The sequence below is a fragment of the Microtus oregoni genome, unplaced genomic scaffold (genome assembly GCF_018167655.1).
Source record: "Microtus oregoni isolate MIOR12 unplaced genomic scaffold, Mior012 000040F_ref0000088, whole genome shotgun sequence".
NCBI classification, from domain to species: domain Eukaryota; kingdom Metazoa; phylum Chordata; class Mammalia; order Rodentia; family Cricetidae; genus Microtus; species Microtus oregoni.
The window spans coordinates 10,810,165-11,098,522 of record NW_024543207.1 but is presented as its reverse complement, the minus strand read 5'-3'; the positions used below and the strand labels follow the sequence as shown (position 1 = coordinate 11,098,522).

Sequence of the window (288,358 nt, the reverse complement as noted above, 5' to 3'; positions counted from 1 at the left end):
TTAGATTCTCTTGGTGTAATTTTTCTAAGTTAGCATACATGTTTGGGGTTCATCATAGCATGCATACTTTTATACATTATAGCATACGTTTTCATACAGACATGCTATCCTTTTTTCTCATTTGTGCCCCTTCCACAGTGCTTTCCCCATCTGCCTAGTCCTTTATTTTACTGGTCTCCTTCCATCTCTCAGGTTTCTGCTTTCAGGTTATAGGAATTCCATTGCCATTCCCTGCCTGTTTAGATTTAAACATCTGCTCATCTTCCGGTTACCTTGCTTTTGTTTTGTTTTGGTCTTTTTTGCTATTTTGTCTTTTTTGCCTTACCCCCACCCCCAGCCTGGAGATGAGGAGCAAACCCAGGCAGGGCCTTGTGCTTGCTAGGCAAGTGCTCTACCACTGAGCTAAACCCTCAACCCCATCACTGACTCATTGGCAAAGACAGTTTGTTACGGGCTGGATATTGTGGAAGTAAGGAGTCTCCCAAAGTCCAGCTGGCTGAAGCAACCTAATTTTACTTCTTTCTCATTCACCTTACTACCCATAGCACGTCGTCTGGGATCCTTGGTGCCCAGTTTCCTCACTCTGGGGTCCAGATGGATGGGTTCAGACTGATGCAGGCTGTCATCTGAACGCTGTTGCCTGGCACATGGCGCACAGACATACAAGCAAGCAAAAACACTTATAATATATTAAATATATTAAAATAAATAAAAAAATAAAAACGTAGGGTAAGATTTTTTAAAAAGTAACTAGCATGACATATTAAGCAAAAGTTTTGTTTATAGAAGCAAAGAGAACAAAAAGGAGACTGACTCCCTAGGGACGCTTTGCCTAGGCAAGAAGAAACACACTTTTGTATGTGTGGACATAGATAAGGCCTGTTGTGTGCGGGTACCAAGGATGACTTTATCAGCAGGTGGCCTTGTGACACCAGTTGACTCAAAACAAGAACGTTGCCTATATAATGCTAGCACAGCCTGTGTAGGTAAGACTGGGCTGTGACACAAAGATGCTAGGTGACTGCCAGTCAAGCAAGTTGCCAGAGAACCCTGCATTGCACAGGTAATTTGGATACAACCTTTTCCAAGTATCTGCCACCGCTTCTCTTGTGTGATATTCCATACTAGGGGATGCTTGGCAGGTTGCCAGGGATGCACTAAAATGGAGCTCGCTGTTGGGCTACCAGTTGGTGACCGTGCATGTTGAAGGGAAGAGGTCAGTTCAGGTGGGAAGGAGACAATACAAATGGTCAGGAGGCAGAATGGTGCCCACCCAGAGCTCCACGTGTGCCCTCTGATACCTTCTCGCCTCTAAACATGCTTTGCCTTTGATGCTTAGCTTTGTTTATTTACCAGGACACATGACATCATTACCAGGACACATGGCATCTCCTAAGTAAGGCTATGTAGATTTCTCATAGCCCTTTGTGTGCCTCCAGGCTCTGTCCAAGTATCTGTTATTGCATATGTGGGCATTGACAAGAAACTCCCCATTTAACTACTTCTTTTCCCAATTAAGCACATAATCTTCCAAGAAAAGAGAACATGTTGTTTCTTCTTTGCATTTGGATTGACAGTACAGAGCTTTCAACACAGAAGCTGCAAAATAAATGATCGTTTACAGTCATTACACGTAATTAATTACCGACCACACTGAATCAGTCATCGTCAGAGTAGATTTTGGGGAAATGCCTAGAATGGTCTGTTCTGGCAGGCATCATGGCAGACATCTAACACTAGTCTCAAATAATTATGCCTTTGTGTAGTTTCACCAGGGGCTCTGGTATTGATTTATCCTGTTTTTCATTTCATACTTAGAGTAGATAAAATATATTAGATAACAGTTTTTATTTTATTAGAAAACAATCTTTCCTAAACTTTCTGTTTCTGATTTTTGCTCCAAACCATGAAGACTTTTAAAGTCTTATAGTTCAGAATAGTGATAATGCATCAACTCTCAAGTATCACAATAGATGATGAAAGTACCTTACTCATCAGAGTCAATTAAACACCAAGAGATTCAGTTTGAAGGCTGCTTGTTTTTGAGGAGACAAAAACTTTCTTCCTCTTCTGAGAGCTGCCTCCTGGAAATCATGCACCGTTTCGTCCCGAGGATCTCAGTGCCTTCTTGGAGACCATGACTACAATGGATCAAGCATTTGCTGTCCCTTACCCACAAATTCATGTAGTGGAGTCCTATTTTACAATGTGATGGATGCTATTGGTAGGTGCAGGCTTCTGTGGAGATAATTGGTTTACGAGTATGGAAGCCTTGACCTAATTTCTTAGAACTCACCCATATTGGCATCTGAATCTAAGAATAAATTTCTGTTGCATATAAGTACTTTGTGTTCTGTTGTAGGGAGTGTCTCACTATGTAGCCAAAGCTAGTGTTGAACTTTCTTGATCCTCTTGATTCAGCCCCCAGAGTGGTGGGATTACAGGCACACACCACTATTTCCTGCTGGCAACGGTTGTTGTGATGAAAATCGAAGAGAAAGCATCTTCGGCTTGTATTTCAGAGTACCACAATGACTCCAGCAGTGACTTAGCAGCCTGGTGTTAGGACCAGGAGAGCATCCTCTGCTTGTATTTCAGAGTACCACAATGACTCCAGCAGTGGCTTAGCAGCCTGGTCTTAGGAAAACACAGCAGTGAATTCAGAGCACAGACTCTCTTACCAGAGTCATTAAGGAATAGATTGAAAACAAAAGTAATGACAAATCAACAAGGAAAGAGGCGAGTCTCCTGCTATTATCTTCACAATGGGGCTGGAAGCTGGGAAGAGGAAAGAAAGATGCTGATGTAGCTTTGCTCAGCAAGTCTTCAAAGTCTGGGAAGAAAGGTAGAAGAAAATGAGAGAGAACTCGCAGGACCAAAGATCCTACTGTGGTGGTTTGGAAGAGAACGGCCCCCATAGACTCATGTGTTTGAATAGTTGTTCCCCAACTGGTAGAACTGTTTGGGAAAGAGTGGAAGGTGTGGCCTTGTCACTTGGAGTGAGATTGGAGGTTTCAAAAGACTCTAGCCATTCCCAATTCCCAGTGTATTTTCTTGTTGCTATTAATGTTTTGTTCTTTGGCTTTTTTAACAGTCTTTTTCAAATTTTTGCTTTTTCAAGACAGGGCTTTTCTGTGTAGCCTTGGCCGTCCTGGAACTTGTAGACCAGGCTGGCCTAGAGCTCATAGAGATCTGCCTGCATCTGCGTCCTGAGTGTTGGGATTAAAGGCATGAGTCACCATGCTGGGCCCCCAGTGTATCTTTGTGCCTTCTATTTGTGGATCAAAATATGAGCTCTCTGAGCTATTCCTGCCAGCACGCCTTTGCTCTGCCATTATCAACTCTAACCCTCTGAAGCTGTAAGCCCAATTAAATGATTTATTTTATAAGTTGCCTTGGTCTTGTTGTTTTGTCTCAATAATAGAGAAGTCTCTAATATACTGCTTAGCCCCTCCACGTTTCAGCAGAACGTAAAGGCTATGCCACATTTCTCCATTTTTCAGGGCTCATTACTAAATAATGGGGCTGTGGCATCTTCCATGAACATAGGCTACAGTCTCAGCTGGGCCGAGTGAGCTTGTGCACAGACCATTCAACACAGACCAGCAGAATTCACTGCAACAGAGCTCATCTTTCACTCCCATCTCTCTCCCTGCCACAATCTGATGTCTGAGACAGTAGCTCCAAGGGGCTAGAAGGATCAGGTAAGGAGACAGACCCAGAGCAACTCTGTTGATCTTATCAGAAAAATGAAAGACCTGACTTGTCTACATTAGCCATTAGCAAAATCACTAGGCATGGGAAAGCAGCTAAGCAAATAGACTTCAAAGAACCAGAGCATGGAAGAGACAGATGAGTACCAATTGTATGTGTGCGACAACCTAAGAAAGAAGAAAATGCCCTGGCATGTTGCTTTGTAACTACAGCACATACCAAGTGTCTACTGTATTCTAGGCATTGTTGCAAGTTGTTGACATGTTCTGTCCAGGCATGTGCTGTGCAGTATCATGATCTTAGTTCTGTAGATCTGGTTTCTCAGAGGCAGCAGGTGGCTGATGGACCTGCGCAGTACAACTTTAGAGGCCTGGTTTTGCACATTCATGCTAGACTGCTTGACAGTCACTCAAGGGATAGCTGAACAAGCTGGTCAACACATAGAAAGAAAAAACTGACTGAAACAGAGAGGAGACACAGCACAGACAGGACAATAGAGGACTAGGTAAACACAGTTTCCATCCGGATAAATGGGCAAGGCAGACTGCAAGTGAATGGGAAGACCAGGCTAAAACAGAGTGAGATGGCAGCTAGCTTCATAGCTGAGGTAGGGTCAGCCTAGCAAACGTGAGGTCCTGCGCTTGTGATGATCACAGTGACCGCAGAGGGAACATATACATCTCTAATACTGATTAGACGGGAGTTGGTGGTTAAAGAAGACAGGCATGGTGCAAACAAGAACATCCAATAACAGAGAACTGAAAACCAATTAGAAGAAAAAACCCAAAAAACAACAAAACAAAACTAACATTTGAAGAAGTTACAGAAGAAAATACTCTAGAAGAAAAGGAAAACTGAATCTGTAGCCAGAAAACAACAAGAGCAACATTGTGTTGTCGCAGAAATTCTATATATGGAAATTAGACTCTGAAACACAAGCTGATTGAGCCAATGCGTTTAGGGGCCAATGAAATTATTCTAAAGGACTGGCTATGTAGCTCAGCAGTATAGCCCAGGGACTGACCCCCAGCTCTAAAAAAAAAAAAGGTGGAAAGAAAGAAAGTAGGAAAGAAAAACTATTTTGAGACTCTAGTAGGTATGCAGGGGAAAGGTTAGCTCTTCTTGGTGGAGGAAGTGAGGTCAAGTAGTTTGGCAGGAAACAAAATGCCAAAAGAAAAAGGAGAAATGTCCTGAGGGACGGGACACAAAACATAGATGTTTGAGGTCAAGTTGTGTTCAGGTCTAAAGGCATCGGTTTCTTAAGTCTTAGGAAAATGATTGCTGCCCAAGCGTGAGGACATGGGTTCACATCCCCAGCCCATCTGTAAAAGCTGAGTGTGGTAGTGCACGCCTATAACCCCCATGCTGGGAGACCAGAGACAGCATGATCCTGAGGGCTGGCTGGCCAGGCGGTCTAGTCACAAGTGGAGTTCAAGGTTCTGTGAGAGACCTTGTCTCAAAAAATAAGGTGGAGGGGCTGGAGAGATGGCTCAGTGGTTAAGAGCATTGCCTGCTCTTCCAAAGGTCCTGAGTTCAATTCCCGGCAACCACGTGGTGGCTCACAACCATCTGTAAAGAGGTCTTGTGCCCTCTTCTGGCCTGCAGACATGCACACAGACAGAATATTGTATATATAATAACTAAATAAATATTAAAAAAAAATAAGGTGGAGTGTAACCAAGGAAGACATCTGACATTTATCTCTATAGGGCATTCACAAGCATGCGAACACACACACACACACACATGCATGCGTGTGTGCACACGTACTCATGCACACATGCACGCACACCTGGATGCACACAAAGCACTAGGTTATAGATCATATAAACAGCATTGAGCTCATTTAAATATGGGACTAATGGTAAACATTTGTAGGAATTATGCTTACCAAGCAAAACATTACTTTCTGCTTGGACAAAATGAAACATAATCACATAGTTATCATAATCACAAGGTGATCTTGACATTCTCTTTTATCTCATAAGAACTTTTTTTCTCCTCTCTTAAAATATCAGTACCATAGCCGGGCGGTGGTGGCGCACGCCTTTAATCCCAGCACTCGGGAGGCAGAGGCAGGCGGATCTCTGTGAGTTCAAGACCAGCCTGGTCTACAAGAGCTAGTTTCAGGACAGGCTCCAAAACCACAGAGAAACCCTGTCTCGAAAAACCAAAACCAAAACCAAAAAAAAAAAAAAAAAAAAGTCAGTACCATGTTAGTACCATCTAATTTGAATAGTCATTTTAATTTATGCAACATTATCTACTGTTCCACTGAATAAATAAGCCTAAGGTGATCTATGATTGCTAATAGTGGTTATTGGGTGGTGCTGTTGGGGTGTTAGATGATTTGATCTTTTAGTGTTTGTATTTTTTCATCATGTAAATGTTTCTGATGAATGTATGCCTTTATAGAATCTCTCTCTCTCTCTCTCTCTCTCTCTCTCTCTCTCTCTCTCTCTCACACACACACACACACACACACACTCCACATTAAACATAACTAATTTTGAAGACCTCACTGGCATTTCCTGAGGGTGTCCTGGGGAAAGAGTTATACCTTGCAGGTGCAAAGGCTAAATCCTGGCTTTGATCATTGCGCAACGGAAGCGTGTGTCTAACTATCGCACCGGACTCCATACAGCGATTCTGTCTCAATCAAAAACAAATCAATCATATCAAAAAGCCCGTCACTTCGAGTACTCTTAGGAACTCAGTGTGCCCCTCCAGAGAGGAGAGTCTGGCTGTGGGCACAGGATAGTAGGGCGGGAAGAATTCACAGACTTTTGGAAATGCATGTGTGTTGGGGAAGGGAGCTAGACTGCGCTTGCTGTTATGTTTTTTCCCCTCAAGCTTCTACCTTAATCCCAGACACAACTAGAAGGAGAAATCTTCCCAGCAGGAGTAAGACTTCCCTTACGGAATTTTCTTCACTTTTCCCCTCTTGCCCGGGGAGCTTCAGCTGTCTTGGCTCCTTCCTGTTGCTCACTTCCCTTTTCTGCCTGGGAGGCAGTAATGATTCAGGCATCAAAACATTGCAGGGACCTGTCTTTGATTCTGGCTACTAGTGGCTTAGATGACAAAGGCGTTCACTAATGCCAAAACGCGAACATGATTAATGTGGCCTTATAGCTACCAGCACTAAACCCTCTTTAGTAACCACAGCGCCATCCATGGTGAGAGACGTATTGCTTACATAATGGCTTCTTCATTTTAGAATATTTGTGAAATGAACACATATTTCTACGTTCAACAGTAAGAAAAATAATTAAAATTGAACTAGAGATTCTGGAAGTGTTTTTAAACAATTTTTGTCCCTTGTCCACCCCCCAACAATAAAATAACTGTATTGATTTCTTCTCTAATGTCATCCCTCTAGAAGAGAGTAACTGGTTCAAAAGAAAATTTAGAAAAAAAATCAGAGGAAATAACTTCTCTATGCAGCTTGCAGTTAGCTAGAGGAATTCGCTGTCACAGAAGGTCAAATGGAGACATGCCTTCCTTGGATGGCATGCAAGGCCACTGAGATGAAGGTGGTAATTGCTGGGGGAAGGGAGGTGGTGGCTCTGGGTAGCTGGCAGCACTGCTCCGGAAACAGCCTAGGGGAGGAAGCTGTCCAGCTGGAAGGTGAAGCCATATTTCAGCTTAAACTAGGGACAGGCATGGGCTTCCAGTACCCCCTGGCCGTGTGGTGGTCACTGTGTCTCAGCTGTATGCTTGCATGTTTCTCGAGGGCACTGAGAGAGCCTGGCACCTCATGCAAATCCAAAGAAAAGAGCTCACAGGCTTCTAAAGAAAGCTAAGGTGTAAAGAAATAAATTTACAGGTTTGCTATGGCGGTGCACACTTCTGGTTCCCGCATGGGAGAAGCTGAGATGGGAGGCTCATGAATTTGAAGCCTACTAGACTATATAGTGAGACTATATCCCAGAACTCAGTAATAATCTGGTCCAACAAGATGCCTGCGGGGTCACAGGCCTTGCTTTGGTTAGCTTTTGCCATCTTGACACAAAATAGTCACCTGGGAAGAGGGAGCCTCAGCTGAGCAGTTGGCTCCATCAGACAGTCTTGTTGGCAAGCCTGTGAGGCCTATTCTTGATTAATGATTGATGTGAGAAGGCCCAGTCCACTGTGGATGGTGCCATTCCTGGGCAGGTGGTCCTGTGTATAGTCAGAAATCAAACTGAGCAAGCCACGAGGAGCAAGCCAGTAAGCAGTATTCCTCTATGGTCTCTGCTTCAATTCCTGTGTTAAGATCTCGCTGTCGTCATCCCCCACCCCCACCCCGTGATGGACTATAAGGCAAAAGAAACTCTCTTTTCCCCAAGTTTTTTTTTTGATTATGGTTTTACCCCAGCAACAACTAATATACTGTGCAAATCTGACTACCTGAATTTCTTCCCTGAATCCCATGTGGAAGGCTAGAACCGACTTCCCAAAGTTTCCCACTGACCTCTTTGCGAGAGTGTGTGTACGCAAGCGTGCATCACACCCACACACAGACACACTAATGATAAATTTAAGAAATAATTTTAGAATATGCATCAATACTACAATCCGAGCAGGATAAAGCACTATGAAAATGTAAAACTAATGAGTTTGGAAAGTGTGTGTGTGTAAGCGAAGATCAGGAAATGTGATTTCTAAAACATCCCTAAAGCCAATAATCCTTCAATACCTGCTAGAACAGCAAATTCCTCAGCAGCATCCCAGATGGCCTGCAGGAGAGGTTTTGCATAAGCAGGTGAAAGGGAATTCATACCTGCACACTTAGGTACCCAGAGGGATTATTAACTTGACACCATTTTGGAAACCTGTGAAGTAGGAGTTTATCATTTTGTCAGTAATGGACAGGATTTGTGTCAGGTCAAGCCATGCTTTCCAGACTCTTTCTCTGTGTAATGCAGATTGTGACTTGGCAGTAGGTTGGAGTGGGATCCAGGATTCCATTTCTGAACATCTCGCAGATAGGTAACACGGAGCGGCAGGCTTATCTTTATGCCTAAATTGGGTCCTAATGAAAGCATAGAAACCTGGATTCAGGATTTGGTATCCTTCCTGGTGTTCTGACGGTACCCCAGACTCTTCTTGCCATGCTGATCTGGGGACTGATTGCGAGTCTGACCTCCCTGCATTCCATCCCAACTCTTTCACCAATGCCTTTCTTTACTCCCAGAACACAGCCTGGCCACAAGGAATGGCTTACACAGCTGTACATGAACTGAACTGTGTTGCACGAGTTCTAATTGCTATTAATACTAAAATCCCAGAGATGGATATAAGGGGGTGGAAGCTGAAAGATCAGAGGAGCAGAGCAAGCAGCCACTAGAGATATTACCTCTGCAACTCTCAGCCGCAAAAGAGACCAAGCTCCTCTCTCTGCCCAGCCATGTCACTTCCTATCTGTCTGTCCAGACCTCCAGAACTCTATGGTTAACTAATGGCTAGCCCCTCCCTCTGATCTCCAGGCAAGCTTTTTTTGTAGATTACAAGCAAAATATCCCCACAGAACCAGATTCAGCTGAAGATTCACATCAAGCAGCTTGGAAGGAATTCTCAGTGGCTCAGTGGCAAAAGATTGAATTGTTCAAGGTGCTCAGGGGACAGGAAAATAACGTAGCAAGTGGTGCTTAGACCGAAGAGGGAGAACGAAAACACAGTATAAATCCTTCCTTCTGTGTGCCGTGACCTGGATGCTGCAGGTCAAGCTGGTAGTGGAATGGGAGATCTCAGAGTTGTGGACGGGTGTTGAAACCCAAGAGCTATGGACCCCTTCCTTGACAGATGGCTGTAGTAACGTAAAAAGGAAAAACGTAGGGCTAGGCAGATAGCGCGACGGAGAAATCTGACTTGCGGAAAGTGTGACAACAAGAGTTCAGATTCCTAGCACCCATGGCCATGGCAGCTCACCTGGGTTTCCAGACCTCAGGAGGGGTGGAGGGAGAATTAGCAGACCCCTGGGGTCAGTTGGTTAGGTAGATGGGACAAATGGGCAAGCTCCAGACTGAACTTCAGTGAATAAAGTGGAGAGCAATCGAGGAAGACATCTGTGTTAGGACTCTGGCCCCATACACACACACACGAGAGAGAGAGAGAGAGAGAGAGAGAGAGAGAGAGAGAGAGAGAAGAGACGACTGACTGTACATATACACGTGTCAAAAGAAAACCTTGCAAATGACTTGTTAGGGACTCCAGATGGCTATGGACTCCAGAGTAGGAAGTTGGGTATCAAAGAAGACCTCCAAGGGCATTCAGTATAAAGATATGAAGTAAAGGATGCATTGAATCAAGGACCTGGGGCTGTTTTGAAAAACAAACTATAGGAATGGTAGCTAGGCCTGTTCATTTTCAAATTGTCTACCTTTGCTTTCCAGTGCCACACGCAGAGATAAATAGTGGTGGTAGAGATCCGAGGGCTGAAGCCCCAAATCCTTGCTGCCTGGAAAAAGGCTTGGTGACCCCTGGGTAAATGAATCCGAGTGTGGTCAGAGGAGGCCTGGCCCATGTGCGGGTGCACAGGGCTTTCTGCCCTCAGTTCTGCCGTTGGCCTCTTTTAAAAGAGAAGAAGACACTGTGTACATCTTAAGCAGCTTTTCCTTTTCTAGGTTCAAAATAAACATATCGGGCATAAACTAACAAAACCTAGAAAAGCCTAATGGTTTGTTATGAAACATTACTTTAACTAGGTAAAGATGTGTTACATTTGTTTCTGCTGCCTTTGTTAATGATGTAAAGATGTGTTTGTGTTGCATTTGTTTAATTATATGAAGATGTATTGGATTTGTTTCACCTTGTCTGCCTAAGGCACCTGGTTGATCTAATAAAGAGATGAACAGCCAATAGCTAGGGGGGAGAGGAGAAGGTGTGGCTAGCAAGCAGAGAGAATAAGTAGGAGGAGAAATCTAGGCTTGAGCGAGAAGGAGAAGAGAACGAGGGAGAAAGAGATGGACATGCCCTGGATCAAAAGCCTGGCAGTCAACAGGCAGACATGAGAAGCAGTGGAAGTAAGATATACAGAAGGAAAGAAAGGTAAAAAGCCCTGAGGCAAAACGTAGATGAAGACAAACAGGTTAAGCTGTAAGAGTTAGCAAGAAAGGAGTATAAGATAAGGCCGAGCATTCATAACTAATAATAAGTCTCTGTGTCATGATTTGGGAGCTAGTTGGCAGGCCAGAAGAAAAAGCCTGGCCATTTTAAAATTCAAACACTAGAGAGTTATAATTAGCTGAGCATATTAAAAAGCTTGCTTCGAGTTGAACCAGAAGACTGCCTTCTAGGGCCCAGCTTCTCACGATTATTCCCAGCTTAGAGGGAGTTGTGACTTGGAGGAAGGGCAGGTTGTGTCAGATAGATGTGGCATTATGTGGTTACTTTTTCAGCATCTCAGTGTTTCACTTTCCTCTTTTGTAGCCTAGAAGAGATGCTCATTTTCCTCAGTGCTGTTGTGAAGGTAAATGATGTCACGCAAGTCTGGCAGATGGTCTTCGGGCAACATCAATTACTAAGAACACAGGCGTCTGAATGAAGATGCAAGTGCTGGTGTCTAGCTCATGGTCCTCCTGCTAACAGCCTGCATTCCCACACAAAGGACTGATTTCCATGGAATTTTGCTTGTTTGTTTTTGTAACCCAGACTATCCTTAAACTCCTTTCCCTCCTGCCTCTGATTCGTGGGTGTTGGAATTACAGTTATGCAACATGGTGCTTGTCTAACTCCTGCATGTCTAGTAAAGTGGGCCTGCCGTTCACAGACACGGATGTATGGTTGGTTCTGTATAAAAGCCCGATGATTAGATGATTGAGGGATGAGTCATGGGGGTTTCACTGAACTGGAGAAGCTGAAGGATTGGGACTGTGGCCTGGGGGTAGAGCATCAGCAAAGCATTTATATGGTCCTGGCTTATTCCTCAGCACTGTGAGGAGGTAGAGAGAAAAAGGAAGGAAGAAGGAAGGAAACCAATGTGACAATGTCTGCTAGGACTCCATCTGAAAATCCCACTTTCCTGCCTCTAGAGCAATGATCCATGAAATCCAAGTATGATCAGAACAGGGGCGATTCGGAAGTGGATGATGCTGAGGTGAGAAATGAATGACAGAGAAGACAGCTCATCACCAAGTCATAAATAAAGAGGGGGAAAAGGTAGTCATTGAGGAGGTGAGCTGGGAACGGCCCAGAAGGAAATTCTCCATTTTCATTTACCTGACACTCTGCCCTCTGTATCCCTCCCTCCCCCCTTGTTGGTCATAATTCACTTCATTCCCATCAGCAATATTTAAAGAACCCTTTGTAACAGCTCGGCAGTTGTAACTTGGAACACAATATGTCCCTTAACTCCACCACAGGGCCCCTTTGTTTTCTGCCTGCCCATAATCTCTCCACATGGATGTTGAAACAGTTTATAGGATGTGCTTGCATTTCCTTCCCCCACCCCCACCTCGGACCTTTGAGTCAAGGTTCCCAAGTACTTAACTCTCCCTATTAATATATTAACTCTATCTAGCTTTCAGATGACTGAAATAGTGGAAATGTTGGAAGAATAGATGAGGTTATTTGCAGTCAGAGGAAGAAAGAGAATCTGTAAAAAAGAGGAGAACTGGTCTACATTCTAAAAGATTCTCTCCTGGCCCCTTATAGATAAATTGCCTATAGTGAGCAAATGGGGGAAGCTTCAAAGTTTGAGCTACAAGAAAATCCAGAGCAGCCAGAATCATGGTGGCAGGAAGGTGGTGTGAGATCAGGACAATAAAGAAATCAGAATCTGTCGGAGCCGAAGGAGCTGAATTTTGTAAGTCGTAAGTCTTTGGGGCACACTGCCATCCTCAGTGAGCTTCTTAGGTGAACGTTCTGGGTCATTCCTTTCCAGTGGGCCAGCCTGGCTTCTTTCCTAGTAAGAGAGTGGTCTCTTCCACCACATTCCACGGCTCTGGAAGAATGGAAGAGAAAACTAAAATGTTGCCTTTTTGAAGCAAGCTTTATATTCTTTACACCTTCAAAAATTATGAGAGTTTAATGTATTCACCTCTATAAAGGTCCTTTGATGACTTTTCTAAAGAGTAAGAAGTCATTTGACAGTTTCCTGTCTCTTATGTGCTTGTGAGCCATGCTCATGCGACGGTCAGAGAACAACAGGCAGGAGTTAGTTCTAGGTGTCAATCTCAAGTTACCAGACGTGGTGGCAACGCGACTTTACCTGTTGAGCTATCTCCTGAACTCCGTGTTCACATGTGGAAAAGGAAAATGACCCTACACTAGCTTCTTCCTTCACAAAATGGAACTCTTTAAATTCCAGTGGTTTTGAATTAACACTTTTTTGTTTTTTTAAAAAAGATACGATTTTAATTTTTTTCTTTAAAAATTGTGTGTGTGTGTTTATTTGCACGTGTGTTGGAACATGAGTGCAGTACCCAAGGAGGCCAGAAGAGGTCATCAGAACCAGAATTGGTTTTACAGGAGGAACAGAACTTGGGTCCTCTACAAGAGCAGTACATGCTCTTAACCAGAAAGCAATCTCTCCAGCTCTGGAGACAAGGCTTTTTAGAAAGTGTGAGCTCTAGGTGACCTTATTGGAACTACTTAGTTCTGCATGTCTCATGCTTCCTGTTTCTACTCTACCCTCATGCCAAGGCCCAGAAGACAGAGCAGAATGGTGTCACACTGGATCTCTTTGCCCCTCTTCCCAGTGTGGCCATACTGAACAGCTCTTCTTTTCCTGCTTTCCGTGATTAGGGAGAAAAGTGTGCGTTAAGTGTCAGCTAGAGAGTGTTTTCCCCTGGAGAGTGCTCCACTTTCTCCTGTGAGTTGTCAATAAGGAAACAAGAGCGATAACATCTAGCCCGGGGGGGGGGGGGGGATGATGGGTTAAGTGAGAGTATACTCTTTCCTTGTAAGCTTTATAGAAAAGCCTGTGAAAATGATATAATTTGTTTCAGAAACCTTAAAAAGTACAACTCAGCATTCTACCTAGAAGAAAAGCATTTGAGAAATTGGAGCCCAAGTATTTTTGCATTCAACAGGAGAGTAAACACTTGAAGCAAAAAAGTAAAAATATTAGAGAATATGCCACATTTTTGTCTTTATTTTGCCAAGAAAAATAATTTTCTACTACTGCTTCCAAAAAGGACCTTCTGTCCTTTTTTTTTTTTTTTGCCTCATTAGTTTCTTCACTAAAGAAGGAGAAAAGGACATGGGACATGTCATCTTTCTTTCTATTTGCCCCTGTCTCCTTTCTCCTCAGTTCCCAGCTTCATCAAGCTCTACAGGACCTTTCATCAAAGGCAGATACAGGGAGGGGACGCAGCATCCGATGTGACCACAGTGACTCTAGCAGTTGAAAAAAAGGAACACGATGCTTCCTGGAAAAGATTTCCTTTTTCCTTTATAATTTTAAGTTTTTAAATTTCATTTTACATTCTATCCACAGTTCTCTCCCCACCCCTCCACCTGTTCTCCCCCTCCCCTCTCCCCTGCTGGCATCCCCCAGCCCGTCCTTCCCCCATCTACTCCTCCCAAAGGGCTCCCATAGGAAGTCAACAAAGTCTGGCACATCAAGTTGGGGCAGGACTAAACCCCTCCCCCACTGCATTAAGACTGAGCATGGCATCACACCATAGGAAATGATGTCCAATAAGCTAGGTCATGCACCAGGGATCAATCCCGGTTCTACTGCCAGGTGCCTCACAGACAGTTTTTCATGCCAGCTTCTGTACAGATGGGCAGTGTGGTCTTGTGCTATGACTAATTCAATATGTGGTGGGGAGACACTGGGAGGAGGGGCATTAGTGACGTCACACTGCTGTGGGGTAGGAAGCCAGCAAGGGACTGGATTTTGTTACAAGGAGATATGCAGAGAAAAGGGAAATAGATTTGCCTCCTTGGACAGCACACCATACCATTGTTTGATATAAATGCGACGTTTCTCATTAGAGGATGTTATAACATCTCTTCTGTCAGTTGGAAACCTTTCTTTCTTCTTTTTTTCCTTTCTTTCTTTCTTTCTTTCTTTCTTTCTTACGTTCTTTCTTGTGTATTGTTAGCCTCTCGGCTGTTTGTGATTTTCCTTCTCAGTTGCATCATTTCTTAGATGCCCCCTTGCTTGCCTTTTGTGTGGCAGCAGTTCTTATGTCCAGTAGCGCTGGCTGCACATGGAAAGCTCTTTTCATGAGCATCAGTTTCTTTTTTCTCCTGATTTATGAATGAACTGTTCCCGGAGAGCTGGTAGCTCCTGTTTAGCATATAGCTGTTCCAACTGTCATTTTTATTTTTGGGACTTTTCCTCATGGGCTTGCTCATTTCCTGCAGCTGGGCATGACCTGTCACTTATTTCAATAAGCCAGTCCCCTGTCCCGCCCCTCAGTGGGGGGAGAACAGGATGGAGGGAAGTGAGTCCTCCATCCCAGCTGAATCCCGGGGCTCTTAGAACAGGGTTATATTACTTTTCCAAGAAGATCTTATTTTTCATTTACTTTCCTGCCATTCCCTCCTTATCATGCTTCTGTTTTGAGTCACAGAAACAGACCTGGATTTGGTGGAGGGAAATGTCTTCCTCCCTTCCAATTCCCCAGAAAATACTGCCTACTTCTCTCCTCTCTAGTCAGCCCTGCTCTGAAAGCTTTGGTGGATCCTCAAAGGCAGGACTTTGGGAAACAGAAATTGAAAGAAAATGGGGAGAAGTGGTTGATAAGAACAGAGAGACTGGAATGGTGACAAAAAAAAAAAAAACAATGGGAAAAAAAGTAAAAACTTGAAGTTTATTTACATCCTAGCACTCGAAGCCAACTCAGTCTTTATACGGAGTTCCAGACTGTTGAAATACGAAGCGGTGGGCTGTGTCCCGCCACCCGGCTAGCTTTACCCGAAATAATTACACGGAAACTGTATTCTTTTAAACACTGCCTGACCCATTAGTTTCAGTTTCTTATTGGCTAGCTTTTACATATTGATCTAACCCATTTCTATTAAGCTGTGTAGCCCACGAGCTGGCTTACCAGGAATGATCTTAACCTGCGTCTGTCTGGAGTGGGAGAACCATGGCGACTCCCTGACTCAGCTTCTTTCTCCCAGCATTCTGTTCTGTTTACCCTGCCTACCTAAGGGTTGGCCTATCAAATGGGTCTAGGCAGTTTCTTTATTAATAAGAAATCACTCCCACATCACCAGACCAGCCAGGGCTAATAGTGTCTTAAAATGAATAAATATTTAAAAATGGAATGCAAGAAAAACTGATTCAGAGAACCCTACATATGGGTGTTTTTCTGGTGTCCTGGGGTCATAGAAATTCATTTTATTTCCTATGCCCCAAGAAGTTAGGACTAAACAGGAAAACTCAGATGACCCTGTGTAAGTAGGCAGCTGCACCTGTAACTGCCCATTTTGTGCGATGTATAGATTTTCAGGGTCACCAGCACAAGCATTGCGCAAGTCAAGGGCTTCAGATGAGCAGAACAACTTACACATATAAAGAACTTCCAACTCTGGCCTTGCTTCCTCACAAATCCCTCTCAACCCATAACTCCGGCTCTGGGCTCTTGGGAGATCCCAAGGACAAGCCCAGGGCATGGGAGACAATTGCAGGCCTCTCTCCCTTCCCCTCTTGCAAGAAGGCAAAATCTGAATTGCCTGATAGCGAAGAGGGAGAACACAGAGATATTCTCCTCCCCTCTCTAAGCTGCTCAAGTCCTGTTCTCCAATAAATAACTGTAACAATTGATTTCTCTGTGGTGAATGGGGCAGTCATCACATCTTGCTGAGCAAGACACTAAACGGGCAGAATTCCTTTTCCAGTGACCTTTTCCCTCCTCTTAATGGTTCAGTTGTCCCTGCACCACAAGGCCTTGTTGTTGGCCCAGGTCACCGCGCACAGCCTGCAGTCACACACACAGGAGAGCCGGAAAACGAGAGGACTCTACTCCTTTAAAGGCCGCTCAGTGTGCACCGTGCGGCCGACAAATGGCGCTCGGGTCCTCGCAGTACTGAGAGGAGCCAGAGAAAGGAAGTTTGCCCGTGGAGAGCTTGGGATATTTTTGGCAGCCGTTTTTTTTTTTTTCTCACTACCTGTCCTGCGTGTTTGTGTCTCTGATGATGTTTACTGCGACTTGAGAAAGAATAGCTGCTAAATTGGGATCTGATGGGCTTTGCAGCTGGGGTGAGAACTGGCTCTTACAGAGGAACGGCATTTAGGATGCAAGACGCTGTGTTCTCTTTGTGGTAACGTTCTCTTGATGCTAGGATAAGGAAGGGGAACAAACATCCCCCAGAGAACTGAGGCGGTCTGGCTGTGTCCACTCCGAGGGTGGAACGTGGGAATGTTTGAAGTGGGCTTCACAGCTGTTGGTACAGATGAACGGTTCTAAATGGTGTGTCCACCTGCCCCATCAGCTCCCTTTAGAACTGGACGTTGTTGGCGACCTTCTCCTCCAGATTCAGCTTCGTTTCGGGGTTTGGTGGTCCCACAGCACACATCTGCTATCAAACTGTTGTCCATTTTAACTGTTTTCCAAGATCAGTAGCTTTCTGGTTTGTCACGTGTTGCGGGAGGTCCTTCTGCTCCTCCAGCCAATAGCTGCTGAGAGACCACGATCACGGGCAAAGCTTCTGTATACTCCACAACACCCTCTCCTTCCTGCCCTCAAGGGTTGGTCACAGCAAACTAGAATTCCTTCACCCTTGTCAAGAGCCCTGGGCAGTACACTGTGAAGCCTTTTCACCCTGTAAGCAAACGAAGACTGCTTTTCTCATGAGGGTGCAGGCAGCCTTCTGCATGGGAGGTGTCGGGGCTAAATCCTACTTTTCAGAAAATAATCAGGTGTAGAATAATAAGCAGAGATGAGCTTGTAAGGACTCATTGCAAATTAGTGTGCCGGGAGTGTTCTTGGTACATAATTTCCCCTTTGAAAGGGGGATGTGGGGGTCGTTAAATGGCCTGTGACCTTCGCCAGGGCCGAGGTTCTCTTTCTCATGTTCTGCATTATTACAAGAGAGCAGGACCTCTGGACATGGTGGCCCCCTTTTATCTTAGTGCTCAGAGGGCAAAGGCAGGTGTCTGTGAGTTTAAGGCCAGGCAGGGCTACATAATGAGACCCTATGGGTTTTTTTTGGGGGGGGGGACGGATTTTCAGACAGAATTTTTATGTAGCTTTGGAGCCTGTCCTGGAACTTGCACTCTAGACCAGACTGGCCTTGAACACAGAGATCCGCCTGCCTGTGCCTCCCTAGTGCTGGGGCTAAAGGCGTGTGCCACCACCACCCGGCATGGGACCCTATCTTTAAACAAATAAAACAGAGCAGTATCTATAAAGCAGCGGTGCGTATGTGGACATGCTTTGAGCCCCCCCTCACACTTACACCACATATTATGTCTACATTGTATTTAATGTACAGTTTAATAAAACGGGAAAGTTGCGTGAACGCGTGTGTCTGTCACCCCGGTGAGATCAGGAGATGAGCAGCGTTTTCTCACGCAAGCTCCCAATGATAACGCACGCGGCTTTATTCAGCAAGGCATCTGAAAACTGACTGTAGAGCCGCTCTGTTCACGTCTCCCGTGTCATCAGACTTTGTCCCTTGAGAAGAAACATTGAGAAGAGGAAAGATGTATGTGTGCCCGGGGTTGCAGCCCGGGGTCTCTGGCTCTGGTGAGACCTGGAATGGGGGAGGACAAGGGAATAAGACAAAGACATGCGCTGTAGACAGGTAGGTCTAAGACATCACCCACGTGACCTAGCTTCTCCAACAGGCCTCACTCCAATTCACACCGTGGAACGATGAAATACCAAGAGATTAATTCATTGATTGAGAATCAGTTCTCAATGATTCTATCTGTCAGCTGTTTTTCAAACCTTCAATTAATTTCTCTTTTTTAAAACAGAGTCTCATTGTATAATACTGACTGACCTGGAAATGACTACCGCAGGCCAGGCCGGACTGGAGCTCACAGAGAATTGTCTACGTCTGCCTTCACTAATGACGAGATTAAAGTCACCCATGACCACACCTGACTCAGTATACCTTTTGAGCAAACAGTTCATTTCCAAACCATAGCACTTGGTAAAGTTGGGTGAAAAATTAAGTTTTATCATAGTTGAGAGGTTTGGAGTACAAGCAAGTCTTATTCCCCAAGCTCTATTTCCCCTTAATTATATGAGAGGAAGAAATGACTTTTCTGGTGGCCAAAGTGTCAGTGTTAGATGGTCCTACCTCTTTCTCCACCCACTGGGACTCCCTGGCTGTGTCTAGCTTCACCCTGTGGCAGGAACATGGCAGCTGTACTTCACCTGCTGCCTACTTAGCCTTTCGAATGAGCAGGGCTCTGCCTCGCTCTTCCTTTCAGACACTGAGAAGTTGCTTCCCTGGTTGCTCAGTCTGACTGACTAAAGCTTTCCTTGTGGCTTTCTTCTGAGGATCGCCATTTGGCCTGTTTGCCAACATGCCTGGGTAGAGGCATCAGGGAGGGGAAAACTGCTCTTGGTTTAAAAACCTCATCTATGAAAAAGTATTTCATGTCTTCTCTCATATGCAGAATGTAAGTTGTTAAATATATTAAACCTACTCATACATGTGTGTGACTGTAAAGCAGAAGGGGGATCCTTGGAGTGGAGACAAACCGTGGAAGGAGGGAAGAGGGGAATGTGAGCGAGGTAAAAAGATAGACACGTAGGGAAATGTAACAAAATCATTATTGTGTACCCTGTATAAATTATGCTTTAAATAGTAAGAATGAACATCACGTATAAATGAGTAAATGTGGAATCAGTTGACCACCTCACGTTTAGAAAGTGTCCAAGAAGAGATATGGCCCCGAAATACGTACAATTAAAAACAAAACAAAACAAAAAAAAAACCCAAAACCGGGACTGGAGAGATGGCTCGGCAGGGGAAGATGACTGCTCTCCCAGAGAATGTGGGTTCAATTCCCAGCACCCATGTGGCAGTTCACATATGTCTGTAACTCCAGTTGCAGGCTTTTGACAGCCTTACAGACATACAAGCAGGGAAAATGCCCATGAACATTAAACAAAGGAAACTTTAGTAAACAACAGTATGGCTTTGTTGCTCTCACACTCTTTATACTGGATGAGACCCAGTATTTTTTAATATTAAGAACCACAAAATCTCACGTAAGGAAGATAAGGCCTCACCTAAGGCCACTGGATAAATAGGAACCAACGAGAGCAAGGAACACTTATAAATTTACTAATCCAAAGTTGAAAATGAAAGTTTTTAGTTATATTGGACTTCTTTGTTTTAGCAATATGCTGCCTTTGTGGGCATATCGTATTTATTAAAACTTAAAAATATCAGAAAGACAGTTTCATGAGAAAGAAAATTGAAGGCCATAGCTGGAGACCAAGTAGGTACAAAAGGAATGCCATTTAGTGAGAACAAGTTTCAGTCTGGGAGGACGAGTATGTCTGGGTTGTGTTGATGACTTCAGAACAATTTGAATTTATTTAGCGGCACTGAAGTATACACTCAAAATGGCTCAAACAGTATGTTTACAATGTGTATTGTACTGCCGAGAAAACACCCCCGGAGGAGGACTAAGAAAGAAAATGAGTAGGGCTTGAATCAGCTAGAAGAGGCCTGGAGTGACGTCAACCAGAAAGGCTGCTGTCTGAACTTTACCAGGAAATATAGGCAATCATCTTTTTGAAATAACTGTTGGGACAGAGTTCGGCAGAAAGTAACGAGGGGGCATTTTAGCAGCTTGGCATTTATAGAGAGCTCAAGTGGAGGCAGAACACATGTGTACAACATGATAGAAGGCCTTTATTTGAAGTGTGGTTGAAGGCCATTGAGTCATTGGATAGTTCAAGTATTTGTGGCTTGAGTAATGGGCTCGCCAACAATCCTGGAATCAGACAGACTCTTTTTTGCCTTGGAAGCAAAAAGCAGAAAGAATAGGCCAACTAGCTTCTGAGCCATTCAGTGTTGCATATCGTGTTCAGCAATTACTTTGACCAACTTCAGATTCCTCAAGTGAGGAAGGAATGCCGTGTTTCCTTAACCTTAACTGACTACGATAGTCCAAACAAGAAGGAGTTCCCATCTGGGTCACAAGGCAGGACAGAGAGAGCTAAATTGGGAATCTGGTGTTGTTCCCAGTCTGTGATGGATGTCTCATGGTTGGGGTCAAAGCCACATCTGATCTCATCCTGAGAAGACATTCTTTAGTCATCCAGGCAAAAGATATAGATTCAAGAGGGAAGCGACTTGGTTGATCTACTAAGCACCCAAAAGGTCACCTTAAATAACTCTGATGGGTAACTATTTATCTTCCTGAGGTGGCATTTTTTTCCTTCATGTTTTCTGCCTAGTATGTTACTTAAAACACACAAAGTGCTTCTAACAGTGCCTGTTATGCAGGAGGCAAGCTACAAAGCTTGCTGTTGTAACTGCCAATTGCTGCTTCCTTTCAAGAAGATATGCTCTCAAATGGTGAGAGTGAAAGCTGGCATTGTTGCCTGAGGTTTTCTGTCCTGCCTGGTTCCTGCAGTTGTTAAGTCCCAAAGAAATCACACAGAGGTCTACATTAGTTATAACCTGATTGGCCCAGTATCTCAGGCTTCTTATTAACTCTTACAACCTATATTAGCCCATTATTCTTATCTGTGTTAGTCACATGGCTCAGTACCTTATTTGGTGAGGCAGTCACATCTTGCTTCTTCTGTGGCTGGGTCAGGACTGCAGACTAGGACTTCCTTCTTCCCAAAATTCTCCTCTTTTCATTGACCCACCTCTACCTCCTGTCTGGTTGTCTCACCTATATTTCCTGCCTGGTTTCTGGCCAATCAGCATTGATTTAAAATATAATTGACAGAATACAGACCATTGTCCCACACCATGGCATGGTGACCGTGTTGCTCTCTTTCAGTAGCTCTACACCTTCCTTTGCACACGCTTTCAGATCTAACTACATCCGAAGTGCAGTGTTATTGTTTGCACCAGCATGCTTAAAATTCATGGCTACTATAAACATGCACAACAGGAAACATAGCTTTGATTACAATCCACTCATTTATTAATTCACCAAGCATCAGGCTTTTGAAAAAGCAAGCTTTCATGGGTAGGCAAAGTCCTTGATCCTAGTGCTCAGGTCAGTGATAGAAGCACTTGAGGAGATTATTAGGCAATGTGAAGAGATGTAAGGGTCAAGATAGATGAGGCGTGACTGTCTTGAGATGGAAGGGAACCTCGGTTTATGGGAAGAACAAAGGAGGGGAGGGAAAGCCAGCATTTTCTGAAGAAATAATCCTAGAAAACACCAGATATATTTAAAATAAAATTCTGTGTTGGGGCTAGAGATGTAGCTCAGAGGATAGAAGGCTTGCCTAGTGCGTACAGAGCCCTAATTTTGATCCCTAGCCTCATATAAATGGGGAGTAATGGCACATGTCTATAATCTCAGCAATTGGGAGATGGAGGGTCATCCTTGGCTACACAGCAAGTTTGAAGCTAGCCTGGGTTACATGAGACCCTGTTTATAAACATTAATAATAAAAGCAAACAAATAAATCTGTGTATTGGTCTGTGTCACTAAAAGATGAAGATTCCTCTTGATGTAATCAAAATACTATTATTAATCCCAAAACAAACAACAATGGCTGTTTCATAGTTATCAAATATGGAGTTAGTTTTTAGTGGGCTCACGTGGGTCCTGTGTGGTTTGCTCGTTTCTTTTGAAGCTGGATGAATATGGCATCATGCCTGATGAAAGATTTATGTGACTCTTTACTGGCCCTTAGTCTTTGAAGATTTCTTCTTCATCTTAAAAAAAATAATCCTTGTATTTAATTTGCTGAGGTTACTCAGCTATTTTCCTTATAGAGATGTCCATAGATGGGTTTTGTTAGTGTTGCCATATAACACTGCACTTCGGATGTAGTTAGATCTGAAAGCGTGTGCAAAGGAAGGTGTAGAGCTACTGAAAGAGAGCTGGTCTAACACACGCTGGGTCCTGGGTTCAATCCTCATCCTCAGTGCTAGCAGAAAATAAAGTTTATCAGAGTCAAGTTCAAGTCTAGATGGTGTGGTACACTTCCATCAGGAGATAAAGGGTGTCTGGAATACATATTTGCCTCTATTGATGAAATTCAATGCATGGATCCATTTCTTTACAAGTATCATATCATGGAAATATTCCAGTACTCCCCTTCCTCTTCTTCTTTCTTTTCGTTTGGCCATTTGATACAAGGTCTCCAGTAGCTTCATCTGTCTCTGAACTCTCTATGTAGCTGAGGCTAATCTTCAACTCAGATCCTCTTGTCTAACCCTTCCAAGTGCTGGAATAACAAGCATGGGTTTCTGCATCCAGCTATCTTTCTTTAGAGAAATTTTATAAAGAGAAAATTTCCTTCATTTGCTACTTGCTTTCTTAACTTCAGTCTTGGTTAGGGTTACTACTGCTCTGAAAAGAGACCATGACTAAGGCAACTTACAAAAGGAAACATCTGAGGACTGGCTTATAGTTTCAGAGGGTTAGTCCGTGACCATCAAGGTTTGGAGTGTGGCAGTAGGCAGGCAGGCATGGTGCTGAGGCAGTAGCTGAGAAATTACATCTTCTCAGTAAGAAATGTGTGTGTGTGTACGTGTGTGTGTGTGTGTGTGTTTGTGTGTGTGTGTGTGTGTGTGTGTGTGTGTGTGAGAGAGAGAGAGAGAGAGAGAGAGAGAGAGAGAGAGAGAGAGAAATTGGTGTGGGCTTTTAAAGCTCAAAGTCCACCCCTAATATCATACCTCCTCCAACAAGGCCACACCTCCCAAACCTTCCTAAATAGTCCATCAGCTGGGAACCAAACACTTAAATATGTGAGCCTACAGGGGCCAGTGCTCATTCAAACCACCGCAGTAGTACAGTCACGGCCTCTAGGGAAGGCACACTCAGACCCAGACTGAGAAACTATGGTGACAGTGGCCTCATGATACTGCAGGACTTATAGTAAGGCCAAATCCTATCTAAATACAGTTTTCCCAGAAGGGGGTAATGCATATATAAATACCACCTGTCATAGGAAGAAGACTTTTCTGTTATAGCAAAGCTTTAAAAACAGGTTTTCAGTCCCCTAAGCTTTTAGATTTTTTTTTACAGCAATTACACAAGATAATCTTGCTAAACTGAAATCCTAGACAGCATCTGATACCATTTTGGTTTTCGGTGACCTACTTACTTCAAGGCATGATTTACAGCTAAGGCTTCACTACTTTAGCAAGTTGTTTTGATCGCCCACTTAAAATTAAAGGCAGCAGAGCAAAACTAGAGAGCAAAGTAAAATAAAGCCAGCCCCACAGACCAGCCAGAGCCCTCCCTATTTCGTTTACAAATGTCACTACATCTGCCAAGAGTTCATACGATTCAAAACTTAAACCCGTTAAGACAGCTTTGTACCTCAGGGCCATCACGTATAATAGAGCTTGTTCTTCCTAAAAGACAAAGGAAAGAAAAAACATTTTCATCATTTTTATCACTGTACGCAGGATGAAAAAAATCTCTCTCTCTCTCTCTCACTCACACACACACTCACACATGTAGAAGTCTTACATTTTAGGAATTCTTAGAAGTTAATGTGAAATCCATTCCTAAGCACAAACAGTTGTTTGCATCTGGTTGGTGGTATTAATGTTAATAGCTTCAGGAACAAGAGTAGCCGAGCTGCTTCTGGGATACTCTGCTTTGACCTCAGGTCCCCCCATTCTCACCAATGGGACACTGATCACCCTAGATCCTGACCAGCTTTCCTCTTGCCTCTTCCTCTACATCACTTCAATCCTTTGTCTCCCATTACATTAGATCCATTGAGTGTCTCCCCTTTGAGTGCTTCCACAATTTCTTAATATCTACAAAGAGTGAATTGATTCCCTGGAATATGCCAGCAGGAAGTAGCGGGTGTGTGTACTGGACCAGTCCCAATGGGAAGATGGAGCCAACAAGGGGAATATTGTCCTCTTTTCCATTCTTAGTTTTATTTTTTAGCATATTTTTCTTTATTATAGGGATTAGTCTGACCTCAGCACAAGACAACTAACATATTGCATTTAACGGTGAACTTGAATGTAACTTGGATGCGTTGCATGGGTGGTTTTCTTTGACTGTAGAATACAGTCATCTTGATGGAGCCAGCCTAGCCCCTTGCTGCTCTTACTCCACTAGAAATACTTTGCTGGAGAGATTATGATGTCTTATTTTTAAACCAGTCAAAAACGGGAGCATTAGAGAACTCAGAAATAAGGAGAAAGTATTCTGTTTAAATGGCAGAATTCCCTTCTCACACTGGTCTAGAATGAAGATATTTTTTCCAATTTTACCTCAACAGAGATATACTAACTGAGGCTTTCCAAGTAATCATTTAAGAACAGCAAGCACCACACACACACACACACACACACACACACACACACACGTTAGGGAAATGCCCTGGAATACAACATTAAACTACTTTTTTTGCACCTGTATCTCAAGCAGTTCCAAAGCATCGTTAAATACTGTACACACCAGTAATTCAAAGTGCAGCTGTGTTCAATTTCACACACCCTCAGGGCAAGGCCTACTCTAATCCTTTCTTTGCCCACATTTTCTTCAAATGTTAGACCCTAGAGAGTGCTTTCGCTAAGGACTGATGAGTTATCTTAAAGCTGACAGATATCGCCAGGTGATCATCCATAGCTGATAAGACCCTTACAGCGTTTGTTTCTCGGCAGACAGAAATGGGCTTGCACACAAATACTCTTGTTCTGAGTAAATACGCTGCAAGAACCCAGGTGGGCGTTTAGAGAGAAGCTATTCTCCCCAAAGGGCAGGGCTTCTGAGCACAGCTGTCACGGCGAGCTTTGAAACTGAACATTGATGGAATAACTTGTTTTTTTTTTTTTCCTGTTAGAGGTCTTCTGACCAAACACTGTAAACTCGATAGTTTATTGGACAAGAACTGATTTCTTTCAGTTCCAGAAAGCCGGATGTTCAAAATCAAGGTATTGACAGGCTAGGTATCTATGCAGATACCGTCATCCATGAAGATCCTCTCTTCATCGATGAGGCCTTCTAGTGGTGTCACTGCACAGTGGAGGGCTCACGGCAGCTGTTGGGTGTCCTTTATAGAGGCACTAATTCCATTCATGAGGGTTCTTCCCTCAAGATTTTCAACCCTCAAAGACACAGACTAGAATACCACAACTTTGGGGGTTAATATTTCAAGTTGTCGATTTTGAAGGACATAAATATTTGGGTCAGAGCACTTGGCGCATGCGAGCTGAAGGAGAAGCATTTTCCTCTACTGTTAGGGAACAGAGCTGATCTCAGGCAATTGCAGTGGGTTGAGGAAGCAGGGAAAGGAGAGTGGTTGGGGAGAGTTTCTCTGAGTGTCCCGCTTGTGCTGTTTGGACTGTCATTGGGTTCAAAGGAGGGAGCACTAGAGATATCACTTGCCCAGAGAGAGGGTGGAGAAAGCAAGTGACCTTGAGGGATTGGAAAACTGTTAGCGATAAGACCTCAAAATGGGGTCAGAATCTATTACACCTCTTTTTTGCCTGAGGACCTGAGACACTCAGGAGGATAGGAAGTAAATATTTTTAGAAGACTGTCTAATGCTGCTGGAAAAGGGAGGCTTTTAAAAAACTGTTTGCACGTCCTTTCTGGGCTTCGAGCATTGATAAAAACATCCAGTCATTTTCTGGGCTGAAATGGTCCTTCCACTCCAGCTTCCCAAGTAGTTGGACAAATATTATTATCTCATACCTAATTGGACTTACTGTTTAAAGTGCAGTATCGAGAGTTTCCCTCTATGCCAACCCACTTCCCTTTACTAGTTACATCTTACATGAGCATTGTAATAGCTGCACCAAAATTAATTAACCAGTATCGATACTAGATTACTAACTAAAACTCAGGCTCCGTTCATATCCCTTTAGCTTTTAGCTAGTCCTTTTCTGTTTTGGGAGCTCCTTCCAGGTAGTGCAGCCCGTCTAGCCCTCATGACTTCTTAGGCTCCCCAGACTTGCTTTGTGGTGACTCTGACAATGTCAAAGGGTGCCGTCAACTGTGTGGTAGACCGTCCCTCAATTGGGTTTTGCCTGATAATTTTCTCGTGATTAGATTGGAGTTGTGGGGTTGTTAGCGGAGGCACACAGTGGTGAAGCGCCACTTTCATCATATTACACCAAGGGGACATGCCATTAGCATGACTTCTAACCCGTGTTAACCTTATCATCGTCCTGAGACAGTGGCTCTTAGACTCAGGGGAAGTAGGAAGTAGTCACACATGGATGACTAGATGGGAAAGACACATGGATTTCTTCATAGAATTCTTATGGTCCCTTCCACAGCATACCTTCTTGTCATTATTTGCTATATTAACTTAAGGAATGGGAAGTTAAATACTACCTTAAGAGTGAAATGCATACGTAAATTATTTGGAATTATTTGCCAAGGAGATCTTCCTATTTACTTCCTTCTTCTTCCCTCCCTCTTCCTCTCTCTCTTCCTTCCTTATTTCTTTTCTTCCCCCATCTCTCTTTCTTTCTTGTTAATTACTTTTCTGTTGCAGTGATGAAATAATACAGCCAAAATCAACTCACAGGAGAAAATATTTTAGCTTACAGTTCTAGAGAGGATACAGCCCACCATGGTGGGAAGGCATGGCAGTAGGAACATGAGATTAACCTGGCAATCAGGAAGAAAGTAGATCACATTTGGTTCACACACAGGAAGCAGTGAGGCAGTGGGATCAGGCTATAAAAATCTCAAAATTTGCCTCTCCTGGTGTGGTTGCTCCAGCAAGATTCTACACATTCCCAAACAGCATCACCAACTGGAGATTAAGTGTTCAAATAAATGAGACTATGGGGAACATTGCCCATTCTGTCTGTCTATCTATCTATCTATCTATCTATCTATCTATCTAGTCCATCCATCATCATCTACTATCTTTATGGATATGCTGATTTTTATTGTAGACTTTGCATTATAACCTAATACTACTTTATTTACTAAGCTATTCCAATTTTAGCCAATTAGGAGCTCTTTCAGTTGACTCTTGTGGTTCCCTGGCCTCTGTGATGGTTTTCCTTTTAATACTTCCTGTATCCTGGCACCATTGCTCCTGTTTCATCATCTTCCATGCATGTCTTAGTGTCTCTGACGGGGGAACTTCTTGATTTATTGTTGCTGATGTGGATATAATATTCAGACAAAGGGACAGAGTCACGAGGAGAAAACAAAATGATTGGGATGGTTAGCTTTAGTGACCAGTTTGGAACAATCTAAGATCATCTGGGAAGGGAGAGTCAATGAGGAACTGTCTAAATCAGGTTGGATTTCCTTAGTTAGGTTAGTTGAGATGAGAAGACTGCCCTGAATGTAGGTAACACCATTTCCTGGGCCAGACCAGACTCAAGCTAAGCACTGTTGGGCATGCTTTTTATAGTTCTCTTTTTCTGACTGCAGGTTGACGTGGCCAGTTCTCTCAAATCCTTGCCACTGTGGCTTCCCTGAGATGATAGACTGTAACCTTGAACTGGGAACTGAGTAAGCTTTTCCCCCCTCTAAATTGCTTTTGTAGGATTTTCTGTTACAGCAACAAGACATGAAACTATCAGTGATATTCAGCAAATGGAAAAGGGAGAAGAAGAAAGGCAAGGATGGCTATGATATTATGTCTTGGTGCTGGATACATCAAGTTCCAGGCCTTTATTGCATATCAATGATAGGGGGCTGAAAGTTACTTAAGAAAGAACACTGAGGGGGTCTGGAGAGATGGTTCAAGCCCTAAGAACCCCTTACTGCTCTTGCAGAGGACATGGGTTCAGTTCTCAAAACCCACATGGAGGTTCACAACCTCCAGTAATAGTAGTTCCAGAGGATCTGGTACTCTCTTCTGCCCTCCCCAGATTCCTCCATGCACGTGGAGTCAACTCCAGACTCCTGCATGCATGTGAAGTCCTCCCCAGACTGCAGCATGCACATAGTGTCCTCCCCAGACTCCTGCATGCATTCAGTATTCTACTCAAACTCATGCATGCATGAGGTTTCTGTCCCAGACTCCAGCATGCATGTGCTGTCCACTTCAGAATCCTGCATGCATCTAGTATGTTCAACTCAAACTCATGCATGCATGAGGTGGCCACCTCAGACCCCTGCATGTGTCTTGTGTCCACCCCAGGCTCCTGCATGCTTGTGGTGTCCTATTAGACCCCTGCATAATGTGGTGTGCATAAACTCATGTAGGCAAATGCACATACGTATAAATATGGAAAAAGGAAACATACTGAGGAATTTTGAGACATATGTATTAAAATGATCACTATCAAGACTATTTGTTAGCAGTATGAGATCACAATGGTAAATAATTGAAGGAAGATTCAGCATAAATTATGGGTTAAAAATAATTATGGGCTACAAATGTGTGTTGAAATCTGAGAGCTGTGCTGAGTGGGGCCCCAGCTGTGGGAGAACTGGGCCTGTGCCTCATGGGAGAGCTGCCCCTCCCACTCAGAGAGCTGGTTCCACCCCTCACCATGGGCACGGGAAAGCTTGCTGAGGAGGGTGGTCACAGCTGCCTGAACTGACCATCTCAGCTACCTCTCAGGCCTTTGATTTGGCCCACCCCAACATCTGCCTTATCTATGACCTGCTGGAGCACATGAGGGGCTTGATCCTGGGGAATCATAGCCACAGAATCTCCATGACTCAGGGCAACAGCAGGATATCTGAGAGGATATCCTGTTTTAACGAGGGTCCAGTATTGATAGTGTAGCAGAAGCCAGAGGCCTTGAAGCCGACCACCAACTCATTCCACAATGAACATTTGCAAGTAAAGCTGTTTGGACAAAAGGGTCTACTGCGTGACACACTGCAGCTCCCAGTGCCACTAAGACAAAAGAAGAGGTGACAGAGAGGCAGAAAAGACAGAGGAGCAAAGTGATTTTTATTTTTTTTGTTGTTTTTAATTTTGCTTTTTTGTTGTTGTTTTTTGTAATTGCTATTTTTATTTTTTACTTTTAGAATTTTCCTTGGGGGCTGATGCTACAAGGGCGAAGGGCAGATATGGAAGGACTGGGAGGTGAGTGGGATTGGGGAGCATGATATGAAATTCCTAAAGAATCAATAAATATTATGTTAAAAGAAAATGAAAATACAAAATCAAAATGAAATAAAATAATTATGGGCTTTACTGAGCATTCTGGAACCCAGTGGATGACTGTCTAGGAATGACAGAGTGGTTTTGTATTAAAAGTAAATACTCCTTTATCATTTTAAAAAGCATTTCTTTTTACATGCATTTCCCCACTAGGGACATTTGTTTGTAGGATCAGAACTTAAGCTTGTGCCATTAGCGACAGTAATGTGTCCTGGCTTACAGAGAAAGCAATGCTTTAGAAAGGATAACGCGAGTAAGCAGACTCAACACACAGAACGGCTAAACCACAGTGTAAGTTCATTTTTTATTCATATCAAGTATGGAAGTTAGGCATTCCTAATTGATAAACAACATGCTTCCGAGAACAGAGGTCCAGGCTCCATGTGCCGTCCACATGTAGCATCAGGGATCCTGATGCTCAGCTCTGTCAAGATGGCAGGCTGAGAAGGGGTGGGATGGAAAGAGAAACACTCACAGTTTCTTACCAAGTTGTTGAGGATGCGACAAACACCATCCCTTCCCACACTCTGTGCCAAACTCCAGTCTCCAAGATGCGAGGGAGGCTTGTTAGACAGTGTCTAATCACCACCTGCTTCCAAGCCTGAGAGTTATACAAAGGGGGAGAGAGCTCAGGCTTAAACAAAAAACTAACCATTTCCCCAAAGATAGATATTTAGGATTTCTTTATTTGCATAAGATTTATTTTATGTGTGCGAGTGTTTGCCTATACTTATGTGTATGCACAATGTGTGTGTCTTATACCCGTGGGGGCTATAAGAGGGCAGCTGATTCCCTGTAGCTACAAATGTTTGTGGGTCACCCTGTGGGTGCTGGAAACAACCCTGGGGCCTCTGCAAGTCTACCCCTCATATTTAGGATTTGGATGTATATCTCTGTTACTAGAAATTGTGGGGAGTTTTGGCTAAGTCACCATATGTTATCAGGGAAAGAGGGTCCCCCTTGGGTTCTTAGTCTTGTTAATAATTTCAGAATGGAATCAATTGAAAACTTGAGGGCAGTCTTATTGGAGTTTAAAAGAAAACCCTGAGGCAAGAGGGCTGTAAATCTCAGTTTCCTGGAAGGTGGAGATAGAAGAGGAGAAGACAGGTCATCTGAGTTACACAAATGGTAGAAGTCAGCCAGCTCATGGTGGACAAGCAGCTACCCAATGGGAGGGAGACCTAGAGAAAGAGTGAAAAAGAACAGCGTGCCAAAAGGCACATGTAGGCTCTGGCCAACATCTGAGAGAAGGAGACAAAAAACTAAACAAGTCAGATGTTCTGTCAGGACTTAAAAGGCAGGCAGACCCAGCAGAACCTCCTGGCTATACCAAGGGCTGGGATTCTGGGAAGGGAGAGTAGGTTGTTTCTCTTAAGGGCTAATTATTCCTCCTATCTTTTTAGTGTGGCTTAAAGTGGGTCCTGTCTTCCTGAGGGGTGATGGCTTAGCCACGTTGTTGACCTGCCTATCCGGAATATTAGCTGTCCACCTTTGTCCGTCTTCTTGACCAGAAGGACACTTTTCCCTCTGTTGGGCTATACTGGTGTGATGACATATCCACTATCTTGCACAATAGTGGTAAATGCTGCCTGAGACCTTTACCAAAGAGAAAGAAATGAAAGAACGCTGCGCTCAGGGGGTTCCACCCCTCACCTGTCCCTTGAATGTGTCACCTGGGGAAAGATATTGGATTCATGGGAGAAGAAAGAGGATTCCCGGCTGTTTGGAACTGAGTCTGGCCGGTTGTTGATCTTGGTTCTACTTGCTCGATATTCTGGTTTGTATCCAGCTGGGGTCTAAACCTGAGACTTCAGCTTTGATATTTTGGAAAAAATATAAACCTTTAACCTTCCCAAAGGAGGTCAATGGCGCATGGTGCTGAAACTCTAAGCCCAGTACCAAAGTTGTGGGAAGACTCAGCTCGATTGGGGCTGATGGAGAGAGCCCATTGCAGAGCACAGTACAGAAGCTGTGTGAGGACTCAGCTCGATTGGGGCTAATGGAGAGATTTCGGTGGAGTTGCCTTTCAGTGATTTGCCTGCTGCCATCCCAGTCAAGAACACCAGCTACAAGTTGCTTAACTCAACCTTTTCACAGACCAGAATCCCCAACTTTTATTTCCATTTAAAAAGAAAAAAAAAAACTCCATCAATGTGGACTTTTCTCAGGCTTATTTGAGAGAATGGAGCTGTGTCATTTTCAAGCATTTGTGGCAATCCAAAGTGTGGCAATTTGTCAATCAAACATAGTGAGAGTAGATGAAGAGTCTGAGGAGCTGGGAGGGGGCCTATGGTAGTAATTTAGGGTCCTTTTATACCTGTTTCTTTAAGACTTGGACACTAATGGAAGTAGGTATTAAAAATGTCAAACTATTTCCCTTCTTGGCTTCCACCCCGTTGCTCACACTTTCCATTCAATTGCACTTGAGTGTGCCTAGGTTCCCTCTTTTTAACTTTTTTTACAAACCATCTTCTTCACTTCCCCTTCAAATCAGTAAACCTCTCTCAGCCACTGGGTTCTGCTACTTCCTGTGTCTTGGCCTTTAATTTCAAAGTAGTCTTTTTTTTTTTAAAAAAAACAATTTATTTTTATTTTATGTTCATTGTTGTTTTGCCTGCCTGTATGTCTGTGAGGGTGTCAGATCCCCTGGAACTGCAGTTACAGATAGTTGGGAGCTGTGCAATTGAAGCCAGCAGTCAGTACTCTTAACAGCTGAGCCTTCTCTTCAGCCCTCCAAAGCATTCTTAACTGTCTGAATGAAATGGCAACAACTAAGTCATGCATTAGAGAAATACAGTAGCCATAAAGTCCCACTCTGCCATATCTTCCTGTTTTGAGTTTGGGAATGTAGAGTTTTGTGTGTGTGTGTGTGTGTGTGTGTGTGTGTGTGTAAGAGAGAGAGAGAGAGAGAGAGAGAGAGAGAGAGAGAGAGAGACAGAGAGAGACAGAGAGAAAGACAGAGAGAGAGAGACAGAGAGACAGAGAGACAGAGAGCTGAATAGGGATTAAAGTAAAGAGGAGCTGGGGAAGAGCCCCATGGGCACTGGACATGCATGAGTAATTGACAGGACCACACTTCTGATACGATCTCCATGGGAGCCAAGATCTGTCTCTGTAAGTGAAGAAGCAGAACAGTAAGGCAAGGACTGTGTCTCTGTCTCTTTGAAGGGATGCATTTTCTTTTAAGGCTTCTGACCTCAAATCTATTCTTGTAGTTTCTGTAGCCAATCTTTTCATGTAGATCCCAGAACTATTTGTTAAGGTTGAGTTACTGATTGAGTACAGTGTTGACTTTCTTGAGTGATGTCTTTCCGGTAGTGCCTGTGAGCTCTGATTTAATTTGTTTATAGCAGAGACATCATATAAAGATGTAATAATGAAAGAATATGTCTTCTAGACTTTTATGACAGCATTATTTCATTTATGTTTTCTTCAAATTTAGTTTTGGTAAAATTATGGTTAGTAACTTCTATTCCATTTTCTGTAATTTATTTATGAAAACTGTTTTTACAGACAAAATTATCTTGTTTCCAAATCCATATTTCATTGGTTTCCATAGTAGCTAATTGACTTAATTAAATCAGTAATAAAGCTAATAAGTTCAACTTAGATAAAAAGATTTGCAAATAAACACGACTGGCTTTTACAAACATTGGGTTCCCTGGCTCCATCTGCAAACACACTTAACAAGCACCAAGGAGCTAATGAGTTAGCTGTGTTATTTTGTATATCAGAGGGAAGCCTGCTTGGTTCCTATTGTGAGGACACCTCAGATCTTGGTCAATGTTTACGGATGTGTTAGAAATGTTGCTGAACCCAAGAGGATTAAGTTGGGTTCCACTGAGAGCACATTCATTGTCTTATGTAGTTTGTAAATCTGACTGTGGATTTCAGGTTCAAACCCAGCGTCATTGCACTGTAGCACAAATAGCTACTAATACAATCTACATGGTTTGAGACACATGCAATACCTCTAAGCACCAAATATTTACCTCAATGATATACATGAAAGGCACGAAAGCCCTTGAGTTATTGCAATCATACATTGTGCAATCATAATAATTGTGGTGCTTGGGCATGTGTCTTTAACTGTTCATACCCAGCTTTATTCTGACCATCTTATTTGAATTGGCTTGTTGAAGTGGCCTTGCTGTCAGGAAAAGCCTTGGAAAGTGTAAATGCTTTGAGAATCAGGGCCAAGAGAGAACCGTGTACCTCGAAGACAATTCCATTCTCTGTTTCCCAAGAGTGCTGAGGACTGAACCTGAACAAGAGACTGCTGGTCAGAAACGAGAACAACTGGGAGTCTTGGAGAGCTTGCCGTTGTCCTGCACTGTGTCTGCTTCCAGGGAGTACAAAGCCTTGTCGGTGAGTCACGGGTTTGTTAGTAAATATTTATGTGGCTATTATTGGTTTGGCATTTAGGCCTGGCAATCGTCTAGCTGCAGTAAGTTTTAAAACAGAAGAGTTTACCAAAAGACTTAGCAGAAATAAGAATGAGGAAAGTAATTCCAGATGTAGGGTGATGGAAGGCTTTCTGGAGGCTGCCCTTGGGCCGGGCCTCAGAGAGCGAGCATGTGTTAGGAAGACAATGGAGCAAGGGAATTGACACTGGAGGCATGGAGTCCGAATTTCCTCAAGAGATGCTTGTGCCACTGAGCAACTGTTTGCTTTGTAGGATAATCGGGGCCTGGGGTCAAACATTTCAAAGTTTCTTATTCATTTTTTCCCTCCTACAATGCTCAGAACATGGGACAGCTCTTCCCAGCATAGATGTATATAGTCTCTTGTGATGGAGGAGGGTCATCTTTCTATCTGTTGATTTCATTGGTTAAGCAATAAAGAAACTGCTTGGCCCTCATAGGTTAAAACATAGGTGGGAGGAGTAAACAGAATAGAATGCTGGGAGAAAGAAGCTGAGTCAGAGAGTCGCCATGATTCTCCCACTCCAGGCAGACGCAGGTTAAGATCATTCCTGGTAAGCCAGCTCGTGGGCTACACAGATTATTAGAAATGGGCTAGTCCAGGTGCGAGAGTTAGCCGAGAAAAGGCTAGATATAATGGGCCAAGCGGTGTTTAAAAGAATACAGTTTCTGGGTAATTATTTCGGGGCATAAGCTAGATCTAGCCATGTGGGCAGCCAGGTGCCGGGGACGCAGCCCGCCGCTCCTATTTCAACACTCTTGGGGCCTAGATGTCTAGGAATTTCTGTTGGCTCCAGTCAAAAATGTGTGGCCACTGAGAATTCAAAATGTTTTGTAAGAACATGATGGTGGAGGGCTTAGAGCCAACCTTTATCACCTACTAATGTTGTCGAATTATATTTGTCGATCTAAAATCGTAGAGAGAAAAAGCACTGGCAATTTAGGGAGTTGTTTTCAAGAGGTGAAGGTAGATTGGTTATTGGATTCCTACACACCCAGACTTTGTTGCTGAACATTGCACAGTTAGGTAGTTTTCTCACCATGGACGATGAACAGCTTCATCATTCGGAATTCAACAATGGAGCGGGTTTTATTGAGTGGAAAAGTGGAAAGAGACCCTTGCAAGTTCCTTCCATCCTCCAGGAAGGATGCTAAACATCTTCTGTGTGTGGAACATGATGTTCTTTGAGCTGAAGGCTTCTAGCAATGGTTAGGGCAATGACAATTATAGTAATAAGCTAACCTTTATTAATTATGGACTGAACTGAGTTGTTTTTATGTCAATTAAGTTATTGTCCTCATTTTATAGATGGGTAACCTGAGAGTTAATGAGTTTTTAACCTCAATTAAGTTTATACATTTAGCCTGCTGCCGCGTTGCTAGACCATTTTCAATGAGTATATATACACTCCCATTATTTCCTTAGTATTAACTAAATACTTCTAGTCAAGATTTCAGAGTAATTGTTTTGTGTAGGTAAAGGTAAAGGGGGGAATTTTTCAAGGGGCTTTTAGACCAACTTTATAATGTATATTAGTCCGCAAAAGGTGATTAACTGGGTGCTTTAATTGGTGTGTAGCTGTTACAAATCTAAGCAGAAAAAGAGTGTACATATCCACACCCAAATATTTGATTGCTTAAACAGGATCTCACAGTAACTCAGGCTGGCCTTGAACTCACAGCAGTCCTCTTGCTTCAAACTTCACAAGTGCTAGGGTTACAGACATGGGTTACCATGCCTAGTAAATGTAAATACATGCTATGAATGGGAAAGAAATCCACCAGATGCTGAGGAAGAAGGAGCAGCACACATGCTGGTTATTTACACAAAGCTAAGTGTATTTTTAGAAAAAAAATCCTTCCCCACAGTCTAAGGTGGCATTTGGTCCCACTGAGCTATGACAAACTAAGGCAAGGAAGAAAAATCCCCACCCTTGAGGAAGCTTGCTGGTCACAACATCCTGGAGCGCTCCAGGGTGCAGAGCAGAGTCACAGCCTTCTCACCTGGGCTGGCATGAGGCTCTCTCATGGCTCATTTGCCACCCCCTTTTAAATGCAAAGAAAACAAACTGGGCTGACTTAAGATAAAAAAACCATTCATGTTGACCAACGGTTTTTGATGTGAATACACCATCAACTGCCTTTGTCTACAAAGGTGAAAATGACACTTTCTGAGCATTTTACAAGGAGAATGTAAGGGAGACAGCTGAAACAAAAGCAGAACTGTCAAGGATTCAATAGAAAGGGGCTTTGTTCTTCATTGATTCACTCACTACTCTTGCAACACTGAAGGCTAGACACTATGTATGCTACGTACGCTCTCTGATAGGGCAGTGTTTAGACCTTTCAGGTCTCTGCTCTTGGGGAGTTTACTGTGGCGTAAAGAGAGAGAGGAGTCAGATGTAGTCAAGAGAAGATATCTAAAAAAATATTACATGTAATATTAAATATTAAAGTTTCACAAACACTTTAATCTAGAGCTGAGTTTCTAGAAGGAAGTGTCACACAAGATGCAAGCCCAGATCTGAAATATGAGTCAAGGTTAGTTAGGAAAAGGGCAGTGGGAAAAGGGTGGGTGGAACTGTTCTGGGGGAAGAATATTAATTTGGAACAGGGCTTGGAATTTGTTGCTAGAAATCACCAGAATTTAACTCTAATAGCTAGCCTGTTGTGTTCCTTCTATATACCTAGTTATGTGTTGACAGTTGTTCTCCTTACTCCTTTATTTGACTTTTGCAAGGTACATGTTATATGCACATAAGAAAACAAAAAAGCCTAGGAAAATTAAGTGAGGGGGAGAAGTGGGAACAGAATTTAAGTCTGAATTATGCATATTGAGGAAGGAGAGCAGAAGAGTTGGTGATGGTGGGGGCTCTTCCTTCCTTTCTTTCTTTTTTTAAATGATGTTGCCCTTTTTTAAAGATTTTATTTATTAAGTATACAGTGTTCTGCAAGAAGAGGCACCAGAACCCATTATAGATGGTTGTGAACCACCATGTGCTTGCTGGGAATTGAACTCAGGACCTCTGGAAGAGCAGCCAGTGCTCTCAACCTCTGAGCCATCTCTCCAGCCCCAGGGGGCTCTTCATTTCAAACAGTCTTATTGGTCTCTTCTCAGGATCCATATGCCCAGGACTGTCAGTCAAGCTACGTGGCAAGTCCATCTGTCCCTGGAGCCTGGGACTCTAGCAGGTGATGCCAAAAGAAGAAAGACTCTCGAACTGTTCCCTCTAAAGCTCTGCTGGTCATTTTAGTTATTATAACGTCATAGACCTGGGTAGATCAGATGGCGAATATTCCTTCTTGGTATTTGTAGTGGCGGCAGCTTGAGATCAGGGCGCCAGCACGGTCACTTTCTGGTGCGCATCTCCGTGTTTTGCAGGTAACTGTCTTCTTGTCATGTTGTCTTCTTTTCCTGTGGAAAACACACAGAGAAGCAAACTGCCTCCTGAATCACTCAGCAATGCTCTCACCCTATAATATGGGCTTTGAGACTCACCCTCACTTTGAGACTGACTTTGGTGTGCATGCAGAAGTTAGGTGTGATGATGATTTACACTATGAAGGAAGTATATGGGACTGTCATAGTACAGTGAAGCATTCCCACCAGGGACTGATGGAAGTTAAGCCTAGCTTGACCCTAAATATGCAGACTTCTGTTTTAATTTGCTTTTTATCAACATACTAATAATTAGATTTCATTGCTGTCTTTTTAAAGCAAAAATTTGTTGTTGTTTCTCTTCTCTTACTTCTTCCCTGTTCCTCCTACTCCTTTGCCCCACACCCCAGGAATCCCATTTTCACTTTCATGTCATCTGTGCTCTTATCCATCCCCTGCCACTTCCCTAACTCACCCTGTGTTTCTCTCGTGGTCTCCTATCGAGTGTTACAGCCTGTAGCCCATTCACCCCCCTTATTTACATACACACAGATGTTAAAGTTAAGGTATGCAAAGAAGAGAGAACATGTATGTGTTTTGTGTCTTTCTGGGTCTGGGTCTCCTAACTTAATATAGTATTTTCCAGGTCTGTCCATTCTCCTGAGCATTTCCTAATTTCATCTTTCTCCACAGCCCAAGTAAATTTCCACCATGTATATACACCACAGTTTCCCTTGCCCATTCTTCTTGCTTGACACTCAGCCTGGTTCTATTTTCTTGATATTATGAATAACAGAATAGTAAACATGGATGAAGACATAAGAACTTCTAAGTCCTAGAAGAAAGAGACTTGCAGGTAGGTGTCTTACTGCTCAGGGCCTCTGGCCTCCACAGACTAGCGCTCATGGTGCTTGAAGATGTTTATGGAGTCAGGGTTGCTGAGGGCCATCTTCTGAACTCTGTAGCATTTCCTGTTGGGAAGAGGGCTTGTTGAACACAGAGTTCTTGCACGACTGATAAATGGGCTTTGGCATGGTCTAACCTAGCAAGATCAGTAGGGAGTCGCTCTCTCTACCATCTTTTACCCCAGAAAACCTTTGCCTTGTTTGGTCTGGATGATGAGGTCCAAAAGCAAATTCCGGGAAGTTATGTTGCTCTTGGCTCTGTGAGAAGGGCTCATCAACAAGCCGGTTCCAAACCCGATGGATTCTCTTAACCCTTCTCCTAGAAAGGAATCACTCAAGACACTCTGACCTGAATGCAAGGCATATTGTGCTCCTCGTGGATCAGAGGTCAAGCACACCAGATTTATATGTCTCAGTGAACACAGAGACAAAGACAGGTTGATGGCGTCCTCTAAAAGAAGCCATTCTGGACTGTGGCCAATGCAGTGTGAAACCAAGGGGAGGTGAAAATATAATTATTAATGTCAGAGGTATGCTCTAAGGAATGTGTCACTATGTGACTTAGTCATTGTGTGGCCATCTTGGGGTGCTTATGCAAACCTAGATGGTGGGGGTTAGTGACTCATTATGGCCTTTGATGCCATCAAGAAACATCACAGGCACCACCATATCGGTCAGTGGTATACAGAATACTGGCTTACCTTGCATTTGTTTTAATAAGAGGAGAAAAGGTACCCTCTAAAATAGCACAGTACAGTAACACACAAATGGATACATAGTCATTTAAGATCATTATCAAGTACCACCCACCAAATACAATTGCATCTGCATTTGCCTGATGTGCCTGGTGGCAGCGTGCCTGTCACCACGAGCATCACCGTGAGTATGTGAGTAATACCTTGCCCTATCAGGTTATGATAGCAGCAGTGGCCCTCAGGAGATAAGCATTTCCCAGCCCCACCGCAATCTCTGGGATCACCAACTTTTATGTGGTCGGTCATTGACTCAATGTTCCTGGTACATGACAAGACTTTATCATTCAATGGAGCGATAAGATAACACAGTTGATCTTTCTGTTTTGCGTCCTTTGTAGGCTGCAGGCTTGTTCTATGGGAAAGTGATATGATTTATATTAAGTCCCTGACTGTGATGTTAACTTTTAAAATGAGCACAGGTGGGAGAATAGCAGCAAGAGACAGTCTTCAGTGTGCTTAGATTATGTTGCCTCCTTTCTGAACAGTGAGACTTTTCAAACCTTACAATTGCTAACTTACAAACTTAAAGGTGAAGTTAGGAATGGAGACAAATGCCTGTAATCCCGGTACCCAAGAGGCTGAGGCAGGAGAATCCCAAGTTTGAGGCCAGTGTGGATTATGTAAAAAGACCCTGTCTCAAATATAAAACAGACTAAGCTGGCTGTGGGGGAGGCGGAGACAGATGAATGTCCATGAGTTTGAGGCCAGCCTGGTCTACATAGTAAGTTCCAGGCCAGCCAAAGTGAGACCCTGTCTCAAAATAAGAACAAAGGAACAAACAACTCCCCCCCTCAAAACAAAACCAGAAAAAAAGGCAAAATAAACCATATTTTTAAAACAATAAAAATAAAGCAAAGCTGAAACTGAAATAGGCTTATCTAGGAACCTCATCTCCATTCCACAAATCTTAAGTCTTTGCATTAAAGAGAAAGAAAATGGGCAGTAAGTTAACACTTTCTCTTTAGGCAACTCTAAACAGTAGTATCTTTAATAACCATCAACATTAGTAACCCCAAAACAATGCCGGCCCTGGAACAGGAGCCAGTGTTGTGTTCTAATTGCTATTTGGAATCAGTACAATCTGAAGCCATACATCATTATGGGATACTTCTATGAGCCTGACTTGTGACTGTTCCACTCTTTCAGGACAGCTCCAGATTTGTCAATGACTACAAGACAGTGGTGTTGTCTCCAGAACATTTATGAAGCAGTGACTAAAACAAGGCTGTTCTGCCACGGTGTGCTCAATAAGATCAGAGTATACTCAAGCATTTCTTACCTAAAGGAGCTGTCTAGCTGGATGAGCATTTGTAGGCTTCATTATTTTTCTTAAGAAGATACTGAATGGAAAGGTGTATTATGCTCTCTGGCTCCTCAAACGTTGATAGTTGGACATACTAGGCTGTGCCTGTGTGCTTGACAATCAATGAGGAGGTATTATAGTGCAAGGGGAGACTATAAAAGTAAGCCATGAAATCCACAAGAAACCTAGACAGACATTGAAGCTACCAAAGAAGGGTAAGTCTTGGGGAGCCCTCTCTAGAGCTTTCTGCAGCACTAACTTGTTTAATAAACAAGCTGGGGACAGAGCTGAGTAACAGATGTTGTTGGTAGGCTCCCTATGTCATTCATATGGGCTGTTGTGACTTTAGAAGGACATGTTTCCATCTAAGGATATACTGTTTGATGTTTTCTGGGTAAATGTAAGATTACTTTTTTTTTTTTTTGGCCAATAGCATGTTCTCATTTAGTTCCTTGCTTCCCTCCCCCTCAGTTTCCAATAAGGGGTCCCTTTTATTTGATTAAAGTATCAGTGTCTATCTGAGGTTGGAGCCTCTCTCAGGGAAGGCATCTCTTCTGAGCAATGGACTGGGAATTGTCATCTGAGACAATATCTATTTTCCAGAAGCCATTAGTTTCCAACAAACTGTTCAAATATATGTTTAGCTTTGCTTTAATGTAGGAGAATGGAATAGTTCTTATTGTTAAAAAATTCACAGCTTTATAATCAGTGTTGGTCAGCTTTTGCCAACTTAGCTCAAACCTAGACACACCTGAAAGAAGAAATCTCAAGTGAGGAATTGCCTCCATCAGATTGGCTTGTGGGCCATCCCAGGAAGGGGGACCTGGCCTATGCATAAAAGCAGGCTGAGCAAGCCAAGGAAGCAAGTCAATCAACTGCATCCCTCTATGGTCTCCGCTTCAGTTCCTGCCTTTAGGTTCCTGCCTCGAGTTCCTGTCTTCGCATCCTTGGATAATGGACTATAACTTATGAGCCAAATGAAGCTTTTCCTCTCCCAAGTTGCTTTTTGTCAGTGTTTATCACAACAACACAGAAGGATGCTCAATCGTACCACAAGGACATGTTCTCAACTATGTTCATAGCAGCATTATTTGTCATAGCCAGAACCTGGAAACAACCTAAATGCCCCTTGACTGAAGAATGGATAAGGAAAATGTGGTACATTTACACAATGGAGTAAAAACACAGCAGAAAAAACAATGACATTTTGAAATTTGCAGGCAAATGGATAGATCTAGAAAACATCATATTGAATGAGGTAACCCAGACTCAGAGAGACAAATATATATATATATATATATATATAAATATATATATATATATATATATATATTCACTCATAAGTGACTTTTAGATATAAAGCAAAGAAAAACCAGCATACAATTCACAATCCCAGAGAACCTAGACAACAAAGAAGACCCTAAGAGAGACATACATAATCTTTATTTATTTATTTATTTATTTATTTATTTATTTTTTAAACTTTTTTTTCCAAATATTTTATTATTTATTATGTATACAATATTCTCTTTGTGTGTATGCCTGCAAGTCAGAAGACTCCATTACAGATGGTTGTGAGCCACCATGTGGTTGCTGGGAATTGAACTCAGGACCTTTGGAAGAGCAGGCAACGCTCTTAACCTCTGAGCCATCTCTCCAGCCCAACATAATACATAATCTAATCTACATGGGAAGTAGAAAAGACAAGATCTCCTGAGTAAAACGGGAGCATGGGGATCATGGGAGAGGGTAGAAGGGGAGAGGGGAGGAAGGAAAAGGAGTAGATAAAAGTATATAGCTCAATAAAAACAATTTTAAAAAAGAAAAAGACATAGTATTTTGATTCATAAATAGAAAGCCTAAGCGAGTATGTCACTTATCTACTATGAGATCCTGGAAGGGATTATTTATTCGGGGAATAAACAGTGAGCATCAAAATGAACAAAAGTCTCCATTGCTCCTTGAAGTTTGCCTAGGAGCTCTAGAGTTCTCTAGACCCTAAAAGGGAGTCCCATTTAAGCAGAGTGTTCTCTATAGGCCTGGAACAGACGGGTAGTGTACCTCTGGTCACATTTCCAGGACACACCCAAGTCATTCCTCTTACTCGGTCAGCCGAAGAGAAGCAGTCTTCAACTCAAGCGGAGTAAGAGCGCTTGAGGGGGAAGCAGAGCCATTTCTGCCCACAGTGGCTATTCCAGGCTTCTTATTTATCCATTCCACAAGTGTTTATTCAACACTTGCTGAGTCACCCTGCGATGGCTTCTGGGATCCAGAGGTGGAAAGGCAGGGTACCACCCTCCTGGAAATGATGAACTAGTGCGGAGACAGCTAGATACCTCTTCTTTCGTGTGAGTACCTATTGGGAGTGCTGTGGCCCAAGCTGGGGATTTGGGAGGCTTGGATTGGCATCCTGCTCACCAGCTCAAGCAGTTTGAGGGCTTTGCACCTCGACTTCCATGTTTGCAAAATGGGCATGAACAGTAGTCTTATCTCTCTCATGAGGCTAGGACGTGCTGTAGTGAGAATGTTGAGCAAACTCAAAACCGCAGAGGCTAAAAGCTGTCTCTCTTTAGCCTCAGGGAAGGAAAGAATCCAAGGACAGCTGTGGTCACTTTTCTCCTCTGAAAGTCTCCAGCATTAGGATGTAGGTCAATGAACTGCCTCATCTTTATCAGCAATCCTTGCTTGGGAGTGGAGGACTTTTACCTTTTTTTAAGTTTGAGGTAGGAGAAGCAAGATCACAGAGCGAGGAAGGGTCTTGGCTTGAGGATCAACATCCTCATCCCTTTGCTTCCCTTTGAAGTAATACAATGGACTTTTGATCCCGCCTCCTGGGGGAGGAGGTTGTGCAGAGCCAGCAAGGGTGCCCCCCCCCCCACTCTCGGCAACATTGCTACCTCCTCCCAAGCCCCAGGTTCCTCCTGGGAGCCATGAGATTAGATAAATCCACTCTCACCCATGGGTTGAAGAGAACAATCCCAAATCATGAGGACTGGCAAGAACAAGATGGAAACTTGAATTACCTTCCACTATCTAGACAGTCTGTCTGTTGTAGAAACAGAAGAACAAAGTAAATATGCTTTTGTTGTGTTGCCGCAGAGAAATTTAGAACAAGAAGACAGGAGAGAAAGAGGGAGAAAGAGGAAGACGAGAAAAAGAAAATGCAATATACATACGTACATGCATATATGTGTACATACAAATATAATAATACATGCGTGTATATTTATGTATATACACACATACATGTACACATATAAATTGATCTGATCATAAAGAGGCACAATATTGTTTGTGGGAAGTAAATTAAACTGGAGAGCATCATGTTAAGTGAAACCAAGCCAGCTCATAGAGGTATCTTCCACATGTTCTCTTTCATACAGTATTTTTTCTAAAGTTTTATTTTTATTTTTTGCACGTGTCTGTGTGAGAGTGTATGCCCCCATGTGCATAAGTACCTACAGAGGACAGAAGAGGATATCAGACACTTTGGAACCGGAGTTCCAGGCAGTTGGGAGCTGCTTGACACAGGTATAGGCGATCCTACTCAATCCTCTGCAAGAGGAGTATGTGTTCTTCATGCTGTGGTTTCTCTCCAGCCCAAGATGGACTCTTTTTAGGGTGTGCGACATGGAAGTAGCTAAAGGACTGTCAAGGATAAGGAATCAGGGTGGGGGTGGGGAATGGGATAGTATAATAGAAGAGGCGAACACTGCACGTCTTATGCATGTATGGGAATATCACAATGAAACACCGCACACTTACTATAGGTTAATATAAAAAGTCATACAGGCAGTCTGGAGGTTTCCTGGCCTGCTTAGGTCTCCAGACCAGGATAAGCTATTCCTCCAAGTCTCTGTATTTCCACTGCCACCCCAAGGAGCTGCTCATTCACTCTTAGTCACTTCTACTAGAGTTTTTGTGGGGGAAACAGTCCTACTTCAAATTTAGAGTATGCAAATCTCAAGGTATACAGCTTGGGGGGTCAGCTCTCAGTTCTGTATCTACAGACATCATCTTTGGCAAAGGGAAGAGATGATATGCACTCTGTAATTTGTACTACTTCACTTTTCAATGTGGTTATCAATACAACATCTTATTAGCACACATTTAAGTTAAAACTGTAGAATTTATGACCATTTTAAAAGCACATAAAAGAAACAGAAAGTAGGGTTGCTGTGATGGCTCAGTCAGAAAAAAGAACTTGCCTTGTAAGTGTACTTGGATTCCTAGCACCCCTTTAATGCTAAGGAGGCAAAATAGCCTGCCTGTAATTCTAGCTCTCCAGAGGGCATCACAGGATCCCTGAGGGAAGCTGGTTAGCTGGAAGATGAATTGATGAGCTCTGGGATTAAGTGTCAGTAAATTAGAGGGACAGTTATTGATGGAGGTACCAGAATCCAACCTCTGGCATTCATAGGCAGACAGACTGATAGACAGACAGACAGACAGACAGACAGACAGACACACACACACACACACACACACACACACACACACACACATTATTGGTAGGTGTGCCCTGCAAGCCTAGATCTTGTTGCATTTTTGAATTTGGAAAATGTGCAAATGTTTGCTCCTTTAGGAAACCAAAATACTCATGGTCTTGTGTATGTGTGTGTGTGTGTGTGTGTATTCATGTGTATTCACGTGGAAGGCAGAGGTTGATGTTAAGTGTCTTCCTCTATCACTTCTTCACCTAATACTTTTTTAGGCAGGGTCTCTCTTTAAATGCAGAACACACCATTTTGGCTCCACTGGCCGCCCAGAGACACCCTGGAATCCTTCTGCCCCTGCCCTTCCCATGTGCTGGGGTTACAGCTGCCGTGCCCATGTGCCCTGTCTTTACATGTGTGCTGGGGATAAGAACTCAGGTTCTCATGCCTGTGCAGACAAAGCTTTACCATTGAGTCCTTTCCTCAATCTGCTTCATTTAAAGCAAAAAAAAATTAATTTTCATCGTTTTCAGCATCATCCCAGGGGCTTCCTGCATTCACAAAGCTGCACAGCATCACGACCAAGCACCATGCAGTCATTTTTCAAGAGCTTCGGGCATGCAACCATGAGTGAGGGGCCACTTGGGTGTGTGTGTGTGTGTGTGTGTTTGTGACAGCTGCTAGAGTCACATTGACACTGTGGTCCACCATTAAGACTCTAGCCCACACAATTTCCAATTTGGATTAATATCTTAAATTTAAACATCACTTTCTCTTAAAAATTCCCCTTGGAATACTGGACTGTCCTTTCTTAGTTGTGTTTCCAGAAGACTCACAGCCCAAGGGACACGGGGAGTTGAAATCTCCCAACACAGCCTGATCTCTGTAATGTTTTCAAGGCTTTAATTAGCTCCTTACCCTAGTTTCTGTGGCTAGTGTCTTGTTGGCACCTTGAGATCATTCCAGCGACCTGAAATCTCATCAGGTTTGTTCTAAGGAAAATGAGAGCAATATTCCCATCAGCTTCTCATTGTTTCCTCGTTTTGTTTTGGTTAGAACAGAAATATCGAGAGAATCAGCTATTGTTCCCCTTATGTGAAAAAGCCATCATTCCGCAAAAGATTACTTTTCCTTGTGAAAATCTTCATAATTATCATTTGTGTTGACAGATAATGAGGTGGGAGCACAGAGAACTTAGCTGGGACTCTAGCAGGCAATGGCTTCCAGTGCCCACCACTAATCACCGGAAGGCAGTGCTCAGCAGGCAGTGGTCTCCAGAGTCCACCCCTAAGCACTGGGGACCAGTGCCCAGCAGGCAGTGGTCTCCAGAGTCCACCCTTACACACACACACACTGGAAGCAGCCCCTTCAGGCTAATCAGTGGTTCTTCTCCTCCTGTGATGATTCCTTTCAGAACTCCTAGTCCAACAGGAAAATTAGTGTGACAGAGAAGAACGGCACAAATGAACTGGGAAAAGAAGGCTGAGTTTGGTTTCTAGTTCTTTTTCAGTCTCCCTCTGTGAAGTGGATATATGGGATAGCTCTGGGTACCAAGAAATGATACACATGGAGAAATTAGCATAAAGAAGTCAAAACACATTAGTACTTGTTGTATATGAAGTGTTTCCCCAATGTTCTTGTATTGAACATTTGATCCTCGATGCCGGGGTGAGGCTTCTGGGAATTGAAGGGATCATGAGTTTCTCGCTTTGTCAGTGGTATATTCGTGATCTGACGGCGCTGTTTGGAAAGTGGTGGCAATGCTGGGCAGAAGTGGATCCCTGAGTGAACCACATGCTTTTGAAGGATGCATTCTGTCCTCTACCCCTTCCTCTCTGTCCGTCTGCTTCTGGCTGCCACAAGGTAAGGATTTTTTCTCCACTGTGTCCTGCTGTCATATCGAGCCTCATCTCAGGCCAACAGCAATGGATTCAGTCAATCCTAGACTGAGACCTCCAAATTTACCATGGACCATAGCTTTAAATGGTTTCTCCCAGATATTTTGTCATGGCAAAAACAAACAACCAAACAAACCAAAACCCAAAATTCTGGCTAACACAATTTCCTGTTGCTGTGTGAAGGTAGATGGGACTGAGTGCCAGGAGTCTTAGACAGCCAGTGAGCAAACTTTCTTATACTGTAATTCTCTCTATATACAATAGAAACAACCATACATACATTTCAGGGTAAATGATGGGGTACATAGGACATTATCTGACAGATTACAGAGCCTGAAGAAACAGAAGTCTTCATCAATATTAGCTACAGGAAACCCAAAGTTCTGTATATAAGCACTATTTTATAAAGGAGATTTTCCCTGTCATTAAGCAAAGGATAAAATAAGAGCCCAAGTTCCATATCTAAGCCAGGGATAACCCTCTTGACCAAATCCCTTCAAGTGGTTTATCCATTCCTAAAGCCCCCTGAATATATAGCATTTCCCAAAGTCCTGTTATCACCACCACTAAAGCCACCATCATTCTAGCAGGGGAAACAGCAAACACTAGAACCAGTCAACCAAATTCCAGGCTGCTTACGTGAGCCTGGCCAGGATGGAGCCAGGGGTGGGAAGTACAGCATGCAGAAGCCATGCTGTGGACGTCAACGGAACTGCGGATGAGCATCACAGACGCGTGCTTGCTGAAGGTGGCCATGCTGCCGGCCTCTATTTATACCGTGTCTGTGTGGGGACATGATCTGGAAGGCGCCCTGCTGAGCATGAGAGAGTTTGCAAGACAGTCCTGAAATCTGCAGGAAAGCATGCTCGATACTCTCACACAGGACCACAAAGCAAAAGGTCGCATTCCAATTCAAAGTCACTGAAAGCGAACAAGCCGAGGAACACTAAGGGTGAAATAACAGATTGTAGGCCAGTTAGAAGCTCGAGTTGTAGTACTGTGGGTGAGTCAGGGAAAATCCCCAAATAGCAGCCTGGATTAAGATTTCTTTCTATTATTTTTCCCCAGGTGATGTGATGTTATGTTAAAACAATGACTTCCACATCCTGCTGTACCAAGCGTTAAAAATAGCACTTGGAGTTTTTGTTAGCAGCTTTCTTGGGCATCGGCTTCAGTACTAACCACCTTTGTACACAGAACCGCTTTGGTTAGGAAAAGGGAAGTTGAAAGGCACAAAGAGTGGTAAAAATCATACAGGAAGAAAACCAATCACACAGGAAGAAAACCATGGCAGCTTAACGTTGACCACCAGGAACATTCGAAGACTTCTCTGGTGTTATTCCTCTTCTGCCCAGCGCTTTCACAAAACTGTACACAGTTCCCATACTGACTCTGTTGTAGACGTGGAGAAGAGGCTGGAGAGCGAGAGCTCCCCTTGGGGCCTAGGCCTGCAGTTTGCTGGGTGGCCTTGAGCATGCTAAGTAAAAGCTGTTTGATTAGGTCGTAGGACTGACGCTAGGCATCGCAGATACAACCACAACCTCCAACTCCTGAAACCACTTTCATCGCGAAGGTATTGCTAGCGTGGTCCGTTTTCTGGATGTTTCATTTCCGTCTGAGAAAAAAACTCTAAACTTCACTGTGCAGTCTGTCGAGCAACCCACCAACATCTTCCCATGTCCGGGACTAATTTGCTGCTGCTAGTGTAGCATGTGTAGTGGGAAGAGGTTCTTCAAGTGTGGTTTCTGCACCAGCAGCATCAGTACCACTGGAGAATGTGTAGACTAGCATATTCACACAGACCTGCGGGTCCTAGAGCCGCTAGGACTGCTTTCCAGGGGCTTCGGGTTTGACACGGATGGTTTATTTTTAAAATTTGGAAATTTTATTCTATCACTCCAATGAATCAAAATTCTGTGTAAAGCCCGACGAAGAAACTCTGCCACTGATTTTCTTCTTATACTCTCCGATACAGCTCGGACATCTGGAGTCACCTATCATAGTAGATCTTTAACAGGGCGATCCCGCAAACTGCCTTTCCCACACCTTTAAAATGTTCTGTTCCAGTACAGAGTTTAAAAGCCTTAACAAAGGAGGAGATTAAAGTGCCCTCATGTGGTATGCAGACACGTGGATCTATAGATTATTTATAGTCCTTGCTCAGTGAGTAATGAGATCAGCTGCAGGACTGAGAGATACATCTGGTCAAACAGAGATTAGTGAAATCACAGGTAGACTCGTCCCTTCTCCAGCAGAGCATGAGAACTTGAATGTGTGTGTCCGTAAGGTCAGCTGACTTTGGCGGGTCTTGTTGGTTGAAGAATGACCCAGTGTTTCCCAGAGCTGGGTGATACTCAGCAGAGCAGGGAGCCAGTTTAGCATTTGGCAGAATGGGGCTACTATTAACCAGGGTGGGTGGGAAAGCTTACACCACGGAGATGGGCAGACCCTGTAACTGAGGACTTACATACCTATGTAGATTTATGAGAACACGAGGTTCCTAAATGCCTATTGGCTGAGCTCATCTACTCAAGATTGAAGACTCATAATTGTGAGACTAGAAAGGTGTACTAGGGCTTAAGATCACACACTGCTCTGGCAGAGGCAGAGGACTGGAATTTGATTCCCAACATCCGTACCAGGCTGTCCACCACTGTCCATAACTCCAGCTCTACAGAGGGTCAGGGATCCAATACCCTGTTCTGGCCTCTATGAGCACCTTCTGTCACACAGCCATATAGACACACACATACATATCACATGTACATATCCACAAATGAAAATAAATCTTAAAAATGGAAAGGATCACACTGTGTGTGTCAGGTTGATATCCACACAGGGATAGAAGAGGACCTGCTGGGGGACTTCTTCGCGCAACCTGACTGCTGTTGGCTTTGCTCTGGCAATAAATCTTCTACCAGCTTCTGAACACTTCAGTACAGACCATCTAGGTATCTGCCAGTAACTCTTGTGTCCTGCTGGCCACCACCTGTTGCTACTGCCAAGAGGGAGGCCTAAAGAGTATCATAACTGGGAGGCTTGGCCACCTGTCGAACCCCTGGTCCATGCTTTGTCTCCTTCTTCTTGCAGTTAGCTCTCGTGCCAACTACAGGACCGTAGCTTTCAGTGAAAGGACTGTTTTCATTTGATTTAGAACATCACTGGCTCTGCTGCATCAGGTCTCCAGATGTGCTCCAGTCTCAGCTCAGGATTAGACTTAGGTCAAGTTCAAATGAGGACGCCTTCTTCTAATTAGTCCATAGGTGATTTATTGAGTTGCTATTTTTGTGATTTTTGCTTACGATATCCTCAAGACCTTTTTAAAAATAAAACAGAGATGCTGCAGACTCAGCTCAGAAATCCTGGCTTATTGGTTATAGTTGACCTGGGAATTTTAAATAAGTTCTGAAGAGTGATGGGCCATTAGATATCACTTCTGTGACTAAAAAACGCCACAAAATAGTTCATAATATCCTTTGGTTTTATTGCATTTTTTTTTTTTTTTTTTTTTTTTTTTTTTTTTTTTTTTAGTGCTGGGGATGGAACTCAGAGCCTCATGCACTGTAGACAAATGTTCACACAACATCCTTTTACAAATGTTGTATAGAAAAAGTCTTCCGGTGCCCAAATCAGAGAGAAGCAGAAACCTGTCTGTTGAGTACACAAGTTAATTCTGTGTCTGCTGGCGACCGGGTCTGAGAGTGTCAGGATGTCAATCAATGGGAAACTACTGCCTTCATTAGTTAGCATCAGATGCATGAACAGAAGTGTTAGTCTACAAGCACACTGCTGAGAGGAATCCGTGCTGCTGCATAATGTCATTCTATGATTTCTTGATTACAACATGATATTCTTGCTCACTCTTCTGTGATAGGACATTGGGAAGTTCTAACGTTTCTATTCCTTTAAAAAAGATTTAATTTGTGTGTGTGTGCATGCGTGTGTGTGTGTGTGTGTGTGTGTGTGCCCTTGGAGGCTAGAAAAGGACACTGAATTCCCTGGAGCTGGAGTTACAGCCAGTTGTGAGCAGCCTGATGTGGGTGCTGGGAGCTGAACTCTGGTCTACTGGAAGAGGAGGGACAAATGGTCTTAGCCACCGCGCCATCTTTCAGGTCCTGTAATTTTTATCCTTAAGCTCTTACGCATACGTGTTTCTATGTCTCTCAGCATACATCAGCCGTACTTCTTAAGGACAGCATATTTTAAGCAGAACTCCTAAGTCCATTTCACTTGCTGTCTTTCCGGGGGTACACATCGGCAACTGGATTGTGCACAGCATTCCACGTCGCTGGTTAAGAGCAGATGCTACGTACACGCGCCAGCTATGAAACTCACACTTTTTTTGAGGAGAAGTTAAACACTCTTGATTTTATAGTTTTGTGCAATATAAGAAAAATCAACAAAATTCACTAAAATTTGACTTTTTAAATTTATTTGGGGGTATGTTTTTCTATTGTTCATCACCTTATTATTTTTTATTTTCAAATTATTATTATATTTTGAGATAGGATCTTATCGTGTAGCCCTGACTAGGCTTCAGCTCCCTAGGTAGATCAGGCTATCTAATTTACAGAGTTCCATCTCCCTGCCTCTGTCTCCGAGTGTGAGGGATAAATGTATGTGCCACCACATCTGTCTGCCTATGATGAAAGATCTGCTGTAGATTGCTTGGGTTTGAACTAATCCTGGGAGATTTCCAATGTTTGATGTCTGGCGCTCCATTCCTTAGCTGGGCAGCCTGTTATTTGGGAAGGCTTTGGTCAGTAACAACAAGTTAGTGAGTCAACTCGAATGAGCCTCCCTTTTCCTACCAAGTGCCTAACCTAATATAGAACAGAACACTCACTTCCTCCATCTGGAAGCTGCTTTTTCTCTTGCTGGATGCTGTTTTCAAAACACTGTGAGCGTACGCCTCTGGAACTGGTTGCAGCTCCAAGTGCAACAGCGGGTTTCAAGTGAGATTATTGCCAAGTAAGCTGGGAGCCTAGAGAGAAGAAGTCAAGACGGATCTCTGGGAGAAACCAATGCCTAGAGGTCCTATGTCCATAGCACTTGTCACAGATTCTCTCTCTGTCTAAAAGATTGTCTAGGGGCAATTTCTAATAAATTCACATATCTTAATGTTTCTCTCTGAGGCAGGAAGTGATATGTTTGTTTCCTGGCTATACAGCTGGGCTTTTAACTTCAAAGTCCAGGATAGAGTCTCAAATAGTCCATTTTCAAAACCATTTTGTTCACATATGTTTGTGTTTGACTTTAACGGGAAATTTTCTGTGTGTTCCTTGTACAACAAACAAAGAAACAACAATGACAACAAAAGCCACCACCCCCCCCCAAACAAAAAAACTCTGTGCTTGTGGTGATTTTGAGTGAGATGTACCCCATAGTCTTGGGCATTTGAATACCTGGTCCCCAGCTGGTGGCACTGTTTGGGGAGCTTAGGAGATGTGGTCTTATTGGAAGAAGTGTGTCAATGGGTGCAGGTTGTGAGGTTTTAAAAGCCATATATCTCCTAGTTTACTCTTTTTGTTTTCTGCTTTTGGTTAAAAATGTGAGCTCTCAGTTTAATGCCCCGTCATGTCTGCTTCCCTGCTGTGACGGTGGTGGGCCCTTAGCCTTAGCACTGAACTGTCTGCCCAGACAAGTCCTTCCTTCTATAGTCGTTATGGTCATGGTGTTCGTTGGAGCAATAGAAAAGTGTGCAAGACAGTGCGAGTGCTATAACTATACCTTCATTTGTAATTAGGAGATCATGGTGTGCAAATCGTCTTAGCAGCCCCAAATCCAATGCTGTGTTTTAACTTCACCTCATGTACAAATCTGAGGGTATTGGAGGTATCTTTCCAACTCTGAAGTTCTATCCTACGATATCCCTTTTACTGTTCAGGTTAAAAACAAACTATCAGCCAAACCTACAACATTTTAAAAATATCATTTGGGTTGCACTGGGGAAGTTACCTAACAGTAGAGCGTTTGGCTAACACACACAAGGGCCCTGAGCTCAAATCTCAGCACTGGAAAAGAAAAATGAAATCAAAATAAAATTTAAATGTTGAAAGCTGGGGAAGGCAGCCTTCAGGGTGACAATGTATAATAATACACGGGCATGAAAATGTCATAATGAAACCCAGTTTTTGGTATGCTAACCATAAATTATTTTTAAATGTTCTAAGATAATTTTGAGGTGCTTGAGGGACTTGGTCATTGATTCTTATAAAATAAAAACTTGCTACAATATTATTATGAATTAAGAGATGTAGCATATATATTGGTATCACGTAAGTCAATGTCTGGAGCTAGAGAAACGGATCAGTGGTTACAAAATATTGCTGCTCCAGGGACCTAAGTTCAGTTCACGGCATGCATGTCGGGTGGCTCACAACCACCTGTGATCAAACTCCAGGACCCCAACACCCTCTTCCAGCCTCTGTAGGTACCCATACACAAACCACACACCCTCACAAACCCTACAAAAAAGAAAGTCAAAATCTATTTGTCAACCTGAATTAATTTTAGAAATATCTCATATTTTCTACACAAACCTTTAAAAACTGTTGATGCAATAAACAAAAGAGGAAAAATGAGACCTTTCTCTGTTAGTATTTATTTCTCAATTTGGTGATAGACACACATTTGTAAGGGCTGTTTTTTTTAAAATTTATTTTAAAATATCTATCTTTTCCCATTTTCATGTCAAATCCAGTTCCCACTCTTCGCCCCACCCTTGCTCCTCCACCTTCCCCTCTATCCCATCCCATCCACTCCTCAGAGAGGGTAAGACTTTCTATAAGGAGTAAACAAAGTCTAGCACATAGCTTTGAGGCAGGATCAAGACACCACCCCCCCACTATATCTAGACTGAGTAAGGTATCTCTCCAAAGAGAATGGGTTCCAAAAAGCCAGTACAAACACTAGGGATAAATCCTGGTGCCAGTGCCAGAGGCCCTAAAGTCTGCCCCAGAAGGCTGGGGTCTTAACAGGCAGAGATACATTAGAAGGAGCTTAATACCAGTAGATCTCTCTGCCAGCCACTTCACAGTGGGTTTCCTGATAAGTTCTGCTAAGGACTGGGACATTGCTACATTTTTTCTGTTGAGTTTATCAGTCAGGCGACTCTGTATCGGCACAGAAAGCTAACTGTGCATCACCCTTTAAGGCACACTCATAGGAAAGGCACATTCCACCTCCTACTATAGAGGTTTATAGACTGGAAGGAGCCAGTGAGCCCCATCACAGCAGGACTGCCTCTTGGGTCACCCACAAGGTCTCCCCGCAGGGCTGTGAGGTCATTTGCTTTGGGAGAGAGACCCTGTGATGTAGGTTATAGCTTGAGTTTCCTTGGAACACACTGGTCAGTTCAGGCTGTGTGGAGCATATTAATATGCTTACCTGGAGCAAAAAGCAAGTAAAGATCAAGTATAAATCAAAGTAAATCCAGTAAGGAAAAACTCCCCAACACTCTTGGCACCTTCCTAAGAGAGGGAAGTGTAGCAGCTGCCCAGGAACTGGACCCTCGTGGCTTCCAGGCCTTGGGAAATGTTGCTGCCATCGACAAATCTTCCCTCAAAGAGAAGGTGGTGCCATCCTAGATCTCCCTTCATGTACTCATTTATTCTATCTTCTCTCCATTCCAAACACTTCTCAGGACCACTGTACTCGAACAGACAGCTAACACAACACATTGCCTGGTTTTCTGCCCTATTGTTCTTCTCTTCAAATTGGAACTCTTTGAGTGAGGTAGAACAGAATGATACATCACACACCAGACACTGACTCGTAAGAAGATAGATGCATCCAATAAGTGTCCTAGAAATACGTGTGAAGAATGCTACTAGGCTGGAAAATTTAACACAATGCCTAGAATGTCTAGGAAGGCTGCCCAGGCCTGGTCTGCATGCTAAGGTGGAGCTGGAATGTCTGACTGGTGTTGTGGTTTGGAATCCAAGGCTCCACAGTGCTTCCTTTGGGTGGTGCAATGGTCTTCCACTGTTTGCTTCTCTCTGGCTGAGCTCCTCTCCACAAAAGGGAAACTTTATCATTTCAGCTACGCATGTTTGTGTGGATGGCTGTGTCTGTGTGTGTGTGTGTGTGTGTGTGTGTGTGTGTACATGTGTGTGCGTGTGAGCCAGAGGTTGCCATCTGGTGCCTTCTTCACCTTCCACTTCATTTTCTGAGACAGGGTCTCTACCGGAACCTGAATTTGGCTAGACCAGCTGACTGGCCAACAGGACACATGACCCTCTGCCTCTGTATTCCAAGAACTGGGGTTATGAGCATATCCTTAACACAACAATAATAACAATCACGTTTGAGTTTGAGGGATTGAACTCGGGTCTTCAGGCTTGCCTGGGGAACACTCCATGGACTGAGCCATCTCCGTAGCTCTTGGGTTTGTGTTTTTAATAAGTGTCTGTGACTGTTTTTTAAAGCTAGGTTCTAAAGCAAAAGCTGTTCCCAACTCAAGGAGCATACACATAGCTGGATGGATTTACATATCACTTTCGTGATGAATTAAGAAGAAATTGTTTTAATTGTTCTCTTGCTTTTGTTGACATGGGAAGGACAATGCAGGACACACATTCTTATTTGATGAAGCAAACGCTGTCAACAATAGCATGACCTCACTCCACAGGTTCACACACCAACAGGGGTGCCAAGTTTTGTTTCCAAGCTTTTGAGTTCTTGGGGCAGTGTGCACAACACGCACAACAATACCACTGGCAGTGTGGGAAAAGCTAACGGTGGTTATCAGATCTCAAAGGCCACAGATGAGAAAAACTCTTCTTTGTTCAGCACTTATTGGTAAGAGGGCATACAGCTATTAAACTTTGTGCATATGTGTGAATAGTGCTTGGCTTTCAAAGGCGCTTTTGTGTAGAAAGCTTGGGGACCTTTTCTACTAGGACAGTGGTTCTCAACCTTCCTGACTCTTTAATAGAGTTCCTCATGTTGTGCTGACTCTCAATCACAAAATTATTTCCATTGCTACATCACGACTGTAATTTTGCTACTGTGATGTATTACAATTTATTTATTTTATTTACAATGTGAATATCTGATACGCAAGCCCTGTGAGAGGGTCGCCACCTGCAACTTGAGCGCCGCTGATCGGGGACACGATGACCTTGTCACCATGGACGATTGGGCAAGGACACTACTGATACTGCTCTCAGGATGTGGAAAGTTACAACAATACGGATGTAGCAAATTTTTCTTCTGTAGATACAGTGAGGGATCATGGGATTATCTGTGTTTTTCCCAGTGTATCACTGTGGTATTCATTGAACTTTACTGGGGAATTTTTTTTTTTAACTCAGATTGATTACTTCTTAGCAGGAGAAGCAACTCATATTTTTTCCTGAAGCACTCTGGGAATTGTGCAATTTATATTGACATACTTTCGGTTTCTGGAATTTCATGAGCTCTAAGTGAACAAAGATGCGGTTTCTGGTGAGCAGTGCTGAGCCCGCAGCAACAGAATGCAGAGGTTACAATGTCTGGACCTGGCTCAGACTACTCGTATAAATCCATGAATTGTTGTCTCGAAAAACCAAAAACAAAAAAATAAAATAGAACTTTAGGTGAAGTGGATGATGAACTCATTGCTGGGACAGTTAAAAAATACAAACTTTTTAAAATACAAAGTTTCATAGAAAGTAATGACTGATCGATATGCAGTTGAGGGAGGATGTGACTGGAATCTCATCAAAGAGGTTCTGATAACCTTGGCCACTACAGACCAGATGATGAAAGATCTTTGGCTCCAAAGATGTTCATATAACACTAGTTAGGACAGTGTTGGGATCTAGGATTTAAAGTAAAAAAATAGGAAGTTAAAGTGTAGTGGTCTGTGATGAAGGATAGTCTTTATTTTCAGAGGCTGTGGGGCATTTCTTTTTTTTTTTTAATTTGGCAAAATTTTTAAAAAGCATAACTAACTAGTTAACATTTTAAAACTCTCTTTCTCCCTCTTCCTCTTCCTCCCTTCCTCCCTTCCTCCCTCTGTCTCTCTCTCTCTGTCTCTTTCTCTGTTGGGCTTGTGCATGTAAGTTCAGTCCCCGACGAGGCCTGAAGAGATTGTCAGTCACGCAGCTTGGGTTCTGGGGACTGAAGTTGTGTCCTCTGGAAGAGTAAAACATATTCTTGCCCACTAAGCATCTCTTCAGCTTCTCTTCCACCCCCTTTAAAAGATTTATTTTATTTAATTATGTATGTAGCTCTGTATGGAGATCTGTGTCCTTGGAGGTCAGAGGTGCCAGATGCTCTTGGAGCTGGAGTTACAGGTTGGGAACCACCCAATGTGGGGCTAGGAATCAAACTCGAATCCTTTGCAAGAGCTGTATGCATTCTTAACCACTGACCCATCTCTTCAAAGCCAACATTTCTTACCAAAACATTCATCTGTCCAGGTAAAAGACGAAGCTCCAAGGGGTCCAATGACCATCCTCCTCTTTGGTTCAGTTATACAAATGCCAACTGATCTCTTCTTCTAGTGTTTCTAGAAAGATGTTTGAGTTTTACCCCACCATTTCCCCGACATTACTTTAGCTGGCAAAAATTCTAATGAATAAGATTCCATTTTATCTTTTAAAGAAGATGATGTAAAGAAAGACTTGAAAATAAAGCATTAAGATGGGGTGGCAGATGTCAGCAAGAGGATTCGATGGCTAAGGAGAATTGCTGCCAAGGCTGGGAATTCAAACTCAACCTCCAGGACTCACACAGTGGAAAGAGAAAACTGATTTCTACAAGCTGTTCTCTGCCTTTCACACAGGTGCTATGGCATAACCCCCCCCCCCACACCACATACACAGATAAATGTAATATATATATATATATATATATATATATATATCATTAAGATTAAAAAAAACCCTTAATTTGTTTTCTAGTGACTCTGCCCAATCGAAGGACCTGCTAGCAGGGAAAACAGTTATTCCCTGCTGGCTCTGACTCTTACACCCTCAGGGGTTGGACAGACAAACTGTATCAAATAAAAGAAGGGGGTAGCACTGGGGAGATGGTTCAGCACTGTAGACCACTGGCTGCTCTTCTAGAAGATCACAGTTTGATTTCTAGCACCCTCATGGCTGCTATCAACCACTTGTAACTCCAGTTCTAGGAGACCAGGCATCCTCTTCTGACCGCCAAGGGCAATAGAAACGTATATGGTACAGACTAACTTAGTGAAGGCTAGTCATACATGCAGGCAAAACACCATAACCATAAAATGAAAATAACTAGATCTCAATAAAATAAAATGTGGCAGCATCATTGGTGCTTATCACTTTGGGTTACACAGAGGAGCGACCCCGGTGATAGAGGCAATGCGCTTTCACTTTGACTAGCCCCGCAGCATGAGTTCTGTGCTCAGTCACTCTGGAGTTCTTTATTGTGTAACATCTGGGACTTCACCACAGGATTTTACAGAAAACCTTGATGCATTGCTCTGGCTACAAGTCAACTTGGATGAAGTAAATACAAAGACACAGGGATAATCAGGGCTTCAGGACCAAAGGTTAGACCGAGTTGGGCAGGCATTTTTTGACTCCCAGAAGTGATTTTTGATTAGGCTGTCTCCTGTGAATACTGCGGCCATGGCACCCCTTATCTAGACGCCTTCTGTTATTGTGCTATCCCCACACAAACAAAGATAGGAAACCTTTGAGTAAGCAGCCCAGGCTTTTGCCTCAAAGGACCTTTAACTTCATTGTCCTCCCGGAGTTTCCTTGAAAGCTGCGTACATCCATTTTCTGTCGTGTGTTTGGCAGAAGCAGATTAATGTTTTAAACAGTCTTTACTAGAGCTGTTTCCGTATGTTCAAGCACTGAAGGTGACGTGGGCGTGACTGTGCGAACTCCACGCTCAGGGAGTTTGCTTTGCTGTGTAAGCTAGGTGGGCTTTGGGCAGCACATCACTTGTTACCCATATGCTGGCTGGGGGCTTCTCAGGTGTCAGCTGGAACCTGCTGGCGAGGCCAGCTGGAGGGAGTGTTTACACTTTGGGCTTCAAGATGGACAGCTACCCAGCATCCTGGGGGCAGCTGTTCTCAGAGAAGCCAGTCCACCCCATGATCGCTTTATGTGACTTGAACTAACACAGGGGCTGGCATTCGTCCCTCACATTAATAGTGATCCCCACTCTGACAGAAACCGCTGGAATTTCCTAGTGTAAGGAACACCCTTGTGAAAATCTCTCTCTCCACAATCCCACCGACAATGCTGGGCTGGGAAGAGGCCTGAGCTTCTCCTGGCACCCTCCTTTTGAAATCTAATACCCACTCTTTGCTCCCTATATGAAACTATTAGAATTTAACTTCATGGTTTATTTAGCATTTTATGTTCCCATCTTTATCCATTACAAGGGAAGTTCATTAAATTAGGAGTCCTGGGTATGCTGGAGACTTTTATAAAAGCAGGAGTAATGATATTAAAACAATATTGACAAAGTTATGCTGCTTATATTCTCTTTAAATATTCTGCTGAAATAACTTACCGCACTTGAGCGAGTCATTTATATAAAGCCGTAAATGCAATATTTAAATATTTGCCTATGCGTCAGTCATGAGGGGCAATAGCTTAAGGAACGCAAAAAAGTCCACCTGAAAAGAAATTAATTTGTGTCAAATGTCTGCAGTTCTGAGTAGAAACATGGACTGATGAGCAGAAAAGACTGGAGAAAGGGTTAACTTACATGCATGCACACACACTAAATACCATTTTCATGGCTAGTGTGGATTGTATTGCTCAGTCCTGGCTTTGGGTTTAGTGTAGATTAGTTTTAACTTGATGATGCAGTATCACATTGAAGCGTCCATACTCGCGAGCCGGGCAAGGGGCTGGAGACTGAAATACACAGTCTCACAGACAGAGACATAGGTCATCTTTGAAATCAGAATTCTTGAAACAGAACGCCCCAAGAATGCCCCCTTTATTGTGTCCAGGGGCAGCTTAGATAGGGATAGCCACACCCCAGCCAAAAGCACCAGAAACTATTCCCTTGCCATCAGGAACTCCTGAGGGTCTCGTGCTCAGAGCAGCTGTAGGCATTCAGATCAGGGGGGAAACAAGTTGTTTACAAGAAATTCAGGATCTGGGGGTTCACAGCTCCCAACAGCACAGTGCTAAGTCTAGAGTAGGGGAATGAGAGAAGTTCATAGTCACTAAAGTCTTGGTTTAGAAGAGACGAAGCAAGACACACTTTGTTGGCAAACAGTTTGTCCTCATACCGAGCCAGAGAAAGGGTACTGCAATGACAGTCTAATGACAAACTTGAGGCTCATGGGGCTTCCATCTGTCTCCAGACAGCTCACCTAGAGCTGAAAAGATGAAAAACCCAGACAAATCCCAAGAGAAGAGGAAGAGGAAAAAAAGAAAAATAGGCACACATATACACATATTCTGCCATCCATGATGTATCAGTTGCTGGAGTGATGCTTTCCTCTGAGCAGGAGAAGCAAACTGAGAAAGTGGATACTGGAAGCTGAGCTTCTCGGAACCGGATAAGGCAGATGCCAAAGCCAAGCACTATGGAAGCCTAGTTCTAGCTTCTATAAGTTCCAACAGGGCAATACAAATAGATACACTGACTGTGTGGGGGAGCATTGTTTTGTTTTTTAAATTAATTAATTAATTTACTATGTATACAGTGTTCTGTCTGCATGTATGCCTGTAGGCCAGAAGAGGGCACCAGATCTCATTCATTGAAGATGGCTGTGAGCCACCATGTGATTGCTGGGAATTGAACTCAGGACCTCTGTAAGAACAGTCAGTGCTCTTAACCTCTGAGCCATCTCTCCAGGCCGAGAACTGTTTTCTACCTGAGAAGATAGTGTGACTTTGAGAGATGGCTACAACAGGAACTGCCATGCAGAAAGAAGACTTCAAGGAAGTGTGGGGGGGGGGGGGGCAGGAAGCTTTCTCTGTCAGCCCTGCATTGTGTGGAGGCAGAAAGTCCTGTTGCACCTGGACAGTGAAAGGTGGAAGTCAGGAGAAAGCAGACAGGGAAAGCCTGACTTGCTGGAAAGTGATCTTTGCTTTTTGTCCAATCTATCGCAAAGGCATGTGTCAAGATGGCGACATTGGTGTGAGGGAAGCTGGGCTGCGGAGTATGTGGGGCACACTTGGAGAGGATGGTAAGGTTGGAAGTATGGCAGTGAACACTTTATTCTGATCAGAGCTCGAGCTTTATAGCTCATAGAAATTCCCATAACGATGTTAGAATGGTATCGGGCCTCAAATACATTTTGAACTTTGTTTGAGAGGACTAGTGAGATCCCTTGGTGGGTGAAAGCACTTACCATGTGTCCTTGCTAGTTGACACAAGCTAGTGTCATCAGAGAGAAGGAAGCTTCAGTTGAGGAAAAGCCTCCATGAATCCAGCTGTAATTCATTTTGACAATTAGTGATCTATGGGGCAGGACTCAACCCATGGCAGGTGGTGCCATCCCTGGGCTGGTGGTCCTGCAGGCTGAGAAAGTCATGGAAAACAAGCCTGTAAACAGAAGCCTCCATGGTTTCTGCATCAGTTCCTGCCTCCAGGTTCCAGCATTACTTAAGTTCCTGTTCTGACTTCCTTCAACGATGGACTATGAGCTGGAAGTGCAAGCCAAATAAACCCTTTCTTCCCCAACTTGCTCTTTGGCCATGGTGATTTGTTGCAGCAACAGAAACCCTAACTAAGACAAATTGGTACCAGGAGTGGGGTATTGTTGTGACAAACCTGACCATGTTTTGACAAGGATTGTGGTAGTACTTTGGATCTTTGGGTTATAAAAACCATTGAGTGTTAAGAGCTCAGTGGGACGTTCTTTAGGTGCTTGGAAGATAAGAATACTAAGAGCAGTGTGGAAGATGGAGGCCGGGCTTGTGAAGTTTCAGAGGGAAGTTTAAGGGCAGACTCTATCAGGGCCATTGGTTATTTTGAATTAAGATCCTGTGGTTCTGATGAGCTGGGACTGAAGAACCAGCTGTGATAAACAAGATACCAGAACTGCTAAAGCAAAACTTTGTTTTGTTGGGATACTTGATGCTGGATGGCTGGAGCTAAGGAACTAGTGGTGATGAAGAAGGGACCAGCATCAATGCAGTAAAATCTTCTGGGAAATGCTTCCTGAGGGCACAGAGAAGCTGTGTTCCAGATGTGGCTAAGGTTGTACCTCATGTTGGCAGCTGGATTTGGTCAAGGTAAATTATCCAGGAGGTTTGAAAGGTATGACGGGGTCATGGAGAGCGGCTGAGGTTTGGCGCTGTGAGAGGCTAGGAAACGTCATTGGTGAAGGTGCAGTTGAAGGCCCAGGACTGAAGGGATCATGCAAAGAAGTTGAGATTTGACACCGTGAAGAGAGCCTATGAGAGGTTTGGTGACAATGCAGCCCAGTTGCAGCGGAAGACCACAGCCTTCTGGAGGTGCCAGGACCATGAGCTGAACATCAAGAACAGTAGCAGCAGTGGAGTGGAGACAGCCGGAGTCCAGAAGACAGGCTGTATTGCTGCAGAGGGTGGAACCAGAGAAGTGACCCAAGCTCTTTGGAGGAGTTCAGAAGCTCGTGAGTGAATCCCAGCCGCTGTGTGCTTGGAATTTGGTTTTACTTTGATTTGATTATGACTGTGCCCTGATTTTTCCCTCTTGAAGTATGAAAGTATTTTTATTGGAGCCCACAGTTGAGAAGCTTTGAATTTTTTTTAAAAAAACTTGGATTTAAAAAAAAATTGGCTGTTTAAAAGGGACAGAACTGTTAATGTGTTTGAATTTGTAAAGACTCTGGAACTTTTAAAGTTATTTATGTTTTGATGTGAAATCTTAGGGATGAATAAGAAAAGAAGGGTTATAGCTTCATAGTGGTGTGCTCGTGTGTCAAGTTGACAAGAGGTCAGCGGTACTGGTTGGTTGTGTGTGTCATCGTGACACAAGCTAGAGCCATCAGAAACGAAGGAGCCCCAGTTGAAAAGCTTCCATGAGATCTACCTGTCTGTGAGATCCAACTGTATGGCATTTTCTCAATTTCTGATCAATGGTGGAGGACCCAGCACATGGTAGTTAGTTGGTGCCAACCCTAGGCTGATGATCCTGGTTTCTATAAGAAAGAAGACTGAGCAAGCCATGGAAAGCAAGCCAGTAAGCAGCTCTCTTCCATGGTGTCTGCATCAGCTCCTACTTCCAGATCCCTGCCTGTGAGAGTTCCTTCCTTGGCTCTCCTCGGTGGACTGTGATTCACATTCAAACCAGACCTGTGATGTGTTATCCGGAAGCCTATTAAGGATGGGCACCTTCAAGGACCGCAGACAAGCAGACCTGCAGAAACTGCACCTAGAAAGAGCCATCCAAGCAACAAAGTAGAGCACCTGGAACCAGCTCTTGCTTTGCCCATTCCCTCTAAGATGTCCTGACGTGGGAGGAAGTCACTGAGGCGGCCGCGAGAGGCACTCCTGACAACAGACGTCTGGGCAGAGTAATAACGCGGCAGTTTTGGCAGACATAAACAGCGCTGTTGTGGCTTAGAAGTCACTACGGTGGGAACTAGGGCACTTGGAATCTGATACATTGTCGCCAGAGAGAGAATTCTTGAGTCTGGGACAGCTATCCTTCTCTACTAGCCGAAAGTTCTGCGCATGCTCCTGTCACCCTGCTCTCTGAGATAGACTAGACGACTCAGTAAGGCTTACTCCTGCTCTGTAGTGTCTTTCGAGACTCAGTCTGTGGTGTGTCTAGAAGCCTGATTTATGACATGATGAATAGGCAGATTGTGGTTTCTTCCATTACTGTCTGCCCAGGGGATGAGTGTAATCCCCTGCTCCTTTTCCCTGGGCGCTTTTGATGTGGAAGGAGAAAGTATACTGAAGGCAGAAGCCTGTCCTTGGTGCACATCTTGTTTCTCTGACCTCTCATTGGGGGTGGTCCGAGTGGGCTGCCAGTCACGTGACTATCAAGGCGAGGCTTCTCCTTGCTCCTTGGCAGCACCCCGAGGAGGTCCCAGGAATCCTCTGTCTCATGTATCTTGCCAATTTTACAGCTTCTTGCTGACTAAGGCATCTATCTATTTTTAGTAGCCCCGAAGTTCAGATTCCCTCTAATGCAGGATCTGTTACAGAGCAATACAACAGAACAGTGTGTGCACAACACAGAAGAGGCTGCTTCACCTGCGCTTGCTCACGCGGCTGTGTACCACCCCTCACTCTTAACTCCACTAGAAAAGGAAGATCCTGGGTTTTGTGGTGATCCTACCCAGCTGTCTTGGAGTTTCTTTAATGTTATTCTCTCCCTCCCTTCTTCCCTTCCTCCCTCCCTTACTCTGTCAGTCCTCCTGGCTTCCCCAGCTCTTTAACTTTGTCTGTGTTAGAGAGTCATATGGAATTATACTGGATGAGTTAATTCTTTGACTCAATATTGCTTTTGAAATCCACTAATATGGTGTTAACACAGCAATTCATCCCCCCCCCTTTTTATATAATAAAGGGCTATTTATTTAGATGTAGATTCACAGATCACAGTCCTAGATCACAGTCCTCTGCATGAACAGGAAACAGGAACCTAATCCAGCAGCCCTAAGTGAAGCGAGAGAGCTAGGTATTTTACCTCAGCAATTATAGTATGAGACCATGCTCAAGTAGGCTGGTATCTTAAAGGCTATTGACTGAAGGAGCTCCCACAGCACCTCCCCCTTTTGTTTAAATAAGAGCGTTCCAAACTCAATACAAAACTATATACACTATGATCAATGTGTATATGATAATAGACATTCTATCCTAAGGAATCTAAGTTTTGTATTAAAAATGACTTGGCTAGATCATAAGAGGACGGTAACTACTGACTATCTAATCTTAGACCCCACTGAAGGCCTGAGAAGGGAGATAATATTACTTGAATAGGTAGGAAGTGTAATCAAGCAGCTTCTAAAATGTGCAGTAGATGACAGGGACTACTGGCTACCTGAGCAATCACCCAAAGTCTCATTTACAATGTTGAAGCAACCAACTCTGGCCAAGGCCTAGAGTAACTGACCGACCATTTTCAGAGCCAGGAAAATTTTTCAGAACCTGTCTTGGCAAGGTTTGGCAGTCTTTTTCTTGTATGCTACTTGTCCAGTCAAGACACCATTCACTTTGTTGGTGGCTGAGACATGGGCAGTTCCTTGCCCAAAGGCCAGTTGTGCCAAGAAGAAAACAAACTCCAAGTGGAGTGTCTTCAGTGCTCAATACTCTCTGGGGAATAGATCTGTGCTGCCAGGAGCAATTGTGTCTTACATCAACAGAATCCTAAGGTATTTAAATGCCATGTTCTATGGATCTTTGAAGTGGTTGAAGATTACCTATCTATGCAGAATACAATCTCTATATATCTAAAGAACCTAATTAGCCTGACTAAAAGTATAATAAACATGAATGACTATTGACCTATAATACTTAATACTTTTATAACTTAAAGATTAAGACTTCATATCAGAATATTAAACAATCTTTAAACAACTGTGCAGTAAAGAAGGGCAATGACCTCAAAATGTAAACAATGTGTAAGTATCTTGATCAAAGGTAGAAATGTATAAGGCAATATGATAAATATATCCTAAAACTGTATCAATATACAAAATGTCTTAAACAGGGGTAGAAACATGCATGCATATAATCTGTCAAAATAACTTTACAGAAATGTACAAATATTGTAAATAGAAATAGGAGCATATTCAATATAACAAATATAATTTGAACTATACCAACGTAAATTTTCCATAAATAATAGCTCACAAGTATTCAGTCTATTACTCACTATTATTATTATTAGTGCAGTACATTCATTTTCAAAGCTGTGTAATAGTCCATTGTATAAAGAACTAGTTGATACCCTTTAATCTTTCAACTCTTGATTGGCTCTTGGGTTGTTTGAGTATGGTACTGATGAAAACATTTGCAAATGTTTCCCGGTGCACGGGTATTGAGCTAGATTGTGATAGCTCTTTGGTGTTCAGACATCTTCTACTAAGGAGTCAGGAGGCAGGGAGAAAGTTCTCAGGACAGGAGCTACCACGTACTTGGTTTTTTAAAAGTAAGAGAGGGGAACTGGAAACTACTGACCCATAAACATGCTATATAATTCTTCAGGATATATAATTCTATAACAGAAAATCAGATGTGATCTGCACTTCAGGGGACTGACAAAGAATGCAGTGTACGATGGCTCATACCTGGATTCCCAGCACTTAAGAGGCTGAGGCAGGAGACTTGCCTGAGTTCCCAACCATCCTGGACTACAAAATGAGACCCAGTCTCTGAAGACCACACCAAAATAAAATGTGACAGTGACCAAGTCTTCTGGTGGCTGTCAGCTCTGGCAGATCTAGGGAGCCCTGTTAGTCTGTCTGCCTTGAGTATTTCCTGAGGTCCTGTGTAGTGCCCAGGTCGGGGTGATTCCCAGTGGCTTCAATTTGTTTCTCCCCATGTCTGCTTTTCTAAGGCAGAGATAACCTAACAAAGTGCTGTACTGCCTATGTCCACCAAGAAGTTTATTGGATGGATTGTCCAAAAAGACAGGATCAGGAACACAGGAGTGACAGACGGAGACAACAACCAGAGTAGTGTTAGAATCTCCAGTGGCAGACAAAGATCCACACAGAGGTGTCTACTTGATCCTTGACTTGCTCGATCCTTTTGAGTACTCACAGATGGGTTTGTTTGCATAAATATTTACTCTAGCAACTTCATCAAGATCTAATTCATCCACCAAACAGTTTGTATCATGCAACTCGGTACTTTTTAGCATAGGCCAGAAAACCATCTAAAGTTTTTTTCATTTTAAAGAGAAATCCTACACCCATTAGCAGTTATTCCTCCTCCTCTGAGCCCAACCTCAGGAGTTCTAGAGAGCCACTTATCAACTTTTAGTGGATGGATTTGCTCATTTGGATATTCCGCATAAGTGTGATTGTACAACATGTGATTGTTTTGAGACTGGCTTTTTCACTATCATGCTGTTTGCAAGGTTTGTATCTGTTGTAGCATGGGTCGGTGTATCCCCCTTTTTGTTGATAATATCCCATTCTGTGGACACAGTGTTTTATTTATCCATTCATTAGTTGGAAGACCTTTGAGTTATTTCATTTTAAATTTTATTTTATTGTTCACTACCCTCAACTAGGTGTGTTTTTCATTTCTTTATGAAATATTTCCATTCATTTCATCCCTTTTAAGTAATCCCTTAAAACTGGGATTGCTGGACCAAATAGCAATTATTTCTTAATCTTTTGAGGAGCTTATCTGTTCATTTATATTTTAATGAGTCGTTTGACTAAAGGCAAAATAACAGTGATTAAGTTTGTGGGTGGTGGTGTAAAACTGCAAGCAGTCATTACTGTGTTTGTGTCAGTGCTCAACACGGTAGCCATGAGCCTGATTGTGGGCATGTTTAGACCTCCTTTAGATGAGCTGGACACTACACACTGGATTTCTAAGTCTGAGCATGAAACTGAGTGTACATATCTAGATCCTCCTATCTCAGGCTCCTGAATGTTGGGATTGTAGACATGTGCTATCACACATGGTGCACACTTCTACAAGTGACCTCCTGTCACTCACTCTGTGGGATGCCAAGCCTTCTTCCAGCCTAAGTGGGCATCTGCACTCACACCCAGACATAAAAATAAATCTAAGACATAAAAAATAAAATAGAATCTATGTATGTACATGCACACGTGTGCATGCATGTCGGGGAGCACACGGGTGTGCAGGTGCACATGAAGGCCAGCGGTGTTATTCCTCAGTTTCCCCCTATCCTTTTAGTTTTGGTTCTGAGATATGGTCTGGAACTCACTCAGTAGTCTAGGATTCTTGGCCAGTGATCACGAGAGGTTGCCTAGATTTTCTTCTGCATGAATGGGATTACAAACACAGCCTATCAGCCTAGCCTTTTTATATGGGTTCTGGGGACGGAACTCAGGTGGTGGCTGGCCTATTTCCCAAGCCTCCTTAAAATCTTTTCTAATGGGGTTTAGAGGATTTGAAATTACATATTGGCTGGATATTCTATTAGGTCAAGCCATGCTCTCCTGTTCCTCTCACAGCCTCTTCCATCTCTAACATCAGATGGATACCAGCCGAGAATGGAATCAACGAGGCCTGTACAGAAAATCAGCTTCCTCTTAGGTCTAACTGCAGGCAAATTATTTAACACCGCAAAGTTGTTAATCAATAACTGAATGATTGATAATAATAATTACCTTATCTGAAGGGCTCATGAGATGGTACGTAAGGATCTTCAGTGAGGGCAGGCCTAGCCAGAACTGCACACATGTTAGCTCTCCTCTTGCCTTTTCCTCCTTCCATCTGGTAAGTGGTAGGCAGTTAGCGACCTGGTGATGCAGTTTAGGGTATCATTATACATGTCTCATGTGACTTACAGGGCATCATTTTATTAAGGAATCACATGGTGTTATGTGCGATAGGATGACTTGAGCAACTGAGGGTTTCAAGTAGGCCAAACCTCATGAATAACATATAAATAGACAGTCCCAGCTCTCCCACCCATCAGGGCAGAAGTGAACTTACCTCTTGGTGATACTATGCATTCCCAGTTTTACATTAACTCTGAGTGTTTGCAGTTACCCCACTTAGGGATGCAACGAGAGAGAGACTGCTGGCATGTGTTTTAGAATGGAGCATTCAAACCATGCAGAACAAACTAGATGTAGAAAACCAGGTGGGAACTTCTCAGGAAGGCACTGTTTACTTGTTAGATCAGATGCACCCGTCAGAGACCATCACCACCTCCTCCACTTCTGGGGCATGGGACCATTTTCCTCCAACAGTGTCTGTTATAGATCATACCTTCTTCTCATCTGCTATTTGCATATTTGCCTCTTTTTCCAGAATCAGCAACTCTCCCCCTTTTGTGTTGAAGTAAAACACATAAGAGAACATAATGGCTCAGTTGTTTTTAGTGTATAATTTAGTATTATAAATTCCATTCATAGTGTGCCTCTGTCTCCCATGCATCATGCTTTGAAGGATCATCCAAGTTGTAGCATGCATCTGGATTTTCCTTCTCGTACACTGTCCCATCATCTGCACACAGCACGCTTGCCATTCGCCTACTCATTCCTCTGTTGATGGATATGTGCACTGCTTCTATGCTTAACCATTATGAATAGTGCTGTTGTGAGTATGGATATCCTCATTATAGTTTTGGCAGCAGACTGAACACTAACGAGAAGCAGGTAGAATGGAATCGATAATTGAAGGAAATGTTGCCTTTGGAAAATGGAATTTTCAACATAGTGGGGGTGCTAGCGGCTCTTTTCTTGTAGATTCAGGTGAAGATGAATGTGTAAAATTGGGTTTTTGTTTTTTTTAAAGATTTATTTATTATGCATACAATGTCCCGTTAACATATATACAACAGAAGAGGCATCAGATCTCATTACAGATGGTTGTGAGCCACCATGTGGTTGCTGGGAATTGAACTCAGGACCTCTGGAAGAGCAGCTAGTGCTCTTAACCTCTGAGCCATCTCTCCAGCCCAAAATTGGGTTTTTGTTGCTTAGACCTAGTCATTGTTTTCTGTGCGCTTCTTTCTGGTATGATTGATATCTGCATACAACATGCTTAGTAGCCATGCACTTAATTCAAACCTGGGGTTCTGAGGAGAGGGCTCAAGGGATGTTGTAGCCTGGAAGGTTGAAAGGAACAGCAGTGATAGGATAGCATATATAAAAAGGTGCTGCCCACATTTAATATGTCTCCTTCCACTTTGAAATCTGATCAAGAAAGTCCCTTCCAGGAAGGCCCAAGTCTTGCGTTTTGTGGACTCCTGATGCAGTCATGTTTACAGCTGAGATTATCCATGTACATAAGGACATTTGCCGTGCAAGAAGGAAGCCACGAGCTCAGGTCCTAACACCCACACAACACGCTTGGCACGACCCAGGTACACTTGTAAGAGTGGTCAGAGGCAGGAAGACTGGAGCTTGCAGACTTAGCTCCAGATTCAGTGAGAGGCTCTCCTTCAAGGGAATAAGATGGAGAGGGGTAGAACAGGACTCCCGACGTCCTTTGCTGGCTTCTTTGCGCTACAGGCATGTGCACATATCACACACACACACACACACACACACACACACACACACACACACACTGAAAAACTGCCTTTCGGTTCTATACCAGTATAGATTGTGGTCAGAGGTAATAGAATGGGTACTTCCTGGAGTTCACCTGTCAATCTTGTTTCCATTTGCTTGGTTAAAGATTTTCAGCCTTGTGTGAACTTGGCACCACACAATCCCTGCTCAAAGTTGCAACTCCATAGACTTTTACTCTACCATCTAGTGAAGTAGCTAAAGACTCCCTTCCAGCTGTCACCAAACATGATAAAGGGTCATTTGCTGACAGTGCTTCTTTGTCCCTGACTAAGCAATCAATGAGCAGGAAGGCATCTTTTGCTGTTTCTAGGACAGCAGACCACTGGAAATGTGGTGGAACACTTACAGGTTCTTTGCCCCAAGGGTGAAAGAGGATATGGCTTGTATTGACAAAGTTCTGTTGCATGGGGAATTCTTCGGTGTCTGAGAACGTCTAGTCCAAAAATAAACAAAACTACTTTACTAGGATCAACAGAAGGAAGGCTGTGCGGCTTCTAATCTATAAAGTCTTTCTCAACTTCCTATTTCTATTAGAAAGAAATACCTTTTTTTGTTGAACTTTTTCCCAATTGCCAACTTCTTATTTCTAATATTTACAGAAAGGATCAGTTGTTCCAACTTTCTGGAGCCTGATTCACGCTGTTCCTTACTCAGGAGAGAGGGGCCATAGAAAACACAGAGTGAATGAGTGTGCCACTTCTCCCAGTGCGTTTTGAACTGTGGTGACTCTTTCCTTCTGGAGAACAACACAGATGACTAGACATAGGTAGGTCTGTCCAAAATTCATTATTGTCTACTTGCTGGTCTTAAAATTAAGCTGTTTGGGAGCTAGAGATGGCTCAGCAGTTAAGAGCATTGGCTGTTCTTCTAGAGGCCCTGGGTTCAGTTTCCAGCACCCACATGGCAGCTAACAGCTGTCTTTAACTCCAGTTCCAGGAGATCCGTACTCCTCTGGATGTTGGAGGTGATGGAGGTATGTGTTCATCCTGGGTTTGTGACTTTGTCCTCTTCTGACTGCTTTGGTTACTTGTGCTTCCATGTATAACACACACACACACACACACACACACACACACACACACACTAAAATCTGTAACCATGTTGCAGCTCCAAATGTTTTACTTTCTTGAGATTTCCTCTGCCAAACATATTAGCCTTTATTTTAAAAGATGTCTTCATTTGAGTTTTCAGGACCTGGGAAGATTATAGGCAGATTCATTGTCAGGTGTATCCTGGATGGCCTGTGGCCCAATTTCTGTCCCAAACCTCACAAATGCAGACTTTACTGCCCATATTTCTATGAATCCTCCCCTCCTAGCCAAATGTCCACCAGAGTGGACCCTTGAAGATCCACTTACATCGTCCTGCAGTGATTACAGTCATCTGGCGCCGGCTTTCAGTATCCGTTACTTTCACGTTGCTGAGAGCGCACACATTGGAAAGGACAACTTACAGGGGAAATGGTTAATTTTGTTGGCAGTTTCAGGGAGCATCTACCATCACAGTGGGGAAGGCATGGTGGGCAACTCTGTTGGTGGTACTGGAAGCTGGTCTTGAGTTTGGATCAGGAAGTATATGGAAGTATCCAGGGACAACAGACTCCAAGGACCCACCGCCTATGATCTCTCTTTTCATCCAGACCCAACCTCCTAGAGGTCTTTCAACCTCCCACAAGCTGGGGAACAGGTTCAAAGTAGGGGGAAGGGGCATTGACGTTTCAAACCACAGTACTGATATTGACTGATAACCAGATAATTGATTCTTAATCAGAAATTTAATCATTAATTAGAATATTATTTATGTTTAATCTTCATATATAACAAAACTGAGAGGAATATTTAAAGAGTAATTAGTTCTTAATCTACTTCCTTAGGTAACAATTATGCTGTTTTCTTCTTTTGAGGCAGCCATACTCTGCAACTCAGGCTGGCCTGGAACTCATTTTGTAGGCCTGGCTGGCCTTGATCTTGTAGTGATCCTTCTGCCTGGGTTCCCTAGGTGCTAAGATTACAAGTGTGTGCTTGGATTTCTCTTGTCTTTTTGCTCTGGCTTCTCTCCTATGGTCTAGTATTCTTCCAAGATTTATCTTTTAGCTTTCTCAGAGATGTTCACATTTTCAGAGACAATGCAACCATCTCCGGTACGATGTTACATCATACCGGAGGCTGCAAACACAAACCCTGGAAATGTGCTGAACCTGAGGGTAGAGAGGGGACTGGTGGGAAGGAAAAGCAGGTGTGTGAGAGGAAGCTGAACAGATGCAAAGTGTGTATTCAAATGCCCTAGCCAAGCCAATTTAGCTGCTAATTAAAGAGAAAAATGTCTGAAGTGTAACTTCAAATATATAAAATTTGGGGAGCTATATGTGTCTATGTAGACGAGGAAGTAGTTAAAAGATTTCTAATTAATTGATTAGGGATTAGATGATTAGGGATTAGGGATTGATATCTAGAACAGTGCATTGAAACTAAAAAGTATTATTTCATTGTAGCCATTACCAAGCACTAAGGAAATTTATTTAAATTGCTGCCTCATTCTGAGTTGAGTAAATTAACAATTCTTAATATTTTTCATATATTTCTCATCTGTTGCCCATAATAATGTGGAGCAAATATTGTTCTTTTTATGCTTCATAAATGCTGTGTCATTTATACATGATATTTGAAGTGATATAAAATTCAGTGAACATATTAAGTGAGAAATGAGAAATGTTATTTAAGATCAAGTAGAATTAAGTATTTATTAAAAACTAGATTCTTTATACCAAAGCAACATACAACAAAACAAAATATAGACATGTCAAGAGATTTTAAAAGGAAAATTGTTCTGGGGAATTGTATCTGTTTCAAAGTTTAGCAAATGAAGAAGATAAAAATAAGAAAGGTTTTGAGACTATAATAAACACCTTCAGCATTGTGTGTCTATAACTTTGAATTTTACAGAAAATGTATTATCATTTGTGATTCAGGTTTGCAATAACTCGGTCATGTAATGAGCACAAAACGCCCCACATCGGTTCCCCAAAGTGGAAACCTAAAAGGCTGGATTCTTCGCTGACAGTTCAGTAAGCCTGGAATCAATATAACGTGTAGAATACTGAACCGAAGGAAGTTCTGAATCTCCCGGTGGGGCTTTCTTCGGTATAATATTTTATTGGCAGACAGCGATAAGTGGCCTAGGTCCTGCATTAATTTAGGTCTTTGGCTCATAGGAACAGTCAATGGCATAGAGTCACGGAGAAATTAAAATTTTTCTGCGGAATTGGGCTTCCTTAGGGTACAGAGCCTGCTGTCAATCCTTGAGGCTACTCCCAAAGGTTCAGAAAATCCTGCTAAGGAATCAATTTTGGATGTGAGCAGCTGAGGAGTCACGGTGAGCTGTAAATGATTTTATTTTATTTTATTATTTTTTAGCTTTAAGGAAACAGGATCAGGATGACAATGCGGTTTTCCAAGCCCCGATAAGATCTTCTGCCCAGCCTGGAGCTGCTCTCTGGGGCCCTAGACTCTGAATCAGCAGAAAGCGGAAACCAAGGCTTCCTTCCCTGTGGGACCAGGTTCCACAGAACACAACTGTCTGGAAGCTCTCAGCTCAACCTCCATCTCCGGTTCTTATTCAGTTCCCTTAATTCTGAGCTCAACCAAAGGCCTCCTTCCCATTTTAATATGTGCCCCCCCAAGGAATTTTTCTTCATTTCAGAAAAACAAAGCAGCTTCTACTATGTTTGTTTAGCCTATTCTGCTAAGACCATAAATACCAACTTTAATTTTTAAGATATACTTCATATGCTAACAAGTATGGCTTGGGCTGGGATGGGTAGCAGTTGTCTTTGGCCAATGAGAACTGTAGCACAATTAAGAAAAACCCAGAGGCAGATATTGGGGTTCAAAGTGAAGGTCAGAAAAGCAAAACAGTCAGCCATTGGCTCTTATCTCTACCTCAGTCCGAAATGGCGGTCCTGCCTCCAGGAATTCTCAGAGTGAGACAGTGTGTGAGAGCTGTCTCCTCCTGTCTTATATTCTTTTCTAGAACTGGCATTAAAGGTGTGCACCACTGCCGCCTGGTTTCTATGGCAACTAGTGTGGGTAATGGGATGAAAGGTGTGCGTCACCACTGCCTAGTCTGTAAGGCTGACCAGTGGGGCTACTTTACTCTCTGATATTTGGGCAGGCTTTATTTATGAAAATACAAATGAAATATCACTTCAGAAAACTTTTCATTTTAGACAGAATTTCTCTGAGCTAGCGCTGCTGAAGTAGAATAAGAGCTTTATGCATTCAGCAAGGCTCAGTCGAAAGGACAGACAAGAATGGAACGGTGGAGGGGACGAGGGCCAGCGCTCTCTGATTCTGATGACTCAGCGTTCCTGATTTCCCTGTGTGAAATGAGATCAATGAAGAAAACGAGCATGAGGAGGCAATGGCTAAGGGCGAGTCATCCCCTGGTAAAGCGTCAAGCTTCTCAACATGCCACGCCGCAAGCCGTCTAAAACATGCCCTGAACCAAGGAAAGGAAAGTGAGATGTGTCTCAGAAGAGTAGAGAATGTCAGGTGTAGAAACCATCTTCTCTAGAGGTTTAGACACAGCGTTCTACTGCGGAGTCACATTGACAGAGCAAGCAGGAGTCATGAGGACAAGAAGCCCAAATTAATCATTACTGTCTTGTAAACCCAAAATAATCATACTGTCTTGTGACGGTCTTAGTTACCCATCCCTCCATCCCTTTGAATCCTCCATTTACTGACTGCCCCTCCCAATGGACCTTCTTATTTGGGGGTTCTGTTCCTTCTGGGCCACAGAAGCAGGGGATAGCAGGACCTTTGAAAGCCATGATCCTGAACTTTACTTCTGGAGTAGACCGAAAGGCAATGCTGGCATGGTCAGGTCAAACATGTCGGAGACAGAGAAAGGTACTGTTCTAGGCCACCGAGGCCTCACAAAAGGAGAACTGGGCCTGGTGTCAACTGTTTTCATCTCACAAGGAAGCGAGGTTTATCTATATGCTAATAAGGAAGAAATCTGGCTTTGAAGTTCGGAAAATCGAGCTGATGGCTGGAGAGTGAAATGTGGCCATAAAGCAGAATTCCTGTTTTTACTTCCTCTGTGTTTGCTTAGAACATAAAAGGAACAGCAGTGTGCATTGTCTGCTCAGTAGGGATTGAAAGTGGAGGTATGTGCACACCTGAGCATTTGTCAATAGACTCAAAGTTATTTATTTTTTTGAGACAGGGTCTTACTGTGTAGCCCAGGCTGGCTTCATCCCTAACTTGTGATTCCACCTGCCGGCTGCTGGAGAGTTTGTGTGTGCACTATACTTACTTCAGAAGGTCATTCGCGTATCTAAAGTAGCAGGCGTGTTGGCATTTATCAAACATTGAGATAATGTAATTTGATTTTTAGTGAAAGCTAATGAAACTGAGAACAAAGTATTCCAGAGAAATGGAAAGAAAGGAGGAAGCAGAGTTTATTTGCCGAGTTGATATAACTAACAGCAGCGTTCTCTTCCATTTTGCGGTAACTTTTATCGTCACCCTACACTGCGGCTAAAGCCTTCAGCCAAGTTCCCATTAAGTTGACTGGTCAGGGATGGTGCAGCTGATATCTCAGGAGACTGGGCTGGCTGGATGAGGAGGAAGGGAAGTTTGACTCTCTCAGGGTGGTCCTGTGAGGGCTGGAGAAGTGACAGCTCGGTGACAGAGAGTGTGGATGGCTCTCCCTGGGGACTTGAGTGTGAGTCTCTGTACTCATGCTGGGTGGCTCACGACTTCCTGAACACCAGCTTCCGGGGGATCTGATGCCTCTTGTCTCTTCAGACATCTGCACTCACAAGCACAGACCACCTCCATGTATACATCATTAAAAAGCATTAAAAAAATAAATCCTGCGGGGCGGTGGTGGTGCACGTCTTTAATCCCAGCACTTGGGAGGCAGAGGCAGGCAGATCTCTGTGAGTTCGAGACCAGCCTGGTCTACAAGAGCTAGTTCCAGGACAGGCTCCAAAACCACAGAGAAACCCTGTCTCGAAAAACCAAAAAAATAAATAAATAAATAAATAAATCTTGAGTTCACCCTCTTATTTAGCTTCTCTAGGATCACGAATTATAGGCACAATATCCTTTATTTATGGCTAGAATATACCAATGAGTGAGTACATACCATATTCATCTTTTTGGGTCTGGGTTACCTCACTCAGGATAGTTTTCTATTTCCATCCATTTGCATGCAAAATTCAAGGTGTCATTGTTTGTTTTTTACCGCTGAGTAGTACTCTAATGTGTATATATTTCACACTTTCTTTATCCATTCTTCCATTGAGGGGCATTTAGGTTGTTTCCAGGTTCTGGCTATTACAAATAATGCTGCTATGAACATAGTTGAACAAATGCTTTTGTAGTATGATAGGGCATCTCTTGGGTATATTCCCAAGAGTGGTATTGCTGGATCTTGGGGTAGGTTGATCCCGAATTTCCTGAGAAACTGCCACATTAATTTCCAGAGTGGTTGTACAAGTGTGCATTCCCACCAGCAAAGGATGAGTCTGAACACACCTCTTCTCACCAACCCTAGGGCTTGGTCTTCTTGGTCTTTTTGTCTGGACTAAGGCATTCCTCTAACCTGTACCCCTCATCTTTGCTGACATCTAGGATTGAGTCTACACTTCCAGTAGCTGGGTCTTCTTGCTCCTGGGAAGGTTTGTTGTACACACAGCTCTTTTTTGTGCCCAGAGTCTCCTGGCCTTACAGAGCTGGTGCTTAGGCACAAAGAGAAAGAAGGAATCGGTGGGTCTCAGTCCCTTTTCTTTGTCTTACTTTGAAGCTATGAGGTGAATGGTTTTACTACTCCCCTGAGCACATTTTTTTTGGTAATGTGATGACGTAAAACCTGAAAAATTACAAGCCAAAGCAAATCCCTCCTATAAAGTGATTATCTCAGATATTTGTCACAGTAATGGAAATTGACATTTATATTTGCATTTTTCAGATAATCTCAGACAAGGAATTGATTTGAGAGCTGGGGATTTATGGTGAAATTGGGAACAGGTACCTTCAGATTTCCAGTCAGGCTGGGAGTTTAGAGAACCTGAATCAAATACTTAGGAAAGACATCTTTATTAAGCACTGGGCTTAGTGCGGAATATTTCAGTCTCTTTCACTGAAGAAATAATCCTATTCCTTCCACAGGACTTAGAGACATAAAAATGATTAAAACCCAGTCTGGTAAAGCGCAACACCAGGGATGTGTTGGGCAGATCTGCGGAAACCCGGTACCAGGTCCTAAGTGCAGAAGTCGACACTGACTTAGACATCTCCTTACATTTATTACTCCTGTGATTGGTTTCATCTAAGATAGACAGAGATTGCTTCCAGGGCAAATGGAAGTCTATAAGGCCATGTGCCAGCTTTACCTTATCCTAAGAGTTGACAAACTTTTCTGGAAAAATGAGCTAATGAGTCTTTGAAAGACTGCACTATGTTTGTCAGACAAACTTCATCCTTTTCTTTCCACAAGCCTGACCGGGTGTAAAGACGATTCCTAGCTGATGGGCCCCACAAAGACAGGCCACAGTCTGGAGTTGGTTAGGATGTACAGTGTGCACTATAAATCATTGTATGGTGCTCCTTAAATCTTAGAAATCCCTCTGAAGGCAGGATCTCAGACAGAACTATGGTTCAAAGCCAATACTCAGAGGATGGGGGTTTTGCAACTGTTCTCACCGGCTGCACTCTTGTGGGAGGCTTGTTTGTATGTGCTCTCACTGTGTGGCTTCCACTGGGTCATCCTGTGGGTAAATATACTTCCCCACACTAATGGCAGGTTTTGCCACATGGTCTGCCTCTGTGATACATGAGTGGGGATGTGGTGTACTTCTTCCTGGCAGACGCTGATGAGCCAGTGTGTGGTTGAGCTCACAAAGTTCTCTCGCTAACTGGAACTGCCATCACGTGTATCCGCCATTTCATGGCTCTTCTGTTGTGTGAAGGGATGACATTTCATGGTTCTGTCAGTTAGTTCTATGCCATTGTGTGGCTCTGTCTTTATGTAGATATGCTATTGGGTGGACATGTCATTGTGTGAGTCTGCCATTGTATAAATGAGTCCTTTGTGTCGTTATTTGGGTCTGCTGCGGCCTGGATGTATCATTGCGTGGGTAGGACATTGCATGGGTTTGCCATTCCACAGGCATGGCATTGTATGGATATGCTATTACTTTCTCCTTCCTCAAGATCAACATTACTCAGAAGGGCTTGACCTCAGAGTGAAGACAGTCAGAGCAGAGTAACCGCCAATTCTCAGTTCATTTGTGAAGTAGGCAAGAATTAAGTCTTTGTCCGTACCATCTATCTTTGTTAGTGTTCTATTATTGTGAAGAAACACCATGACCATGTCAACTCTTTAAGCTTTATTCATTTTTATGTATAATGGTGTCTTGCCTACATGTTTGTCTATGTGAGGGTGTTGGGTTCTCCGTAACTGGAGTTACAGACAGTTGTAAGCTGCCATATGGGTGCTGAGAATTGAACCTGGGTCTGTAAGACTAGCCAGCGCTCTTAACTGCTGAGCCATCTCTCCAGCCCTACATGAAACCTGCACCTTCCTCTGAGACCCATACGAGATCCCCTCTGCCCTATGGGTGTGAACTCTCATAGCCCCTGCCATGCTGCTGCCTGTCTCTGGAGTCAGTGCCCAAACTCTCATCAGTCCCCTCATTGTGCTGCTGTCTGTCTGTCCATGAATTTAAAACTCTTCTAATGAATCTTTTACTAAAAAACAAATCCTTCTCGATGTCCCCCATGAATAATAAACCCTCAACCTTTTACTACTGTTATCCTTAATTGAAGGATTCTAGGTCTTAAAGAAACACGAAACAATACCCAAAGCCACACAGATAGTGAACGACAGAGCCAAGACTCGTGTTCAATGTTATCTGACATCCCCACCCTTTGGCCTGCATACCTTTTCTCAGGTTCTCTCTCTCTCTCTCTCTCTCTCTCTCTCTCTCTCTCTCTCTCTGTCGCTGTATGGAAATCTAAGGATCCTGTAAAAGTCAACGCGGAACACACCTGTGCCAACCCTTCGGAACCATTGTGCATTGTGTAAGGTTTTAAGGCCAACACCTTTATAACCCCAGATTGTCCGAGGGACAATTATAAACCGCGTTGGAGGCAGGGTTCAAGTAATGGAACCATCAAGGCCTTGTGACCATAGAGTCTCTTTGGCACTGATTAAGTGACGACGTCCAAGGAGAAGCAGGAGCGTGTGTCTAAATGCAGACTGCCCTGGCAACAGACAGCAGGTCAGAGTCCTCAGATCTAACCCCGGAGTGAGTACTTAGCCTGGCATCTCATATTTTCTAGGGTAAGCATACCATGAGGCCTGAAAACTGGTCTCCAGAGAGCACTTCTTCGGACTCCAATGTCTGATTTATTGGAGCAAGTGTCTAACATTTTAGGCTGACTTTAAAAATGGAAACTTGTCAGGAGGCAGAGGCTCCCTCGGGGACCTGAAACTGGTTTTTGTCCTCTTTTCCTATAGGAGCACAGCAAGGAGCTTTGTGTTTAAATCACATGGGTGGAGACACCAGTGCACAGAGCTAAGGCTCACCAGTAGAAGGTGAGAGGGAGATGCAGTGGGCAGAGTGTCCGCTGCTCTGCTCAGACAAGCTGGGCTGGGCCCCTTTGGGGTGTTGTTGGAATTCAACATGTGCCGTCCAGCAGCAAGGCTCCCAAAGCTCTAGCTGACCTGGGTTCTGGTTTATTATATTCAAGTTTGACTATCTGTGATTTTTACTATAGGCCCTAGACTATAACTAAGGGATAGTATTAGCTATTTTCTTGTTGCATCCACAGTACCCAACAGGGACAACATAAGCAGGAAAGGACTTGCGTTAGCTCATAGTTTCTGTCCATTGCGGGGTGAAAGCCTTGTGGGGGCACCTAGTTCGTGGTAGCTTGGGTATATAAGTGAGGGGGTTCACATTATGGCAGAAGAGAAAGCAGAGATGAGACGTGAAATGAGCAGGGAGAGTGTTTACAGCACACTCTGGTCCCCCAGTATATTCTGCAGATGATGTTCTCAGTATCTTGTAGCCTCCCAGAATAGTCTCAGCAGCTGTAACAAGTGTTCAAATTGGAGCCCGAGGAAGAAATTTCAGACATGAAATTTACCATGGGAGATACTTATAAATATCATGACACTGAAGATCAGAGCGAGGGAGGAGATTCAGGAAAGGAAGGCAGGGTGGGGGGATGGATAAGGAAGGAAGAGAAGCAGGAACAAGCTAAGGAAGTTGGATTCACTCTCCCAGTTGTGAACATCTTTGGGATTTTGATGTGAATTGCTAGTTTTATCGCATTTGGATCATCTTTGCTTTTGGTTAGGTCACCTAAGAGTTAGCTCTCCCCTCGTGTATCTTTTTAAAAGAGCTAATGCTTTTACTGATTCTTCACATCATTTATTTCAGTCTTCATTTATTAGTTCCTGCTTTGATCTTTATTAGTCCTTTCCACCTATTGACTTGGGCTTTGACTTGGTATTCTTTTTCCTAAGATATTGGGATGAATCATTAAGCTGTTTGAGATCTCGGACTTAAAAAAACATTTTCATTAATTCTGTGAGATCCATATCCTTGCAATGCATTTTGATCATGTTCTCCCTGACTTCCCTCCTTATCTTCACAGATCCACTTACAAGTTTTAATCCCTCCCAAAATACAACATAACATAATATATTTTACCAAGTCCAGTATTTGCTTTGCATTATTCATGGGTACATGGCCTTCCACAGGACCTTGGCTGAGGTACCAAGAGTCATATCCTTAAAGAAAACCTACTCTCTATCCCCCAGAAACACGAACTGTTCAGTAGTGGAGGGAGCTTGTGATCTGTTGGGAATATTATTTTAAGGTGTACTACTTTTGTTTATGTTGCATTTATTTAATTCTGTAAAGCTGTGAAACTTTACCTGTCTAGAACACCTGGTGGGCTAATAAAGCTCCGAACGGCCAAGAGCGAGACAGGAGAAAGGCTAGGCAGGAGAATATATAGAAGGAGAAAACTGGGTCGTCTGAGGAGGAGGACTTCAGGGGCCAGGCACCCAGCTACACAGCAATCCATGGAGTAAGAGTAATATTTAAAGAAACAAGAGTGGGAAAGGGTAGATGGGATAATATAAGTTAAGAAAAATGGGCAAGAAACAGTCCAGCCAAGGCCTGACATTTCTAAACAAGAGTAAGCCTCCATGTGTGACTCACTTGCGAGCCTGGTGGCTATTGTGAAATCCAAAAAGCTCCTTCCCCTTTGGGTAGAATATTGTGAGAACAATGTGCCCATTGGATGGTTTAGTCCAACAAGCTGCTCCACCGTAGATTTTTAGGCTGAAGAGGAGGCCGGCTGGTGAAATATCTCATATCTTTCAATTGCCTCAACTCTCAGATTAGTTGCATTTTGCAGAATGATGCTTCCAGCACCCTTTGTGACTGGTGATGCTTACAGAGAATTAGAGGTGACGCCCTCCTCCTCCTCCTCCTCCTCCTCCTCCTCCTCCTCCTCCTCTTCCTTCTTCTTCTTCTTCTTCTTCTTCTTCTTCTTCTTCTTCTCTCTCTCTCTCTCTCTCTCTCTCTCTCTCTCTCTCTCTCATTGCTTGTCAGTATTTGCTTGCAGTGTGCATGGCACACAGATGTGGGCTGCAGGCAGCACCCGAGCACTCTGCCCTCCGTACCCCACGTGGAATGCTATTTGTCCTGTCATGAAGGGGCTGCCATGCATGATTGCTGGCTCATTTGAGAGCCAACATAAACCTCAGATGGATCCTCCACCTCTTTTGAACTCCAGCTCCTCTGCTGACTCCCTTCCTGGGGAAATTCCTCGGGCTTAGTATTTCAAACCTGGTAAGCCGGCGGGACAGCAGAGGGAGAGTCACAACCTGGAGGAGTCTCCTATTTTGAAAGGAAAAGGCACCTGAAATACAAGCCTGGAGGTCCCTGTCTGTCACTGCTGCAGCTGGGAAAATGACTGCTACAGCTCCTGGCAGGTGGTGGGGTGGAAGAGCCTTGGAGGCAGAAAAGAGTGGAGAGGAAACCCTCTGTGTGATTGACAGGTAAACCACCACAGCAGAGGGCCAGAGTATCTAGTCATGCATGCTAATAAATGTGTGTGTGTGTGTGTGTGTGTGTACACACGCACACACAGGAGAGGCTTGTCATTTTTAAGATAGGTTGATGACCAGCAATCCCCAGCCATACTCCTGTTTCCATCCCCCTTCCCAATTGTGGAGTTGCAGGCACATGCATGACCCCCACTGACTTTTTACATGGGTCTAGGGAGCCAGGCTCTGGTCCTCATACTTGCCCAGCTTTCGGTGAGGCTTTTCCCCAGATCCTCACGTCTATGCTGGGAGTGACAGCACTGTCCTCAGGGAGTCATTCAAGGAAAACCCCCAGCAGGAGAGCAACCCAGGGGGCCTTTCTATGGTGTGGATATGCTGTTTCTGTGCTGACCCAACTGGCAGCTGCTAGCCAGGGCTGACTAGGTAAGCACTTCAAATATGGCTAGTGTGGCCCAGGAGCCATTTTTAGCTCCATTTGCCTCTGACAATGTACACTTTACAGGATCGCCCACGCACAGTGGCTAAGACCCTGACTGTCTGGTTCAAAGGCATCAAGTGGTCCAGGCAGCATGCCCTGCTGCTCAAGAAATCTGGCTCTTTCCTGCCCAGTGATGGCGCACACCTCCCCTTGCTCCCTGGGTTGAAGAACTACTTGAGACCCATTTGTGTTTCATTCTCCGTAACCCGGTCACCCACTAGCCTAGGGAGTCAGTCGGAAAGTTCTGAGCAGATCTCTCTCCCACCCACCAGTGCTCTCTCTGCATGTCAAACCCAGCTTCCTAAACAGCTGGACACGGAGGTTTCTCTGCAGCCTGTCAATGGGATTTATTGCTGGGAACGCATCTGAGCTTATTTCTGAATTCAGGTCTCCAAGGCTTGCTTCCTTTTCTTGTTTGTTTTAGCAAGTTTTATTCATCTGTTTTACCCTTTCTTTTACCTCAGGGTCTATAAATTTAACTGTGATCAAACGACCAGAAGAAACGATCTGCTTTCACAGGGCTCCTGCTAGGCTCACCGCTCTCATTAGGATCTCCTGCCTGTTGACCTGACCCAACACTCCCAGCATTCCTGGCTCTTACCTTACTCAACCCGTGACAGATGGAAATTAGAAAAAAGGAGAAGGAGGAGCAGGGGGAGCAGGGGAGCAGTGGAGCAGTGGAGCAGGGGAACAGGGGGAGCAGGGGAACAGGGGGAGCAGAGAAGCAGGGGGAGGAGGGGAGCAGGGGGAGGAAGAGAGCAGGAGGAGCAGAGGAGCAGGGGGAGCAGGAGAGCAAGGGAAGAGGAGGAGCAGGGAAAGGAGGGGAGCAGGGGAGGAGGGGAGCAGGGGAAGAGGGGGGAGGAACAGCAGCTGCAAAAGGAGACTGTTGGTCACTCACTAGTTCTGTTGCTGCTTGTTGTAGGTGAGAAAACTGTGACCTTGTGGATGAAAATGCCCTGCCCAAGGTCGCACAGCAGTGGAACAAACCCAACTCTCAAACACAAGCTTTCTTACATGACACTGTGCACTCAAGGATGCTAGATTCTGGGATTTTAGTGGAGACGCTATTTAATTTCCTATTTCTGGGGATTCCCTCTTTTTCTGTACCATTGTTTTGGGTTACAAGAAGACCTGTATTAGTGCATTAGTCTGTTGCCCCCCCCCCAAATCTGAAGGCAGTGAAGCTAACAGAGGCTCCGTATTAACTGTAGAGAAGTTTCTAGACACCTTGTTGTCGATGACTATCGTGCCATTCAAGTTTCTATAAGAAGGATAAGAAAGGAACAAAATGAGCAATTCTATGAGGTCTCATTGTCAATGGGAAGATTATTTTCAAGCAATAACAACAGCTCATGGCTGTCACCTGACAGGAAGAAATGATGGGGAAGCGGGTGGGTAGTGTCTAGTCTGGCTGACAATTTGAGAAGAGATAGATTCCATCATGGTGGGGAAGGCACGGAGGCAGAAGAGTGTGGCCACTGGTCATACTGCATCAACAGTCTGGAAACAAAGAACGCTGTCGCTGATCCCCTTTCTCCTGTTTAATCAGCCCAGGGCTCCAGCCAATGGAACGTGCCCCTACAGTTCAAGTGAATCGTAAAACCATAGGGCATACCACCTGTGTTTATTCAATCTAGAACTCCTCACAAACATGACCAAGGGTTTATGTCCCAGATGACTTTCGAGCCTGTCTATTTGACAGTCATGGTGATAACAATCAGGAAAGCAAGATTCAACTCAATGCAAACTTCATTCATCAGGATCTACTCAATTCAAACATCACCACTAGGATGCACCAGAGGTGCTGAGATGGTCCTCTGCTAGAATCACCTTTCTCTACAGAGCTCCAGAGGACCAAAACACTGAGACATAGACCAAATATGGACGGCTCTTATGAGATTTACCAACATGTGATGGTAAATCTGAAGCCACATAAAGGGAGATTTTTTTTTGAATATTGGTTTCAAACCATTTTCATCTTTTAAGAAATTATTTATTAACAATGTTGTTTTGAACTTAGTGTGTGAATGTTTTGCCTCTGTGTATGCATGTGTACTGTATGTGTGCCTGGAGTTTATAGAGGTTAGAAGATGGTGTTGGATCACTGAAACTGGAGTTATGGGTAGCTGAGAGCCACCGTGTGTCCACACATCTTAGTGTGCTTCTGTAACCCATCAGGTTCAGAAAATCTTATTTATTTTAGAGTTAACACTTGGGAGACTGTCGATCATTTTTGCTTATTATTTAGGAAAGAATCTTAATATGCTGTCCATGGAGAAGCCATTATAGTCTATGTGAAATGACTGTCTTCCAGTTCCCAACAGAACACACTGAGGATATATTTTATTGAAGGAAGCTGCTTGTGCATATTGTATGTTGTTTCAACTGTGAGACATCTTTGTTAGCTTTCCTAGGAAGTTTATGTTTTGACTAAAAATTTTTCCCTTAGCCAGTAAACTAGCAGGGTATAATTCTTTTTTTATTCTCTCAGTTTTAGATGTTGGAACCAGGGCTTGCCTTGCTCCTATTAAGCAAGGTCTATACTGAGCCACAGTCTCAGCCCAGATGATTTTTTTTTAATTAAGGAAAAAGAAACCAAGTGAGCATTTCTCAAAAAATTTGACTTGCTGGGAGAGGTGCTTATGGCCCCAGTGTTGCTTGGGAGTATTGCTTTCACTACATGCTATATTTCATTCTGTTCTAGAGGCATAGACTTTATTTATGAAGTTGATGAGTTCATGAAAACAGCCTATCAGAAGCAAAGAACAGACACACAGCTAAGTCGCTACCATGAATTAAGTCACATAGCAGACTTAATGGAGATTCCTGTAGGGTTTTTAACCACGTATGTTTTTTCTTTTCCTGAACAGAAGGTGTGCTGTGATCCTTGTATTCAGAAATGAAATGGTCCATTTAAAAGTAATTACAAGGAGGAGACTTTATTTCAAGCTTTGTTTAGCAGTGTTGTTACTTATGCTTGCTCCTAAATCCCTTGAACCAAAAGAGGGATTTTCAAATAAACTGTTTAACGCCCATTAACATGTGCAATGTATTTTTTGTTGTAGATGTTAGATCCCTCCTGAAAGACACAGGAACAAACTTAAGCTATGAGATACTCTAACACTTATGAGTGTGTGTTTTGTCATAGGAATCACTATCATGAACGTTTAAATACACACTGATACTGTCTGTAGATAGCTTTCTCCTTATGGTTCTTTGACAATAGGAAACCAGCATCCAGGAAGAGGCTTCATATAAAGTAGAATAAAAAATATTTGCTCACCGCAACTTGTGCATTCTAAACTACAATGGCTCCAGCACGTTGAATATCTTAATATATTCTTTGTGTGCGCCCACATTTAGGCACATGTATGTGTGGATATGCATGTACATTGCATATGTATTCCTATGCAAGTGGAAGCCAGTGTTGTTCCTCAGGAGGTATCTACCTTGTTTTGGGGCACAGGGTCTTTCTCTGGAACCTGGAGCTCTACCATTGACTAAGCTTCTGAGATCTTCTGAGATCTACCATCTCTTCCTTCTTAGTACGGGAATTATGTGTGGGACACCATCCACAGTTTTTTACCTGGGTGCTGGGATTAACTCAGGTCTTTGGGCTTGCAAGCTCTGAGCTATCACTCCAGTTTCAACATATGCTCCTTTAATTTTAATCCCTTTCTCTGTCTCTAGCATCTAAAAGGAAATCTCTATAACTCCCATTTTTAGAGAGGATTTGTTTTGTGGGAAGGGGATAAGTAAATCACAGCTCTTGCCCTTCTAGCAGGAATGATAACCGAATGCTAGCACGCTAGTGTATGGACTGGCCATCTATACGATGCAGATGATTCCGTTCACTCTGGAGCGATGTGAGAAGGTGACTGGGTTAAAGGAGGGGAACCCAGCAGTAAGCTCGGAAGAGCAAAGGACAAAGGTTAAGGATGTTGCCAGGACAGGCAGGAAGGAAGTCCGCTTCCTCATCTGGCTAGCTCAGCATTAGCCCTGAGGAATTCTGGGAATTTCCCTAGGTTTCTTGGCTTCCCTGATGAAGCCCTTTGATCTCTGTATCACCAAAGTTTTAGAAAAGAGACCTCAGCCCAGTGACTCCTCACTGATGATTGGCTTTAAACATTTCATTTCTAGTTTTCTTCCTGTGTTTCTTCTAATGACTTCCATAAACAAATCACTTGGCCTTTTGAAGTCTGTAAGATTCAAACCAAGTGATATCTTTAAAGCTACCCCTGCTTTTTACTTTTCCAGCAGCAAACATCCAAAGTCCAGCCTAAGCCTGCAGCTGATGTCTCGAGTGCTCAATAACCTGAAAATTAGTGTTTGCTTCTTCTCTTCTAAGTGCCAGTCAAAAAAGTATACCCCGTAATATTTCTGTATTCTAGTTGTTCATGGCTTAGAAGAAGCAAGTCATAGAACATAGAAAGTCAATATTCTTGTTGTACTATTGCGAATGTTTGTACTAATTATCTAAATAATTATCTTTACATCATGTGTCTGACAATATCTCTCAAGTTGGCAACCATGAACGGCTTCTTCATCCTAGTTCTGCTTGTATTTCCTAAACATGGGTGGACACCTGTGTCGGAAAAGTCTTGGTTTAGGGTACTAATGTAAGCAGGCAACACTGCATTTAAATGTGCAATGGCCTTTATGTGGGTTGCATTTTCTGTACGTGTGTATGTATGCATGCATGCTTGATGTGAATGAACACATGCTACCGTGTGTGTGGATATCAGAGACCAGCTTTGAGGGATGGGATTAGTTCCTGTCTTCTACCTTGTTAAGGCTGGGCATCTCTTGTTTATGCTGCTACAATTGGTACCCTGGGCTAGCTTCTGGCTGACTCTTCTGTGTCTGATCCCCATTTCCCCTCAGAGGGTACTGGGATTACAGATGAATGACCTACTGCACTTTGCTTCAGAGGATGGAATTCAAGCTGTCAGGCTTCCATCTCACCAATGGAAATAAATAGGTTTTATACATTTGAAAACTATTTTTCTTGGATTAACTTTTCACCTATTAGCAAATTGCCTCAGAATTTATCAAATGCAATTGGGAAATTAAAACAACATTTAACATTAATATCTTACATTTAATATTAGCGTCATTGTCATTGATATTTAATGTTTATATCTTATATTTAATACTAAAGGTGTATCAGATATCACAGTTGTTGACCTCTCATGTTTTTGGGACACTACATCCTGACTTTGCATAGATGCAGAACAAGGTTGATTTGTAGGGAGAAACCCTGAGTGGGATTGGTGCAACCCCTAGACATCTTGGGCTGGGCTGAGGAGGACAGCCCCGTTGGGGAATGCAGCAGGGCAAAACAAAGGTGCGTGCAAGGGTCACCGGTCCTCATTTGCTTGTTTATAGTCCCACCAAGATGATCCACACGTCTTTCTAGAAGTTTAATTTCTTAATTTGTATGGTGGGGACAGGTTTCTCTAGAAGTTTGTCACTGTCAATTACACAATTTAAAGAAAATTGAACCTGAGTTTCTGTGGTCTAGGATGATTTTTAAAAAAATCACATTCCTTACTCTTTGCTTGACCATCAACTGTGTAGCTCTAGATTCCCCAGAGACGCTGGGGTCTGACTTTCTTGGGTTCACACCCCGGGTCTGGGATGGTGCTTGCTTTTCCTTCCTTCCTTGGTTCCTTCGTTCCGTGTTCTCTCTCTCTCTCTCTCTCTCTCTCTCTCTCTCTCTTCTCTCTTTCTTTCCTCAGTCCCTCTCTTCCTCCTTCCTCCCTCCCTCCCTCTCTTCCTCCTTCCTTCATTTCTTTTCTTTCTTTGTTTTTTTCCTCTTTTTCTTCCTTTTTGATACATTCCCTGACTAGAGTTTCAATAAGACTGGCCAAAGAGAATATTGTCCTTTTTCCCAAGAAAAGCTTCTCATACTGAAGTCTCATTATGCTAATTGATAAAAAATAGCAGTCATGGGAGTGTTTCCTGTCAGAACTCTAGCCGCCTGTACCACAGGAAGGCGGCTGTGAGGATCATCAGAGGGACCGTAGAGATTTTTAATTCTAAGGTCTCTTCATCATCTAGATGAAGAAGCTGAGGCCCTGAGGTGAGCTCAGATACCACCGGGCACTTGTTCTGCCCTGAGTGGCAGTGGAGCTTGTGGCGTATGAGCAGTTGAAATTTGATTCTTCAAGCCTTGGAGTTAGATACACATTGCATTTCAGGGCCCCGTCTATGGGGAGAATCTGTGAGCTTGGCTGGGTGCTATAGTTCACAGTGTATCTTTTTACTCAAGGATTAGAAATCAAATCCTATGCTGACTTAGCTTTGATCTCTTCCAAGGTCAATGCGAAAAGCAGTGTCTATTGTAGAAGAGGAAGAAGAAAATCCAGTATGAGGCTTCTCATACATATTTACATGTACATATTTCACGCTCCACATTTCCTGATGGTTAGCTTCCAGTTCTCTTGGATGCTCTGTGTGTGTCTCTCCTTGGAGATTTTGCTTGTTTTCTGAAATGGGTTTCTACTTCAAGCTACCTTAGTAAATGGCTGTTCAGTTCTCGTCTGTGTTATCTATTTGTATGTGTTATGTATCTATTATCTATTAACTTAAATGTGTTATTTATCTACTAGCTCATTGTCGATTGATTGGTAAATTAACTTGCTTATTTATTTTTCAGTACTCAGGCTTGAACCATGAGCCTTATACCTGCTGGACAAGAACTCTACTGGTGAGCTACATTTCCAGCCCTGTTGATTTTTTTTTTCTGAGACAACTATTGTTTCCTGATTTTTAAAAAAATACATTGCTCATTCAAAACAGTGTGTGTGGAAATGTGTGTGGGAGGGTCAGAGGACAGCTTACAGGGATCCATCCTTTCTTTCGCTGTGTGGATTGTGAGGACTGAACAGGTTCTCAGACTTGGTCATGAACACCTTTACCCTCTCCACCTTCTGCCAGCCCTAGACCAATTTTTCTAAGTAACATTTCCTGAGCAGCCAGAGAACCAAAATGTTTCAGAATACACAGGCAAGGTGTTCACGGGTTGTTTTTGGCAAGGAAGGGTCACCACCAGCAGCAGAATGCCTAAGGTCACAAGATTTCATTGTGCCAAAGAACGAAAGGACAGCGACTTCAGTTTCAATATCCAGTTGGCTTTTGCTTGCAATCCTAAAAGTGGGCAAGACTTCATTCTACCAGGCTGACTGTGTTCCCAAGAGCTGGGAGCAGGCAGCGAAGGGCCGAAGGCAGCAGAATCCAGACACAAGCAGCCAGTCCCCGTTTCAGGTATTTTACGTTGACTAAAGCAGAGGGAGTTCCTTGTCCGGCAGATCAGGAAATCAGGGCACTTGCTATGAGTTTCTTGGGTCTGAAAGCTGGCCTGTTTCAGAATCCAGCTTTATAGCATGTCAGTTAATAGAGGGAACTTTCACATGGGTTGGCCTCAGCTGTTGGAGCCGCCAAGTAGGAGGTGAGTTCAAACAATGGCCTTCCAATAACTGTTTTTAGTGGCCTTCTCCCCAACCCCCAACCCATTCAATTGTTTGGATTACCAGGTGTTGACTATCTCCACTCTCCACGCTGGAGTCTTGCTTTGAAATTCCTGTTCTCACTCACCTGATAAGGACTTGTATACATTCACCTGTGAAACAGCCCGTGTTTGGGTTCATGCTCTTCAAAGCGCCTGTGTATTTACTCTCCAGAAATAAACTGAGAAAGTACCCCTTTAAGACAGAACACCAGGAAGGCTCGAAACCTTCAGGCAGTTCCCAGGGGAGAGTAACTTCTTTGTTGTGCTTGTTGACACTTCTGTTTTCAAGGTTAATTACGCATTTCGTTAATTGGTTTAATTAGTTAATTGGTTTGCTGAACCTTCCCGGCAGGGAGAATTCAAATGCAAATTCACACGTGGCGGCCGGATTCTTCTGCCTCTCTAAGTTTACAGCTGGGAAGCACACTAAGTTAGGGAGCTTGTTTGGGAGGGGGTTACTGCTTGTTCTCTGGGTGTTACTGTTTCTGTTCATACTTCCTACTTCAGAGCAAAGGCTGGCTACTTTGTTGCAAGCAGGTTGTTGTGAAGGGCAGGTCCCAGAAACAGGAGATAGAGGTGTAGAACCTCCTTAGATCACGGTGAGAAGTGGCTTCAGGAACTCCAGCCTGGAGAAGTCAGAACTCTCTGCAGAGGAGACACCAAGTTCTCAACCCTTCACTGAACAAGCAACTAAAAACCAAGACAATGAGAGCCTCAGGGACCTGCTCCGGTGTTAACATTTTTCTGAATTATTAGTGAGTTTGCTCTAGACAGCTGGTGGAAGCAGAGGAAGCAGAAAAGTAAATTGAAACCACTGATGGGCTTTCTACAATTCTGGCTTGATTTCATAAATTATGTCTCATTCTTTCCGATTTCAATATGCCAAGGATTGATTTCTTATTTTATTTTATCAGTGCTAGATGTATTGTTGACATAACTGGTTTGACTTCTGAGGATCCCAGTTTGGAGATAGACGACTCTGGGTTCCCTTCTGAGGGACCAGCTAATATGTTATAAGAGTTAATAAGAAGCCTGATAATAGGCCAATCAGTTTATAATCAATGTAGACCTCTGTGCGATTCTTTGAGACTGAACAGCTGTGGTACTGGTGGGACGGAAACCTCAGCCAACAGGTCTGTTAGAACAAAATATCTTGTTTTATTCCTCCATGTCAAATGCCTTCTTCACAGCGGCATTTTATGTGGGTTAGAAACATACAGGCCAGCCAGGTGGTGGTGGCACATACCTTTAATCCCAGCATTTGTCAGGCAGAGACAGGTGGATCTCTGTGAATTTGAGGCCAGCTTCATCTTCAGAGTGAGTTCCAGGACAGTTGGAGCTATACCGAGAAACAAACAAACAAAAAATCCCCAAAACAACAACAACCCCTCCCCAAAACCAAACATAAAACACACACACACATGCACACACACACGCACACGCACACGCACGTACACACACACACACACACACACACACACACACAGAGGTCTGGAAATGGAGAGCTCAGTCTTCAGTTCTGGTTTAATCAGCTCTGTGATTTAAGACCCTTTACTACACTCAGCTTCAAGCTTATTTTTACCCACACCTAAACTAAAATAAAACAAAACAGAAGTCAAAAAGCTTCATAAGCTCTGTCTCCCTTTCAGATGAAGACTGTTTGGAAAATCTGCAGACTCCAGGTTGAAGTGGAAGGTGGCTTTCAGCACTGGAGCACTCCAGTCAGAAGTCACGTCTTTGCAGTTTGCATACATGTTAATCCCCACCCCACCCCTGCAGACACAGTTTGCATACATGTGAACCCCAACCTCACCCCTGCAGACACAGTTTGCATACATGTAAATCCCAACCTCACCCCTGCAGACACAGGTTGCAACCCTCACTCCACCCCTGCAGACACAGTTTGCATATGTGTCTACCCTCACCTCACCCCTGCAGACACAGTTTGCATACGTGTCTACCCTCACCCCACCCCTGCAGACACTGTCTCATTTTGTGAACTTCAGCTCCCATTACTGGTCTGTCTCCAATTCCCCCAGCAGGCTCTACGTGACAAATAAGCCTCTCCAAACAGATCTGGAGCCTGGCTCACAGCATTTATTGAAAACCCATTATGCCCTATTTATTCGCTCTGCAATCAGAGCCTCTGCTGTTTCTGATACACTAATGGGAAAGTTTCGGCCAAAGAGGAGTCGATTTCAGCTCTGTCCTGTCTCATGGTATCGAGCGCTCATCCACACCTGAAACTTTTGTTGTCTCGAAGCTATAGCCCTTAACCTTAAGGAAGAGTGGAGACTGTGATTGTGTCTCGGGAAGGGTAGGTGCTGATTTTATGAGCTCGGGACTCTGGTTAGTCTGTTTTCAAAGGGCTGGCAAACCAGCCGAAGCATGTAGTTTGTCTTTGAAATGCTCTGCGAACGGCACCCTGACTAAAGCACCGAGAAGTGCCAGAAATTCTGCGGGGAAGCAGTCTTCCACCTTTGCCTGGCAGAGCTACTTCCTTTCCCGTCTAAGAGCTGCCCAACAGCTCCCATCAAAGCAGCTTAAAAAGATGTGGAACTGTGGATTTGATGGAAAAGGTATGTGAGTGCTTCCTTGTCCAGAGGTCCTGGAGAAAGCAGACAGGGTTTTATTTTATTTTATTTTTTTAAGGAGCAACAATTTGCCAGAGATCAATAATTCCTGGAAGTGAAACCTCTTGAAGTTTCTTCTTCTATTCTTGCTGTATTGAACTGTGCCTTGGCATGTAGTAGGTTGTGAATAAATAATGGGGGGAGTAGTGAGCTGTGGCTTTGAGCCCCAAGTCAGGTCCTCGATCCAGCCAACAGAGCTCTGTTAATCCTGTGTCTTAGAAATGGCAGGGGCTTGTCTCCCCAGCAAAGACTGCAGGCCCCAAAAGGATGTAGCTATGTGGGTCTTGCTTAAAACCAGCACCTATACTTAGGTGATAACAGATTTTTGTTGAATGAATGAATATATAAGTGAGTGAATGAATTCAGATGATCTAGGAGTATCTTTATTTGTTTGTTTGTTTTCTGTTTTTTTTGAGATAGGGTTTCTTGGTGTAGTTTTGGAGCCTGGCACTAGTTCTGCAGACCAGGCTGGCCTCCAACTCCCAGATATCTGCCTGCCTCTGCCTCGCAAGTGCTGGGATTAAAGTCGTGCGCCACCACACCTGGTTAGGAGTATCTTCTCATGTAAGTAAAGATGAAGAAGGAAGCATGCTTGCTGTATGGCTAGTGTGAAAAGAACCCAAGCTTGTTTTTAAGGATTTATAAGCTTCATGGGAGAAGAAACACATTCAGATAACCCATCCTTCGTTCTGCCAAAGGATCTTGATATCCAGATGCCATTTGCCTTTTGCCTCTCAGAAGTAGCTGGGTTCTCAGAACTGTAGTGTTCCTTCTTAGGGATGGGTATTGATCACTAAGGATCACAAGGGAACTTTACAGAGTGGTGAACAGCTCTAAACCTTGTTTTGGGTGGTGGTTGAAGATTATCAAACCTTCCCGAGTGACAGAGACCGGTATATTTCATGATCTTTACCTGGGCCTCGATTGTTGAATAACACCTATTTTATTTCAACATCACTGCTTCCTTTTAATCTCGATTGAGCCCTACCCAGTCTTAGTGCCCTGTGAGCTCTACGGCACATCGGTACTGACACAGGATACAGACAAAAGCTAGTAAATAAACTCAACTCTACTGTTGAGTTACCTGAGTGGACAAAATAAATATTATTGCTCCATAAAAAAAAATTACACTTGCATTTGGCTTCAAGTTCTGGGCTTTGCCAGGGATCTGAGGCACAGACCACTGTCTGAAGGCCACAGTCATCCAGCAGCGGGACTCCAGAGATCACTGAGCCCTGTCTGCTTCATCTATGTATGACCAGCTTTTCCCCAGCACATAGACTCTAATTCCAACCTTTGATCCCTCACACTTTGCCTGAATAAACCCTGACTCGTTACTGTGTTCTGTAGGTCCCTATAAAATGGCGCAGTACTGGCCTGTGGCGGAGACTACATAAAATAACCTGTACAAATCCTTTTTATTCCTAATCTTCCGTACTTCCTTTCCATTTTCAAGCTCTTGGCATGGGTATTCATGAGTGCATTAGGTAACGGATCAGCTTTTTAAATACGGATTTCTCTTTGTGAGAGTTGATAACCCTATTTAAGCAGAGTTTCACAAATTCCCTGAAATTCCTTTTTAACATCCTCAGGAAACTTTGGATCTAGCAAGAAGGGAAATCATAGAAAAATGTCAAAATACAAGGATACCACAAAAATAAATCAGATGCTGTTTTTTTTTTAAAAAAAGAAAATACATGTATGACAAGGTACAAATCTTTCAACTTCTAGTAGATTTTCCATTATAGCAGGCGAATCCTCTCATTTTGATGTGGCTACTTAGGGATCTTTCAAAATAAAAAAGATTACAATTTTGCAATGTTAATGTGAAATTCTGTGAAAAAAAAAACAATTACTCTCAATAGGTGTCACGTTACCTCTTGGAGAAAGTTTTGATAACCCCAATATGGGCCTCCTGTCTGGTTCATCAGACGACCTTGAAGGCATTACACTACTGAGAATCTTATATTTACAGGGGTCAAATGAAGGGTCCACTTGAACTAAGGAGGTATTTATAATGGTGCCTCGTCCCTTCAGAAGCCCCCTTTCTTCGGCTGTGCCCTATTATGTGTCCATCAGACCATGGATTGTAACCTGGGCAACAGTTCCCAAGAGGACTAGCCAGGCAAGCTTAGGCAACAATGATAGAGAAAAAGAGGAGCCCAACTCATGTGCAAATCAAATAGAAGGTTTTGTGGACTTTATGGAGGAAAAACAAGCAGTCCAGAATAGAGTGATGGATGTATCCAGTGCCCTGGCTTCCATCTTGTATGCCCTAGGACTTGCCAAGAAGCAATCAGAATAGAAGTTAAACTCTATGCGTATGCTTTCCCTGTACATCCACCGGTAGGGTGGCAGCTGCCAATCTGTTCCCCGCCCCTGCACTATGATCTACTTCATGCATTAGTTGAGGCTGATGGAGGCCTCCGCATTCCCACAGTATGTGGTTCCATGGATGCTGGCTTTCAAGTCAGCAGAGACGCAAGAGGCGCTGAGAAAGAGCTCTCTGCACACAGGGCCACACAAAGCACACACACATGCAGCAGGTCCCTCCTGAAGTCGGGCCAAGCTGGGAAACAAACCCTGACATTTCTCACTTAGGCAGGGCTGAACTTGACGAGATGCTTGAGGGTTTCCTTGGAAATATCGGACATCAGAATTCTGTTCTTTCTGAGCCCATCTCTCAGGCTCTGCCTCGAAAGTCAGGCAGTTATTCTGAAAACGTGACATCCTCTCGATGTGGGTGTAGGCTCTCTATTTAGTGTTGAGCGTAGACTAAACAGGAGAAAACTGATAAAGCATTCTGCATTTCCATCAAGACCTGATACTTGCTGCTCTGTCCACAGCACAAATTGATGATCTTGAGGAGTTCTTATCCAAACACCTTAATATATTCAGCACATGTCACAGTAGAGAAATAGTCTTTGACAAGGAGCTAGATCAGAGTCACATGATACCAGATTAGGGCCTCAGAGCCCGGACTCTTGGATCTCAATCTCAGGTCTTTGTACAGACCCCTGCTTTTGCTTTTAGCAGCTGTACATTTTAACATAATCAGGCTTCCTTCTGGCAATCCCAAGACCATCTGAATACACGTGTTAACTTATCCCGGAGAAGGTGAGGGTGGAGTTTGAAGCGAACCTGAAACTGTCCCTGCCCATCCCTACTGGGCCTCCTGCTCCAGTAGGCTTCTCCTCGGTTTCCTCTTCTCCAAGAGGCCTATGCAGGTCATTTGTTACAGCTTTCTCACAAAACTGACTATAGGTCAAGGGCCTGTTAATTCGAGTTCCTTTCTAACTAAATATTTTATTTAGAGAGATTCTCTTGTATCCCTGGCTGTTCTCCAGCTCACCACATAATCAAGGGTGACCTTGAACCTCTGACCCTTCTTCCTCCACTTTGCCAGCATTGAGAGTACAGGCTGGCCCACCACACCTGATTCACTCAGAGCTGAGGATTAAACTCATGGCTAAAAGAGAACTTTGTGAGCACGTCACTGGCAGAGCTTTGTCTACGGAACTGATTGGATTGTTGGTTGTACTTTATAGATTGCAACAATTATTTTCTTCTTTTAATGTTCTCTAACTATCACAAAAGACCAGTTTATTTATAGTTCATTATTTATCAAAAACTTCCCACTTTTTAAAAAATTTTATTTTTCTCTCAAACATTACCCCCCAGCTGTCCTTTTCCCTCTCTCTACTCCTCCCAGGCCCTCCTCCCAACTCCTCTGTCCCTCAGATCAACTCCTCCTTTCTTTTAAAAAGAAAAAAGAAAAGGAACAGGCTTCCCAGGGCTATCCACAGAACAAGACACAAGACTAGGCACAAACACTCATATCAAGGCTGCATGAGGCAACCAGGAATAGGTAAAAAAAAAAAGTCAGAGACACCCCACACCCCCAAGATTATGAGTCCCAAAAGAGCACCAGGCTATACAGCCATAATGTATATATTCAGAGGACTTAGATCAGACCCATAGAGGATTTGTGTTTGTCACAATTGAATTGTTTTCAACCAAACCCTCTTTCACTAAATCCATCAGGAAACGCTGGATTTTAGCCAAGTTTGGTAACACATATTTGTCAGTTTCTTTAATCTTCTCTTATATATTTTTCCTCTTCTTAAAACAGGGTTTCTCTGTATATCCTAGGCTCTCTTGAAATTCACTTTGTAGACCAGGATGACCTTGAACTCACATAGATCCACCTGCCTCTGCCTCTCCAGTGCTAGGATTAAAGGCCTGTGCCACCACTGCTGGACCGTAACACACCATTGTAATGCCAGCAGGTTGGGAAGAGTTGGGAAACTGAGGCAGAAGAATCAAGAGAATTTAAGGCCATCTTGTACCACACAATGAATTCAAGATTTCATAGGATCCTGTCTCAAACACAAAGTTTATGAGAGAGAGAGAGAGAGAGAGAGAGAGAGAGAGAGAGAGAGGTGATATTGATGGGAAAATATTCTAGGTGATCTTGGTTTTATCTGTCCAAATTTTGCAAAACTTCAGTAGAACTGAGGAAAGGTGTGTAAGTCGGGCAAGGAATCAGAAAGCTGATGGCGGCTTGTGGCGGCTGTGGTGCTGTGCATGGCGTTCTTGGCTGTCATAGGGAATACAATCATAGAAGACGGGGACCTGAGCTTAAGGAGTGGCATGTGTGGAGATGGAGCCCTGGGCAGGATGGAGAACCCACAGGCAAAAGCTGAAAACCAAAACCCAGAAGTGTGCTGTAGGGTCTCCAACGCTAGCGCTTTCTTGTTAGCCTTCTAGAAATGACTTCCAGACATTTCTGTTTGTTTTTTACATAGTCTATAAATTGTTTTGCTATGGAGACTATAGTCAAGCACGGCCTTGGACTTCTGATCCTCCTCTTCTACCTCTTAAGTGTTGGGCACAGGTGTGCATCTCCATGCCCAGTGTTCTATGTTACTGGAGATGGAACCCAGGGCTGCATAGATGCTAGGCAGCAAACTGCTGCCATCTCCAACTCCCAAACCTTCTTTCTTTTCTTAAAACCAGGTCGCATCTCGGGGGGAGCATGAGTCTTTTTCCCTAAGGATGACAATAAAATGCATAGAAACCACTAACCAGAGATGGTGCGGAGTAGAGATAGACTAAGGAAAATTCATTCTGTAGCCTGACAGCATTACCTTAAATAATAAATAAGGAGCCAAAGTCTGCAGAACTCTTACTGAACTGCATAATAGGAGGATATATATCTATATATCTATATATCTATATATATATATGTATATATTAATAGCAAAACTGACAGAAATAAAGATGATGCTTGGCTCTACTTCATCTACTGACTGGGAAAAGAAATCGTGCACATGCTTTTAAAGGGTGCCTAGTTTCCATCGCGGATGACGCCAAACCTAAAAGGAAAAAAAATCAACTCTAAATTATAAATGAGAGTGTGACCAACCAATTTCACATTTTACAAACTGTATAGTCAGCCAAGTATTAGTGGTGGCAAGATACCCAGTGCTTGGTTTTCAATTCATTTTTCTTTCCTTGTAAAATGTAAAGTTCAAATCAAGGATTGCACTGGTTTATTTCACCGAGACTAAAAGACGCCCTCTTGTGGCCAGTTCAGAAATTACAAACTGCATTTATCAGGTCCTTCGAGAGGCGAGTTTTCTCTACGCTCACACTAACTTTAATACTGATTTCTCATCAGTGTTTTACCATTTGGAAAAGAAAAAAGCAAAGTAATTTTTCACAAGTGTCCTGAAAGGATTGACTACCTCCGAGAAGCGTAAGCTGTGTAAGCTGCAGTTTTAATAAAAGGCAACCAGTTAGCCCTATATGTGTGTTTCTAACGATCGGTTTCTGTGGGTTCTGAAATTACATGCTGTGTCATCACACAGGCAGAATACTGCTTGGTTCCTGAAGGCTCTGTCACACACGCTGTGGACCTAAAAGCAGAGGAGTCCTGTAGCTGGAGCCGAAGGCTCTCAGACCTGAGATGCTTTGGTTTTGACAAAGTCCATCTTTTTTCCCCTACACTTCGGTGTTGATCCTAAATTCATAGGCAGACATAACATGGTAGAAGGAGAGAACTAACTCCCGCAAGCTGTCCCATAACCTCTACACTTATGCTGCCGCAGATACATACCTCCCATTAATAACTTTTAACAAAAAAACATAAATTGCTGTGTCTTGCATAAGCTGAGCACCCATGTGCCATTGAGATATACTCCAGGCCTGGTAAAATGAACTCATAGCCACTTCTCTTTTACTCTTTAAACTCTGATTAATAGAAGACACAAACTTAGTGATGTCGTTTCAGTTGTTTCTGTGCTATGACGATTTCCATTAAGGAAACAGAAGTCAGGGTGGCCACGCTGCTTCCTCAGCCTCATTCTGTAGCCCTGTGTGAGAGCCGAGGCGATCCTACTGAAGCTGGTGTTCACTCCAGGCACTCCTGACTGGTTCTATGCCACTGTCATCGTCTTAGTCTGTTTTATGCTAATATGACAAAATACCCAAGACTGAGTATTTTACTAGGGACAAAATTTATCCTCTCGGTTTTGCCATTTACAAAGTCTAAAATCAAGGGGCCAGCAAATTAGGCCCTGTTTTCTCGCATCTAGGGTGATTGCTTGGTTGTGACATCCCCCAAGAAGGAAAGTGGGCGTGGCTTCTGTGGCAGGAGAGCACAAGCAAAATGAACTCCCACAAACCCTCTTTTATAGTAGCATTGCTCCATCATAGAACAGGTTCGAAAGGACTCTGTTGGCATAAGACAAACAGCTCCATGAGGCCCCCATTTCAAGATCATTGCACAGGGGACCAATGTGTCCTTTCAACAGGTCCTTTGGACAGGGCAAAGACACAAAAGCCACGAAAGCGGGCATGACTTGGGGTTGGAACTTGTAGAGCCAGGGAGAGATTTCAGGCCTCTTGCATGAAATGATGCAGACACTGTTGGGTAATGGGGTCCATTTTCAGGAGTCAGGAATGCTTTTCACTGTGTCTCTTGGATGACTTTGTTGACTGATATCCTCTAGGACTGACTTACTCCCTCCCTTCGTCCCTCTGCCCCTCCGTCTTACCTTCCCTTCCTCCCTCCCTCCCTCCCTCCCTCCCTCCCTTCCTCCCCCTTTTTCATTTAGAACAGATATGCTTCAACTATCTTCCACATACTTTCCCCCCAGATCCCCTAGAAGTTGTGCTTTTAAAACCATTTCAGAATGTGTATTATGTGTTATAGCTGTCACTAATCACCATCACTAATGGTAGCTAATATAATCAGTATTGTTCTAAATGCTATCCCAAGAAAACCATCATTTAATTCTTTCAGCAACCCAATGAGGTAACTATTAGCCAGGTCCTATCCCGAGATGAGTGCTTGGTATGCTAAATGATGTGTCATGGATGATACCATCCAACCTTTGCAGCAGCCCAGTGAGGTTCATATTAACAGAGAAGTTCTATATAATGCCCAAGATGTCAGGCAGCATAGGTACAAGGAAGAATTATAGCCTTTGACATCCAGCTCTTGAATTCTTGCTATTGAGCCATAATTCTGCTTGCTGCTTCCATGTATGGCGCCTCTGTTCACACTGGCAGTTTATTCAAAGATTTAGTGTCTATATTCTATTCTAAAACTCGCCTCTGTAAATCCCACAAAGTAGAACCATTTACAAACCCTTAGAATGCGTGCCTGGGGACCGTGGGTGTTCCTTCTATTCAAGTCAGGGTGTATCCGTCCCAGACGAGGATGTTTGTGTCTACATCCTCCAGGACAATAGCAGAGCAGTTGCTACCTGATTCCTAAGTCTGAAAGCTTCATCAGGCTTACGCAATGGACATGATAACTGAGAGCAAATTGTGCGCGCGCGTGCGCGCGCGTGTGTGTGTGCGCGCGCACGCATGTGTGTGAATAGTTGACATTTATGACCCACAATCAGTGCAAAAGTCTTGGTACCTTAGCTACATTCTGGGTTGATTGAGTATTAGATGGAGGCAGCCATTGCCACTGCAGGGACATTTTCTGTATGGCTCCATATACGTTTTTCGGATATACCCTTTCGGCTCCTGCACAACTTAGCCCTCATAGAATGAAAGCAGCCATCGACTGTATGTGATTGAACGGGTATGGGGATGTTCTAGTAAGTCTTAGAGGTCTATAATTAGTCTATTCCTGTTCTAGGACAACACCTTTCTTCTACAGTTAGAGAAAGAGGACTTTAGCTGAGCGAGCAGGCTCGAGAATGAACTTTAGACCTCCATACTCTCAGAATTTCTCTTTGCTATATTCTGCCAATTCTCATTCAGTTTCCTTCTTTCACCTCTTCTAAAAATGATAAAAATCCCAAACCCTCAGAAAGATGTAAAGAGCACTGGGCAGTGATGGTGCACACCTTTGATCCCAACATTTGGGAGGTAGAGGCTGGCAGATCTCTCGGAGTTTGAGGTCAGTCTGGTCCACAGATTGAGTTCTAGGTTACATGGTGGGACCCTGTGTCTAAAATCACGAGGGGGGAGGAAGGGAGGGAGGAAGGGAGGGAGACAGGGGGAGAGAGGGAGGGAGAGAGAGAGAGAAAGAGAGGGAGAGAATTACTAAAGGTAAGGAAAAATCCAATAATACTGAGTCTTTTGGTGGATCCCCCCTTTTTACCCCTCTTCCTCAAGTGAGTCTTCTACTGACTTTGCCGTCCACCATGCCCTTTTTGGTCTTCATCGTTTATGATGTGTGTGCATGTCTCCTGAGACAGTGAGCGATGCATATTCTTTTTTTGCTCTTTTTTTTTTTTTTTTTGATTTTCGAGACAGGGTTTCTCCGTGGCTTTTGGTTCCTGTCCTGGAACTAGCTCCTATAGACCAGGCTGGCCTTGAACTCACAGAGATCCGCCTGCCTCTGCCTCCCGAGTGCTGGGATTAAAGGCACGCGCCACCACCGTCTGGCAATTTATCTATTTTAAAATGTGAAAGTTATACTGTATCATGCTCCCTTCATAATTCTCTTACAATGAAAAAAAATCAAAGCAAAAATAAAATATTTTCCCATTGAAAGAAGTGAGGACTTAAATTGTGATTAACAAGGAGATGAACAAGGAACAGTAGAAAAATGATCCACCTTATGTTGTGGGTTATGAAGGGATTATTTTTTTTAACTTTATTTTTTTTATTTAAATTTATTTATTTATTAAGGATTTCTGCCTCGTCCCCGCAACCGCTTCCTATTTCCCTCCCCCTCCCCCGATCAAGTCCCCCTCCCTCATCTGCTCGAAGAGCAATCAGGGTTCCCTGACCTGTGGGAAGCCCAAGGACTGCCCACCTCTATCCAGGTCTCGTAAGGTGAGCATCCAAACTGCCTAGGCTCCCACAAAGCCAGTACGTGCAGTAGGATCAAAAAATCAGTTGCCTTCCTATACACTAAGGATATGAAGGGATTATTTATGAAAACTACTATACTGTACCACAGTATACTGTAATAGGGTTAGATTAGATCATGAGGGTGGAGTTTTCATAGCAGGACTCACGCCATTATGAGAGGAGCCTGGGGAGAATCCTGGCCATGTGGAGATACTACAGGAAAACCAGACTCCCATTTACGCCTCAAATAAAGCACCTTGCGAGACTTCATATCTATCCAGTTCAAAGAACTGGGAAACAGAAAAGTCCGATTTAATGCCGTCTAGCTTCTGGTGCTTTTGTTACCGTGCTAAGGCTGACAAAGGCAGGTGCTGCTCACAGCAATCCACAGAGACTGAGAAGTCAACATGGCGTTCAAGAGAGAACCTAGAGGCCCAGCATCGATCCCACGGCAGGTGTCACCACTCACACACGCACAGGTCGGGCAAGTTCCCACAGTTCTCCAAGTAAGCTCTTCACTGTAATGTGCAGAAAATGGAAGGGCAACCAAGTGAGGCGGTTGTGAGCTGTGTACACAGAGCAACCAAGCTAGACACTGCGGTTAGCCCTGCTGATGTTTAGATTGTTCCAAGGTGTAAAATTCACGGACATAGTGACTTGCATGGGTGGACTGTAAGCCAAGTGATCATTCTTCAGAGACATGGTTCTGTGGGCATAATCAAAAAGAAAACCCAGCTTGAGCCCGAGAAGCTTGCATTGTCAAAGAGACTTGTTCCTTCCTGTGTTTGTCTGACAAGTGTGACACTTAGCAGAAATGTCACCAGTAAATACATTTTTGGGGGTCTATTTCTGCTGTTAAATTGAGGCAGGGAAGCCAGAGACACAACAGGTGTTTGAAAGGATGACAGTTCCGTGATAAAAGTGTCCGGGTTGGGAGATACTATCTGAGAGAAACACAGGCTCCGGGAGGCTTATGAAGCATCTTTAAGAAAATGAGAAGACCTGGTGTGGGCAATGTATGCCAGGTTTTCATCAGTTTCGTGGAAGATCAAATTAGTGGATGTGGGCTTGAATTACAGAGGAGGGATCTCACACTCGAAGTCAGTTTTCAGTGCAATAGCCACAAATGGTCCCAGCGGGTAGCCCAGGGAGGGGCTGGCATCCAGAGGGACCAATGAAAGCAAAACCTATCCCATGGAGAGGCTTACCATGATCACTGGTGGGCCAGTAGGTTGCTTAGTCTTTAGATGTAATTTTAGGAAGAGAATGTAAGAAAGGCACAGGATTTTCTAGTTTTCAGTGTAATTGAAATCAACCAGCCTTCGTTGCAGATACCACATTTGCGTATCCACTCCTTGATTCAAGGATCTTCTCCCTGCTCTGACTCCTTGGCTCTACGACCCGCCTGAAGTTCTGCTCCATTCCATCTGCCCTGGATACTGGAGACTGTCAGGCCTGTCTTCCCTTCATTCTGTTATGTCTCCTTGGGACTCATTCTCATATGTCACTCAAGATGCCTGACTCCACCCTCTGTTCTCATATTAGCTAATGAAATTTGATTCTCCTTTCATAAGCATTCCTACTCATAAGACTTTGAAGTCAGGTAATGCCCCAGTTGAGTGTGTGTTCACCCCCCCCCCGCCCCGTTCGTAACAGTATTTAGGCTTCCCCAACAAGTGCATCTGAGGTGAATTTTCTGCCTATGAAAGTGTATGCACACAACTTACCACTTTGGAAATATATATACATGGAAGTTCATCCTGAAACTGTACCACTTTTAAATATAGCACAATATGGTATTATATGGGATGCATGAGGACTTCCCTAGCAACCACAGACCAGTTAAAACTGGACCTTTTCTCTGTTTTGTACAGCTAAGAATAGTATGTGGATTTTGAAACATTTGGAAACACTTTTAACTTTAGGGCCAAATCCCCTAATTCTGCTATGTGGATTAGTTTATAGTAGAAATTAGGGGAAAGGAATAGAAAGAGCTACAAGGGGGAATGCCCCTTCTCACTTCTGGGAAGAAATTAATATGTCTAATGTGGGAATTCCCACTTAAGGGAATTATGCAATCCTCACACTAAGTATTAATTGCATTTTGTAAGTGATTTTCTAAGACTCGTGTCTTAAGTATATGTGGATGGGCTTCTCTGGTGGTTTCAATGAGAATGCCCCAGAGGCTCATATATTTGGATGCTTAGTCCTCAGTTGGCCATTTTTTTTAAGCGGGGGACAGATTAGGGGTGTGGCTTTTTTGGGAAGACTTGTGTCACTGGGGGGTGGCCTTTGGGGTTTCAAAAGTCCATGCCATTCCTGATTAGCTATTTCTCTCTATCTCATGGTTGTTGTTTCAATATGTAAGCTTTCAGTCACTACTCCGAGGCCATGCCTGCCTGCTGCCATGCCCCTGGCCATGATCATGGACCGAAACTGTAAACCCCGAATAGACTATTTCTTCTGTAAGATGCCCTGGTCATGGTGTCTCTTCACAACAGGGGAAAACTAGCTAAGACAGCATGTTTGTATGTGTGTGTGTAAGTATCATGACAGAGGATGTAAAGACATTTCATTCTTTCCATGTGGCTCAGGGAACTTTCCAGGGACCAGGGTCTGGGACACAATGGCCACGCATTCTCTTCCCATATTCTATACACTGTTACCTCCCACAAGCACCAATGTCTAGCGATGATAACATCTTGAACTTACGACACATTCTCTAAAGAGCCCTCGGGTTCTAGGTTCCAGGATGCAAAGGAAAGGTCCCACACACCTGGGACCAACTCACTTATTGACTCCCGCAATTGTGAGCTAAGGGAAGAATTATCATTTGATGCCTTGTGCATTGATATAAACAGCAAAACTACTGAGGGGTGGTAACTATCCTTAATCTACTTCCTTTTTAACTCATCCCTTTGGTTAGATTAGAAAAATCTTTTGGCGCAATTGTGTAAACTTTCTTTTTTTATAATTTGGATTCAAAATATATTAACTTTTAAATTATTGCAATTACAAGGCTCATAGATAGAGATGACTTTTGCTGTTCGTTTAGTTTGTTATCCTTGGAACTATGCTTAGTTATTTTTTAAAAAATTGTATTTTTAAGAGCCCAAAGCAAAAGAGCTACAAAGCAAACCCTCTTAGTTTAGGCATTATGACAGCTGGTTTTTTGATGTCTTTTCATCAAAAGATACATTTCAAATGCATGAAAAAAATTAAACCCACAAGAAAAAAAAAAGAAATGTACTCTATGCTATCAACCTTCACCCACTACCTGCCTAAGCCTGTCACTCCGAGATGGTGAAATGTTTAAAGCTGAAAGTAGCTTCTCATCCAGCCAGCAGAAAACTCCCCAAGCGCTGTCAATGCTCGTTGGGACAGTGCCGACCCGAACGTGCGTTAGGACATCGGTTATCCTGTGTTAGCGTGGGAAGGTCTGCATCCTCCGACACACTTGGTTTATGCCAGTGGTTCTCAGTCTTCCTGATGCCGTGGCCTTTGCTCCAGTTCCTCATGTTGTGGTGACACCAACCATAAGATTATTTTCATTGCTATTTCGTAACTGTAACTTTGCTACCTTATGAATAAAAATGTAAAATTTATGTCTGCTGATGGTCTTAGACGACCCCTGTGAAAGAGTCCTTCGAGGCCCAGAGGGGCCGTGGCCCACACATTGAGAACCACTGGTTTATACACTGTATAATGCATACATAGTTAGGGGTATTAGTAGTGTATTTTCCTAGCAACATGTACAAAAGCTGTTATGAACAGAAGGGAAACAAATTTAAGAATGAGATTTTCTCAGAAAACACACACACACACACACACACATACACACGAGCAAGCTGCTTTTAAGCAGCTAAACACAAAAACGGATCCTGCCCTTGGCTAGCCACGGTTTTACAAAGTGCCAGCTGCTCTCTCTGAGTCTTTGCAATGGAAAGCACCCCCTCTCCCCCCCCGCCTTAGGAAAGGAGACTGTCTGCCTCTAAAGCCCGCTTTTCATCTCTATTAAATCTAGAAGCAAAAATGAAGAATATGTCACTTTCCTTTTGAAGTTGACAACAGTTTGTTTTGGCAAGTGTAGAGAGTATTTTCTCATAGATAGTATTAATGTCACAGGAAGACGAAATGGAAGGAGATGCGTGTTGAAATGCCATTCTCGTCGGAGAAAACCAGTTTCCCAAGAAACACAAAATCCGCACGTGTTCTATTTCATATTAATGTAGCATGGACAATAACCGTGAGAGTGGGTATATGCAGGCATGCTATTTTAATGAATAAATAATAGATAAAAGTCTTCCATTAGAAAAACATGCTCACCCTGCCATTTTAGAGACGGAGCGGAGCAATATCTTATAGCGAATTAGAGGTTCGGGCAACAGTGTCCACTGGTGTGATCTCAGAATAGCAGCCAGTTACTTCTGAGATCCTTGTTTCCCCTTATTTTGTCCTGTGGTGGGTGTTACACTAATCAGAATTTAACCTTATTCTTTTCAAAACATGAGTTGTGACTGAAGATTTCTTACTAAACCCGAGACCTAGGCACTCGATAGATTGATAACCCTCTCTTCAAAATAAGGCCTCTTTGGCGATACCAGAAAGGATGTGAGCCACACAACTGAGTGTAAGCAAAATGACAGTTCTTCTGGTAGACTGGTGTCCTGTGCTTCTGGCTAATGGCTGCTTTCTACGTAAACATGGACATTCTATGTAAAGGTCACTCGTTCAAAGTAGTGAGTATCTGCTGTAGGTTTAGACGTCAGTTTCTCAGTGTTTAGAGATGAAGGTCCACTTGTAACAGAGCCTGTGACCTATGACCTTATTGTTCACGCTCTGCCACGTGCATTTCCTCAAAATCAGTCATGCTTAGAGATTGCCTTCGTCATGTTGGAGCTCAAAAAATGTCGTTAGAGATTTCAGAGAAATACGTCCCTGCCTTTCTGCTCCTTCGTCTCTTCCTTTCTCATCTATCCCCCCAAGGCAAGCCAGAAATGTGAACTCTTCCTCCCCTGGTAAACAGAACCATAGATATCAGAACTCCATCACCCCTCTCCCCCTTACTTTTCTCAAAGCCTTGTCCTGGCCTTTCCTTTCTCGGAGGTAGCAGCAAAGAAACCCCCTGTTTTATATGACTCCTATTACAGAAAGGTTTGTCTAAGCCTCAGGGGAGAGGACGTTGCACCGAGAGGCTGGAAAGAGTCAGCGGATAAGCCTTGCTGGCTTCCCTCTTCAGTCTACCTGACTGTTTCTGTCCCATCCTGTCTATGTGCTACTGGCTGTCCTTTCCTGAGTTAAGGCATGAACTTTGACAAGTCCCTCTGGTCTACAGGAAGACGCAGTGATGGGCAAAGGTGTAATTAAATAAGCACATTCCATCACCTCTGCGTACCTGGCTTCCTGCAAGGCAAGTTGGACATACCTGTTCAGTCATGGTTCCTCCCTTTCCTGACTCTGTATCCTCTTCGGGGAGAGGTCAGTGATCTTTCCTTATTGGGACCTACAGAGACTGCAGTCTGTGTGGGACCCGGCTGTGGGCAATGAGCTTACAAATCTGAAGGGTTTGCGAAGCAGTCGAGTGACTTAGGTGGTAGGCTTTAAAAAAAAAAAAAAAAGATTTCCTCGTCGTTTTTATGTGTGTGTGCTTACATGAGTTTGTGAAGGAGCCGGTGGAAGTCTGAAGATAGTGTTGCCCTGTAACTGAAGTTACAGGTGGTTGGGAGCCACCATGTAGGCCTTTTGCAGTAAGCACTCTTAAGATGGCTGAGCCATCTCTCCAGTCCTAAGACAGATTTTTGATAGGAAGGAATTAATTCTTTTATTACAATGATTCATGTTGAGAGCCTTTTTTAGAGTTTTCTTTGGGCTCTTGGGACCCACAGGCACGAGGGGACTTCCTTTTTGGTAAGAAGAGCAGGATCTTCCAATCCAGTATTCCTTTTCAATCTGTCTACATTTTCCCTATTTTAGCCTTCCCTTGGTCTTTAGCCACAAGAACATGCAAGCAATTATGAAGTCACCCCTGGCTGGACACCAGTGAGGGAAGGAGTACATCTCTGTACAACAAGAAAATCCAACAAACATGACTATAAGTTTGACTATTATAGATGATTATCTGTTAACCTATATTTCTTAATTATATATTACATTTTTAAATGAGCTGCACAAACACAGTACGTTAATCAAGATCAGAAATACATATACACAGTATAACAAAATTGACCTTAAATTTGTATCAATAAACCAAGATTTTTACCATTGCAAATATCTATAGCATATCCCTCTTTAAATGTAAGCAAACGTTTATAAGCATTCATTTAGGGAATTTAGGTGTAGTTCTCTCCAAACTACTTCCTACTTTTTGTTGGACAAAATATTTTGGGAGGTGTTCATGGTGACCTTTTAGGGGGCTCTTGGTCCATCAAACCACATTAGCCTGGAATGAAGCCACAGGTTCTCATCTTCTGTGGAAACAAAAGGAGAACCTCTTTTCAAAAGAAACATATCCTTAAACCTAAATTTTGGAATCAAGATACATTTACAATATATAGTTTGGTTTAGTTTAGCAGCCCATACAATGAAATGTTTCTCTGTACTTAGTTCCTTCACAGTCAAAAAATTTAAAGAAAACACAACAATATACATATTATTATATGGACATATTATATGGATAATATACATAATCCAGATTCTCTCTGGGTATTTTCCATCTTTATGTGTCTTATTTTTCTTACTTTATTACCTTTTCTACAAGTTTACTCTGTCTCTTTAAAGACTTTGTTTTATTTTTTTTTTAAAAAAAACCATTTACTTCATTTTATAACTATAGTCTTTTTCTCTCCCAAGCCTACGTGCATTTATCCAAAACTCTGATTCATTTAGAGGTCTTTTTTTTTTAAATCTGAATCTGTCTTTATTGCGTAGCTGTAATCCTTTTCTGATTAGATGTGCTTCTCAAAAAGTTAAATGACTTTACTATGACTAAGGCTGCTTTGTCTTTTGGCTCCGCCCAATCCAACATGTCAGAGGAGGCCCATTCATTGCTCTGAGAGCCATGCTGTCCACCCCAGATCCAGGGTCAGGCCACAACAGGTCTGTATTGCCAGTAAGCAAGTTGTAGCACTCTGTTCACCAACCCCATTTAAATGCTCCATAGCCAGACCTCCAGAAAGAGTCAGAGGTCATGCTGGCAGCACCCCCAGAAATTCACTATTTCAAAATCATGTGGATTTTTTTTTTCTGCGACTGCTGAATCAGTAAGACTTCTCTTAAAGGAGCTGCAGCATACCACTAGCAAGCAAAGCCCATTTGGAGAGAAAATGTGGCTAAACTTTGTTTTTTAGTGTCTAGAATTCCTTCCAAGCCTTCGCAGGTTTCATGTGGGCTTAACTGGCACATTTTGGAGCACCAATTTGTTATAGGTGGCCACTTCTTTGTTTCCAGCTGCTCAGTCCTGAAACAATCACTCAGAAACCATATTAATTGTAACATTGTTTGGCCAATAGCTTAAGTATATTTCTGGCTAACTCATAAATTAACCCATCTCCATTAATCTGTGTATTGCCATAAGACTGTAATTTACTGGGTAAAGTTCCGACATCTATCTCCGGTGGGGCTACATGGCTTCTCCTTGACTGTGCCTTCTTTCTCCCAGAATTCAGTTTAGTTTTTCCTACCCAGCTAAGTTCTACCTTGCTATAGGCCAAAGCAGTTTCTTTATTCGTTTACCAATAAAATCAATACATAGACAGAAGGACCTCCCACACCAGTGTGTGACATGAAGTCTTATTTGTTTGTAGAGATAACCTTTTCCAGGAATTCACCCATTCTTTTAGTCCTGGTGGGTGAGTTCTTCTCCAGGGAGACATTCCACTTCACTTCTACCGGCCACCTACCTTGTTAGTATCTGCCACCAAACTTTTTATTGCCTCATCTTTCTGTTTTGGTATTGACTTTAGGAAAGATGAGGATAGAAACACCTGGTTTGGGGGACTTTCAAAGAATTAGCATGAGACCTCCCTACTTCATTTAAGAACAGGATGTAATTTAAATTTCTCTAGCTATGCTTATTTCTTCACTGCCTTTTGTGAATTGGGCAATTTTATATTTGGTTTTATTTTGTCATCTTGCCCCCAGAGTTGAATATTTGTATTTGGCCCAGACACATTCAGAGTTTAATTTTCCTTTTTACTTAGATATATTTTTCTAACCTATGGTGAGAACTGAACGACATAAGTAATAACGGAAGTCCTCTGAGTCTGGTCTTCTGGAGAAAAACAAAAACAAAAAAAATTCACACCTGGCTTGCATTTCATGAGGATTCCATATGCGTTAACATTTTTCTCTGGATCCCTAGCAGGCTTTCAAACACACACACACACACACACACACACACACACACACACACCCCACACACACACATATATTGACATTTTCTGGAGGGCAGTTAGTAAGCGAGAGCTTTAATTTTTTTTTTGTCCATTATGCACTGTATCAACAACCACGGCCAACTTGCAATTCTTTATTGTATTTAGATCTTGAATAATATTTATTTTCTCTCCACCCCAGGTCTATTCTAATTCTACAGCTTGCTGTCCTCAGAGCCTAGGAATGTGTTATCCTTTGCCATTTCTTTCAAAGGCCTTGTCTTCATAGACATATGCAGGATTACTAGCGCACTTCTTTTTGTAAAAATAGAACCATGTGACATTACAGTAATTTAGACCACACTTAAATGTTAAAGCTGAGAAAGTCTGGTTTCTCTTCTTCTTCCTCTTTAAATTACAGTTCATTTGTTTTCCAAGCAACCTGAAGAGAACACATGTAGATAGCTTGAGTTTCTGAGCGGGGCTTTGGTAGGTGTCTGGCTACAGTACTGGACCTTCTTCTCTTAGATGTCATAAAGTAGAAGCATTTTCCTCAGATCAGGCGAAGTTCTTTTTGGAATTAAGACTAGGTAGCAGTAATGGAGTAAGCATGACTGGGCTTCTCATCAAAGGTATTCCAGTCCCTCTGTCTATGAATCATTTGTATGTGTGAGGCCTCATGCCCTAATTCTTAGTTTGGAAAATGTGGTCCCTGAATTAGTTTTCTAGGTTTGTTATTACCAAATACCACACACTGGAGTCTTAAGAAATTAACATTAATTTTCTCATAGTTGAAGATGCCGTAAGCCTAAGATCAAATATGTCAGTAAGACTGGTCTCTTCCCTCTCTGCTTCCTTATCCTTAGTGTATAGGAAGGCAACTGATTTTTTGGAGTTGATCTTGTATCCTGCCACATTACTAAAGGTGTTTATCAGCTGTAGGAGTTCTTTGGTAGAATTTTTGGGGTTGCTTATGTATACTATCATATCATCTGCAAATAACGAAAGCTTAACTTCTTCCTTTCCAATACGAATCCCCTTGATCTCCTTATGTTGTCTTATTGCTATTGCTAGAACTTCAAGCACTATGTTGAAGAGGTATGGAGAGAGAGGACATCCTTGTAGTGTTCCTGATTTTAGTGGGATGGATTTGAGTTTTTCTCCGTTTAATTTAATGTTAGCTGTTGGCTTGCTGTAAATAGCTTTTATTATATTTAGATAGGACCCTTGTATCCCTATTCTCTCCAAGACCTTTATCATAAAGGGGTGTTGAATTTTGTCGAATGCTTTTTCAGCATCTAATGAAATGATCATATGGTTTTTTTCTTTCAGTTTATTTATATGGTGGATTACATTGATAGATTTGCGTATGTTGAACCAGCCCTGCATCTCTGGGATGAAGCCTACTTGATCATAATGGATAATTTTTCTTATGTGTTCTTGGATTCGGTTTGCCAGTATTTTATTGAGAATTTTTGCGTCGATGTTCATGAGTGAGATAGGTCTGTAATTCTCTTTCTTGGTTGGGTCTTTGTGTGGTTTTGGTATCAGGGTAACTGTAGCTTGTTCTTGTGTAAAAGAGAATGGGGACTTTTTTTAAAAAGGCAGATTCTAATGTTTGAGACTGTTTCCTGGGTGTCTAGAAGTTGTAAATAAAATTAAGTTTGTCTTCAGAATAAAATAAATAAATAAATAAATAAATAAAATTTACACAAAGCATCAATAAATATAAATGAATAAATAAATATATGTATAGATAAATAAATAAATTAATTAAAAAAAAAGACTGGTCTCTTCCATGACAGCCCTCCTTGCCTTATGGATTCCCATCTTCTTCTGTAGCCTTACATGGGTTTTTACCTGTATATATACATGCTTCTTTCCTAGCCTTCTCTTCTGGTGAGAACACCAGTCACAGCATATTAGAGTCCAGCCTGAGGCTGCATTACACTGAATTCCTTCTTTAAAAGCCTGACCTCCAAATATAGAACCTGTCCACTGTAGAGGCATCCAGTTCTGTCCATAACACTATACATATGCATGTAGGTATATAGCTCTGTTTTTTTTTTTTTTTGTGCATGTGTGAGCATTAACCCCTGGTTTGTCCTTGGGTCTACACTTCAGGTCATCTTGGTGTGTTAGCTTTCTATTACTGTAGCAAAACATCTGAGATAATCAGTCTATAAAGAGAAAGGATTAGTGTTCGCTTACAATTCTGGAGGTTCTGGGGGCTGGAGAGATGGCTCAGCGGTTAAGAGCACTGGCTGTTCTTCTAGAGGTCCTGAGTTCAATTCCCAGCAACCACATGGTGGCTCACAACCATCTGTAATGAGATCTGGTGCCCTCTTCTGACCTGCAGGTATACATGCAGGCAGAACACTGTATACATAATAAATAAATAAAAAAATCTTTGAAAAAAAAAACAATTCTGGAGGTTCCAACTGTGATTTGTTGTTTGGTCCTTTGATAAAGTCCCACATTGCTATGGGGTTGTGTGTCAGCACGTCATGAGCCAGGAGGCAAAGATACAGAGTGGAACCAAGCCCCCCTCACAGTCCTCCCAGTGACTCAAGAGACCGCTCTTGAGGAGCCTCTGAGAGGGTTCATCATCACCTGGCTAGGAAGCAGAAATTTTTAACAATGGGCCTTTGGGGATATTGGAGATCCATACTACAGCAATGACTCCATTCAGAGTGGCCCATTAATAATAACGATGGGAACAGATAAAGAGACCCACAGCTAGACATTATGCAGAGTGGGAGGCCTTTGAACACTCAGCCCCAAATGGAATGTTTCCACCAAGTTCTGCCCCTCAGAGCTCAGGGATCCCCATGAAAGAGGAGGTAGAAAGAGTGTAAGAGCCAGAGGGAATGGAGGACACCAAGAAGACAAGGTCCTCTGAACCAACTGAGCAAGGCTCACGTGAATTAATAGAGATGGAGGCGGCAAGCACAGGGTCTCTATATTATGGCTTCCAGTTTAATGTTTTTACAGGATTCCTGAGTGTGTGTACAAGTGAATCTCTGATTTTTGAGCTTTTCCTTGAGTCCTTTTCTTCTGTTGGTTTGTCTTGATCAACTTTGATGTAATAATTTTTTTCTTATGTTTTCTTTTGTTATATCTTTTTAAAAAACGAATGCATGAAAATCTAACCATTAGGGTAAAGGTTAACACCTGACCTCTCGTTTATATCTGCTGGGAGAGGGAAAATTCAGGTTTTGCTCATGGAGTGACACTGGGCAGAGGAGCAGCTCCAAGGCAGGCCTCACGCTCAAGAGCAGCTGAACAACATATAATGGACTCCACAGGTTTGTTGTGTTTTGCGTGCTTTTATTTCGATGCATTTTGGTGGTTTGTTTTGTTTGGGAGTGTTGTTTTATTTTTCTTTTCCTGGTTCTGGGGTGTACATTTTGCATTTTTGTTGTTGTTGTTTTGTTTTGAGAAAGAACTTAAGGTTAGGTGGGTTAGGGGGAGATGATATGGAAGGACTTGGGAGAGGGGAAGAACATGATCAAAATATATTTAACTCTAAAAATTGTTTTAAATAATTAAAAAACACAAAATAAAAAATAATAATTGAAGGCCAATGATGATGCAGAAGGATTGATACACAATTTAATACCACAAAAGCATGTTTTAACCTCAGGAAAACACTAAAAATAAGTAAATTAACTTTACTGTATAATAAATATAAAAATACAGTGTGCTATTGGGTAGTAATAATTTTGATCAACAGTTGCAGAATATTTGCTTACCAATCTTGCTGTTCTATTGTTGTAAAGAGACACCATGACCAACACAACTTTTTTGTTTTTTGTTTTTTTTTTTATCGGACAGTGTTTCTCTGTGTAACAGTCCTAGCTGTTTTGGAACTAGCTCTTGTAGACAAGGCTGACCTTGGACTCACAGAGATCCACCTGCTTCTGCCTCCTGAGTGCCGAGAATAAAGGAGTGCACCATCACTGCCCAGCCCAAGACAACTTTTGAAATAAAGAATTTAACTGTGGGCTTGCTTATAGTTTCAGAGAGTTAATTTATCATCATGGTAGGAAATGTGACAGCAGGGAAAGAGAGAGAGAGAGAGAGAGAGAGAGAGAGAGAGAGAGAGAGAGAGAAACTGGGCCTGGTGTGGGCTTTAGAAACCACTGACATACCTCTTCCAAGAAGGCCCCAACTTCTAGTCCTTCCCAAAGTCTTCCACTAACTGGGAACTAAGCATTCAAACATGAGCCTACAGGGGACATGCTCATTCAAATAACTTCTTAGTATTCATTAAATAATTAAAGCTAGAAGTGTAATATACTAATATCACCTCTCATTATAAAGCAAGGAGGCTGCTTAACTAAAAATCCAAAGTCATGGTGCCGTCCTTGCGCATTTGCCACGTAGAATGTCAACTAGGCAGAGATCCAGACACAGTGGAATCACATGAGGATATGATGTCAGACGTCAGCTGTCAACAGGTTATTCCCACCCCGTATGAGGTCTAGACTAGATCTGCTCAAACTTCCCAGCCAGCAGACAACAGAAGGCCAAAGCTATGGCCAAATTTTCTGTACATACCTGTCATGTTTAGTTCCTTCCGTTTTCATCTTCCAGCTTCCTCTGAACTTTGGTTCTCTACTCTGTCTTGCAGCTATTCCTTTATTCTTCCCTTGGAGTCAGCCCAAATGATGACCCTTGATTATTCGTTCCTTCTGATAAAGCACGATGCACACAAGGGGCTTGGGCAAATGCCTTAGCCGTTAAGAACGCTCACTGCTCTCGCTGGTGACCCGGGTTCCGTTTCCAGCATCTATGTGATAGCTCACGATGTATAATTCCAGTTCCTTGGGATCCAATGCCCAATTCTGGCCCCTTGGGGCACTTGCATGCACACGGTACATACGAACACATGCATTACCCACACATACACATAAATAAATAAATAAATAAATAAATAAATAAATACAGCTGAATCAGATGAATGGGGCATGTCAAGGAAGGTTAAGTCACAGAGGCATTGAGAAATTAGTCTAAAGATGAGCAAGGGAAAGAAAGCGATGGCTCAGGTTTACAGGCCTGATGACTTGAGCTCCTTCCTTGAACCTCACAAGGTAGGGGAGAAAACTGATTCTCAAGAATTGCTCTTTGCCCTCCATGGCATACCGGCACTCGTGTGTGTGTGTGTGTGTGTGTGTGTGTGTGTGTATACACACACAACATACAAAATACATAGCTCAAGAATAAAGCAATTAGCTCCCCTATTAGAGAAATTACTTGGACATTTTCATTCATTCTATTGCAATTCCCCACTGCTTTGAGAAGGATTTCTGTCCTCCCTTCCCCCTTCCTGACTCCACTGCTCCTCTCTTCCTCACTCGCTACACCCATCTAATTCTCTTTCTTGAACTAAACAGAATTCTATCTTTTGTTGGTTGCTCCCACACTCTACCCTTTACACGAGAATAAATCTATTTCTGGGAACTGATAGAGCTGGTCGGGGCAATAGTAATTTTCCTGAACTGGGTAGGCACAAGAACAAACAAGCAAAAATGAATCATCTAAGGAAGTGATTTCCATAAAGGTTGTGAATATGTAGGGAAGGTGTGATTTTGCATGGGCTGTGTCACGGGAGTAGGTTAGGTTACTCTTTACCCGGGACTCAAAGGATAAAGGAGTAGTATATGCTTATCTTGAAGCAGATAGTCATGGTTTGGAGTCATATACCTTTCTGGTTTTTACAAATACAAGTTTGAGAACAAAAGTAGGTGGGTAGGAGCTGGTTTTATGGTATAAGAATACACATGTTGGGCTGGAGAGATTGCTCAGTGGTTAGGAGCACTGGCTGCTCTTCCAGAAGTTCTGAGTTCAATTCCCAGCAACCACATGGTGGCTCACAACCATCTGTAATGAGATCTGGCGCCCTCTTCTGACATGCGGGCATACATGGAGGCAGATTGTTGTATACGTAATAAATAAATCTTTAAAAAAAAAGAATAAACATGTTAATTGGGAATAATCGTGGAGGCTAAACTTTCTCATGGAAGATAACTGGGCTTGAAATATTATTTGGAGAACCCGGAGGCTGGCAGAGCAAGCAGATATAACTACTGAAGCAAGGGATGCTGAAAGCCTAGGTTAATTGCAGCAGGGGTAGGTAGGGATTGAAGAGACTTCTCTGTGGTAGAAGGGGAAGTGGTGGTGAGTGGGTGTGGGCATGAAGGTAAGGGAGAGCTGAGCATGAGCTGGCTGCCGATGATAAACAGGGCCACAGAGTGGCTCCTGTAAATGAAGTGTCAGGGCATATTTTGGGGATTACCTTTTGCATTCATGAGTGATAGGCCTCTCTTGCTGGGGCCTGCTAAAAGCTACCCGTTTACCATCTGTCCTATGACAGGACTTCCCAATTTCATATTCATGTCTTCCCCCTTTTTTTCTTCCTCCTTCTTTTCCTCTTCTCCTCCTCCTTCTCTTCTTCTTCTCTATAAACTACTGAGTCAAACTGGTGCTTCCAAAATGATTACATGCATGGGGCCGTCCATTGGAGGCATGGGCAACCTACCAGTGACTAAACCCCTAAAGAAAAAAAAAATCTCTATTATGCAGAAACCTTCTTGTAGCTTTGGAGCCTGTCCTGGAACTCGCTCTGTAGACCAGGCTGGCCTCAAACTCACAGAGATCTGCCCATCTCTATCTCCTGAGTGCTGGTGTTTTTTTGTTTTTTTTTCTGGATTCTCAGGATCAAACTCAAAATGTCCTGAGTTCAAGTCAAACAAGCACTTCACTAACTGGTCTGCTCCCTCCCTCAACAGCTGGGCTTTCTCTGGGCATGCGTATGGATGTGGATGCAGGCATGCATGTGTGTGCACCACCTGTGTGTGAAGGGCAGCGGTTCACCTCAGGTGTGTTTCCTAAGGTGCCATTCATTTTATTGTGTACGTGTGTGTGCATGCGTGGCATATACACATGTCTGCGTGCAGATGGGTGTGCACACATGTGTGAGCACATATGGAGGCCAGAAGCTGTGTCTTCCTTAATTGCTCTTTCCCGCCCTAATTTTTGATACAGTTTCTCACTGGAACTGGGGGTTTATCAATTCTACTAGGTTGGACAATGAGCTTCAGAGATCTGCCTTTTTCAAAACCCCTAGTGGTGCTTTTGACACGGTTGCAGGAGCATCTAAGTCATGGTCATGAAGGTACCCATAGGAACCAAGCCCCCACCCTGTGTCTTGAAACAGGGACTCTCACTAGCCTGGGACACATCACGTAGAAGAGGGTGGCTGACCCAGGAGCCAGGGATCTGCCTGTTTCTGTTTGCCACTCTATCTGGCTTTTTATTATGTGGGTTCTGGGTACTGAACTGTGTCCTCATGTTTGAACTTCAGGCATTTTACTGGCTAAGCTCGCTGGCAACCTGTGTCTCTGTGTCTCAGTGTGTCTGTGTGTTTATCTTTATAGCCAGGCCTGAGGCTGTGTGGGCACAGACAGAAATCTGGAGTGGCCGGGGCCTTATTTCAGAGTCCGAACTGAAGGCCATAATTGCAGGACTGAGGCAGGATTTTAATTATGATCTCCTATTATTTCAGAAATGTTACTGTAGTGGCTGTTTTGAAGGGGGATCGCCCAAGTTGCAAAGGAGGCTTGCACCCCAAAAGGCAATGATGAGATAAAGAGAAAATTGAAGGCATGTGAGTTCTTTAATTTGAAGAAAAGAAAGGAAGGACGTTAAGTCTGCTGAGTTTTGATACATTCCTTGAAAGTCGGGGGTACACATGGATGATTTATAAATAAACATCATCCAGGAAATGCCTGCCTCGAAGTAGTTAGTGATAAGGGCTTTTGGTCCAAGAAGGGTTGAGTTCACGGGTGTCTCAGAGGATGCATTGCAGGCAGGCCAGATGGAGGCTGTTGGACCTCACAGTGACGGGGGAGAGGACTCTAAGCAGTAACAGTCTGAGGCAGGTGGGAATGACATTTGGGAAGGAGGCAGTGGAAGAGTTCATGAGTGAGGGACTCTAAGTGAATCTTTGATAGAGCCCTTACCCCTTCATAAAAAACACAATGTTCTATACGTTCACAAAGAGGCCATTTTTTTTTTCTGCTATTGTAATATACTTCACCTGGCTGGGGTGTCCTTCCTGCCCTGTGTATGAGTGTGTGATTAAGATTCAGCATTTCATGTGGATGAGTTTGTATTGTTTTCTTACTGCTGTCTGTAAGGAATTCAATACAAACAGTATGCTGACCACAACATATGCAATACCCATTGCGTCTTTACGCTAAGAATACTGGATAAGATTTACATTGTAGTCACCAGGGTATCTATCATTGGTTAATAGGAATTTGTATAAAACCATGAATGTGCATAAATGAGAAGCATCAAAATTGCTCCTCAATAGTCCTAGGTTGCAAGTGAGAAGCTGCCTCCTCATGACAAGATTCTCCAAACCCTTGAGCAAACATGAAAAGAGAAACCACTTCCTGTGCAGTTTGTTGAAAATTATTCTTTGTTTTTCCTTTCTGAGACAGGGTTTCTCTGTGTAGCCTTGGCTGTCCTGAACTCTCTCTGTAGTCCAGGCTGGCCTCAAACAAAGAGATCTTTCTGCCTCTGCCTTCCCAGTGCTGGGATTAAAGGCATGCACCACCATTGCCCGCTGAAAACTATTCTTGATGATAGATGTGTGCTTTCATATCTATGTAGTTTATGGTCTTCGAAATCTATAGGCTGATAATTTCTTTTACCCATATTATTTCTCTTTTTTCCCTCTGTCTTTCTTAGCTGTATTATTTTTAGCCATTTGAAACTGTGGCCCCACTAATTCAGGAGCTGCAATCCAAGTGTTACGTTGCATGTTTAACTAGCTCAAAAATAGAAGACTTAGTATTTTTTTTTATGAGAGGTTATTCTTAGAAGTTTCCTGCAAGAATAAAATAATAATGCATAATGGGAGGCTATGAAATCTGGGTTCCTAAGGCCGACTTGAGGATTGCAAATCAGTTTGGTAATTACTGGGGTAGGTCATTGGTTGAAGACTGGTATTTGAAATTTATATGATAATTAAAGTCACTGATAAACATTCATAGCTGACACACTACAATTGGAGTAAAAATTAACCTTAAAATCTGTTTTTCTTTTTTCTTTCCAAAAGTATGAGTCAAAATTAGCCATAAAAGTTATTTTAAATGCATTTCCTTTGGGACACGTAGGAATGCTGACTATTCAACAGAAGCCGCATAAAGAAGATTCTGGGTCCCATGATCTGGCTGAAGGCTTGCAGGGACAGCTGCTTATCTCCTGAATGGAATTTCCTGTTAATATCCTTGCAGGCTAATTGTTCAACAGAAGTATAACAAATGTCAACAAATATCACAACCATCTTGGTTTTAATATTTTAGAGACAGCAGAAATAGCTCAGATGTTTAGCTTGTTTGTGACTTAAAACACAGTGGCATGATCTCCGTTCGGCTTTTGTCACTAGGACTCCTGGAGGGATTAACTTACTCAGAGCCATAGCTTGGCTTGGAAGTTCTCTCCTTTTCATGGATAGCATGCAGCTTAAGATAGACCAGGGAAAGAACAACACCGTGACTTCAAACGATGTAAAGCACCTTTGTTTTGGATGGGTTTCACATACTTTTCATCCCAACTGCATGTGGAAATAAATTTTCTTAGGAGAAAAGTGCTTCAAACGGACCCTTAGATTCCTTGGCAAAGACCTCAAAGGTCTTTTTGTCAGATGTGAGTTGTTGGGGGTGGGGGGAGGTCTGAGCCTAGGAAGTAAACTCTCCAGGACATCAAGGTTCCTTCCACCTCCCAACACGCCTCTCAGCACTGATCATGCTCTACTTGCGTTTCTGAGTTCTAGCAGACGCAAGTGTCAAAGTCCCAGGCACCAACTCCAGGTCCTACCTTCCTTTCTAATCTTGCTCCACTGTCAAACATAGACAGAGAAGGATGGTAGCTTCTGGAACCAGAGCTTCCAAGACCTTCCATTGGCCTCTTCCTCCAAAGATGGAAGGATGAAATTCAGGCTGGGCATCACTAATCTAAACTTACAAAGCTATTTTTTTTAGATAAATTCCTCACTTGACCTCATGTGATGACCACAGCTAGAAAGCTGATTCATTGACGTGATCATGCAGAATTGTCTTCAGAATGTGTGTAAAATAATATGGAACCTGAGGGAATTTTGTGCTTAGACTTTCCCCAAAGATATCATTTTCGTGTTACTTTGGAGACAACAGTTTCCTGGTAATCCGGTTAGCTTGGACCTCACCAAGCTGACCTTGAACTCACATTCCTCCTGACCCTGCCTCCTGAGTGCTGTGTGCTGGAATGACAGGTGTGTGTCAGATCTTTCCAGATGGTCCTGATGTGTGCGTGTGCATTCAAGAATCATTATCCTGACACATCTGCAAAAGATTTGCTAATCTAGAGCTGTGATGAGAAAATCTGGCAGGGTGCCGTGTTTGGCACTAGGGTGTCTGAACACAATCCTAGCCTTTCATTTGCAGACCTTAGGCAAGTGTCCCCCCCCATGTAGTTGTTCATAACTGTACACCAGCTGTTATTACTGCTCCAGCTGCGCAGTTGCACACCACGTGTTTGAGGTGCCCTGGGGACTTGTACTGCTGCCCAGGGCCTTTTGGGTAAGATGGTGATGCTCCCATGGTGGCATTTTGCAGGCAGATCTATAATCCTTCCCTGGGGCCTTGGCATGTGATAGACTTTGCCTCACAGTGATTACGTGAGGCAGAAATTGATTTTTATTGCTAAACTTTATGGGACGATCATAAAAATGGTCAACATGGTAACTTACAGAATCTTATTACCACGTTAGGTCCAGGATGTAAGCAGTAAAAAGCATCATTTTCCCCCTTTAGTTACTGAAACAGATTTGGGTGGAAGGGATCTTAATCATTCTTCCCGATTATGCCCCCTTTCCAGCAATTCGGTCAGCTGGCTTCATGTGCAGAGATGCCGCCACAGAGGCAGAGAGGCCGGTGCGGTAAACCTGAGTCCAGGGATGTATCCTGCACTCCTCTGTCCTTGTTTGCAGGCTGTGTTCACACTCATGCTTACACTATCATCACACCCAGAGAACCCAGGTTCAGCTCTCAGCACCTATATAGCAGCTCGTAATCACCTGTAGCTCCAGTTCACTGGGATCTAACATCCTCTCCTAGTCTCCATGGAAGCTACACACACAAATGTGGTGTGCATGCATATACATATATAGGCAAAACACCCACATGTATAAAATCAAAATAAATCTTTATTAATAAAAAAACTCATCTCCAAAACAAGCAAGCAAACAAACTCCTCCATTGTAGACATACACACATGCACACACACAAAGCCTTATAAAATAGAAAATGTTTCATATGGCTGGTGGCTATCGTGTTACATAGCACAGGGAGTCTAAACCGTGATAATTGCATCCCCATGCCAAGAATCAGCTTTTAAATTACCATGCAAGCCAGACTAGAGGTTCCCATAGTGAGGGGTAGCGATCTGGGGAAGACTATTTTCCTGTTGAAAGAGAGAAATGCCCAGAAGCTCAGGCCACCATCACTTCTTGCCGGTTCTGTTGTGTGCCTTCCTTTGTTTCTGGGTGTGCTCATTGTCACGTGCCCTGGGCAAGGTTGCTGCTTTGGGACTCTCTCACAGTGCTAAGCAGAAGCTATAAACAGATAAAAACATTAAGAATTAGCATTAGTGTGGTACTTAATCCATGTCTAGATAGACACTTAGATGACTTAGCCAACTTAACGCTAACAGCAAAGCTGCAAGAGAGGTCTAATGGACAGAGGAGGGACTGAGGCTGGGGCGGCAGATAACTCACGGGGTCTTCATAACCCATGGGCACAGGACTTAAACTCAGGGAGATGTGACCAAGACTCTGCCCTTTTTGGTCATTCCGTCACTGTCTCTAGGCCAGGGATGACTACAGAGAGCTGCACAGCCTGTTCACATGTCTCTAAACTTCTTGCTAAGTGAGATAAGCGCATGAACTTCTGTGTGAAGTGACATTAGGTCACATCTGTCTCCTACACTGGTAGCCTCAGACATGCTCAGTGATACTGGGGGTTTTGGAAGTGTCTCTATTTCAGTACCTAAGCAACTCAGTCCTCTGCCAAGGGCTGATTCACTATAGCTGTGGGTCAGGAACCATCTCAAGGTCAAAGAAAGGAAAAGTCATTTAAGGCTGGGGACAGCAATGGAAGTTGCAATTCCAAATGGTGGGACCCACAAGAGGATTCCACTGGTGTCCTATCTAGCAAACTCGGCCTATACCCTAGCATCAACTCATTTATCTCAAATTAGGAAAAACAAAACAAAACAAAAACAAGCAAGCAAACAAACAAGCAAAAAACTTTTTCCAAAGGTCAGAACAAACTGCCCAAAGATACAACATCTAAATGGGTGCTGTCTGTGCTCAGTCCTTCTGCATTCTTTTCTTATCATACAGTCAGGGGCTGGGTTTCCCCAGTATCTCCAACTGTCTTTTGTTAGCTTTTAAGATGACCTGATGTCGTATTTCCCTGATAAGTTGAGTTTCACATCTAGACTTACAAAAGTGTCGAAATGTTCAGTCCCGTGGGAGGTAAACGTGGACCAAAAGAGATGTTGTTGAGAGCCCTTGCTCAACAGCATGGGATGCAGCGAGCTGGCATGAGACTGCCTCCTACCTGAAGCAGTTGCCAGGAGTTGTCCTCTTCAAAGTTGCCAGGATTCCTTCCTGGGCTGCTATGAGCCTTCCTTCCTCCATTCCCAGCCGCCTTCTTCTTAGCCGATGTTCCTGTTGCCTGAGTCATGGATGTGTTGCTCTCCGAGTCTCTGCTGGGCCTGACGACCCCATTATTAAAGGTAGGCAAACTGAAAACACAGGTCATAGTGAAAAGCAGAGAAAAGGAAATTTATTCAGTATATCCATGTTGAGAAGATGAAAGGAGAGGTCTAGTGTCCCATCACACTCCTCTTCCAGGGTCCTGACATGAGGCTTAGGTAGAGAACAAGAGGTGCTCACATCTAAGCAGTTCTCATCAAGATGTCCCCCAGCCCCCACTGCTTCATCGTCACTCTCCTGGAAGGTGGTCTGCCGGCTTGTCTCTTCCAGGGAGACAAGCTACTCCTTGGGTCGCAGGTGTCAACCTTTTCCGCCAGCCAGTCTGAGCCTCCTGAGGAAATTTTGGTCCCTTGGATCCATTCATTCAATGGTCTGAGAGCCAAAGGGAAGGTCTTTATCAAATATCTTTCCTCCTGGCAGGCTGTCACATTCAGGACAGGCTCAGCTGGGGTGAGAGCTGCAACAGCACCGTGAAGACTTAATCCCAGAGAAAGAAAGGATGACCACAATTTGCAGAGAGTCCCTGGGCCTGTGCACAGCACAGTCCTCATCCCCACTTCCCTCAGAATTATGGAGTATGTCCTGTATACAGAACAGGGGGGGATACAAGCATATGACATTTCTTCCCGGGAGGCAAAGTAATTGGCTTGAGCATCCCTCTAGAGTTTTATTTCCGAGTCCTTTTTGTGTGTCTGAAAAGTATCACCTTCTTATCGAAACTTCAAGACAAATAGGTGAGACATCACAGTCCCGTTCTTCACAGAAGAATACGAAGCTGGACGTCAAGCCACTTTCTAGTAGGATGTGAGCCATGGCAGAATCAGCTCCCAAACCTGCATCTTCTGACTCATCACTCTCCTGAGTCATCTGACGGCACAGCCAACCGCTGGAGGCATCTCTCAGCTCTGCCACGGATCTTCTTCGGGGCCCTGGCCTTCCTTGTGGCAGCACCCCTGCCTGGCGGGGAAAGGAGGACTACCCACACCTGCACGCACCTTCCAGTTAGCCTGTGAAGCCGGGGAGCCTGGGATCCAAGGAAATATTTTCTTGAGCCCAGTATTTGTCCTTGATCTGCTATACACCTTAATTTAATTAGCAACACAAACTTTGTAAAAACATTAGCCTCCTAACTTGGCTTAACGGATGCCATTTCTTTTAGTTATAAATAACTCAGACCAAATATGGGAGAGATGAAAATGTAAACAATAGACTGGCGAATACTTGTAGCTCCTGAGTGTTTCTGGTAGTACTCACCCACATTCGTATGCCTGCCATGTTTTGATGAGGGATGAGTTATGGTGGAATATTTTGGATTCAACTATTAACTTGTGTTCCAGAAAGGCAAGCTTCCCAGATTCCTTGATGCTTGAAATGATAGTATTTTTGGAAGGAGCGTGCTAACATCGTGATGTGGTCCTTAAATCAGGCATTTTAATAGTATTAAAGCATTCCATCTTTACAGGGGTCTGTGACACAGGTCTTCCCTTTTCTAGGTCAGAGAAGAAATCAAATGGATTTCCCATGGTCACATGACCTAGATTTTAATCTGTGAGAGTAAAAGCCATTCCCCCTCGCCCCTGATGTGGTTTAGTGACTCCTGGTGCCTCCTGACCTTGGGAAACACATCCAGTCTTCTTCTCTTGGCTTGAGAACTGAAGAAAAGTTGTCCTGCGTAGTAAGGAGGCTGCTTGTTGGTTCCCGGCTGCTTAGCCCTGAAATAATCACACAATAATTAATAAAACTATATTAATTAAATCACTGCCTGGCCCATTAGTTCTAGCTTCTTATTGGCTAACTCTTACATCTTAATTCAATCCATCTTCATTAATCTGTGCATCACCACGAGGTAGTGGCCTACCAGTAAAGTTTCAGCACATCTCTCTCCAGTGGTGGCTCCATGGCTTCTCTCTGACTCCGCCCTTTTCCCCAGCATTCAGTTTTTAGTTTCCCCTGACTAGTTCTGTTCTCTTATAGCTCTACGATAGGCCCAAAGCAGTTCCTTTATTCATTAATGGTAATCACAGCATACAGCGGGAAATCCCACATCACCCCTGGAACTTATAGTCTCTGCAAAACCACACATCCCAAGCTGTGGTCTCTGGAGAGGGTGACCTTTGCCCTCACTGTTACAAACAAGGCTGGGTGTGTTTATTTTGTGTTGTATGTATGTGTTTGTTATATGCACTTATCAGTGTGCGAGGGTACACATGTACCTAGTTTCTTTTCTATTGCTGTGCTAAGACACCATGACCAAGGCAGTTTATAGAAGAAAGAGTTTATTGGGGGCTTACAGTTTGAGAGAGTGAGCCCGTGACAATCACCGTGGGGAGCATGGCAGCAGGCAGCCAGGCAGGTATGGCACTGGAATAGAAGCTGAGAGCTTACGTGTTGAGACAACATGAGGTACAGGGGTGGTGAGAAGGGAGAGCAAGAAAGGGATGGGAGGCACTTTGTATCCACCCATCTTCCCAGGGTCTATCTTCGTTGCAGACAGATCTGCCATAGGCATTTACTTCAGGGAGGATTCCATATGGAGGTGGAGACCGTGTTGGCCAAGATTTCATTGGTCCCATTGTAAAACCTATGCTTGTAGCTGCAGACGTGGACAGGGTTTCGGGTTGGTCGTCTGAGTTCACCGGATCCCATAATGAATGGCTTCAAAACCATGAGCTAAAATTGGCACTCCCTGCTGGTCCTTTTCCCTTTCAGTTTCGCCTTCTAACGACCCCCTGAAAAGTAAGGCACGGCTAACATAAATGGTAATTTGTTCTTTTTAAATCAGGGCATGCTCTTAAAACAAGATAATAAAGGGAGAGAAAATGCTGAGGGAAGGAGGAAGGAGGAGGGCGAGGTGCAGAGGGAGGAGGAAACCCAAGCTCTACATTAGCAAAACTTCTAGTGTACCAGCCGACATCTGCTCCCTGTCCCCAAACAGAGGCCAGTTCCGATACCTCGTGCTGTCCCCAGCCAGAACTGTCTCCATTGGCTCGTGCTAAGATGACTCCTCATGGGCCTTTATCTTTAAACATTCTGCAGTGAACAACCCCCCCTGGCTTGGCCGGAGATTTCTGAAATCTCTGGAATGTGTATTTCCCTCCCTCTGCCCCTCACCCTCACCATTCCCACTCCTGCCATCATTTCTTTGGCTTGGACCTTTCTACGGGTCTTACTGGAATTTGCTGCATGAGGTTAAAACCCCAACAAGCAAAATGGTATCTTGGCATAAACAGTCAGCTTTGTTTTCGAGTCATATTTGGAATAAGTTGCAACGAAACGGACTGCCTGCTAATGGGGCTCCTAATGAATTCTCTGAAGTCTTAATTGAAATGATTAGGCTAGCGGAGGTCTGCCAAATGAATAGCGTGTAATTTGTATTAAAAACTATTTCATTGCGGGCTGAAACACGAGAACAAACATGGTGGGAGCAGGGAGTGTGCTCTAGCTTGCAATGAGCTTGGCTCTTTTTCTTCCCTCCCCATTTCCCTGTTCCCTCCCTCCCTCCCTCCCTCCCTCCCTCCCTCCCTCCCTCCCCATCTCCTCTTCCCATCCTTTTCTTCCTTCCCAGGTCTGCTGAATATAGTTATCACACTGTCTGGATGCTTCCTGGCTATTGAAACAGGATGATTGGCCCAGAGAGTAACAGTTTCTTCCTCTGTTCTGTTGTATATGCTTGACACTTGCAATAACAATAAAACCCAATTTGTTAGGGTAGTAGTTTACCGCAGTGACACAAGGTGACCCGCACTCCTTACGAAAGAGAGCATGGGCCTGTATCAAATACAGAGATAAAAATAAGCTACTCTCATTCCTCGGGTTAAAGCTGTCTTAGAACTCTGGAATCTCCCTCAGTCATACACACCCATCTGCTGCAAGGACCACTTCCAAATTGAGATAGACCTGCTTATGGGGACAAATCGTTGCTGCATTTCCCTCAAAAATTGCCCCCTTCTTCTCAAATCTGGGTCCAGGGATGTCCCAGAAAAAAATGAAAACAAACATCAACCAAACAAAGAAGAAAAAAGAACAGGCAAAGAATGGGTGCGGGGACACTCAGTTTCTCACAGTGGTAGTGGCGCTGACGGGGTGGCTGTCCACTTGTAAGAACCACCCAGGAGAACAGAGCAGAATAGGGTGGTGTCTTTTAAGAGCATCTTCCTTGGAGACTCTTTAGAAAGCCTTTTCCTGGAACCTTCAAACCACTCCCACAAACTGTTTTTTTTTTTTTTTTTACCATGTTTCAGCCCAGCAGGCAGGAACACAAGATGACTGGGAACGTCTATGATACACAGTTAGTGGCTGGGTGAGTGAGACAGTTCCCAAGTTGAAATCTGACCAAACAGACAGTCAGGAGACAGAAGAACAGACCCAAAGCCGTGGGCCTGAGATGACTCATGTGGCCACCACATACTTCCTACCTTACCCGGGGGGGGGGGGGGGCTGCGGATCCAGCTAGAGGCTTTTGACGTTGTAATTACTAGGTCCTTCTCTTTGTGGGGAGCGCCTTGTCCTACCTATTCCAAATAAGCAGCGGGCTCGACCACACTTGAAGCAAATGGTTCTGTTTTGGATTTTCCAGGGCTAAGAGGAATGTCCTCTAGGCAGACTGTTTGCCTCTCCTGCCACACCAGGGTAAGCTTCCTAGAGCAGCTAATGCTCCTATGAGGTTTTGGCAGATCCCGTTAGCCTTGGGGATCAATGCTCCTTCCTTCTTCCCCGAGCCTGTGGCCCCCTCCATTCCCCTTCTACTTTGGTACCCACCCACTGGCCCCTGAGTGCTGCAGTGTCCTGGCATCTCAAGGGACAGGGAAACAACAGGACTCTTGAGGGACCCTGGGGGCTGGAGAGTTGTACTGGGCCTGCTCATTCCTGCCCCCCTCCACCTCCCAGGACCACTGGAGTTCTGCCATCCCTCAGCTGTGACTCCTTTGCTTTCCCAGGGAGCCACTCACCGCGCCCCCGTGTCTGTGCTCTGTGTGCTGGCACCCAGTTCGGGAGCTTCGGCCAAGAAGACTGGAGGTTAAAATACACAGACACACACAGGCAGAGAGACAGCGAAACGGGCCATCCTTGAATTCCCCAAGAATACCCCCTTTATTGTGTTCAGGGGCAGATTATATAGAGATAGCCATGCCCCAGCCAAACCCACCAGAAACCACTCTCCTGCCATCAGGAACTCCTGAAGGTCTCATGCTCAGAGCAGCTGTAGGCACTCAGATCAGGGGATTACAAGAAATTCAGGATCTGGGGTCTCTCTGCTCCCGACACTCTTGCTCCTGAGTCATCCCTCTGGGTTTTTTGTTCCTTGAGGAGTAATGTCCTTTCTGTCCCCATTCTCTCTGAAGTTCGGATACTGTGGACTCTTCTCATTTTCTCTTCGACCAGATTTCCTCCTCTGAGCATGTCTCTCTGCTTCCTCAAATGTCCTCTGTTCAGAAAGACATCGTTCACAGGGGACCAGGACTGTCTCTGACCTCCTTTCAATTTGATTACATCCACTAAGACCCTCTTTCTACGTAACACCACACTCACAGGAAGGGCCAGTTGGGATGTTAATGCAGTTTGGAATGCAGTCTAGACCACAGCTCTGACCTAGTGTACAGAAACATTCCCTTGGCCCCAGGCACTGGCAAGTTTTCTGTGAGACCATTGCCTCCAAGGGCAGGGACGACCCGCCTGCAGCAAGGTTTGCCGCAGGCTCAAGCGCAAATAGGCTGAGCTTTGCAGGACATTTCTGTCCTGGCTTCCCTTTGCCCTGTCTTAGCCCTTGGGTGTTCAACTCCTAGGCTAGGAATTTATTTTTAGTTTAATGAACAATCTATATGTTTTGAAAATGACTAATGAAAAAAAAACAGTCAGCCGCTTTGGACTGTCAATAGGAGCATGCATTTCTGGTCTCTGATCGAAGCAAGCGTTTCTGGTCTTTATCGGAGCATGCTGTCCTGTTCTCTGGCGTTCTTTTCTTCCCGTCCATCTGCTTCAGCTACAGGGAAAGCGCCTCCTTGACCTTTGTCAGAGACCCCTTCCACAAGGAGGCTGTGTCCTCACTCAGCTGCAGCTGGCAACGTGCGTACATTATGAAATTAAACGTCGGCCCCTCCGAAGTCATTCGAGTATCTGTGCCTTGCCTACATCTTGTTTTCAAGTCTCTGCAGAGGTGGGGTGGGGTGAAAGTGCGGTGGGGGTGGCCAGAGGGTAGGATGTTTTCATCTGGCAGAGGCACGAATCTGACATTTACAAGCCCCTCGTGTTATCTTGGGCCTGAAGTCTTGGCACATTCTCGGGCTGGTTCGGGTTTCCTGATCACATCCACACTGACCTTAGCTTGGGGCCAATTCTGCACACTTGAGTCAGCTACTTTCTAGCTACTGCGGCCAGAAAATGATTTTTTTCAGGCGTGCCTTGTGAAATAGTTTTGCTAAGTCTGAGAAACAGTGGCATTTCATTTTTTCAGAAACAGTTCCTTTTGGGCAATGCTAATAAAATGACTCATGTGTACCCAAATTAGGGGTTTTGACTTTGTTCTGGAATTTTTTAAACTACAGTGCCCTCTAGCGGGCATCTTGCGGTACTCATGGTTTTCTGGCTAATGAATTTTCGATTTGGTACATTGGGTCCCGACTTTGCCTCTTATTTTTGTTTTGTTTTACCCACAAGTAAAGCTCAGCATTGGACTACAGTACAGGACTGAAGTGTGAGAATATAGAATCCACGCACAAGCCCTGAATTTCCTCTTCCTCCTCAGGGGAGAAGGGATCCCAGCAAAAGGAAATGTAAAATAGGTGCATGAGGAAATCACCATGGAGATTTGAACTGTTGATGACGTCATGATGTAGCTTCCCAGAAAACTGCCATTCAATACGAACCTTTAAAACTATGATTTAAAAAAGCCAAAGCGGGATGGAGCTATGAGTTCATGCTGGAGGGCCAGCAACAAGAAGCGAGCTTTAGGCTGCAGGTCTCTGTTGCTTTATCTTTCTCTCGCACCGGCCAGGTTAGCGCAGGCTTCCGATCCCGCTTTTCCTCTCTGTTGGTTGGGCAGTTGGCATGGCAACGCAGGTCCTGGCTGCTGCCTTCTTCCGAAGCTCTAGAAAGTTCCTTATGGTCTTGCTTGGAAAGCCTTGCCAAGGCTTCTCAAGAATCTTTGTGAAACTTCTACAGAAAATCCCAGGAGCGAAGGTTTCATAAATGAGCCAAAAAGACAAGGAAGCTTTTAATGAGGGGAGGTGTTTCCATGGTCGCCCTATTCTTTCATTTCACTGTGTTGTTAGGAAGAGTTCCTCCTCCCAAACTGACCACCTATCTGGATGGGCATTTGGGATCAGACCCTTGAGTCTCTGGAGTGGTGTGTGAACATCTCTGAAAGGGTATGCCTTTAAAACCAGAGCTAAGGGGGACATTAGGGGATGGGCTAAGAGAGACATCCTTCTGGGGTATAGAACGTGTTCTCAGTTGGCCTCAGTTTGTGGAGGACTCTCCAGGGGTGGGTTTATCAGACCTTTGGGGCCTGGGGAATCTCTGTTGCTGCCCCCACACCAGCAGAGACCTCCCTATATGAATCGCTGTAGACAGCTGGATTGTATCCCGCATTCAAGACCTCCGAGGAGAGATTTCACAGCCTCTGTGGAGGGAACACAGACCCCTATGTTCACTGACTTAGAGCTGGAAAGATGACAAACTCACATGATTGAATTTTCCCATATTATAAAGTTGACAATCAGCCTAGAAGAGGCAAAGGACAATCAGAGGTTCCCTGAGGCTGGGAGGGTGGTGATGGGTATGGGCCATGCAATCCAGGGCTAGGGCACGTGGCTCAGAAGCTGGGTAGGCGACCTGGGACTCCATGCATGTCACTCCTAACCCTAACACCCTGGCATCGGCATCCACTGATGCAGGATGTCACACTGTTTCCCATGGGGGACGACATTAGTGTGCAGACCTGTCTTGAGAGGAATCATAGTCAATAGCTCTCTTTTTGAGAGTCTTTTTGGGAGAGACTGGAGCCCATCATTTTCAGGGTCAAACCTTTTGTCCCCCCTCAGGCTCCCAGTCTTTATCCCTGGTTTAAAGGTTTCGCTGTGGAGGTGGCTCAAGGGACTCAGTGATCGTTGCCTAAGTGCAAGGACCCAAGATCAGATCCCCAGAGCCCATGAAAAGTAGGGTATCTGTCAACCCAGTGCTCCTGGGCAAAATGCAAAGCGGAGACTGGAGGATTCCTAGGCGCTTCAGGCCAGATTTAACAGGGCACAGGAAGAGGGAGGAGGAGGCATGGACTGCCACCAGATATGGTCCTGACTTTCACACACACACATCTGTGCCTCCCTCCTGAAAACAATCACGCACACATATGCCCTCCCCCCCACGCCACTCATGCATATGTGTCCACACAAAATACAATAGAAGTAGAAGGTTTTATCCTAAATGAATTTGGCTTTTTTTTTCTCTAGACTTGGTGCCTTTTCATGTTTTGTTTGAGGTGGGCTGCAGTGCTTTATGGCCAACACAGTAAAGCCTTTGGGGCTTCTGCTCTTCGTGTGTGTGTGTGTGTGCGTGCGTGCGTGTGCGCGTACCTGCTTGCAGCGTGCAATGCCTGTCTGTGCTCTATGTGCTACCATATAGTCCCTGAGCTTCGGGCAAGGGGCTGGAGATTGAAAACACACAAACACATACAGACAGACAGAGAAACAGAGGGAGAGAGGGACAGAAGGACAGAAGGACAGAGAGAGAGACAGAGAGACAGGGACATGAACCTTTAGTTACTGGTAAGAAGCCCTTTATTCAATAGCACCCTGGAGGCTTATATACCCAACCGTCAGGTGGGCCAACAGGTGAAAACCTTATCCTCTGATCCTCAAGGCAAGGCAGCACGTGCTCGTGAAGCAGAGCTGGTAAACAACTTTGACACAGCCTTTAGTAACTCAAATCAGAAGGAAAGTAAAGATCTCTAGCAGGGAAGAGCAGCTGGAGGCCAGGACTCCAAATGTCCCAACAATTAGACATCTCCTCTAGGATCCAGAGTGTACTCCAGCACCCAGACTTCCATCTAAAATGATTCTCACTGCCTATCTCCAGGGTGTGGTATTTTTACCGCTGCTGAATTCTTTCACCTGCCTTTGCCATTGTCAAGCAGACAACTCTGCCTTTCAGAGGAAAGCCAGGCAAATCGCATCTCCCTCAGTGTCATCCTTTATAATGACAAGGCCGCAGTGTGTCCTCTGTTCTCCAATTGAAACGGTATTATTTGGACAAAGAACCCAACTGTTTGAGGAGTTCTTATCTACCAGTGTCCTTTGTTTAAACGTTCATTTCTATTCTACCTTCCTTACTGAAGAGTCTTATCATCTGTCTTAGTAAGTGCTCTATTTCTGTGATAAGACACTATGACCATGGCAGCTCTTACTAAAGAAAGCATTAATTAAATCAATTAGGGCCTTGAAGTATTTATCTAAATTGTTACATTATCAATAGGATCTTGGGAGTCAGATATTGGGGTCAAAACCTGATAGATCAAGAAAGCAGCAGAGGAATGACCAGCTGACCCTTTCCCCACACTTTCCAGATCAAAAAGTCTGTGTAGCTGGTGCATGAGGCAGTTGGCTCCATAGCATCCAGTCAGTGAACAGAGAGAGAGAGAGAGGAATGCCAGTGTTCAGCTCATTTCTTCCTCTTTATTCCCTTCATGATTATAGCTCATGTGTTCATGCCACCACATTTAGAATGAGTGACATCCATTTTCAGTTACTCTAACAATTTAGTCGTGGGCATGTGTGCCTCTGAGGTGATACTAGATTTTTTTTTTCTTTTCAAATCGACAGTATTAATCATCTCAGGGATGTCTTTCTGGATACAGCCTCTGGGGCTCATATTATAGGACAGTTATAGAAGGCCTCTGTTCCTAGGCTAAGTCCTCATTCTCAGGCCTATGCCTGATGCTCTCCTCTGGGCTCAGCAGTAGCAGTTACTCTGTGGTCCGAGTGTGTGCCTCCAGGTACATTTCCTCTCATGTCGGAACCAGGGAGCTGCAGGAGGCTATCTCAGATGAAAGGGTCGGGAGGGACTTCCTGTACAACCTTGGGCATTTCTTGTTTTTAAATCCCGGACCCTGCAAGGGTTCTGTGGGGGAATAAAATGACATCCAGAGTCTCTGTGAAAATTATAGTGTGAACACATTTTGTTTTTCTTTAAAGGAGCCAAGCAAGGAAGTATTATTGCTGGGACTGGTCTGACGAGGGAGTAAACACAAAGATTGGTCTGGGTTGAGAGACCCAGTGGGAGTTCCAGGTTTGAACTAAGAACAGTGGCTGTATCATCCACATACCAGGGCAGGCCTCATGCCCAAGAGTAGTTGGACCCACAAAATAAACAGCTCAGGGATATTTTTTTTTGTAGATTTTTATGTTTATTTTTGCTTTGGACAATTTTTGTTTTATTGGTCTTTTGGCTGCTCTGATTTTCATTTCTGAGTTTTGTTTGTTTCTGCTCTTTTTTTGTTTTGGTTGTGTGAGTGTGTGTGTGTGTGTGTGTGTGTGTGAAAGAGAACGAGCAGGAAGTTGGGTATGTAGGGATCTGGAAGGGGCTGAGAGAGAGGAAAACATGGTCAAAATATATTATATAAAAACATTTTTTTTAATTTAAAATATACCATGTATGGGGATAAATATTTTACAAATGTTGACCCACTTATCTTCACATTCACCTTAAAAGACACCTATTAGTCAACTTACAGCAAGTTATGCTTCAGTAAAAAATTGCCCCAGGGTTCAGCGATTCACATTTATTTCTTGTCCATATATATCCATCACTGAATTGTGTTCCTGGGTATCCGAGGTGGAGCCCATCTGAGTTGATGCTGGTAGGTCTTGAGGTGAAAGGAAGAAGGGGGTGAGCCGCCATCAGCTTGTTCTTGAACTTGGGCTCAGCGGCGATATGTGTAATGTCTCTCCTAGATTCAATGATGAGAATAAGACACACAGTCACTCCCGACCTCAGTGGCGCAGGCAGGTTTTATCACGTGGAGGAGCATCTCAAGTCATACAGCTATCGGTGTTAACCTCAAGTCTGTTATCAGTGGGCGGGGAATTCAGATCTCCACCAGAGATGGGCGGTGCCAAAGGCCTGTGTGTTAAGGTGTGGCTACCCGCCTCTGACACTAATGGGAAGTAGTGGCGTGTTTAAGAGGTTGACCTATGGAAGGTCACTGAATTTATGCCCTTCAAGGAGTATTGTGGTACCCCGGGATTTTCCTCTATTTCCTTTGCTTCCCAGTTATGAGGTGCAAATTGTTCTGTTCTGTCCCACACCCAAACCCATCTGGGACAGCTGATCCTGGACTGACACCTTCAAAACCGTGGGAGTACAACCTGCCTCCCTATAAGTTCAATATGTCAGATATTTGTTAAAATGATAGGAAAATGACCAACACAGGCAGCCAGTATTTTGAATAACATTTCTCTCAGATAGCTGTTATTATTATGAGCCTCTTGATTTCTTTTTTTTTTGTTTTTTTTTGTTTGTTTTTTTTTTTTTTTTGTTTTTTCGAGACAGGGTTTCTCTGTGGCTTTGGAGCCTGTCCTGGAACTAGCTCTTGTAGACCAGGCTGGTCTCGAACTCAGAGATCCGCCTGCCTCTGCCTCCCGAGTGCTGGGATTAAAGGCGTGCGCCACCACCGCCCGGCTGAGCCTCTTGATTTCTTGGTGGCAAAAGTAAACAAGTTTAAGAATGTCATTCAGTTCTTAATTTTTATGAAGACAAAATATTGGAATACTTAAAATGCTGTCTAATTAAACTGCAAGGAAGAGACTGGTGTGTAGACACACGTGTACGATCCCAGAGCTTAGGAGGCTGTGGTGGGGACGGGCTGAGTTCCAGGACAGCCTGGGACACATAGAAGATAGCTTTGCTTCAAAAGCAAAGTACAATAAAAGGAAAGTAAAAACAGGTGCAACCAAAGTCAAAGAAGCAGACGTTCAGTAGAGGAGGTGTAGTCCCCAAAGCTGTTAGCGTCAGACTCTGCATGTTGCATTTTCTCAGAGAGAACCATTATCTCAGTGTTATTACTTCTCTGGGGAAGGAAAACAGAATATTAATGTTATTATTTCCTATGTGGAATCGTATTTTGTTTTTGTCAGGAGATGGAACCCAGGGTCTTTTGCATGTCCTGCATAAACATATTCTTTCATCAGCCCCCAGCCCTCATAGTTTTTATACAAATAAAATTCAGGTCCAAAGGGTGGGGAAAAAAACAAAAACAAAACTCAGGTTCAAAAATCTAGGTTTCTCATGTCCAAAGAGGTCTCATAAGATGTCCTGTTCACACTGGAAAATCTCTTGTGTCTTAGATTTATCATTGTAATGTTGGAATTTATAAGACCATTGAAATTCAGCCAAGCAGAAAGAGACATTATTATTTTAAGGAGAGAAATTTCATTTTTCTTGAAAATAGATCTTTTTCATAGAGTAAATTCTGATTCTGTTCTTTGCTGGCTCCTCCCAGATCCTCTCCACTTCCCCACCCACTGAAATCACACCTTTTCTTTCTCTATCTTTTTATAATACAAACAGACATCTAAAATAATAATAATAACAATAAGTAAGGTAAATAAAAGCAAGCAGCAAGGTGTGATAGTGCATGCCTTTAATCCCAGGACCCAGGAGGCAGAGGCAGGAGAATCTCTGAGTTCGAGGCCAGTTTGGTCTACAGAGTGAGTTCCAGGATAGCCCGGCTACACAGGGAAATCTTGTCTCAAAGAAAAGCAAAAAATTAAAAATAAAAATAAAACAGAATAGGACAAAAAATAGGAAAGAAAGATAGAGAGAGTGCCAAAGAAAAAGCACAAGGAGACACACACATTCAAACCCATTCAAACACACAGAAAAAACAAAATTGGAAACCACAAAATACAAGCAAAAAAAATCTGAAATGTAAATAAATAAATAAAGAACAAAAGAAAGAAAACAGACAAAACACCGTGAGATTAAAAAATACCCCCCCCCAAACAAACCAAAAACAAACCAAAAAACAAAACTTCCAAATAGCACTGAGTTTCTGCACTAGTTTTTGCTGGCCATCCGCTGCTTGCCATGGCGCCTGGCCTTAAACGTGGTGAATCCACTGGAGAAATGAATCTTTCCTTTGTGAGCGGTTATAGTTGGAGATAGCTTCTGAGTTGAGGTGGGGCTTGTGTCCACGTCTCTTCTCGGCGCTGGGATCCCATCTGGCCCAGACCAGTACAGGCCCTGTGCATGCTGCACAGACTCTGTGAGGTCATGGCCTCAGTCCTAGGAGACCTTGTTTTCTTGGTGTCCCCCACTCTCTCTGGCTCTTAGAGTCTTTCTGCCTCCTCTTTCACAACCTCACCTGAGTCGGGAGGGGTGGATCTGATGGAGACATCCCATTTAGAACCGAGTGTTCCAAGGCTTCATTCTCTGCCCACTGTCTGCCTCTGAGTCTCTGCATGGCTTCCCATCAATTGCAGGAGAAAGCTAAGGAGAGACATCTTCCTATCAACAGAACTGTATCCTTAACTTCTGTTCCCCATGAATTTAGAAGCACATTTCCTTCACTGTGTTTGTGCACAAGGTCTCGTTGGTCCCAAGACATATCTTAACGCTGACACTTGTTTTTTCCAGATCAGTAGATGGTTCATGAGAACACTTCTCTGGCTTAGTCTCCGTGACAGGGCAGAAACCAACCAAGTGAGTGTCTCTGGATTTTCTTGAATGGATCTGCCACCTTTTAGTTGTTTGTAAAATAGGAAAGCAGTTTGAAATAACCATGCAAACTAAGGAGTGGCAGGGTGCTCTCAAACTGATGAAGGCCTCCAAGCTAGGGAAGCTTATGGCCCATATTGCATGAGCTGAATGTGACCGTGTAAAGCGAGGCTTCTTTCCACAACTACATCTGTGCAAGCTTCTGCTGGTGATGCCAGAAAATGAAGGCAGGAAAAGGAAAGAAGCCATCAGGATTACAAAGAAAGCAGAAGAAAAGAAAAGAAGGGAAAAGAAAAGAAAAAGAAAGCTAGAAGCTAGGTGTGGAGTACATACCTTTAATCCCAGCCCCTGTGATGGAGAGGCAGATGGAGAGGCATGGATCTTTATGAGTGGGACCCTATTTCAAAGAAACAAAAAAAAAAAAAACAACAAAAGAAGCCAAAATAAATAACACATAATTAAATAAGCACAATGCTAGAAATATTGCTGGTTACAACAGGTATGTAATAATTAATTACATTTCTTTTCTATGAAAGAAATCATTTTTATTTGCCATTCATTAATTCCCATCTTTGACATTTTCATAAACCTGTACAAAGTACTCTAGTTATTCTCACCTCGGCCTCTCCATCTCCTTTCCACCCCTGTCGGCCCTTCCTCTTTATAAGGCCCTTACTCATATTCATGTCTTCGTGTTGTCTTGAATTACGCTAGGGCTGTTTGTGGTCATGAGTCTGTACTACTCACTGGAGCCTGGCGGCCTTTCCTGTGGGCACACACTCAGAATCCCTTCGTAGGTGGAGGCTGACTTTTGAGTCCCTCCTGCTCCTTGACTGACCTATGTGAGCCCTGGTCTTGCACAGCTCCGGTGCAGGCACCCGTAGCAGCTGTGAGATGGTCACTGTAATGGCTTTTGGGGACAGATGGTGACATTTCACAGCCCTTCTTCCAGTCTTCTGGTCGTCGTATTCTTTCTACCCTTTCTTCCAAGATGAAGCAGCAAATTCTTTTCTTTTATTATGAACCAATTAGTTTAACTAGGGTTACTTACGGAGAAACTCACTGATAGCCACATCCCTGAATCAAATGTCTCTCCCCACCACAAGCAGGAGTCATGCAGGACACTTTTGAGTCCATCCAGCTAGTAAATGTTGACAGAGACCCACATTGGAGCACTGGGCATAAACCTCAAGGTCCAAATCAGGAGCAGAAGGAGACGGAGCACGAGCAAGGAACTCAGGACTGCGAGGGGTGCACCCACACACTGAGACAATGGGGATGTTCTATTGGGAACTCACCAAGGCCAGCTGGCCTGGGTCTGAAAAAGCCTGGGATAAAACCGGACTCGCTGAACATAGCGGACAATGAGGACTACTGAGAACTCAAGAACAATGGCAATGGGTTTTTGATTCTGCTGCACGTACTGGCTTTGTGGGAGCCTAGGCAGTTTGGATACTCACCTTACCAGACCTGATGGAGGTGGGTGGTCCTTGGACTTCCCACAGGGCAGGGAACCCTGATTGCTCTTTGGGCTGATGAGGGAGAGGGACTTGATTGGGGGAGGGGGAGGGAAATGGAGGCTGCGGTGGGGAAGAGACAGAAATCTTTAATAAATAAATAAATTAAAAAAAAACTTTCTGGCCTAGATTGCCACTTCTGTTTCCTGGAGTTTGAACTCTGCGGTATCTACTCTGTCACACGAAGGCATTTGAGTCCAACAGCTAAGCCAGGATGCAAAGAGTCCAATGACAGATTCTCCCAATGGATTTCCAGTGAGAAGTGGGAGAACTCTCTATCATGGTTAAAATGTAGGTCATGGTCTCAAATGAAGAAGAAAAAGGAAAAGAAGAAAAAAGCAGAGAAGGGAAAGAATAGAAGGTCTTAAAATACAACTTCTTTCTTTCTTTATTGACTGATTGCTTTAGCTAATGCAGCATTTAAATTAAATTTTCATCTTCAGTACAAGTTCACTCTAAAGTATCTGGCATTTGACAAGAATCTAAGGAAATGTTTACTTAGTATACTCAAGGTCTGTGTGCAGTCTCCAGTACTGTGAGGAGCAGAGGAGGCTGAGGCAGAAGGAAGAAGATGAGGATGAGGAGAAAAAGAAAGAATTTAAGGGAGGTCTTGGAACTCCCTTATCTTCGTCCCTGGTTATCCCAAGAGATTGGGCTCTCCTGATTGCCAAGCTCCACCTGAGACTCAACAGAAGAGGCAGTACTTGGGGTGAGTACTTTCCAGAGTATTGGGCTCTCTCTCTCTCTCTCTCTCTCTCTCTCTCTCTCTTTAAAATTTATTTATTTATTTTTGCAATTTTATGTACATTGGTGTTTTGCCATAGGTGTCGGGTCCCCTGGAACTAGAATTACAGACAGTTGTGAGCTGCTATGTGGGTGCTGGGAATTGAACCCCGGTCCACTGGAAGAGCTGTCAGTGCTCTCAATCACTGAATCATCTCTCCAGCCTCGAGCTTTGGTCCCTTAATGGGAGCTATGATGCTGTCCAACAGAGAATCCCTGCACAGAATTTCCTGTTCGGACAGCATTACTTTCACCTCCTCAGAAAATTGTTTAGTAGAGTCATACTATGTCAGCTTCGGTAGTGTAGTGATTGATAAATAAATACATGGCTTCATTTATTATCATTTCCAGTTTAAAAACTTATTAAAGTTGTCCCTTGTGAAATTATTATTATTTTTTTTTTGCATTATCAACAGTACCAAGCAAGGTAAGGGCTGTACAACAGTATCCTCTCAGAGCTGGGTGGTAGGAAGACCTGTCCTTCTTTACACACTGTAACCTTTTCTTTTAGTAGATAATGGAAATTATATAGTCTAGAATATTTTTGTTGTCAACTGCCAGGAAGCTGAGAACTAAAGTCCTTGAGGAAATGCGCTGATATGTACTGCTAATTTTCCATGATGGCTGTTGATAGCCTCTGCTCTCCCTGGCCCAGGCTTAACATTTGCTAGATTCTCCCCTTAGTGGTTCTACTGGGATGCTGCAAAATTAACTTCTAAAAACACTTACTGAGTGTGTTATACAAGTGGGTTAAATTCTCCATATTTAAAAAATGTAATACTTAGAACAATCTCAAGAAGTAGGCAACATCCTTCTCCAAATAAGAAAGAAGGAAGGAGCCATATAACAAATTCTCCCCAGGCTGAAACATTTCATTCTGTAGCAAAGCTCTGTATGTAGAAAGTAAACAACTCAAAGTAGCTTCAGGAAGTCCCTGAAACTGACCAAATCCACTAGGCTCCTCCCTGTCAGAGTAAGTCACAAAAGTTGAGAGTCCCTCTAAGGCTAATTGAAGTAAGCTGCAAAGAAGACTCAGAAAAGTCAAACTTGTAAAGATTCTTGAGACCAGACCAGCTGCCTGGGAGTAGCAGAAACCAGCTGAGCTGCCTGTTTAGACCAGATTTGGTTTTTTTGTTTTGTTTTTGGTTTTTCGAGACAGGGTTTCTCTGTGGCTTTGGAGCCTGTCCTGGAACTAGCTCTGTAGACCAGGCTGGACTTGAACTCACAGAGATCTGCCTGCCTCTGCCTCCCGAGTGCTGGGATTAAAGGCGTGCACCACCATCGCCCGGCTTAGACCAGATTTGGAAAGGACACATTCCAGCTTGTTGAACTGCTTGCAGGTGTGCCTTGCACTCTAGATTCCCAGCTTTTGTGAGCTCATGTTGGGGTGGGCTTTGGTGATGCAGCTCTCTCGGATTCATTTCTGCTCTTGTACAAAACCCATCACCTGTACCTTTGTAAGAAGAGAATTCATTGATTTGCCAGGTTGGACTTTAGTGTTATCTGTACTTTTGTCTATCATGGGATACCTATGTTGTGTCTACACAGAAAAAGTTTTGCCAGACAACAAAAAGAATTTTTACAAAGCTACAAATCTAGAAAGTAGAACTAAGCTAGGGATTTAATTCATTGTCCTCTAACAACCAAGCATATGTGCTTAAGACCCAAGACGATCCATCTCTCTAACTATGTCTTCATGGAGATCAGTAGGTATCCCCAAAACCAGTCTGTCTAAATATAAACAGTTCTGCCACTGAAAAAGATGATTGAGGGGCTGGAGAGATGGACCAGAGGTTAAGAGCACTGGCTGCTCTTCCAGAGGTCCTGAGTTCAATTCCCAGCAACCACATGGTGGTTTACAACCATCTATAATGAGATCTGATGACCTCTTCTGGACAGCAAGCATGCATGCAGACAGAAACACTGAATGCAAAATAAATAAATACATATTTTTTTTAAAAGAAAAAGATGACTGAAAGGATGGGTAGTTAAGAAACTTTGATTCACAGAACTTTTAAGAAACCTTTAATTAATTAAACTAGACAAAATAATAAATAGATCAAATAGTGAATCAGCATAGGAAAAATGAAACCTTATCTATTGGTAAAGAAATGTATCATCAGCCTTGCCCAGCTGTGAATTCCAAGAGCTACAATAATGACTAGCATAGTAAAGACATGTCCACTGGAGCAATAGTGTTATGAATGCCATGGGCGTGGCCAAATACCCTTTGATGGGATCTAAGGCACACTCCACAAAATGAAACCCATTCTTGTCATTATTATTGGGGCCAAAAACCTGTGGCTAGTGAGGTCATGGGCCCTAGAGAAGAACTCTTTGCTATTAGTTTGCTAAAGGAAACCGACTCCAAATGACTTATTGTTATACCCATAGACTAGCGAACCTCTCAATTCTTGTCAGAGAAGCTTCCTTTTTCAATAGATGCAACTATTAATAGGGTCCCACACTGCCAAGGTGCAGAGAATAAGAGAGTGTAGAATGCTCAGCCCTAAACAGGACTATGATGTCATCCTCTCCCCTCCCAAAGCTCAGGGATCATTGCTGAGGTGGGGCAGAAAGACGGGAAGACACAGAGGCTGTGGGTGGCCATAGTGAAACAGTGTTTTACAGGCACAGCAGTACAGTTCCGTGTGTGAACACACAATGGCATGGGAAGTGTGCACAGGAACTGTGCAAGTACAGGCCTGACAAAATTCCAGTATGGAGCTGGGAGCTGGGAGCTGGGCACAGATCCTACCCCTAACCAAGGAACTACTGCTGGCAATGATATGTTCTGTGAAATGGGGGGGGGCAATTTTCTTTGTGGGACCTCTGGCTGTCGTCACCCGTGCTCTGGTGGAAAACCACACATCCAAGAATGTATGTGCAACACAAACTGGACTTGATGGGTCTAAAAATCAGAAAGAGGATACAAAGTTGGGTAAGTAGGGAAAGAGGGTGGATCTGGGAGGAGCAGGGGAAGAGAGATGAATATGATCAAAATGCATTGTACGAAATTTTCAGAGAATTAGTTAAAAAAGGGGGGGGCTGGAGAGATGGCTCAGCGGTTAAGAGTATTACCTGCTCTTCCATAGGTCCTGAGTTCAATTTTCAGCAAACACATGGTGGCTCACAACCATCTGTAATGAGGTCTGGTGCCCTTTTCTGGCCTGCAGGCATACACAGAATATTGTATACATAATAAATAAAAAGTATTTAAAAAAGAAAAAAAAAGAAATATACATTGTGGTACAAGCTTGATCCGTTTAGCCATTGACTTTTGAGGTGACTTGCAATGAGCATGATTGTCTCTGGAGAAGTGACCAGATAAAACAGAGAAGAGTCATGTGAGCTCTCGTGGGTAGTCAGAGCATACCTTGTAAATGGTCCCCATCACTCTTGGGAGAACAACAAGAGAGCAGCAGGGGGATCAGCGGCGTCTGCCTCGTTTGGTATTAGTGAGTTTGCTTTTCATTGCACCCCTTAATAAATTGTTAAATAGACTTTTATGGGTCCTCACTTTAATGTGCAACTCAAAACCACTCCGCACTTATACAGAATTATTGGGTGTATTGGTAGAAGAGTTCTGGATGAACTGGCTTTCTTAAGTTCTTTTGATTGTACTGAATTTGTTTAATCTTATTGGAGGGCAAGAGCCATAAAAATCAACACAGCTGTGACTGATAGGTTCAATACTAGACCTGTATACAGAATATTTCAAAGGGTGAAAAACCTTTTGAAGTGGGAAGCTGTCATAGCTGCGTTATGAGGAGCTAGATGGAGGAGAGTAATGTCTTGCCAATGTACAGTGTTGAACTGCTCTGATTTGGCAATGATTCTGTGTAACAGTCTATTCAGACAGAGCTAGGAGGAAGCAAAAGGTTTACGCAGAAAGCAGAATGTAGCACAGTAATCTGGGTTCATCAACATAAAAAGGTAACGTATCGATGAATAGGGAAGGCTAACTCCAGGACAAAAACTCCTTGTTCCTGTAATTGCTATTCATTGATGCGTCACTTTCAAACCAAGAATGCCAGAACAGAGAGGTCATTGGCTCTAGAAGTCCAGCAGCCAAGCCTGATCTTTCTGTTCTGAGGTCAGAATGAGGTACATTCTTCATCAAGTGGAGACAGTCAGATACAAGTGAAGTAGAGAGCTGTGGGAGGCATGACGTTAAAAAAGGCAGTGCTGGGAGAACCGATGAGAGGAAAGGCTCTTGGCAGATATTCCTGAGTACTGGGTAACTCCCCAGGTTATGTATAGTCTAGTCTCTAAATCAGTACATGGGCAGTTACAAAAATTCTTCATTAAACTCAGAATTTTATAACATGGCATTAAAACGCGTCTTAGCTAGGGTTACCATTGCTGTGATGAACGAAACACCATGACCAAAAGCAAGTAGAGGAGGAAAGGGTTTATTTGGTGTAGGAGTTCACATCACTGTTCATCATGGAAGGAAATCAGGATAGGAGCTCAAACAGGACAGGAGCCAGGAGGCAGGAGCTGATGCAGAGGCCATGAAGGGGAGCTGCTTACTAACTTTTTCTTTATGGCTTGTCCAGTCTGCTTTCTTAACAGAATCCAGGACCACCACTCCGGAGTGGCACCACCACCGTGGGCTGTGCCCTGTTCTGTCAGCCTCTAATTAAGAAGATTCCTTGCAGACTTGCCCACAGCAACATCTGATGGAAGCGCATTCTCAGCTTGAGTTCCCTTCTCTCAGATGACTCTAGCTTGTATTAAGCTGACATAGAATTAGACAGCACAGAAAGATAAGTTACCTTAAACCCCACTTCAGAAGTAGCATAAATTCCCAGGGGGACCCACTGTCTGGGGACAAACCCTGCAGACACCCCCACCATTTATCTATAATCTCATTGGGACAATACTATACACATTGCACAGCAATTCCCTTTAAGCACACGAAAGCTTGCTTTGACACCTTTATTTGTGCTTGGTTTTGATGAAAACAATAAAGAAAATGAAACTTAAAAATCTTCCAAGAATACTGACACTCTAGCATGGGGGCCAGGGTTTTCCCACTGCACCATGTTCCCAGGGCACATTCATGCAACTGTCCACTTCATTCCCCCGCTTCACACATTTCCAATCTCACTCTCTGGTTTCACATCACCTTATTGATTTGGAGATCAAGTCTTCACCCCGATGTTCATTCAGCTTCATTGGAGTTGGAGCTGCCTGAGCTTAAGAGACAAGGGAGTTAGAGAAGCTGCCTGGGATCTTAAGGGGTTCACTGGAAGATCAGAGGCAGGCAGACGCTGGGATCTGGGCAGTGCTTACTTCTCAAGTGGGCCACGCAGCATCTTTTGATTTGCTTGTAACAGAAGGCTGAGTCCTTGATGTTCTGCTGGCTACTTGATTTTGCATTTGCCAATTTATTCCGGGCACCATTCCTTGCACTGGACTTAAATCAGAATTATTTTCATTAGTTTAACGGAGCAGGAGCTGACTGTGTGTAGAAGTGGGCCCCACTGATGCTGCAGAGGCAGACTTAACCGCTCTCCCGCTCCGCAGCCCCCTTTGACAGTCTCAGTAGAGCTAGCAGATGTTCTACAACATTCTTTATGCTGTAATAGTTTATCCTCTAAAGTATTTAAGAGGGAAGGGAGCCCCCAAGTTAGGGACCATTTCCCCACACCAAAGCCCTTACACTTTAACCCCTTGCTTGGTGTCTTGTGGCAACAGGCATGCCTTGCCTGGAAGAGCCCTTGCTGGCTGGCAGGCAGACCCCGTGTTCCCTTTGGTTTTATGTGGTTTGTTCATACAAAGTGCTGGTGAATAGAAATCTACTTGGGAACTGAGGGATTTGTGGGGGAATTATGGGGGATGGGAGGGTGTGAGAACTATTCAAGGAGACTCACGTTGCTTTCGTCTGGAGAAAATTCTGCATCCTGCTAACAATGCCCACACCAGCCAGTTCCTCCCACTTCAAGCCTGGTGCTTCCTCCTAAACAAGGGTCTAGCCAGGTTTCCAGCTATCCTTTTACAAACTTAAAGAGCAGGTAAAATGGGGAGCTGGAGTTAAGCCATTTTCTTTCAGTGATCCAGCCTGTTGTAACAGGGAATGGAATTCAAATTTCTCAGTGGTAATCTTTGACCTTGCTCTTGAAGCAACAGGCCAGATTTCTGTTGTAGTAGACAAAGGGTATCTTAAAGAACCAGTAAAGAGAACACTCTACCAGAAGTCCAACCCATGTCAGTCTGTGATGCCCGGAGGAAGACACCACAGTAAAAAAGCAGCTTCTGCTGGGCCCAACATTACCAAAAACAAATAAATTCAAATTAAATTTTAAAAAATCTTGCCTTACCCATCTGGGTAGAATATCATACTCAATTTTCAACCAGAGCTTCTCAGCCCTTTTATTATTACAATGATTGGTATTTTGGGCTGGATAACTGTTGTGGGAGTGTCTCCAGGGCTCTATCAACTAGATGCCAGCTCCGTCTCTCCAACTCTTATGTGACATTGTCAAATGCTATCTGGGAAGCAAGACAATTCATAACACCGATGAAGCCAAGGTTACTCTTTCCTCTGGCCCTGTGAACAGTGAGGCTGGGGTTGGAGAGGGGAAAGAAAAAGGATGAAATAAACCCATATTTTGCTTTGAAGAAAAATCTTAAATGTATTTAGGGGAAAAGAGTATACATTATCCTTTCATGTATAATACTGACTAACTCTTGGCTTGTAATTTGTTGGTGAGATCTGTTAGTCCTGTGGCCGGAATTTAATACTAGTGGAGTGGAATATACTTTGGGTCTCTCTAGTGACACAGACAGGAATAATTCAAAGCCACCTCAGGTAAAGGTGGCTGCACACACATCTTTGTCCTGTTTTCATTTTATTCATCTAGGGAAACGGAGGCTGCTGCCGGGCCTTGGTGGGTGGTGGTGGAGGTAGGGCCAGGGAGTCAGCGGTGAGACTGGAAGGTGAGACCAGGTCTGTCAACATAAACCAATGTCAGGGACTCAACAGAGCCATGATTTTAAAAGCTCAATCGACATGGGGTGGCTTTTTTTTTTTGAAACTGGGTAATTTTAGTGACAAAGAGTCCCTTACATTGCAAGCAATTTTGTGGCAAATCATTTAGCAAAAATAAATAGCTATGGAGCATTTGTCCTCTTGATGAAAACCTTTATAACGTAGGTGAGGGCTTATTGGAACAAGCTATACAGGCAAACAAAATGACAGTAATGCTGGATATAAGCCGTGTAGTCTAGCTTTGTGTTTTTTTTTCTTAAATCCTTCATTCTTTTGAGAAGGAAAACATCCTTTTTCATGGTTGTCATGGTTAACGTTAATTAAATTTGCTGTGAATTATATCCTTAACCCTTTCAGCTCCCACATTCATTTGTCTGTAACATTCACAAGAGGTAGTGCAATGAGTTTCTAAAATCCAAAGCTTCCTTTGCTCAAATACTAACTCGCCGAGTGTGTGTATTTTAGAGACGTTTTGAAGGAAACGTGCTCTGAGATGGTAGAAGAGTGGCCAAAGACGAAACTAACCCACTCCTCACCATCCTCTCTGCCCCTATTGAATCTCTCCCAGCCACGAGTGCATGTGCTCACAGGTGTGGTACTGTGGATTGAAGTCAGGGCCCCCAGCATCCCAGGGAAGTGTTCCATAACTGAGCCACACCCTTGGCCTACTCTCCTTTTCCTTTGTTTATATTTTTTTCTTATTCAAAACGGGGTGAACAACTAAATCTAATCTGAGACAGCATCAAGGAGACTTGCAATCCTGTTTATCAGTACGAGCTTTTGCCTCCTGTTTCCATGGTAACCAGTGATCTGTAGTCCAGTCACACCTTTAGAAGGCTTGTTTTCTCTCTCCATCCTAAAACCCTAGCCAGAAGCACCAAAGGTGTTGAACAATAATTTTCTTATCTGTTATTTTCAAAAAATTAAACATGAGGCTACATAAAGGAAGACAATTCCTACAGATTTATCCTGCAAACACAGTAGAAAGGTCTATTAATTTGAAGATGATCACTGGGATAAAAAGTACCCGAATTCTAAGTGAGGGATGTCACATGGTGTAACACCCACCCACCCCGACTCAGCTCCACATACTACTTAGCTCCTTTAGCAAACAGTAACTATCATACATTATAAACATTCATCTCATTAACAGAGTGAAACAGAGGCTTGCTTTAAGAACTTTAAAAATGACTCATCGACTGGCTTTCATTCTGGTATGGTTTTTTGCCTCCAGAGGACATTTGGCCATATCTGGAAACAGTTTTGGTTGTCATAATTGGTTCTGGTGTGGGAGCCACAGCACCCCAAATAGGTCTAGCGTCATAGGTAGTATACTGACATAAGAGAAAGAAATGCTCAATTGAATAAATCTCATTTGGAATCTGATTTCCTGTTCTTGTACTGTTTGATTTCTTAATTAGTTTAAGCAGGGGGAAGATGGGAGGGGGAGAGGAGAGAGGTTGAAAGAAAGATCTATCTATCATCTATCTTATCTATCTATCTATCTATCATCTATTGAGATAGAGGGAAGGAGGGAAGGGGGGCTGGGGATGAGGAAGAGAGGGAGGAGAAGGGGAAGAATAGGAGGAGGAGGGGGAGCAGGAGGAGGTGGTGGAGGAGAATCAGTCACCACAAAATATTTTCACCTTTTCCCCATCACTCTTTGATTAAGATCTGACACTTCTATTGCCACTTTTATTAAGGTTCTATTATTTATTTTTTCTGTCAAGGAAGACTTAACTTTCCTAGGTGAGATGCTGACAGAAGCAGGTGCTTACCTTTGGCGTTTGTCTCCCTAAATATGATTATGTTTTGCCATCGCGACCGTGGAGAACAAGGTCCTTCTGAATTCGTGCTCCTCTCAGGAGGGTAGATCCAGCCAAGAGAACAGCAAGCATTTCCATTGCCCCTCTTCGTTTGGGACGAAGCAGAACAAGCAAGCAATCCTGACACAGCCAGAGGGCGCCAAAGTGCCGCGAACGGTAGTTCCAGGGCTCCATAGCTTTCGGGATGGTAAAATTGGCTTTTGTCTGAAAAGCCTTGGTTCTAAAAGATGTTACCATGTATTATTTTCCAAATTTTAAATTTTATTTTGCATTTTTTGTCAACAGGTAAGCATGGCGAATATATCTCCTAACCTTGATGGCTATTGTTTATCCCGGGGCTACCCTAAGTGGTCGCCGACCAAGACAGGCGGACTTAGCAAGGCTAGCCACAGTCTGGCTCGGTGCGCTTCTGAGTGGCATCTTAAGCATCCAGAGAACTGGTGACTTCCATGAAAGCACAGACACAAAAAGTCGAAGCCCATTTTCCTAGGGTGCATTTCTTCCTTTCTTCCTCTCCGAAGTCGGGAGAACATCCCCCCGAGGGGCGGTGCCGCCCACCCCTCCACCCGGACCTGGATTCTGGGCGGTGGTGTCACGCAAAGCTGCAGCCTCCTGGTTGACCCCGAGGGTTAGCATCTGCCTGGAGACGCCCCAGATATGCTTGCCTTGGGGGTACACCCTAAAAACCCGAGCACATCTGTCTTGATGGTTTCAAGGGAAGCATCGCGTCTCCCCCAATCTCACTGCCTATGTGATTCCAGAATCTCAGCCCGACGTCTGGAGCTGGCTGGACTGGGGCGCAGAGAAAGCTGGCTGCGGTGGGGGCGTAGTTCATCAGCCCCTTAAGTCTGAGCCAGAGCCTGAGCTACTTATTCAGTGCTTTCAAATAAAATGTGTGTGAGACACAGAGAAGAAATCTACAGACAGTACCTCCGTGGGTGGGAGGATGGAGGGGCGTGCAAGATGGGGATAGGAGGGGGACTAACAGAAACTGTTGGGGAGGCAGGCAAGGCACAGGGCTGGAGGGGAGGGATCTGGATGAGGGTAGCAGAGGGTGGGGGTGACTGTGAGGGTGTGGCGACTGGGGGGGCGCTGGATCACGGGGCGTCTCGGGACACAGGGGCTACAGGAGGAGAGAAGTTGGGGACCCCCGGGTAGCGGGGCGCTAAAGGAGCTGGTGTGGCGCGGGCCAGGAGCTGAGGGGCGGGCGCGAGGCGGGCGGGGTCGGCGAGCGGAGGAGCTGGGCGGGCGGACGCGCGGGGGGAGGGCGCTGGGCAGGAAGGGGAGGGGGAGCGAGCGAGAAATGCAGAGGCTGCAGCGGCGGCGGCAGTAGCGGCAGCGGCGACGGCGGCGGCGGCAGCGCTCCAACTCGCTCCACGCTCCGGGCTCCGCCGTCGAGCCAGGAGAGAGTCTTTGCCGAGCAGCCAGGCACCGGGTCGGACGACACCAGCCACCCGGGCCCCTTGGAGGCACCGCGCTCACCCAGGGCCGGCACAGGCACCCAAAGCCTAGGTAAGGAGGCGCGCGGTGGATCTTTAACGCCACAGCGGACTCAGGGCCATCGATTCCCCAGGGCCCCGCCCCACCCTGAAGCCCAGGGTTCTCCGTGGGTGCAGCTGGGTGAGGCCGGGAGTAGACACAGTGGGCGTAGGGCTTCTCTACGTGGGCTCTATCGTACTGGGGGATCCAGGGTGATGCTATCCCCCCAGGTGGACAGCTTCGGCCTTTCATAGGGTGGGGAGCTTGAGGCGGGTGGTGGCGAGGCTGATGAACCGAGTTCGGAAGGGAGGGAATGGAGGGTGGGAAGCTGCTGATGACCGGGAAATACCTAGTGCGAAACCCTTTAAACCCTTCGAATCCACCAGCCACGGTTTTGTGGGCTGAACCCAGCCTTCTGTCATCGGAACCCGCACAGCCACGGAGAAAGCCCTCCGTGTGAGGGGCGCAGCAGCAGAAGATGGAGGGTGGGGGTGGGGTGGGGAGAGAGAAAGAAGACACGGAATCTGGTCCGATTAGAAGGGGCGGGGGTTGGCTTGGCCCGCGGGACTCTTGGATCTTGGTTTGGGGTAACCGAGGAACACGAGGTTCAGAAGGCGGTGTGCACGTCCGGGCCAGATCAAAGCCCCAAGCCGGTCTGCGGCTGAGCTGTTTTCGCATAACCTGTGGACATCTCCAGCATTTTCTTTTTTGAGCCTTGCGCTCTGAGAACGCGCCGTGCGCCTCCACCGCCGCCCCAGCCTAGGGGGTGTGGGCTTGAACCTGACAGCGCGCGGCCCCAACGGGCTCAACCCTGCTGCAAGCCAAGATTTCTGTAGATTTTTTGCCCGTAGCTTAAAGGCTACAACCCAACGTCCGTTTCCCGCTTCCCCTCACCATTAAAAGAAAATTATTGCAGAATGCCTGGATCCGATGGCACACAATGCGTGGCTGGGGACCGCATTCTTTTCATGAATATTCATCGAACTCTTGGCCCTGTTCCTAATCTGCTTCCCCCGAGACATTTCCGCCTTGAGACGAACTCGGTGAACGGCCTCTGCCCCAGTGATTTTTCACTCTGTGGAAAGGAGCACGACGCACATGGGTGCAATTTCAGTGTTTTGTACGGGGGATGACACACCTCTGTCTTAGCCAATACCGCTGGCCACTTGCGTGGCGGGGTTAAAATGAAACACGCGTATTAAAGGGGCTGCTGATGGGGTGTGGATTAACCTCCACCCTTGGGAACCCAGCAAAGGCTCACAGACCTCCAGTACTGCGGGCAAAATGAATGAATCGGGACTGTAATTACCTATTCCTTTGTCTTGGCCTCGCGCATGCGCCAGAGAGCAGGGTGTGGAGGGCCAGGCAGCCCCATCTGATCTCCCCATCATCCATCCACCCACTCCCCTCCCGAGGCCAGGAACAAAGGCGTTTGCCCTAAATGTTTCATGAAACCCTTGGACACAAATGACACCCCCTCCCTGCCCCCGTCGTGGTGATGTGCGTGCTTCTTCCCCCTCCCCCAGACCAATCTTACTTATTCTATCAGATTTCAGTTAACTCCCTTCCCCCCGATATTTATCATCCTTCTCAGCGAGGGAAATTGTGGATTTATTTTATTTTTTAACGCACACCGCTTTTTTTTTCTTTCTAGAACTGTCCATTGTTCTTTCTGTTCTAATGTATCTCACTGCAGGGATGATGGCTTTCTTCGTTTGCATCAATTAACTGTTTGCCTGACAGCCCTTTATTGCGGGTCATTTGACCAAGGAACATTAGTCTCAGACCAGCGATGGTGTTGCCCCTGGTGACACCACCTGGGACAGATTAAGACATCTTGGCATTTAAACGAACAAGATGGCCTACAGAAGCCAGCGTGAGAAAATGGTTACCTTTTAGCAGCCTAAGCCTTTCCCGAATTCTCTTGATTCCTACTTTATTGTTTCATTAAGGATCCCAAGAGGCAAACCCCCACAGAGGTGGGGAGGAAGATGGGAGCTGGGGTTGCTGGGAAGAAGATGGCGAAACACCAAGTTCATAATGCTCCCCCCACCCCATCCACAGAAGCCATGACAGTCCTTTGATGGCAGATTTTCTTTCAAATGATATATTTCCCAGTTTATGGACCTTCAGTTTTTTTTTTAAAAGGGGAGATGCTGGTTTACCTTTGTTATTCAAAATATGACTGACTGTATGAATCAGATAGGAGCCCAAAGCTCTGTTTCTGCCATGGCGGGTTGTGTTTCAAAGGTTTTCATGCTAAAGGATTTCCAGCATGTCCCTGGTGGAATAACACGTGGCAGAAAACGGCAATCCTCCCTTTTGTTCCTTAAAGGACCAAAGATACCCTCAATATTGATCACATTTACTATATCCCAGCTTATAAATTGGTAGGGTGAGTGTCTGGCCACCTCTTAAGTGGCAGGGATTTTATTCTCTCTGATTCTTAGCGATGAGCTTTATGTATTTAGAGTTCTGTTTTATTCTGTATGAATAATTCATTGGGTAATATAATTTAGAGGGCTATCTATACTTAAATAAAATGGAGGAGAGTGCTGGAATATAGTCTAAAATAAATAGTTTTCAAATCAGTGAGCTTTAGGTTTTTAAACAAAATAATCTTAAAATCAATTAAAATATTATGTCAGTTTTTGTTCCTTTAGCCAGCTTTCTTGCCAAACATTAGCAGGTGGAGAAAGGGAACTCTTTCAAATCCTGCTATATTGTACCAGCATATTGACTATCTGGACAGTGGCATGTGTGTTTCTGAGCTGATGTTCAAGCTCTCTGTGGCTTAGGAAATGCATCTCCTCCATTACCTTAATTTAAATATTCAGTTGAAGAACCCTTAGCTTTCGGCTCCCTGTGCTTGGAGGCCTGTTCATAATCCTCCTGGATTTGCCAGAACAAATCTCATTATGGGTTTAAATGTATTAATTATGTTTTCTTTATTTTTATTTCCCTTTAACTTCAAGCCATTCTCATTTCATGGTTAAAATAAATGGTGCATGAAATCAGAGAAAAACCTACCTTTTGGGAATATTGTCCATTGTAAAATAGAGGTCTGTGTTGTCCATGGTAGTTTTGTAAAACATTGCACAACATAACCATTCTTCAAACGGCTCAAGTAACATGTATATACACATGCACACGTACACACTTAAATGTATACATACATATTTATAGGTATGCACTATAAAATCTTATTAATGACAATACTAAATAAAGTGGTGTAGAATGTCATTTTTCAGTGGTTTTATATTGGTCTTTGAAAAACAATTCATTTCTGTCTTTATAAATACATGTTCGAAAGGGGAAGTCTTAGTAGTCTACAAACACACTCCTTACCAATATCTCTAAAATTGCATTGAGATTAGTTAAGATGTTTCTTTTTAGGCCTCAAACTCACTGTAACCACCCTTATACTTTAAAAGCTGGAGCAAACACCACCAAATAAAGGATTTGTACATATTTTTTGGTCTTATTTTTGTGCTCTCTTATAAAATTTTGATTTTCAAGAGCTGTCCAAAAAAGTTTTGAGAATGATATCAAAGCAGGTGTGCTGGTGTCTGGTTCTTTGGATTTGCATAGACCTTTACTGGTGTGAGCAGGTTCCACCTTCTGTTCTTCATGATGACGGTCTTAGCTGGTAACTTAGGTAGGTGCCGAAGATATCCTCCGAGTCCACTGACAAGTTGGCCTTCTCCAGGACAGACACAGTTTTCTCTCAGCTCAATCCTTTCAACTTGTTCTCTCCCAAGACTTGACCTAATTCAGTGAGCATGAGATTTATTCTTTGGAACACAGAGTTGCTGACAGAATTTAAAGATAAAATATGTGTTTTTGGGGAAATTTGCTGGGGGTTTATCCTGAGGTTTCATGAAGAGAAACTGGGCATGGAGGATCTTTAGACAGTGACTTGTCTACTTTGGGCAAATGACATCACATCTTGGTGAATTTCCCCATTTTTTTAATTGTAAAATAAAGATATTAATGCTCATTTTAAGGCTATGATAAGGATTACACATGCCTGTGAATGACTAATCATAGTGACTGGCTCTTGAGGGTTCCTTAATCTCCCTATTGATGACGTTTGATGTACTAAATGGAACTGACATTACTCAACAGTTTCTACTGTGTTGAGCTGTGTTTCTGTCCCAGGCTGCAGATGAAGAGCTGAGTACTTAGCAACATTTAGCCAGAAACAGCCTATTTCAATATGAAAGGACCCAGACATCGCATATATAATATATATATATATATATATCATACACATATGTAGATGCTATATGCATATGTGTGATGTATGTATATAATTTGATATTCTATGGGCACTGTGTGGATTTGCTCCAAAATGGGTTGCATGGTCTCAGGCTGCCCCCTTGTGATCCCAGGGCTGCTTATGAAAATCAAGAGGGCATTTAAGTTGTTTTGAGAATCTATAGACACCCTGGTAGTGTCTCAAAAACCACAACCATTACTAGTCTTCTGAAGCAGAGCCGCTGTTATATGTCAGTCCCTCTGTAGCTAGAAAGACAGATGTGCAGATAAATGTCACATGGGAAGGTTGCGTGGTGAAGCCTTTGAAAGCAGAGTATCAGTCATGTTCTCACTGGGGTGCAGATCAGTTTTACTTCTGAGGAGACACACATGCAGGAACTGGTAGGGGTTAAACAGCACTTCTTCTTTCCTTCTGGGAGTTAGGCATGGGGTGAAAGAAGAGGCAGAGAGAGCCCCTGGTGGCTTTTCCCTCTGTGCCTGGAGGATTTAAGTACCAATCTAAGGAAACACATAGAGAATTCTGAGCAGCCCAGGCACTTGGTGCACAGAGGGCAGGACTGAGGGGAGTCTAGGAAGACTTTCCTGAAAGCTTTGGAGATTTGGAAATAGATCCTGTTCTTGAGCACAACAGGGCACTCGAGCATAAGAAAATGCTTCAGGATGGTGTAGGAATGTGGGGTTGAGTGGAGAAGGCCAAACCCTCTGCATGGTGTTTTCTCCTCGTCACTTAAAAGCATTTTATGAACTTTTCATGAATGAAAACTCACTTTGGATAAGAGAGGAGAGGAGCTGCACTTGAGTGGCTCTTTGAGTAACCCTTTGAGGGGCAGCAACAGTTTGGGCATTGTATATGGAATATGGTATTTAGAGGTGATGTTTTCTATAGGTCGGTGTCATTGGGATTGTGGTCACCTTCATAGAATCCTGCCTCAGGTGCCTCAGGCACTGCTAGCTAGGTGAACTTTAGCAAAGCACTCAGCTTTGGTGTGCCTGACACTCATTTTGAAAGTGGAGATTGGAATACGGAGTTATTATAAGGATGAAAGAAAATCATCAAGTTAGGACAATGGCCCATCCAGCCTCGGTTTGCCTTTTCAATCCCCATTCACTCTGAAGTGGTGAACAGACCCATTTCTCTTCCTTCATCCTCTGGGTCAGTAGCTAGTCACATCCTTCTTCAGATGAAGTCAATGTTACATGCCAGGCCCATGAGAATGACTTGGAAAGTGTTTGGAAGAACTTAAGAACCAATGGCTAAATCCAAAGAGACAGACAAACCCAAAACAAAACAAAATAAACAGAAATTCATAGCTATAGTTCTTTGAGTATGCTGACAGGACTCTTCCTAGTTCCAGGATGTCATTATGTTGTGATGACGCATATCATAATTGAATTTTAATCCCTTCAGACTAATGGCAATATGCATTTCACCTGGAAATAAATGGAAAGTAGAAATTCAAATAGTGTGCCTAAGATCTACGGCTTTTAGTCCTTTTTCATTCATCAGTGCTAATTGGCCAAATTATCTTAGGGGATGCCAACTCTCAAAACTACATAATTCTTACCATGCTAATATCCCTCAATATTCACCTAAAGTGAGTGATACTAAATTTCCCAATGAAAAGTGATCTACTGAACAGTTTCAATATTCAAGAAGCAGATACAGTTAGGGCCTATTGACTAGAAATGCCTTTGTCATTGTGTCTAGGGGCTAATGTCCTTAAGTAGGGGTAAGCAGTACACCTGTTTCCAGTTGTGCAATTAGGGTTGCCTTGTTAGAATTAATTCACTATTCATGACTGTGAACGACTAATACTCATTCACGCAGGATATGCATATAGAAACTCCCTGGCTCCTTCTAGTTACTATGCAACTCTTTGTAAATGCTTGCCCATTGGAGTAGAAGGTTGGAAGGCTCACTACTGAAATACTTATCCTGGAACTTAGAGAAATCAGTGGTGTGCCCAAGGTGCCACGAGCTGGTTAGTGGCTAGCGGGGAAGCCAGGTTATTTCCCAATAGAGATGTTATTTCTGCTATTCCATCCAACTGAGAGAGAGCGAGGCGGGGAAAAATCTAAATGTCCAGTTGGGTTACTCATATTCATGGCCTGAAACTGACAACAAATTTCATACTGTTTCTTTCGCCTGTTACTATTGTTTGACAGTTCCTGTAATTCTCACCACTTCTATATAAAGGGCCTCTTTCACCTTTATTACAGCACACTTGCCCACATGGGGAACTGTTTGGAAACTACCTGCTATTCCTCTGTCTCCACGTCATCTGTCTCCTGTCTCCTTTCTTATATTCCAGGCGTATGATTCCCTTCTTATTCCAGAGACTATAAAGGCTATCTGGCATGCATCAAAATGAAATGACTCTCCTTATTTATTTGGTTTGTAGAGACAGGGTTTCTCTATGTAAGAGTCCTGGCTGTCCTGGAACTCACTTGGTAGACCAGGCTGGCCTCAAACTTACCGAGATCTGCCTGCCTCTGCCCCCCAAGTGCTGAAATTAAAGTGCACCACCACTGCCTGATTTCAAAATGACTCTTAACACCAGGCTTTGATACTGTGTCTTTCCTTTCTTCCTAAAGTGGACAACCGTTGTAGGGTTAAGTGGTTGTGGATTGGAAGGTTCATGTTTGAGAAGAAAACCAGTCTTGGACTAATTTGGAGTCAAAATGATGCAGAAATAGTTCAAGGCCTCTTGGGACATCGAGTGTGTGAGTTTTGTACACAGGTGATGGATGCCCACAGTGTTCGTGCCCATGACTGGTGTTGTCTGGCTTGCAAGTTCCAGGAGACTAGAGGCTTGGTTTTTCTTTAGAATAACAAGTTATACTATTTGAGCTGATTCAGGGATTTGAAAGGGCTATGGCATTCTGAAATAGTCTGTTATATAAGGAATTTAATATGGAGTTTAATATTGGAATGTTTGGAATTGTTTTTAAGCAAGTTTTGTTTACATGTATTTAGATTTGAACAAACTATTAAGTTTAGATTTAGGTAGGAAACCTGTAAGTTCACGTTTACAACCGTCTAGAAGTTTGTGTGACTGGCGCTTTGAGGAATTTGTATTTTCCCAGAGAAACCTGCGATCTGAATGTGACTTCACAGCTTTCGGAATGCCTCGGTGCTTTTAATAATTACTCATGCGTTCCCAGGAGTCAACGTATTCATAGTGTAAACTGAAATTAAAGTTTTATCCTCAGCTGATGAAGGAACAGGCGTACAAGAAAAGCTGGTCTGACTGAAGTGGGTACTGGGAACTTTCTAGATTGCCTGGCAGAGTGGCTATGAAAAGGTGCACAGCTAGTTCCCATTGGTGGCCTGGTCAAGACGCTGTCACTGCAGACTAAGACAAGAGGAGAGTGAAATACTCACGGATTCTGTTCAGGGGAGTCAGTGGATCAGAAGGGAAAGCCATGGTGCCCTGTTTCTACCTTTAGAGATACAGTGAATGAAGTTCTGGTGGGATTATTGAGTCTGTGAAGAGGGCTTCCATAGCCTAGGCCATCTGAGGTTGCTTCAGAGACAGAGAGTGGTGTGGGCATGTTTGCTGTCTTTGACCTTTACAGATGTCCCCAGCTGTTTCAACAGGGAAAACGGTTTCAGCATTCTGTCTTTCCAAATATGATTGGAAAGAAGGAAAAGAGGGAGAAAGCTGTGACTTATCAGTGCATGGGTGCCTCATGCCTTTGTCCTGTAGTCCATGGAGAGGGTGGGGTCAAGTCGGGCTACTGTTGGATGTTTGCTAAAGACATTAATGTGATCAACTAAGGTTTCTTGGAATTGCATGACTCCTGTTCCCAAAGACAATGGAAAGAATCTTGGTTAACAATTGGTGATTGCAGTAGTTCCTGGAGTTTTTCACCACACAACCTTAGGTAAACATGATGAGTAGTACCCTATTGACCAGGGTTATGGTGGTATCAGGGCTTCCTCAGTAGCCCTGGTGATCTTTTGTTGACACTCCAAGCTCTAACTTCCTGGGGTTCACTCAGTTGGACTTTAGAGACTTGGTGATTGGTTTCTCAACAAGCAGGAGCGTTGTTCATCAGGTTGAGGGCGGTCTCCAGGGTGCAGGTTCCTTCTGAAGTACAACAGATTATTATCTCGGTTTCTTCCTGCAGTGGCATGACTGACCAGTGAGAAACCTCATGGAAGGTTTGGTATTCCTTTCCTTGATGGAGGAACCAAAGGCAGAAAAAGAAAAGCATTACTAGCTCACTTAGCCCAGCTCTGCTGTTCTGACTGCTTCTCTTGCTGCCATCCAGAGAGCTTGTTTTGAAGTCCTCTGCGCTGAAGTCTTGAGTGGGCAGGGTCTGGGTGAACTCAACTGACTATGGTACAGAGAAGGAAGGGTACAGATGCCATGGGAGCCTAGCAATTGATAAGGTAAGGCAGGGTGATCTCCCAATAAAAAAAGGAATTCCGCTGATGCTCCTTAAGGTTATGTCCAGCTGACTACCCCTCTGAAGGCAGAGACTTTAAAGAAAAGACAATGGAACAAGAACACAATTCATGCTAAAGTCACTTTGTTACTGTTGAGACATTAAGGCTGTCAACAGAGTTCATTCTTTCACTGTATCCTTCCTTGTTTCTAGCTACAAATGCTGTGTTAAGGAGAAAAGGAAAGGACAGATGAGGCATGGCTTGAGACAATGGACTAAGGCTACTGGCATTTCTCAGCAGGAAGAGGTGGGATTTGGTAGATCTGCATTCTATATTGATTCCCCTTGGCTAGGCACTCCATCACAGGGCCTTTGCCATCTCTACAGTGAGCTCGCCAAGCCCAGACTCTTAGGAATAGCACAGGAGTCCACAGTGATGCACCGTAGTTCCACCCCCACCCCCCAATGTGAGCAGCTCTTTGCAGGGGGAGTGAAAGCAGAGATGGTTTTGAGTTGGGTGTGATTTCTACTGAAGGAAGGTGTGAGCAGGAAGAGGTCATTCAAGAGCTGCCCCCAGGGTATTAAGACAGTAGTTCATATGAGGAGCACACACATGGCAAGCCAGCATGCCCTGGCATGTCAGCCACAGTTTGCTTAGTTTACCATTTACCGAGTAGAGGAAACAGCCGATGATGAGAACAGTGTTCAGGAGTCCTAGCCTACACAGGCCAGTGTGACATTTAACTGGCTGCAATGTCTTTCCATGAGCCTTTCTGATAATGCATTTATCTGCCCCTGCAGCCGATCCCACAGAGCAGCAAGGGTTTCTCTGTAAATGGAGATGTTGGTCAAAAGCCTTTGGCAAAAAGGGAAATGACTGAACATGAGAGAAGTCTAAACCGGGTACTTTTGCAGCCGTCTTTCTGAAGGGGGAAGAAGGGAAAGCCATTCTGCCCTGCTTCTAGAAGTGTCTGGATTTCCCTAATATGGGCAGGCTTTCTCATAAGAACAATATAGGACGCAAAACTAGATTGTTGGATGCCAGCAGCCTGTGATTTCTAGGATCCAAGCATCACTATCGCCTCTTCTTCGTGTCTACATGGAACGAAAGGGGACTAGTGTGAAGGAGGGAAAGGGGTGCTGCAGGGAGGGGAGGGAGGGTGGGAAGACTCATATGAGGAAAGTGGGGGTACCTATACCTTACTCTCAATGTAGTGTGCTTCAGCAGCCAGTACAAAGCTTCACAGATGGGGTCACTTCACTAGCAAAAGTTCTTTCCCTATGCTTCTTGGAGATTGGTTTCCGAGATCAAGGAGCTGGCGGAGTTGGTTTCCTCTGAGGTTCCTCGATTGGCTTCTTTATGGTCACTTTCAGTGGCCTTGTGTTACTTTTCTCACTGCTGTGATAAAAAAAAAATAGCCGATAAAAATAACCTGCAGGAGATAGTTTCAGGGGGTACAGTGGGTTGCAACTGGAGAATCATGGTGGCAGAGGCCTGAGGCAGCTGCTCCCATGGCATCTACTCTTAGGATGGGTGCTAGGGTGCAGCTCACATTCTCCTCTTTAGTAACCTGACTTCTATTCTGTTGAGTGAACAGTGTCACTCACCTCCCAGGGTGGGTCTCACCTCAATGACATATATCTGGAAATACTCTTATAGACACACCTAGAGATGTTTCCATGGTGATTCTAAAGACAGTCAAACTGATGAAGATTAATCATCATAGACTGTGCACATCACTACTGTCTTTCTGGATGTCCCAATTTTACTTTCTTGTAAGGACACAGGCCAGGCTAAATTATGTTCCCCCTTACCAGCTTCAGTATTCATTGAATTACCCCATGATGGGCCTGTTTGCCATGTAGAGTCACATCGAGAACACCAGAAGGTACGGCTTCAACTTAGTAATTCTAGGGGTGCATAGTTCAGCTAATGACAGTTCCTAATTGATCTCAAAAAAGATGGTTTTCTATGGAACTCATTGGAAGCTCAGAGTCTCAAGAAGGAGCAAGGGCACTCAACACAGCTAGAGCCGTGGTTGAATCTTCATGAAGCTATAGGAGCCAAGCATTCACCAAACAGGATGAAGGGAAATGAACTTTCCTGAGATTCTCATCACTAGGGAAAGCTGGTGCAGGGTTTAGAGACATGTTCCTAGACTCTGCTGGGCAAGGATGGTAAGTGGCGGGTCTAGACATACTCTTACAGGGAGGGGATCATTTTGGAAGATGTGGACTCTAGCTAAAGCAGTCATCAGAGAAACCTGGGATTCTTTGGAAGGCTTCAGATAGGATAGGGATATGGTTGTCCATGTCAGAAACCATGTGTGCCCTTTGATGACTACACAAACCGAGACTAATAAAATTTGGGGCCTTTCCATGTAACAAAACAAGTAGTGATACAGAAGGGTTTTTTTTTTTTTTCTGAGGGGCATTCTCAGCACGTGCAGAGGCAGGCGTGTCTGCTCTTACCACTTGCTCTTTTTAGAAGAGCAGTGTACAGTTGTAGAGAGGGATTTCTCAAGTGAATCAGCCATTAGTTTCTTGTTCTCCATCTCAAGTCACGCCAGGTAGCTTATCTATAGCAATGCAAATATGACCTCATCAGCCCACTGTGAAACTGAAGGTGACATTTTAATTTTACTGCGGGGAATAAACAAGCCCAGATGAGTGTCTTTTATAAGAAGTTCACGGGTAGATTATCTCCTGTAGAAGATGTGATGGAATTATTTTAGAATTTCGACATTTTAAACCTATGCAGTGTCTATTTTCAGACTATCATCCATGGTCCTCTTTAAGTACACACTTTCTTAAGTGAATCTTCTTCCACTCAGGCCTAAAAGCTGCCATTCCTTCTAAGGCCGATCTTGGGTACCAAAGCACCGTGGCTTCTCACATCTGCCCACTGTTGTATGTCTGAACCACGGCTGGTATGGGGTGGCCATTCTGTTGCAGGACCACAGCTCAGATGTTTGCTTTCCAATATGACATTGCTTCACCCCATGCTTGAAATGATGTCTCTGTTGCATCTCAGATAAAACACAGACACCTTTGGCTAATCTGTAAGGTCCTGAACGTTCACCTTCGGACACCTTTCATATGCACTGCCGTCCACCCTCAGTGGCCTGGCTACAATGCCAGCTGAAGTTCTTATCATGCCCCCAGCTCATCCCTACTATTTCTTCTGCATGGAATATTCTTTCCACAACTGTCAAAATCACATCAAGCAAAGGGCACAGGTTAAATGACACTTTCACAAAGATATACATGCCTACACCTCAGAGCATGGTGGGCATCTTTGTGCTATTTGCTGTCTTTCTTCCTCTAGATTAAATACCCAGGAGGCAGGCAGGTGCCATTCTTATTAACCCTTACAGTATGGATTTGACACATCCCAAGAACTCTGTGTTTGTCCAACGTACAGTGTATTCATGTCAGGCACATGTCTCCTGCCAGGTGCCCACAGTAGCTGAGATGACATCCATGTAGGGACACTAAGTTTCACCTCATCAGTTGTGCTTGCTATGAAGATGAATAGCTGATGAACTGCAATTAGTGTAATTATTCTGTTTCCAGGAAGTAACCTCAGTAGTAATTGTCCTAAACCCCGAGACACTACAAGTCATTAGTGCTGATGGCTCATGCATCTGAACTTCCTCCTAAGGTAGGGTCTCACATGGAGAAGAAAACTGCTATCTGTGGGAAACAAGTAATAGTGCATCATGGGAACTTTGCACAACACAGCCCAGTGAGTGGCAGCTGGGGCAGAGTGCAGTGGACATTGCTTGTCTGTTCTTCCAAGTCGTGAGTGCCATTCATTTGCTTTGGTTCAATCAGTACTGAGCAATTTAACTGGCCTTTGAGTAGTTGGGAGGTTACGCCTGCCAATGAGCATGGGATCTGAGATTGTCTCACATTAGTCTGTCCCGAACCTACTAAGGGGGCAGTGAATTCTTCCCTCGCTCCACGCTAGGACTGCTTGCTCTAAATTGTGAGTTCTTTGGGGTCAGGACTTTGCCAGCTTTGTGTTTTTAAAACTGTGGCATGACATTGATTTCTGAAGTAATTTCTGGTTGAAGAAGAACAGTGTTTTGCTTCGGTGAATGTGCCATTTCTAGGGATGCTCTTTAGGCACACGCTACCTCCTCTCTTGAAACAATTCAATTGGTTCTCTTGTACATACTAAGACTCTAGTTATACTTGATGTAATTGTAGGGTTGGGGTATGAGATGGTCTCATCCTTTTACATGACTTCTGCAACAAACATTTGATATTTTTTCTATTCAATCAACACCCTTTCTTAAAACCGTGTCATCAGAAATTAGTTCAGTTCATATGCGTCTTCCCTTGAGACTCCTTTACCCTCCTCCTTGCCAGTGCCCTCTTCTGTCACATCTCAGGACACTCTCTGGAGAGAGCTGAAGGAGCCCATGTGGAAAGGGATCAGGCACCTGTGGATCATGGATCATCTGATCGTTATGCATTAGATCCTAATGCATAGGGTCAAGATGGCTCGATTAAACTAACCAATAGAATAAAAAGACAGAGAGAATAGAGAGATAGCGCCTTCTAGTTAATTCTGTTCTATCCTAAGTACAGTTTAGAATCCCCGACTTACCATTCCTTCTCCTGATCCCTCATATACCAAGTTCCATGTGCCATTTGTTCTTGGTTCAAATGGGTTCTGTGGTTGGAATGTATAAGGAGCAGGAAGGCCATAATATGGTGGTTGAATAGCAACAAGAATTGCCACTGTGGACCATTAAGGGGCTGAAGGCATGATTGGTGCAGATGTTGAGGCTGTGCTGTCTCTGACCTCTTAGAAACCCCGTAGGTGGGCCTCAGTCTCTTGGTAGTATAGCTGATCCCTCTCTCCACTTTGAATATGGGAAGATTGTTCTGTTCCTACTCTGTGAGGTCATTAGGTCAGAAGAACATGGTAATACTTAAACATTTGGGACTTTAAGTAAACATATTTTTTATGTAGCTAAAAGTTGCAAGTTTTACTTTAGTAATGAATCCCCTTTCCTTATTAAAGAGGAATCACAGTTGTAAAAGGGGTCCATGTATTTCCCAAGTCCTGCCTGGAAATCTATGATGAAGAAATGGTCTCTATTGATTTCAACATGGGGAAATACAAACCGCATTAAAATATTGTGGAATTAATTTTTTATCTGTTGAGGGAGCTGGGAGACACAAGGACTTATTATCTTTTTTTTTTATGAGGAACTTACAGGCAAATAAGTAGATAGGCAATTACAGAAGATAAGTATCAGCCTATAGATTCACTAGCCACCACCCCTGGAATAGGCTTTACATCACTCTCTGTCAGTCACTGGCCTTGCCCTTCCTCTTTGGCTGCTGGCTATCTGTAGATCTTAAGTCACATGAGATAGCCCAAGTTCAATTATCTAACTGAAAGGGTTTAATGTAAAGAGCCCTTTAGGATTCCTCATTGTCCGCTATGTTCAGCTAGTCCAGTTTTATCCCATGCTTTTTTAGACCTAGGCCAGCTGGCCTTGGTGAGTTCCCGATAGAACCATCCCCATTGTCTCAGTGTGTGGGTGCACCCCTCGTGGTCCTGAGTTCCTTGCTCGTGCTCCGTCTCCTGCTCCTGATTTGGACAATGAGGAATACTGAGAACTCAAGAACAATCGCAGTGGGGTTCTTTTTTTTTTTTTGGTTTTTCGAGACAGGGTTTCTCTGTGGTTTTGGAGCCTCTCCTGGAACTAGCTCTTGTAGACCAGGCTGGTCTCGAACTCACAGAGATCCGCCTGCCTCTGCCTCCCGAGTGCTGGGATTAAAGGCGTGCGCCACCACCGCCCGGCTATCGCAGTGGGGTTCTTGATCCTACTGCACGTACTGGCTTTGTGGGAGCCTAGGCAGTTTGGATGCTCACCTTACGAGACCTGGATAGAGGTGGGCAGTCCTTGGGCTTCCCACAGGTCAGGGAACCCTGATTGCTCTTCGAGCAGATGAGGGAGGGGGACTTGATCGGGGGAGGGGGAGGGAAATGGGAAGCGGTTGTGGGGAGGAGGCAGAAATCCTAAAAAAAAAAAAAAAAAAAAAAAAAGAGCCCTTTAGGAAATGCAGGGGAATTCTGAATTGATTCCATTTAATTCAAAGGTCTTAACCACTAGAAACAAAAAGACATTTAAGTATCTTAAGTTTCTATTAAAACTTAAACCTTTGGGGGATTAGATACAGAAGGAAAAACCTTCCAAGAGGAGCCAAGGTCAACGCACCCTGAGAGGGAACTTTATCCAAGGGCAGTGAGCTACCTGTGACAGCACAGAACACTTGGTTTGGAAGACAGAAAAAGTCGTCCTGGTTCCAGCCTTCAAAATCTTAGGAAAAGCTGCCATTCGTTTACAAGATCTTTCAGCTCCTTCCTGTAGAAAAGTTCTTACCGAATCCAAGGAATGAATACTATTTGTCCTTTGTTCTGATTCTAGACAGAAGTGTAGTGGCTAATGCTAAGAATTTGGGTCTGTGGAATGGACACTGGCCTACAAGGATGGAGGGTGTCTATACAATGGAAGCATTTTATTTGATAAAATATAATCTGAACATGGTCTAAAATGCCAATGTAAGTTTTCTTTTATTATTTTTACCCATAGCTGTTTTCCATAAGAGTACTTCCGTACGTGTCTAGACAGATGTGTGTTTGACTTCTGCTCTAAAGTGCTGGTTTAATTTGACTCCTGAATAGCTTCAGATTGGACTCTTGGCTATTTATTTATTTCTTTTGAGTGTGTGTTAATGTCTCATCAAATTTGAGAAGACTTTAGCAAGCAGACTCTTATCGCTGTCCTCTGGCCTTCACATCTACTCCGCTGTCTATTTCCTGTCATCTGGAGTGGATGATTGTTTGGCTTTGTAGGGAAACTCCTGGATATCTGACCCTGTCTTTTTGGTCTTTGCTTCCCTAGAACCTCATATAGTACTTGGCCCAGTGTAGTTGTCTCATGTGATCTTTGAGGCGGTTTTGTTATCTTGCTAGAAGAAAAGCAAGGGCGATTTATTATTGCTCTCTTGTTTACACTGGTGGGAATCATGGACAAATCATCAGTGCTACATAGTTTCATAGCTACTCTGTCCTGAGAGTATGTCCTCAAAGCTTAGTTTTCATGTCATTGTTGAACTAGTTTAACAATGGGAATGAAAGATTCATCTAATAACACTGATATTTGAGACTCTAATAGTTCACATACAGTGGGTAGAGCATTCTTTTTCTTAGATCCTCATCTCTTTCTTAACACGTCATCTTGGTTTACGCAAACCACAGTTCTCTGTGTCAAAGAATCTGCTTATGGTACTGTGTAATCCTTCTGGAATTTAAAAAACCTGGGATGTTTCCATATACCTTGCAAGATCCCTGGTGGAATCTTCCAGCCCACACTGCAGTAAACAACCAAGAATTCCTCATGGATATGGAATTAGGAAAACTGATGAACCTGTCTGGTCTGGGCCAAAGAACTCCCTCAGAGTTCATTTGGGATGCTTTTCTGAAATAAGGCAGATACTGAGAGATTCGCATAGTTAGAAGGACCACCATCCAAGTCTCCAGATAGCCACTCTGGGAATAAGGGATACCAGTGGTCTGTAACCTGGTTCTTCTGTTTGACTGTCTCCTGACATGGAGTGCGTATAGTTTGGTGTCACTGAGCCACATCGAGGCACTAAGGACACTGTCATTCCTTAAGTACCTATTTGGGAGTCAGGTACTTGTCTTACTCTGAGAAGGACACCTCATGTGGGTTTTTGATTCAAAATATTTTTTTGTGAAAAATATCTAACCCATTGTCTAGGTGCCTTTCTATCTGTCTGTCTCTCTGCCTGTCTGTGTTAACTGTTCTCCGTTTGCAGAACAGCACTGAATTTCCCCTACATCTTAAAATTCCTTGGTTCTCACTGTTTCGAAGTTCTTCAGGCAAAGGTGGTTGCTGTTTCTGTCCAGCTCATCTTCATGGCTGGCTTGCTGAGTTTTTATTTCACTAAAATAAAACTTCAAAGAATTGGGAGGACCTTGGGCCTGCCTCCTCTCCCTTTCAACTAACTCCTACTGATGTTTATCTTGGAAATAATTTGATGCCTATTTGATGAAACCTGTAGTTAGGTGTGTTAATAGAGAGCCATGCCAGCTTCAGGACAATGTGGATAGACTTTTAATAGTCCGTGTTGAGACTGACTCTGAAGTTCTGTGGAACCCATGAGAACTGGGATATAAAAGCTTGTCTGGTCCTCAGGTCACCTCAGTGAAAGGTCTAGAGTGTTGCTGTAGTTGGCTCCCATCTGAAATTAAGACATCCCTCCCCCTTTCTATTGTCGTGTCCATGTTGTCTCCTCCCAGCCCTGTGAACAGGACATAATTTCTGATAAATATGTAATGCAGGGACCCAAGGTGTATAACTACTGTAGCAGGGCTCATTGTGAATTAAATTAAGTCATTGATAGGACCTCCTGAGTTTTCAGGGGCTGTGCAGAATTGTCTTAGAGGTAGGAGTCAACTATTTCACACTTTTTTTTGACCTTGTTTAACCTTGTTTATCTTCAGCAAAGTTTTCTTGTTTTTCTAAATGGGGCCATCCCAGCTCGATAATAAATGGTTAGGAAAGAAGAAAAACTGGTTTGGTCCCCCCCTCTTTGCCATGTAAGAAGGCTTCTTAGCTTGGTTCACCTGGTGGAATGTGTGAGTGAGCTGAAGACTCAAGCCACGCAATTCTTCTCTATCTGAACGATCCATTAGCACACGTCTAAATATTATACAAGGTCTTCAGCAGTTTCTGGGTGAAGACATGAAGGAAGTCCTCTCACTCATTGTAAGAAAGAGTTTTTTTAGTCAACAAGTTGAGGGTATGTTTAAAGTAGGTCTTTTATTTATTTACTTTTTATGAGACAATGTCTACACTAAGTAGCCATAGATGTCTTGGAAATTATTTTATAGACTAGGCTGCCTTGGAGCTCACAGAGATCCTCCTGCCTCTACCTCTAGACTAGTGGGATTAAAGGCATTCACTACCATGCTCTGAAAAATAGGTCATTGTTAGTAGACATAGCAGAGGGCTGTAAGTTTGGTGATGGGCATTGACCCCATGCCCAGTGTGCAGCAGAGGTGGCTTTGGCACTTGCACCAAGATTTCTAGTCTTCCAGTTCATTTTTTTCTGGGCTTGATGTGAGTCTGAGCCTGTTGACGGCGGAGGGATTCTGTTGACGGCGGAGGGGTTCTGTTGACGGCGGAGGGGTTCTGTTGACGGCGGAGGGGTTCTGTTGACGGCGGAAGGGTTCTGATGTGTGTAGCGTATTTGCAGGTGCTAATATCCTTTCACAGTTGGCAGCACACGCTTGAGTTGGTGAAATAAGATTTCTGTCCCATCGTGGGAAGGGGGGTGAAGAGGAAGTAACGGGGAGCGGTGAGTATGACCAGAGCGTGTGACATACATCAGTGAACATGGCACAGGAAATCCATCATTCTCGATGATTAATTTACATTAATAAAAAATAGTAAAAGACTCTTGGTCTGGATTCTAGACCTCCTAGTTTATGCTGACTTAAACCCTCTTCCCGGAAAACTGCCGGAAAGGAAATGTTGCTACCGTAGAAGGGCTCTGTTTGCTTTCTCCCTTGAGCTGTCTCAGTGGCGATAAGTGCTGTGGAAAGAGACCAGGTAGACAACGGATCCTGTGCTAGCTTTCACTGTATGTCTCCTTCTAGAACTTAGGCCCTGGAGCCTGGTACCCAATGAAACCACACTGAGAGTAGGAGCCTTTCGGGATGTGTTGCCTCTACCCATACGAAGGAGATTAGGATTTTCACAGAGGTCAAGGGGGACATCCTCCACTCCTTTGTCCTCTGCTATGGACATCACAATGTCACAACACTGAGAGTGGGGGAAATAACTTATTTCCAATTCATCAGACTCAAGGATTTTGTTATAGGCACAGGAGTGGGCTAAGACAAAAGACAGGCAAGGAATTGATAAGGAGACCAGGTTGATGTCGTTTTGATTCTAAGCTGATAATATAAAACTATTATTTCAGGGAAATTGACGCTAGTCAAAGATTCATTTTAAAAATAGAATTAAAAACACGTTATGGTCTCTTTAATTGCAGTGTTATAAAATAAAATCTTGTTGTCTGTGGAGCACATCTTCGCTTTGTGCTTCTTATGCTCCAAGCAGTCTTGCATGGCTTACGAGAATACACAGCTAGGGGAGTGGGTCCTATGGATATCCTCTTCGTACAGGTGAGGAAACTGTGGACCACAGTCAGTGTGACCCATGATATCCTTCCTAGCCGACTTTATATTCATGGTTTTTATTGACTGGCAATATTCCAGTCAATTCAAAATAAACTTTAATCTCTTGCTCTCAGCTTAAGTAAGCTCTGATTTCTTTAAGCGGGTGTTATACCTTGGTTGCAATACTGGGGTGAAGGGGAGACCCAGGAACTTTTAAGGTCTTTATCAGGTTGGAGGTTGGCCAATTTAAGCATAGGTCAGAAAACTAGCACCTAGGGGTAACATAAAAACTCAGGCTTTCTGAGACCTGGGGTCTTTAAAATAATCAAGTCGAGAAGGTGCCTGACCTGAGATATTGAGCCACTATGCCTTTGCTAAGTGGAACACTATGTTTCAAGGGTAAGTGGGTATCTTTACAAACAAAACAAAAAAACCCCACCCTCTCATTCTCTCCTTTTCTGCTTGTTCTCTTGATTGACAGAGAAAGGAACACAGGTTAATTTGCCTTTCCCTGGAATAGGAAGTCATTCTTGTTCTTACAGTAATAGTTTTAGCAATTATAGTGAACTGGAGAAAATCTGTAGTTTTTTCTTAACTTCTAAATTTTGTCAATGAGTCAGTTAATAAAAACGGCAAAGAAGAAGAAAGGCAGGAAATGGTAGAAGTTTTGAGGGTATTTTCATCTGAAACGAGCAGAGGTAAGAATGACCTGGTGGTTCTTTTCTCTCTTCCTCTTTAATAACATATTTTCCAGAGAAGTTTCATTTTCACAGCTAAATTGAGCAGAAGGTTCAGAGACTTGCCGTATGTCCTCCCTGCCCACACATGCGTAGCCTCCCCTGGTCTCTATGTTCCCCACCAGAGTGGTACTTTTCCCGCTCTGATGCCGCAGTTGGCATCCCTACAGTGATGTGTTCCTGACACCCTAAGTTCGTTCTTCCAGTAGAGTTTGTGCTTACATGTGTCCACTAAACAGGCCAGGACAAACGTATTACATGTCCACCATTATAGCATGACAATCCTTTCTCCTCTTCTTTTGCTTATGGTTCTGGGGATAGAGTCCTTGGCTGTGCACATGCAGGCAAGTGTGTTGCTCAGCTACACTTGTGTCTCCTCATTATTTGTCTCTTAATAAATGATCAAGTCGGGACTGCTCATTTAATTTGAGAAGGGTTAAATGGTGATAAGTGCATTTGGTAGTTCATTATGCCCGTGTAAAGAATGTGTGCTGTTTCCAATTACAACTTTAAATCACAAACGTTAATGTTATTTGTGAGTAGCACAGACTAGCTCCACTTGCTCATGCCTTTCCAGGGTGGAGGCAAATCAGAAACGAAAGTCAGCTTGGTTAATGAAAGGCCTCAGGTCTGATGGTGAAGATGTGCATACAGTAAGCACTTAAAAGACCGAAACAGCAAGTCCAAGACCCAAGGCCTGCCTAGGCCACAGAGCAGGGTCAAGCCCAGCCTGGGAAATTTAGTCACAGCTGATTCAATATTAAAAGTTGTAGAAGGACTGGGAGTATAGCTCATCCACAGAATACTGGGGTTTTAACCCCAGTAAAGCACCTCTCCCCCCTCCCCCCCATGCACACTCTTTGCCATTTAAAATGATATTTTGAGGGAGGAGCTATGCAAGTGGACAGTGCTTACGCTTTGTATCAGTGTTTCCAACCCTGTAAACCTGTACCCTTCATAAAATATGGGTTGTCGAGAAGCTTATATGTCTAATGTAAAAGAGAATATTCTGGAACACTGACAGTTGTGGCAGATGATGAACTCAGCCAGGTGTAAGCTGGTGTTTCATCCATTATTTGTATCTGCTTTGGGATGAGCTCACCCCACTTCCTTTGCTTGCTGTTCTAAGTTGACATCATGATGTCTGCCTCATGCCATCGTAAAGATAAGTTGGGCACACAGTCACTTGCCTCTGGTACGCTACCTTGGCATCCCCTTCCTTTCTCTTTCCTTCAGTCTCAACACAGACACAGAGACGGACACAGACATACAGACACAGATACACATTCACAGACACACATACACAGACATACACACAGACATACATGCACACACAGATGCACACAGACACATACTGAGAGACATACACACTCACACACACACTTAGACACACACTCAGACACAATAGACACACACACAGAGACAGATATACACATAGACGCACACACACAGACAAACACACTAAAATTATAGTTTAAAAAATTTACCCCAGACCAATCTAGAAATAAAACCTTTCTCCCCTATAGTGGCTATCAAATAAGTAATAGTAAAATTAATGTTTGCTCTCTCCCACTGTGAAGATGGCACATATGTTTTCATTAGAGACCTTGTTTTCTCAGTAGAGCTTGTCTGTTAATATCATCTAGTCCTTAGAAGATACCATAAATGATAACTCTAAATGCCAAGCACATGTACATCTATATTCAGGAGGCCAGACCTATAAATACTTCTATGTTTCCACAATAAATTCTGTTTTCATAAGCCTTCTTATTTCAGCAGTTTAATATATGCCAGTCTGAGATTGTGACTAATAAATTTTAAGATTATATAGGTTTTAAAACTTATTCATTTCTCCATAAAAATTTACAGATTTTCCTTTTCTTTAGATCTAGAATTTTCTTGGTCTTACACTGTGTAGCTTTCTCAAGAAACAAAACAGTAAAGTTTCTGTTGTGTGGGAAGGAAAAGAATAGAGAAGAGGAGGTGGGACCGAGGTAGGAAAAGGCTGGAGTTCCTTGAGAACTCAGGTGTTAAATGAAGTGCCAGGCTGCAAAAATACCACCTGTGAAATTCCAAAGTCCGGGTGAAAATAGGAGCTGTCATGAAGTACAAACAAACTGCATGTCAAGAAATATGTAGACAGAGAACGAGATATCCAGGAGACTCTAGCAAGGGAAACAGCGGTTATTTTCTGGAGTAGTTGTCTCCTGGCTAGAGTCCTGTCATTCTCCGGGGTATTTTAAGGCAGTCTCCTTTCTCTAGCATTCGGAGGATGCTTCTCTGCTGGAGGTTGACTGCGACCTGTGGGGATGCCCTTGGCTCCCTTGGAGAGCATCAGAGACTGCCCCAACAAGCACAGACACTCCCTGGAAATGGACAGGTTCTAGATTGCAGAGTCTGGGACAACCCTGAAAAAATCATACGTAGTATTGGTAGGAAGCCAAGTGGACTGACTTTTCATCAAATTATGGCTACCAACTAATGGAGTAGAGCCAAGGTTCCCAATCTACAGATGAGTCCCCTGATTCTGCAGGGAGGAGAGGAGGCTCGTTAGTGACAGGCAACCAGTCTAGTTAGCTTGAGAAGTGTAATCTAGATTTAAAATGAAGTACATGTTATTACCTTCATTACTGCTACTTAAGTTAAACTTTGTTAAGTATTAGCCAATACTAGAGACGTTACGGCAGAGTTGGGATGACTATCTAGCTGACCAGGCACGGGTTTGTAAAGACATAGCAACTCAGGAACATCTGGAGTGGCCACATTTTTCATCATTTTCCAAATTTGCTTTTCAAACCTTTCTGTTAAAAGTCTTTGAAGAAGTTGCACCTCTCTGGTCCAGGCCCTGTGTGAACTGTTTGTGAGCGTTGAGAATCACCCAAGTATTAATCTAATCTTGGATTTCCTTGTCCGAATGGCTTGGATTTCTGAGCGTTGGCTTGTTAAAATTTTAACGTCGAGAGTAGTGACCCCTTTGTGTCAGGCTTTGGATCTAGGGGACAGTGTGTGAGAACGTGTCCTGCAGTTTTGGGGCTATAGATCACAACTTTTATATACATTAGCCATTTCTTTATTGTTAAATCTTCATTTTGTTTAAAGGACTGAAGTTAGAAATGTTTCGTTGTCTTTATTTAATTATGAAGAAGTAGGTTGAATACCAGACAACCCAATGAACATATTTTCTGTGCCCTCTGGGGGTCTGAGACGGATTCCAAGTTGCAGTACTCGCTATGGATCCTGCTTCTTCAAAGGTATCTGAAGCTGGGAGGAAGCTTTCCTGTGGCCTATTAGGTTTCTGGGCCAGCATTCAAGGTAGCCTTGCATGGCATTCTGCCTCTCTCAGATTTGTGGAACCCGGCTCCTTCACTGTGACACAGTAGCAGGTATGCAACAAGGCCAGGTCGTGTCTGAGTTCACATTTGACATTAAGTTCAGGGGACTTCATGAGATGTAAATCAGGGGATGAATGTTGAGCAGTGGTTGGCATTTCTGTATTCTGTACTGTGGTGCTCTCTCCTTCATGGAAAAGGTGCTGGGGACAGGGACACTAGATTCTTGTATCCCAGCCTGCCATGAAGTCCTAGACTCACACTCGGCAGGCTTGCTCTCTTGCTTTCATTATTTTAGTTCAACTCTTGAACATCCATATCTTTGTGGACAGATGCTTCCAGGCTAGCCTGTAGCCAGTAACCACGTCTGACTGACATGGGCGTGTGGAGACCTGTTGTGAGAATTCTCACTTCAGATGTAACCATAGCAACATTCTTGGCTTACTCGTAGATTTAGCCTCATCCCTTCCCAATGCTACAGGAGCATGTTAAAGGACCCAGGTTACACCCAGTGCCTAGCTACGAAGCAGCCTTTATCCTGACTTTAGTCTTAGTAATTTGGGTTGAAAACAGTGGCATCACACTTCTAAGAATGGTTTTATTTTTGAGCTGGACAAGTCTGGTAATTAAAAGTTTTTCCGAGTGCCAGTATATCATGATGTTAGCTCTGTATTGGATTGCCAGTCTGTTTGCTGTTAGCTCAAGGGAGGTTGCCGCAGAAAAAACTATCTGTTCCAGTGTGAGCTCAACTGTAGTCTGAGGAGGGATGATGCTTCCTAATCATTACTATATGAGGGCCCAATGCCATGCCATTGACTCAACATCCTCACATTCTCGCTGCATTAATAAAACCAAATTCAGACACAACTGTGTTCTTTCATCTCCATAGGCAGCAAGCCAATGTGGTCTACTGTACAATGTAAATGACTTCCCGTCTATAAAATAGCACCAGGTCCTAAAACAAGCATATCTTTGTGTGCCCACATTAAACAAGAGGGCATAGAACAGCTCTCTCGGGAGAAATATATATGATGCTTATATACACCAGGGCACCTATTTTAGGACTTCTGAATTCCTTTCCTCCCTTCATGTTCCTTGTTCTATGGCTCTACCATCTCCTAGGGGAGGTCTAGCTTATTAAGCATTAACATATGCTCACCTCCTAAATTAAATGTAATTTGCAAAATTAGAAATATGTTGAGCTGTAAAACTAATTGGCATACCCATTACTGCCGAAGAACACTAATTAAAATCTGGAGGTCTTCGTCGTGGTTTGGGGGCATTATTTACCGACTTGAGAGCTCATTTTCTGAGCTCAGCCACTCTTGCCTGCCTATGCAGACACCATCTGTTGCTGGTCTTGCACCCCCTCTTCCCTTGGTGGGGTGAACCTGTGTGTGGTACAGTGAATGCCAGTCTTACCACACCCGGTTCCCTCTCCTTTTCTTTCATCCACCTAGTGAATAGTGGATGCCATCTACCCCCTCTCTCGGGCCTTTGGGGTGGCAGGTACCTCCTGAGCTGTGGAGCAGGAGTGTTGGATGGATGTCATTAACTAATGAGAAGTTTCAAAAGCCAGATGGAGTTACCGCCTTGATATTTTCTGTTTTAACCAATAAATAAAACATTAACGAGAGAAAGGGGTTGTGTACGTGATCAGTGGAGCTAATAAACCCACATGCAACGAAATTGGTAGCACGTATATGTTTGCTTCTTTTACTTCGTCTTCCCTTTCTTTTATTTTGGTCTCAGAAGATTAGTTCCCCTGTAGTCCAAGCTGGCCTTCAATTCTCTGTGTTAAATTGGAACTCCTGATCTTCCTGCCTCCACCTCCCAATTGTTGAGATGACAGGTGTGTGCCACTATGCCCTGCCTGTTTGTTTTATTTTTACTATCTTGCAGTGGAATTGCAAAAGGATTTTAAGTGAAAGGAGAGCACAGCCATTGCATGCAAGGGTAGTGGTGCTGATGGTGAGATCCCAACAGTTCTCACTGGTGGCAGAGTGCTTAATGGCTCTCGTCTCTTAGATTTGAACACAAGAGGAAGGATAGGTTCAAGTAGATGAGAGAGGCAGCCATCCCCTCACTTAGGGGAAACCCTGAGCAGAAAGGTTTTGAGACTTGTCTCTCTCATGTACCATTGAAACTGAATGTGTAGCCTGGGCTTGAGAGTCAGTGGCTTGGACGTCATAGTGTCTCAGAGGCTCTGGAAACTCAGAGGGGCTTAATGTCTTAACAAGAGCAAGACTACATGAGTGGACCCCAAGGTGATCCTCTCAGGAATGTTTGGAACAAGCTCCGGGCAGGAGAGAAGAGCCCAGGCTAGACTTAACAATGAAAGAGTGCTGTGGACAGAAACTCACAGCCTGAAGCAGGTATCGTTCTTCTTCCTTTCACTCTTGGATGATTCCTTGATAGCACAGAGCAGTCACAGAGACGCATATTTCGACTTTTGAGAGATCAGGCATGATATGACTACAGGGGTCCCACAAGGTGATATCCTCTGCTCAAGGAGAGTATTTTTTAAAATCTGTCACTTCCAATTTTATAAATAACTCCTAGCATATTACTATTCGATGTGACTCTCCCAGAATGTTGACCTGAAGTGCTGTGCTTCTGCTACATCATATGTTTCTTTGCTGTCAAAAAGTCTAAGCTATAAACAAACACCCACTAGAATCCCTTCCCCAACTCTCTTGGTTCTCAACTGCATGCATTCCTACCTGCCATTCTTCCTTGGTAATGATCCTGTCGAAAGCTAATTGGGTACAGCACTTTCACCCAAGATTGATACACAGTTCGGCAACCCCTTCCCCTCTACTTCCTTCACTTCCCATCAACGTGGGCCTGCACGTGTAGCTCAGGCTGGTCTCAAACTGAGAGCTTCCTGTCTCCGTCTCCTGAGAGCTGGGATGACAGTGTGTCTCCCCACTCCCCACTCCCCACTCCCAGCTTAACAAACTTCAAGGACCAGACAGGAGCTATTTTAGACTTCTGGCTACACAGTATTTGTTTCGATTGTTCAGCCTTGCTCTTGGGATGCGAAGGAGCAGCAGGCGGTGTCCGTGAACAGCGAAGACTGAGTTCTGAGGGAGCTTTAGCTCTGTAGAGGGGCATAGGCTTGCTGATTGCTGCTCTTGGAGAGAGGTTAAATTCTGGAATTTCTAGCTCTAATCCGACAAATCAGATCACCTGACAAAACTGAAAATCGGCCCTTGCTGCTTTCCCTCTGCAGGATTCAGGGGACTTAGCTAGGTTTCTGAGAATTCTTTGTCTTTGCAGTGTTACCCCACATAAGACAGTCATGCCCCTAGGAGAACCGCTGCGGGTTGAAGTTAGAGGCTCCTTTCCTGCTTGCTTTGATAGGCCTGAACAACCAGTCTTCTCCCGGTATCTCAAAATGAACCATATCTTTCAAAACCTCCCTTCATATTCGGTTGGTTATCAAACCAGGAGGCCAGGTTGCTTTGATTGGCACATCTGTGTTCTCCAATGTCTGTGCACTGACAGGCTGGAATCCATGGTCCAGGGAAGGCTTGACTTCTCACCTCCTTAGTCAGCTGACCTACCTTTTGTCCACAAGCAGCGAGAAGACGTGCACTCATGCGGGAGGCTTTGTGGAAGCTAAGAATTAATCCTTCAGGGTCAATCACCACGTGTGGTGCCTTGTGCTTGTTCCTACTATAAGGATGTATCTGGCTACTTGAGAAAAACATAATAAAAGGAATCTGCATTTAGGCCCTTTGATAATGTGTTCTAATTGGAAATCTTTATTTGCCCTGTACTTGGGAGTATTTAGTATTTTGAGCAAGACTAATCTTGAGGGAGATTTTTTTTTCTTAAAGAAAAGAACATGCTAGTACTTTAATATCTAATATGCAAATGAGTGCTGATGATGGAAAAAATGAGCGCAATTCACTTTTAAAAGACTCCAAAGCAGTTTCTCTAGTCTTTGTTAGCTGTTAATTCACATTTATTTGCAATTGAAAAAGTAAGTTACTGTGAAAACAACTAGCTCTTTTTTTTTTTTAATTACTTTTTCATGAAAAGCTCTATTGCAGGGGTGTAGGGGCACGTATCTAGCAAGTATGCTTCTGCCGTTGGTGTCCCTCCTGCCTGCAGAGCACAAAACAGTTTTGCTGTGAGTGCCCTCTGGACGGCAGGATGATTGGGGGCAGGTGTGGGGGAGGGGTGGGAAGACCTGATGAGTCTGGGGCTGTCACCAGTCCTAAGGCAAGGGGTGGGGACTGTCACTAATTCTAAGGTCAGGGACAATTAGATGAAATCAGTCTGGGTGCAAAAGTAAAATGGTGTAGTTTGATTAGTGGGCTGATCTTGATGTTTTAAAATAAACTCTCAGTTTTTTTTTCAGAGTTTAACTGATGGGGAACCGGTGACAGAAAGTGCGATTTCCCAGGTGTGAGCTGTCACAAAATGTGCACGGTGCTGCCCAGACCCCTGAGTTTGGTCTCAGTCTCACTTGTTCCCAATCCTAAGACATGTTACAGTCATGTGGGAAGAAGAGAGAGACCAATGAAAAAATAGAATATTTTCTATTTCCATAAAGCTTTAAAAATGTGTCTTATGTTCACTGAGAAAGCGAGAATTTCATAATGTCATCGTCATTCAGGTGCTATGACTGCGATCACCCACGGCATCTTCTCTGGTCCTTAGTCCTTCTTGTCCACTTCCTGTTCCCAAATTATCCTCTTTCTACTTTCATACCACACTGCATATCATTTATATTCCACATATGAGGGGGAAATGTGGCATTCGTCTCCTGAGTTGTCCTGATTGAACTTCTCACCTCTGTCAGAAGGGGCGGGGTTAAGAAAACAAACAGCAAAAGCTGTGAGGATATAGGGCATGTTTGTTCATTACTGGGAGAATGGTGGGAATGGGAAGCAGTCCTGCCACTGCGGAAATCCATATGAAAGTTCCTGAGAAATTCAGAAGTGGGACACACACACACACACAGAGAGAGAGAGAGAGAGAGAGAGAGAGAGAGAGAGAGAGAGAGCGCCATGGAGTGTCATTTAGCCACAAACAGCAATTTATGTTATTGTGGGGAAATGGACAGAGCTTGAGATTTGCCACGTGAAGAGGGCAGATCTTTAGTGCCCATCAGTGCTCGGTATCTTTATTCCAGTAGCTATCACATGGTACAGCCTGTTTCAGTTGGCGCCAAAGGAAGTAACAGTCTGGCCCTGATCACTATCTCTGTAGATGTTCCTTGGTTTAGGCATGGTTGGGGTAATTTCACTTCACCTCCTGCTTCTCCTTGGTTCATGCAACTGACTGAAGATGTTGCTTTGGTTCCCCCTTGCTTTGTGTGATAATTCTAGGCAGCAGTGTTTTGAAATCTATTTCCCAAACATGTAACCCGTTTGAACCTTCGAGGGGATTGTCTGGAGGAAAGGGAAGGAAGTCAGCTCGTGACACACGCAGTAGGTGTTCAGTCAAATTTTGTTCATATCCTTTTACCCAAAATGGTGTCTCTGTTGTCCTCACATGTAACAAAGCCAAACACAATTCTGCATTTATTATACTGGTGTTTTTGATCCATGGGATTTCTTAAGTAAGTAGCTCGGTTGTGTTGTGGGGAGATTTTGTGTCTGCCTATATGGGTATGTGAGGGATAGGTCCTGGGATTTTGGGTCCCTTGTCTTTTGTTAACGACACAATAAAATCATCTACCACTTAATGCTATAGAGCTTCACTAGTGTATCCGTTTTAAGACAGACCTGGGAGTCATCGATTAGTTCTCCTTCTCATGCTTGAATTCCTTGAATTCTCATGCTTCCCTTCCTGTCTGCAAAGGGTGTGAAATTTCTGGTCCCTGTGTGTCAGCTTGTGGCTGCTCTTGTGTTGAATCTCTTGCCTTTCGTTGGCTTCTCTGGGCCAATCGGGAAATGTAATTTGAAACCCACCACTCATGGCAGTACAATAAGGTAGGGAGTTGGGAAGGGGCAAGAATGGGTGTGTGCCACAGCCACATGCCGGGGACATGGTTGAGTGCTTAGGAGAGGGCACCTAGTTTCTTCACCCATTGGAGAGAATCTGTGCCTGATCAATGGATCTGGAGATGCACTGTTACTGGCATTGGAGACTCAATGATTGCCCCTTTGTCTGCATGCTTGCCACATCACCTCATTGTACCCTGTTTCTTAGCAGCTCCATGGTCCTTGTCTTAGTTACTGAACCAAGTTTGAAGAATGAAGAAAGCTTCACTATGTAGTTTTCTATTGTAGTTCTTGCAAAATAAATCAACTTTCTGCTATAGTTGATTTGTTAAAATTGTTTAAGTTGCCTTCTCTGACTTTGATCCTTGGGCTGACCTTTGTTGTGTTACCTTTGACCCTTTCAGGAAGCAGAGTGTGCCTGTGATACTGGAAGGGAATGTCTAGGAGTGGTCAGGGTTGATCTTGCTTTTCAGTGGGCTGCCGAGGTGTAGCCGAGTCAAGATGTGAGCTGTAGGGGAGTCAGGATGTGAGGTGTAGGGGAGTCAGGATGTGGGGTGTAGGGGAGTCAAGATGTGACATGTAGGGGAGTCAAGATGTTCGTATTGTTTCACAAACAAGTCTGTAGGTGGATTTGAGTCTGTAAGACATTCTCATTAGACACATTATTATCACACCTTTTTTTTTTTATGAACACCAATGTGTAGAACTAAGAGATGCAATTGTAGACATTTATATCACAATTGCAGTGACCAACCCTGGGAAGTTAGTTACAAGTGGCCTGTTCAACCCGAGCAGTTAGTACCAGGGCTGTGTTGAGGTACAGTCCTTAGTCCAACAGATATTTAAGATTTTAAAATTTAAAAGCCCCATGTCATGAACAAAATTAGTTGGTTTTCTGTGGAGAGTAACCGGGTACTATTGAAGGTCTTGAACAACCAGGGAGTCCATGTTCAGCGGTGCTTAGGATCCAGGGAGCTGAAATGCCATTGTGGCAAAATGTGGCCTCCAAGCTCAGTTTCTTGACTTGCTTTCTGTAAACTTATTGGAAAAAAATGGTGACGGCTGACTTTTGTCCTGATTTTGTGCTAAGATTGACGACAGGTTTCAGTCAGCTCTTTTCAGACACGTTACAGCCTTGGCTGGAAAAACAAAACATCGTTCAATTTCAGAACTGCTCCTGAACCTCAAACAGGTGAATTGAGCAAGAGAGAATATGGTGTTTAGTTACATGCTTTTCGTCACAGCCAACGTAAGTAAGGAAGATGGAAGTAGCTTGGAAAACATTCTGCCTTCTGAGCGTACATTAAATCATATCCTTCTTGCTTACTCCTTGGGGGTGTTTTCCTAAATGCTGGACCCAGCCAATTGGTACTCCGGGTTTTATTCGAACTCTACTGGTGAGAACTGTCTGTTTTCCTCATTGGAAGATTTATTTACACGTCCTGCTCTTAGAATCACTGAGTACACAGCAGATTGTGCATTTTTGCAGTGTCTGACCTAGAATCATAACGTTAAGGAAGGTGATTATTTTATTATAATTGAATCAATGCTCTCTTGTTTCTCGGTCGTGAATGCGGTGACTGTCAGATTGCTATTTCCTTCTGGCTGTTCAGGGGAACTTGAATTCCAGTTTGACTCTGTGACTTGTAAATACAACAGAGGCTTTGTTTCAGGTGGAGGGATGAAAACAAAAATGGACTGGAGACCTACTGTGTGTCACGAGGAGCTGGAGCCGATTTCACTTCCTCCCCCACCGCTAGTGCATTTGATACTATAATGACCTGCTGGCCCCCTCCCTTCCCCCTCCCTGCCCCTTCTTCGGGCTAGTTTGGCTTTGTGGAGACTTGACTTCCCTACCCAGGTCACATAGCTCAGCCAGGTTGGCTGACCTCATACCCCACATTTTTTTTTTTTTTTTTTTTTTGTATACTGGGTCAGAGTTCATGTCATTAAAGTTCTACTTGAACCAAAAGAGAAAAACCTGTTTTCTGCAACACGAACTCTAATTACATAAAGTGGATGCTTCTGAGAACAGTATTGTCTCATAGTGTAGGCTGCAAATCTCGAGCAACAATCAAAGCCTTGGCTTTATGTAAGAAGGGATCAGTTCAAAACCAAATAGCACCTGTCCTGAGCTTGCCATGATTAAGGAGGAAGCGGTTGGGGTGACAAGAGCCTGCCTAAGTCCTGGGACATACAGGTAGGGGTTTCTTTGCGTTGCTCAGCCAAGGTTGCTGGGCCTTGTTCTCTCTAGCTAACCTATGGCACTAACTGAAGGGGTAGGCAAGGGAGAAGCAGGGGTGAGCGGAGGATGGCTGAGGGACTGGCTGCTGGGGAAGCTTTGGACCGTGGAATATGTTGTAGTAAATGTAGTAAATGTGTAGTAGCTCTGCCTGCAAAAAGAACTCAAAGGTAGAGTATCTTAAGAGTTGATATCTCACTGGGGCTAATACCACCACGTTCTATGTACCCTCATCATTTCTGGGTTAGACCAGGCTAGATTGCCTGGGTTTCTTTTTATCCTTATATACTTTTAATTTTCTTTGTAGTGACCAGCGATCTTACTGGTTTTCTTTTTGTGCTCCAGGGTGTATACAGGTGATTAAAAAGTTCTAGGCCTCTTCCACTTCATGTCTAGGCTTCTCAGTGTGTGCCCATGACCATGTGCTAGGCTTTTATGTGGTATACCAATGAATAAACAGATTCTTAGGATTTGGTCTAGGCCCTCCACTTAATCTCCTGACATGCCCCAGTGACCCCACCATCTCTCTGTTTTCATTAGCTCTTCAGCGATTGTGGCATACACCCCTCTTACTCTTGTTGGACCCATTGAGTTGAGGTGATGGGTAAGTAAGGGACTGCTCTAAGGTGTATTGAAATCTGGTTATCTCTGTTAGAATACCTTCCCACTCATTCACCCAGAAAGCGGCGCTGAGTGTCAGCTATGTGCTGTGCTCTGCGTGAAAGGATCTTCGCCAGGATTCCCTGGGTGAGAAGCCTTAGCTGTATTTCTGTTGAAATCGCACAGCACACGGGACCATTTCTCCCTTGAATGGTTTCACATTAGGTAGCTTGGAAGCTCAGATTTGAAGAAGCTGAAAGTGTGGAGGGGAATATGAGTTACCGAGGGAGAAATGCGGGGGAGACTCCTCAACCGTCGGGAAGAACCCGATGATCAGTGCCTTCGGAGGGTGCACGGTGTTGTCTGGGCTCAGCTTTGCTGTTTCCTAGACGTGGGCCTGGCGCACACTGTTTGCCTGAGGACTTTTCATTCCTTTATTAACTTTGAAAACGTTGGTTGAGCCCCTCTTGGTGTCAAGCAAGACACCAAAGAAAAGCACATTCTTCGTTTAGCTAGTTAAGGAGAGGTATAAAGAATTTTAGATTGCTTTTCTGTGCCAGTGATTAAAATTAGGAAGGTGGGTTTAAGACTGGACATACTATACTTGTAGATCTGGGAGAAAAAAGATACATTGAAATATTAATGTACAGCAGGTTTAGGCAGTCATAGAATGTGTGACTCATCCGCTTATATTTGGGGGCAGGAGCGACTGGAAATAAGTTGCAGCTATTCCTGGTGTTGGTGAACCTTTCTTCTTTGTCAGGCATCTAAAAATGAGAGAATCTGCTATGGCTCCGAGCCCATCATGTCCTGTCTAGCCCACTAACAAGTGAGAGAAACTGTCGTGGCTCCAAGCTCATCATGTCCTGTCTAGCCCACTAATAAGCAGCAGAAAATATCTCAGGAGCTATTAGTTATTTCCTCCCCTACTTTATTTTGGATTCTGTTTGAGAGTTCGAAATTAGTTGTGGTAATACGACCTACTGCTTTCCTGAGCCTCTGGGAGGGAAGTGTGGCTTGGAAATGATCTCAGCAGCCTGCATTTCCTGAGGTGGCTGCTTGTGGTTCACTTGCTGTATTGACTGGACACACAGGTGATTCACAGAGAACCCTGTGTGAGGGAGGATGCAGCAGCCTGGGGCTTTTGAAAGGATCACCCCATTAAGTGCAAATAAATAACATCGTGAAGCCTCGGTGGACTCTAAAAGCATAGTCCACGGCGGATGGAGATGCATAATACATGAGTTCTGGGAGGGCTGGCCACATGAGGCAGGATGTATTGAGAGGGGCTCTGTACAATGGCTGCCGCCAGTCAACCTTTGCCTTCGAAGAGAAGCCTCACCGGCCAGTTTCATGGCAGCGGCACAATAATCAGCTCAGACTGTTATGGTGAGAAATGTGTAGGGTCAGCTAGAGGAGGAACAGCTTGAGAATTGACCTGCCTAATGTACACACTTTTTCCCACTTAAAGTGGGAAAACCGTGACAATATGGCTTGTAGGATGTCTATTCTCATTCTTAACTGTGCTGTGGGTTGTGGTGACAGAGTTTGCTGCCGTGGATGTTGCCTGGGACGTGTTTTATTTAATGGAATGGAAATCTCAATGGTAGCTTAGCATGCTTTTTTTTCTACTGCGACATGAAAGATGGGTTTACATAATTCAGTGGGTAAACTAAATCATTGTGTTGGTTCTTTTCATCTCACAGTTTTATAGCCAGAGTTTCATGTTCCTGTGTACAGTGAGTTTATGGTATTTATCAAGCTCCCATTGAATAGTAACTACCATAAAACAAACACAAAATAAAACCTTTGCTTTATATACATCAGATGTATTTGAGCAAATATTGGAGAAAAGCTTTAGGTCATTACTCAGGTCTATTTGATTGCTAAAACAACAATACTTCAACACAATATAACAGAACACAAAAAGATTAGACAACCAAATGATGAATGAGTAAAGATGAATAGTTTATCTAGACCAAAACCAGGTTTTGTAATAAAGGAGAGTAAAGGGGTCACATGAGCCAGGGCCCTTTGGGTACTGGTTGAGAATCTATACTTGAGTTCTTGCTTAGCGCCTAAGAAGCCCATGGAACCAGGCAGAATGCTGTGGGTCTGTTTACAGTGTCAAGACCATCCCATGTCTAATGGTCACTAGGCCAATTGTGTGGTCTTTCAGCTGGAGAAATGCCTGCTCCTTTGAATGGGGTTGAGTGAGACAACAGCCATTGGATTTGGATCTATGTCACTTTCCTTTTCCTTTCTAAATAGCAACCGTCTCTTTTTAAGATGCATAGTTTCAACATACATTGCTGAGTCTTCTAGTCTTCCTCCATCAATACCGTTTCATCTTTTCACTTTTCACTACACACTTGTTGTTGTGTAATCCCATATTCCCGTATGTATTTCCATTCCTTCCAAATTCCTATTGCAAAAGAGAAGCCAGCCTTGCTGATTCTCCGGATTCCTGGAATCACTCTGCCCAGACTCTTGGTGTTGACTGAAGTGAGGTCCTTTCATATTGCTCAGACATTATCCAGACCTTCCTCAAAAGTCAAGCATCTTTCCCAAGTAGCAAGGTCATGGAGGTGTCAGTAGTCCACAGCTCTCTGACCTGGCCAAATTTCTTCATTTGTTCTTGTCTTTCTTAAGTAACATATGACTTCACAGAGATACTTCCTAAAACCCTATCCTTGATACTTGAGACGTGTTTTTGTTGTTGTTGTTTTGTTTTTTTAATTTTCTATCTGTTCCCAGAGTTGGCTGTTCTGTGTTCTGTTTTTCCCGAGGCAACCTGTGCCTTTCTAGTCCAGCGTCCTCTACTCCTAGTAAGAGTGCCCTTGCCGACTTCATGAATGTCAAAGGGTTTTTGGATCATCTTAAATGTACACTTCCTGTTTGTTCCCAGGGACACTGACACTTTGCATTTTCTCGTGGTTTTCTACTGGAGAGCTTATCTATCCTCCAAGGCTACTTGCCCTATGCTTAAGGAACAGCACTATCCTTCCAGGCTGCTGTTCCTTTGGCTAAGGAACTTCAGTGAGCTAGATTGCAGTTCCACAAACCATTTGCTCTTTGCTGGCCGAGGGTGAGGTATTTACTACCTATAATTCTCAATTTCCTTATTTTTGTATGGTGGGACTAGTAATAATTTCTTCCTGATAGGACAGTTAATATATTGATATATAAAAAAATCAGTCATTAAAACACCTTAGGGAAACACCTTAGGGAGAATAAGTCATATATATGTAAGTAATTTTGATGTTTCTCCTTAATCAATCAACTTTCCCTGCTCCTCTGGCCTCGTTTTTTACTCTCATGGTATTTATGTACTTTGTCTGCATATATCTGCATATGTCCCATCAGGTGTTAGACTCTTATGGTTAAATAAAGCTCCTTTCCCAGTCTGATTAACATATTTTTCATCATGCTATTTTCTCCAGGTTTCCCTGCATGCTGGACTTTCCCCCCTTTTTTTTCTGTTAGAGACCCCAGGTGCCCTGGGTATGCTTCTGTAGGCTCTGTAGGACTGGCCTGGGATGGGTGAGGGATGACCGGGAGGACACTTAAGCTCTGTTCTTCTTTGTGCTCAAAAGACTTTCTGTATTCTTGCACTTTGCAGGGCATTTATAGGAATAATTCATCTTGGTCTTCTGCTTGGAAAGAATGGGTTATAGAAGGATGAGTATCTGCATGTGGGGGTACATTTTTTTTCCTTCCTTCCTTCCTTCCTTCCTTCTTTCCTTCCTTCTCTCTCTCTTTCTTTTTTCTTTCCAATAATGCCTCCCAATATCTTTCATAACACTGGGAACATTTTACTGTGACAAGGGAATTGTCTTCAAAATGCTTTCTCTCAGTTTTTACGGATGGCATTTCAAAGGTTTGCCTTGGGAACTTTGGCTGGGTTGACAACTCTTAATACGGTTCTCTTTCCCTGGAGAACACTGCCATCCCCGAGTGGTGGTGATGTTAGAACTGCTGAATAGAAGCGTTGACTGAAGCAGCCAGTGGCAAACAATCAGTCTAATAAGGGAGATTCTCACCGGCATTGGAGAAACTTGACAGCAGATCGTTGTGATGGACACGTACTGGTAAGGAAACCCAAAACACACAGGCTACATTGCCTTCACCTCAGTTCCCCCTTCTAGAATAAACATTTTGACCATTTAAAATATAGGAACCAGTCATTTGTTCAAACTAGAAATCGGTGGGCCTGACAAACTCTCTTAGACCCTTTCTTTTATTTATATTTACTAAAAACTCTCCTTGCTTCTTCACTCTCTGTTAATTCTTTCTCTAAGGTAAGGGGAGTGCAGTGATGGTGGCGCTGGTGTGGTGGTTTATGGTGTTTGTAAAGGAGAAATTTGCTGTGTGGCCTAGATTATCCTTGAACTTTCAACCCTTCTTATTCCGCTGCTCCAGCCTTGTAATTCTAGGTACTCCTATATCACCACACCCAGTGATAGCTAAATTTGACAAACGGCTTAGATTCTTCCATCCTGAGTAATTACAAGTCCAAACCTGTCTAGTGATAAATATGTCAGCAGATGTAATTCATGAGCCAATTGTAGCTTTATATTTGTTTCAAAAAAGTCAGTTGACAGTTGTCTGGTATCTAAAGCTGCTGACCTGTGCAGAACTGTGTTAACAGAGTGACGATTGCTTTTCCAAGGATGTAGTTTATGTGTTGTAGCCATGTACCAAACTCTGTCAGGAACGGAGGGTTGGGTCCTAGCATCCTTCCACGGCGTAGATATTTTCTTCTGATTATGAGACAGAAACACAATCAGAGGATTACTTCTTGTGTGTCCTGAGTGATGAATTGAAATAGCCCTCTAGTCTCTGAACAGACTGTTAGATATTCATGTTGGGTTTTACTGCTGATATGCAGTTGTCTGCGTAATAATGCTTGCTATCATAGTTAAGAACTCTCTTCTGCTGATTCTAGATGAAATGGCCAATTGATCCAAATTTGCATTTTCAAAATAGGAATTTTGCAGTGTTTGGCAGCTTTTTATGTAAGAAATGCTTAGATGTTAATAGTGCAAAGAAAGAAGACACAGATACTGTGAAATAGTAGATAGATTAGCTTTTTGGATCACACGGAGGAGTTCGATGTTATTTTCTTGTCTTCTTTCCATTAGTGTGTGCTGGCTGATTCATGCCAGTGAGTTTTATTAAGTTACAAAGCTGTGCTCATTGGTGGAGTAGTATTACATAGAACTTTTGCCAGTGAGAAACGGAATTGGGTAGATCATGGAGAATGTTAGTTAATGCCCTGGATTTGTGTCCTTATGCAATTATGCATTTTCTGAAGGGGGCAGTGCTCTGAGTAGGGGTTCTGCTCATTACTCACTCGGAGAACTGGGTAGCCTAAGTCTTGGTGGTAGGACCAAGGAAGTTCTGCTAATGTGAAAAGTGGGTGATCGCAAATCATGCTCATCTGCATGCCATGCATGTGAGATGCATGCGTCACAAATCACGCATCTGCATCCAAACTTCAGAACCCAGATTGGGAAAAACGCCCACATGTAAGTGCCTTAGTTTTACGTGCTGCCAAGTTGAGGGCCACTGGAGTAACCCAAGTCAGTCCAAGGGCCTTTGAGGAAGCTCGGTCACACATCACTATTCAGACCTGCCTCAAAGGGCCGAAGGCTCGTTACAATGAATAAAACTTATTTCTCCTACTCACTGCTTGGCTTCTTTCAGAGTTCTCCCCTTCTCCTTCATCTACATGCAGGCACACCACTGAATATGTTTAATTCAACGAACAGAGAAACAACCCAGTAACAAAGCTTACATTTTATCAGGCAACCATATGAACAATTTCCACTTGGCCTTGCTTGTGGATCAAATACTGTTCTAGTACATGGGGCTATGACTTCTCTCCATCTGTATAACTCTAGTTCTTTTGTATTTAGAGTCATAACATTCTGATTTCTTTAAAGCATGGTATGTGTGTGTGTTTGTGTGCTTCTACACACGTGGTACATACACACAATCGTATGCAGGTATACATGCCTCTTTTCATACAAAGAGACTAGAGGAAGCTATCACTACTCCCTCCCTCTCCATCTTACTCCCTGGAGACACAGTCAGCCTTGGAACTTGGCAAAAAGCCAGCAATCCCCAGCATCCTGTTTCTCACCCTGCCCTTATGGGGAGATGGACCACGGTCACGTGTATAATCAGTCTCAGCTTTTTAGGTGGGTTCTGGGGATGTGAACTTAGGTCCTCATGCTTGTTCAGCAAGTGCACTTACCTGCTGAGCTATGCAGAGCCCTTGTGCAAGTCTTTTGACTACAGCCAAAGGGTATGCAGGTGGTAGGGCTGACCATGCATTTTAGCTAGTTATTACTGGCAGGGGTTGAGGAACCTCATTATTGCCAGGTATAGTCTTCTAGAAAGGATACAAACACTGTTTTTTACCTTCCAAATTAGGTCAGAGAGTGTGTCCAATTACCAAAGCAATGCGTCAATGCCCAGGTTCGCTAGAACAGAAGACAAAGCCTTGGTGGCTCTCCTGATTCATTACACCCTTGCATTGACTTCTGTTAGAAGTGGCGCCAAGCCTCCAGCCCTCTTCTGCTGCATGCTCTGCTCCATGGTCCTCTAAAGGTGTCTTTAGGGTAAGAACATGCAAGACTCCAGTACCTGTAAGGCAGAAGTACAGGAGAGAATTGGGTGTGAAGTAAAACATAGGATCTGGAGAAGTAGACACTTGGCATCTCTCAAAACGAGCAGCTTTGCCCTCTCCACTCTCCTGATGGCTTCTTCTCACTTGCTGATTTTGTGGGAGAATAAAGGATCTGTGTTTCAGGTCCCCGTGGCTTTGCCTTGCTCTTCTCAAAGCAGGGCCTGTTGCTTTAGAAGCCACAATTGGTCTGCAAGTTCCTCAGCTTATATTCCAAACAAAATCTTACAAAATGTCTTCCCTTAAAATACTATTTAAATTTTTTTTTTTTGTCTTAGATACTGTCTTCTCCATCCCAGGCTGGCCATGAACGTTCCACTACATCCTGAGTGCTGGGATTGCAGGTATAGATACCACACACAGGGTGGTGTCCTTAATCCTGCAAGACTAAGGGCCTCCTGTAGAGATTAAGCAATCTTTACCACTTGATCCGCATTCTCTGCCATAAAATGTTGCCCTTTTATGACTTTATCGAAATGGTAATGTGTCCTTGTTTTATTTTACGGAGCTTTTCCATTTTAGCCTTTGAGTTGGAGAAAAAAAATCAATGGATAAGAATTTCTTAGATAATTTCATTATTCCTGAGTCTATTAGAGAGCCCCTGGGTATTTAGAAATGAATTGAATATTTTTCCCTTAGAAAGTAATTCCCTGGGCTTCTTAGCTCAATTAAAATCAAAACAGAAAATGTTTTCTTCCAAGGTGAGAGGCATTAGCTGGAGAGAATACTGGTTGTGTGCTAAGCCCTTAGGTCTGCGGAGGGAAGGAGAGGGAAAAATTTGACCTTGGCAAAATTTTGGCCTTTATTTATGCTGTAATATCTTAACATTTATTTCTTTGGAGGGAATTTTTTTTTCTATTCTCTTCACAGAATTCAGTATGCTATTATTCCCTGCTCCCCACCCTCTCCCCCCAGGGAAGATCAACCTGCTTTTATATGAGATCATCCCCCATTTTTCTCTATTTCATGTTCCCGGTACAAAGGAGTGTGTGGTCAGGAACGGAAGAGCCGTCAGACGCGTTGAGGAAGCTCTACTTCTGAGATGATTCTCCTCAACCCCAGCAAATGCGTGTGAGCAACTTTCGTAGTTCATACGCCGTGCACCTATGCATGGGTGAGCTTTCAGAGCTGACGTCCTGTAAAGCAGCCCAGCCCTGCTTCAGAAATCGCAAGGGCTCTATTTGCATGGGTCACGGGTTCCCGGGGCTCTGCAGACAATGTCTTCTCTATGGACTACTCTGGAAGGTGTGGTGGAGGAAGTGGCGGTGGAAGGATAGTTCCTACATTCACAAGCGTGGACTTGTGTCTTACAAGTGTATTTTACATGCAGGAAACAGATTTTGTAGTTCCTCTTAGCTTGTTGCAAATGGACCTAAAATGGTTCTCATCGGATGCAGAGTGAGTAAAGGAAATTGTTTTAATTTAGCTCTCTAGGTTCTGTACTTGTTTTGCATTTCTTTGTTTCTATTAGGTTGGCAGTTACTGCCTCTTTCTTTTTTGAGAGAGAGAGTTAGATGGCTATATTACAGAAATCAGGACCCAAAGCCTCAGCCTACTTACCTTTTCCTAAGCTGAATGCCACGTTAATTTGTGGGGTTGTGCTATCCATCCTTCTGCTTAAGCTGGTTTTGAAGGCTGTGATGTCAAGGCACACCCTTCCCCTGGCAGACAGAGGGTGACTCCTGCTGAGCAGGACCATCGGTGGTGGTAGACGACACACTCAAAGCAGTGAAAGGGAAGTCACTGTCCTTTCTAAATCACCAGGACACCGTCGGTTGCGCCATGCCAGGGAAGCTAATGACACCCGAGTTTTCTGACAGCCATGACTCCATCTATGGAATGTATTCAGCGTGAACTTGCACTCTGGCTCATTTGCAAGCTGACACACTACGAAAGCATCTCCTAAACGTAATCGCGATCCCTAAAAAATTCTATTATTTGGTAAATATTTGGTAAAGATCATGTTTCATAAAGCTTTATTTTACCTGTTTTTGATAGTCTCAGATTGCTGTTTTCTTATTTCTAGTTTTTAACAAGTGTCATAAATATTGACACAGTACATCTTAGTTTAATTGGCTGCACTGATAGATGGGCTTGCTTTAAGATTGAAAAATGTGAGCTCAGGAATGTTCCGGATGAGCTGATTTTTGTCTGCACCCAAATCATCCTGTAGTTGGTGACAACTAGGGTGGTTTTATGGACTTCTGTGATAATGGCACAGAGCTGACTAGGGCCTGCTGTGTCCTAGGGATTATATACAAAATAAGCACAAACTTATGTAATGTGAACAGCTAAGGGATATATATATATATATATATATATATATATATATATATATTCCTGTTCTCTGACAGGCTTCCTGGAGAGAAAGCAATAAGCACCAAACATTTCAGACCATCTCTGTAAGAGAGCCTTGATTATAAGTTCTGAATTATTTGTCACCTTTAATCTCTCAGAGTTTACAATAAACATAAAAGATAATTATTTATGCACATATTTGAATTTTGTGTAGCTGTGAAATATCCAAATTTAAACTCTCAGGATCAAGAACCAATGTATCATTAAGGTTAGCTGTAGTACCCATTTAAAAAAATCACATTTCTGCCCCCTTTGAAATTGAAATTAGTTATAAATAATTTTCCCTCCTATAAGATATACCTGTTAATGCCTAGAATCCTAGTACTTGGTTTAGAGGAAGACTTCAAGCATAGTTTTTTTTTTTTTTTTTTTTTTTTTGGGTGGGATATTTATTACTTTTTCCAGTTGCTTTTAGGGCAACAGAAATCACTATAGCTGATCTATCTGACTGGAAAGACATTTCTTTATGCACCTTCTTGGGTGTGAAGTTAAAGAAACATGGTTTTAGATATGTCACAAAGAGGGCTGGAAAGGTCATTCACTGAGTCAGCAGCTAGGACCTGAGTTCCATCTCAAAAGCGAGGTAAAAAAGCCAGGCGTGGTGGTGGGTGTCTATAATTCCAGCACTGGGGAGATAGGAGGATCCTGGACCTCAGTGGGCAAGTTCCAGGCCTGTGGGAGACCATTTCAAGAGAATCAAAGTGACAGTGCCTGAGGAATAATTGTCAAGGTTGTTGTATAGTTACTTTTCTATTGCCGTGATAAGACACTATGACCAACACAGCTTATAAAAGAAAGCATTTTATTTGGAGCTTGTGGTTCCAGAGGGTTAGAGGTCATCATGGCAGGGAGCATGGCGGCAGGCAGACAGACAGACAGACAGTCAGGCAGACTGGCAGGACACTGGACCAGTAGCTGGGACTTTACATCTTGATCCACATTCAGGAGGCAAAGAAAGAGAACTAACTACGAATGGATGGGCTTGTGAAACCTCAAAGTTGCCCCCCAGTGACACACCTCTTCCAACAAGACCATACCTCCTAATCCTTCCCAAACAGTTCCACCAACTAGAGACCAAACATATGGGGACCATTCTCATCAAAACACCACAGTTGTTCTGTGATTTTATTACATGTACCTGTAAGTATACATGCACACACACACACATGCATACACACACACACACACACACACACACACACACACACACGAAGCACTACAAACGTCCCAAAATAAGCATTCATGAGGAAAAGTCACTCACAATGAGCAAGCGGGAGCTCATCAATGTCATCAATAAATATGGCATCTGTGAAGTTGGTCTCAGGAGTGGCCTGCTCATGACTCATGCTGCATGGATGCAAACCCTGTGCTCCCTGGCAGATGGCTGCAATGGCGTTGCTGTGGTCAGCAATTACTGCTGACTCCATGTACCTGTCTTGTGCCTCCCTCTGCCTTTTGCTCCTCACCCCAGGTCGCTTGCACCTGGCAATGCTGCTAGATGCTGCAGTGACAGGACCTCTTTTGAAACAGAAAGCAGGTCGCACTAACATTGCTTCTGGAAGGCTGGTTTGTACTGCGTTTCTAAAGAGAGGAAAAAGAAAATTAGAAGGCAGTCGTGGTAGGTGCAGAGTACGTTCTATGTCAGTGCTTTAAACATACTAAAAGCACGGATTCATTTTTTTTTTTGATCTTCCAGGAAAAAAATCACATGTAGAAAATCATCCAAAAGAGACATTGGCTGGGCTACTTTCTCTCATGAACATCTTACCTTTGACTTGTGAGCTAAAATAAAATAGAGATATTTTATCCTCGATGTATAAATTTGAAGCAATTGATGACCTTTAAGTAAAGAATGTAGATTCTTTTCCATCCCAATGTAAAATATGGAATTTCTTGTTTCCTTGAAATAACTGATGCAAAGGTATTGACTGAGAACACAGGGGAAAGTGAAGTGATGCTTCCTTCGTGACCACTCAGGACACATTGATATTCAGAGGAATGGGTTTATAGTGCATATAGAATTGTTTTGTTTTGTTTTAGAGACAGGGTCTTTCCATGTAACCCAGGCTGTTCTGGAACACATGATACCACTGCCCCAGCCTCTCAGGTGCTAGGATTACAGACCGACTATACTCAGTTTCTAATTTACAGTTTCTCAAATCTTTGTCTAGAAACCGATTTCTCATTATAATGGGTAGTTGGTGCGTTTAGACGGACTTGTAGCGTTGTGAAAATTGTATATGTCTAAATATTCTGAGCAGAGAGGTGACCTGGTTCTGGTGTCAGCTACTCTGTGCAAAGGTCTCACTCACATCTGCAGGGACAGCAGGAGCTTGCTTGGAGCACACCCATCAAATGTCTTTCAGATAACATTTTAAAAAGTGTTTCCAGCCGGGCGGTGGTGGCGCACGCCTTTAATCCCAGCACTCGGGAGGCAGAGGCAGGCGGATCTCTGTGAGTTCGAGACCAGCCTGGTCTACAGAGCTAGTTCCAGGACAGGCTCCAAAGCCACAGAGAAACCCTGTCTCGAAAAAACAAAACAAAACAAAACAAAAAAAAAATAAAAAGTGTTTCCTTTTTCAACAGTATTGTAATCACAATGTTTCTAGTGAATGACTCTAAAACTCACATATGAAGAACCTATTTCAGCTCTTCTGTTCACGTGTGTAAGTGCAGAATTCTCTGGGAATGTAAGATGAAGCCCTGGGGAGAAGAACCAAGATTTCGACAGACACTGTACTGTCGTCTCACTTTAAATACCCATGAAATTGACCTTTATTACTTTACAGCAAATAAAGAGACAACAAGGCGTGTTAACTTGCTCAAAGGATTCACCCAGGCGTCCTTTGAAGGTAGGATGCACGGATCAACCTTGGCCCTAGTGTCCAGATGCTCTGTGAAGTAATTCTTGCCTCTTGCCCACTGTTGTTGTTGTTGTTTTTTAATCAGAGTGCATCTAGCATTCTTTCTCTCTGTGCTATTAAAAAAAAATGTGGTTTTCAAACTGTGATTCTGTAGTTTTGGCTCTTGTGGCAGAGAATGTTCTTGCCCTTTTACAAGAAGATGTAGAAGGTCTGTGGAGGTGTCATGGCTGAGACAGACTCTAGCGTTTGTCCTCCTGTGAACACACAGGACTCCAGTGCATGCATCAGCATTTGCGCGTTTTCTCAGTGCCGCTCACTGCTGGTGGACATCCTGCCTGTGAGGAGATGCACAGGCGAGCTTGCTGCTTAGGGTGCCACCGTAGGTTAGGCTTAAGTAACTTCCAAGACCCCTTACTTATTGACCCAAGATACCTGTTTCTCCGCACACCCGACCTTTCCATGTGTGCATGTGTATGGTGTGTATGCAAACGTGTGTGTGCAAATGTGTGTGTGCAAATGTTTGCTTGTTTGTGCAAAGGCCTAAGGTTGGTGTCCAGAGTCTTTCTGCATAGCCATACTCTCCACTTTATTCCTTGAGCCAGGTTCTCTCAGTGGCACCCAGAGCTAGTTGATAAGGCCAGTCTAGCTATCTTTCTCAAGGCATCCGCCGTCTCTACCTTCTAGAGCTAGAATTACAGGTACCTAGTGATTTGTGGGTCCAAACTCCAGTATCTATAAGCACCTTCACGCTGCCAAGTCAGCTATCCAGCCCTATAGCTATCTTTATCTTTTTTTTAAGCCCAAGTGTTCCAATTTTCTAGACTAAATAATTTCTTTCAAAAATAGAAGTCATAGAAAGGAGAGGACTCATTCAACTCCATCCCCACGCTCCTTGCTTGGGGATGTCTTTAGGATCTAATAAAAGAGCTTCACCAGCAATGGAGAAGGAGGACGAGAGGCTTAGGGGAGAGAGTACCTAGGAAGTGTCTTCTGTAACTGGTACCCTTTCCCAGTGCTGAGCTCTGGGCCATTCTGGGAGGTCCTGCCTCGGAATCCAGGAAAGCAACATTTCTGGGTTTAGTGCTCTGCTGCCAGATCAGCTTCTTAGTGGGCAGAGTTCCCCCATCACCTGCCAGGTGGTGCTTCTCGCACCAACACATTCCTGTTGGTTCTGACCTTTGTTTTATCGCATGGCTCCATGAACTCAGCTCGTCAGAATTTCCCTTTCGGGAAAAGGAGGATGCCAGTGGCACACCATTGTATGATGCTCCTGAGAAGGTGAAACATGTAGGCAAATTGTGTAGGGTTAGAACTGTTACCGCCGCCTTCGGTTTTAATTTGTAACTTTAATTGACCCTTCTGGGTGCTGGGCAGGTGTTCACACAGATTCTTGTGAAAAATAACCAGACAACTGCTTTCCCGGGATTCTAGCGCAGTTCATAGGCCTCCTCTTGGAACTCGGCTGTGTTTCGCACAGGTCAATCTGCTGAAAGCACTGGGTGTTTTTGTTAAAAAAAAGTCAACATTATTGAGACACTGTCTCTTGCATCTCGTGTTTGTTCTGTTCGATTTCTACCAAGAAAAGAGTCACAGCTGGGCTTAAGACAAAGAATAGAAAGTGGCTTTAATTGTACTTCGGAAAACCAATTTTAGTATAGTAGATTTTAGGTTTGTAAACCAACTGGGCATTAAACCTCTGGGGATTGCTATATAGAATTTCATACTGTGGGGGTCAGAATCCAGAGCTCCACGCTTTGTTCAGAGTGAGACTTCATTTACTCTTTGTTTCATAGGCTGCAATCCCTAGGTTGGTGTATGGGTTTCTGTCAGACAACTGGGAGAAAAATCTAAAGGCAGAACCGTGAGGTGTTCTGTTCCCCAACTCTGCCTAATGCGTCCAAATGTAACTTTGGGGTCTAGGAGCTGAAGTTGCGTGTAATATCAACAACTGGGGTTGTGTCTAAGAATTTGATGAAGGTGTTATAAATTACAATTTAACTTACTACTCAAGTTTATGTTTTCACTTATTGCTTAGTGGCAAAATATTTTTCATTGTGGTTTCACCACATATATTTACTACAACATTTGGTACAAGAGAAAAATTAAGTGAAATGGGCCTGGTTGCTTGAAGTGGGTTTGGACTCCAAGCCATTCCTTTCCCATTTAAGAAACCTAGCAGAAATTCCTGGATGACACCATAAAGACCTTTCTTGAAAATGGGAAGAATAGTTGAGTCATCTTTGTGTTTGTTTCTTTTTTTTTTCCTCTCCTGTCTCCTCCGACTCTTAAAACCAACCCAGACAGGAAATTAGCATAGCATGGTGAGACACATTTTGACTGAAGAATGGTACTCTATCCGACACCCGACTGTCAAGAAATGTGGGTGACTCCATTATTACGAATCCTGATCACAGGAGGTGTGTTGAAGGGAGAGCTCGTTTTCTTCTGCTAGGAATGGGTGATAGTAAGGGTGAGGGTGAGCTGGGTGAAGAGAGCTCAGGGCCCCGCCAGGAGTAAGCAGAACCGCGTGAGCTCACCAAGGGTTTGGACTGGGTACTGTGCTTCTCCTCTGCCCTACTCTCCTTGTGGGGTCCAACAGGGGCAGTGGAATGTTAGCGTTGAAAAGCTTTGCCATCTTTCATGAACGAAAAACAAATACGATTTCTCAAGAAAGCAGTATCTCAGTGATTTTTCACAGGCAGATGATGCCACAAAAACGGGCTTCCGGAAGCAGTAGGTGAGAGTTGTGTGATGGACGCAGTGCAGCTTCTTCAGAAAGTTGTTTGTAAATTAAGAGGTTTTTTTTTTTTTTTTTTTTTTTTTTTAACTAGCTGTATTTTAGTTCTAAAATGGCTGTCTCTGCCATTTTGTGCCGCTGTCTTCAATCCTGGATGTTTAAGACAAGAAGACGAATAGGAAACCAATACCATGCCACCTGGACTCCCTTTGGGCAGCTGGGCCCACTCATAGGTCTTTGGGTTAAGAGTCCTTCCACATGCTGGCCCGCAGGCTTCTTAGCAGAGGCTTTCTTTGTTCTTTGTTACTTCTAATTGTGGTAGGATGCTTGTGATATCCAGGCTGCTTGGTGGCCCCTGGGCAATCAATCACCTGAGGTCCTTAACTCCTTACTCTGCAGGAGACCTCCTGCACGTTTGCCTGCCTGACCTTAACGCCCCCTTTGTCTCCCCTTGTGCTTCCTTGCAGAACTCCAAGATGGGAGGCAAGCTGAGCAAGAAGAAGAAGGGCTACAATGTGAACGACGAGAAAGCCAAGGACAAAGACAAGAAGGCTGAAGGCGCCGGTACCGAGGAGGAGGGGACCGCGAAGGAGAGCGAGCCCCAGGCGGCCGCCGACGCCGCCGAGGTCAAAGAGAGCGCGGAGGAGAAGCCCAAGGACGCAGCGGACGGAGAGGCCAAGGCGGAGGAGAAGGAGGGCGACAAGGCGGCTGCGGCCAAGGAGGAGGCGCCCAAGGCCGAGCCCGAGAAGAGCGAGGGCGCCGCGGAGGAGCAGCAGCCCGAGCCCGCGCCGGCGCCCGAGCAGGAGGCGGCCGCGCCCGGGCCCGCTGCGGGCGGCGAGGTCCCCAAGGCCGGCGACACCGCGGGCGCCGAGAGCACGGGCGCGGCCGAGGAGGAGGGCGAGGCCAAAAAGACTGAGGCTCCCGCCGGCGGCCCCGAGGCGAAAAGCGACGCGGCCCCGGCTTCAGACTCTAAACCTAGCAGCGCCGACGGCGCGCCCTCGTCCAAGGAGACGGCCGCGGCTTCGGAGGCGCCCAGTTCCACGGCCAAGGCCACTGCGCCCGCCGCGCCCCCAGCCGCCACCACCGAGCCGCAGGCCGAGGCCCCGGCCGCCCCCGCCGCCAGCTCTGAGCAAAGCGTGGCCGTCAAAGAGTAACCGGGACAGCCTAGCCAGAACCGACGACGCCACTTGCAAACGACCTGTCTCACGCTCTCTCTGTCTCTCACTCTGTCCTCTCTCTGTCTCTCTATCCTATACTAACTTGTTTCAAATTGGAAGTAAGGATATGTATTGCCCAAGGGATTAAAAAGAAAAAGAGAAAAGGAAAAAAAAAAAGAGGATGTGTCCCATCAGGGGAGGGAGGGGGTGGGGAGAATCCAAATAGTATTTTTGTGGGGAAATATCTAATATACCTTCTGTCAACTTGACCAGTCAGTCCTGGATTTTAGAGATCATTGTCTGAAAGTACATCATTTGTACCTGAACCGCTGTCCCCTGGCGCACCACCCCGAAAGCCCCAGCATCTTTCCTGCGCTAGGGTTGGGGGAGGAAAGCGTTTGATTCTGCCCACAGGGCCAGTGCCAAGGCAATCAGATCTTTATGAAAGCAGTATTTTCTGTGTTTTAATTTACAACCTTTCTTATTTTGGTATTTTTTTCTTTAAACGTTGTGGATGAATGCCACCTTTCAGACGGAGCCCACTTAGCTTGTCCATATATATCTTGATGCCAAGCCTCCATTCTTCCTCTCCAGATATTTTTGGGAGTAACAAACATTCTCTCATCATACTTAGCCTACCTAGATTTCTCATGACGAGTTAATGCATGTCCGTGGTTGGGTGCACCTGTAGTTCTGTTTATTGGTCAGTGGAAATGAAAAATAAAAAAAAAAGTCTGCCTTCATTGCAGTTCCAGTTTTCTCCCATCTGTGTCTCAGACACCAACACAACACCCATTGGAAAATGGAAAATAAAAAAAAAACAAAAATAAAAAAATGTACAATGGATGCATTGAAATTATATGTAATTGTATAAATGGTGCAACAGTAATAAAGTTAAACAATTAAAAAGTAGTAAAGGCTGTTGGCTTTCTTTGCCTTTGCTTGTCTGTAGTGGGTGTTTCTCTTTCGTGCAAATGATGGAATGAAGGTATGAAGCGGGATCCCAAAGTCTTCTTGACCTTTATCTTTAAAACCCACACAGAGCAGCACCAACAGTAGAGTCAATGTCAGTTCAGTCATCCTGTGAGATGAACAGGAAAAAGTTCTATGGGTTTACACCCAACGATAGCGTGGGTGTAATCATCGATACTTTAAAAGCGCGAATATTTTGATTAAAACATTAAAAGACAATAAAGAGCTGTATATTGAAGACAGGGAAGAATAGCACGATCTTATAGAGACATCCTATTTGTCTAAGTTGTGAAGTCATGGGCCAGCATCTATGCCTGCACCCTCCAGGTGAACTGAGAGCAGAGTAAGGGAAAGGACCAGGAAAGCCATGAAGGTGGTGGAAAAATAAGAGAAAGCTGCATTCTCTTCTGCTATTAAGGCTTCCTGCTTTCTCCATACCATAGTTGCTTTGGTTTCAAGGGACCATAAACCTTGTGACCTCTAAGACAAAAACCCTGTGATAACTGAACTATGTAAAAGTTGGTGCACATGCCAGAGAACCGTGTATTACCACAGGCAGATGTACTAGCCTGTCACCCCCCCCCATGACTCCATCTGTGTGCTCAGGGTCCCCCTGTGGTGTGCGTGGAAAAGAGGCTGGAGGGTGGTGGCTTCTGTGCACACATCGGTTCTTGAGTGTAAGAAAAGGAGTGATTGTCAAATCGCTGAGAGTAATTTGAGAGTAAATTTCCGATCGGATACTAGACCCGACTTTTAAAAAAGAAACCTCAGGACTGCAAAGTTTTCTCAAACTTGAATCAGAGAAATGTCCGGGAAAATAAGTAACAGTTTCATATTTAGAGTGTTGCTTGAAGAGTTTCCTGTAGAATCCGTGGAGACCATGGAACACGTATGACGCTGTGGGTCTGAATCAGCCTGGCTCCATTCTTGTGGGCAGGCTACACAAAGAGGAAAGAGCCCCCCCCCCCCCCAGATATTCTCTGCGTATCTGGAATCAGTACCACACCCGAAGAAGCAGACATGGTGGCATAGCACTAGTTAATGTCTTTTGGAGTTCAGGCCATGGTCATGATCATGTCTAGCTCTTGAGGTTCTTGTTTTTACAATGAAATAAATTTGAACTCTTAATGCACAAAAGCACAGCACACACGAACTATGTAAAATATTAATCAACAGCCAACTCTTTTAGGGAAGAAACATGGAAGGGGACTGTCCAGGGCATTACCAGTCATCTTAGAGTATATTAAATCAGGTAGGAGCAGGGTTCTGGTATTAGGGAGGTGACAGATTCAACAGCTGTGGAAGACATTTGTAAAATTGCAGACTATCTTTCAAATGAAAAAGAAGACTTATTTTTGAAAAAAATTATCAATGGCTGCAAAGTGGTTATGAATATTAAATGACCTTAATTTATCACAATAAAACATGCTTGGTGGAAGTAATATTTGATAGATATACTTTCTCCTTTTACCATTTTAATGAAAATCTTTACATGCTTTTGTGTGAGAACAATCAACTTGGGCTCTCAGGGTAGCGTTTATCATTCTAAGTTCCTGGATGGGATAAGGGAAATAAGTAGACACAGTTCAGTTTATGTGTTGAGTTGAAGGATATGCTATGAAGTAATTCAAATCTGAGCTATATCTATTCACTAAATTTCTGTTATTTTGTATATGATACCTAATTTTTATCATTCTTTAAGAACCTTTGAAAACTGTTGTATCCAGCAGAAAACCTAGACCATGGGAATGCCTGGCTCAGTTAGGAAGGGAACGGTGTTGGGTACTCATATTAAATTGGGACTATCCTCGGCCATTCTCTCCTTAATCATATAAAGTGAAGGCACATCCGTGCACACATCAGTTAAACCCATCCCAACTGCCTGTGAACTTCACATATTTGCTTCATTAACTTGGGCATCACAATCTTTTCTGAAGAATGAGTGGCTCTAGGGCGCACATTCCTTGAGTGCTTGTGTGTATCTTGTACGAGGGTAATGAGTAGGAACCAACATGAATGTTCCCCAGGTTGCTGGGTTTGTTCTTCCTCTTCAATGGTCCTACCCTGAATGGTGGTCACTACCTCTTTGTTGCAGAGAGATTCAGGCCCATAAGATGTGGGTTGTCCGTGCATCCTGGGATGGTCCGATGTCACCTCAAGCCTGGAGGGGGTCACTCATAGGCTACTTCCAGCCAGTGAAGAAGGGGGAATTTGGGAAAAGGCAGGAGCATCCTTCAGTGTCTTGGGACCTCTTTTGCTTACTAGAGTCAAGACCCAGGTTTGGTGGACCATAAGGGCGTACTTATCAACTACCACCATAATCTGGACATTATCTGGCTGCCAATGTTGGGCAAGCTATTAGGTTCTAGATGCCCAGCTACCTGAGTCTGCTTTCATCAAGCACCCTGGAACTTTAATCTTCACGAAGTGAAATACCATAGCACACTGGAACATGGGTTTCTTACTGAGACAGACAACATTGAACTTTAGTTCATCAATAAAATTGGCCCTGAATGGAACATCAGATTTTTATTGTTCTTTTCTATATATCAAAGTTTGATACACAGCAAATTACAGCTATTTCATTTCTTGGGAGAAAGATCTGTTTAGACAACTTACTAAACTTTTAATTTAAGTTGTTACACAGTCTCTTAGGACCGGTGAGATCCATCGCCATCGTTTAACTCAGTTCAGCCTTTGAACGATAACATTGCAGATGTATTTTACTTGAGATTTATTTTAACTAATTTGCACAATACTGAAAACTGGATTATCAGGGAATAATCTTAAATTTGTACTACCACCACCACGACCACCACCACCACCACCACCACCACCACCACCATCATCATCATCATCATCATCATCATCATCATCATCATCATCATCATCCAGAAGCTGTCCTGGAACTCATTGTGTAGCCCAGGCTAACCTCAAACTCACAGAAATCTGCCTGCCCCTGCTTCCCAAATGCTGGGACTAAAGACATGTGCTACCAAGCCCACTGGCAGGAACTTTGCAAAAAAGAGCTATGGTTTTGCTTCACTTGAAACTGGCAGTATTTATTTTTTATGCCAAGCAGTTGATATTTAAAGAATTTAGCAACTGGATGGCTTTTTAACCAGGGTGTCATTCTTTCAAAAACCAATGGAAAAGTGAAAAGAGTAACATAGGCTTTCATGAGACTTTGGTGTGTCATTAGTTTTGAAATAAGCTGTTCTTCATCATGAGATTATATGCTTTCTGATCTCAATGACAACATTTTCAATGGCAGATGAAGTCCCAGAGCCCGGAGGCTGGCTGGTTAATGCGTTCCTCTTCATTCTTAGTCTTCACGTTAAGAGCAGTCTCTACTGTGGAGCCTTATGGTTCCTTTCACATCTGTATTCAAGGAGATTCCTAGAGAGAATTAGGTTGGAAAAGACCACAGTCTTGAAAAAAATTCTAGGGCAATGGTATCCATGAAAACAAAACAAGAAAAGAGAATACATCGTTGTATCTTACCTACCCCTGACTTCCATATTTTTTTCTGAAATGCAAACATGACATTGGTTTCTTTTATTTCTCTTTTGTTAGAAAGTAATTTTATACCTCCCTCCCTGCCACCTCACGTTCTCCTCTGGATTTGGGAAATTCACTTTTAATGTTACATATAAACCAACTGGCATCAGCTGGCACATCTTTCTCTTTGACTTCCTTCTGGTCAATGTGTTACAATGCCAAGGGATGAGGGGCAGATTCACCTGGGAGTCATTTAAGAGGACACTCACTCTTGCTCTCCTTCATCCAGTTCTGCCTGAATTCACACTGTCCAAAAGAGATTAAAAGCTTTCCAAGAAAATGTGACCTCTCACTAAAACAAAACAATAAAATGTCTGCTTCACTGATTGCCAACTAGAGTTTTATAAAAACAAGAAATTTTTAGTTCAAGTTTCCCCATACATAGAAAAACTAAAGCTTTAAACCAGTTTATTTTATTTACTCCATTTTTACTCAATGATGTGGATGCTTCTATAAGGAAAAAGTCCAAGCACTAAAAAGAATGGCTGTGTATTGGCCCCTGCACAGTCCTTTTGCCTTTTAAGCTGTGAGTTTATTCAAATAGGAAATGTCTGAATAGGCACCGAAGACTCCTGGCTGGTAATGGAATGATGAAACCTTGACATGGTGTAGTTAAGAGTCACATGACATGAAATCCAGCTACATAATAACACTGTTTCTCAAAGAAGTGGGAAAAGGCACCTGTTTTGCCTTGAGGAAAATACGTTGCCTTGTGACACACTTTTGTTAACCAGAGGAGTTGGGGTGGGGGTGGAGGTGAAAAGAGAAAAAGAAAGAAGAAATTCCTAAGCCTTCACTCTGAAGAGAAAGCAGTCCTATTAATGGGACAGAAAGACTATGCATGTTTCACTATTTCACTGACAGAAACTGCCCAGTTTTTGAGTTTGGCTAAGAAAAAGGGATGGCATGTCTCATTACGAGAGCTATTTGCACAGGTTTGGGAAAATTGACTTGACAGGTGAACCCCATTAAAAGAAACGAGTCTACGGTTCCATAGCAGCGCTGAGCAATCTCTGTCCTACCCAGCTTCAGCACAGACGGCCCAGAATAGAGCTTGCTCTCAGCCGGAACCACCCACTTCAGCTCTGAAGTCTGACTAGTATGCAAATTCCCCAGAGGGTATTTAAAAATTTTTTTAAAGCTAAGAATAATAGAGACTGTATTTTGCTTGCTATCTTTTCGGCTGCCTTCTCTTTCAAGAGCTGAAATTGCCTTGGAATTCAGAGCAAATTCTAGCTTTTCAAAATAAACACACACACACACACACACACACAGAGAGAGAGAGAGAGAGAGAGAGAGAGAGAGAGAGAGAGAGAGAGAGAGAGGGAGGGAGGGAGAATTCCCCAACAGTATCACAGTAAGATGAACCACTACAACTCATAGAAAGAGAGTTACTTATGTTTCTGAAGCTAGTCAGAACATTGTAACAATTTTGTCTTTTATCTTTTGCTTATTGTTTTCTCCACATTTCATCACAGGTTCTACTTCTTGTTGGTTAATCATTTCCCATTTGCTCCCTGTTTGTCTGCTTCCCTCCCACTGATTCACACAGGGCTAAATGCCTGAGTTAGATTAGAGCTAGAAAAGCTGTGAGCATCTTAAACACACCATTCTTTCGAGGCTATTTATTTTCATTTCATCTGCATCACTGCTTTGCGCATGTGCACTACAGGTGTGCTTGGTGCCCGTGGCGGCCAGAAGAGGTGCTGGATATCTTGGAACTGGAGTTGTGAACTGCCATGTGGTCGCATGGAAACTGAGCCTAGGTTATCTGTGAAATCAGCAAGTACTCTTAACCACACCGCCATCTCTCCAGCCCCAGATGCATCATCTTAAATACAACTCAAGTGTGCCTCCCCCGGCTCTGCAGAGCCCTTGCACTTCATTTGTTCTGGAAGGACAAATGTAAGTTCCTTGATACTTGCCTGTGCTTTGCGTATTTTCCTTTTCCTACCTGCATTCATCCCTAGGAATAATGGGAAGAGTAAAAGAGGATGTAGTCACAATGTAAGGTAATTCAAAACGGTCCCCACATGGGATGCTTTTCACAAAGAACGTAGACGGTTCTACCACAAGCTGTTTCCAGAAGGAAGAGAAGTGGTTTTTAAATGCCATTCTGATTGATTATAAAAGAATCTTTGTCTGACTAGGCTTAGAGGCTTACACTTCTAATCCCAGAATTTGGGAGGCAGGATCTGCCAGGTCAGCCAGGTTACAGCGTAAATTTCAGGCCGGGAGAACACTGCGAGACCCTGGAAAAAAAATCCCTGACATATTAAAACAACAACAGCAACAAAAAATGCCATCCAGTTCCTGAACTGTAACCCCAATTCTGCAGTTCTTGTGGAAGATAAGGAGTGGGCTTGAAACTTGATAAAAGACTTTAGGGTCAGCGGGGGTATCATGATGTCATAAGACATGGAAACTGTCTGATTGGTGTGTTGGTCTATGATTTTAAGAAACTTTTTAAATGAGATGCACATCATCAGAAAAAGTAGAAAAATATTAACATAGTTGCTGGGGATATTTTTAATAAGGCCTGGCCCTCCCTATTTATGGGCTCAGTATCTGCACATTCAACTACCCATGGACTGAAAATATTTTTTTAAAAATTTCATCTGTACAGAATATGTGGACTGTTTTCTTGCCTCTGCTACCTAACAACTGTTTATATGCATGAGATTTCTGAGTTAAAAGTCATCTAGTAAGAATGCGGCATACATCACAGGAGATGCATGCTGGTTGTGTGGAAATATTATGCCGTGTTACACAAGGGGCTTCACTATCCAGGCATTTTGGCATCCATGGTGATCCTGGAGCAAATCCCCTAAGAATTTGGGAGCTGTTCTACAGGAAGCGTTGCTTTCTTTAAAAAGCTGAAACCAGGGCTGATAAGATGGCTTAGCGAGCAAAGGCACTTGCTGCCGAGCCTGATGACCTCAGTTTGAACCCTGGCATCATACAGTGAGCCCAGAGCACCATCCTGGGAGTTGTCCTCTCATCTCCCTAAGCAAGCCCTGGAGTGTGCTCTCACACACAAGCAAGAAACACAGGCAGATGGACGAATACATACAATATTAAATATCAATTTAAAAGTGCACAGGAAGCTGTGTCCAGTCCACATCCTTTATAAAGGAACACTGAATAGGAAGATATTACTTAATGCTTCCTTGAAGATATAGTAAAAAAGACCATGGGATCAACATTCAAGTTATTAAAGAGGACAAAACACTTTGTGGGGAAAGTTAAAATAAGCACAATATCTAGAGAAATCATTGTTTTAGGGGATGTGAAAGTTCAAGATGCTTTTCTCAAGAATCTCTACTCACCTTACTGAGGTATTTGGGACATAGCCCAGAGAATAACAAGTTGCCTTTGCAAGTGTTGTGGGGATGAGGTCGTTGGGATTCTAGGCTTAACTTTTTAGTTGGCTTTGTGGCCAGAGAGCAGGTTTGATTCTCTGGGCCTCCTGCTTGCCTGGAGGACGAAGCTGCCCAAAGGGCTTGTGGAGTGCCTAGAAGATGCTGCTTAAGATACTGCAGTCTCTCAGTATCCCTTACAGGCACACAACACCATCACCCGGGCTTGCTTCTGGAGCATGTGAACAATGGAGGCGGTGGCAATTCTCCTCATTTCCCCCAACCTGACTTTAAGGAAGAGAGAGACTCTCTTATAAGCAAAAAATCTCATTTTGTAGATGAACGTCGGCTTGCTGTTTGTTCCTTTTCTATGCGTAACCTTTGGATGTGCCAGTTCTCCTAACACATTCTCGATTGCTTCATTCGTCCACCCCCCACCCCCCAAGCGGGGAGAACTCCAGTTGCTGTCTGCCAGTAACAGGCAGTCATTATATCACTTCCGCCCCGAAGACCTACTGAGCATGGGAAGAGTCCAAGATGTAACTCACCTCAAATCCCCCACGTGGATGACTTACAAGTCTCTTAAAGGTAAGATACACAAAAGTGAGCTACTAATTGCCCCACATTTTCCTTTCCAGCCTCCTGAGGCCTAAAACTGATGCCTTTATTCTGCAGATAGGCCATCGAAATCACCCTCTCTACCCTTGATTCGCCCCGTTTTCTCAAGCTTAATAGCCCGCAGGTCGGCACCATTAACTGTGACCACTAGAACCTGAGTGCAGGCTCTTCTTTCACCCATCTGTAGCATCCTCACAACCTCTCGGCTTAATGGCTCCCAGGTACTCCCATACTAAAAAGGATTTATTTTTTAGAAACTTCAGGATGTTGAGAAAGGAGCGCTAACTAGACCAGGAACTCTTCTGAGTTTGACAACTTGAGTGACTGTCCAAGTCTCGTAGCCAGTGGGCGGGTCCTGCCCTCGGGTTCGCCATGAGGCCTCCCTCTTACCTCTTCCTCTGTCTGACGTCATTCGGCCTCCCAATGCCTGTGGCTGCTGGCTGTGGTCGACAGTGGACTGCCTTTGTCCTTTGCTCTATTTATCTGTCTGGAGCTTTCCATGACCCTTACTTCCTCCAGGATCTTACTCTCCTGCAAATGAGGCCATTATTCCTGGCCATGTCTTTTTAGACTGTCACCCACCGTCCTAACTCTTTGTACAGACACACCGTGATCTCCACATTCTCTTCTAGTTTCTAGCATTAGGTAGCACTAATGCTAACCACTAAGCTCTGATGGTGCCCTTTTCTGAAATAGTGTGTTTATTTGGTGTTTCCTTCCAGAGGGCTATAGGGTCTATAGAGCACAAACCTTTGACTATTTGGCTTAATGGTATACATCAGTGTAAAGCACACAGGAGGTCTTCTTGGCAGGAATGAATAAATCAATGGGTGGAGGCTACAAAATGAAGCCGTCATTCAATAATGTTTGTAACTAAACCTGAATTAGGCACTATGAGAACATGTAATCCACTTTCTCCAAAACCTGTAACCCTGACCAGATACACATTGAAGAGAGGGAAGAATGAAGCACGGGAAAGGGGCCTGTGTGGTTAGGGTCCAAGGGTCAGGGCATGGTAAAGGAAATGGTAGACGAGCATCCTAGTGGGGGTGTGAAGGAAGAGAGTGAAGTTGGAAGCAAAAAGTGTCATCTGTGCTTGGGATTTGGCCCAGCAGGTCTCTTTATGCCTGGTTGAGGGCTCAAATCGGTAGCCAAAGGGAAGTTCTTTGTAGAAGACAGGCTGTTGGAGGTGGTACCCAGGATGGAGAAAGCCAGATTGGTGACATTGTTATTTAGGAAGTCATAAGAAGTGATGACTTAGACTTTCTTCATTCATCTGTAGGGTGAAAAGCTCAGGCAGATGGAGGGCTCTTGAGGAAGAGATGAGGTCCTGAGTACAAGAGAGAAGCAGGGGAGGTCTTTGTGGAAGGGATTGCCACTCTGGAGGTTAGTAGCCAATGACAGAGACTTGGAGAAAGAGGGCATGGTTAGGAGTCTTTGACCATTTTCGGAAGAGGATTATTTGGATAAAGGGCAGAAACCTCCAAACACCCTCTTGTTTTCGGGAGAAGGTGACAGAGTAACTTTTCCTAGGCCATGGAAGGGAACACGGAGGAAAACAGCCTCATGCAAGATGGCTGCTGGGCAATGATGTTCTGAGGCACTTCAGCAAGGCCAAGGGAAAGAAAGGGGCGGTGCAAAGAGGGCCAAGGGTACAGTTGGGTTGGCTGTGCTGAATCACCATTGTGTCAGGCAGTATGATAGCATGGAGGTGGCGAGAGGAGGCAGCTGCTGTGTGTGGGATGAGAAAATAAGCAAGAAGTTATCTGTGATGACTTTGACTCAAGTGTTGGGTCATGATGTCCTCATCATGCAGATGATGGGCATGGACTCCAGCAGTCTCATAGAGGACTATGGGTCCGGGCCTAATGACCACATAGATGATTTACAAGACCTTAGGCCAAGGGCATTTAAATGATTAATAGAATGGTTTTTCCATGATTCCGAGTAGGGTGGTGAATTTGACTTGTGCAGAACTCTGGTAACTTAGAGATTGAGCTATTTTAATGAGCAGAAAGGAGGGAGTTCCTAATTTTCTCAAAGATCGCCTCTGCCTTGTCTCTGTAGACACTGCAAGCTGGCCTTCAAACCAAGCATGCAATGAGGAACATATTGTATACTTCCTAGGTCTTTATTTATTTATCTGTCTATTTATTTTGCTCCCTCATCTTCACTGTCCCATTGCTCACAATTAGAAGACGCCAGCAAGGTTCTGGTTTGAAGCTTGTCTTTGAGGCTTTACAGCTCAATAACCTTGAGAAATCCACTGAACCGCTTTTGAATTTATCCTCCTTATCTGTAACATGAGAGTAGTAATGATTTAATTCACAGGGTTGTCATCAGAATCAGATGACATATTGATCTAAAGCACAGGGAATGGAAGAGTGAAGAGATTAAAGGAAGTGGATAGCTTGGTTCTCCCCATCTCCAGCTGTGTGAAACTCTGTCAGACCCACCCCTCTCTCATCACTATGCTCTGGGCATGCCCCCTGGGAGCTCTTTTCCTCCATGTTACTCAACTGTGAGTATCACCTCTACACCTTGAGTGTCTGTAACCACCTACTCACTCAGTCTCTTACTGTCCTTCCTTGGCCTCTGCTTGTCATGTTCTGACCCAGAACTAAGGTTTGATCACCCCAGTGTTCCTCCTTGCTCATCAGCCATTGATGTCCCTTGATCATGAGTCCTTTGCCCAGTGGGTTGTGAGTGCTAAGGGGTAGGTGGGACTGAGAACACTCCTAATCTTCTTATGCCTGGTATTTTGAACATTACTGTACTCCCAAACACTCTAAAATGCATTATCAGAGACCTGAATAACTTACATAGTCTGGCTTATCTGTTTTCTCCCAAACATATTTGCCCTTTAGAAGAAAAAAGAATTTAACTGAAAATAACTCTTAGTTTTCAAATTTCACATAACAGAGAAAGTTTTGGGGGGAAAGTAAGGTTGCTCTGAATGTCGGGGTTATAGTACTATTTTGGTGGGCAATAACCAAGAACCTCTAAACAGAATTATCACTGTGACCATTTTTGACTCTGTTAATGAGCTAGTCCTATAAATTGTAGTAATACAATGTTTACCTTGTTAATTAATTTAGAATTTTATATATTTGGCAAAGGAGATATAAGTGCTTATTTATAGCATCACAAATGAAGAAAAGTATAAGGAACTTGAGGTTGGAGATGAGAGCGAGTCTTGTATGAGGTCTTCTTGGTGGTGCTACTTTTCCTCCAGGATTCTTGAGCCTGAGTTAACTCCAGTGGACCTCCAGCAGTCTCCCTAAAGGACTGGACAGGAATTGAATGTGTCCTCACGTGATCTTTCTGAAAATATTGTTATTTAATTAAACATGGATAAATAAAACAGCTAGAAAACTTTTAATCTACTACAGCACCCTAGTGAGCCCATCTCTATATTTTCATTATAATTTTAGTAACTTACACAAAACACAAAATTGTTGTAATTATGTGATATTTAAAAAATCTTTATTATTTTTCGTGTGTGTGTGTGTGTGTGTAATGGGTGCAGGTGTGTGTGGGCCTGTGAGTGTTGTGGAACACCTGTGGAGATCAGAGAATGATTCTGTAGAGTTAGTTTTCACCTCCTACCTTTATGGGATACAGGGATGGAACATAGGTTTACAGGCTTTCATGACAAGCAATTTACCTATTGAGTCATGCCTCTGGTCTCTATGTTGTATTTTGAATAGAAAAAAAGCTTGTTATTATACAAAATCATGCTTAACTGTAACCTTTATAGAATAAAGAAAATAATCTGTGCAAGATCCTAAGTGTTATATATATATACATATATATATATATGACAGTTTAATTTTAAAATATTTATATATATATTCCATTTAACTGGAAGCGTAATTTGAGGAGGAGTTTGAACTGGTTTTGCTGTATATCTAGCTTTTTGATAGTTCTTTTAACTTGTAATTCTATCTGTAAGGAAACATCTGGGCTTAGCTCTGGCCCAACTCAGTAAACTATATTCAATCTTGACGGCTTTTTTTCAAGCTACCTCTCCATCCCATCCCATCCCTGATGATGACGTTTTTGTCTACTCTACCTTTGCAGCTCAGATTCACTCATACAGACCTTCCGATTCAAACAGGAATTCCTCCTGTGCATTTTCTTCTATCCCCCAGCTCCCATAAGAGGCCCAAACTCATAGGCAGGAGAGTTCTCATACCAGCTCCAAGCTACCACTCAAATGCAAGATGAGCATTATATCGGATATATAAAGATATTACTAAAGGTACTACTGCTTTTTTTCCAGACAATTCAGTTGTGTTTTACCGAAAGACACTTTTAGGTTTTGCCTTTCTTAAACCTTGGACTATGGCTCTATCTTATTCCTTGAGGGGGTTTCAGGATTATAGAAAAGCTAGAAGATCATTTTGTGTGAGCTTTAAGGAGTAAAGAAAATCATGATCCTGGGTTAATAATAGTAGGCAGGATCCATGACTGCAAACTGCAGGCCCAGAAAGAACAAATCCCCTGAAAACTAGAAATTCAAGCACAAAGACACTGGCAGATCGTGTGAGCACCCAGCCAGTAGTTGAGGTTGAAGGAGAGAGACCTGTGTGACCTCTAAAGCAGAAGGTCCGGTTATATGTGCATCTAACCGATGACCTCAGCTTCCAGCTGCCTGCCAGCCCACATCTTGACTTTACACTTTTTCCTAGTCCTTGAGGGTTTTGCCTGAGTGTTGGAATCTTACCTCATTTCAGCTGGGTTTCTCAATGCTGGTTAGCCAATTAAAATAAAGCGTTACTGCTTCAGGTGGTAGTGGTGGGGGATGGAGACAAAGTAGGCACCTTCACCAGTGAACGAGTGTTTTTAAAGGAAGCTCACGGTAACAATGAAGGAGACTTTTTTTGCATGATTTTCCAAAGTTCTTTATAATTACACCAAAGAGAAAAATAGATTAGTCTATAGTTTAGAGAATTTCTTAGGTTTTAAATACGTATAAATCACCTGGAGCTTTTGTTAATTTGCAGATTCTGATTCAGTGGGCTTGAAGTTGGCCAGGAGGTCCCTCGTTTCTAGAGATCTCACAAGAGATGCTATGTTGCTGGTCCTTGCTCCATACACAAGCTTCGGGGGATTTCAAGTAGTTACTACTATTCTACACAATTGGAAATAATCTCTTTCTGAAAATGTCTGTCATAGGTACACGTCTAATTTTTCCAATATGAAGCTTAAAAATTAGCTCAGTATTATACTTGAATATATCTTAAGTGGTGAAATGGATGTTGCCTATTTTCCAGAAAGAGACCTCTAAATAATAGTTTTCAATCTTTTCCCTTAAGATGGCTAAACCCCACCCTTCCACCCACACACCCACAAAGGACTGTGCTAGAAATAAATAAATTAAGCCTTTAACTTGTCCATAAGGGAAAACTTATAGAATGTTTGAGTTTGACAAGTCTTTATCTTTGAGTATTCTTTTCAGAGAGAACAGGTTCAAATTCACTCCTTGCCCTTGAAGAAACTTCCTTACAGCTCATCCTCTGGATTTAGAAGGTGGGGTTGCTGGACCCCAAAATGATCATTCCATGTAAGAACCAGAAGTTCACACCAGCACTGTTCCTTGCATGAGCAGCTCCAGCTGGGTTGCTTTCCTACTAATTTTACTCTGGAAAGTCTCTGTCCACACGTATTTAAACTTGTCCTCAATATAAAGGCCCAATCCTGATCTCAGAGGGTTTGGGGACTTTAAAATCCCTAGTCCAGCACTGAAGTTAATGAGGACACTGGGGCTTTGGTTTGTGACACAGTCCACCCCTCAACCCCACTTAAGGTCGGAAACACATCCCATAATCTATGTTTGTCCATTAAATTTGCTTCTCCAGAATTGAGTTTAATCTACAGCTATCTGTCTCTCACGGTACTTCCTTGTCCTAGTCCCATTGTTAGTAGGAGGGTCCTATCTGCAGCCACCTCAAGCTTCTAAGAATCTTTTCAGAGACTGCCTGAAGCATCCAACTTTTACCCATTTCAGGATCCCTTCCCCCACTTCAAGACACACACAGATCCATACATCTCTGAACACTGAGGCTGCTGGCCTGGACTGGACAGTTTGCCAAATTCTCTTCCCAGTGTGAACTTTTTCTGACAGCCTTGATTGCACCTCTGATTTGGCAGGAATTGGGAGTCTGAGCTTCCCTGTGACATGATGCAGGACCATTTCTGGGTCTACTTCCTCCATGACTTCTCTGAATTGCTGCAAAGGAGAAAGAACAACAAACAAACTAACTAACTAACAAAATGGGGCATGAATATGCTAGATGGATGTCTTGAAACTGGAGAGGCAGGCTTGCTTTCTGATTGACTTGTCTCTCCCACTTCCTTAGATGAAGATTTGAACTTATTTTGGCATATTTGTTTATATTCAATGGCTGGGTTTTTCTGAAAGCTTGACTTCTAGACTAAAAGAGATGCTGCCTCAAGAGATTAAGCTTTTGTTCTTCAAAAAGCTTCATAAATTTTGTTCTATATTCAGTGGCTAATATAAGTTAAAACAAAAGACTATTGTTTACATTACAAATATGCCTTGGAGTTTTATTGTCTGTTTGTCCACTTAGTCAGACCTCTGAACGGACAGCATTCCAGAGAAACACCAATCGGTTTGAGAGGGACAACGACTGCAGATAACAGGTTCATATGAAAGCATGCCTAATATGCTCATATTTATTAAACACAAGAAAAGGAAAAAGACACAAGACAAAGGCCTTGAAGACTGGGTCTTTGAGAATACTTTTGGACACGGGTGAACAAGGGGCAAATATGGTTGCACATGTTACTTATGTATATGGAACAGGTGGGAATGAATCATCCAAAGGTTGGAAAATAACTCAAACGTGGTAATCAGTGCAGTGCAGGAAGAGGCCCGTTGCTGTTCCTACTGTTTTCTTTGCCTGTTTGAGCTGCCAAAGTCCAAGGCATATTACTGCTATGTTACTGGTAAGCTGTTGAACAACCAGTTAAAATTTCCCTGTGAAATAAAAGGACTGACTGGGAGTGGGGTTGGGACATCTAAAATATTTTTATTATAAATCTGTCTAGACATTAAAAATTGTACATTTATTTTGAATTACTCCCACACTGGGGAAGCATCCTTTTTTATGTAGGTATTTGTAGTTCATGTTTTAAGGTCACCCAGTGAAGCATTCAGCCAGCCATCCCCAGTTGCCTTTCCAATAGTAGCACAAGTGAGATGTAGGAAGTGTATTTTGTGAAGACAAAGTAGAACCCTTAATGAACGTGTTAGTATCATGACATCACTCTTACCTGAAAAGAGTGGGACCAGGCTTAGGGGACTTCATAAGATGGGTCAACAAATAATTGGAAGAAAATTATGAACAGCAGCTCCAAAAAATTCTTTTCACAGAACCTTCACATGGATTTTTAGGAGTTCTTTATTCCTCGCCTTGACAATTGTTTAAGATAATGGAGTAGGTGAAACAAATTAGAGCTCCATTATCCAGTGCCCGAATCTGTTCAACCACAAGACTCACAAGTGGGTATCTGAAGCCAGAGAAGCATCACAACATTTATATAATAGAGCAACATGACTCTCTATACATACATACATGATCAAGTTTAACTAAGAAATTAGATGCAGTATGAGATTATCAACAATAATAGTAAAAGGAAAGCAAGTAGAACAATATACTGTATGAATAAGACAAGCACTATTCTGGGACATCGAGCCAGTGCCTACACACACTGAAGTATCCAAACAATTGATCTTATAACCAAGATATATGTATATCTGACTAAGAGGTGATTTTATATAGAGATTGGACACACTGAACAAAGAGATAATTCCAGTTCAGATGGTGCTGACAGACCATGAAAAAAATGCCTTGTTCATGCTACTCAGAACAACAAGCAGCTTAAAGTCAATGAATTGCTTGCTTCTAGGCTTTTTACATTAAGTATTTTCAAGGTATATTTGGCTGTGAGTAACTGAACCCATGAAGAGAAATCACATATGAGAGAGGACTAGAGTGCTAGAGTGCGGAAGAAAAGGCAGTCAGCAATTACAGCTGCTACATCGCAGCTCAAGTTCAAGTGGTGTCACGTGATTCAGAAACTCCTGATGGTGTCCTTGGGCTACACTACACTACAGCACAGCCAAATGTCTGCCCAGCATAAAGACAATGGCATTGCAAAAAAAAAAAAACAAAAAAAAAAAACAAAAAAAAAAAAAACTCCAGTCATGCTCCTTGTCATTCACAGGTCAGCTCCTTTTCATTTTGCCCAGCAGACACGCATTGTTCTCCGTGGATACACCACTAGGAAGAGTGCCTTCCCCTCCCTCTGATCCTTTGAATGTCTCCAGGTACCAAGGCAAAGCCCCATCAGTCTTTGACATTAAGTAGGCAATTGTCATATCATATTAAATTGTACTTCACACACAGTGTACAGATGCAGAATCGTCAGCTGTGACTATACTTTTATCCCCGGTCACCTGCAATCATGAGCTAGCATTGCACTCCACCCCTTCCTTCATCCAAAGCATTGCTTTACCCAGACACCCACGAGATGCATACTACATGCTGATTAGATCCAGGAAGGGTGTGGGGACTGTGACAAAGTGCTTTGGACCAGCTAGCTGCAGCTCAGTCCTGCAGATGGTTGCTATCAGTAAATGCAGGCCCCGAGCAGCCATACGCTTTTCTAAAAGAAGCCTTTGAATTAAATTTTTATGTGAATTTTTCAAAATTTTCATAGTCGACTTAATATAGTACTTAATATGTAGGAACCAAACATAAAGATTTGTCAGAGAAATCTAGAATATATATGTCACCCTATTGTGAGCTGTCCCCTATCCCTCATGCCCTGTTTCTAATCAAGAATATGTTTAGAGCTGGGCAGTGGTAGTGCATGCCTTTAATCCCAGCACTCGGGAGGCAGAGGCAGGCGGATCTCTGTGAGTTTGAGGCCAGCCTGGTCTACAAGAGCTAGTTCCAGGACAGGAACCAAAAAGCTACGGAGAAACCCTGTCTCGAAAAATCCAAAAAAGAAAAAAAAAAAGAAAAAGAAAAAGAAAAAGAATGTGTTTAGGACAAAGATGTCTATTAAGATCCAATTCCAAGTTGGATTACAATGATGATCTTGTATAATAATAAATGTCATCTACAATTGTGATGGTTCGTTTTGCCTGTCAGATGGACATATCTGGGAAGAAGGAACCCCAATTAAAGACTTTCCTCTGCAAGACTGGCTTGTAGGCGTGTCTGTGGGGCACAGGAGCACATTTTAGTTGGTAAGTGATGTAAGAGGGCCTAGCCAATGTGAGCAGTACCATCTCTAGGCAGATGGGCCTAGGTTATCTAGGAAAAGTAGCTGAACAGAGAATTGGAGCAAGTCGGTGAGCAGCGTTCTTTGATGGTTTCTGCTTTGTGCTCTGCCATTCCTGCCCTGCTTAAGTTCCTGCTATGACTTTCCTCAATGATGTATCACAAACAATAAAATGAAATAATTTTTTTCCCAGTTTGGTCATGGTTTATTACAGCAACAGAAAGCAAAGTAAACAGTATTGATATATTGTGATAATGTAACTCTGGAGAGCAATATGTTTTTCTTTAATTATAAAACACATGTGTTGTATGTTGGAGGTGAAGCTAAGTGCTAGAGCTCTTGCTGGACAGGTCTGAGGTCTGGAAAGAGTGAGAGCGAACAAGAACGAGAGAGAGAGAGAGAGAGAGAGAGAACCTCTTGGATTTATAACAGAACAAAATCATGGTCAAGTTGTTATTCTATAGTGATTGTAAACTTGCCTAAGCTGTAAGTATACTTTGGGGACAAATTTAGGACTATAGGAATAGTAATTCAGATAAAGTAAAACCTAAGAAAGGCTGTGTCTACAGTGTGATGAACATGCATTTAAGTCATGCTACTAAGAAAGTAAGAATGAATTGTTGTAGAACAAGAGAAATAGTTTTGATATAAAAGTTTCTTTAAAAATTGTTTACTTATTTTTTTTTACTTTGTGAAGTTCTATGTATTGAACCCAGCAAAGTTTTGTTTCAATTGACAAAATGACATATATTTGTGTATGATATCACATAGCACATGAGAAACTTCTGCTGCTAAATATGAGCTTGTTGTTTTCATATGAACCTGTTTTTAAAGTTTGTGGCTTAAATAGAAACATAGTAAGAGTCACCTAGTCATCCTTGAGGTGTAAATTATGTTCCTCCACATCTGACACATGCCCCTGTTTAACTTTTGGTAATAAAACTCTGACATTGCTTTGGGATCTTGTAGCTGCTCTTGGCTTTGTGGCTGGTGCTCTGTGCTAATTCAGGTAATTGCTCAGAGGATGGGAGAACACTAAACATCCCATTCCCCAGATTAACCAAGAGTTACTCTAAGGACTGTTACTACCCCTGAGGACCACCCTGCCTGACACCTGGTCGTGTCATTCCCAGGGAGTTCTGAGAGCACTGACATGTTTTGCTCACTTCTTTAGTCCCCTTGTGTAATGGTTGATGTTAATTGCCAACTCGACATAATCCAGAATTAACTAGAAAATATGCCTCAGTGGATGTCTGTATGAGATTATTCTGATTGCATTAATCGAGGTAGGAAGACCCACCGAGTGTAGGTGGTACCATTCTTTGGCTGAGAATCCAGACTGCCTGAATGGAGAAAGGGCAGCAGCATGCGTTCATCTCTCTGTTTCCTGATGTGAAGGGATGCAAAAGCTCCTGTTGCCTTGACTTCTCTGGGCAGCACCTCACACTGTGAGCCAACCAAACCCTTTCTCCTTTAAGTTGCTTTAGTTCGGGTATTTTATTTCAGCAATAGGGAAGGTAACTAAAATCCACTTTCAGCCTTGAGTCTTCTGGCCTTTGCCAGTCTGGCAACTCTGGGTATATAAATGACTTCACCATCATCCTCTATATTCTCAGAGCTCCTTTGGTACAATTTGGAACAAAAACTGCTCCCCAAAGATCATCGTTGGCATAGCCATGGCTTTAACACTGAGACCTGTAATTTTGTCTGAAAATTTTTATGCAATGGTTTTTCTGCTCTGTCTCACAATACTGGATACTTTTCCTCCAAAATGGCCATTTGCAAAACAGTTTGCTTTTGTTGATATTATATACTGACCCAGAATAAAGGAAAGGACAGACATTCTTTTGAGAGACCACAGCAGGACCTAAAGACCCCGAATTTTCATATAACAGAGACTGACCTTGGAAAAGACTCCTGGACTTCCAAAATAAAAGTGGCTGGAATGGGCTAGTCTTTCTCTGACTTCATCTACACAGGAAGGAAGAGAATGCCTTCAGTCCAAGTTGGAAAATGGCTGCTGTCCACTGTGCAGAGAAGCCTGAAGGTCATTTCCTGTTGTAGCATGTTATTTACCCATGCCATCATGTTTATTTCATATTAAATTCATAAGGACTTGGTTTAACAACAAAGCACTCAGAGAAACCCTGGCATCGTTAAGCTGTATGCCAGCTCATGCAGTTTGCTATGCCCAGGAAGGAGAACACCAGTGGGAAGCAGCTCCTTTCCAGAATCATCGTTCTCTTTTGTTTCCCTGAACTGGCCTATTAAATACTTGCAAATAAAGGGCTGAAATCTTTCTGTTAGTCTTTGCAGCCCTGGCAACTGCTTGTTCCTTGAGTTCTGAAGTTCTGAGAAGGAACATTTACTGAGCCTGTTTGCTCAGCAACTGTCAGGAATCGAGCATGCGGTTCCCTTGAATATTCACTCATTACTGAAACATTAATGATCAGTCATGCGGTTCCTTTCTCTTGAAGACTTCCTTTCTAGCTAGGGTGTAGAAATGTCCACATCCCAGGCACAGTGTATCAGGGGCTGCATGTTTGTGCACATGGCGTGGCTTACTGAGTCAGTGTCAACAAGAGGGAGGGTAGGGTAATAGTTCAGTTGGTTAGGGCGCCTACTGTACAAACAAGAGGACTTGAGTTCAAATCCCCAACAGAAAAGGCAGGTATGTATGACTGCAAGTGCTTGAACCAACCCTAGCACCAGGCAGGGAGACAGGCACATTCTGGGAGCTCACTGGCTAGCCAGCCTAGTCAAAACAATGAGCTTTTAGTGCACCAGAAAGCCCTGGCTTGAGGATGATAGAAGACACTGGTGCTCTCTGGTCTCTGTATGTGTGCATAAGTTCTTATACCCTCAGATTCACTTGCATATAACACACGCTCATACACACACATGCACACACACTCATACACACATATACATGTCCGTGAGTTTAAAAGGTTAAGAGATATTTTTCTTATAGAGAAATGTTTCCTATAACATTAATCTTGTTTGGAGTTTGGCCTAAGGTATGAGGATAACTCAGCTGAGCAACTCAAGCACAAAAAGTGGAGGCTGCTTGGTATTGTGTTTTCAACGTTTAGGGAGAATTCACTGAACAATTCCAGCTGTTTTGCAAAATGATTAATTGAAAAGGCAGAGCCATACAATTATAGATACAATGTTTGGATCTCTCTCTGCAAGTGGGGGAGCCCTGATAGCAAAGGCATTAGGGAGGTTCTTGCTGTTTCCAAAGACAAATGCTTAGTTTGTTGAGGAAAGACGGTGTCAATCATTATGGAGGATATTAAATTAGCATTTGGTAGAAGGACACATTGAAGTAACTCTGGTGAATACAATTTCCCCCTTAAGTACTATACAGTAAATGTTCATACAAGAATGAGTTCTTAGTGGGATTATTAATTTTTTTCTTCTTTTCTTAAAGGTATAGCTGATATTAGAAATATAAATATAGTCTTTAATAGTGCCTTGCACAACACAGGCGTTTCAATTCCATTGACCAGGTGCGTTGACCTCAATTCAATGTGAGCCCTGCCATCTTTGCTGGGTTTCAGGGGTTAGAGAAATGAGCAATATCTATTGTGAAAGTAGAAGGGTGTCAGCCCTGTACTCTTGGAGGCTGAAAACAAAGTTCCATGAAGACAAAGATGAGCTCAAAGTCTGAGCTCGGAACATCTCTCAAATTTGAAGCTTGAAATGATCACCCAGTGACTAATTGAACAGTTACATAGCTCTAGATAAAAAAGGCATTTTTTATTGTCACAATTCACTTAAATGGTGTTGACTTTAGGTGGCAAACAGGCAGGGGTTAGCTCTGCCTGATAACGCCTCAGGTGACATCAGCCGTTGTGTGCTAAGTAAATAAATGAGAGATTTCTTTGTTGCTGAATTACACGATCAGAAAGAATAGCAGTTTCTTTCCACCTGCTTTTTTCAAACAAGGTTGTTGTAGGAGGCCACTTGTTTGCTCCCAGTTGCTCAGCCCTGAAATAATTACACAGAAACATTATTATTAGCAATAGTGTTTGGCCAATAGATTAAGCATATTTCTGGCTAACTCATATCTTAAATTAACCCATCTCCATTAATCTGTGTATTTCCACAAGGCTGTGGCTTACTGGGTAAAGTTCCATCATCTGTCTCTGGCGGGGCCACATGGCTTCTCCTGACCCCACCTTCTTTCTTCCAGCATTCAGTTTAGTTTTCCCCTCTTAGTTCTGTTCTGCCCTGCTCTGCTATAGGCTCCAAGAAGTTCTTTATTAATCAATGGTATTCACAGCATACAACAGAAATCCCACATCACAAGGTTTCTGCAATTTCACGGCAAACCCCAGAGGAAGTCTACTACTAAATATGAGTGGTAGTCATTATTTTCTCATATGACAAGATTAATGACACAAGTGAAGAAGGAAATCACAAAATAATCCCACCCTAGTTCAGAATTGCGAATAGTAAAGGGTTATTTATTCAGGGAAAATTTATAGATCACTGTCCTAGACCACTGTCCTCTGCAGGGACGGGGAATAGGAATAGATTTTAGCAGCCCAAAGTGAGAGCCTGAAGTGAGAGCAAGACAGCAAATGCGTGATGTACAGCTGCTTTTTCAAAATTGATTTTTATTGAGATCTACATTTTTCTCTGCTTCACTCCCTGCCTCTCCCCTCCCCTTCAACCTTCTCCCAATTTACTCAGGAGATCTTGTGCTTTTCTACTTCCCATGTAGATTAGATGTATGTAAGTCTCTCTTAGGATCCTCATTGATGTCTAAGTTCTCTGGGATTGTGGTTGGTAGGCTGGTTTTCTTTGCTTTATGTTTAGAAACCACTTATGAGTGAATACATGTGATAATTGTCTTTTTGGGTCTGTGTCACCTCATTCAAAATGATGTTTTCTAGCTCCATTCATTTTCCTGCAAAATTCAAGATGTTGTTATTTTTCTCTGCTGTGTAGTACTCCATTGTATAACTGTACCACATTTTCTTTACCCATTCTTTGGTCTAGGGGCATTTAGGTTGTTTCCAGGTTCTGGCTATGACAAACACAGCTGCTGTGAACATAGTTGAGCACATATCCTTGTGGCACGATTGAGCATCCTTTGGATATATACCCAAAAGGGGTATTACTGGGTCTTGAGGAAGGTTGTTTCCTAATTTTCTGAGAAATCACCACACTGACATCAAAAAGGGGCTGTACCAGCTTGTATTTCCACCAGTATTGCAGGAGTATTCCCTTTACCCCACAACCTCTCCAGCATAAGTTGTCATCAGTGTTTTTGATCTTGGCCATTGTTACAGGTATAAGATGGAATCTCAGAGTTGTTTTGATTTGCATTTCTCTGATGGCTAAGGATGTTGAACATTTCCTTAAGTGTCTTTCAGCCATTTTAGATTCCTCCGTTTAGGTCTGTACTCCATTTTTTTAATTTGATTATTTGTTCTCTCGTGATACAGTGTGCTTGGATACACTTTGAAGATATCATATGCGTTTGTACCTCATAATTATATATATATATATATGTATGTATATGTATGTATATGTATGTATGTATATAGCTGGCAGGTCTCTTTTACTGGCTGTGCTAATCCAAAAAGGAGAAAAAGGAAGGTGCAATAGGGGGAGCAAAACACAACATTCTTCACAAGGAAAACTCAACCAGGGCAGCTCTATAAAGACAGTTATAAAAGACAGGGTGAAAATCTATTTAATGATTATTTTTTCTGAATATTACAGAAAAAAATTCATCTTGTCAAAGTCAAGCAATTTAAATTCAGCTCAACAAACATTTATTGTGTGTATACTCTGGGACACATGCTATTTCACAGGGCAAACAAAAATTAGGTTGAATTTCAAAAGAATCTTAAAGGTCATTGTTACAAATGTGACCAGTATACGAATAACCCCTCTTAGCTCTTTGTCCTTTTGGAGATATTTCTTTTGTATTCACATATAGAATATAATTTTTCCTTACTCTATTTTACTTTTTGGAATACATGATTAATTTTCAGTATGCTTAAAATTTTCCTTAAATGTTTCATGCTATTTGCAATTATATATATATTTACATATAAGAAGTTTTGTTAGCTATTTACAATTATATATATATTTACATATAAGAAGTTTTGTTAATAATCATGCATTATTTACTAGTTAATTATATGCATATAATTACATATTATATTCTTATGTATGACTTTTTACCTCTCTCCCTAGGACTAAAGTTTGCTTCTCTCTGCTCAGCTACCATCTGTACAGGCTGGATATTTCTTTAAGCTTTTTTAGTTTTGGTCAAACAAGCAGAATGGAAGTCAGAACTGGGCTCTAATTGTTGTGACTGTCATTCCTTTGTGTGAATTAGTCAAGGTTTTGGGGCTTAATTTCCTTTCCTATAAAATTTATAGGCAATAAAACATGGAAAAGAAGTCTCTTAGAGTCATTGCTGGAACTGTTGGTTGAGTTATAATTCATAAGGAGAACAATGGCAGGAGGGCAGATGGCTAATAGGTGGCAATCTATTAAGATCACCCAAATTAGCATAAATTGAACATTTATTTGGTTGCTTGGAAAGGCAAGATATAATTGAAGGACTGTGAAAGACATAGCTGAAATATGTAATAGGGCCTTTGATTATGATAAGTCAGACATAGCATAAGGTAACATACTTGACTGGAAATTAATTTTATTTTTATTTTTATGTGTGTGTGTGTGTGTGTGTGTGTGTGCATGCGTATTTATGTATGTGAGTGTGGTGCATCCATGTGTGTGTGGTGTGCATGCATGAGTGTTGCTGTCCTGCTTTGTCATTCTCCTTAAGTGATGGAACCCTCAAGACAGGGTCTTTCGCTGAACTTGGAGTTAGACTGGAAGCCAGCAAGCCTCAGCAACCCTCCTGTCACTTCACCCTGTCCCTGAAGTCACAGCTGTGTGTTTATGACTACTTCCTTCCTTCACTAGATTTGAACTCAAGTTTTTAGGTTTGTGCTGCAAGCTGTCCTGTAGGCAGAGACTGCTTGTTTGTTCCCAGCTGCCCAGTCCCGAAATAATCACACATTAATTAATTAATTAACTACTAATTAAAACACTGTTTGGCCAATCATTTAGGCATATGGCTAGCTAGCTCTTATATCTTAAATTATCCCATTTCTGTTATTCTATTTTTTTATTTTTCTATTTATTTATTTATCAAAAGATCCTACTGCACGCACTGGCTTTGTGGGATCCTAGGCAGTTTGGATGCTCAACTTACTAGACCTGGATGGAGGTGGGGGTTCCTTGGACTTCCCACAGGACAGGGAACCCTGATTGCTTTTCGGACTGAGGGGAGGGGACTTATTTGGGGGAGGGGGAGGGAAATGGGAGGCGGTGGCGGGGAAGGGACAGAAATCTTTAATAAATAAATAAATTAAAAAATAAAACAAAAAAAAACCATTGCCATTGTTCTTGAGTTCTCAGTAGTCCTCATTGTCCGCTATGTCCATCGAGTCCGGTTTTATCCCATGTTTTTTCAGACCCAGGCCAGCTGGCCTTGGTGAGTCCCCAATAGAACATCCCCATTGTCTCAGTGTGTGGGTGCACCCCTCGCGGTCCTGAGTTCCTTGCTCGTGCTCTCTCTCCTTCTGCTTCTGATTTGGACCTTGAGATTTCTGTCTGGTGCTCCAATGTGGGTCTCTGTCTCCTTTCATCGTCTGATGAAGGTTATTATTCAGGAGGATGCCTATATGTTATTCTATATTATACCACGAAACTCGAGGTTTACTGGCAAGGTTCTGGCTGGTGGCTCCCTGACTCTGCCTACTCTCTCCTCCCCTATCTGCATGGAATTCCCACTTTACCCTATTCTGCACTACCGTAGGTCATTCCTTATGATAAGCTACAGGGTCGGGGTAGCATATGTTAGGAGATGTAGCTCTGTGCTCTGAAAGCAACTTCCCATGTGTGAATGCAAGGCTAGATGGGGAAGAGGATGGTGGAGCTCAGTGGTGCATTCTCAGGAAGATGCATGGAAAAGGGACAGAGTAGAAAACAGGGAAGCTCTTACTTTGCTTGAATGTTGAGGGTTCCCTGTGGGCTCCTGTGTTCAACACTTGGGACCCAACTGGTAATACTGTTGTAGCAGGTTGTAGAACCTTTTGCAGTTTAATCAGAGGAAATAAGTCATCATGGGGAGGGATTAATGTGTTAATTACCAGCCCTGGTCCTAGCTCAAGTTTGAGATCTTGTTTCCTAGTCTGTTGAGATGTAACCAACAGACTCCTACTTCTACTGCCATGGCTGAGAGCTGCTGTTAACCATGGCATCCATTGTGCCTTTCCTGCCACGGTAGACGATAGGTAGGCTGTACTTCAAGCTGTCAGTTGGAATAGATCCTGCTCCTTTAAGTTGCTCCTCTTGGGTGTTTTGTCACAGCAGTGAGAAAATCAGCAGGGACATTGCAGATAGACATCATCATCTGAGAGTTTGTGACATTTCAGAAGATGAGTTTTTGAAAGGCCACGTAGAGAAAACATCAATTGATGAAGTCTTATTTACACGGTTAGGCTGGACTAGATTGGAATACGCATGGCTCCAGAACAGGCCTTTCCTCACCGTGGTTTTTATTGAACTATGTGAGTCCCTGAAACTGCCTGTTCCATTTTCTTTCCTTTTCTGAAAACATTTAGGAAACACCTTCTGTGTGCCAGGAAGTCTGTGAAGCTCGTCACTGGCATGCCATCGCTGGCTGATCTCAAATGCTTGGGTTTTTATTGACACCATTTAACATTTGTTAAATTTTAAATAATTGTCAAACAATCATTAAGATCATTATTTAAACATGAAGTTTTATTCAACACAAAATTGTTAAGTAACAATTAAAACCATTTATTATACAAAATTATTGATTGAGTTAATATTTTAACAAAACGCTCTGGTATCTTGGTGTTACTAATGTCAGTCCTTGTCAAGCTATGGCCAGCATCACCAAGTTCAGTTCTACCTGGGAACTCTTTAAAATGCAGACTCGCAGTCTCCACTACTATTCCTGAACCAGACTCTCTTTGGTCTGGGCCCAGTGGTCTGCATTTTAACCAGGCTTCTTCAAGATCTCATCCAGTGCTCCAGCGTAAGGAGCTCAACTCTGAGATCCACCACAGTTGTGCCATGGACTTTTCATCTGTTTCATGGTTCTAAGTTTTGATAAGGAGTGTTTAGCCTCTAGTATGTATAGTACATCTGAAATATCCCATTTTGTCATGATATTGAAAACATTGCCATGATGAAAATCATCCACAGAGTCAGGTGAAAAGTCTTAGTAGAAAGAGGCTGTTAAGAATTAATTAAAAGCTTGGGAGGGATACTTAATAATAGTTGGAGGTGAGTTTTCTTTTTAACTGAAATGACGCAAATCATTTAACTTGAGCAGGTTGAATCAGACACAGTAAAGACATTGGAAAGGTATTTCTTTTCTTGTTCTTACTTAGGAACTTCTGAGAAAGGGCCTTTGTGTGACCCAGAAAAAGATGACCTTAAATTTATTTTTAAAATGATATTTTTATTTATGGTGTAGAAGTTTCACATGTATATCCAATGTATTTTGATCTCATTCACTCCCAGTACCTCCACCCACTTCTCGGGACCCACCAACTCATCTTCCTCAGGACTTCATTTCTCTTCCTAACTATCATTAATAGCCCTCTGAGTCCAATTAGTGCTTACCATACTTAAATGAATATAGGGCCATCTAATGGGGCACAAACAACTAACTCACCAGAGGCCACAAAGAAAAGTGAGTCTCATTCCCCCAGCAGCCATTTACTGGCAGCACCTCCTCAGCTGGGAGCGTGGCTTTGAGAATCCCTCTTCAATGCTGGGAATTTGACTGGCTTGATGTTGTGTATGTCTTATGCAGGTAGCTTTGGCTGCAGTGAGTTGATGTGTATACGAGCTATGTCATGTCCAGAAGACAGCCTTTCAGAGCTTGCCCTGCCACCTTCATCTCTTATATTCTTTATGCCCACTCTCTGAGATGTGCTCTGAGCATGGGCTGGGGAGAGGTTGGTTTAGATGACCCAGCTACAGCTGAGCTTATAGTCACCCAAAGAGCAGGCATCTGTAAGACAGAAGATAGGCCTCACTGGATCTTGAACATTCTAGTACCCTGACCTCTGATGCCCTGCTTGCTGCCTGGACTGTGAGGAAATGTCTATTGCGTAGACCTCCTTGCCTGGGGTGTTTTGTTCTGGCTACCTGAACCGGTTAAGACTGGTGTCTATAATTGGTGTGTGGGGATGGACTGGAGTGATGGGCCATGAACTTTCCCAACAAGGAATGGTTGGATGAGAGGCCCATCAGGATCTTTTCATGGTAAATCATGGTGTTAGAAATCCTCAGTTCAGATTATAAAGCTCTAGAAAGTTACCCCTTGGATTTGTTTTAATGATCTCTGAGATGACTGTGAACGTGTACAAAGTTTGCTCAAAGTTCTGGGAAGTGTCAGGTGGTCTTTACATTGTTTTTCTAATTAACACCTAAATAGATTAGTGTTGTTTATACATTTACTCATTAAGTACTTGTAGCAAGAGTGGCAGGTACCGTTTCCTGTAGGGGATACAGAGACACCCATTTGCTTTTCTTACCCTATTTGGACTGGTGCTCTAAGCAAGGAGTGCTGTCTGGGACAGATAATTGGTAATAAGCATAACAACTGGGTAAATTATATAGTCCATTAGAGGTGATAATTGCTAAGAACTAAAGGCGGAGGGCAGGGGGTAGGTGTGGGAATTGAAGACACAGCGCGTTGTTAACAGGTATTTGAGTCTCATAGACCTGAGATTACTTGAGCAAAGGTTTGGAACAGATGAGGGAGGCGCTAAGATTAGTTTGTAGATAACAGGGGCTAGAATTATTAGGGGAAACCCTGAAGAGTACTAATATACTTTTGAAACTCTGCTAAATTAATCATTTTCTTCTGCCTCACTTTGTGCCTAACGTTTGTTGAGTCTTAACCTTGATATTAAAATGACTATTGAAATCCTATCCTGGTCAACATGAATTATTTTTCCCCTTTTATTTTGTTCTTTTTTCTCAAATCCATGGCTTTCCATGTGTATCTTGGCATCAGGAATGTGTCTAAGAACCATAAGAAATGCATACAGACTGGCTCATTCTTGTATCTCAGGATCTGAGCTCACTCATCCTCCAAGAAACTGCTGGTTCAGACTTGAGAATCGCTACTCAGTGTTTTTGAGCTGTGGTCCAAGGGCTAAGACTGACTGCTAATGGTCTGTCTCTCTCTCTCTCTCTCTCTCTCTCTCTCTCTCTCTCTCTCCTTTTCTCTCTCTCTCCCCCCTCTTCCTTCCTTTATTTTTCCCTTCCTCATTTCCTTTCTTCTTTCTGTCTTCAGGGTTTGACTGTGTAGCCTAGGCTGGCTTGGTACTCTATCCTCCTGCCTCATCCTCCTGGGAGCTGGGAGTCTAAACAGGTGGTTACAATGTCTATTTTGCTTCTTATATTTTGAAATGCTACATACTGAGGGCCTTGTAGTTTTTGAGCTATAAAAAGTGTCTACAGTATGAGTTTCCGTGTCTGCCTGTACATGCGGCTTTTTGAGCACAGACAGGCACATACGTTTTCATACAGTCTGTGATCCGTGGTGGCTTCCTCCCAGCTGAGTAGGGTAGCAGTAGCAGAGACCACATGACCGACCAACAGTCTACACCATTCACTCAGTGTAATTGTTACTTTTCTCACTGTTATGACTGAAGCAGCTTTCTGACTCTGCTTCAGGGGGTGCAGATCTCTTTTCTGGGGAAGGCATAGAGGAGCATAGTGGAGGGATCGTGTAGCTCAGCCTCACCCCACAGCAGCAGATAGGAGTAGAAGCAGCCTGGAAACAGAGGAAGCTACAACCTTCAAAGGCCCATCCTTACTAATACACTTGCCTTTCTCACCTGTACAGGCCTTTATCTCCCTGCTAGGATTTAGATGTCAAAGTTATGCAGGTTTCCAAAAGAAAACAACCTGCTGGGAACAGCAGACTCAAAACATGAGGCTTGGAGGTCATTCTATCCTTGCGAACCAAAACTTCTGAAAACTAGGCTGTGGCTGCACAGGCTGGTTACCAATGCACAAACCGTAAAGGGATTAAGCGACAGTTTATTCTGAAACTACTCTGAGTGACCATGACCCTGGAACAGCCCAAGTTCCATGTTCCAGCGTGGAAGTAGTTTTTTTTTTTTTTTTTTATTGAGAAAAGGAGAAAAAAAAAAACAAGTTTCCACCTCCTCCCAGCCTCCCATTTCCCTCCCCCTCCTCCCCCCCTACGCCCCCTCCTCCCACCCTTCTCCCCCTCCCCCCACTCCTTTCCCCCTCCCTCTCCAGTCCAAAGAGCAGTCAGGGTTTTCTGCCCTGTGGTAAGACCTAGGACCTCCCACCTCCGTCCATATCTAGGAAGGTGAACATCCAAACTGGCTGGGCTCCCACAAAGCCATCACATTACGTAGGATCAAACCCCCGTGCCATTGTCCTTTGCGTCTCATCAGCCCTCATAGTTCGCCATGTTCAGAGAGTCCAGTTTTATCCCATGCTTTTTCAGTCACAGTCCAGCTGGTCTTGGTGAGCTCTCAATAGATCAGCTCCACTGTCTCAGTGGGTGGGTGCATCCCTCGTGGTCCCGACTTCTTTGCTCATGTTCTCCCTCCTTCTGCTCCTCATTGGGACTTTGGGAGCTCAGTCCAGTGCTCCAGTGTGGGTCTCTGTCTCTATCTCCATCCATCACCAGATGAAGGTTCTATGATGATATGCAAGATATTCGTCAGTATTGCTCAAGGATAGGGTCATTTCAGGTTCCCTATTCTCAACTGCCCAAGGAGCTAACTGGGGACCTCAGCTTGGGCCCCTGGGAGCCCCTCTAGGGTCAGGTCTCTTGCCAACCCTAAAGTGGTTCCCTTAACTAAGAATTGTGGTTCCGTGCTCCCCTGTCCAACCTTCCTTTATCCCAATCCTCCTGCTTTCCCAAGGCCCGACCTCCTTCCCTTCTAACTTTTCTCTCCCCATCTCCCCTTACCCCCAACCCACCCCACCCCAAGATCCCAATTTTCTCCCCAGCAATTTTGTCTACTTCCCTTAGCCAAGAGGATAACTATATGCTTTTCCTTGGGTTCCCCTTCTTACTTAGCTTCTTTAGATTCACCTATTGTAGACTCCGTGACCCTTATTTATGGCTAGAAACCAATTATGAGTGAGTACATCCCATGTTCATCTTTTTGGGTCTGGGATACCTCACTCAGGATAGTGTTTTCTATTTCCATCCATTTGCATGCAAAATTCGAGAAGTCATTGTTTTTTACTGCTGAGTAGTACTCTAATGTGTAGATATTCCATACTTTCTTCATCCATTCTTCCATTGAAGGGCATCTAGGTTGTTTCCAGGTTCTGGCTATTACAAATAATACTGCTATGAACATAGTTGAACAAATGCTTTTGTCATATGATAGGGCATTTCTTGGGTATATTCCCAAGAGTGGTATTGCTGGGTCCAGGGGTAGGTTGATCCCGAATTTCCTAAGAAACTGAAACACTGACTTCCATAGTGGTTGCACAAGATTGCATTCCCACCAGCAATGGATGAGGGTACCCCTTCCTCCACAACCTCTCCAGCAAAGGTTATCGTTGGTGTTTTTGACTTTAGCCATTCTGACAGGTGTAAGATGATATCTCAAAGTTGTTTTGATTTGCATTTCCCTGATTGCTAAGGAAGTTGAGCATGACCTTAAGTGTCTTTTGGCCATTTGAACTTCTTCTGTTGAGAATTCTCTGTTCAGATCAGTGCCCCATTTTTTAATTGGGTTAATTAGCATTTTAAAGTCTAGTTTCTTGAGTTCTCTATATATTTTGGAGATCAGACCTTTGTCTGTTGCGGGGTTGGTGAAGATCTTCTCCCAGTCAGTAGGTTGCCTTTGTGTCTTAGTGACAGTGTCCTTTGCTTTGCAGAAGCTTCTCAGTTTTAGTAGGTCCCATTTATTCAATGTTGCTCTTAATGTCTGTGCTTCTGGGGTTATACATAGGAAGCGATTTCCTGTGCCCATCTGTTGTAGGGTATTTCCCACTTTCTCTTCTATCCTTTTCAGTGTGTTCGGGCTGATATTGAGGTCTTTAATCCATTTGGACTTGAGTTTTGTGCACGGTGAAAGATGTGGGTCTATTTTCATTCTTCTACAGGTTGACATCCAGTTGTGCCAGCACCATTTGTTGAAGATGCTTTCTTTCTTCCATTGTATACTTTTAGCTCCTTTATCAAAAATGAGGTGTTCATAGGTTTGTGGGTTAAAATCTGGGTCTTCTATACGATTCCATTGGTCGACTTCTCTGTTTTTATGCCAGTACCACACTGTTTTCATTACTGTAGCTCTGTAATAGAGTTTGAAGTCAGGGATGGTAATGCCTCCAGAAGATCCTTTATTGTATAGGATTGTTTTGGCTATCCTGGGTTTTTTGTTTTTCCATATAAAGTTGATTATTGTCCTCTCCAGATCTGTGAAGAATTTTGATGGGATCTTGATGGGGATTGCATTGAATCTATAAATTGCCTTAGGTAGAATTGCCATTTTTACTATGTTGATCCTCCCAATCCAAGAGCAAGGTAGATCCATCCATTTTTTGGTATCCTCTTCAATTTCTTTCTTCAATGCCTTAAAGTTCTTGTCAAATAGATCTTTCACTTCCTTGGTTAGATTTACCCCAAGATATTTAATGCTGTTTGTGGCTATCGTGAATGGTGAAGCTTCTCTGATTTCCCTCTCTGCTTCCTTATCCTTTGTGTATAAGAGGGCGACTGATTTTTTGGAGTTGATCTTGTATCCTGCCACATTACTAAAGCTGGTTATCAGCTGTAAAAGTTCTTTGGTGGAGTTTTGGGGGTCGCTTAAGTACACTATCATATCATCTGCGAATAACGAAAGTTTAACTTCTTCCTTTCCAATTCGAATCCCCTTGATCCCATTATGTTGTCTTATTGCTATTGCTAGAACTTCAAGTACTATATTGAAGAGGTATGGAGAGAGTGGACATCCTTGTTGTGTTCCTGAGTTAAGCGGGATGGCTTTGAGTTTCTCTCCGTTTAATTTGATGTTAGCTGTTGGCTTGCTGTATATAGCTTTTATTATATTTAGGTATGACCCTTGTATCCCTAATCTCTCCAAGACTTTTAACATAAATGGATGTTGAATTTTGTCGAATGCTTTTTCAGCATCTAATGAAATGATCATATGGTTTTTTTCTTTCAGTTTATTTATATGCTGGATTACATTGATAGATTTTCGTATGTTGAACCAGCCCTGCATCTCAGGAATGAAGCCTACTTGATCATAGTGGATAATTTTCCTAATGTGTTCTTGGATTCGGTTTGCCAGTATTTTGTTGAGGATTTTTGCGTCAATGTTCATGAGTGAGATGGGCCTGTAATTCTCTTTCCTGGTTGAGTCTTTGTGTGGTTTTGGTATCAGAGTAACTGTAGCTTCATAAAAGGAATTAGGTAATGACCCTTCTGTTTCTATATTGTGGAATACATTAAGGAGTATGGGTATTAGCTCTTCTTGGAAGTTCTGGTAGAATTCCGCATTGAAACCATCTGGTCCTGGGCTTTTTTTGGTAGGGAGGTTTTTGATAACAGCTTCTAATTCTTCGCGACCAACAGGTCTGTTTAGATTGTTCACCTGGTCCTGGTGTAACTTTGGTATATGGTATTTATCTAAAAAAGTGTCCATTTCCTTTACATTTTCCAGTTTTGTGTTATACAGGCTTTTGTAATATGATCTGATGATTCTCTGAATTTCCTCTGTGTCTGTGGTTATGTCCCCCTTTTCATTTCTGATCTTATTAATTTGCGTATTCTCTCTCTGCCGTTTGATTAGTTTGGATAGGGGTTTATCAATCTTGTTGATTTTCTCCAGGAACCAGCTTTTTGTTTCATTGATTCTTTGGATTGTTTTCTGTGTTTCTATTTTGTTGATTTCAGCCCTCAGTTTGATTATTTCCAATCTTCTACTCCTCCTAGGTGAGTCTGCTTCTTTTTTTTCTAGAGCTTTCAGGTGGGCTGTTAAGTCTTCAATATGTGCTTTCTCTGTTTTCTTTAAGTGGGCACTTAGTGCGATGAACTTTCCTCTTAGCACTGCTTTCATAGTATCCCATAAGTTCGAGTATGTTGTTTCTTTATTTTCATTGAATTCAAGGAAGACTTTAATTTCTTTCTTTATTTCTTCCTTAATCCAGGTATGGTTCAGAAGTTGAGTGTTCAGTTTCCATGAGTTTGTAGGCTTTCTGGGGGTAGCATTGTTGTTGAATTCTAACTTTAATACATGGTGATCTGATAAGACACAGGTGGTTACTAATATTTTTTTTGTAACTGTGTAAGTTAGCTTTGTTACCGAGTATGTGGTCAATTTTCGAGAAGGTTCCATGAGCTGCGGAGAAGAAGGTATATTCTTTCCTCTTCGGGTGGAATAATCTATAGATGTCTGTTAAGTCCATTTGCTTCATTACTTCCATTAATTCTCTAATTTCTCTGTTAGGTTTCTGTTTGATTGACCTGTCCATTGGTGAGAGAGGAGTGTTGAAGTCTCCTACTATTAGTGTGTGTGGTTTGATGGCTGCCTTGAGTTTTAGTAATGTTTCTTTTACATACGTGGGCGCTTTTATATTCGGGGCATAGATATTCAGGATTGAGACTTCATCCTGATGAATTGTTCCTGTTATGAGTATATAATGTCCCTCTCCATCTCTTCTGATTGATTTAAGTTTGAAGTCAACTTTGTTAGAGATTAGTATGGCTACTTTTGAGTTCGATATAGTTCACTTTTGAGTCGATTTCTTCTATTTCTTCAGGAGTAGGGTGTACAATTCTTCTTATTTCGGGATCCCTGGTTTCTGGTGGTGTCATGTTGCCTTTCAGATTGTTGGAGGAATTCTTGTATTGGTGCCTTCCCATCTCTTCCTTCAAATGGAGCCAGGAGAGGCCTGGTCTCTTGGTCCAGTCTTTGCTGTGATTGACTCTCAGGGTATATCTCTTCAGTGTAGAAGCAGGAACCGTTCCCGTCCAGATGGGATTCCTCCGCAACCGTCCTGATGGGATTCCTCAGCAACTAAACAGGGCCGCAGGTAGCCCAATGATCCAGGGCCAACAGGATGAATGGAGCAAGTGGGGGGGGGGTGGTATCCAGGAGCGCGCAGGAAGCCTGGAGCTGGAGCTGAAGGTGCCCGGCTCCCTTACAGGGGACCCTGAGGCCTGCCCGGTAGGCAGGCACTCACCGCTCTGGGTGGGTCGCCTTAGTTTAGGAGCTTAAAACTAAAGTTGAGCACTGGAAGTAGTTTTAAGAAATTTTGTGGTTTTATGGAACGGGGGAAGCTATAAATCAAGGCAATTTGAAGGATGTTGGTCAGAGAAGCCATTAACAGTAAGGAGAGACCTTCTGTAGACCCAGGATGCTATCTGTTGACATTCTTACCTTCTGCTTTGATGGGAGTCAGTGTTTCTGCTAGGTCAATAGATACTAAAGGTTTTCAATATATTAGTCACAGGATGCGAGTTCTCACACCAAGGTAAGCGGGACGGCTGTTTGGGGCTAAAGCTAGCCAAAGATAAGGTAATTTGTTTTGAACCTGCAACATTCCAGTCTCTCCATTGTAATGAACTTTGAATCAGCCAACCAGTCTCTGCAGATAGCCTCTTTCCCGGAGTTTTCATTCATAACCACAACACTTATAGAGATGAACGTCTTTACTGTCTATTCTTTCCCAGTAGAGTTCACTGATCCTGCCTCTAAAGGAGTCTTTCTTTGTTCTCCTCTATCTTTGTGCCCTCTTGTCTAAAGTCAACATGCGCTGTTCAGCTGTACCAACAGTTCCTCCACTGCGAGGGGGACTCAGGATCAGAGAGGTTAACTTTTATTTCAGTGTAACGCTGTGCAGAGAAGCAGGAGGCCTGCATTTCCATATGCAAACGCTATACACATCTGCCCTTACAGAACACGACTCCCACGTTATTTGCATCCCCGTTTTTGTTTCAAGGTCTAGGAGACATATTTTCTTAGTGTTTGCATCTGGTTCTGTGTGTGAGGAAAGGATTGCGGGGCAGAAGACTGGCTACCACTGTTGGTTTTGTCTAGAATGGTCTGGTTTGAAAGTGGTGGCTGATTGCAAAGTGTTGGCATGAATAGTTTGGTCAAGAACCTTGGCGGTTGTCAGTCTAGATGAGATTATATGTCTGCCAGGTTCAGTCCTTTACTTCCTCTCTTCACAGCTGTGGGAGTTAAATACACAAATGTACTGTGAACCAAGTGCGGCTTACAAACGCTGCTGTGTCAAGACACAATGGTTCAGTATTGCCCGGCTGCTCTTACCCCTCAAATTCTTCATCAGCCAGACTGCTTATTTGCTTGATGTTGGTGTAGTAACACTGGAAGAGTGATCTGTGCTAAAATTAATCTTGTAAATCCTTTATTAATGTCCGCAGAGGCAAGCAATTGTGCACTGGCACACTAAGCAAGTCGCTTTTAGCACAAAGGCGAATATTTCATCAGGGTTTTAATTTCTTATTAATTTAATTATATGAAGGTCTGCACATGACAGAGTGTCACCTTGCTTTTCCCTAGGGGAAGTGTCCTTGAATTCTTAATTCTGTCCAACGAGACTGTCTGGGAGTATTTGTGTAGTCTGATTCATGATTTTATTGTGTGATTTCCACATGGCCAGTTGCACTGGGACTCTTCTGAACTGAGTGACGTGTGTGTGTGTGTGTGTGTGTGCGCGCGCGTGTGTGCGTGTGCGCGTTTCTATGCATGTGGATTCTTAGAAGAACACAAATTAAGTTTTCTCTTAGTTTAGTTAGTTTTCCTGTCTTGGAGAGCAGAGTTTGAAAGGAAGGAACCCTCAGTTCCCACCTCAGGAGAGAAGCCTGCTGTCCTGGGTGAAGACTGAAAAGCAGGGGCTTCGGTGTAGGGAAGGGGGGGTTGCTACTGTTTTTTTTTTTTTTCCAGAGGATTCCTTCCTTCTCCTTCTCCTCCCTTTCCTATCTGTCCTTCCCATCCTCCCCCTTCTTCTCCTTCTTATAATTCCCCTGCAATTTTTATTGAGAAGCATTTCAAAGACTAGAGAAAAAAAGAAAAGAAAAGAAAGAATATCTCATTTCTTCTCCTCCATTGGTGCTTTGCCATGGGTGTTGAGTACCCTAGAATTGGAGTTACAGACAGTTGTGAGCTGCCATGTGGGTGCTGGGAGTTGAACCTGGGTCCTCTGGAAGAGCAGTCAGTGCTCTTAATCACTGAGCCATCTCTGAAGCCCCAAATACCTCATTTCTATATGTTCATCCGGCTAGATTTAACATTAGTTTACACTTGCTTTGTTTTTTTTTTTTTTTTTTTTTTTTTTTTTTTTTTTTTTTTTGGTTTTTCGAGACAGGGTTTCTCTGTAGCTTTGGAGCCTGTCCTGGCACTAGCTCTTGTAGACCGGGCTGGTCTCGAACTCACAGAGATCCACCTGCCTCTGACTCCCGAGTGCTGGGATTAAAGGCGAGCACCACCACCGCCCAGCTACACTTGCTTTACTTAAGTATCTTGTATCCAACCTCCATCCATCCCTCATCTACCTTCCTTCTTGTCTCTTCATTCTTTTCATATTGATATCTACCCTATTCCATTTACCCTACCGTTTGCTTTCCTGCTTTTCTTCCTAAAGTCCTTTACAGTTAAGCTGCAGAGCCGGGCGATGGTGGTGCACACCTTTAATCCCAGCACTCGGGAGGCAGAGGCAGCAGGACCTTGTGAATTACAGACTTTGGTTCATAAGTGCTCCGGCATTCACAACTTTGAAATAAACACATCCATGTGTATGTTCATTACATTTGAATTAATTAGCAATACTTTCTTGAATATTCATGTTTATTGAGTTTATGTTTAAATTATTATACTTATCATCTGGGAAACTCCACATTCTTAAAATTTTCTTTCTTTCTGTTCAGGTTTTAAAGTTTTTTTTGGGGGGGAAAAAAGCTCACTTAGAAATGATCACACATAGTCATTGCTCCCATCGTGGCATGTAGTTACGTATCTAAAGTTCTGTGTGTTTAAGTTGCTGGTTACTTTTGCTGATTCTCATCCAGGTGCCAGTGGTCTCTTTCCCCTGTGTGTTTCCTAAATTTTGCATGAAGGTTGCTTGTTTCCTTGGGGATTATTAAAGGGAATTATTTGAGGTTTGGCTTGAATGTAAGATCCTCTGGGATGTGAGTTCACTTACATTTGCGTGCAGAGATATAACTTCAACCCAACGTTCTGCATGTGTCGGATAGCATGGGAGTGGAATTCAGAACTGAAAACTCGCTTGAGGGCCAGAGACTCTTGTTTGCCTCTGAAGTCTCAGTTTTAGAGCACCTGTTTTTAAAGCTTGGATGGGCCCCACACTCTATTGCAAATCCCACACAGTTTAGCTACTCTGGGTAACTCGATTCCCAGACTGGAGTTTCCAGATTCTGTTATGAGGATACCCTACGTGTTGCTCATTCTGCTGGAAAGAGATCACCCACAATTCAAGGAAGAAGATGGTTGAATTTATCATAGAGAAAGGGTGTTACAAGAGGTGAATTTTATTTTCAGTCTTAAATTAGCCTAGAATAATGAAAATTTGAATCACAACGTTTTCTATTCTATCAAAGGCATCAATCATGTGCTGATATCATCTGGTCAAGCAACAAATGCTCCATCTCTTGCAGGAATGGAGGTTGCATTTTCAAATAGGCAATTCTGTTCATTCTAAATTAGGAAGAGATTAAACAAAGCTCCACTTAGTAACTAATCATCAGTGATTAACTGTCAAAGGGCTTCTGTTTTTGTATTTAGAACAGGAATCTTTTCTGCCAAGGCGGGGTCTACAGGTATAGCCCATGCTGGTCTTGACCTCAGGAGTTTCCTGCCTCAGCTTCCAAAGATTTGGGATTATAGACAAACACTTCCTTACATGGCTTTTGTGTGACTTACTTTTTGTGACAGTTGAGATAGTCCCTAGAAGTCAAATATCTGGCAGTTGCCACTGCTCATTTGAAGGAAGCCAAGATCTACAATTTGAATAGAGTTTCATAAGTGTTAGAAGGTAGAATAATAATGATGTTAGATAATAATATCTTAAATATTTGAATTTTATGACCAGGTCATAAGAAAACCATATTTTTCTTTATGCCTTCTTTCTCAGTTTGGTTCACTAGGAAAATCTAAACCTTTGAGTTGCTCTGAATTTATTAATGCAGATTTCTGATGAATTTTCCCTGGAGAGGTTCCACAATGGTAATAGGAATGCATAGATGGAATAGCTTCCCCATATTTTTATTTAGATTCAGAGATACTGTGTCTGCTTTGGTTATGTATAGTTTCTGTGCTAGTGCAGAATTTTCATATATCTGCTTCCTGAAGAGAACACAGACTTGTATTATTCTGGAGTATCTGATGGATTTAAGCCACAATATACCTAAGGTCAAGTAACTGAATATAGGTGTTTGGGTCTTTAAATTCTTACTCAAGTGAATCTTTCTTATAGAATTCTCCAAATACAAATGAAGAGGAAGGTCTTTTTTTTTTTAATGACAGAGATTTTATTTTTTAATTTCATGTTTGCCAACATGGGCATGCTGAGAATGCCGAGCAAACCCTTGACTACTGAGCCACATCCTTAGATAAATTACATGATTTTGATCCTTCTTTTAAAAAATTGTTTTTGTGGTGACCACTTAAAATGTTGGTGAGAAGATGGGGGAATTAGTACCTCTCTCATGTGACTTGGTGAAAGAAAACAGGATGATACATAGTGATTTCTGTTCCCACAAGAATCATTAGCTTTAATATATATATATATATATACATATATATATATATATATATATATATATATATATATATATATAAATGATTTTCTTGCCTCACTAACAGTGGTTAAGGAACACAGATGCGGGAAGAAAATGCATGGATGATGAGGCCCTGAGAGCATCCATGTGCTGTGCCTACTTCAAAGCACCCAGGCCTCACATCCAGCCAAGGGAAACCATATTTGTGCACTTTTGTTGAGCTAGCCCTCTGGTCTTTTGTTGGGAAGCACTGGGCGTGGAAACTTACAAACTCCTAGTCACATCAGTCACCTACACATCCTTCACTTTCTGAACTCTGCCTTCATCACTACCGTCGTGGGCGGAGCCTCCATTCTGACGGTACCTGTTTAATGTGCTCTAAAAATCTCACCAGTTAGAATGCTATTCATCTTTTCTTTATGAGCTGATGCAGTGGGTATCACTCTGCTCACCCCTCCTGAAAACATGTAGCTCATATTGTACAGTGATCAAAAATATCAAAAGGTCTCAATGATGGCAACAGAGAAAACGTTCAGACTCCCCAAGTTCTGTTCTCAGGCCCTGTTGGAAACATCTCAATTCCCCATCCAATGCTTCTAGCTCACTGGTGACGTATGTCTGTATAGGGTTTCCATTTGTAGTGTGGAATGAACTCTTGTGTAGTCACCACTTTGTAAACATCAAACTCGACAGACATCCTAGTTTTATAATGTGAAACAGTGAAGAAAGCTTTAAGGATGTAGCAAACATGAGGTATTAATAGCTCTATCGGTACCCTTAAGCCTGATGTAAACCTTCCTATAACAATTCTGTAGTCACAATAGGTAGGGTGATATGACTAAATCTATCCCTCCTGGCAGCAGATCGCACTGTGTGGAAAGCTTAGTCTGTAGAAATAATTTCTCCCACTTCCCTTTCTCTGTCCTTTTTCCTTTGAACTTCCTCGCTTGACATTTCTTAATATCTGCATTCCCATGATCCTGAGGATCTGCCATCCCAGGAACAGCTGGGTTTATGTTGATTGATGCTCACGCCTGTACGGCATCACTTTGAGCATGGTTTTCAGTTTGATGAATGTTCTGAGGGCTTCTGCTGCATGGGTGGTCTTGTCCATCACGTAAGCACCTGTTAATCTGGAAAGAGTCTCATATTCACATGTCCATTGCTCGGAAATTGAATTTCTTCATTAATTCTCACTATATCATCATTCTGAAAAACATCTTATGATAAAAATCAATAATTTTGTACTGAGGTAACATTTGTCTTACGTGTAAAAAATCTTTAATTTTAGGGTCTCTCATATGCTCCCTATAAAATGTTAACTTGTGGTTTGCTCTGTGAAGAAAAGAGTGAAGAGATCAAGACTCGAAACTCACATTTTTTTTTAAATGAAATATACATCACTACATGATCTTAAAAGTTTAGAGATCATTTAAGGTTTTCCCATCTACTTAGCATCTATCATGCTTAACAGTAAGTCATTATGTTTTTCAATTGTTTATGTATTTTCATCTTGTGGGCAGGAATATGTTGCCTGCCTGTATGTATGCACACTGTGTGTTTGCCTGGAACCACAGAGGCCAGGAGAGAGCCCAGATCCTTCTACAGCTAGAGTTGCAGGTAGTCCTGAGCTTCCTTGTGGGTGCTGGGAACCAAACCACAGTCCCCTGCCAGAGTACTAAGGACTCTTAACCACCGAGCCTCTCCCAGCCCCATCATCCTGCTTTAAACAGTAGATTATTGAGATCTATTTTGTATTTATAAAATTTACTCATTTTAATTATCCGAATAAATAACTTTTAGTCTATTTGAAAGATCATAAGATCTCTCGCAGACTTCAATTTATGGATGTTTTGTTTTCCCCTAAGCATCTAGTGTGCCCACGGTAGACACCTTCTTTTCTCACATCTATGTCTACTCTATCAATGATGTGTTCAATCTTTATAGATTTGTCCCTCCTGGGCTTTGATATAAGTGGGCTCATGTAAATCAATGTCCAGTGTCCTGCGACTGATTTCTTTTCCTTGGAGCATGCTTTTTAGATTCTTTCATGGTGTAGTATGTACTGGCCCCTCAGTCCCTCATGCTTCGTTGCAGGATGACAACACATTTTGCTCATCCACTCCAACTTGATGACCATTTGGAAGGTTTCCAAACAGCTAATAAAGAATAACTTTGCTGTCAGTGTTCTTGACGATAGCCATCAGGAGCTCTTATTTCCTGCTAGCAGGATGGTGAACTGCAATAGCCATTATGAAAAGCAGTATGGCGGTTTCTCAAAAAATTAAAAATAGAACTGCCGAATGACCCAGTTATCCCACACTGAGGCATTTTCCTGGAGGATAGAGTCTTCTACAGTGGAGAGACTTACACATCTATGTTTATTGTTGCCCTGCTCCCAGTATTGTGGAAATGGAACCAGCCTAGATGCTCAGTGCCAAGATGACTTGATAGTTAAAAATGTGATATATATATATCACACACACATATATATGGTGAAATTTTGCTCTGACATTAATAAAAATGAAATCATGAAATTTGCAGGGAAATGGACTTACAAAGTACGCTATTCAGTGACGTGATCCACGCTCAGAAAGACAACAGCAGTGCATGCTCTATCGTATGCAGATGCTGTATTGTAATGTTCATATATGTACACAGAAGGGTATGGTGTGGATAAAGATAAAACAACTACAGAGGAGACCAAGAGTACAAAGGGGTATGGAGGATGGGGAATGGAGTGCAGACGGACGCATGGGGACATGGAAGCAGAAAAGAGAAGGAGTGGGGAGACAATTGTAGAACAGAGAGGCAGTGAATGGGGAAGAGAATCACATGTTTTGTTTGAAACCATCATTATAGTGTCCTATATTTATATGCTAATTCACAGAAGAAAAATAAAGAGTAGTGTTGGTGGGCGCATTCACAGGGATACATGCTTTTATTTCTTTTAGGATAAATTGCTAAGAGTGAAATTGCTGAGGATTTTAGTGACTTTCTATTCACTTTATGCTTACATTTGGCTTTCTGAGAAGCAGTCACATTGTCATTTGAAGCGGATTCACCGTTATAAGCTGTGTCAGTAATTTGAGAGAGCATTTTCTCCACGTTCATCTCGGCAGTTGTTATTCTACTCATTATAGTTGATGTGAGCGGCATTGTGGAGTTTCATGGTGCTTTTGTTTTGCTTTCTTTTCTGTTCGCTTTTCCTTAATGACTAATGTTGAATTCTAACACACACCATCATTGCTGAGGTATTTATTTAAATCTGCTGCTGAGAATATTCTCACATTTTCACCAAAATCAATGACTCCTCCACAGTGGTAGGAATAGGATTATGTTGGATTCTTCCTGAGTGTTTCCCATATGAGTGACCCAATGGCCAAAATGGGCAACAATACTTTTGTAAGATTAAATGCAAACTGGTATTTTATCTCATTGGCTCATAAAGTTAAATGCTCCCCCGCAAACCAAGCTGTCAAGTGTACAATGTGGGTCAAGTTTAGGAAAACCGAGAGTAAGGAAGAAGCTATGTCTTACTTCATAAGGATGTATAAGTTGATTCAAAAATATTTACTACATATGCCAAGGAAATGAACTAACCCTTGAATGTCAGGTTCGCTGTAAGAGGTACCTGACAACTTCAACCCTAAGCATAAATCAAGGCAGTCAGGAAATAACGAGAGTGTATTTCTTCGCCATGCTAGTGATGTGGAAACCAGCGAGAAAAGATTCAATAAGTCTCCTCAGCTCTTCTACTGTTTGATACTCCAAGGCCAAACATAATTCCATGAATAGCTACTACACTTTCAAAGACTTCTCCTTGTGTTGGATCACCTCTATGTGTTACATCTACTTTGGCCTGGTAAGGAACCAAACTGACCTTCCTGCTGTTGTGTCCATGTCCAGCTTGCATCCCCATCATCATCATCTTCGGTGTTTCCATTGCATGTTCCGATGAAGATGATACCTTCCGATGAAGGAAGTTGGCCACTTCCTTACCATTCTCTTTGTTTGATGCAATTTTCTGAGCATTCAGTTCCTCTTGAATTTTATTTTCTTCTTGTCAGAGCACACTTTATATTCTATTGAAATATCCTCTTTTCTAGATTGGCTCTTCTACTATAAGAAGGTTTGCCTACATGGGTTGCAGCAGGGGTCTGTTCTCTATGATTCCTGGTTGTATGGAGGAAGTCTGGCAGGAGCCTCTACAGCAGCACTTGGAGAGTGACATTGTAGAATAATGTCACTAAACACTACTAGAGAGGATGTAATATAATCCTCACTTAAAGACCTGGTTAAGTTATAATGTTTTTTACTCAGATTTTCTTCTGAATTTTTGCTTGGGAAACATGGGGCATTACTTTTGGAGTGGGTTTTATTTGAGATGTTCTGGGAGATAATATCTGGAGCCCGGAGATGAGAAACGAGATGATGAAACCCCAGGCTACCGAGTTGTCTGGTATGCAGTCCAGCAGGCCTTTCCGCTCTGGTTTATTGCTGTGTCTGGTTTCCCATTTCCTTCTTTCAGTGGAGTCCCTAGGGAATGTTAAATGCTTACCTAACATACTAATGTCTATGCTATGCAAAGTGATGGTTGCCAAATCAGTTTATGAACATAATTCTTGCCTAAGGAAACTCAGGGCTGAGGAAGATGCCTTGCATATGCCAAACAGAAGACTCATTTTCTTGTTTTAGGGAGCTTAGGTCATCATCAGACCTGTGGGATCACATAAATTGGCTTTATTTTCTTTTGGAAAAGAAGTCTATCCTAGGGCCAAAGTTTTAAAGCAACTTTTAAAAACTTGCCCTTGAGATCTGACACATACTTCCTGTCCTGAGGACACACTTTGGCCTTCTTATGTGAAGTCAGAAGTGCCTTAGGAAGTGGGGGCTGCTGAGTGCGATGCTTTTGGTTCAGCTTCCAGCTCTCTTCTCTGGGCAGACAAAGACCACGAATTGTCAAAATTTTAGGATGAATGAAACCCACACATGCTATTGCTCTTCCAGCTCATTTCTTTCAGGTCTTTTGGCAACAGTCCAGGGAGATGAAGAGGCGAGAAGGTTGCTGTCTTGGTTTCTAGAATGTTCTTGGTAACTCCCGACCTTCTCAAAAGGTATGAAAACAAGTTCTGGTTTCTCAATGTAATACTTGGCAGAGGATTCACATTAATTCTCTTATAGTTCAACTTTGTGGCACAGGTAGGGAATGAAAACCTTCTTAGTAAGCAAATTATGAAGCAATCTTGCCTCTTTGATCGCTAAAGCCTGTGTTTAGTTTTCTTCACAAGGTACAGAGCACACCTCTCTGCCTCATTAGGATGGTCTAACACGTTGCTCCCGGTGGGGAATTGCAACTACTCTGCTGTCCGTTGTTGTCCAATGCCTTGTGTCACCAGGGACTCTGCTGAAGCCAGAGTTGCTTGCTTTACTTCCTTTTTGTCCTGAATGGGGAAGTCTATTTTCTGAGAGCCTTTGGGTCTTGTTCTTGCTGACAGTTTGTGTTCCCTTTCTTGATTCCAAGTTGCTTTTCACCATCCACTTCCATCTGCCCCAGCTTCAGACTTTATAGCAGTGGACAAATGGCTCGCTGGATTTGTCAGAACTTGCAACTGTAGGCCCAGAGGTCTGTCCCTCTTGTGGCTCAAATACAGGATACTTAACGAACGGAATGTGTTAGCCCTGATTGGCTAGTTCTTAGAAGCTGAGAGCCTTTTCAACCAGAGGTAAGTAAAGATATGAACTAGGTGACCTCTACAGGTTTGGATGTGCTTACATCATGTTATGGCTTAACACAGGTCTCACATCACCATATTGATGTCAGGAAACACGGTTTGACCTTAGGTCCCCAGGCACAGTCATTTGAATATATGTAAATAGCTCTAATGAGTACCAAATACACTCCTTTACTTTAACCAAAAGAACCTGGAAGTGCCTAAGTAGTCAAATTATTTTAAGTCACCTTAATACTTGGGCCATGATATGTTTAATTCTCCCAAGTAGATTGGAGACTGTACTAATCTCATTAGCATCCTACTTGTAAAACGCACTTCACTTGGTTCCTTTTACATACATGATAGATGTACCTTTTTCTCTTCTCTTCTTGTCTATTTCCATTTGATGTTGAGATTATATTGCAGACATGATCTTGGCTTTGGCGACTTGCTGCCCTACTCTGCTGACCGTTACTATGGTGGGAACAGCCTGACCATTCATCACCTACTCCCACCTGGTCTCTCTTCTTTCCTTCCCACCTCCCATTTCCCTTCCTCTCCTAATACACTTTGCCACCAGCTTGGTCATCTATTCAATGGGATGCATGATTCAAGCACAAGCTTAAATATCCTCTCTGAAATGATGCCCTCCCTCCGAACGATCAGTTTAACCACTTTTCCCATTAGAGCCTGTCTTCTCACAGGTTCTGTCTTCACTTCAAGGCGTACTGAAGGGAAAACACCAGGGTATTTTGCATTCTTGGGCTCAATCACACGAGTTCATCAGGGAAATAAAACTGTCAGCACAACGTGTCTGAGTACAGAACAGAGGATGATGGGGTGGTGCGGGATTCAAAGGACTGCCGGAGGCTAAAGCCACTATGGAAATTTTAATTAACGAGGACAGTCAGGGGCAGGTGCCCTAGAATTGAACACTGTTGCTATTCATGTTAATTTTTAATGTGAGTATATGAAAACTCCTGCATGCATTATTTCATAATTAATTTTCTTATAAGTTAGGAATGTCCCAGATAGCCCCTAAAGGACCACTGGAGAGAACAATTCATTTAATGTCACTTGGTATTTTGGACATTTTTCTGTTAGCTATTATATTTGTGGCTACCATCTCATTTTCTTTCTTATATGGTTTTCCAGAGTGTAAAAAAGCCCCGTCTTTGAGGTGAACATAGTCTACCTCCACGCTTTTGAAAATATTTTGAGTTTTTTGGATGCATTTTAGGCCAAAGGTCAAAGCAAGATGACACTTATTGAAGTTTTGGGGTTTCTGCTGTTTCAGCTGCTGCAGAAAACATATATGTGTTTGTCAACCAAATAAATATTTTCAAGTTGAGTATTATCCTAGCAATTGGTCTTAGCAAGTCAAATGTTCTGTCTTATGAAATATGCTTTAAGTTTTCATATTTTGCTGTTTTAAACGTTGCTTTCTGCCTCACCTTTGTTAACAGAAGCGTTTTTATTATGTCTCACTTAAGTGGAAGCAATAGGTATGTCTCAGCTGTTTGTATTTGCGTCACAGTTAAGCAACGAGGCTGATAAAATACTGTTGATAAGAACATTTTCAGTTGAACCAGATCATCAAGAAGGGCAGAATTGCTAGGACACTTCAGGAGTCTGAGCTCAACCCTAGGGCTATGTGGGGAACAGGGAGTGGGGGAAGATTTTGTGGTGCGGAAAACTGAATTTTCCTACAAGGAAATTCTTTCTTTTGAAAATTTAAATGTCTTTCAAATCATGCCATGCCGGAGAATTTTGCTGTGCAGGCTTTAAGCTCATGAGAACATACACTCAATCCTCACCTGTGATATGCTTTGACATAGAAAGAGCCACTTACTTACTGCAAAACTATGGCCAACATATGTAATACCATGTTCTCTTTTTTGTAAGATATGGATGATTAAAAAGCTTGCAAAACATTGAGAAGAATAAGTGCTCTAACATGGAGTCAAATTTAGACTGTGAAGGCTGTAGGTAGGTAAATTTGTAGAAGAAAAGGAGGGGAAAAGGAATGAAAATAAGAGCCACAGTGGTTTCTGCCCAGTCAACAAAATCAGGGAAATTCCCATATGTCTTCACCCCTTGGACCACCTCCAGGTGAGTCTAGACCTCATGGGTTTAGAAACTGAGATGAACCATCACAGTGAGGTTAAAATAATATCAGACAACTTGAACAATTTCCATTTCGGATATTTATGTCTCTTGGAATCAGTTTTACTGTTTTGGGAGCATCTGCCTTTGCTTCCAAGATCAGCATTGGGAGGGCCAGTTCAGTCTATTCCAAACTGCTTGTTGAGTTGTGTCTTTCATCAAACCCATCAGGATACTTAAAAAAAAATCCCCATTTAGTTTCGAATCATTTTGATAAATTGCCTGCATAAAACACTGAGCTATCATTTGTAGCCCAAGTACCAGGGCTGAGTTTTTGCAAGGGTTGGAAAATTTCCCTCTTTTCCTTTTATGTATGTAGGATGAAACTCAGATGTAAGAAGCATAGTTGAGATAGATGCTTCTTTTAAGGTTGGTTCTTCTGAACACAATCAAGCATAATATAAAACAAAAACAAAAGGGAAAAAAAAGGAAAGAAAAGGAAAAAAAAGAAAGGAAGAAGAAATGAAATTCAGAGAGAATAAATCTGTGTTGGCTCACTGTCTGGGAGGTGTAGGATTCTTTTTCAATTTCTTTCAATGTTTTTATTTTTCTAAAAAATTTTAAAGATGCAGAGAATTTGAGAGTTTTTTAAATAAACACCCATGAAGCCATCACCTGGCCTTTGCTGCCAACATTTTCTCCCACTTGCTCTACCACACATCTTTCTAAGAGTGCAAAGAAAGCTTAAATCAATGTTTCTAGGGTCAGAGTCCAGTTGATCAGATCTGTGGACTCCTTTTTCTTGTTTTGGGAGCAACTGGCATCGTTTCCGTGATCAGAAGTGGTGATATCAGCTCATTCTACCTGAAGCTGCTTGTTGAGTTTCCCAGATGTACCACAGCTCTGTAGAGCTGGGCAGGCCAAGCAACAATTTGGACAGTATGTTAAACTAATGCTCTCCTGGGCCTCACTTCCTAAAACTCTGAGTCAGTAAATTCCAAAATGCAGTAAAGGTGACTTTGATGTGTGATTGGATTCGGGAGCCATAGACCTTGGTAGAACTAAAAACCAATATCTTAGGGCCTTTGGACAAAGCAAGAAATTTGAGGGAACAAATCAATAATATGACATATAACCAAGCCCAAGTTCTGTGGTCTACATTCTTAGTGTGCGATAGATACATCATTAGCTATCCTTGGAGGACCAGAGGGCCAGAAACTGAGTCTAAGAGAATCAGTAACGTTCGATGAAGCCAAGAAATAGAAGTCAGGTGATCCAAATTGGGAAATTACCAAACGGAGGGTGTCAGTGATTGGACGGGAAGGGAGAGTCAGGGATGAGCTTACAGGGCTTGTGGTTTTGGATGTGAAATGCTAGGCAGATAGCAAACATAAAACTTCCCAGAATGTTACCTAGCAGCCTTGAGGGGCCCTAGCCTCTGGCCATGATTTAGAATTCCTTCTATGGTACACTGAGGTCTTCACAGCACCATGTACTCGGCACGCAGCACAGTGGAGTCCTTCTGCAAGGATGAAGAGTTCTCTTGTCTGATTGCTCCTGCTTTTATGGATTTGTACTACTTGCTAATTTGAGCTCCTGAGACTTTCAATGCCTTTTCCTCACTTTGGCATTGGTTCTTTGTTCCAAAACTTTGATTGGTTCATAGCAGGTTTCCTTCCATTGCACTTATCTCTGAGATCTCCAGCTCTCATGCATGATTTTACTTTAGTTCTCAATTTGTAACTCTGTTAAGCAAGACCAAGAACACATTAAGGCTGTTTTATCAATTCAAAGACCTTTGGATCCTTGATATGGTAATGGGACTATAGGAACTGCAGTAACTGTCTCTCCTATGATCTCACAGTTTCAGAGGCTCTTAAATCTGGGCATGTGTAGCTGCTGGTTTGGGCTCAGTCATTTCCTCCTGAGGCTGTGAATGAGATGTTGCCTGGGTCTGCAGCCATACCAATATCACTTTGATTCAAAAGAACCCACGCTCTTGCTCACGAATGTGGTTTTCAGAAGAGCATCATCCTTTGATACTGTTATCACAGTCCAGTTTCTTTCCAAGTAGCCTTTCTCTGTCAGAGTTATGCTAAGAAGAGGGCTAATGGGCTGGAGTATATCTGAAGTCTTTGTGTGTGTGCGTGTGTATGCATGTGAATACGTATACATCTCTGTGTGCATGTGTATGTGTGAGTGTATGTGTTCATGTGTGTGAGATTGTGCACGTGTGAGGATATGTGCTTGTGTGTGTGCTCAGGTGTGTGCCCATGTGTGACAGTGCGGGCACACACCTGCCTCAGGGAAGGTTAGAGGACCGCATTGGCAGTCTTCTGTCATCCTCCACGTTATTGGGATCCTTGTTGAGGGTCGTTTTGTGTTGTTAACATTAGAGTGCCCAGAGCTAGGTGTCCTGTGAATGTCTGGGGATTCTGTTGTCCCTACCTTCCAGCTTGTCACATGAACACTGGACTTACTGACACGAGCTGAGTCTGGCTTTAGATAGGTTTTGGGGATTCAAACTAGATCCTCTCATTTGCATGGTAAGCGTTTTGCTCACTGAGCTGTCGCCCTGGCTCTCTACATGAATCTCAGAAGTGGCAGAATTTCTGCTACATGCTGTTTGTCTAGCACAGAACAACCTTGTTAGAGTGCAGGAGGGGAGGGGACTAGGAAAGATAGGGGTATCAGGAGGCAGAGGCCGGCTACTGTAAGAACATCGCCTCGGTTTGGTTGTCCAGTGCTCTCTCAGTTACATTGTTAGTGAAATGCTTGCAATATCTGTGCTTTTGACTCTGAAACAAGGAAGGCACTGAACGTCTTATCAGGAAGGTATCGGTACATGGACTGAGCGGCTTTTGTGTACCAAAATGCCACTGTGGCTACCAAGGAGGTCACTGAAACAATGAGAAACAAGCTCTTATCTCGAAGGTCTTTATGATATGGTTGAGGAAATAGAACATACCCCAGGGTATGCAGAACCTCTTTTCTCATAGTAAACTATATAAACTCAACTCAACCATAGCCTAGGCAAAATGAAGAATTTCCTGGATGGCCTGCGCCACTGAAGGAGGGACAGATGTGTGGACACAGCTGGATGAAAAGCACAAATCCCACAGAATTCTTTCTGTTCATTTCCCATGGCAGTTGCTTCCTCTGCATTGGTGGGCCCCATTCACCCAGGCTGTTTGCTCGCATAGCTTCTGCGATTCTTGGCCTACACATTGTGGCTACATCATGTAGATGGTAACATTTGAGTTTCCTAGTCCCCAAAATTTAAAATTAGAAGGGGGGGCTTTAATGGGTACAGCTTGAGTGCTAGACTGATCAGTAGGTCTCCATCCCTTTTCTCAACGCCACTCAATGTCAGTAGTATGGCAGACGATGGAAAGTAAGTGTTGGGTTTACAAAACCAAGAAAGAAACGCAGGTACAACAGTGATAAGCAAGGACTGGGAAGTGTAGGCATCTTATCAATAGGCAGAAAACATGCCAGATTAAAGGATGGTTCTTCAGGACTGAGGAGAACTGTGTGAGTGAGCACGAGCCTATGGGTTGTATGAGGCCGTGCCTGTTCCTTCCACTTTCAAATTGTGTCTCTTTCTTTCTGTTCCTTTACTTAGTTGGGTCTACCAGCTTTGTTTGGGTATCTGTAGGATGTCAGTTTCTTGTGTTTAAATTCTTCCTGGGCTGTGTTCTGTGCAGCACCCAGATTGCTGAGGAGCCCTGGGTTTGCTAACAAGTCAAAACACTTTCTGATGGTCTTTGATTTGAAAGAGAATGTGAGAAAGCCAGGAGATGGAAATGTCTTTGTTTTCACAGAAGCACAGTCAGAATGAGTAATTAAGAAAATGATACCTAACTCGGCACAATTACCCTAGCTGTTAGTCAAAAAAAAAAAAAAAAAGGTGGATGAGCTGTGGGTGTATTTGTGCTTCTGGATGGCAGGTAGAAGTTCTGAAATCTGTGTTTCTTCTGTTAATGGTTCCATCAGTTGGCTGATGAGGGTAGAAATCTCTTATGGATGAATGGAGCTGCTTTTCCAAGACGACACACTTGAAGTCAGTGAGTAGCTGAGCACACGGCATGGTTCCAGGAAGATTGATCTCTAACTTCAAGCAAAATAAAGTGGTCAACACCGTACGTGTGGTGGCTGAACTGAGAACGGCTTCCTATAGTCTTGGGCATCTGAACACTTCCCCAGTTGCTGGCACCCTTTTTAGGGAGGTTTAGGAGGTGTAGCCTTGCTGCAGGAAGTATGTCACCAGGGGGTGGGCTTTGCTCTTAAGATCCTCCTGCCACTTCCAGTTCACACTTTCTGCTTTTGGGTGAGACCTGAGCTCTCAGCTTCCTGCATCTACCAACAAGGCCACAGTCATGTTTCTCCAAGATGGACCCTGCGCTTTCTGGAATTGCAAGCCCAAATAAACTTTGTTCCCCTGTAAGATGCCTTGATTGTGGTGTTTTATTATGGTAACAGAGACGCAGCTGCTAAAATGCTCAGTGACAAACCGCCTCTGTCAGAGGCAAACTGTTTTATGCTGTGGTTAAACATGAGACAGATAAAATATCTCTGGGAGACTTAGAACACTGATGTGAATTCATATCAGCTTTAATAAATCATCATACCCAATGCTTTTTTGGGTTAAAAAAATCAAATAACACTGAAACAGAATCAAACTATATAGCCTATCTGGCCTCCAACTTAGACTGTTCTGTCTTGTGTTGGGGTCGTAGGCATGCCTTATCACCCTGGGGCTCGGCTTCTTAAAATAGGATGTGATGTATGTGAATCTCTCTCTCTCTCTCTCTCTCTCTCTCTCTGTATGTGTCTGTGTGTGTGTGGTATAAGACTGGAGACATGTATTTCAATTTCTATTTAATTTAAATTTTTGCCTAGAGCTGATTGCGATATTAAATTCTCATTTTCCTTTATACCACTTGTAATTCATGTATTTAAGTAAGAATCCCGTCTGCAAAATAACACTGTAGGCTCAGACGTTGGACACCCTAAGAATATGTATGCCCTTCACTGTTGAGCATCATAATCTGCCTGGATATGAACATTCTATAATGATAGTTTCTCTAAAATGTGACTCTTCTACATGGGTAGGTTCGAGTTAACGTGTTTCCCCCATTGAGTGCCTTGTTTAGGAGCAGCCGTGTCCTTTGCATGGTCTCTGTCAAGGGACAGCTCCTGGGTTCATTCCAAATCAGGTAAAGCCTGTTTACTTTAAGGCCCTGGAAGAAGACAGCCAAGTAGTCACTGTCTTGCAAGACACAGAGTACTGAGGTTTCCTCGAAAGGGCCCAGCAATGGGGTTTTGGAGTTCTGTTTCAAGGCATGGCAGCCTGCCTGTTTTTAAACGGAGGTTTATTTTTGGAAACCTGCGATCCTCTTGTTAGCCTCAGACTCTCATTTGCTTGTAGGTGTCTCAGAGAAACCTGAGCCTTGGTGAGACTATTTTTATGGAGTCTCTTACTCCCTCCTCACCTCTCCCCCAACTTGGTTGGAAAGAGAAATTAATTAAAACCAGGCTTAATAGAAGCGTAACTTGATCAGTTTCACTGACTTCGAATCAACAATTCATCAGATTCTGTTAATAATTTTGTTATTATCTCACTTTTTTTTGGCAGATATTTATTGTGAGCCTACCCTACTGCTGGCAAGCGACAGGATTAATGTGATTCTTTTTTTTATATGACAGTATTCCAGTGTGAAAACATACGTGTACACTCATACACAGGCGAATGCCGGGTAGAAGCATTAGCCAAGTTGATCTTTACATGATGAGCTCGGTGGGGAACTCAGTCAGTTCCTCAACAGGGAATTTATACCCTAACATGTACAAATGCAAACCTTTCTATGTGTTGTTATAATTCAAAAGGTTGAAATGTGTGTCACATGCTAACCACCCTATTACTCAGTGAAGATAAAGTTTGAATTTCAAATGATTGGCCTGTCGTGCACTTTGGGAGTAAGTTCTTCATTGTCATTGGAGACCATCCTTCAGCTCTCCAGTTGACAAGCACAGTTCCTGAAAGGACATTACTGCTTACCTTAGGTAAACATAATAATAAGCTTTTTTGGCTCAGCCTAAATGAGATTTTTTTTTTTATTTATTGAAAATAGATTCTTCCCCTCCTCTAGCTCCCTTCAGAAAAGAGCAGGCATCCAAGAGGTGACAACCAAGTATGACAAAATAAAATAGAATAAGACGATGCAAAAATAAGTTTTTCTAAGGAACAGAAAATTGTTCCAATGTCAGCATTTAGGGTTTCATGCAAATCCCGACACTTGGTGAACGGTTAATGTAGACCTCATTGTGTGGCTCTCTTTATTGCAGTAAAGAGAGGAACTGGTGAGGAACAGTTATCTAATAAGTACAAGGTACTCTAGCATCTCACGACTCTTTGGAAAGGAGTTAAGAATTAAACTCTGTGTTTTGGCTTTGAACAATCGCAAGACAGTAGAGAGTAGGGTGCTAAGTCTCCCTCTGCGCAGGGGTGACTGAAGATACTTGAACACGAATACCGAGTACAGATCAGGCCGAGAACTCATCATTTCCCCAGCAAATGCCGAAACCTGATGCTAAGAACTGCAAGAACATATCAGCACTGGAGCCTGAGTGAAGAGCATAGGTCTTGGGTACCTGCCAAGCTCTCTGGTGCCCCACCCTTGATCACTACGATGTTCTCTAGAGAATCCCATAACATAGTAGTTTTCTGTTCTGCTCCAACACATCACCACAAACACCGTAAACCCCATAGGTTTATTGCTTCATAGTTCGGAGGGTCAGATTTCCAGACTGGCCTCTCTGGAGGACAAGTCACAGTGGCAGCAGGTCTGCATTCCTCCCTGAGACTCTGGAATCTGTTTGCTTGCCTTCTTTGGTTTCTGGGTCCTGCTGTGTTCTTGAGGCTGTTGTCTGCTTCCTGTCTCCACCTTTAACAGGAGACTCTCTGCTCTGCGTCTCCTACTTCTGTTATAACCTGTCCTCTCCTGCCTCCCCTGCAGTCAGAGAAGGCCACCTGCACGGCCCAAGGCAGTTTCTTACCCTGAGGTCCAGCAGTCCCAGCTGTGAAGTTTCTATTGTCAGAGAAGCTAACACAGCCTCCGCTTCCGGGGATTAGGGCGTTGTCATCCATTGGTGCAGACCTCCTTCAGTTTTACATTCAGCAGCTGACTCCTGCTGGAGTAGGGAGATTGAGAAAGCCTTCACCCAAGGGGACAGTTTTAAAGAGGCACCACACACATAACAACAAATCCACAAAAAGAAAGAAAGAAAAAAAAAGAAAGGAAAGAAAAAATCCAATCCAGTGGTCAAGATAAGTTTTAAAATAGAAGTTCAGGCAAAGTCTATGCTGGAAACAATTCCAAAAAAAAAAAAAAAAAGAAAAAGAATAACGATATTTAAAAATTTTTCATTTCTGTCTGTCTGCAGTGTGACTCAGCAAGGCAGCATCCACTGCCGCTAAGTACAGGCTCCTGATCCAGACGGGATGCAGAAGGCATACATACTGCTATTAGGCTTTGGAAAGATCAAGGGAAGGAAGCAGGGATGTGGTATGCACTTTTCAGGTTGGGAGACTGACAACTCAAAGCAGGGAAAAAAAAAATGGCTAGTCTCCCAGGCTTGGGCTGCTCACCAGATCCTTTGCTATGAGATGGTCAGTGGCTTGTGGTCCCCAGTCCTGTTGCCTTTCAGTTCATTCTCTGAAACTTGTGCAGATCCTGCGAGGTTAAGTTCTGTCCTTGACAAAAATCCCCCTTCCTATGCATGCAGCCAATGTATGTTATTAGCAGCTAACAACCCTGAATAATATAGTTTATCTCAGAGAAGAGCATCTAATGTAGTTGCTTAAGTCACGGTTATGTGGCAGGCAGACATCATTTCAAGAACATATGACAATTGCTTAATCAAAGAAATGAAACGTAAACATTGTTCTGGTTTCTATCACCCGGTGCTTTGGCTCCGGGGCCGTGCATGCACCATCAAATGCTCAGGCAATTTATATAGCCACCCAGGGTTCTCAGGCCCTACACAATGTACACGCAGCATGGTCACGTGACCTACGAATTGTGCAATTACGTAAGCCCTTGTGTGCATGTGTAAGACCTTGTGTTGCATGCACTAGGCATTCTTAAAAGTTGGACATGCCAGCTCCCCATTCTCTTCCCCCACCAACTTCCTCAGGCCTGCACACCTGTCTTATTCTCTCTCTTAATAAACTCTTTTTTTTTTAATTAAAAATTTCCACCTTCTCCCCTCCTCCCATTTCTCTCCCCCTCCCTCTCCCTCTCCAGTCCTAAGAGAAGTCAGGGTACCCTGCCTGTGGGAAGTCCAAGGCCCTCCCATCCAGGTCTAGGACCTTCCTGTGCATCCAAACAGACTAGGCTCCCAAAAAGCCAGTACATGCAGTAGAATCAAAACCCGGTGTCATTATCATTGGCTTCTCAGTCTGCCCTCATTGTCAGCCACATTCAGAGAGTCGGGTCTGATCACATGCTCCTTCAGTCCCAGTCCAGCTGGCCTTGGTGAGCTTGCTTTAGATCAGTCACACTGTCTCCGTGGGTGGGCTCACCCCTCGTGGTGACTTCCTTGCTCATGTTCTCCCTCCTTCTGCTCTTCATCTGGAACTTGGGAGCTCAGTCCAGTGCTCCGGTTTTGTTGTGTGTTTCATGATCCGTTCTTGCTCTCACCCAGTAATTTCAAACATATCATTCAAAAGCCCCTTTTAATATTTGTTGGAATACAAAGACCTTTCATTTATTCACCCAGTATTTCCCTAGTTCCAAATTAGGGCCTTATAAAGGACTTATTAGTAATAAGAAAGCATAGGTTTCATCTCTGTTCATTGAATCTGATTTGAATCTTATCTGAGACATCGGAAAGATCTTTTTTATTTTGTTGTTCACTCCCTACTTCCTCTTACATTTTCTGGGTATTCTGACATTCGTGTAGAATTACTTCTGGTTTCAATTTTCCAAATTTCTGTAATATACTTTCTGATTCTCAATTCAGCCGTTTGTTTTTTCCTTTGGAAGAATGAAGATGAACAGCTTTGTGAGAGGCACTTGTCTCGGGTAACTTCACGCTCTTCTGAAATCTTTAAAGATTTCCTATCTTCTTCTCTAAGCCTGTTTAATCTATATGGATATACTAGATATGAAAATGAACTATTTATTGAAAAAGTAGTAATCATACTTCCAATCATGAGACCAACTATTGACTATCCGAGAGAAATTTGTTTCTAGTAGGAAATAGCAGGTTTGTCAAATAAATCAATGCCGGGACTACCAAGGGAAGCAGTTGAAGCTAAGTAGGCAGGCAGAGACTTTTCTGGGTGTTAGGTCGCCATCTCAGGCTTTTTGGCATTTTGGAGAGCAATAAAATTTGGCTGAAAACTGCTCTGGGGCTCCTACTGTTTGCTGAGTCACTTTCACGAAGAGGAAGCAATAGTTTCACATGCAAAACCGAGCTGAGCTGGGGGCTGGGGAGATGGCTCAGAGGACATGGCTGCTGTGCTCTGCAAGCACAGGACCCGACTTCCTCCTCCCAGCACCAGCTTTGAGAGCCAGGCAAGGTTGGCTGCAGTCCCAGGGCCGTGAGAAGGAGAAGGGCGATCCTGGGAGCTTTGCTGGCCAGCTAGCTTAGCAGAATCAATGAGCATCTGGCTCAGTTAGACATTCTGTCTCTAGGCAATAAGATGCAGAACGGTGATAGAGAGGTAATTGTCTGATATCCTGCTTAGCCCAGCAAGCATGTGCAGGGGCACATTCACCCTTACATGCACACACTCATGTGCATGTAATACACACACACACACACACACACACACACACACACACACACCTTCTTTTCTCTCTCTTACACATACTGCACACAAACCACATATCATACACATACATACCACACTCATATATACACATTACTTCTATACCTTCCCATATACCTTATTCTCCTCCCCATCATGCATACATATAAATACAAACTATACACATATACCCACACACCACACATATAGTACACATGCACTACACACACTCACATACATATACATATCACCCCCCCCCCCCCAAAATGGCTCCTTCTAGATATTAGTCATCAGTTCTCCATTTGCCTTTCTGAATTTCCCATGGTATAATCAGCACCCACAGTTTTGCACTTGAACTCTTTCTTCAACTTCTTATCCCACAACCTTCCCCCCCCCATTAAATGCAAATATACCCTTCCTGGTTAAGATTTCAAGGGCCAAGCCGTGGAGATTTTGCTTGTAACTTTTGTAATAGCCACAAACGTTGCCCACCTTGACAGTCCCTGCTGTGGTTTGAAAGTGCTTCCCAAAGGCTGTGGTGCGGAGGAGCTGTTCCCAGTCTTATCATGCTATTGGGCAGGTCCAAGAGACTCCCAAAACACACAGCCTATTGCTGTTGTCCCTGCTTTACCCCGAGAGGGAAAAGGAAGGTCCCTGTTACTGAAGAAACAATGTACTTCAGACACAGGGCCCGGAGCCCCCTGAGCTGGAACTGACTTGAATGTTCCTTCCCCTGAGGACTCGCTTTCATGCGATCGGAATGTACAATGCAAGCTTCCAAAAGAGGGAGGCTATCAACAGTCCTTCCCAGGTGTGATGCCTAGAACCCCATCAATGACCGACATGGCACTATAACCCTAAGAGCAGAGCAGTGGTATGCATACCTTGGCATAACCAAGATTAATTGGACTCAAGACTTGCTCAACAAGAAGCAAACCATGCTTGGTACTGGAAACATAGCTAAAAATTCTATGGTAGTGATATCGTGATTATGGGAAAATCTACAACCACTAATTTACTAAGCCCTAAGAGCAGTCTATAGATGTTTGTCCTTACACCCACAGGTAAGTGTGGTCTTTACCCCTTATCAAGAAAACTTCTTGCAGCTGACAGAGAACACTATAGAAAACCACAATCAAGCAAAATGCCGAGTAGCAGAGCCTGGTCCTAATGGATAAATCTATCAAACATGCTCACATCTGAGGCTCAAGGAGCATTGCAGAAGGGGGGCTGAAAAACCATAAGAGCCAGAGGATTAGATTTGATGTGAGATCATATCACCTTGGAAGCTCAGAAGCTACACCTATAAAATCACACCAACATGACTGTCTGACATAAGCTGAACAAGAATACCAATGGACATACTAAGGTGGACAGGGAAACGCCCACAGGGCATCAACCTTAGAAAGAACTACAGTTGACTGAGGAAAGTTGGGAGTGGGAGAGGTGGTCCTCCCCAGGGAAGAGCATACCAACTGGTTGTCCAGTGCAAAAGATAGGCCTAAAACCAGACATACAAATAATAGTATGCAGACAAAGCAGGTTATATTTAGGAAAATATATGTCTATACATAATATACATCATATACATAAATGTAAGCAATAACAATTAGTGAAAGAAGAGGCCATGAAATTGAAGGAGTGTGTGGAGAGGCACATGGGAGGGCTTGGAGGGAGAAAAGGCCAAGAAGAAATACTGTGATTATGTTGTGATCTCAAGCTTTTAAAGTAATACAAAGTTTTCTAAAATGTGATACTGTATGACCTACCTTACTCTATGATCTCATTTCTTGTAGCCCTGATTGCTGTTTTCTTCCAATCTCACATATTTCTCAAACTTGCCAAGCTCCTGCCTCAGCACACCTTTGCTTTATTACTTTCTCTAAGTAGAAACATGGCTCCTCCTCCTTCCTACTCAGCGATCCCTGCTGTAGGAAGCCTTCCCTAGTGCCTGCAATGCAAGCCACTGATTTTCTCTAATATTTCACTCTAGTTTATTTTTCCTCCAGGACATTTATTCAACGTGCGTTCACTGTTTCTATCTCCCCTTTTAGAAAGTAAGCGTCATCGAGAGTACAAACTGGCTGTCTCAACCAAGCCTCTGTCCTCAGCGTCTTAAACAGTGCCTTACTTCATTTTACATACAGACCATTCATCAATATGTGAAGGTCTTCTTTTTTTCCTATTCTTTAATGATTAAAAATGTTAATTTTCCTCGATAAACAGCTTGGACCAAACAATATTACATTTTGAGATGAGAAATTCTTTTTTTAAATTGATTTTTATTGCGCTCTACAGTTTTCTCTGCTCCCCTCCCTGCCTCTCCCCTCCCCTTCAACCCTCCCCCAAGGTCTCCATGTTCCCAATTCACTCAGGAGATCTTGTCTTTTTCTACTTCCCATGTACATTAGATCCATGGAAGTTTCTCTTAGTGTCTTCATTATTGTCTAAATTCTCTGGGATTGTGATTTGTAGGCTGGTTTTCTTTGCTTTATGTTTAAAAAACCACTTATGAGTGAGTACATGTGATACTTGTCTTTCTGTGTCTGGGTTGCCTCACTCAATATGATGTTTTCTAGATCCATCTATTTTCCTGTAAAATTCAAGATGCCATTATTTTTTTCTGCTGTGTAGTACTCCATTGTGTAAATGTACCACATTTTCTAGTCTTTAAGAATCCATCTAGCCGGGCGATGGTGGCGCACGCCTTTAATCCCAGCACTCGGGAGGCAGAGGCAGGCAGATCTCTGTGAGTTCAAGACCAGCCTGGTCTACAGAGCTAGTTCCAGGACAGGCTCCAAAGCCACAGAGAAACCCTGTCTTGAAAAAAAAAAAAAAGAATCCATCTAGAGAGAGAAAGCAGATGCAAAACAAGCACACAGTATTAATGTGGAGGAAATAATAAATAAAACAAAACGCTAAAGCAGTTGTGGCAAGATAAAGGCTGAGTTAGGGCATAATGAAGAAATCATTTGTAGGGATATGACCGCACTATGTGCATGCCCACGACATCTTCCTCAAGCAGCTTTTTGTCACTGACTACTCCTGAGTCTGGTAATGACCATCAGGTTATGGCCTGGGTAGAAGCCTGTAAACTACCTGTCACAATTCCAGAAGGTTCCAGGAGAGGCCTTGCCAGCAGGAGACTCTCCCATGAGATTAGATGATGAGAAGAGTGTAAACCATCCCTTTCTGGTTTCACCAGTAGCTTCAGGCTCCCTTGGTGCCAGTGATATATTCTGCCCCAGGGAGAGCCATTGACCTCCGCAGGCTCCCGAACAGCAGGTTCGATGGGTCCAGCCTCCAGAGGGCTGGTAGCAGAGAGTTCCCAATCAGTGGAACCATCTCCCTTCCCTGCTCCTCCAACCATTTCAACAGCTTCGCAATCTAACTCCCCCATAATAAATTCTTCTCTGTGGGAAGATTTGAAGTGATTTTCTTTTTCCTTGACTGAGTCCAAGCTCACGAACGCCTACCTCTTACCCCAGCAGTTTCCACCTTCTGTCATTCGTACTGTCAGTTCAGAGCAACTTCAGCCCTAATCTTTAACCCATATTCTAAATCGGAAAGCTCATCTAGTAGGGGAGAAAACTACACCATGGTAACCTTCAAGAAAGTCCTTTCAAGGATGGCTCAGTTTGTAAAGAAGTATCTTTTGAAGTGTTAGGACCAGACTTCTCGTGGCATTATAAAAAGCCAGGTGCAGTGTCACACACTTATAAAGTCCAGCATAGGGGAGGCAGAGAAAGGTGGATCTCCGGGGCTTGTGGGCCTGCCAGTCTGGCTTTTTTTGATGAGCGTCTAGCCAGGGAGACATCCTTTCTAAGAAAAAAAAAGGTCTTTGGCTCTTGGAGGGAACACCATTAACCCAGATGAGAATAGTTTGTTTGAACTGTGTGTGTATGTATGCACAGACTTACATGTATTGTAGACTTTTTTCAGGTAAATAGTTGATTGTATGCTTCCTTGTGGTGTTTTCAGGCACCCTTATTGTTATGTGACCCTCCGGTTCTGTGTTTACCTCCATCCTATTTCCATTTCCTTGATCAGATCCCTGCTATTCTCTTCCTAGGGCTCCCCACCTGCCCCATCTTTGCAATGGTCCCTTTTCACTTCCTGGTCTCTTATTCATCTTTTGCATCCTAAAGGAAGTTTCTTCTGTCTGTGCAGATGTACATCTAGCTTCACTCTTTAAACCCAGCACCCGCCACGCTAACCCCTCTGACTTTCCCTTCTACATTTTAATTTTGCTCTCCTCTCTGATAAGAGCCTGTGGCTGGCTACATTATTTTTTCCCTCTTTATTAAATTGCAGAGACCACTTGCTGGAATGATATATAGATCTGTTATTCCCGCAGGCTGGTTACCTTAGCAACAAGGCAACTCTTAGTCATTTGAGCAAAACCTTATCAAAAAAGCAGTCTTACAAAAGACTAATATTCATATCATTAAATGTCTGCTCTGCTCTTTCTTCGCTAGCTGTGGTCATTCTCAGATTGTTAATTAGAAGAGCAATTAATTGAATAAGTCCCCTGAAAGGGTCACGAAGAAGGTATAATAAATAATAGAGAGCTCCTTAGCAGACACACTCGGCAGCTCCGAGTTACCATTATCTTTTTGGTCCACTAATTATAACCTAGGGAATCTTTATACCGGCATACACATTGCGGGGGGATATGTTGAATGTCCACCATCCCTTGAGCCTGGCCAGTGTCCATTGCCTAACAAGCCCTGGGCAATAAGGAAGTAGAATTTGGAAGGAGAACAGAGTGTATCTGGTTTTGCCAACTGTGTAGTCATGAAAAAGCAGGTATGTGACTCCCTGAGGCAAGGGAGAGAGAGAGAGGGAAAGAGAGCGAGAGTGAAAGAGAGAGAGAGAATGAAGCAAAACAACAATAAAAAACTGTCCTCAAACCCCTCAGCTTGTAAATGAAGATATGCCATACCCAGGAAATAAATTATGTCATTGATGGAAAAGGAGTGTGTAAAGGAAGATGTTTTGTTCACAGTGGTTATATCTTTTGGGTAAAATATGTGTGTGAAACTTAAGTGAAAGGCTTATATTGCTTCTCAGAGAAATAGTGTACACACCACACACACACACACACACACACACACACACGGACTGCATGCGCACTTACTGATGGGGTGGTTGAGACTGGCTTACATAATTCTGGAGACTGGCATTTCTGAAAGTGGATGAACGAGCACCATGTGGGCTGCATCCCCACAGGCTCCTGCTTTCACAGGCAGGAGCTCTCTGCTGCCAGCCCCGCTGGAGTCCGGACCCATCCAACCCGCTGTTCAGGAGTCTGTGTGGTTAGTGGTACACACAGCTCAGAACAGGAGTTTGACTTTGACATAGATTTCGTGCTTTGCTTAGACACTTGGTATTAAGAAGAAGCAAACTCACAACACAAAAGTAACACAAGAGCTGGGATAAAAATGACTGCGATCACTCTGCATTGCTTTCATCCTTCAGTTATTTTCCTGATGATAGCACTTTTGTCTGGCAAAATCACTGGGAAAACCGGAAAAAATGTTCATTAAGTTGATAAATCATAATATATAGTGCTATCACTATGTATTAAATATGCTATGCTTTAACAATGGAAAACTTTTATCCTTGGTAAAGTTAAAATCTGTTTAATTTAAGGATTTTTCCATTAAGGAAATGTTTTGGTTAGTGAACATGGTTTGCATCAAACAAATGATGATTGGCTTTAATGACTGGTGTGGGTAAATTACTGAAAGCAATGGGTTAACCAATGCTTTGGCTTTCGCTGTCGTGTGTGTGTGTATGTGTGTGTGTGTGCGCGCGCGCGTGTGTGCGTGCGTGCTGCATACTGTATAGTTGTCATTATTTTATCAGTTTCCCCGTTAGATTACATTCACTTGGACAGTTACATCCTGGATGCCTGGGTCATATCTTTCCTGTAATGGTTGGTTTGAATATGAAGTTCTTCTCAGAAGGTTCCTGTACGCGTTGAAGAACTGGTGAATTCAACCACTGAGAAATGGTTGGACCGTGAAGAATCCAGTCTCCTCAGTGGTTGATCCACTTGATGAAGCCATAGTTTGGTGGCCTTGGGAGGAGTGTTAGGAAGTGGGGCCTACCTCGAGGAGATAGGTCATTAGGGGAGCACAGCCTGGGATGACACACTGCACACACACCCCCTCTGTCCCTCCTCACTGCCCCAAGGAGAGAAACTCTGCCTCACCATGGCCTTCATCAGGATGTTCGCTTTCAGACAGACCTAAAACAATGGTGCTAGCCGACCATGCACTGAACCTTTGGAACTCTGAGACACTCCCTCTTAAGTGATTTCCTTGGGTACCTGCTAGTGATGATGTGTAGCTAACAGTCCCCCAGTTGTTGATGCTGGAGCCGCTGCAGTATCAGTGATTCCTAAGGATGGCTACGGCTACACTGAGAGACTTTCTTCATCAGCACCGGTAGGCTACACTGTTCAGTTGTTTAATTAAACACCAATCTGGGATATTTTCTGGTGAAGTGTTTCGTAAATGTGATTAATTGCCACAAGGTATTTATATAGATAAAACAGTTGGGCCACACCTGATTGGTATTGAGGGTCATAAAAAGGAAAGTTGGGGATCTTGAAGGAAGAAGAAATTTGACCACATTTTCATCATTCAACTTATAATGTATGCTCAACATACATTATACACTTGCATGGAAATTGCATTAAGTAACCTTGAATAATAAAAATGTTAAAAAATCATCTGCCTTTTAGTAATTACTTAGTTTAATAGATTGCAGGAGTCATGCTGCTATGAACTTGTTTGTGTAGATGAAAGAGCTATCTTACTGTAAATGGCTAATGATTTGTGGACTTTTTTTTTTATCCAGGATAAATTAAATAGAGAGTTTATTTAAGTAGACAGTGCCATCTTAGAAGATAAATTTGCATAGCTGTGAGGTTCAACTTTGAAAGTATACATTGACAAATATTCCTTAGAGTTGAGCTTCTCATTATAAAAATATGTAAATGAAAATATCCCAAACCACCAACAACTGAACATGCCTCATATCCCTCTGCACAAGGTGGGGGGGCAGCCACAAACAGGGATCACCATGACACAGAGATAAAGCTCCAAGCACATGATAGAAAACACCTACATTAAGTTTTAGTACTGTCAGAAGGAATCCTGAACCTGGACTTGGCTTAAAAACAAACAGTAGCTCGAGCATGTAGCTCAGTTTTCTAATAACGATACTAAATGGAGAATAGCATGGTGTTTCTGGTAGGGGCTGATGGATGGGCATATCAACAGAGGTTTAGGAAGATCCTGAACGTAAAGTAGGCTCCTGGAATAGAGCAATGAATACCCGCCGTCTGGAAACAGGGGCCCCTTCTCTGGCACAGAACAGAAAATGGGCAGCAAGTGTTTCTCCAAAATGAATTTTCTTTGTGTATGTTCGAATAGGAGGTTTGCAAGTGAGCATGAGTGTAGCTGAACTCTTCTGGTTTCTGCTTTGACTTAACCCAGGGTCTTCGAGGAGTCTGACCAGAGATGATCTATAAAAGAGTTGGAAAGGCAGTGTGAGATTAAAATAAACAATTTTGGAGAGGTTTGTGCTGTGGTAAGCGTATCATATATCATATTATAGGATATCATATCACCTAACACATTCCTGCAGGTTTCAGGGTCTCCTCTTCAGATGCCTGGCGGAATTTCTGCGCCCTGCGGGGTTTCTGCTGTCCTTCTGACCGCAGGCTGCTGAACGAGATGCTCCTGTGGTTGTTAACTTCTGGCTTCTCCTTTCCTCTCATACTCCTTGCTCAAGCATTGCTTTGCTAGGGGAACACAGATGCAGAGCCTCCAAGAACAAACTCACTTTCGTAAGACATTATTTTTTTACCACTATGAAAACAACGTCTCTAGCCCCAACTTTCCACACACTCCTTGATTGCTCCTTTTTGCTTTTTGTAAAGAAAAGGGAGTTTTGAAAGAATGTCATTAAGTATATTCTGCTGAAATCCCTTCAAAAACATCTACATCCAGCAGTTAACCCAGATAAGATGGGTGGGCCTCTTATGCAATCAAGTTTGAGGGTCATAGGAATGAAAAAATGGGGCATCTTGAAGAGTGAAGAAATTTGGCCACATTTCCAGACCTCAGCTTAGAATGCATGCAAAGTTGCATGAAAATTGCAAACCAAAATCTGTAAGGAAAGCAAAGCCAGCCAAACCAAGTTCTCATCCTGATTCTGCTGTTCAAAACCTTTCTAGAATCATTTGGTTTAAGTTCACTCTCTAAGAACCCTTCTCCAGTATAAACTTGATTCTCAATAATGTGGGTCCATGGCCACAGAGAATATGCTTGTCTCTGCCAATGACACTAACTGGATGTAAGGCATTATATTGACACAGTCACCAAATAAGTGATTTTCTAGTTTCTGTGAGGCAATAAAGATACCCAGACAATGTAGGGAAGAGTATACAAGCCATAGCCAGAAATTCGTTGAAAATCTATGAGGGCTAAAAGCTCATAGAACTTCCTATGCATATTGAACAACACTGGTCTCATGCCTATTTTCCTGTTTCTGTTCAACACCATTGGAGCAGCTCCCTCAGAATCAGTGAGCAAATATCTCAGCTCCCGGGCCTAGAAAGTATTGTTTCTTGAAGTTAGGACAGTGAACCACAAAGCAATCCTCTCAGAGGGCCTGACAGTTTGTTTATATTGCTGAATGGTCCCTCAATCCATGTCCCTCATACATGTCACAGGTATGGCCAATCCTGACCATAGTCCCACCTTGCCAGACCTGCCTGAAAACTAACTAGATCCTTAAACTCTGTACACATGTCTTTCCAATTGGTCCTGACTCAGGCGAGGACAGTGTTGTTCTCTCTTACTGCAGGAAGTTGAGCAGAGTTAACTTTGTTTTCTGGTGGTATTTTGGGGTATTGATGGAATATATATAATTGTTCTCCATTAAGTTTTCTTCATCTTGTTGTTCATAAAATCCCAACAAATCCGCTTTCTGTATTGTCCTTACTCACAGGGTAATAATGAGATCAGCCTCATGGATAAACCCATTGATCTGAGGTAGTGGCTTTGGGTAGTGGCCTGGGTAATGGTCACTTCTTACATTCTTGTTCTCCCGTGGTCTCTCTGATGAGCTTTATAGGCATCATATCCACTTTCCTACCAGTCAAACACCAAAGCATAGGAGAGTGATTTCATTTACTTATATTGTCAAATGTTATCAAAGCACATTTTTTCCTTCAAGGTTGTGATAGTCTTGAACATGTATAGCAAATATATATTATTTAACTTTTGAAAGTTTCCAGAGAAAAGCGCTGCACCTGCCCTTCCTCGTGGAATAAGGTTGCTAGCCATTGGTTTGTTCTGAAGAGGCACACTTATGTTATTCATAGATAAAAGGACAGATTCCTGAATATATTTTTGGTGACTGTCTAACATATCACAGGCATACTTAGTAAGGTTTCTTTTTTGCTCTCCTACTGATGGACATTCAGGGTACTCATGATTTTGGGGCTATTAAGCATTATCGGTGACAAATCCTTGTCCGTATTCCCCACTGTCCCTAGGATTTCAGAATGACTCTGCTGTAGAATCTTGGGGAGAAGGCCATGGTAACTTTAAGGAATGTAAGTACAAATTGTGATTTTGGAAGTGAATACTGTTTGTACCACGGATCATTACAACAGAGAAAATTTATGCAGAACTAAGCTTATCTATTAACTGTCAGTCGTGAATATTCAATTTATATTTAATTTATTAATGTTAATATTTTGCTTAAATTTATTTGAGAGTTACACTTTTGAATATCATAATACGCCATGTTCTATTTTTTGCTATTGTTATCATCTTTGAAGAAGTGTCTTTCTGTGTTGTCCAGCATGGTCTTTCACACCTGGGTTCAAAGGATTCTGCTTCTTCGGCCGTCAGTGTAGCTGGGACTACAGCTAGTACCACTAAGCCCACTTGGTGTCTTTGTTTAAACCAGGCAAGGGTCCTAGCGGATATGGTTAGCACAGACTCGGTGGATGGTCTGTCTGCTTAGGGGAAAAATAAAAAGCCTTCACTGTTCCAAACACCAGATTCAAGACACCCCCACGTCTGTGCTTTTCACTGGGGCTGCAGTGACCGGCCTTGGAGACCATCGAGGCTGCAGGTCTGCTGTCCTTTCCTGTTCCGGATGAGGTGGTGCTCTCTGCCATTTAGATGCGTTTTCTTCTTCCCTTGGAATATCTTTTTCGTGTTTTCCTTTTCATCAGGACTTATTGTGCTTTTGAAAAGCCAACCCTCCTCCCTTCCCTTTCCCGCATGTCATGTCGCGAGTAGTGCGTTTTCTACATTGTCTGCCCAGGCAGAGCAATTAGTGCCCAAGGAGACAGGAGGCTGACTGCCTGGCAAGATGAATGGTTTTTATGGGAACAGCATTGAAAGCCTGGCACTGGGCGAGGACCCTTGCCAGCAGCCTCATTTGGTGCTGGCCCTCCTGTTTGGCTGTGTACAAGTTGTTTATACTTCTGATGCTCTAATAAACAGCGCCTCTCACGGAGTGGGTCCTTGGAATGGTTTCATCCCAGCATGGGTGCCTCTCAGCACTCAGACAGAGAATCGGTAGAGAGCTGCTGTGCTCTCTGAATGCCTAGTGAATTAATTCAGCAATTGTGCAGTTGTGGGTTTGTTTTTGCTTTTGCTACCCCTTGGTCTTTCAGTATTGAACAACTGGACAAATGGGTGGGGTCCTGCCTGTGGCACCGATGCTGGGCTGAGAGTCAGGTCAGACAAGGCCTTGTGTCTCATGGAAGCCACATTCTAGAAAGTGTCTTCAGGCAGGAAACGGGTAAACAAGCATCCAGGGTGCCAGACGCTGATTAGGATCTGCTGAGAATTCTATATCCTGCTTGGATGCAGTGAGCTACTGTTTTTGATGGCGTCTCTGAGGTCATTTCTAAAGAAGACCTAAGAATGCTGTGCTGAGAAGAGCATGGAGGATGTCCTGCCAAGAGCATCATGGGCCCAACACCCCAGGGTAAGGAGACAGCTATAGAACCGATAGAAGGAAAACTAGGAAGAAGGCCAATATAGAAAGGATAAGTGGGTTGGTGGTGGCACATGCCTTTAATCCCAGCACTCAGGAGGCAGAGGCAGGTGGATCTCTGTGAGTTCAAGGCCAGCCTGGGCTACAGAGCAAGTTCCAGGACAGCAAGGGCTACATAGACAAAACCCTGTCTCGGAAAACTTCAAAAAAAAAAAAAAAATAGAGAAAGAGATCTAAAGAGAAAGGGAGTATAGAGGTGAAATGAGCTCCCACTAGCAGGTGGTACCAGTTCCGGAAGGGCGTGGAAAGCCAGGATAAGCCAGTGGGGCTGCATTCTAAGTCACTTACAAGTTCTTCGAGGTGAGTTTGTTAAGAAGAAAGGACAGATATGTTGTGGCTTTAGGCCCAAAATTCTGCTGTACTGTGTTACAGGACAACAGAGGGGACAAAAAGCGGTTAGGAACTCCTGAGGGAGGGAGGTCCAGCAAAGAGATAGTGATGATTGGACTAGAGTGGTATTTGAGAGGGAAAATCATGTTGCAATTGAAACACATTCTTGTGTTTAAAACCATATATGTATGTGCATAACAACCAGCAAGTATCCAGCTCCAAACAGGTGTCTAAAAACTCATTTCATCTCTTTCTCTTTTAAAAAAAAGCTTATTTTCTGGAAATTTTATATTTGAGTAGTGTGTTTTTATAATTTTTCCCCTTCTCTCTCCTCCATCTCCTCTTGTGTCCCCTATTTGTGAAGTTCATGGTTACTTTTCTTTAAAACATACCGAAATACAGACGGACAGACATACATCACACAACCTGTTGAGTACATTTAATGTTGCTCTCATGCATGTGGTTTTAGGGTTGGCCACTTGGTTGGTATTGGATAACCAATAAGTGGGGCACATTCCTGATGAAGACTGATTCTCCCTCTTTCTGCTGTCATTAATTGCATGTAGCTTTTAAGCTAAGTGTGGGGTTTGTGACATCCCCCCCAGATCCATTTCTTTCTTTTTTAATTGGTATATTCTAATTTCATTCTGACATCTCCACACATGCCTATAATGGACTTGGATTATATTTCCTTCCTATATCAGTCTTTTTTTTTTGTCTCCTCTCTGCTCATTGCTGATACAAACTTCCCACACATAGTGGGTACCCCGCATGTGAAAGGCTCAGTCCCACAGAGCTGTTACTGTAAACGAACTAAGAACTTCCAACCTGGGTGTGTGCAAGTCTTGCAGGGATGAGTCAGGTGAGATATATGCTTATGAAGAAAGAGTTAAGATTTATCCTTTCGATTATCCACTTTTCTTGATGCTTTAACATTAGTATTATGAACATTTGTATGATATAAAAACAAATGCAACTCAACAATAAACACTCTGGGACTCATGCCCTACAGCTCATACAGGCCTGCATTTTCTTTCCTAGGCTTGGTCTTTTCAGGAATTGGGTCTTTAGGCTGAGATTTCTTGCTAAGGGTATTAATTCTTGATTCATCTCACACCCAAGTCGGCTTTAGTTGGTCTTGTATTGGGCCTAGTAATCTGCATTTTAGGAAGCTTTACAAATGGTTTTTGAACTCGTATTTGAAAATAACTCAGAGTTGAACTTTCCAGTGCCTCGTAGTGTCTTCATGTAAAAGTCTACACAGCTTCATTCCACTGTAGCTCTTGGCGAATGTAGGTAATTAGCAAAATATAATGACATCACACCATCAATTAGAAGAGATTGCAATGACAAGCCATCTGGTCAGCATTTTCTTTGGGTTGCCCATCATCTCCCAAATAAAGACACAGAGAGTTAACATTAATTATGAGTGCTCAACCTTGGCTTAAGCTTGTCCCACTAACTTTTTCTATTCATCTACATTTTGCATTGGGGCTTTTTACCTTTCTTTCAGCCTGTATGTCTGACCTGTCTGCTTCCTTCAAGTCTGTCTGTTTGCTCATGGTGTCTCCCTTTCTTTCTTTCCCGAGCCTAAATTCCTCCTCATACTTACTCTCCTTGCCTGGATGTCTTGTCTATACCTCCTCCCTTGTTACTGGCCAATCAGCTTTTTATTAGACCAGTCAGGCACCTTCGGCAGGCAAGGTAAAACAGCAACATATCTTTACATAATTAAACAAATGTAACACATCTTTGCATAGTTAAACAAATATTCTGCAACATAAGCAAATGTAACATATCTTTATGATGATGGAAGTTACAAAATAATCTCACACTAGCTCAAACTGAGTAGGATAAAGGGTTATTTATTTAGGGGTAGACCCATAGATCACAGTCCTCTGCAGGAACAGGGAACAGGAAATGAATTCAGCAGCCGGAAGAGAGAGGGCCCGTGTGCTTTAAATCTGTGTTTATAGTATAAGAGGCCATGCCGAAGTGGGCTGATATCTTAAAGGCTGCTGGCTGAAGGTGTTCCTATAGCATCTTTACACAATTAAACAAATGCAATACATCTTTGCTTAGTTAAACAAATATTCTGCAGCAAGCCAAATGCTCTTGCCCCATGTTCAATATCAAAGCAGAGGAATGAGATTTGAAATGTTTGCTTCCTGTAAAGTTTTCAGTTCTTGCCTTTGCCCACCTTTCTATTGTTTCCTGTGTTGCAAACAAGAAGTGGTATCTCTAGTTGTTCTGTGTAATTACAAACATTGTGATGGTAACTTTGATTGACGCCTTTTCTGGCCTGATTTTCCTTCCCTACAGCACAGTGCTCTGCCTGTGGTGGATGATCTTTAACATCAGAACCTTTCTGCTTATATGTAGTTATGAGTCCCGCAACAGTGGAGAGAGGCAAGGCCGTGAATGGACTGTCGATGTGACCTTTTAAACATCACTCTTCTTAAGCTCTCAAACTGTGGGTGAAAATAGGAAAAAAGGTCATGCCAAATATACAGCTTGACCACTGTAATTTATTGCACTGTCACCAAGGGGAAGAATGTGTTTGTGTTTTACCACAGACTCCTGCTCAGGGCTGAGAGAAGGAAACAGACAAATAGCAAAGGGGTCCATCTGCACAGGTGGTATTCATGTTGAGGCATCTCCTACCCCAAGGAAATGGGTGAAAACTTCCCAAGGTGTGGACAGAGGAAAGGTTTTGATGAATCCAGTTTCTAAATACTCGGAATCTATAGTGCTGCTTAATCACTTTCTTTCCCACTTATTTTTTCAAAGTCCTATTTGTGTAGCTTTATAAACAGTGGCAGGGCCCCCTGCATGTCAGTTCTCATGATATGTCCTTATTTTGATAAATGAGTTTCAAGAAGACTAAAAATTGAATAGGTCTAAGTACTATAAATTGGCATGTGCCCTTTATCCAGACATTGAGATTTTCCCTTTCCATCTTCTTAACAGATGTGTTTTAAAAATGCTTTGTATTTTTTTTGGGGGGTGGGTATAACCTTTGGCTTTACTATAAAAAAGAAAACAAATATTTATATAAAAAACAGAAAGAAATATATACTTCCAAAAAATTAAATTGCAGTTTACAAATATAAAGCATTAAACTTACTGTAAGAATTCATGTATTCTTAGCTGAAGTTCAATGAGTCTATTGATCTAAATAAGCCATTATAGATGACACTTACTTTAATTCAGACTTTACTTAAGGCTTTATTTTCCAATAAATTAAGAATTTTATCACTTTACTGTAATATTACCAATTTAGAAACATTTGAAGGATATGAGAAACTCATTATCATATATAAATTGGAATATGAACAATATCAAGATCCTTTAAGATATTTTGAACAATGGAATAAATTTAATAAACAGTAAAATAAATTTTACAAACATCCTCTTTAGTAAAAGTCAACATTGTTAAAAGCAATAAAGATTTTACATATGATAACATTAGTTTTTTTGCATAGTGTGAAGGAGCTATTGTTAATCTTAGAAAAATATAGTATGTTTTTTTGTTTTTTATTTATTTATTAAAGATTTCTGCCTCCTCCCCTATGCATTACTAGTCATACATCATGAGTGCAGAGAATCTAAATCCTCTGTGAGAGAGGCCAGTAGGTAATGTTTTCTTCCATATTTGTGCTGGTCTGAGAAAGTTTTAGCTATATAAAAATTACAGCTGTTCAATTTTGTTTCATACACTTTAGCTATGATGATATAATTGGTTATAGTCAATTTTCTTCACATAGCATTGGTAAGGTGGAGCTGGGAAGTGATATGGCTGGGTTGAGAGAGGAATAGAAGGTGGGAGGAGACAGGAGCTCAGGCTTCAGTCTGAGCTTTCATAGAGAAGGCATTGAATCTGAGGACTTGTAGAGACAAGATATCCTATTTGATCTGAGGATTTTGTGGCTCAGGAACTTGTGGCTCTCTGCTCTGATTCTCTGGTCTTTCAGCTTTCACCCCCTCCATGTCTGACTCTGGGTTTTTATTATTAAGACTAAGTAGATTCATGCAGCACAAAAGAGAATTAATAAGTATTATTCCATTTTCTGAATTTCTACAATTCTATAACTTGTAACTCTCAATGACTTTTGTTAGTTGCACCTATGCTATTAATAATTATATCAAACAATTTCTGATATCTTTTATCTGATAATACCAGTAATTCAAACAGCAATATATACAGTACTGTCTCATCTTCCCTTTGTAAACACATGAAAACTCTAAAATTATGTGTATAGGTCTCTTTCTTTTGATTTCCCCTTTCTAAGCTTTATATTTTATTTTTTTATTAGTTATCAAAATGCATTTTTTATGGTTGCTATGGTTACCTTTCCTGTACTTTTGCAAGACTGAATTTGTCAATAGTCAGTCATGGATGAGGGATGGGCCATGCATCTCTCTGTTGAACAATCAGCTACTGTTAGATTGTGGGAGTAGGGGAGTCACTGTTTTCAGTTGTGTTTGCATTGGTGAGTTTATAAACTCCAGTGGATAGTTCTTAACCCATGGCCACACAGCCAGTCATGGTTAAATTCAACAGTTTTAAAAATCAAAACAACAAAACAAAGCTAAAAGATAGGAATATGGACAAAGCATTTGTAGGAAAGAGTGGGGGTTTGATAGGCAGGAGAGGAGAGTGTGGGTGTATTAGAGAATAATTAGAATGCATTATATCCAATGTATAAAATTTCCAAAGAACAATCTTAACTGATACAGAATGGTATAAGATGTATGGTTGTTATTTTAATAAAATACGAGCTAATGATATTCCCAATTCATGAGATACTTGTACCACCCTCGTACTCACTTGTGTACTGATACAACACACATTGAGTGAGGCAAAAACGCAGTAAGTTAAAAGCTATGTCAACTTAAAATGACCTGCTATGGTAGGATAGTCAATAGACAATTCTTAAGCATGAAAGAATATTGATTTATGGCCATTCTTGTGGGGAAACAAAATACAAATATGATTTTCAGGAGAAAGAAAAATACAAAATTTCTCACTCATCAATACAGAGCTTATTATAAATTTGAAGAAACATCAATGGTAAGCATCTGGTTGCTCTGATATTTACACCATTTGTTAAAATATATCAAAATTTAGATACATGGCAAAAATAATAAAATATTTTAGAAATAAATGTTAAATTGTGTTACGTTGGGGAAGTTGGAATGGCTAAACCATTGCTAATGACTTTCAGAGCCATGGTGGAGGCCTTGCAGTGTGTTCACTGTCCCCTTTGCTGGGTTTCAGATGCCTCTTTCCAGTTCTGTCTGAAGTTGACTGGAGTGTTTAAATATCTTATCATGAAATGTTGAAAGAGACAATGAGATCTGGCGTGTGAGAGATCTAGAAGAATTTCAGAGAGAGATGATGGGAGGGAGAGGAAAGGGAAAGACGGATCACTCAGGAGACATGTCAGCTACCAGGAAGAGGCCAGCCGTTTCCTGGCGTCTGTCGGGGGAATAGATGGACACTAAAGGGGCAGAGAAATAAGTGTGATGGTGATGGGGAGACACAGTATTGCTAACAAGAAGAATTACCACAATCATTCTGCTGAAGGAAGAAGTAACATTTCATTTCTATTTTGAAACTGGTGAAAGCCAATGTTGATGACACGGTGCGCACCATGCTAGGACAAGCTACTATCTTCTGGGAGGGAAAATACATACAGATCACTCTTCTAAAAGATGATGAAATAGTTCAGAGTACCCTCACTGTGGACTTGGCTATTTTTAAAAATTAATTGATTATTATTATGACATTTAGATACAATGCATTTTGCTCACATCCACTACTCAATTTCCCCTCCAACTTCTCTCTGATCTCCCTAAAAATCCCTCCCTCAACTTCATTTTCAGGTTTTAAAAACCCACCAGCTCCAATGCTTGCAGATCACGTGCTCATGGGTGTGGGCCCATCACTGGAGGCTGGGCAGTCTACTAGCACAGATCAGCGGGAGTTGTTGTCCTTCCCACTTTCTATTCACTGTGGACAGGGGCTAGTGCAGAGACTCCCAAATGGTCAGAGTGCAGAGATGGCAGTGACTGTGGTGTCCTCCACTCTATACCTCCACTCACCCCAAGAATTAGGAAAGATCTCAAAAGAGGTAGTGACAATCTCGTCTGGGAGGAGCGCAGAACGCTGTCTTCTGGACAGGATGGGGGTACTGCACTCCTGGTCTACAGCAGTGGCAGCGATGTGGTTGGGAGAGGGCACTAGCCAAGGACGATGGCTGCTGGGTGAAGGAGAGCCACTAAGGCTATTTTTATATGATTCTGATAACAGTTTCTGTGTGATTATTCGGGTCTCGGCAGTCAGGAAATGAACGAGCAGTCTCCTTCAACAATGGGGTGTGCTTGCCTCAGAGAGGATTTCGTTATGACAGTGAAGTGACCCTGTGCTGCAATTTGGGGCAGAGTTACTGAGAATCTCTGACGTGAACTCTTCTCAAGTTTTTCTCAACTTGGAAATACATCTGCTTTATCATTCTCGCTCTCCCTTCCACTCTATTTCAGTCCCAAGTGAACAAGAAGGTGTATTTCAAAAGCCATGGGTTCCTGACTGCAGGAAACAGAACTCAACTTTATTTTTCTGTCATGGAATTTAGTTCCTATAACAAGTCTTCCTTCTACCAGGCAGAAGAGCCTTCATTCAAATTAATTTAGCAATGCCCCTTGATGCTTCCAGTGGAAGTCCAGCGTTTTCTCATGGAGTCTGGCACGAGTCTAGTGCAGATGGGAGGGGTACCTGCCTGTCGTCTCTGTCACCATCATCAGCTCCCAACACCTGCTGAGGATACGCTGGTTTGACTGCTTGTGGGTCATGGGTTTCTCCAGATCTCGATTCTTCTGGGTCTGCTGGCCGTCCATCCAAATCACTGGCAAGTGCGGCCTGCAGAAAAATAGCCTGTGTCTCCAGCAGGGCTCCCAAGGCCCAGCTGCTGACCACGTTACCCTTCTCTCATCCCTCGCAGGCTGAGGCACCTGTGAGTCCTGTGTGGACTACCGCTTGCCCAGAGTCCTCGGAAGAACTTCGAAGAGGAACAGCTACATGCTTTGGGTTCCCTCTGAAGCTAAGGGCAGTTGGATAGGATTTCAGGAATTTCTTGAGCCCACACAGGCTTCGAATCCATATGTCTTTTCTGAATTGTGTTCTCCACCTTGCCCTTGCCGCTCAGAAGTTGGGGAAGGCTGTGGACCTCAAGTCCCCCTTTTCTGTTTTCCGATTTGGTCTCCAGACCCTGTCTACTGTGACTTAACCTTTCATGTTCTTTTTCTGCTCATCTCCTCAGCCTTTATGGAATCTCTGTGATGATGAGGACGCTGTCTGAATTGTTTGTCACGTTAGGATACGTAGGACCGCACGGAGGGTGCTCAGAACACATTGTTCAAAGAATAATGGATAAATAAATAAGCAAATTCGGTGCTCTGGACATTTTGAGTTATTGTTTTTTTAAGACGGTAGGAGCAACTTGAGTATAGGAAGGGCCGTGGTGCTATAAGTTTCCTCTAAACCCTCGGACAAGTTCTCATAATTTCATTATATAGAGACACACAGTAGATTGCTGAGTTTACTGTGATAATGGAATTGGTGTCTCCTGAAAGGTAGAACAACCCCTGCTTGTCTCTTCTTGGCTGATAAATTTCCTTTCCTGATGCATGTGTCTGAAGGAGTGCGGTCGGACTTGGAATGTGCCGTAGCTATGCGTCTTGGGACAAGTCAGGATTGCTCTTGCCCTCGGCCATGCTCACTATTTCTAGCATACTTGGAAACTCTTGATCCAGTTGGTTGCAAAAGCCTGGAGGAATGCAATAAAATATAAAGCTGGAGACACCAGTGGGAAATGGACCTGACGTTCCCGGGGCTTTTGTTTCCATTCACCGATATAAGCAGAGAGATTTATTTTTACAAAAGTCACATATTTTTTCCACCCTAAGCGGCTTTGTTCTAAATGTTGCTGTAGCTCACCTTTTTTTTTCCTTTGAAATCTGAATTGAGGATTACAGAACATAAGTGTTTGGAAGGGATTTCCTGACTCCCTGGTGGATCTCCTGTTGAGGTGGAATATATCAGGGCACACAGCGAGAATCCATTAGCCCTTAAATCTTGGTTCAGGTTCTCTGGGGCTATACAGAGGAGAGTTTTGAAGTTCTCCTTGAGAGTGGGCACAGTTTGCTCACAGATTACAAACTCTACCAAGAATAACATCTTAAATCGCACGTCTAATCCCTGTACTAAGGGGTTATTCTGCACATAGGGAATTAACACTTTTGTAGTCATTTCATAACTGCATGCTAGACACCGGGGATGGAAAGTGTGGGCTACTTTTGCAGATCCTGGGGTTTCTGCAGGCCTCGTTCTAAGAGGAATCGTGTTTTCCACATAACACAAGTTCTGCTCAAGCTTCCCCATTCTGCTGCCCCCAGTTCAGATGGTTCTCATTTTATGCAGCCCTGCTCCCTTGCAAACGCAACTAAACTAGATCATCTCTTGAGTGTACTGAGAGCACCGGGTGTAATAAATCATGAAAGACGATACCTTCTTCAAACCGAATCACTGCCCCTAATGCAGCTGACTTGTACATTTGAATTCCCCGAGGGTTGGCTTAAAGCTTGGCTCTGGGCCAAGCTGCCATTAGGAGATTGTGTGGGTGACTCTAATACACTCTTGGTAATTGCCCCCAGGCTTGTAAATGGTCCCAATGAAAGGACAAGGCACGTTTCTCTATAATTTTACAGATGGGGAAAAAAGATACTATATGGAAATTTTATTACAGCCTACATTAGCCGCTGCTGCTTATGTATGCATGGGACGAGCAATACTATAGGCATAACTAAATTGGAGGGAAAAATATGTGCTTCTATATTGGTGATACTATTTCTGTACACAGACAGCTTGAAGAAGAGATCATCCGGTCACATGGTTATAGGGATTAGATCTGTCGATGACAGGTACACAATATGCTAAAAGCCTGTCTTTATTGTTCTTTCCTATATTTGATGCCAAGTGGAGCAATTTATCAATCAAATGTCATGAGAGCTGGCAGATATATTACAGGCTCTGCCGCCTTCTGCACTGCTTGGTCCTGGAAACCTGGTTGGGGCATAAAGGGAGTAAAGAGAGGACAGACACACAGACACATGCACAGGAAACCTGGGATCTGGTGGGGCAGGCTTGCTCTATTGGAACAGCAAGAACTAGGCTAGAATCTGGGACCTCAGCCTGTTTATTACCTGCAGCAGGTTAAGATGCAAGCCCGTGGTGTGCTGCTTTAGATACTATGCCCGCGTGTTGCCATGAACGGAGATCTTAAGTTTAACTACCCATGAAGAAATGAATTCTATGTTGATCTATGAGCTTGAAATACAATTCTTTCTCAGTTTAACTGTGAGTTCTCTGCAACCCACTGCACATCTTCATTACAGCCTAAGAGAACCCTTGGATTAAGAGATGCAATTAAGTCCTGGGGCATCCCTGTCCTATGTAAGCTGTTTGACAATAAACTAAATACTCTTCTGAGTGATGAAATTTTGGAGAAAGGCCTTTTGTGACAGAAAAGAATTAAAGGTGTATCAAAATGGGCGAGGCAAGCTTATAAATTTAATTTCAGGTGTACTAAGTTTTGAATGATGTTTGATATTAATTTTGCAATTCCAAAATGAAATTCATTTGGAGAAAAACATCAAAGCATCCTCTGTTCTTTTTAAGTCCACAGGGACAGAACAGCACTTGTGACACAGGAAAATTAAAATGCATTGCTCGAGGTTTTATAGCAGAGTGTTTTGAATCGTGTGTGGTTTGACAAAATGGTAGCTGCCAATGTCAACTTATCAGTTGTACCAATTGTAATGGTCACAATTTATTGACCACGGGGGTCACATTTGGGGATGTCTTCATGCGTCTCAACCTCATTCCAAAGATTCTCTAACCAATCGTAAGATGCTTGGATTCCCTTTCTTTCTTTCTTTCTTTCTTTCTTTCTTTCTTTCTTTCTTTCTTCTTTTGTGAGAGAAAGGACTTTTTGTCACATATGGAAGCCTGTCATATATGGTGAGCATGGTTTTCTAAAAAAGTGATATCAGTTACTCTGCTTTGCTGCATTGGTGGCAAATGTATTTTGTGAAAAACAAAACAAAATAACAAAACAAGCAAGCAAGCAAACAAAAACAATGATAAAAACAAAAGTTATGCCAGCAAGCACCAAGACAATAGCACCGCCTCTCAAGCTTCTTGGTCTCACAGGCCTTCCTTCTCCAGCCTATTCATAGTTAATCAATTCTCATTCACAGGTTTTAAAGGTTTGCTCAGGCATTAGTGTTTTTTTTTATTTGCTCCTTTCTTATCTAATAAATTTTCTCTGTATCAGAATTGTGTAAGTTTGTTGAGGACAGATTGAGTTCTCAATGCATGGATGCCTCCAACTCTCTTGCTGTGGTTTTCAAACAATAAGGAACGAATTCTTTCTGATGCATTCTATTAGCTGCAAAAATGAAGACAGTGATCAGCTGAGAGAGCATTGGCCTCTAGGATCCTTTCAGCTTCCCCTAAGGGGCTAGCAAGGTCAGGAAGGTGCTTTGGTTGAACTGAGGATGAGGTGATGTTCCAGAAATTCCAGAAATTCACCCCTGGGCATTCTCTCAAAGACAAGTCTTATTCCTGGACCACGTGCAGAATGTTCACAAGTATTTCAAGTACTGTTACCTCTTACTGTGGCAAAATCTCTACATAAACAAAGAAGGGAGGGCTTATGAAGTTTGTACTTTTAGAGAGCCATGTCCACCGCCTGGCAGCTCACATCACAGTGTGCTAAGAAGCAGAGAAGTAGGATGCCAGTATCCTGATGGTTTTCTTCTTTTCTTCCTTTATTCCTTTAAAGTTCCAGCACAGGACAGTGCCACCCACATCCAGGAAAGGTCTCTCCTCTCCTGTTGGTACTCTGTAGAAACTCTCATAGGGACGTACCCCAAAGTGTATTGTCAGGTTGACAAGGGAGCTAAGTTAGCCACAGGTAAATTAAGATAACAATTTAGTTTGCTTGAGACTAACAAGCTTCACTGTGGGCATGCCTTTCAAGAGAGCCAGCCTTGAATGTATGAGCAGGCCAACCTTGTGAGCATGTGCGTAAGACAGGGTGCACACCTGTAATTGTTATCTATTACCATGGCTTCTTATTCCTGTGCCTTCCGACTTAACTAACTGATCAGCCACCAGCTAATTTCTCTCTGTTTTCAAGGTGTACTATATCCTATAATATTGTGTTATGTTTCTTACCTTAACTAGTTGAGTTTAAACCACTGCTGAAGATCTATATATTTTAAATGTGTTATGTCTGCATGTATGTCTTTGCAACACATACCTGCCTGGTATTCAGAGAGGCCAGAAGAAGGTGTCAGATCCCTCAGAACTGCAGTTACAGATGGTTGTGAAATGCCATGTGAATGTTGGAAACCAAACCCTTGTTCTCTGGAAGGGCAGTCAGTGCTCTCAATTGCTGAGCCAGCTCTTCAATATATTTAAAAAATTCTGTATGGGTGTTTGTCTGTGTAAAAGTATGGCCAGAAAAGGATGTCGTATCCTGTGGAGCCAGGGTTACAGGAGGTTGTGAGCTCCCCAGTAAAAGTGCTGGGAACCAAAACGGTCCTCTGCAAGACCCGTCTACACTATTAAAGGCCGATCCATCTCTAACCCCTGAACAACCACGTGTAGCTGGGAATATCCACTGGTGTTTCAGAGGTCATTATCATCCACATTTCTGTGATGTGCAGGCAGAGCCCCTGGCTCTGTTCCGTGTAGCAGGTCCACTTTGAAGTCATGGAGAGTTGTGCCCACTGTGCAACCATGGAGAGGTGCAGAGAGGAATAAAGGAAGCCTATTAGTATGCACCGCAGGTCCAGGAGAGCCGATCAAAAGCTCACATGCCAAGCTATTTCATTTGTTGGCCCGATCTGTAGAAAGAGACCCGCTGGGTAGGGTGGTTTTGAGAATCCGGCAGAAAGGAATATACACGAGTCTAATTGACACTATCATTTCTTGGCTGCACTCACACGTGGATGAAAACTTTTTTCTACCCTGAAGCTGGCATGAATCTTTTGTCACCTTTCCTAAGCTGATATTTGGCAGCTAAAAGTTGGTAGAAAAGAATCACACAATTGAGTAGACTAGAATTTTCAAAAATTTCTTCCTCTTGTCCCTAAGCCAACCGTAGTGTAGCTTCCACCATACGACCTTGTCTCATTCTCCATGGAGATAGAAACCATCTTTTTGAACCCTGCGACTTATCACCACAGACATAATATTCTATTCTACCCGTGCACACGTTCTTAGCCAGTTATTAGGGAGACTTGGCTTTTACTTTCATGCAATTGTCCTTCTTTGCTGTTGAATGACACTCCACCGTGGGTGGACAGCGTACTTTCTTTATCCATTTGCCTGTTGATGAACACCTACATAGAGCTGTAAATCATGGCTTTGAATCTAGGCTCCTATGAATTGTGCCATAAGACACATGGATGTTCAGTGTCCCTGTAGTATACTGACTTAGGTTTCTTGGTGTATGCCCCCCAGGAGTGGTGTAGCTGGACCACGTGGTCGTTCTGCTTGACTTGCTGGAGAAACCTTTATACTGGTTTCCATTGTGGCTGCACCAATTGACATTCCCAACAGCAATGCTTATGGATCCTCCTTCCCCACACCCTTACCTGGGGTTTGTTTTCTTGATGCCCTTCTTCCTAATGAGTGGGGGTGAGACAGGCTCTCAATGTAGCTTTGATTTATATTTCTTGATAGCTAAAGATGTGGAATATTTTCTCATATGCAAATTGCCCATCATTTTCATTCTTTTGAGACCTGCCTGTTCATTCCATCGGCCCATTTATTGATTGGATTGTTATCTTGTTATTGAAGCTTTTACGTTCTCTGTAAATTCTAGATATTAATCCTCCAGCAGATGTGCAGATGGTATAGCCTTCTCTCATTTTGTAGGTTTCCCTTCAACTAGGTGATTTTTTTTTATCCTTTGCTGTCCAGGTCTTGAAATTTCATTTGAGTCCTTTTGTCAGTATTTGGGCTTATTTCCTCAGCAATCCAAGGCCTCTTCAGATTCTAGGTGTGGATCTTGAAGATGTTCTCCTTTCTTTTCCTCTAGCAGCTTCAAGGTGTATTCTGGTCTGGCATTTAGGGATACTGAACTTCAGTCTAACCACAATTCCCCTTTTAAGGTGTCTCTAAAGTGTAATAAATGAAAATGGTTGTTTCTTATACCAAAGTTTTTAATTTTAGGTATGGTTAAGGGATAATCATTTATTCTTTTATTTCCATTTATTTTTGAGTGGATACATTATCATTATTGTACACTGTTATTGTTAGCGTTACAATGTGATGATATAAGATTGAATTTTGTTGTGTAAAAATGTATTATCCAAAAGTTCTTTAAATTTGATATTTAAGCTCTTGTGATACTATTTGTATACTGTCATCACAATTTATTTACATTTAGTGTTGAGATAACAGCTTTTATATTTTTTTCATTGTTGAAGAAAGAATGTGTGTCAAAGGGAACGTTGCCTTTCTTTTCTATTCTTGCTATTGACTTTTGTTTTCTTTGTGGTTTACATTTTGTTTGTTTTGACTATTTTTGTTTAAGTATCATAAGATTAGACTTGTAGAATATTTTATTTATAGATTCCAGAAATGAGTCTAAGTTCATGTGAGACAACAAAGGATGCTTTGAGAAGTACTTTAGCTTTTGGCATGTCTGGATCCAGGAGTGAAGACGTCTCTACTGTCTCAGGCCTAGTACTATGCTGAGCTGTCCTGTGTGCTAGCAATGCCTAGAGCAATGCACAGTCCCACTGTCTGTGTTGCAGACCAACAGAAGCCCACCATGTAGAGCATATTTGATATAGAAATTAAAACTGTTTGATATAAACACAATTAGGTATTCTAGCATGTATTTTTCTTATTGGCTATTGTTCATATATCGCCTCTTTTTTTTTTTTTTTTTTTTTTTTTGCTCCAGTTTAATGTCTTAGTATAGTGGACATAGATGAGGAGTATTTTGATTTTTTTCTTTCATTTTTTGGCATACACCATATATTGTGAGGTCTGCATCTCTGCTTTGGATGTGTAGGACTGTCAGAGGAGCTATGGGTTCCTTATAATGTGGGAGGTCATATGGATGCTGTGAAATATTGAACCCGTGATGGGGATGTTAGAGGATGATACAAAGTGGGTTCAAACCAGCAAGGAAACTGTCCTTTTTCCTTCCTGGATCACTAGTATGTACACAGAGTAGTCACTATGCATTATACACTAACCAGGTAACAAAGTCATGGGTAGCGTGTACACAGGGTAGTCACTATGCATTATACACTAACCAGGTAACAAAGTCATGGGTAGCGTGTACACAGGGTAGTCACTATGCATTATATACTAACTGGGTGACCAGGTCATAGGTAGCGTGTACACTGGGTAGTACTATGTATTATGCACTAATCGGGTAACCAAGTCATGGGTAGCGTGTACACAGAGTAGTCACTATGTATTATATACTAACCGGGTAACCAGCTCATGTACACTAGCATGTACACAGAGAAGTCACTATGTATTATACACCTACTGGGTAACCAGGTCGTGGGTAGAAATGCTGGCTTTAAAGGCACAATTAAACCTGATACCCGAATAGCTACTTACCCTCCTGATTTAATCAATCTTCCCATCCTATAAAGATTCAATCAACACTTCTTTGTATAATCAATTGATATTCAATTAACTTGTAATAGCTGCCTTATTAACTCTAGAGCAGTAACTTGACTCTCCTTCCAGGATCGCTAGTGTTTTCCTTCATTATCTGTCTGGGGGAGTGAAGTCACAGGCATTCACTACTGAGTGGGGATTCATGGTTTGCTTTTTCTTTTCTCTGTCCTTTATAGTACAGCGACGAGTGTATTGCATCAGTAGCAAGTGTTCTTAATCATTCTTTGATAACGTGTAGCTGATTAATAATTGGTGAACAAAGAGATTTGGTTCATTTACCCAGGCACACAGCAAGGGAGAGCTGTTCAAGGTGTTAGATTTCTGCTTCTGTTGAAGAACTGCTTAGAGGGAAACTAGAGACCGTGTAATGACCCCACTAGCATGATTAGAAGAGTTATCCTGGGTGGTTAACTCCATGCTCAGGAAAGAGCAATGCACTGGATGGAGCGAATTTTGGCCCGTGATGACCTCCATTTGCGTCTTGGTTCTATAAAGCCCAGATAGGTTAACTGATAGGAATGACTGGTGATTTACATCTGTACATGGTGGTTAAGAACCTCAGATACCAGAACACAGTACTTTTAACACAGGCTGCCAAACCCACCCTTCAACTTCCTGTCCTTGTGAGGGGTAAAAGGTAGAAAGGGCTGTATTAGCCACTGATGTGACTGATAACTATGAATTGTTCAGTGATTGCTCACCATGAACAAGCACAGCAGGGTCAGAATCTTTAGCATGTGTTATTCACACTGTAATTTTGCTTTATTTTCATCAAGAGGATTATTTTTTTTAGTGCCCAGTTTTTTTGCAATAGTTGTAGCCATATACTTACAATCTATCTTTATTTTAAAGATCCTAATATTATAAATATCACATAGATTTATAATAGCAGAAACCGTTAGAGGTAAGGTAAATGTGCACCATGTTAAAAGGATGCACCACGTTCTTAATGGATGGGTTGTGAAAGTGACATTGTTTACAATTCCCATATGGCTGGCTAGGTCCTTCCCCGTGTTTCTCTTGGTACAAATGGGGCAAGTGTTAAAAAGCTTGTTTTTTTTTTTTATTTCTTATGGACATAGCATTTTTAAGGATTTGATTATTTTATTTTCTTTGGGGAAAATACTATGTGGGTAATTAATAGGAACAAATTTATGCTTATTAGTGATAAGAAACTCTTACTCAGGGCTTATTTGTTTGCAAGTGATGTTAGCAAGTGTAGAAAGGTGGTGGAGGGACCCACTAGAAGCCAACTGTCATGGCTTATTGAACAGTAAAAGACTTCGGACACCCTGATGGCTGGATTCAGGTGCCACCAAGGTGTTTTGATTCTCTTTCTTTCCAAGGCTCAACAGTCCATCTCATTTCTTTCTGAAACCGGTCAGCTCACCCATCCACTGTTGGGGAACATCACCTTCCATACTTCCAGGTTACTTACCCAGCAATGTAGATTTTTGTTCAAATTAGGAAGACCCTGGAGAACTATCTTAATCCTGGCCTGGCTTGGTCAGAGGCCTGCTGTGCATCCATCTACACTGACAAGGTTGGGAAGGTCCTATACCTGAACCGAAGTGTCAGGGGCCAAGGATCCTGTTAGTCCTTTCTGGGAGAAGGCAGAGTTCAGTCAAGCTATTTATCTTTTTACATTTATGTCTACATATGATCATTATCTGGTCACTTGAAGTCTTGTTAGCAATATGCGGGCGGGGCTACTGGATCTTGCCACCTCTTCACCTGCACTGACTTCTGGGATTTATCTTTCTCAGCGTTTTTTTGCATGGTATAGGCCATAAGCCGATTCATCATAATTAAGCCTCCCTCAGCCCCTCTGTATTTCTACAAATACCACCTATTCCTTCCAGCCCTTTGTCTGCAGTAGACCCTTTGTTTGTGATGCTGTGACTGTGTAGTGGATATCTGATTGTTTTAAGTTCCATGAGCCAAGATAGACATTCTTTTCACTTGCATTCTTCATATACATGTAAACAAAATGGCTTTTTGGTTTCAAACAATCAAAGTTTCATTTGTAAATAACTGTGGGAAAAGCTAGTAGTAGAGATTCAAGGAAAAATTTTTGTGTCTCCTTCCTCTCTCTCTTTTTTAAAAATGACTTATTTATTTATTATTATTATTATTATGTACACAGTGTCCTGCCAAAGAAGGCACCAGATCTCATTATAGATGGTTGTAAGCTACCATGTAGTTGCTGGGAATTGAGCTCAGAACCTTTGGAAGAATAGCTAGTGTTCTTAACCTCTGAGCCATCTCTCCAACTCCCTCTTCCCACTTTCTTTCTTTCTTCTCATCTCTGTCTCTTTCTCTGTTTCTTATTCCCAAAGCTGACTGTCAATAAGGGTCTCTTAGGAACAGCATTTTAAAAGTACTTAGCAGTTCCCTTTAGTTCAGGACCGTGACACTGCTGTGGGGCAGATGTCTTTTACATTATCTAAAGAGTAAGAACTTGGGTTTTTAAGGGCAAGAAGATTTTATCTTGAACAATCTCCATGCCTGACATGTCCTTGGTCCTTTAATATTCATTTCTTAACAAAGGAAATCAGTAAGCATACATTGTTACTATTTTGGTTCATAGTTGAGGTATTGACTTTAGACTCTTATATATAGATTTTTAAATGTGGGTCCATAATTAACTCAGTAAATATTGTAAGGGAATATTTTGGGGTTTATAGAAAAGTTTCTAAGATGGTAGAGAATGTCCCTGCATTTCCCCATCTATTTTTCTACTTCCTTTCTTCTTGGCATCTTGCACAACCTAGTAGCTGCCACTGCTGCACAGGGACAGTGGAACTTGAGGCTATACTGAAGTCCATCAGCTCTTCTCCATTTCCTTTTGGTGTTCTGGGTCCCCACTGGGCTTTCATGTTGCAGAATATCATGTCTCCTTGGACTCCTCTGGTTGGTGACACTTTCCCCAGTCTTTCCAGCTCTCCATTATATTGTCAGGCATCGTATGGACTGTTCCTTTCGGGTTTGCTTGATGGTTTTGTCATGATTAGACTGCTTTCATGTTTATTTATAGTTTGCTTGATGGTTTTGTCATGATTAGACTGCTTTCGTGTTGAATCATGCAGAAAGAATTCACCAAATCTCCTCACGTGTGCGACATCCTATCGGTGTTACTCTCTGTCAGTATTGCTACTGATCACAAGGTCAATGAACATACTTCCCATGGACTGTATCTTCTTTCTTTAGGAATGACCCGCTAAGACCAGCTGAGTTTCAGGATTAAGCTCAACTTCCTCCTAATTTGTAATTCAAAAATATATTTTGATGGTGTTTGCAATATCCAAACAGGGCAAGGATCCAATGTACTGTTGACTCTTGAATCTTTTGTCTAAAATACCAAAGAATATTGACCTATGCAGGATTACGGCAGAAGCAGAGAGAGATTTGCACACCCTTTGAATGTGTTCTCTTCTTCCCACGAAGTGAAGCTGAATCCTAAATATGGAGCATGAGGAATTCATTGATTTTGAAACTGAGGTTAGGACGTGTGCAGCCCCATTTAACTTCCCAGGATATGTTAACTCTCCTTTAACTGTGCCCGATGTACCCCAGAGGCCTGCTAATAAATAGGTTCCTTTCTAAATTTGCATGACTGCCTCCACCCTTGGACCTTAGTGACTGTCCTGACTACATACTCAAATGCAGAGACCCTCATCCTGACTTCAGAATGTGACCTGATTTGTAAATAGTCTTTGCAGGGTAATTAAATTGATACCATTAAAGTAATTCCAACTTCCATATGGTCAGTGTTGTTATAAGAATAATTTGGTTACAGTGATGTGTAGACAGTGAGAACATCTCATGAAGTTGGAACTAGAAAGCAGACGGACACTTCCTAAAGCCAGAGAAGAGAGGTCTGGGGCATGCTATCTCAGCCCTGACTCAGTGAAATCACTTGGCCGGCTCCCTAATTTGGACTTCAAACTAGAACTGATGAAGGTTAAGTTCCTGATGCTGTGGCCTCCTCATTGTGGTACTTCATAGTGACATCACTAAGAAACCAGCAAAGCAGTCTACTGAATTGGTCTGAGAAACCCGACTTTCGTGAAGCAAACTTGATTGTAAGACTTGTCTAATCACGGACTCTCGAAGGAATCTGCAACTGCCCAGTCACAGGAAGTCTTCCACCTCCAGATATTTTTACTAGTTTATTCCCATGGTGTGGCTTTTAATGGAATGAGTGCTATTTTGAAGTGTAGAAAGACTTTTGTCTCCGCCAATCCCCTCCAAGGCTTGACATTTTACTATTATTTCTTAATGTATGATGCTACTGAGACCTTAGTCATTGCTGGTTTTAGGAGTCAAATCCCTGACTGATTTCTAATGGTTGAGTCATATCGCTCTGCCTTCAGATTTGGTCAGAAGTGACACAAATTGAATTTTCCATTCTGACAAAGTAGCATTACTTGCTGGAGTGGAGGGAAATGTAACTGTTTCTTTGCAATTGAGTACCTTGGCCATCTGAGTCAAGCCTATGCCATTCCCCTGCTTCTCCTGATTGCATTTACTGTGGACCACCTTGGACCTGGGAGTTGAGGCTGTGGATATAGTTCTATCTGGCTCCAAATGGGCTTTAGTAAGGGCCTCTCAATCCCTTTTGAGGCCAGGATAAGCTTAGCTTCCATGGAGAGATTTTTAAGTCTGGATCTTCAGAGTGAGATAGAATGCCACAGAGATTACATTCAGTATATGAAGTAGAGGAATTTGAACATTAATTCCTTTAAAGGCATTGCCACCTGTCAGCCCTTCTTCAGCAATGTTCTATGTTTTACCCAGGCATAGTAGGAACCTAGAGAAACACGGCTGATGGAGTAGCACTGAGTGTCTAGAGTGTCTACAGGAACTGAGATGCAGAGATGAAGGACTCCTGGGTGCCCTTCTTTTTCCTGTCTCTGAAGGTTAACTCAAATGTGAGTACAGCCAACACTAGGCAGGAAGGGAGTTTGCCTATTTCAATAGGCGAGCCAAATCTCACCATTTCTGTGTATCTTTCACCAGAGTGGTCCAACACACTTTTGGTGACTTGATTCTTTAGTAAGTGAAACAGGCAGTTGCTCTTTTAAAGGAAGAAATAGAAGACAGTGGCAATGCCTTTCACCCTGGTCTTGTCCTAAGCTGAGAGCACATCACAATGGAGAATTCTGTGCACATCACTGCTTAGTTGAGAGTTACCAGAAAGGAGACTGGATGTTAAGTCTCAGGTTCTGCAGCATGTATTCTCACGAGCCACTGCCTATGTTCATATTAGTTTCATATTTAAAGCAAAAATTCTTAATTATCCTCAGTGTTTTTAATACCACTAAATTTAGTGCATTTTCAAGTATCATGCTGTTCCCCCACTGTTAGCCTGGAAGCTGCCGCAGAGAATCACCTAGAGGGTGGTATTAAAGCAACCTCCCATCCTAAGCAAGGTTCTAAGCCTTAAACTGAGAGTAGATAAGGAAAGGCAAAAAGGAACTCCAAGAGCAAAATAAAGCAGATTGAAAAAAAAATCATGCCAACTAACATCACAGAGCAAATAAATGCTGGAAGCCTAAATAAATAATACCCCCAAATCAGTCAACTGATGCTTCTCAGGGCAGAAACAGCAGCACCAGCCAGAGGCAGCCTGGGAGTGGAGGTCACAGATGTTCACAGAAAGCAGCTCAGAGGATAAATTAAATCAAAGTACAGCAAGTGCAGGCTTGGAAAGACGCAGGAGTGGTGACTGACCGCAAACGGCAATTACAGCTGATGTAGGCTGCTCATGGCTGGCAGGTGGTGGAGGAGGAGGTGTGGCTGGGCCTGGGGAGAAGAAAATTGGCATGACTTTGGTGTGGAGGATCCTGCATGTTTTCGCTTATCTTTCTCCAGCGTGAAAAGCAGTGTCCAAAATTAAGGTCATCAGCCAGGAAGAAACACCCGAGTCAGGCCTGCATATGTCACTAAACGGAATGGAAGTTTACACTACGTGGGATGTTTCAGATTAAGTCAAGGCTTAGTGAGCTAAACCCTGAGATCTGTGAAGGAGCTATCTGAGCCAGTTATTTCCTGGAATATTGGAAAGTTGGTTTGGAAGATTGTGTTGTATCTCACGACTGAGATGAAAACGCTCCATTTAACTTTTATAGGGAAAAGAGCCACTGCCTTGGAGTGACTGCCTGTTGAATGAAAAGATTAAAATAGATATGACCTAAACCATATTCAAATTCACACACCCACACTGTACACACATCCTCCCCTATGCACCAGTTCATACGCACACACACAACTCACACAATTAAGTTTTATGTGCATTTACAAATCCAGCCTACATGTACACAAACACACATATGTATGTGGACACGTACACAATGCTTTCCTGCTTTAATCTGTTTCTTCTTTGTGTGTGTGTGTGTGTGTGTGTGTGTGTGCATGTGTGTGTGGGAGATTGTAATATACGCAATTGACTAGAGGGCCTTGCACAAGCGCTCTACCACGGAGCTACCTCATAGTCTCTTCTTACCTCACTCCTCTATTTATTGGGAGAACTGTGAAAAGATCTGGCCACTCTTCCTGTTTCAACATGGCTAAGCATAAAGTCTACCCAGAAGGTGGAAGTGTAGCAAGAGAAAAACCAGTTTTCGGAATGAATTTTTTCTCAGCAGAAGGCAGGCTCTGAGGCAGCTGTTTTATCTGCTACGTGTGTCTCGGAGTGACTCATCCTCCCCGCCCCCTCCCCCCCACTACTTCAAGCTGCCCTAAAGCGCACATTTCTGGGGCCAGGCCCTCTGTGCTCATACATAATTGACGAGTAATCCCGGCAGCATTCCCATGAGGTGCTGTCTGAAGTCTGTGGTGAGCTAGTACTTTAGCAAGGGAACCTGGGGAGCGAGGCTGCCATTTCACCATACCAGCTGGCCAAAGAGCAGCCTCCCTATCTGCTTATATACTAATGGTTACAGAGAAAGTGGGGGTTTTGTGATATCACGGCAGTGACCTCTTCCCCCTGAAGGGAGATTTCTGAGTCTCAGGAGAGATTTTGAAGAAGAGTTACTTGGAAAGGAAGAAGCCCCAGACTATGGGCCTGGGGGAAAAGACACCTCGGCGACTCCCGGCGTGCTCCATTTGCCTTCCCACTTTGAAAATATGTAGTTCCAAGGCACTGCCTGGGATGCCCAAAGGGTGAAGGACAGGCAAGCATTCACACAGTGAATATGTAAAGAAACACGAAACATGGGGCATTGAGTTTGGAGGAAGCTTTCTGTTTGCTTCCTGTCCCGTGGCATCAGCTGCCCAACGGGCTTCAGGTGCTGAGGGAGGGGGTGTTTTGTGAGAGAGTAGATAATTATCATTCTCTGGAAATCTCTTTGGAGATTTTGCCATAAGCTGTAGGAGAAAAATGAAACTGGTTTCCTCTACTTGGCTCCTGAAAGAGTTAAAGTGGTCAAAGGAAGGTATTGGTTTTGGAGGTGTTTTCTCACTTTGTCTCAGCAGTTGAGAGTGAAGGCTTGTGAGCTTTATCTGCTCTGTCCTGGGCCCTTGGACTTTGGTGGGAGGACAGACAAAGCCCTGACTTCTTGTAACCGAGCAGGACAGC

At 43.0% G+C, this 288,358-nt stretch overlaps 1 protein-coding gene and 2 long non-coding RNA genes across 3 annotated transcripts; 2 read left to right on the top strand and 1 right to left on the bottom strand.

Moving 5' to 3' along the window:
* The first annotated feature begins 48,434 nt into the window (after window positions 1-48,434).
* LOC121433694 lies at window positions 48,435-138,204 on the top strand. Its single transcript, XR_005972347.1, has 4 exons — window positions 48,435-48,507; window positions 89,301-89,351; window positions 136,943-137,008; window positions 138,133-138,204. It is a non-coding gene; the product is annotated as an uncharacterized LOC121433694 (long non-coding RNA).
* Window positions 138,205-142,432: 4,228 nt separating this feature from the next.
* On the bottom strand, window positions 142,433-148,927 carry LOC121433693. Its single transcript, XR_005972346.1, has 5 exons — window positions 148,102-148,927; window positions 144,625-144,748; window positions 144,458-144,527; window positions 143,864-144,067; window positions 142,433-142,493 (listed from the first exon to the last, which is right to left on the bottom strand). It is a non-coding gene; the product is annotated as an uncharacterized LOC121433693 (long non-coding RNA).
* A 544-nt stretch (window positions 148,928-149,471) lies between these two features.
* Basp1 (brain abundant membrane attached signal protein 1) lies at window positions 149,472-198,137 on the top strand. The gene is made up of 2 exons (XM_041632240.1): window positions 149,472-149,661; window positions 196,536-198,137. Exon 2 carries the CDS (start codon window positions 196,545-196,547, stop codon window positions 197,220-197,222), a length of 678 nt encoding a protein of 225 aa, XP_041488174.1. The 5' UTR covers window positions 149,472-149,661; window positions 196,536-196,544; the 3' UTR covers window positions 197,223-198,137.
* Window positions 198,138-288,358: the final 90,221 nt, after the last annotated feature.

What these genes read in the sequence shown, in the direction of transcription:
- Basp1 (XM_041632240.1), top strand. Translation starts at nt 196,545, where the DNA reads ATGGGAGGCAAGCTGAGCAAGAAGAAGAAGGGCTACAATGTGAACGAC.